This window comes from Hypanus sabinus, chromosome 22, assembly GCF_030144855.1.
Source record: "Hypanus sabinus isolate sHypSab1 chromosome 22, sHypSab1.hap1, whole genome shotgun sequence".
Classification (NCBI taxonomy): Eukaryota; Metazoa; Chordata; class Chondrichthyes; order Myliobatiformes; family Dasyatidae; genus Hypanus; species Hypanus sabinus.
This window is the reverse complement of record NC_082727.1, coordinates 53,056,497-53,301,961: the sequence shown is the minus strand read 5'-3', so window position 1 is coordinate 53,301,961 and position 245,465 is coordinate 53,056,497. Positions and strand designations below refer to the sequence as shown.

At 41.4% G+C, this 245,465-nt stretch overlaps 1 protein-coding gene across 2 annotated transcripts; it reads right to left on the bottom strand.

Annotated features, from left to right (window-relative positions):
• Positions 1-40,218: 40,218 nt before the first annotated feature.
• On the bottom strand, positions 40,219-228,834 carry LOC132379621 (inactive carboxypeptidase-like protein X2). Of its 2 annotated transcripts, none has more exons than XM_059947753.1 (14): positions 228,527-228,834; positions 227,564-227,665; positions 188,481-188,590; positions 168,511-168,650; positions 133,642-133,726; positions 127,978-128,128; positions 110,452-110,540; positions 92,454-92,577; positions 87,634-87,830; positions 87,331-87,510; positions 79,004-79,301; positions 60,328-60,467; positions 48,938-49,037; positions 40,219-45,219 (listed from the first exon to the last, which is right to left on the bottom strand). In XM_059947753.1, exons 1-14 carry the CDS (start codon positions 228,759-228,761, stop codon positions 44,969-44,971), a joined length of 2,202 nt encoding a protein of 733 aa, XP_059803736.1. In that variant the 5' UTR covers positions 228,762-228,834; the 3' UTR covers positions 40,219-44,968. The 2 variants fall into 2 exon arrangements, with proteins under 2 accessions (XP_059803736.1, XP_059803735.1); XM_059947752.1 differs by having other exon boundaries at positions 228,252-228,663.
• Positions 228,835-245,465: the final 16,631 nt, after the last annotated feature.

Sequence of the window (245,465 nt, the reverse complement as noted above, 5' to 3'; positions counted from 1 at the left end):
CTGCATGCTTCAGTCAGTGATGTCCGACTTCCCAAGATCCTGGGCTACCTGAGCCTGGGGTTTTTGAACAGGCATTCAAAAACCCCAGGGCAGTAGTAAAAAATAAAAAAGTGCTAATATTACTGGTTATTTTTAACATAAAATGTTTAAAGAAACTCACTGCTAAATAGATTGACAATAACTGTATGAAATAAAAATATCGACACCATTCTCCCAGCAGTGATTTCCTAAAAGTTTTAATGTGAGACTGGAACTAGAGGTCTTAGGATAAAGGTGAAAATTGAAATATTTAAGGGGGATATGAGTGGGCTGTTCCTCGCTCAGTGGATGCTGGGAATGTGCAATGAGTTGGCAGCGGAAGTGGTAGATGTGGGATCAATTACAACATTTAAGCGAAGCTTGGATGGGAGTGGTATGGAGGGCTATGGTCCAGGTACAGGGAGATGGGATTAGCCAATAGTTCAGCATTGACTTAATGGAACAAAGGGCCTCTTTCTGTGCTGTAATGCACTATGACTCCATGACTCTATGTGGCTGTGGTACTTAATGAGACATAGGATCAACTGGCAGACCCCCACCCCCTGACAAGGAATTGTACAGAAGATCAAGTTCATGGAGAGTTAATTAGGAGAATTCAAGGGAGCCAGCAGAGGAGCAGGTAGAAATTGCTACTGTCAACAAAAGGCCCTTTGTACATGAGAAAGTTTGCTGATGCCAGAAATCCAAAGAGACACACACAAAAAGCTACAGCAGTTCATCAGGTCAGATAATGTCGATGGAAATGAATAAACAGTCAATGTTTTGGGCTGAGGCCCTTCTTCAGGACTGAGAAGGAAGGGGGAAGATGCCAGAATAAAAAGGTGGGGGGGAGGGGAAGGAGGATAGCTGGAAGGCAATAGAGGAGGCCAGGTGGGTGGGAAACGTCAAGGGCTGGAGAAGAAGGAATGTGACAGGAGAGAAGAGTTGAGAGAAGAATGGATAGGAGGAGTGGACCCAGGAGGAAGCAATAGACTGGTGAGAAGTAACAGGTCAGTGTGGGGAATGGGGTGGGGGAGGAATTTGTTTACCGGAAGAAGAAATTGATATTCGTGCCATCAGGTTGGAGGATACCCAGATGGAATATAAGGTGTTGCTCCTCTACCCTGAGGGTGGCTTCATCTTGGCACAAGAGGAGGCCCTTCCTATCCTGGACTTCAGGACTACACCGTGAGAAGACCACTGGTTCTCAGACTTTGTAATTGTCCCATTATAAAGAAACCTAAAACACATCTGTTCAATATCAATAACATCTATCACTGACTACTTATTCTGTCTTACCTGCTTTTTCTTTCCTTGATCCATTTGTCTTTCATGTTGGTTTAATGAGCCCACTTTGCAGTCTTCATTTTACTGTAAGAAAGATTTATTCTATCTCTACGGCTAAAGGTTTGGGAATATGGAATATAAATTGCCTGATTAGAATTGATAAATATAAAGCTGGGAGGTCTGTGTATCGCATGCATGTCGGCAATCATTTCCTTTTCTTTGTTTTAATTATTAATCTCATTTGATTGACAAATATCCCATTCCAATGATATTATTTTGCATTTCGTTTCTCCAGCTAATTATGACTAAGAAACAATGACTACTCAGTCAAATTGCATCACCTTTCATGAAATTTTAATTGGTATGGCTACATAAACAGGTTCTTTTGCTCTAAGTGTTACAGTGCTTGTGAAGCCTGATATTTTAAATCACTGTTCTACCACTGAGAATATTTGCATTACAAACACTAGCATATGAACTACACTTGCCTGGAAGTTTCAAAATTCATACAGATTCAAAGAACAATAATGGCTGTCCAGTGCTAGAGCATCCCAGTGTCAGGAATAAGTTTAAAATTTCAGAGCAAAGCTATCTTCATATTCTCGCTATCAATGAATGTTACACAATCTTAATTGAACAGCCGCTAATGTACAATTTTTAACCTTGCGCATAGTCATTTTGTGATCTTTCTGCTATGTCACTGCTCTTAATACCTTAAAACACAAACCATTGAGAAGTACAGTACAGCAAACCAATTCAATCAATAATCAAATGAACAAGTAAACTAATCTCCTTTGCATACACAAAGTCCATATGCTTCCATTTTTCTCACATTCATGTTCCTATCTAAACGTCACTTAAAAGTCATTTATGCCACCACCCAAGATAGGCATTCTCCAGACACCTGCCACTCTCAGTTTAAGAAAAAAGTTGCCCCTCACATCTCCTTTAAATTTACCCTCTGTCACCTTAAATACATGCCCTCTGGTATTGGACATTTCAACACTGGGAAAAGACACTTTCTGTTTCTCTATCTACGACTCATAACCTTATAAACATTTATCAGATCTCCCCATGGCCACTGTGACTCCAGAGAAAATAACCCAAGTTTGTCCAACCTCTGGTTTTTCACATGCCCGCCAATCTAGGCAAGCATCCTGGTAAATCTCTTCTACCCCCTCTCCAAGCCTCGACATCCTTCCTATAATGAGGTGACCATAACTATATGCAATACTCCAGATGTAGCCGAACTAGAGTTTTATAAAGCTGAAAGATAACTTACTGAGTTTTGAAATCAATGCCTCGACTAATAAAGGCAAGCATAATATATGTTTTCTTAACCACCCTATTGTCCTGTGTAGCCACCTGCAGGAGACTATGAACTTAGACACCAAGACCCCTCTGCTCATCAACACTGTTAAGGGTCTGTTTGCATTTGACTCACTTAGGACTCAAAAGTGGACTTATGATCTGTATGTTTTGTTGACATCGTATTCTTATTTCCATTCTTTTGATAAATATGTATAACGCAACCTGTTATAAAATAAACAAATAGATTGCTGATGGTGGATGATGTGTGCTCATCATCAAACCTGTGTGATGCAGAGAAGTGTCAATATGAGGATTTTATAAAATGTTAATATTTACATTCTGCATAATTGTTTTTAAATTAGCAAGCATCTCCCAGTTATTCTTAATTTGCATACTGATATCAAAGAAACAAAGAATGCATACTTTTATTTATTATCCTGTTATATAAAGTACCAGCAAAGTGCAAATCCATTAAATAAGTAGTATTTCTCTTTCAAAATCCAAGACCTCATGAATGGCTGTGATCAGATGTATTTGGAAAACTCTTAGAGTGCTTTATCTAAAAGCAGTTGAAAGAATCCATGGGAGGCAAGGCTAACAATATACAGAAAAAAACTAGTGACCTAGATGTGCAAGCAGTGGACACCAGGGCAGAGAATTTCATCCATCCCCTGCTCATTGTTTAAGGGGTAGATAACAATTGGAAATAGATTTTTAAAAAATCAGCTATATTTCTGAAATACATCATTTTGCATTAAATCAAATCAGCGTTTAGCAGCTTGAAAGTGTCCCCAAGCATCCAGCACCAACATAGCTTGTCCACAACTCACTAACCCTAACCATGTGTTACTTTGTAACTATGAGAAGAAACCAGATTACCTGGAGGAAACCCATGTGGTCACGGGGAGAACATAAGCGAGGAATTGATGCTCATCTTTTGGATACAACGACACAGCAAGTAAATATCCATCTGTTCAATTTCCTGGTAAGCTGAAGGTTACTTAACATCTCCGAACTGGTTCTTTCTATGGCAATCAGAAAACTTCAACTGGAATTTGACAGCAATTCATTGTTCTAGAAAGAATCCTCACCTACAGCTCCACCAGCCTCTGTGCCTCTGCCATGTCCAACAGGATCCCACCACCAAGCAGATCTACATAACTCCTTTGTCCATTTCTCCCTCCCCATTGATCTCCCTCCTAGCACTTAGCCTTGCAAGTGTAACAAGGGCTACACCTGCCCTTATACCTCCTCCTTCACTACCATTCAGGGCCCCAAACAGGTAAGGTGACACTTCACCTGTGTGTCTGTCGGGGTCATGTACTGTGTCTGGTGCTCCTGGTGCATCCTGTTGTATATTGTAGTTTGGGAGACTGCTTTGCCAAGCATCTATCTGCTAGAAAAAAAGGGGGATCTCCCAGAGGCAGCTCATTTTAATTCTACTTTCCATACCCATTCCAACATGTCAGTCCATGGCCTCCTCTACTGCCATGATGAGGAACTCGGGTTGGAGGAGCAACATGTTATTTTCCGTCTGGGTAGCCTCCAACCTGATGGTATAAACATCAATTTCTTGAACTTCGGATAAAGCACTCCCCCCCCCCATTCACTATTTCCCCTTTTCCATTTCCCTCTCTCACGTTACTCCTTACCCGCCCATCACTTCTCTCTGGTGCTCCTCCCCTTCCCTTTCTTCCATGGCCTTTTATCCTCTCCTATCAGATTCCCCTTCTCCAGCTCTGTATCTCTTTCACCAATCAACATCCCAGCTCTTTACTTCACCCATTCCCCTCTATCGCCCACTAACTTGTACTTCTTCCTCCCCTCCCCCATCTTCTTGTCCTGACTTCTCGTCATTTTTCTCCAGCCCTGATTAAGGGTGTCAGCCTGAAATGTCAACTGTTTGCTCTTTTCCAAAGAGTGGCCAATAGTTCTTTCTCAATAAGAAAGCCACTGCTGCTCACAGAGTTGAATTTCCTGCCACCTCCAGCTATGTTTGCCTATCTGACTTAGGGATCTAATTGCCAATCTCCTGCTTTGCACAGATGGTTTTGAAGTTATAGATGACAATTGAAAATAAATTGGGATAATGCTTATCAGTTCATATAGGGCCTGCTGAGCTGTCACCTCATTTTGCACTGCATTTAAAATTAGACCCTTTATTTTATGGAATCTGACTTTAAAAGTAAATCTAATAAAATGTAAATTAAATCATTAAAATGCACCAAAATCAAAGAAATACAATAATTAGCCCTTGGAAATGTGCCTGTGAACCTCTTGCTCATGGAACACCTGCTTCTTCCCTGATCATAGTAAATCATAGGTAATTTGGACACAGATCATTTATGGCTCCGATCCAGCTGAGGAATTTGTACAGTTTTAAATATCTCCTACATTGATTATTGCTGAGAAAGAACACAGGAGAAAAAGTTTGATTCAAGCCAAGGCAAGAACCACCAAAAAGTCTTGTACTTAACAATTTCAAAGACAGCAAGTGGCTTGTATCTTGGGAATTCCTTGGATCCCACAGTGCTGATATAAACGTACTGCAACAATCCAAAGCATATTCAACACTATATTGAAGTGAAGGCTGATTTCTGAATTTCAGAGATAGGGTCATTTGCATAGGAATGAAAGTTGGACGTTTGATGCAAGGTTACCTCAAATCTAAGTGCCTGGCCTAAGGCCAGTTCAACCCAAAGTGTGAGCCTTCTAAAGTTTTCACACAAACATCTGCTGAGCCTCAGCATGTTGCAAGCAAGCCCAAACAGTCAATGCAAAAAAAAGGTATTTAGAAGTCTGACTTTCAGTGCAACCAGTCTGGACTGAATGTAATCAACCCTTTTGTTCCCGTTCACAGATAATCCCAAGAACATCAAGGCAGTAGGACATGTACATAATATTTAGCTGCATATTGAGGGGATCAATAACCAGCACTAACTGGGAATGCAGGGGTACAGTGCCTTGTTAAACATGAGACTTCTCTTGCACTCCTCAGCAACGATCACTTTCCTCACAAGTGGAATCATGGAGTAGATTCCTGTTTTTAAATGGTACAAGGTGGCTCAGCTCAGGAAGCATATTCAGCAGGATCTTACAATTCCCTCTGCCTCTGAAAATGCCGCTGAACAGTTACTTATATCTTCCATTTACGAAGGAGTACAACTGAGTAGCTGAGAACTAGACACATAACAAGAGACTGAGGAGGATCTGGAGAAGAAAATGTGGCATTGGCACCTCATATAATGGAGGTGACAAAACCTGACAGTACAACAAACAATTTGCAGGCTAGATTGTCCTGTCATAAAGAAGATAATGCTGCAATTCTGGCGGTTGCTTATTGAGATTCTATTTCAGCTTTCCAGATAACCTCAACCCACTGCAATTTTTCTGCTGTTGAAACAAGTCTACAGCCGATATCATCTCCCTAGCCCTGCACACATCTCTGGAGCATCTGGGCAATAAAGACACCAGTGTCAGACTATTGCAATTCAGCAGATCAGGCAGCATCTATGAAAGTAACTAAACCGTCGGAGTTTCAGGCCAAGACCCTTTATTCAGGCCTGGTGAAGGGGCTCATCCTGAAACACCACTGTTCATTTGTTTATATAGATGCTGTTTCACCTGTTGAGTTCCTCCAGCATTTTGTGTGTGTTGCTCTCAATTATCAGGCTATTGTTTATTGACTACAATGCCACCTGTTATTCCATGCAAACATACTACCACACTTTGGAAACCTAGGAGTTAATGTCTCCTTCAACAGGATCCTTGACTTTCTGACCAGCAGATTGCAATCAGTAGGGACAGACATCAACACCTCTCACACAACTATTCTCAACACTAGTGCTCCATAAGGTTGCATGTTCAGCACCCTACTGTCCTCCTTTGACTGTGTGGCCAAATTCTTCTCTAACTCCGTCTACAAGTTTGCAGTTGATATCACTGTAGTGGGCTGCATCTCGAGTAACTATGGGTTAGAATGCAACCAGGATGTAGCGAGCTTATTGATATGGGATATGGACAACACCCTTTTCTCAATGTCAATAAAACAAAAAGGCTGGTTATTGACTTCAGAAGGGAGGGGCAGTGCATAATTTCGGTTGACATCAGTGGTGCTGAGGTTGAAAGTGTTGAGACCTTCACACGTCACCAGTGGAAGGTCCTGGTCCAACCATGTTGATGTCATGGCCAAGGAAGGTCACCATCACCTCTACCTCCTCAGAAGGCTAAGGAAATTCAGAATGTCATGTCAACTCTTGCCAATTTTTATCAATGTACCATAGAAAACATTTTACCTGGATGCATAAAGGCTTGGTATGGCAACTGCTCTGCAGGAAACTGCAAGTAACTGCAGAGAGCTGTGGACACAGCTCGGCACATCACAAGAACTATCCTCCCTCTATGGACTCTATCTATATTTTTCACTACTTCAGTCAGCATAATCAAAGATCCCAACCCCCCCCCAGACATTCTCTCTTCTCCCCTCTCCCATGTGCCTGAAAGCACATACCACTGGGCTCAAGGACTGCTTTCATCTTACTGTTATCAAATTCTTCGATGGACCTCTTGTATGATAAAATGGGCTATTGGCCTTACAATCTACCTCTATGATCTTGCATTTTATCATCTATCTGCACTGAATTTTTCTGGTTGCTTTTATGCTTTATTTTGCATTGTTATTGTTTTACCTTATTCTTGCTTAATGCACTATGTAATGATTTGCCATATTAGTTTGCAGATGACACCATTGTTGTTGGCTGAATCAAGGTGGTGATGAATCAGCATATAGAAGGGAGACTGAGAATCTGGCTGAGTGGTACCATAACGACAACCTTTTACTCAATGTCAGTAAGACCAAAGAGCTGATTATTAACTACAGGAGAAGGAAACAAGAGGTCCATGAGCCAGTCATCATTAGAGGATCAGAGGTAGAGACAGTCAACAGCTTTAAGTTCCTCTGTGTTATTATTTCAGAGCACCTGTCCTGGGCCCAGCATGTAAGTGTAATTACAAAGAAAGTACAGTATCTCTACTTCCTTAGGAGTTTGCAAAGATTTGACATGACATTTAAAACCTTGAAAAACTTCTATGGATGAGAAGTGGAAGACATATTAACTGTCTACTTCATAGCCTGGTATGAAAGCAGCAATGCCCTTGAATGGAAAATCCTATATAACTTAGTGGTACAGCCCAGCCCAACATGAGTAATGGCCTCCCTACCTTTGCACACATCAACACGAAACACTGTTGCAGGAAAATGGCATCCATCATCAGGGACCCCCACCACCCAGGACATGCTCTCTTCTCACTGCTGCCATCAGAAAGAAGGTACAAGATCTTTGGGACTCTCACCACCAGATTCAGGAACAATATTACTTCTCAACCTCTTAAACAAAGAAGATAACTTCATCCAGCTTCACTTGCCCCATCATTGAAATGTTCCCACAAGCTATGGACTTACTTTCACTTAATGCTCTCAATATTTATTGCTTATTTATTTCTTATTATTATCATTATTTTTGTATTTGCACAGTTTGTTGTCTTTTGCACATTGGTTGAATGCCCATGTTGGTGCGGTGTTTCATTGATTCTGTTATGGTTATTATTTTATGATGGATTTATTGAGTATACCTGCATGAAAATGAATCTCAGGGTTGTATATAGTGGCATTGTATATGTACTTTGATAATAAATTTACTTTGAAATTTAAACTTTGTACATTGAAAGGCAAGCTTTTCACTGTCCTTCGTATATGTGACAATTATAAACTTATACCAATATTTTGCCTTTCTATGTGTCCGCTGTCCTGTATTTCATCATAATAATTTTGAAATAGAATAGATTATGATAACTTTTATCTAGGTTATTTATATGATCAGCCAATGAATATGTCCAAACAATGTCAAAAGTAGAACACAAGATGGCTGATGTGAAAACCTGAAAGGGTTTGAGCACCTTAGAAGGGAGATTGGTTCTGAGCAGTTGTCCTTGATATTTAAGGATGAAATTTGAGGACAACATAATAAACTGTCTGAAAAATGACAGCAGTAAGACTTCCTCCAGAAAATTCACAGCTTGCACAAAAAAAAATTGGAAATGGGAAGACTGACAGATTGAAGATCGACACTTACCATTTTAATGGTAAATAAATCTTAATTGAAAAGAAATATGTAATATTTTTCACTATGACTAACATTAATAACAATTAAGTGGACAGGCCAGCTACACAGCAATAGAGGGCAGCACTCTGCCTTATAGACCTGGAGCTTCTAATCAGTAACCAAGATCAGAACACCAATCCCAATTGACTGGTAGTAGTGTGTCCCAATTATCCAGATTTACTATTGTTGTTGGCAGTCTTATGACTATACCAAAGAGCACTAGTTTGTGATAATCAAACCAGAACAGAAACATATTCAGCTGTCAAATATCACACAGGTGTCTAGCCTGTCTGGATTCAGAGAACAGTAAGTCCCCTCGGAAAGATGCTGGAGAATTGCCAGCAACATTTTTTCTGCAAGAATTACTGTCTTCTAAACTGCATGGAATGAAGGAGAAATGTGGGGGTGGGGGGAGAGTATACACTGTATAGAAGCAAATGACAGGATAAGCTCAGTGTGTCTTTATATAAAACTGTGTAAATGTCTTATGTCCACACACACACACACACACACAGACACACCCACACCCCTAGGGTGCATTAGACTTTTACGCAGTACTCCATTGGAGCGGAGAATGAGTTTGTAACTCTCCTGGCAGCAAAAGATTATGGGAATGGTGAGGCTAGTTTGCCATTTTTTTATGCCTTCTTTAACTATTTCCATGAAACTTCAGCTAATTAGGCCAAAATGTGACCCAATTAACCAGAAACCACTGTATTTCTCTGATATTTGTTTTTAATCTTTCCTTTCTACATAGAAACACACGACTTAATTACATGGAGCTGAATGTTCAGACAATGGCATGTGAACTAGAAGTCACCTCAGATAATGTGTTTGTTAGCAATTGCAGGTATGTATCTCTCCTCATATCTTCATACAGAATAGCTTTTTGAAGCTTACATCAGAAACTAACCGATAGCTCAATTCCAAATCAAAAAGGTGGAGGAAAAAAATAAACTGTATTTGAAGACAAGAACTCAGAGAAAGGATAATTGAGCAAGTTCAGTCAAATTTAAAATAACCCACTATTAAAAGTAATTTGTGTCACAGTATGAGAATTAGATTATGTGACAAAGCCTTCCTAATTGAGATGCAAAATACAAGCATGCACAGATTAGGTTAGCAAATAGAATTTTGCAAAGGAAAAATAAAATAGGATTCTCATAATTAGTCATTCTTGGAAATTATAGCCTCTAATAAATGAAGACCATAATCTGTTGGGTGTGGCTATCAGCTTCCTGATGTATCCAGGTGGATATTACTTGCAACTACAAACATGAGAAAATCTGCATGTGCTGGAAATTCAAAGCAACACACGCAACTACTGCAGGAATTCAGCAGGTCAGGCAGCATCTATGGATAAGAGGAAACAGTCAACATTTCAGGTTGAGATGTTGACTGTTCACTCTTTGCCATAGGTGCTGAGTTCCTGCATCATTTTGTACGCAACTGCATTGCTTGCAACTACTTGTGCAATACATGACTGACAGCAGAGTCTAAAATACCAAACCCCAATTCGAATGCGCGACACGAGTGACAAATCACCCATCATTTCAAATGCTGTACCTCAAAGTGTGTCCCATTCATCTGAAGTGTACATGCTCTTATTTAGGCACGAATACCTATTCACACTATTCAGGTTTACGTTAATCTTTCTACAACATGGTGGAATGTTCATTATGTTCAGATTTGCAGATTAAGGCTCCTCTAAAATAAACTTACTTTGCATAAAATGCGTGCCACCTTCATGAAACGGGGGCACTTTTGAGCTGCATTAGAATCTCACGGCCTAACTTATTTATTAAGTCTAATAATCGGACCAATTTATTTATTTATTGAGATACAATGCAGAATAGGCCCTTCTGGCCTTATGAGCCACACCCCATAGCAACTGATTTAATCCTAGCCTAATCATGGGATAATTTACTGTGACCGATTAACCTATTAACTGGTACATCTTTGGACTGTGGGAGGAAACCAGATCGTCAGGAGAAAACCCATGCCTTCCACAGGGTGGACGGACAGGCTGCTAACAGATGACATTGGACTTGAACTCTGAACTCCGACTCCCCCCGAGCTGGTATTTAGGTAGTTCCATGTCTCTGCACTGTCTCTATAACCTTGCAAGTCTTTTTGCTTTCAAGTATTTCAAGCTGAATCTATTAAAATAAATACACACTATTAACTAGAATTTTTTTGACACAGACTGTAGCTTAAATGTCAATTTACATAGCTTAATAGCATTGCAATTTGTAAATCCCTTTATGAGAAGACTAAAGGAAGACAATTGCAGTGCAAAGTTGTTGTCAGTTTGTTTTATGGACATCAGATTTCACAGAACTGAAATGTAGCTTGTCATCAGCTCTTTGCATATTTATTACATTAGAATAAATCTTTAGGCTGCAGAACAGAGACAGCTCCAAATATTGGACAGGTGACATTCACACGGTGAGTGTTTAGCATCTGAATTGCATTGCTTGAAGGTGGTGAAGATGGGTACTTTCATAAGGGAACTTTATCAATCCTTAAAAACAAAAGGAATTGTATGATTGTAAGCAATGTGCAGGGAACTGGGACTAGCTACATTATTCCCGTAGAAGGAATTCAAAGGATCTCCAGTCCCTTTATCATTCTTTAATAGTTGGGGAACTCCACCAGGTACTGATCAAAACTATGAGATCTTAGAGCAGCCATTAGCCATCTTTCTCTAAGCCAGGCTATCATTTCTGGACATGGTCAGGCTCTGCCACGCTGCTTCCTGGTCTTTTCTAACCAGCAGCTGTTCCCCAAAGCTCAAAGAGCCTTGATTCCATCAGCCAGATCATAGTCAAATCAAAGTTTCTAAAGGAATTCTGCATACACTCAACAAAAGCCATATTACACTTGATTTAATACTTGCACTTTAGAGCAGAGATGATGTGCTTATTATTGTCTCCTGATATTGGAGGTGAAGACTTCAGAGTTGGTAGCTTCCTTTTCTCATCGGTGGCCTTTTAGGGATTAAAGGTGATTTCCGTTCACTCTGGTTTTGTTGTTTCTGTGATGGCTGTTGTACCCAATGTGGGAAGCAAACATTTTGCAATGTCAAGCTGGACACAACTGTTGGAGTTGGTGCTGGGTGCTCAGTTTGGAAGATGGTGTGAGTAACTTCAGAACATTAAACTAATTCAAAGGAAGACATGGGAGAACTGGGAATGCAGGTCTAACTTTAAGTTTTATTTTAAGCAAGTCAAGCATGTATCACGGGTAGCATAATAACATATGCAATTCAGGTACTTATGCAAAAACGTGTCACTAATTATTTAAATGAACAAACAATATATAATCAAACAATATATTCAGAAGCAACACACACAAAATGCTGGAGGAACTCAGCAGGCCAGGCAGCATCTATGGAAAAGAGTACAGTCGGCATTTCGGGCCGAGACCTTTTGACAGGGCCGGAGAAAAATAGACGAGGAGTAGATTTAAAAGGTGGAGGGGGAGGGGAGAGAGTAACACAAGGTAATAGGTGAAACTCGGAGGGGGAGGGATGAAGTAAATAGCTGCAAATTTGATTGGTGAAAGAGATACAGAGCTGGAGAAGGGGGAGTCTGATAGGTGGGGATAGAAGGCCATGGAAGAAAGGAGAGGGGAGAGGAGCATCAGAGGGAGGTAATTGGCAGGCAAGGAGATAAGGTGAGAGAGGGAAAAGGGGATGGGGACTGGGGAGGAGAGGGTGGGGGGGCATTATTGGAAGTTTGAGAAATTGATGTTTATGTCAACAGGTTGGAGTCTGCCCAGACAGAATATTAGGTGTTGTTCCTCCAACCTGAGTGTGGCCTCATCATTACCTGGATGGTGAGGGGTTCTTAATAATGAATGGTGCCTACCTCAGGCACTGCCTTTTGAAAATATACTGAATAGTAGAGAGGGTTATGGTCTGTGATAGAGCTGACTTGAGTTTAAATCCTCAGCATCTTTTTCAGTACTGTGCATTGGAGCCTCCACACCAGGCTGTGGTCCCACCAGACAGTATGCTCTCCACGGCCTGCATGAGGTCTTGGAGCTAGCATAAAATGGAGATGAATTTCAGTCGCAACATGCACGAAGTGTTGGAGAACTCAGCCAGGCAGCATCTATGGAAAAAAGTACGGTCAACGTTTCGGGCTGAAACCCTTCAGCAGGACTGGAGAAAAAGTGCTGAGGAGTAGATTTAAAAGGTAGGGGGAGGGGAGAGAGAAACACCAGGTGACAGGTGAAACCTGGAGGGGGAGTGATGAAGCAAAGAGCGAGGAAGTTGATCGGTGAAAGAGACAGAAGTCCATGGAAAAACGAAGAAAGGAGGAAGGGTGAGGAGTGCCATAAGGAGGCGATGGGTGGGCAAAGAGGTAACATGAGAGAAGGGCAAGGGGATGGGAAATGGTGAAGGGGGAGGATGGAGGCATTACTGGGAGTTTGAGAAATTGATGTTCATGCCATCAGGTTGGAGGCTACCAGATCAGAATATAGGGTGTTGTTCCTCCAACCTGACTGTGGCCTTATCCTGACAGTGGAGGAATGGGAAGTGGAATTAAAATAGGTGGCTACTGGGACATCCCACTTGTTCTGGCAGACATGTTCGGCAAAGCAGTCTCCCAATCCACGTCAAATCACTGCGATATACAAGAGGCCACAGCAGGAGCACCGAACACAGTATATGACCCCAACAGATTCACAGATGAAGTGTCGCCTCATCTAGAAAGACTGTTCGGGGCCCTGAATTTCAGTCAGTTCCCTTTCAAATAAGGCAAAGACCTTGGTAAGATTGAGGAAAGCCAAGTACAGTGGCTGCAATTTTCTTAGCATTGTTGTGCAGAGAAGATCAGCCACATTCAGAATGCCTCTGGCTGGATGGAATGTGCACTGTGGTTTAGGACGCAGCTCTTCAACCACTGGAGCAGATGGATGAGGACGTTGGTGATGACCTCCCTAGTATCTGATATATTAATGTTATAATCATAATATGGTGGAGCTGTGGTACTGCAGCTGGAGTCCTTGCCAGTATTCCTGAATCCAATCAGCTGTTTCGCGACATATATAAACTGCTTAAAAGAATAATCAAAGTTTAAAGGTCAAAGTACATTTATAATCGAAGTATATATAAATTATACAGCCTTGAGATTCGTCTCCTTACAGGCAGCCACGAAACAGAGAAACCCAAAAGAACCCACAAAAAAGACCGACAAACACCCAATGTGCTGAAAGGGATAAAACAAATTGTGTAAACAATGATGGCTGGTTCTTCATTTGCGAAGATCAGGCGGAAAGAAGAGTCCCCAGGTGTGATGGCATAATTGTTGGCCAATTTAGGATCTGGAGCAGTTGGGCAGGAGAACATCTGGGATGTGGGTAGTAGGATCCTTCCTGCATCTCTTCTCTTCAGCAATCACTCTTCTGGATTCCTCAAAATCCTTGGCAGCTCTGAGGGTCAGCGTTCTCCAGTGGTGTCTGTCACAGGCCAGCTGCTGCCTCTTGTTGACCTCGATATTTCCCTGAGAGAGGTGCTGCTTAAGTTGGTCTTTGTATCTCTTGCCCGGGGCACCACGATCTCTCTTGCCCTGGGAGAGTTCTCTGTAAAGTACAGCTTTCGGTAACCTGGAGTAGTCCATGTAAGACACATGGCCTGACCAATGGAGCTACTTGAGCAGCAAAGTAGCTTCAATACTTGGAGGTTGAGCTTCTCCAGGACCTCGGTGTTGGAGACACAATCCTGCCCGTTGATACCCCCAATGGAGCGGAGACAGTGCTGATGGAAGTGTTCAAGCAAATGGATTTGCTTACGGTACAAGACCCAGTCTTTGGAGCCAAATAGCAGCGTTGTGATGACAGCAGCCATGTACAACTGGATTTTTGTGGACTGACGCAGCTGATGGTTCTTCCACGCACACTTCTGGAGGTGCTGAAAGGCGAGTCAATTGTCAACGTCCCTCAATACCATAGCGTTATTGGAGATGACACTGCCCAGGTAGGTGAACTGCTCAACTGTGGTGAGAGAATGATGATCTCAGATGGGTTGTAAACACCTTGAGTGGGCTTCTGATGGAGGATCATTGTTTTCTTCAGACTGACCATTAACACAAAAGTCCTTGCAGCCTGCAGCATGTCCTCTGTGTGCACGAGAAGAGCAGAGTCATATGCGTATAGCAGTTCTTGCATGGTTTTTGTTTGGGTGAGAAAGTGGCAGAGGTTGAAGATATTTCCATTAGTGCGGAAGCAAGTGTAGATGTTCTCCAAGGTGGTATCTTTCACTTCCTGTAGCATCGTGCTGAAAAAGGTGGCAAAGAGCATTGGTGCCAAAGCAGCTTTGTTTCATGCTGGTCCTGATGAGGCATAGGTCTGACAGGTCACCGTTGTGTTTAACCTTACCACTTCGGCCTTCATGGAGCTGCTGCAGGATGATGAAGAATTTCGGGGGACAGCCGAGCTTTGACAGAACCTTCCAGAGATGATCATGGCTGACCATTAAAGGCTTTGGTCAGGTCAATGAACACTGTATACAATCCCATGTTCTGTTCATGACACTTATCCTGTATCTGGCACAGGACGAAGGTCATGTAGGAAGTGCCTCTGTTTGCTCTGAATCCACACTGACTCTCTGTGAGGTTACCTTTGGCAATAGTAGGGATGATTCTGTCCCAGAGAATTCTGGCAAAGTTGGTGGACAGCAGGGTAATGCCTCACATACTACACGCTGGAGGAACTCAGCAGGTCAAGCAGCATCCATGGAAACGAACAGTCAACGTTTTGGGCTGAGACTCTTTGTTAGATCTCGGCCCGAAATATTGACTGTTCATGTCCACGGGTGCTGCCCGACCCGCTGAGTTCCTCCAGCGTGTTGTACGTGTTGCTTTGACCCCAGCATCTGCAGAGTACTTTTTGTTTAGGGTAATGCCTCTGTATTCTGAACAATCCAATTTCTCCCTTTTATTCTTGTACAGGGAGACAATTACAGCATTCCATAGGTTATTTGGGACTGAACCTTCTCCTAACAGAGTGTGAACAGGTTTGTGAGTTCACCCAGGAGAACGTCTCCACCCATTTTGTACACTTCCGCTGGGATCCCATCAATGCTTGGGGCTTTATGGTATTTCAGCTTTGAAGTCAACCAAGCGGGCCATCAAGCTGGGGGATCATTTCAATGGATGCTTCTTGTACTTAACAATTATCCTGAAAAGGCTCCTGTAGTGTTCTGTCCATCGCCTCATGGTGGTTTCCTTGTCTGTCAGCAGGCTGGAGCCGTTGGATGAGCATAGAGGGGCTTGAACCTGAGGAGTCGGAACGCACACTACACACAGCGATTCCCAGAAGGGTTGAACATTGCTAGTGTCTGCACAGCACGATGTTAGTTCTGCTAGGGCAGTCCACCAATCTGCCTCAGTCTGACTTGGAGGATGCTGCATGCAGCACTGTATTCTGCCTTAGACGATTGGTCGTCGGGTCCAGATAGCACCACTTGATGGGAAGAATGTCTCTTCTGGAGCAGGTTCTGGATTTCAATGTTGTTTTCATCAAACAAGTCCTTGTTTCTTCTTGATGAGTACCCAACTACTTGACAGCCGCATCTTGGATGGCAGTACTCAGGTGCTCCCATTTCTTTCCCATGTACTTGGGGGGCCTTTGCTGTCCAGTTTCCCCTTTAGCTTGATCTGGAATATATCTCAGAGGCCAAAGAGTCCATCTGGAGTCTCTTTGACCAGGGTTCCCTTCTCCCTATTGCTGGCTTGACAGCCAGTCTAACTCTTGCCCTGATCAGTCTGTGATCCCTATAACAGTCTGCATTCAGCATGACCTTGGTGTGCAGTCGTATTTTTCTGGCGCAATAGGCTGTAGTCCAGGATCAGGGGTGTCTCCAGGTTGTCTGGAACCTGGCTTTCTGTTGAAGCAGTGTATTTGTTATAACCGGGCCTAGTTCTGTGCAAAGCTCCTGGAGCCTCCTCCTGTAGCCATTGCAGTTTCCAACACCATGATTGCCTAAGACCCCCAGACATACCTCGACACCTCCACCCACCCGGGCACTGAAGTCTCCTAGGATGATGATCTTGTCTGCCAATAGGAGGGACTTCAGCTCCCTGTAGAACATCTGTTTGACAGCAAGGTCTGCTTGCAGTGTCGGGGTGTGAATGCTTACAAGGGTGACAAATCGGTTGTCTTGCAGCGAGAGTTGCAAGGAGATAAGTCGATCTGACCAGTAGGCTCTGAAGCTTATGGTGTTTTTGAGCATGAAGCCAACCCCTGAGCGTCTGTTCTCGTTGCTCCTAAGCCTGATCAGAAGAGAGTGTAGCCTGCACCATGCAAAGATACTTGATCAGCAAAAAGTACCTTGCTAATAGCAGCGACGTCAATGTCCAGCCAAGCTAGTTCTCGTGCCACAAGTGCTCAGTGTCTTTGGGGTTGGTGTCCTTCTGCAGAGTCCTGCATTGTGCATACATTCTAGCATGCGATTTTGAGATGTGCTCACTTCTCTGAATTATTTTCCTTTTTCTTACCCCTTGAATAAGATGCCCATTGGTCGCGGCCAATCAACCAGGTGGTGGTGAGGCAAGCTTTTTTTTTTGGACCACCTTTTCCAGGTCTGTCTCCATCCAGAGCAGGCTGCGCTATCCTTGGTCAGTCAGAGGGCTGCGGAATGCTGTTATTGCCTCAGGTCAACAGACAGATGACCCATGGATCTGAACTGCCTGCATGCAGAGTTGAGACTTCAATTTCCAGGGTCATCTAACACCTGTCTTTTTGCCCCCTTTCCAACGCTATAGGGATTTTCTTCCAGCCTGCGCTACGTAGGTTTATAGTGAGGATCGGTGCATGCAGACTAATTCCACTCTTCTGGCTGGAGGACATTCTGCAATGCCACAGTGAGCTGCATCGACCTCAAGCCTATAGGTTGATTATCGGAGTTTTCCTTCTCCTAGATAGACTGCCTCGCAAGGCTAGCAAGTCCCATCTACCTGGATTAGAATTGGGGTTTTCCTTCTCCTAACCTGGCTGCCAATCAAGGCTGATGAGGCCAGCCTGCCCGCCCAGTTATACCGCTGGACACTTGGTCGCGCCATGACATAGTAAGAAGATGGATGCTATGGGCACAGTAGTGTAGGAAGGGCCATATGCGAGTGACCTCCTGCATGGCAAACAAACAATGGTCCTGCAGTGATCACTACTGCTGGAAAAGAGAGGCTATGGGAGACGCTTCATCTTCCTTAAGTGAGCAGGACGTCCAGCCGAGGACTTACCCGTCCCCAACCAAAACAAGTTAGCAAACAGCACTTAGAATGAAATACAGACATGAAGCCCAGAGCAACCAGAGGCCACAGCCTCGGTCTCAGTGCATCACAGAGTGGACTGATCAACGTGGAGCCTTGAGCAGACAGAGGCCACAGCCTCCGACTCAGTGCATCACAGAGTGGACTGATCAATGTGGAGCCTTGAGCAGACAGAGGCCACAGCCTCGGACTCAGTGCATCACGGTATGCCCAGGCCACAGCCTCGGTCTCAGTGCATCACAGAGTGGACTGATCAACGTGGAGCCTTGAGCAGACAGAGGCCACAGCCTCGGACTCAGTGCATCACAGAGTGGACTGATCAATGTGGAGCCTTGAGCAGCCAGAGGCCACAGCCTCGGCCTCAGTGCATCACAGAGTGGACTGATCAACGTGGAGCCGAGCAGACAGAGGCCACAGCCTCGGCCTCAGTGCATCACAGAGTGGACTGATCAATGTGGAGCCTTGAGCAGCCAGAGGCCACAGCCTCGGCCTCAGTGCATCACAGTGTGGACTGATCAACGTGGAGCCTTGAGCAGACAGAGGCCACAGCCTCGGCCTCAGTGCATCACAGAGTGGACTGATCAACGTGGAGCCTTGAGCAGCCAGAGGCCACAGCCTCGGCCTCAGTGCATCACAGAGTGGACTGATCAACGTGGAGCCTTGAGCAGACAGAGGCCACAGCCTCGGCCTCAGTGCATCACGGTATGCCCAGGCCACAGCCTCGGCCTCAGTGCATCACAGAGTGGACTGATCAACGTAGAGCCTTGAGCAGCCAGAGGCCACAGCCTTGGCCTCAGTGCATCACAGAGTGGACTGATCAACGTGGAGCCTTGAGCAGCCAGAGGCTACAGCCTCAGCCTCAGTGCAGTGCAGAACCAAGTGACCATCACAGAGCAGCAAGTGAGTAACCCGCTGTCACATGGCTACTGTTTTTGATGGGATTTAGTGGTTAGGTTACTGGATTTTTGATCTCAGAAAATTAGTTTGAATCTCACCAATCTAACGCGTGGGTGCCTCAGGAAGGCCATAGTTGTATATGTGATCATGAAATTGAGGGTACGATAGTCATTACCATAAGGGTGCCACAGAAGCCATTCTCATTTCTTGCCTCTGCCTATATTTTAATGCCTGCATTGTTTCAGAGCTAAGGTTATGTTCCAAATATGTCAAGTCCAGGGAACTTAAGATCAAGTACTTATATATACTTGGGATCAAGTTGCTGGAATCAATAACCATAATACTATAAGGTATAGGAGCAGAATTAAGTCATTTGGCCCATTGAGTCAGCTCCGCAATTTCATCATGGCTGGTCCATTTTTCCTCTCAGTCCCAAACTCCTGTCTTCCCCTCATATCTCTTCATACCCTGACTAATCAAGAATTTATCAGCCTCTGCCTTAAGTATATTCAGTGACTTGGCCTCCACGGTTGCCTGTGGCAACAAATTCCGCAGATTCACCATTCTCTGGCTAACAAAATTCCTCTTCATCTCTGTTCTTAAAGAATGTCGCTCTATTCTGAGGCTGTGTCTTCTGGCCTTCGATTCCCCCAATATAGGAAACATTGTCTCCATGTCGACTCTGTGGAGGCCTTTCAACCTTCAATGAGTTCACCTCTCATTCTTCTGAATTCCAGTGAACAGAGGCTCAGAGCCATCAAGCGCTTCTCATGTGACAAGCCTTTCAATCCCTTTATAATTTTTGTGAATTACCATTGAATTCTATCCAATGTCAGCACATCTTTTCTTAGATAAGGGTCATAGAACTGCTCACAATACTCCAAGTGAGTCCTCACCATTGCTTAATAGAACCTCAATGGCCATGAAAGCAGCAGGTGATAAATAGTCAACAATAATCTGGTTAACCTGCAAACTCAGAGAAGGACATTTGCCTAGCAAACCCAGTCTGGGATATACATGACTCCAAAGTCACCAATATGGTCCACTCTTCACTGCCTCCAGGTTAGAATGGACAAAGACCAGCTTTGCCAATAACAACCACTACCCATGACAAACACAAAAAAAAAACAAAGCCATTTTAAGAAGCAAATCTGCAGCTAAGTACAAGAAAGGAACAGGAAGATACAGAAAAGGAGAAAAAGCGTCAGCTTTTGTATTAACAATGAAGTTAATCTTTTAATGACGTCTTGTGCAGGCACACGTATTTTCTCACAGTACAATATATTTTGGATTTTTCTCTGTACAAAGCCATCTGCTGTGAGCAGTATTCTCCCTGCTGCGTCTGTCTGATGTAATCAATATCCTCCCACGCACTCCATTCTTGTCCGTCTTTACTCTGAGATTGTCGCAATTGTTTAAGGTTGTTAATTTCTTGACTTTTAACTTCTAAATGACAGCCATACAGACAAAATGAATTTGCAAGCATTGCAAAGTGAAGTTTAATATTTGCAATTATATTAAATTTAAAATGAAACGAATTACTAGAGGCAAGAGCATGGCATGGGAATGAACGATTTAATGTTTTAGACAATGAGTTTGAAAATGTATATATAATTAAAGCTTTGCATTTCTTCAGTTTGTAGAAATAATATTTTAATTTATGTTTATCCATTAAAGAGTTTCCTGGCACACATCGTATACTAAGCATTATTTTACCTAAAAATAATCCGACCCATTGCTGATCCAATATATTTATTTTACCCAATAGTCATATAGGATGCATATTGAAATTTTTAAAAATCTATATAATTATCCCGAAGCATATAAAATATGCTCTATGCAGTAGTTTCGACTAATCATGATGGGAAACAGGATTGCTCGTATTTATTCACAAGCATCTGCCTGTGATAGAAGGAAAGATTCATTACTGCCATCTCTGTGATGGCAGTGCCTTCAATTATCACTATTTTCGTAGGTGTCAGTGCAGTGTGAGAGTCTCAGCAAAGCCACATCTGTATATCTGTAATAAATTTTAAGGTACAAGAGATATTACCAAAGTAGTGTGATGCCTCTGAAGTTGTTTTCATTCTTTGTTTCAACCAGTCTTTTGTTGCTGACATTGTTTCATAGCTATGGTAAATTTCAAAATTGTTAAGTCCAGAGATGCCTTTGCCTTTGTCAAATTGTCTGCTTTAATAGGAATACCCTCTCAAATAAGAGTATGAGCAAAAATAAAATTAATGTGAAATAAAGGATATGGAAGTGGCTTTTATCTTCTGCAGTTGGCTAACAATGAGGCAAGAAGACTCATCGCTTCCATAGCTGCTGGCCGCATTGTACATTTTCACTTAATCTTTTTCTTCTCAGCTGGCAGAGTGTGCAAATAAACTCAGTATCTTGCTATCCTTCAAATCTACATTGGCATCCTATGTATGTGCATCTCAGGCTGGGCAAAGGTCCTACCTGATTCAATGGGCTCCTGGGCCATCACCGGAAGGCTACAGTAGATGAACTGCGTGAGAATCAGAATCAGATTTAATATCACTTTATTAATATATTATGACATATTAATATATGTCATGAAATTTGTTGATTTGTAGCAGTAATACATTGCAATACATAATTATAAAAACTGAATTATAATAAATAAATAAATATATATATATATAAAGAAAATTAAATAAGTAGTGCAAAAAGAGAGGAATAAAAGATACTAAAGTAGTGTTCATGGGTTCATTATCCATTCATAAATCTGATGGTGGAGGGAAAGAAGCTGTTCTTGAGTCTTTGAGTGTGTGTCTTTAGGCTCCTGTACCTCATTCTTTAATGGCAGCAATGAGAAGAGGGCATGTCCTGGGTGATGGGGATCCTTAATGATGGATGCCACCTTTTTGAGGCATCGCCTTTTGAAGGTGTCCTGGATGCTGGTGAGGCCAGTGCCCATGATGGAACTGGCAGAGTTTAAAACTTTCTGCAGCTCTTCCAGTCCTGTGCAGTGGCTCCTCCATACCAGATGCTGATGCAACCGTTTTGAATGCTCTCCCTGGTACTTCTGTAGAAATTTGCGAGTGTCTTTGGTGACATACCAATTCAACCCAAACTCCTAATGAAATATAGCTGTTGTTGTGCCTTCTTTGTAATTGCATCAATATTTTGGACCTCGGATAGCTCCTCAGAGATGTTGACACTTGAAACTGCTCACCCTTTCCAATTCTGATCCCCCGATGAAGACCGGGGTGTGTTCCTTCAACTTGCCCTTCCTGAAGACCACAATCAATTCCTTTGTTCTTACTGACTTTTAGTGCAAGGTTGTTGCAGCAACACCACTCAACCAGCTGACCTATCTTGCTCCTGTCTGCTTCTTTATCACCATCTTAAATTCTGCCAACTATAGTTGTGTCATTGGCAAATTAATTTAGAGACGGAGTTTGAGCTGCACATAGCCACACAATCAAGGGTGTAGAGAGAGTAGAGCTGTGGGCTAAGCCTACATCTCTGAGGTGTGCTGGTGTTAATTGTCAGCAAGGTGGAAGTGTTATTTCCAACCTGCGCAGACCGTGGTCTCCCAATCAGGAAGTCAAGGATCCTGTTTCAGAGTGAGGTACAAAGGCTCTAGTTCTGGAACTTGTTGATTAGAACTGAGGGTGTGATTGTGTTGAACACTGAACAGTAATCAGTATTAACAGCATCCTGACAGTATTGCCATTGTCCAGGTGACCTGACGCCTTGTGAAGGTTCACCCCCTTGAAAGGTGTTTTGACATTGGTCTCCAAGACAGAGATCACAGGGTTAGCAGATGCTGCAAGGATTCACCAAGGTGTAGTTTTATTCTCTCTTTCAAGGAGTACGTAAAAGGTGATGAGCTCATCTGAGAGCGAAGTGTCTCAGCCATTCATGATGTAGGTTCCACTTTGTAGGAAGTAATGGCCTGCAAAGCCTGTCAGAGCTGACGTGCATCCATTTCTGTCTCTAACCTCAATTGGAATTGCTTTTTCATCCTTAAAATAGCCTTCCATAGTTTGCATCTGGACTTATTGTATATTTCTGGATCACTGGTCTTGAATGCCACTGATTTAGCCCTTAAAAGACTCTTGATCTCCTGGTTCATCGGTGGCTTTTGATTTGGGCATGTCTGGTATGTTCTCGAAGGCACACACTCATCTACACAGGTCTTTTTGAACCTGGAGACAACTGTGGCATATTCCTTCAGACTCAAAGATGAATCCTTGAATATTGTCCAGTCCACTGACTCAAAGCAGTCCTGTAGGTGCTCCTTCGCCTCCCTTGACCATACCTTAATGGTCTTCATAACTGATGCTATGATCCTTAGTCTCTGCCTGTAGAAGTACAGTCAGATGATCAGACTTTCTGAAGAGTGGGATGGCATGGTGAGCATTCTTGATGGTGATATAATAGTGGTCAAGTGTGTTGGCTCCTCTGGTTCCACAGGTGATACGTTGGTGGTAGTTCTTCAGGGACTTCTTCAGGCTGGCCTGGTTGAAATTTCCCACAATGATAGGGAAGGCATTAGGGCATGCAGCTGTGTGCCTGTTGATTGATTAAGTTGCTCAGTTCCTTTGGTGCCTGCCTGATGTTGGCCTTCAGTGGAATATACACTGCTAGCAGGATGATGGTGCAAAAACTCCCTTGAGAGATAAAGTGAATGACATTTGATCGCTGGATATCCCAGGTCAGGTGAGCAGGACTGAGGCAGAACCACCACGTTTGTGTACTATGATGAGCTAATCACAAAACATATTCTACCTCCTGTCTTAACGGAGAATCTTGAAGCCATCAAGCTGCAGTGATATATCCGAAATGGCAGGGGATAGCCATTATTCTGTGAAGCAAAGTACACAGTTAGTCCCTGTTATCCATCTGCTACAGCAAACTTGCTCTGAGGTTTTCAATTTCGTTTTCCAGAGAAGGTACATTTGCCAGCAGAATAATTGGGAGTGGGGCTCGAAAGCTTCTGCAGTTCAATTGTATGTGTGGTGCCCACTTCCTTTTCTTTAGAAAGGGGAACTGCTGACCCGGAGTCTGCTGCCTGAGGTTCGTCAATTGTGAGCACAAGTCAATGGGGTGACTGATGTAGCAAGCCATGTTATTTTGGTATTGATGATCTCTTTTGATGTGTTGTTCATTCCCATTGTGCGACTCTTATTTTCCTGCTAGGAATGCTCTTACAATGCTTCTAATGGCAAATTGTGAGGAGGGACTTCTATGAGAAGATGAGGAACATAAGCAGCCATGTTGCTTAATAAGATCAAACCTCTGCTTCATGTTGCCTGTTCTCTAGGGAGCTTTCATTTAAGCATGGGATTGAGAGGCAGTAGAAGAGTTGAAAGTGCATTAGGCAAAGTGATTACAAATACAGGAAAGGGTATCATTGTAGTCAACATACCAATCATAGTGAATAAGATGATGTTTCAACTGTAGAAGCTTCATGAGTTCTTCCTCGTTGCTCAACTTGAAATGTTTAATTGCTACAATCGGGATTTACCTATATGGCTCCCATAGGAATTTGCCTGAACTTTTCCAATCTCCATAATTTCAACTTGAAATTCCATAAATGTGCACATCCCTGGCCTTGAATATTATTCCCTCAATGTATCCCATTATCTGTCAAGCTGACCAGTATATTGTAATATGCATTACTCTCAACTGTATTGTCTGCAGGGGTAAAAAGCCAACATTGATAATGGAATACCCTCCCCAGCCCAGAACATTTAAGCTCTTGATCATTGTTTAAGCTTGCAGATCACAGGATATTGTGTGCAGAGTACTGAATGGAATGCCAGTCATTAGGAAACACAGAGATTTTGTTGCATTCAGAAACCTGATGGTGGAGGGGAAGAAGCTCTTCCTAAAATATTGAAAGTGTTTCTTTAGTCTCCTCCCTGATGGTAGCAATGAAATAAGGGGAACATACTGGGTGATGGCAGCTCTCAATGATGGATGCCACCTTTTTTCAAGCATTGCCTTTTGAAGATGCCCCTGTTGCTGGGGAGGATAGTGCCCATGACGAAGCTGGATGAGTTTTCAACTTACTGCAGCTTTTTTGAGGCATGTGCAATGGCCCCTCCATACCAGACGGTAATGCAATCAGTTAGAATGCTGTCCATGGTACGTCTGTCGATGGAGTTGTTAGAGTCTTTCTCCGAAAACCAAATCTCCGAAAACACCCAAAGAAATATGATGAGTTGTCTTCATAAATGCAGGCAGTGACTAGTGGGGTACCGCAAGGCTCAGTGCTGGGACCCCAGTTGTTTACAATATATATTCATGTAAATTAATAAATATATTAATGATTTAGACGAGGGAATTAAATGCAGCATCTCCAAGTTTGCGGATGACACGAAGCTGGGCGGCAGTGTTAGCTGTGAGGAGGATGCTAAGAGGATGCAGGGTGACTTGGATAGATTAGGTGAGTGGGCAAATTCATGGCAGATGCAATTTAATGTGGATAAACGTGAGGTTATCCACTTTGGTGGCAAGAACAGGAAAACAGATTATTATCTGAACGGTGGCCTGTTAGGAAAAGGGGAGATGCAACGAGACCTGGGTGTCATTGTACACCAGTCATTCAAAGTGGGCATGCAGGTACAGCAGGTGGTGAAAAGGGCAAATGGTATGTTGGCATTCATAACAAAATGATTTGAGTACAGGAGCAGGGAGGTTCTACTGCAGTTGTACAAGGCCTTGGTGAGATCGCACCTAGAGTATTGTTCTGGTCCCCTAATCTGAGGAAAGACATTCTTGCCATAGAAGGAGTACACAGAAAGTTCACCAGATTGATTCTTGGGACGGCAGGACTTTTATATGAAGAAAGACTGGATCGACTAGGCTTATACTCACTGGAATTTAGAAGACTGAGTGGGGATCTTATTGAAATGTATAAAATTCTAAAGGGATTGGACAGGCTAGATGCAGGAAGGTTGTTCCCAATGTTGGGGAAGTCCAGAACGAGGGGTCGCAGTTTAAGGATAAAGGGGAAGCCTTTTAGGACCGAGATGAGGGAAAACTTCTTCACACAGAGTGGTGAATCTGTGGAATTCTCTGCCACAGGAAACAGTTGAGGCCAGTTCATTGGCTATATTTAAGAGGGAGTTAGATATGGCCCTTGTGGCTAAAGGGATCAGGGGGTATGGAGAGAAAGCAGGTACAGGGTTCTGAGTTGGATGATCAGTCATGATCATACTGAATGGCGGTGCAGGCTCAAAGGGCCGAATGGCCTACTCCTGCACCTCTTTTCTATGTTTCTATGTTTCTATCAATACGTTGATCCCAAGATGGATCTTTGGAGATAATGACACCCAGGAACTTGTTTGTGGATGGAAATGCACATTGCACAGCTCTAGTGTCAGCAGTTGCATGTTCTGATGTTGAGAGAAAAGAAACATCAAATGAGCAAACACGATCCCAGTTGGAAATGCCTAAGCCAATTGCAGGATTGGTGTGATTCCACCCAGAAATAATGACGATTGCAAGGTACTTAGGGAAAAGAACAACAATATCTGAAGTAGCAAAGCAGAGTTTACAGCACTCTGTGAGGTAATTCTAGTCTGAATGATCTGCATTTGCAACTGCAGTTCACTTCATAAGTGGTTAACAAGAACATAAAACACATGAGAGCATCTCTGATACTTCCACAGATTTATCCAATAAAATATATTGGCAGAGTTTAAATGGGTTGCCTTACAAAATCATTTTCTGAGGCACAGTTTTGATTAAGGATTCACCATGCTAATAGATCAGATTTCAGAATAATTTCAAAGATGAGGGGAAAAAATCCATCAGCATTAAAAATATGTATGATGCTCATCGTTCTGCTTCATTCCCAGAAATACATGTCTTATACTTCAATCAACTGAGTTCACAGACTAAAGCAGTAAGACTTAGTAAGAATGATAAGAGGGAAATGCAGAAACGGAGAACAGTAAATGTGTTTCTGGAGAAAATGGAAACCAAGCCTCCGTGGTTTCAAAGTAACCAAAGATTACATCGCATGATCTCTTGCTGCCAAGAAAGCAACAGAACTTATCACTAACATCATTTTGAACTAAGGGCTCTCCTGGAGCTGTTATTCAATATGATAAACACCCTACAGTCTAATCATAAATCATTGCTTGATAAATCATGTTTGTACAGATAATTAACATGCTGCTCCTCACCTCATCTCTTTTGCATCTGTAGAAAATTTCATCATAAATTATTTAGCACAACCTCAACATCAGGTCTTCCTTGGATAAGAACCAATGTTGCAGACTTGCCAGTTTTCAAGCATATGTATTAATATCTCCTCCATCTCACACAAGATGGTCCAGAAAAGTAGGATTTGCATGAATGTTTACAGATTGCAGATTGCTTTTGTGTGTGGGTTGCAAATCATATGTCAGTTAGATACTATGTCAGCCAGCGCCGGGAACCAAGAAAAAAAAACTACATTTACCTTTTACATTTCTTTTGCACTCGTTAGTAATTTTAAATCCAAAACTTAAATTAACGATGCCCAATGACTGGGTGAAGCTAGTCTGTGTACATTCTGAAATTGTGAACACTGAGAATTTTGGAGGAGTTGTATGGAACAAAGAAAATATTGCTGGAGCTGCAATGGCTTCTATTAAATTGATCAGCCAAGGCTGGATGATGGAGGACAGTCATTGGAACATGTGTTGTGTAGTCAACCATGTTATTATAATCAGCATTTATTTTATAGTTCTCAACATTCAATTTTAATTCTTCCACAAAGAACTTTTCCAATGCACATTCATACATCTCTGTCTCAGATGATATGTATGGCAGAAACTTAGAATTAATCTAAAGCCCAGATATAGATTAACACTATTTCAACAGGTAGCTGAATTCAGGACTGAATTTTTTAAATTTTGGATGAAAAAGACAAAATGTTAGATTCACCATGATCTATATTCTATGGGTTTTATAAGATTGCAGGGGTTGTTTATGAGATCATAAACATCTGGAGATCAAAGATAGCATTCCACATGTTTCCTATGGCTTGCATTGGTGCACAGTTTAATTTGCAACTCATGAGCAGCACAACTCGTAGGATGAATGCGTGCATTTTCAATGCACATTACTTGCAAAGCCAAGCCTGAAATGCAGAGTCTGCAGGAGTGATGTCAATCTTTGTGCAGCTGAGGCATGTCATAGTTCATTATCAAAGAATGTACACTGTGGAGCATGTACAGGAAATTGAGTCTGAACAGTACAAAGAAGATCCACAGCTCTGTAATTGAAAGAGACAGTAATGTGGTTGGTGCAATGTCTTCACAGTGCCAGCGATCACCCATCGGGATTTGATCTATCTTATTAGTGTTTTTCACATATTAGTCTATACTTAGTATTTTTTTATTATTAATATGTTTTTATTGTGATATTTTTGTACAGCATCAGATCCAGTGTAACATGTCTTTTTTCATTCTCCTTTATACTTGCGTAATGGAAGTGACCTTGAACAATCTTTCATCTTGAATCCTAGCGCTTTCTGTAAGAAGTTTGGATGTTCTCCTTGTGACTGTGCAGGTCTTCCTCTGGCTGTTCTGGTTTCCAAAGACGAACGGTTAGGACCAGTGAGTCGTGTGCGTGCCAGAAGTTGATCCAAGAAGCTGAGGGCTGCTACCAGCACAATCCTCTAACTGTTGGTCTTGATGCAAAAGTGGATGCATTTTACTCAATGTTTCAATATTTTGATACATATTGTTACTAAAGCTAATCTTTTTTTTCTTTGTCTTTATCTTTAAAGGGACATTCAATAGTCCAACTTGTTGTGGATTGAGTTATAGCTGACTTTGTACTGTCTTGGTCATGTCACTTTTCATTTAAAATATGGTGCTTCGGTAGTGTTCCTGCAGATCTCCAATATGATTGGGAGTGGGACAGAGTGCAGAAAGAATGCAGGAGGAGTAATCATGATAGGGGTATAAGAAACAGAAAGGTGTATGTTTACAGTGAGAAGGAAGAGTTCTGAAGAGGAATTGAAGGGTAGGATCTTTTTACGCCAAGAGTGGTTGATAATCTAAAAGATGGTGACATTGGATGCAATTATTATACTTTAGGCAAGCACTTAAATAGGCATGGCATGAAGGATGTAGTCCTAATGTGGGCAAATGGCTGATGGGTAAAGAAGTTTGACATGAACATGGTGAATGAAGGGGTTGTTCCTGTTTTGTACAGCTCTATAGTTTTGACTATAAAAGTCAAGAAGCTCATTTGTAACAAGATAGAAACAAAATTAATTTCCTTCCTATTCTGTTGAGGACAGTAGTTACATCTTCAAGAGTTCAAAAGATTCCAGATTGTTTCATGCCATATCCTGTACACAAGTGCAAGGAGAATGAAATAATTGTTACTCTAGATCCAATGCAGCATAAGATTATCATTACAAAAGATAAATATAAAAAACACAATAATGATACTAAAGACCCATAAAAAATACAAATACATAAAATAGCTTATATACGTAGATTGATTGTATGTCCATAAAGTGACTCTAGATTGTACATAATAAATGACAGGAAATAATAAAGTAGTGTTGATCAGTCTGACTGCATGGGGAAAGTAATTGCTTTTGAGTCTGGTTGTTCTGGCGTGGATGCTATGTAACCTCTTCCCTGATAAAAGTTGGACAAACAGTCCAGCTACATGATGAGTGGGATCTTTCATGATATTACTGGCCTTTTTCTGGCAACTTTCTGTATGTGGATCTCGATGTTGTGTATGCCGGTGCCAGTGATGCATTGGGCAGTTTTGACTACCCATTGCAGAGCCCTCCTGTCTGCCACAGTGCAGTTTCTATACCAAGCAGTGATGCAGCCAATAATCAGAGTTGTGGTGACAGGTGGCAGTCTTTCATCCCACCATAGGTACCTGTACACCGAAACATTCTAAGATATACAGCCGCACAACTGTTGCTCAAAATATTTGCCACAAAATAAGGCTGATAATTATACAAAGCATATTTGAACAACTCTTCACTACAAGTCCACTTTTAGTACCAGTTCTCTGTCCCACCAGGACTTGTGATCCTCTCACTTCAAAGACTAGTAATCTTCTCACTAACAGAGGTAACCCAGAGAGCTCAGTTATCTGTAGCACTCAATGAATTCTCCTGTGAAAGTGACTATAAATTAGGCAAACTGATTAATGTAGCCAGGTTAGCTCACTTGTGCACAGAGAGGGCATCAGCAGCATGAACTGCAACATTGACCTCATTGCCCAGTTGTCCTACTACTGTGTACGTGCAGTGGTCTTTTCAGCTTCCTCATTTTACTTCTTTGGTTTTTTTTTCCTGAGGTCATTTTGATCTCACAAAGGCCTTTTTAGTTATAGGAAGTTTAGGGTGCTATGGTAGCGTAGTGGTTAGCACATCATTATCACAGCACAGGTGATCCGGGTTCACTTCTGCCACTCTCTGTTCTCCTCGTAACTGTTTTGGGATCCTTATTTAAGAAAGACTGCTGGCCGGTGGTGTAGAGGTATTTGCACTGGGCTTCGAGGTGAGAAGCCCTGGGTTTGAATCAGGCCGGCTCCTTGCAGGCTTTCCATCCTTGCTGGGTTGAGCTTTGAGCTAGCAACATGGCCTCACAAAAATAACAAATGCTAAAGAAATGGCAGGGTTGTTGCCTGAAGCACCTCAAGGCGCGGAGGGGAATAACAAAGAAAATTTAAGGAAGGATGCGCTGACATTGGAGAGGGTTCAGAGGAAGTTCACAAGGAATGATTCCAGGAATAAAGGGGTTATTGCAATTGAAGGGTATGAGCTTGTACTTGCTGGAATTTCGAAGAATTGTGATGGGGCCGTGGATTTCATTGAAACCTATCAAATGTTGAAAGCCCTAGATAGAGTGGAGAGGATGTTTCCTTTGGTGGGGGAGTCTAGGACCAGAGGGCACAACCTCAAAATAGTGGGACATCCATTTAGAACAAAGATGAGGAGGAATTTCTTTAGTCAGAGGGTGCTAAATCTGGAATTCATTGCCACAGGTCGCTATGGAGGTCAGGTCATATGGAGCATTTAAGGTGGAAATTGACAGGTTCTTGATTAGTCAGGGCGAGAAAGGTTATGGGGAGAAGTAAGAGAACGGCAGTAAGAGGGAAATCATGGAGCAAACGCAATGGGCCAAATGGCCTAATTCTGCTCCCATGTCTCGTGGTTTTGGTTTCCTCCAACTGTTCCAGTTAATATTCTAAAAAGATGTACAGATTAGTAGGTTAATTGGTCACATGGGTGTAATTGGACTATGCAGGCTTATAGCATGCAAAAAGGCATGTTACATGTGCTGTATCTATAAATTTAAAAAATAGTCGTGGGAAATCTATCTTGTTGTTATCCCTATAGAATCAGTGGTGGTTTCTCCAGTGGACCAATCCAATTGACTCTCTTGGCAGATCAGTTCTGAGATTGTCAAGATTGTCAGACAGGTGAGTAAGTCAATAAAGTTGATGTTAGCAGATTCTCGCAGACTCCCATTTTACAGGCAAAGAGACAGACTTCACCAGTATGAGGCCTGGTTGGTTGGGTCAGCCATGGATGTCGTGTCCCACCTATTTACATGATATAAGACTATAATATTATAAGATTTAGGAGTAAAATTAGGCCATTTGGTCCATCAAATTTGCACTACATTCTCATCATGGCTGAACTAAATTTCCTCTCAGCTCCAGTCTCCTGCCTTCTCCCTGTATCCTTTCATGCCCTGACCAATCAAGAATCTAACAACCTCTGCCTTAAATATACATGAAGAATTGGCCTCCACAGTACGCCACATCAACTGATCCTCCTTTATTTATCCTGCTTGTTATTTCATCAAAGAATTCCAACTGGCCTATAGTTTGTTTTCTTCGACTTCTCTCCCTTCTTGAAGAGTGGAGTGCCATTTGCAATGTTCCAGTCTTCTGGTAACATTGCTGGATCTAGTTATTCTTGAAAGATCATTACTAATGACTCCACAATCCTTTTGGCCTCCGCTTTCAGAATCCTGGGGTGTACACTATCTTGTCCAGATGATCTATCTACATTCAGACTTTCCAGTTTCCCAAGAACCTTCTCCTTGGTTATGATAACTTCACACACTTCAAGCCCCTGACAGCTGGAACTTCCACCGTAGTGTTAGTGTCCTCCACAGCAAAAACTGACGCAAAATACTTATTCAGTTCACCAACTATTTTGTTGTTCCCCATTACTACCTCTCCAGCAGTCTGATATCCACTCTCGCCTCTCTTTTGCACTCTATGTATCTGAAGAAAGTTTTGGTATCCTCTTTAATTTTATTGGCTAGCTTACTTTCAAATTCCTTCTTTAGGAGGCATGGAATCCAAAGAGACCTTGCCATGTGGATCCAGAATTGGCTTGCCCACAGAAGGCAAAGGGTGGTTGTAGATAGTTCATATTCTGCTTGGAGGACAGTGACCAGTGGTGTTCCACAGTGATCCGTTCTGACACCCCTCCTCTTCGTGATTTTGATAAATAACCTGGATGAAGAAGTAGAAAGGTTGGTTAGTAAGTTTGCTGATGACACAAAGATTGGTGGTGTTGCGGATAGTCTGGATGGTTGTCAGAGGTTACAGCAGGACATCATTAGCATGCAAAACTGGGCTGAGAAACGGCAGATGAAGCTCAGCTCAGGTAAGTGTGGAGTGATTCATTTTGGTAGGTCAAATTTGAAGACAGAATATAGTATTAATGGTAAGGATCAGAGAGATCTCGGTGTCTGTATCCATAGGGTATGTCAAAGCTGCTGCGCAGGTTGACAGTGTTGTTTAGAAGGTGTATGGTGTGTTAGCCTTCACCAGCCGTGAGATTGAGTTCAAGCGCCGAAAGTTAATGTTACAGCTATATAAGACTTTGTTCAGACCCCACAGAGTACTGTGTTCAGTTCTGGTCACCTCGTTACAGGAAGGATGTGGATGCTGTAGTGAGAGTGCAGAGGAGATTTACAAGGATGTCGCCTGAATTGGAGGGTGTACCTTATGAGAATAGGCTGAGTAAACTCGGCCTTTTCTCCTTGGGGCGACGGAGGATGAGAGGTGACCTGATAGAGGTGTATAAGATGATGAGAGGCATTGATCATTTGGATAGCCTGAGGTTCTGCCCCAGGGCAGAAATGGCTGACATGAGGGGGCATACTTTTAAGGTGCTTGGAATTAGGTACAAGAGGGATGTCAGGGTAAAGTTTTTCACACACAGAATGGTGGATGTGTGGAATACATTGCCAGTGATGATTGTGCTGGTGGATACAATAGGGTATTTTAAGAGAATCCTAGACAGGTACATGGAGCTTAAAGAAATGGAGGGCTATGTGGTAGGGTAATTCTAGGCAGTTTCCAGAGTAGGCTACATCATTGTGGGCTGAAGGCCCTGTAATGTGCTGTGGATTTCTATGTTCTAAGTTTGCCTTTTTATTGACTTTTTTAGTTATCTTCTGTTGGTTTTTAAAAGCTTCCCAATCCTCTAATTTCCGATTAATTTTTGGTCTATTATATTTCTCCTCTTTTTGGCTTTTATGTTGGCTTTGACTTCTCTTGTTAGCCACCGCTGTATCATCTTTCCTTGAGAATACTTCTTCCTCTTTGGGATGTATATATGCTGTGCCTCTCGAATCGCTCCCAGAAATTCCAACCATTACTGCTCTGTCGTCATCCCTGCCTGTGGTCTTTTCCAACAAACTCTGGCCAACTCTTCTCTCATGCCTCTGTTATTACTCCACGGTAATACTGATACATTTGACGTTATCTTCTCCTTCTCAAATTTCAGGGTGGATTTAATCACTTTCTCTTAAGGGTTCTTTTGCCTTAAGCTCACAAACCAATTCTGGTATATTGCATAACACCCAATCCAGAATAGCTGATCCCCAGTGGGCTCAACCAGGAGATGCTCTAAAAAGCAATTTCATGGGTAATCCAGAAATCCCTCCTCCTGGGATCCAGCACCAACCTAATTTTCCCAATCCACTAACATATTGAAATCCTCCATAACTATTATAACATTGCCCTTTTTGGCATGCATTTTCTATCTCCCTTTGTAATTTGCGGCCTAACTCCCTACGACTGTTTCAGATTTGTATACAACTCCCATCATGGTCTTTTACCCTTGCTGTTCCTTACCTCTATCCACAATGATTCAACACATTCAGACCATATGTCAGCTCTTTCTAACGGTTTGATTTAATTTTTTACAAACAGAACACTGCCTCCCCTCTACCTTCCTGTCCGTCCTTTTCCTACAATGTGTAGCATTAGAAATTAAGCTCCCAGCTATAATCTTCTTTCAGCCATGATTCAGTGATGCCTACAACATCATACCTGCCAATCTGCAACTGTTCATCTGTGGCGACCCATTTCCTGGCGCATCCGAACCGACTCACGATTAGATAGCCTACGGGGGTTTGCGAGCACAGAGCTTTGGAGCCTCTGCGCCATGGGGGGCCGGTTGACAGAGGCTTAAAAGTGAGGCTGAAGTTTTCGAATAAAGTTTTTTCCTTCGACTGCAGTTACCGACTCCGTGTCGTAATTTTAGCGCTGCGTGTAGCACACCGCTACACTTCTACCTTATTCTGTATACTGTGCACATTCCAATATAACACCTTCAGTCCTGTATTCATCTTTTTCAATTTTGTCTGCCTTTTATGTTGCAACTCATCCTGTTGACTGCAATTTTGCCCTTTCAACAGGCTCTCCTCACTACACATTGCCTCATTTTGTAAACCCAGCTACCTCATCTTCAGCAGTATCATTGGCCTATCTGACGATTTTTCTTGCATTGTAATATAGGTAGCTCGGGACATAAGTCACACCATGCTCAACCTTTTGATTCCCAACTTTGCCTGAGATCTGCCTCCATAACCTCCCCACTAACTATACTGGCACTCTGGCTCCCATCCCTTGCAACTCTAGTTTAAACCCCATTGTTTAAACCTTTCCACTAGGATATTAGTCCCCCCTCCAGTTCAGGTGCAAACCATCCCATCTGTATAGGTCCCATCCTCCCTGGAAGAGAGTCTTTACTATTCCAAATATCTTATTCCCTCCCTCCTACACCAACTCCTTAGCCACATATTAAACTGTTTAATCTTCCCAGTGCTGACCTCACCATCACATGGCACGGGAAGTAATCATGAGATCACCACCCTGTAGGTCCCGTCCATTAACTTAGCACCTGACTCCCTGTGCAGAACCTCGTCACTCATCCTACCCATGTCATTGGTGCCTACGTGGACCATGACTTTTGACTGTTCACCCTCCCACATAAGAATGCTGAGGACTCAATCTGTGATATCCTGGAACCTGACAACATATTATCTGGTAATCTCATTCTTGCCCACAGAACCTCCTGCCCATTCCCTTAACTAGTGAAACCCCTACCACCATCGTGTTCCTCTTCTCCCCTCTTCCCATCTGAGTCACAGAAGCAGACTCAGTGCCAAAGACCCAACCACTATGACTTTCTTCTGTTAGGTCATTACCCCCCCCCCCCTGACAATATCCAAAGTGATACACCTGTTGTTGAGGGGGATGCTACAGCTACCCTACACTGGCTCCTTAAACCCTTTACCCTTCCGGACTGTCACCCAGTTTCCTGTGTCCTGCACGCTGGATGTAACTACCTCTCTCTATGTCCTATCTATCACCCTTTCAGCCTCCCATTGTACTATGCAACCTTATACACAAGCCAGGGTAGTACAATATGGAGATCAAGCAGTTGTCCATGTCGCAGGCTCCCTCTGCCTATGCTGCTGAAGAATCCAAAGGAACAGCAACGGCTGATACAGTTTAGCACCAGCGCTGTCTCAGGAGTTGCCTGTTGGCACTCATCTCATTGCAGAACTGCTTTAGGGACGCCAGCTGTGGATTCTTCCTCAGAGTTTACTCCCGAAGCCTTCCCCATGAGTGAATATATGGTATCCAAATGGCAGCAGAGGTTTGAGACCAGAGTTTTCCTTCTCCTGAATGAGCCCCATCCTCCTGAAGCGACTGTTTTTAAGGTGCTAGTAATTGTCCTTTTCCCCTTCTCCTATCAGTAGAAATAGTTCCACTGGATTTAATAGCTAAGCCACACGTGAAAGGCAGGAGCTTGTTGTCAGAGGCTATTTGAATCACGTGGCATAGGGAGCATTTAATAGATAGTGGGAGTTTATCCCCGCTACGTCCTACATCTCCCAGCTATAACAACATTAGGGAACCCTTCACCAGTACCACCCTGGAAATATGCCATCTTGCTAGCAGGGTAAACAACCTGAGGGCAATATATGAGGAGTGCAGAAGGACACCTGACTTACCTTTGAATGCAGTGGTCAAGGAGTGGTCATTCAGAATCAGGTTTAATGTCACCGGCATATGCCGTGAAATTTGTTGTCATTGCAGCAGCAGTACAATGCAATACATAATAATAGAAAAAAACATGAATTATAGTTAGTATATATATTAGATAAATTAAATAAATAGTCCAAAAATAGAAATAAAAAAGTAATGAGGTAGTGTTCATGGGTTTAATGTCCATTCAGAAATCATATGACAAATGGGAAGACGCTGTTCCTGTATCATTACCTATGTGCCTTCAGGCTTCTGTACCTCTTTCCTGATGGTAGCAATGAGAACAAGGCATGACCTGGCTGATGAGGGTCCTTAATGATGGATGCCACCCTTTTTGAGGCATCACTCCTTGAAGATGTCCTGGATACACCAGAGGCTAGTGTCCACGTATCTGACTAAGCTTACAAGTCACTGCAGTTTATCTCCATCCCCCATACCAGAAAGTGATCCAACCAGTTAAAGTGCTCTCCACAGTACATCTGTAGAAATTTGAAGTCTTTTAAGTGACATACCAAATCTCTTCAAACTCCTATGAAACATAGCCACTGTCATGCCTACTTGGTAGCTGCATTGATACGCTGGGTCCAGGATTGATCTTCAGAGACTACAGGTATGACTAACAGCAGCAATAGAGCTAAGTGATCTCATGAGCATTGGATCAGCTCAAAGTTGTGCAATTCTGCCAAGTTGTGAATGGTGGTTGACACATGAGGAAGAGCCTTCAAAAAAACCCCTCTTCCTTAAGAATGGTGTTCCTTGCATTCCATTGATAAGGACAACGCATTTCATAATCATCTCCAGCCAGAAATATGGAGTTGGCTATCTCGATCGACTTCCTTTTGAGATTCCCACTATCACCACGACATTTTTTTCGCAAGTTTAATTCACTCCACGTTATATCAAGAAATAGTTGAGATTACTGGATTTTGTCTTTGCTACACTATTAATCTGCCTAGTCCAAGCAAACTGCACCCTTCATACCCCTTCCATCAATGTCCCTATCCATATTTCTCGGAAATATTGAGATCATCTCACATCCACCACTTATGCTAGCAGCTCATTCCATACTCTGAACATTCTCCATGTGAAGAAATTCCCCCTCATTTTCCACTTAAACATTTCACCTTTCACTCCCAACCCATGATCAGTAGTTCTAGTCTGACCCAACCTTAGTGGAAAAAGCCTGCTTGCATTTACCCTGTCTATACCACTCATAATGTTGTATATCTCTATCAAATCTCCCCTTGTTCTTCTATGCTTTAAGGAATAAAGTCCTAAGCTATTCAACCTTTCCCTATAACTCAAGCCCTAAAGTCCTGGCAGCATCCTTGTTAATTTTCTCTGCACTCTGTCAATCTTACTGGTATCTTTCCTGTAAGTGTGTGGTCAAAACAGCACACAATATTCCAAATTAGGCCTCCCCAACATCTTACACAACTTCAGCATTACATCCCAACTTCTAAATTCAATACTTTTATGTATAAACGCCAATGTGCCAGGAGCTTTTTTTATACCCCAATCAACCCGAGATGCTACTTTTAAGGAATTATGGATCTGTATTCCCAGATTCCTCAGTTCCCTAATGCTCACCGTATAATTCCTACCCTGGTTTGTTCTCCCAAAGTGCAAAACCATAAGACCATAAGGAGCAGAGTTAGAACATTCAGCCCACCAAATCTGCTCCACCATTGTGTCATGGCAGACCCTGGACCCCACTCAACCCCATGCACCTACCTTCTCACCGTAACACCTTACACTTGCCTGCATTAAATTCCACCTACTGAGATCTTAAACAGCGAAAACGTGCACATACTCGGCCAATCTCTGAAAATGACAGATGATTTTCTTTAGAGAACACGAGAGAACGGATTGTTTTTAATAAGTCAGTTTGACAGTTAAATTGTGATGGTGGGTCTTAATCTAATGTCCTGTAAATTAATAATCCAGTATACTAAATTACCACGCCATTATACCATAACTCATTGGACAATACTTACATTGACAAAAACCATAAAGATTATACACATTTTGTATGCACTTTAAAATTTATTCTGAAAATGAATTAGTTAATAAAGACTTCAACTTCTAAAAATAATTCATATTTTGTGCATCACCATTAAGTAATTCAATTGACAGAGTAGGCTTATTATATTTGAAATGCATATAAATATTTCCATATAGTTTTTATTACAAAGAAGTTGTAGAAGATAGAATTCATAATATAACCAATTTTATTTGGACACATTTTGCTTTACTAACCTGTTATGCCATTTATATCTGAGGTGGAACAAATGGTTCCTGATTGAATAGGTACTGTACATGGACTGATACTGTTTGGTGACAATTTCTTTTTTAAAAAAAGAACAAACTGACATAAACTCAAAAGATTCTGCAGATGTTGGAAATCTTGAGCAACACACAGAATGCTTGAGGAGTTCAGCAAGTCAGGCGGCATCTACAGAGGGGAATAAACAGGTGCTGCTTCAGGCTGAGACCCTGTATGCCTAATATACTCTTCAAGGACACCTTTTTAAGAAGGATTACTATCTTCACTCTGAGCTTGAAATTTTTCTCGCACAGATGGAAAGGTTATATATAAAATGTTGCAAGCACCTTTTGCTGACATCCAGTTGGATCAATCAAGTGACGGGAGAATGGAAGAAAATGTCAAGACTGCTTTCAGTCAGCTCAATGACAACATCATTGAATCAATGCAGCAAGAACTGTCCAATGTAAATGTTATAAAGCTTTATTAAAGTGCAGGAACACTTTGAGTTCAGGTGGCTTCAGTTTAACAAATTAACACAAAGTGACAAATTAATGTTGAATGCACAAGTTATAATCATTCTAGTAGGCTTAGAATAAAAATGTTATAGGCATCCAGGTTATAATTTCAACCATAAATCCAAGTGCACACTGAACATATAAAATTATATAATAATTATGCAGGAATACGAAAGGTACCATTTAGAACCTCAGCCACATCAATAAAAATGTTTAAATTACACTCTGCTTACTTGCCAAGCCAGAATAAAACATTGTTTGTAAACAACTAAAATAATCAAGGTGATTTGGAAAATGCTGCTAACTTTTCATGTACACATAAACTCCAAGGTTTACTATCAGCTTTAAGCTTGCATCTACACCAAACTTTTTAATCAGAGTTATGACAAAGGCTTAAATAAAAATGACTTTAATGTAGCATTTCAGTAAAGGGAAGTAACGCCATCTTAAGATTACAACTAGCATGGAAATGTCTTTCAGTGGATCATAACCTCCACTCACTGTCCATTCTTCCACTTGTGAGATCTAAAGCAAACTTGGTTTGCATTTTAGTTTGAATACTTAAAATCGAATTTACCGATAAAATCATTACTCAAATATTATTCTGTGATCCATTGAAAATTTACCCTGAAAATCATTGCAAAACTTTTTATTTGTGTTAACCAGTGCCTGACATTTTTCTGCTTCTAACTAATTATTATGGTTATTTTTATATTTTTGCCTTAAGTAAATTTGAACAAAAACAATGCTACCTTTTCATATTTTCTCAAAATAATTTCTTCCAGCTGCTGCTACAGTTCCATTTCCTCACCACCTCTTCCTAAAATGCAAGGTTTTGGCTCCAGCTTCTGCACAAGAACTGTTTTTCCTTCTCCATCCCACCAAAAGCAGTGTACCTTTAGCCTCAGGGTGTATGCAGAAAATAAACAAATAGACAGGTCCCCTCGAGCTGCTGGGTGGCAGATATCATTATGAAAAGAGAGGGGAAGAGAAAAATAACTTTATAACCAATAATGAAGTGCAAAGGATGGAAACCAAAGAAATCATAGGGTAGGATACCAGAGTAGATGCACTTGCGTACAAGCTGGTAAAGGGCAAAGAGAGCTGTGAATCCATGTTTTCAGAGTGACCTCCTGTTACAGAGTGACGTGTAATTAAAGATTGAAGCGACAGTGGAAAGAATTTCCGGTTAAGGAAAAGAGAGTGGAAAGGGGACAAGTAGATTTAGAAGTATTAGATTGGAGGGAGAACATTGGTGGAAGAATTACATTTTAAAAACAGCTACTCTTCTCAAAATAGCACGTGTAAAATAAAACTAGATCATCAAGGAAATAAAATGTTCCAAATATTTCATTTAGTAATCAGAAAGTGTTTTCTAATTTCAAACCAAACTGGCAGCATAATTGATATGATTGATAGAGACGAAATAACTTCCATTTGGGCTTGAGACACAACCAGTTCACCAGTTTACTTCAGAATTTCTTAGCTTAAATTTAATTTCATTCCTTCTCAACATGGGCGACTTTTGGTGCACAGAACAATTTGAATACTTTAAGTGTAGCAAAGGTAACGTTGCCCACACACTGAGAGTTATCAGATCAGTGCACTGAACAATTGTTGGTTCACATCCTAAGTCAATGAGTGACTGGGCCTGAAGGAAATTTGAATCATATGGCGATTGGAATCAGGGTGGAGGTACTGCCTGTGGGGCTTGGAATATAATACCCTGCTCTTTAGAAGAACATTAATTAAAACTAAATAATACTCAATCACTTTTAAGCACTCTCGTTATAAGGACAGCCTGCTGGATCATTCAGTGCCTGATAGAAAAGGGTGGAACATCTGTGCTGGAATCCAGCAATGGTGAGGTACAGGAAGTGGGTATGCGACTCAATAATGAATAGCCTTGCATCAGGTGAGTCTCAGCATTAACAGAGCTCGCTGTCTGTGTTAGGTCAGTTAAAAGGGGATTCCAGTCCCAAAACACTTGTCAGTACACTGATGAAACCGAATAAGAAATAAATGCACAACAATTATTCTCCACGGAGATTATTTCAGCATGAGCACAGTGGATGCATCAGTCAGTCAAAAGCTTTTTAATGAAAAGTGGTTGACGGCCCCGGGCTTTGTTCACTGAAATTCAGAAGAATGAGGGGTGACCTCATCAAAACCTATTGAATATTGATAGGCCTCGATAGAGTAGATGTGGAGAGGATGTTTCCTGTGAAAAGGAAGCTTACACCAGAGGACACAGTCTCAAAATAGAGGCACGTCTTGAGCTCAAGAATGGTGAATCTGTGGAATTTGCTGTCATGGGCTGCTGTTGAGGCCATGTCACTGGGTATATTTAAGGCAGAAGTTGATAGATTCCTGATTAGTCAGGGCATGAAGGATTATAAGGAGAAGGCATAAAATTGGGTCCGAGAGAGAAAATGGATCAGCCATGATGAAAGGGTGGAGCAGACTTGACAGACCAAATGGCCTAATTTTGCTCCTATATCTTATCAACTTATGGTCTAAAAGCTTTTCTGTGGTTCAAACTAAAAGTTAAACTTAACCTCTGTGATTATTTCATGACGTACTCCATTGTTCCAATTTTCTGACATTTATTGCAGCACAGATTCATTCGGTGATAATAGTCTCTATTTTGAAAAGCGAGAATTTTTTCCGTTCGGTTTCAATGGTTGGAGCACCAATGGGCACCACTTGGTTCTTCACGTCCCCCATCCAATGCTTCAATTGACTTCATGCACAGAGTTGGTACAACTAGAAATGCTGACTAGAGACATATTTGTCTGCCCAATTGCTTTTGGCTGAAAGCAATTAGAGCTTGGAATTTGGCATGTTGTCAGAACCAATAAAGACGATGATTAGATAGATTAAAATAATGTGGTACATAACTCTTTAAATTATTGCATACTTCATATTTTGCAAACCATATATTGTTTATGTATTTGCTGCTGGCTTTTCACATATTACACAGATCATCACAATTTAGTGTTAGGGCATCTGAGATAGAATTTATATTGCAATTTGTGAGCAGCTGTAGGTCGGCTGGTCAATTAGGTCCTGAAGAATTATGTTTACAGAAAATGAATGCTTCCTTTATTTGGGCATTTACTGCAATTCTCTGTACTCTTTCAGAATTTATTACGAGAATGATGGATCAAAACAGATTTCTAATTGCATTGTTGGCAGCAATTTGAAGAACGTGTGAAATTTCTCCAGTGAAATGGAGTTCTGCTATGTGACCTGAGAACGTATGGCAATGAAACAGGTCTAGATCGCTGATATCTGCAGCCAGAACTAAACAAAATATATTTGTATAAGAGTACTTTGATATTATTACCAAAATATATAACTGAAGTGTTCACAGGACTTTAACAATTTCAGTGAATAATTCTATAATGTTGCAGCTCCTACAGAAAAGCATCACACCAAAAAAAAAAATCTGGTAATTTGTCGGTAAGTTTGTTGGGCAGACCTAAATGTTTAATACATGATATTTTTCCTCATTTTGTTTAAATGTTTGATTGCTTAACCATTCCCTGCGCTTGAGCTTAGGCTTGCATGGAGGCATCTTTGCAAAAAATAGTCAAGAACCAGACGATATCCAGGATTGGAAGGCTTATCGTATGAGGAGTGTTTGATGGCTCTGGGCCTTTACTTGCTGGAAGTGATGAGAATGGGAGGGGAGGGGAAATCACATTGAAAGGCCTCGACAGAGTAGATGCGGAGAGAATGCTTCCTATGGCGGGGGAGTCTAAGACAAGAGGACACAGCCACAGAATAGAGGACGATCATTTAGAATGGGGAGGAATTTCTTTCACCAGAGAGTGGTGAGTCTATGGAATTTGTTGCCACAGGCAGCTGTGGAAACTAAGTCTTAGGGTATATTTAAGGCAGAGGTTGATAGATGCTTGATTGGTCAGGGCATGAAGGGATAACGGGGAGAAGGCAGGAGATTGGGGCTGAGAGAGAAATGGATCAGCCATGATGAAATGGCAGAGCAGACTCGATGGGCTAAATAGCCTGATTCGGCTCCTATATTTTATGGTTTTCATCATGGCCAATCTGTTTTCTTCTCAGCCCCAGTTTCCTGCCTTCTCACCATAATCCTTCATGCCCTGACTAATCAAAAATCTATCATTTTCTGTCTTAAGTATACTTGGCCTTCCCTAAGCTGCTTCACATGACTACATTAGTAAAACTATTTGCACCAAATTAGGAATTGGCTCCAGCGCTGCAGCCAAAGGTTTCTACTGAACAAATTCAGTTCAGTCCACAGATATGTTGTTAGTGGCAGAGCCAGGGTTGGTATTAAACCTGTTACATGGTGTTCTTTTGATTAATGGTCTGGGCACAGTATGGAAAGTATATATGTGGATACTCCAAAATCTGAGCAAGAGTGAATCATGTAGTAAAGAGCAATGAAATCTCAAAGATCGCGATGTGCTCAAGGACTGGCTTACAGATTGCCAAATGGTGTTCAATTTAGATAAATGCAAAATCAAGCAAATCAAACAGAACTAAAGATGTAGCCTGCAATTGACAGGCTCTGGAACTGGCTGCAGTGATGACTGGCTTCACGTTTGTGGTCTCACTTTTGTGAATTTTACATACCTGCTTACTTTTATTGTTTGCATGATTTGTTTTTTTTTCCCCAGCACACTGGGTGTTTGATGGTCTTCTTGTATATTGTATACATTCTCTGATATTAAATGGAACAATCAAAACTATATACCAAGTAAGTATCCATGCAGATAGTATTTGGTACATGCTAAACCCCGGCTTAGTTTCATCAACTGAGTGAGCTGGAAAGTAATTTTATTTTACTGTGTCTACTTTTGTTTTGATTATGTTATGTGGGTTCTGGCATGACCTTGGCAGAGTTAGGGCACAGAGAACATATTCAGCCATGATGACTATGCCATCAAATGTAATAGGCTTGCAGAGTCAGCTGGTCTTTCCTCGCAAGTCTATTATGTTTATTCCTATTTATTTATAGTACAGCTCATAACTCTGTAATAAACTAAACTCTTTCAACATATTGATACATTGGTGAGGCCTAATTTGGAGTATTGTGTACAGTTCTGGTTACCTATCTACAGGAAAAAATGTCAATAAGGTTGAAAGAGTACAGAGAAAATTTACAAGTTTTTTTGCTGTGTCTGTAGTTCCTGACTTATAAGGAAAAACTGGATAGATTAGAATTTTATTCCTTGATGCGTAGAAGATTGAGAGAAGATTAGAGGGGTATAGATAAGGTAAATGTAAGCAGGCTTTTTCCACTGAAGTTGGGTGGGACTACTACAAGAGGTCATGGATTAAGGGTGAAAGGTGAAATGCTCAAGGGTAATAAGAGGAGAAACTTTTTCACTCAGAGGGTGATGAGAGTGTGGAACAAGTGTCAGCGCAAGTGGTGCAGCAAGCTGGATTTCAACATGTAAGATACGTTTGGATAGGTACATGGATGGGAAGGGTATGGAGGGCTATGGTCCTGGTGCAGGTCAATGGGAGTAAAGAGTTTAAGTGACTTGGCACAGACTAGATGAGCCAAGGGGCTGTACTTTTCAATGACTTTATATGGAGAAAAGCTAAAGGGATAAACTTCTGTGATATATGAATTAAACCAATATAGTCTCTGTTAGAGGGGGCTAGTGTTTCCAAACAATAATAGTTCAAATGTCCTATGTAAGTGTGGTCTTGTGTGGTATATCATGCTGGAAAGTGCTGAATAATGTAAAAGTTGCATATGTTCTATGAATGCTGCAGTCACAGGTAATACAAATATCGATTGCATCTTGTACTTTAAAAGAATGCATTATTTTGTATAAAACATCTCGCAATGTAACAATATAGAGAAGTCTGTATTGGTCAGGATTTCCATGGGAGGTGTTCCTACAACTGGCGACGTCTGTGCCGAACTCGTCTTAATCGTTTAAGTGACAGATTAATTGGCTGCTTTCCAAATTTCTCCATTATCTCTTTAATTCTTGACAGGTTTGTCCGGGCCAAAACAAAGTGACACGGCGTTGCTCCCATGTCATATCCCACCTCACAGCTTCGGGTTGCACTCGAGTAACCTTCAGCCTTGGCCGTGACCTTGTATTCGCCTGGATTTAAGAGTCGCCAATAGTCCCCGTCAGCAGCTGCAACAAGAGACGCATCCACAGTATTAGGTTACGCTGATTTAACGCACTACAACCTTCAACTGTGACACCACACTTCACACTGCGTCTTCAACAGGGAGACAGGTGCTGATACTTGGCTGCCAACCCAACATGTATTTGATTGCTCTTCAAAATCAGTTGTAGTGCTAGAAGTTTAATTTCTTTTGAAACGGCAATATTTTTATAATGGTTGAAGTGGCTGATAGCATACTGTCTGACTTTTGGCTTGCCCGTTTATATATTGTCAACTGACAGCTAGAAGGCCTTACTGGTGAATGGGTCTAACGGTACTGTGCCTCTGGTAAACTTAGTTTTCCCTATGAAAGTGTAGATTACACAGGTTATTTTCTATGCAGTTTAATCTTAGCATAAAACAATGCATGTTAATTGACAAGATTTCAAACATACGTATAAATGGAATATGAAGCAATACCTCGAACTGTACGACACAGTACAGTCCCTTCAGCCTCTTGATTTTCAGCCAACCAATATAAACTTACTCCATGATCAATCCAACTCTTCCCTCCTACACAGCGCATTACACTCCATTTTTCTTACATCCTTGTGCCTATCTAAGTCTTTGGAATGCCCCCCATGTATTAGCCTCTACCAGCACCTACAGGAGACGGTTTCAGGCACATACCTCTGATATGTCCCCTAATCCTTTTCTCCATTTACCTTCAACAGATGTCATACAGATGTCAGAAAAGTACTGCACAGAAACAGGCCCTTTGGCACATCTAATCCATGGCAGACCATTTAAAGTGCCTAGTTCCATTGACTTGCACCTGGTCCATAGCCCTCCATACCCCTACCATTCATGTATCTATCCAAACTTCTCTGAACGGTTGAAATCAAGCTCACATGCACCACTTGCACTGACAGCTTGTTCCACACTCTCACGACTTCCTGAGTGAAGAAGTTTCCCCTCATGTTCCCCTTAAACTTTCAATCTTTCACCTTTATCCCATGACCTCTAGTTGTAGTCCCAGCCAACCTCATGGAAAAAGCCTGTTTGCATTTACCCTATCTATACCCCACATAATTTTGTATACCTCTATTAAATCCCCTCCCAGTCTTCTATTTTCCAAGGAATAGAGTCCTAACCTATACAATAATAACAGGAAAACAGATTATTATCTGAATGGTGGCCGATTAGGAAAAGGGGAGATGCAACGAGACCTGGGTGTCATTGTACACCAGTCATTGAAGGTGGGCATGCAGGTACAGCAGGCGGTGAAAAAGGCAAATGGTATGTTGGCATTCAAAGCATGAGGATTTGAGTACAGGAGCAGGGAGGTTCTACTGCAGTTGTACAAGGCCTTGGTGAGACCGCACCTAGAGTATTGTGTGCAGTTTTTGGTCCCCTAATCTGAGGAAAGACATTCTTGCCATAGAAGGAGTACACAGAAAGTTCGCCAGATTGATTCTTGGGATGGCAGGACTTTCATATGAAGAAAGACTGGATCGACTAGGCTTATACTCATTGGAATTTAGAAGATTGAGGGGGATCTTATTGAAATGTATAAAATTCTAAAGGGATTGGACAGGCTAGATGCAGGAAGATTGTTCCTGATGTTGGGGATGTCCAGAACGAGGGGTCACAGTTTAAGGATAAGGGGGAAGCCTTTTAGGACCGAGATGAGGAAAAACTTCTTCACACAGAGAGTGGTGAATCTGTGGAATTCTCTGCCACAGCAAACAGTTGAGGCCAGTTCATTGGCTATATTTTAGAGGAAGTTAGATATGGCCCTTGTGGCTAAAGGGATCAGGGGGTATGGAGAGAAAGCAGGTACAGGGTTCTGAGTTGGATGATCAGCCATGATCATACTGAATGGTGGTGCAGGCTCGAAGGGCTGAATGGCCTACTCCTGCACCTATTTTCTATGTTTCTATGTTACAATCTTTCCATGTAACTCAGGTGTAACATCCTTGTAAATTTTCTCTTTACTCTTTCAACCATATACATTTTTCCTGTAGGTAGGTGCCCACTGGTACTGGCCATTGCCGTCCTAGAAAGAAAAGTTGCTGGCCATCCACTCCATCAATGTCTCCCTTAATCTCTGTGAAGTTGCCTTTCATTCTTCTTTGCTCCAAAGAGAAAAGCTCTATCTCACTCAACTTTACCTCAAAAGGCATGCCCTCTAATCCAGGCAGCATCCCGGTAAATCTCCCCTGCAAACTCCCTAAAATTCCACATTCTTCCTATAATGGGGCAACTGGAACTGAACACAATATTCCAAGTGTAGTTTAATCATAATTTTATAGAGCTGCAATATTACCTTACAGCTCTTGAACTCGATCCCCTGATAAATGAAGGCCAGCACACCATACAACTGCCTAACAAATTGCACAGCAACAATTGTTAATTGGATTTCAAATAGGCAAACACATAGTAAAAGCTAAGTGCACCATGTCAATTAACTTGATTTCAAATACACATAAAAATAACCAGGTTGAAAATATAACTTTATACGTAGAGTTGTACAAAACTACAGGACAGAAACAGGCCCTTGGCCCATCAAGTCTGTGCTGAGCCATTTAAACTGCCTAGTCCCCTCAACCTGCACTCAGAACATAGCCCTCCATACCACTCCCATCAGTGTACCTATCCAAACTTCTCATAAATGTTGAAATCAAAATTCCATCCACCACTTGCACTGGTAGCTCGTTCCACTCTCTCATCACCCTCTGAATGAAGAGGCTTCCCCTCATGTCCCCTTAAACTTTTCACCTTTCACCCCTAACCCATGACCTCTAGTTGTAGTCTCACCCAACCTTAGATCATATACAATAACCTCTCACTACCATTTTAGGAAGTCTTACTTCATCTGATATTCCCCTTTTTCCTTTATTCCACCTTTATTCCATCTACATCAATAAGGAATATACTCATCTTTTGTTTTAATTTGCCAAGAAATCTGTGATATATTTGTTGAATATTTTATGTCCTTCAATTGTTTAAATTGCTTGAGTTTCAGTTTATTCCCTAAAGTCAATGTCGTTGAAAAACTGAGAGGAAATTTCACTTCCCCCGTTTCTCAGGGAATAGTCAGGTCAGAGGCAGGAGGACGGTGAGCAGGGGCGGCTAGAAAAGTGATGATGCAGAAACTCCACTTCACTTTCCGCTCTGATATTCATGAAGCTGCAGAGGTCCACACTGAGAGCCATTGATGAAAAGTCATTTCTTTACCAAATTGCCTGATATTGGGCCATTACACTTCTGACGCATTCTGCTTACTTGAGTGGGAAATATATTTATCTGAATTGATTGGCTATTTTTACCAACAACTCAGATAGTTATCACTCAGAGAGTTTTTGTTGATTATATGAAATTTATGCTGACTCCCTATTACAAACTCTAGAGCAAAGCAGCACACACAAAGTGCTGGAGGAGCTCAGCAAGTCAGGCAGCATCTGTGGAAAAGAGTGCACAGTCAACGTTTCAGGCCGAGACCCTTCACCAGTCCCAATGAAGTATCACAGCTCAAAACATCTACTGTTTACTCCTTTCCATAGAAGCTCCTGGCCTGCTGAGGCTTCCGGTATTTTGTGTGTCTTGCGTTGGATTTCCAGCATCTGCACATTTTCTCATGTCTGTGAAATCCAAGCCAGTATTTCTTGCATAAATTAATGTAATTTAATGCTTACTTATATATTTAGGTCTGATTTCCTTGAAGAAAAGGTTAATTTTTACCTGTTGTAACATCATGATTTATGCCTTCAACTGATATCACAGCATTTGGAATTCCTCTTCCGTGTTTATCTTGCACTAAACCTTTGATACCCCGATGAACCTAATTATGATAAAATATCAATACTGAAATCAACAAAAATAGAAATGTAACACTTCTACATTTATATATCTTGTGACTGTTATTAACTACTATGTGCCATTCATCTAATCACACACCTCAGGCAAGTCTTAAATATACTTTATCGTGGAATGGAATATTCTGTACACTGAGATAGGGGGAAAGTATCTTTACCACTGTTATATACATCAAATTATTATTGTTTGTGCACATATATATGAAATGATATGAATGTTCATTTTTTAAGATTAATCCCTTCAAATATTCTGCGGTTATATTTGGTGTTAATCATGTACAAAATACTGCTTGCAATAGGGACTTCTACAGACAACACAGTCATGAATATACATGGATTGAGATTAGTTTTGGTTTAGAACACATGTTTGCAGTGGGTGCAGAGAAATGTATGAAAATGAAATGTAACAAGGCACAGGAAGGTGCAGGGAAATATTAGAACAGATGACAAATATCCTGATTTGATACAAGGCAAAATGAAAGAACTCCCTTAGAAATATCCAAGAAGTAACACGCACAAATGAAGTGAAAGTAAAGCCAATGTACAGATTTATTTGATTCCTTTAATTAAATTCCTCGGCTGCTGTGCTGGGATTTGAACTTGTGACCCTCTAAATGAATGGTACAGATCTCATCAATCTGCTGTTCACTGCCTGATGAAGTGGAAGTGATGCTGCAAGTGAGACCCTGAACTGATCCTGCTAAGTTCATCTTTCACATTGACGAGGGCACTTCTGAGCTAGTTCCGTGCCTCTACACTCAGAACAAAGAGAATGTATGCAGATCTTTAGTCAGATTCATAGAAATCCAATCTCGTGAGGGAATACCCACAGTCAACATGTAAGGTTATGAAATGGTCCTTTTCATCCAATTCAGATACACTGTACTTTCCAAGACCAAAGGGTAAGGATTTGAAATTACTATTGGATTTCACCCCAAAAAAAATCAGAAGCCTTAGGAGCAATATATATAACCGATTGGGTATTAGTAGGTTCAAATTGTTAATTATTTCTGCAGACACTACATCAGCATGTTCATCCTAAAATGTAGATTGAGCTCCAGTAAATAGTCAGGCTTCAAACCTCCAAGATGTTACGCATCCTATTATCATAAAGCAAAAGCATTCACTTCAACACCTTGGTAAATCAAAAATAATTGTACAGTAATAAATTATTCCTAAGTAATATTTTTCTACAGCATCATAATATTATGAGATATTGGCCTGTATCTTTACTGCATATAAACACACTGATTTATAAGCAGGGCAGAGTGTGAAAGATAAAGTAATAGCTATAATTTTACCTTGATGAAAAAAATGTCCTGCAGGAATTGCAAGGGATTACTACTCATCAATGTAATCTTGCATCTTTGAAAGCTTTGTGCTTTTTTATGGTCATTCCCTTGGGATGTGTCATTATCACAAATCCACCTTTCTTTGAAAATTACTTCCAAATTACTTAGAACCACATCAAAATAAAAACATATGGAAGTTCCATATTTTCCTATTTACTCCTGAGAAAATGGAGAAATGCTCTACAGTGGATCCATTTCTCTACTTTAAAATGCAAGGCATCGGCTAATTTTTAATGCCGTCATTTAAAGTGTGCGCACTTTGAAAAGGACTGTCATTCCGTAAGGATTTAAGTATAAATGGGTGTCAGAATTAATGAGGAAAGAGTTCTCTATTCACAAATTAGAAAGAAAGTTTTTAACCCATTATTATGTTTGGCATTTAAGTTTATGGTATACTGATGGGACGATGGTATGCAAAAAGCAGTTACTTGATGCCTGATATCAAGAGCAGTTCAAAAGAAATAGGTTGTGGTGAGTAAACGTCAGACAAATGGCAGAAATAATTGTCACAACTGCAATTAGTTATAAAGTTTGTTAAAAATGTAAGTCTAAATTAAGGGGTGACCTCAATGAAACCCATCAAATGTTGAAAGGCCTCAATAGAGTGGATGTGGAGAGGATGTTTCCTATATTGGGGGAGTCTAAGACCGGAAGACAACCTCAGAATAGAGTGGTGTCCTTTTAGAATGGAGCTGAGGAGGAATTTCTTTCGCCAGAGAGTGGGGAATCCATGGAATTCGTTGCCTCAAGTGGCTGCGGAAGCCAAGTCACTGAGTATATTTAAGGCAGAGGATGATAGATTCTTGATTAGTCAGGGCATAAAGGGATACTGTATAGGGAGGAGATTGGAGCTGAGAGGGAAAGTGGATCAGCTATGGTGAAATGGTGCAGCAGACTTGATGGGTCAAATGGCCTAACTCTTCTCCTATATCTTATGGCCTCTATATTGTAGATATTTATTGATTTACAGGGTCTGCCCTTCAGGAGCTACTAATTCCAATTGCAGCACACAGTTAGTGCAGAATACATCATAGATATAGAAAACAAACAATATAGAGCAAAATTTGCCGGAGAAACTCGACGGGGCACGCAGCATCTGCGAAGACAAAGAGAAATTGTAGTTGACAATTTGAATTGACACTCTGCATTGCCTGAGTGCTTGGAACTAGCTGAAGCTTACTTGAACTTACTGCGGCGAGCCTGCACAACTGAAACACAATTATCATCATCTGATTTACTGAACAGAAGAATGAAGATAAAGTTAATTATGCTCTGAGCATTCTGTACAGGAAAGAAAGTGTTAGAAGGTGTGTCAAATGCAGCAGATGAATTGTTGACTCATCCCAAAGACTGTATCTATCTTTGGACTAGGATGAGCGTATGGGCCACAGTCATAGTGTGCAATGGTCTCCACTCAACATGGCAATGCTGTTACAACGTTGTCACATCCCTAAACAATAGTTGCCATTTGCTGAAGACTAAAAATAACTTACAGCTTTATGTCATCCCCTGCCAATGTGCTTGGTGTACCTCAGGACCATAACCAACTAACCTCTTAAATGACTAAATTGTAGCAAACCAAGTGAAACAAAATGAAAATTCAATCTTAGATTTTTAAGAAAACACAGTATGAAATCTTTAAATTTTGTTTTAGACTCTTAACCTTTTACTTCAATGGATATTTTTTGCCACAGCAAACAAAACTTATGCAACCTCTATGAATTTACATTGGAGGTAGGTGCTTTTAATTTTTTTAAATTTAATGGGGCAGGTAATGATATTGAAAGTGGAAAATTTTTGCTTAACTTTCCTATTTTTCCTGTGATGTGGTGACTCTTGTGTCTGTGCACAACTACACCTCAATTAAGTAAAAGCACACATGTGGGAGATGGCTTTAACTGGTTTATTCACATTGCAGTGAGAGTGAGAACAATGCGCATGCATAGAGAACAGTGCTTGTGCAGACAAGAGATGAATACATAATGCTAAGGGGGGGGGGGCATATATTACACTTCCTCCCCCTTTAGATTAATGCAACATAAATATATATAACATATATATATATATGTACAAAACATTCAATTTTCCTTTCATAAACACATACCAAGTAAACGTGCTTTCATAGTAACAGTCTATAACTAACTTCACAGTTCTAAACATTCGGTCTTGTGGGCAACGTTCTGTTTCTTTCAGGATAGTGCCATGGAACCTGTGGAGTGGCATCAGGTTTTGCAGGTATCTTGTTAATGATAAAGTGCTCTTTGCACCTCTGGGCCTGTGGAGTGGCATCAGGTTTGGTATGTGCCTTTTCTAAGGCAACATTCTCAGTTTCTGGTGTCACATGAAGAGTAAGTCCAGTGACTGTAATCTCTCTGTCTTGTGGGATGCAATCGACAGGTGTGTTCTTCAGTTGAGCATCCAGTTTCTGGTCCACATGACGTCTCCATGTGCGATCTTGAACATCAGCTGTGTACATCAGTGGTCTTGTTTTGGCAGCCATTCGACTGGGTGTCCACTTGTCTTCTTGGCAATCATATAACCATATAACAATCACAGCACGGAAACAGGCCATCTCGGCCCTCCTAGTCCGTGCTGAACTCTTAATCTCACCTAGTCCCACCTACCCGCACTCAGCCCATAACCCTCCACTCCTTTCCTGTCCATATACCTATCCAATTTTACCTTAAATGACACAACTGAACTGACCTCTACTACTTCTACAGGAAGCTCATTCCACACAGCTATCACTCTCTGAGTAAAGAATTACCCCCTTGTGTTTCCCTTAAACTTCTGCCCCCTAACTCTCAAATCATGTCCTCTCGTTTGAATCTCCCCTACTCTCAATGGAAACAGCCTATTCACGTCAACTCTATCTATGCCTCTCAAAATTTTAAATACCTCGATCAAATCCCCCCTCAACCTTCTACGCTCCAATGAATAGAGACCTAACTTGTTCAACCTTTCTCTGTAACTTAAGTGCTGAAACCCAGGTAACATTCTAGTAAATCGTCTCTGTACCCTCTCTAATTTATTGATATCTTTCCTATAATTCGGTGGCCAGAACTGCACACAATATTCCAAATTTGGCCTTACCAATGCCTTGTACAATTTTAACATTACATCCCAACTTCTGTACTCAATGCTTTGATTTATAAAGGCCAGTGTTCCAAAAGCCTTCTTCACCACCCTATCTACATGAGACTCCACCTTCAGGGAACTATGCACTGTTATTCCTAGATCTCTCTGTTCCTCTGCATTCCTCAATGCCCTACCATTTACCCTGTATGTTCTATTTAGATTATTCCTGCCAAAATGTAGAACCTCACACTTCTCAGCATTAAGCTCCATCTGCCAACGTTCAGCCCATTCTTCTAACCGGCATAAATCTCCCTGCTTTGAAAACCCACCTCATTATCCACAACACCTCCTACCTTAGTATCATCTGCATACTTATCCAATTTACCACCCCATCATCCAGATCATTTATGTATATTACAAACAACATTGGGCCCAAAACAGATCCCTGAGGCACCCCGCTAGTCACCGGCCTCCATCCCGATAAACAATTATCCACCACTACTCTCTGGCATCTCCCATCTAGCCACTGTTGAATCCATTTTATTACTCCAGCATTAATACCTAACGACTGAACCTTCTTAACTAACCTTCCATGTGGAACTTTGTCAAAGGCTTTGCTGAAGTCCATATAGACTACATCCACTGCCTTACCCTCGTCAACATTCCTCGTAACTTCTTCAAAAAATTCAATAAGGTTTGTCAAACATGACCTTCCATGCACAAATCCATGCTGGCTACTCCTAATCAGATCCTGTCTATCCAGATAATTATTAATACTATCTCCAAGAATACTTTCCATTAATTTACCCACCACTGATGTCAAACTGACAGGTCTATAATTGCTAGGCTTACTTCTAGAACCCTTTTTAAACAATGGAACCACATGAGCAATACACCAATCCTCCGGCACAATCCCCGTTTCTAATGACATCTTAAAGATCTCCGTCAGAGTTCCTGCTATTTCTACACAAGCTTCCCTCAAGGTCCTGGGGAATATCCTGTCAGGATCCAGAGATTTATCCACTTTTAAATTTTTTAAAAGCGCCAGTACTTCCACTTCTTTAATTGTCATAGGTTCCATAACTTCCTTACTTGTTTCCCACACCTTACACAATTCAATATCCTTCTCCTTAGTGAATACCGAAGAGAAGAAATTGTTCAAAATCTCTCCCATCTCCCTCGGCTCCACACGTAGCTGACCACTCTGATTCTCTAGGGGGCCAATTTTATCCCTCACTGTCCTCTTGCTTTTAATATAACTGTAGAAACCTTTCGGATTTACTTTCACCTTATTTGCCAAACCAACCTCGTATCTTCTTTTAGCTTTTCTAATCTCTTTCTTAAGATTTCTTTTACATTCTTTATATTCCTTGAGCAATTCCTTTACTCCATGCTGCCTATATCTATTGTAGACATCCCTCTTTTTCCGAACCAAATTTCTAATATCCCTTGAAAACCATGGTGCTTTCAAACCTTTAACCTTTCCTTTCAACCTAACAGGAACATAAAGATTCTGTACCCTCATAATTTCACCCTTAAATGACCTCCATTTCTCTATTACATCCTTCCCATAAAACAACTTGACCCAATCCACTCTCTCTAAATCCCTTTGCATCTCCTCAAAGTTAGCCTTTCTCCAATCAAAAATCTCAACTCTAGGTCCTGTCCTGTCCTTCTCCATAATTATATTGAAGCTAATGCTATTGTGATCACTGGACCCAAAGTGCTCCCCAACACATACATCTGTCAGCTGACCTATCACATTCCCTAACAGGAGATCCAAAACTGCCCCATCTCTAGTCGGTACTTCTATGTATTGTTGCAAAAAACTATCATGCGCTCGGACTTCATGTTCAGTCTCGAAGCTCCTTGCTGCTTCACTTGGTGACTGGCTGAATTATTTATTCTGCACTTTCCCCTATAGATTCGGTTTCAGGTTTATGTGAGATCTCAGATTCCTGCTCATGAACAGCATTGCTGGTGTTTGATTTGTCATTGCATGAACAGAGTTCCAATACACGAAAAGGAAGTTTTCCACCTTGTGCTGTAGAGAAATGTCCTCCTTGTCCATAGCTTTAATGGACTTCTTGATAAACCTTTAGCTAACTCATTCATTGCTGGCTAATGAGAAGCTGATATGAAAAGTCTGATGCCATTTTTCTTCGTGAACAGTCAAAATTTTCTGATGTGTATTGTGGTCCATTGTCACTCACAATTTGTCCTGGTAAGCCATTTCTGGTGAAGACAGTCCCCAGAGCAGAGATGGTCCTGGATGAGGTGATAGATTTCATTGGTATAACCTCCAGCAACTTCGAAGGAGCATCCGCAGCAATCAGAAGTATGGAGTCCATGAGGGGTCCAGCAAAGTCAATATGTACTCTTCACCACGGTGATGACGGCCACTCCCACTGGTGTTTATTCCTCACAGACTAAGAGCCTCTCAGTCTCTTCCTATTTGTAATACCCAGTGATCATCACCAAACTCCAATTAGACCAGTCTATGAAAGCTACAGAAGAAAGAGAAAACTGATGAGATTTCCAACAGAAAATGTCAAGAATTTCAGCAGGACACACAAGAAGCTGCAGAGGGCAGTGTACACAGCCCAGTCCATCATGGGCTATGAACTCCTCAATGAAGAGAGCATCTACAGTCGCTGAGAGTTCTAAGACAGTAGTAATCATCTGTGAAGGTTGTTCTCTTGTTTCCAGCGTTTTGCGCTCGTCAGTGATCTTGAAGTAAATCCAATTGGGCACTCAGATCCATTCTTCATAGTGTGTGACAAAACATCTCTAATGCCATAAGGAGACACCAGTCTGATGGGCAGAGATGGGTCATAGCGGGTGAGCAGTTCACTGGATGTTATTAGTCTCTTTGTTTCCTTGAATGCTTTTTCACATCTTTCTGACCATTCCCACTTTGTTTCTGTCCGTAACAGTGAGTTAAGTTGATGCAGCACTGTAGCAGTGTTCAGGAGGAACCAGTGGTAGTAGTTTATAAGGCCCAAGTATGACCTGAGTTATGACACATTTTCTGGATAGGTGCCTGTAGCACTGCTTTAACCTTCATTGTGAATAACGTAAGCAACGCTTGTCACTGACATGTCCACAATATGAGATTTCAATCTTAAACAACTCACATTTCTCTCTACTTGCATGCAGACCATATTCACTCAGCCTGGTAAAGCACTTTACCAAGATTCTGGAGGTGTTCATCATGCTTGCCCATCCTGATGTCATCAAGGTAACATTTTGCCTCTGCACTTGGTCCATTGCTCTTTGCCAAATTGCGGGAGTTGACTGCCTCAAGATTAAGGGGAGAAGATTTAGGACACAGATGAGGAAAACTGTTTTTCCCAGAGAGTGGTGAATCTGTGGAATTCTCTGCCCAGGGAAGCAGTTGAGGCTTCCTCACTAAATATGTTTAAGATACAGTTAGATAGGTTTTACACAGGAAAGGAATTAGGATTATGGGGTAAAGGCAGGAATATGGAGCTGAGTTTATGGACAGATCAGCCATCATCTTAATGAATGGTGGGGCAGGCTTGATGGCCTACTCCTGCTCCTATTTCTCATGTTCTAATAACATTAAAGATGAGAGAATTATACTGAAACAGTCCCTTGTGAAAGTTGATTGTGAGGAACTTCCTGCTTGACTCCTCAAACTCTATTTGCAGAAAGACGTGCGACAAATCAATCTTTGAAAACCTCTCCCCACCTGCCAAAAATGCAAAAATGTCTTCTGTTCATGCCAGGGGATACTGCACAGTATGCAATGGGTTAAACTCACCTTCAATTCCCCACATATTCGATGGCTCCAGCCTTTCCTTTCTTGATCACCGGGACAACTAGCATGGCCCGATCGCTCCACTCAAGCTTGGAGAGAATTCCAGATGCCTCCAAGTTCTTCAGTTCAGCATCAACTTTAGGACATAGTGTGTCAGGCACTGGACACGCTTTGTGGAATCTTGGTGTTGCTGTTTCATTCAATTCAATTCAGGCCTTCATTTCTTTGAGTTTACCAGTCCCCTTCTCAAACACCTTCTCATTAGCATTAAGCAGCAGCGTTTAGATAGCTGAGTTAGATAGAGCTCTTACAGATAGCGGGGTCAAGGAATACAGGGAGAGGGCAGGAAAGGGGTACTGATTGTGTATGATCAGCCATGATCACAGTGAATGGCTGTGCTGGCTAGAAGGGCTGAATGGCCTACTCCTGCACCTACTGTCTATTGTCTATTGTGCCAGTCTCCGGTTAGTGCTACCATTGGGGCTGTTGTTGACTGTTGATGTCACACTGAGAGCTTTGATTGAGTGCCAGTCTAGTTGGATTTTTCTCAAACATTCACATCCAAAAAGTGCTGGCCCTCCACTTTTCAATATATAAAGCTCTAAGCTGCTGTGTTTGGCCTCTCTACATCAAATTTACCTTCAGTTTGCCTTTGGGAGACACTTTTTCGCCTGTGTTGGTCTTTAGCATCACAACCTCTATAATTATGGACAAAGCTGACCCTGTATACAGCTTCATTTTCAGTTTTACACCAGACATATCTATTGTGATCCAGATGATTTTGAGATCCGTTTCAGTTATACTATGCAGTTCTAGGCAAGGCAGTTTACCTTTGCCAGTCCCTATGTTGTCTGATTCTGTTTTACATTCAGTAACTTTATGCATTGTAGGCATGGAAAATTACCTTTGTCAGTCTCTATGTTGTCTGATTCTGTTTTACATTTGATTTTGTGTTTGAGGCTTTTCACTCGGTTGTGCTTTTTGTCTGACTTGCACATTCTCTCTATGTGACCTGGTTTGTGACACTACCTGTAGATTTTTTCTTTGAACAGTCATTTGCATCTTGGGAGGATTTGCCACATCTATTGCCTTTTATGCTTTTTGCACCATTCAGGGACATTTTGTGCATTTCATATTCTTCCTCTTTTTCTGTAATTCTATTGCATCCTTTGCTACAGTCTCTAATGATATTGCAATGGTCAATGCCTGTTCTAATATTAGGTCTCTTTCAGACAGTAGTCTCTTTTGAGTGCTTCGACTATGCAAGCCACATACAAGCCTGTCCCTTAATGCATCAGAAAATCCATCTCTAAAGGCACAGTACTGGGAAAGTTTGCACAGTTCTGCGATGTATTCAGAAAGGCTTTCATCATTTGACTGGTTCCTTTTGTAAGATCTAAGTCTCCCTGCTATTGCCAGCAGTTTAAGGCTCAAGATATTTTGTAAAATTATGACAATTTCATCAAACGATTTGCTTGCTGGCTTTGCAGGGGTTATTAAGTCGTGTAAGAGACTGCACGTCCTTGACCCCATTAAGCTAAGAAGAGCAGGGGCTTTCTTTTATTTGCCCACGCTGTTCACATTACAATACAGTTCAACCCTCTTGATATACAACTCCTAGCCTTCATTATTGCTATCAAATTCATCAACGTTCCCAACTGAAGCCATCGGCACGTTATTTTCACTTTAAGTTCAGTGCATCTTTCACTTTTACTCTGAATTGCACTCATACAGTTGTTAGCATCTATGACGCCCTTCTTGTGCTATTTAACTCTCACTGTTACGTCGGTGCAGTTCATGATATTTTCGGACAATAAGGTTTGTAGTTGTCACCAAATTACGTCTGTGCACATCTACGTATCAATTAAATAAAAGCACACATGCGGGAGATGGCTTATAAGTGGTGTATCCACATTGCAGCAAGAGAGAGAGAGAGCAACGTGCATGTGCAGACAACAGACCAATATGTAATGCTAAGGGTGGGTGGGTGGGGAGAACCATTGGCCTAAGAGAAAAGGATCCATACATTACAGCTACCAACATTCCAAATGGGATCTGATGTGGAATGCCTAAGGTTACTGCCAATTTCATGCTCTTAGGTTATTAAGATGATAACCGTGGTCCTGTTTGATATTTTAATTCCCAGCTGTTGAGAACCAAATGCCAAGCCTGCATTGATTGGTTGAACAAATGATTGAACTGAACAGGCCCAGCAAGGGTAGTAAAAGATTAAAAATCTATCTGTAGGACCTGGTGGTGCAAGAATAGGCATCTTTTATCTGTAATTTGCCTGTTATAAAACCACATTCCACTCTAGGACCGTAACAACTTAACATAAATACTTAACCTTGCAATCAAGCAGAGCAACTTGAGAAACGGGCAGACTAAATCTCAAGCATTACATCATGGGAAACCCACACAAGATTCTGGAGGAGCTCAGCAAGTCAGGCATCTATGGAGGGAAATGAACAGGTGAACATTTTGGGCTGAGACAGTTCATGAGCACTCTTCATCAGGGTGTCGGCTTGAAATGCTGGCTATTTATTTACCAGCATGGATGCTGCCTGACTTGCTGAGTTCTTCCATGTGTGTTGCTCAAGATTTCCAGCTTATACCGTATCTCTTGTGTCTACATCAAAAAGAATGTTCTGGTGTCTTGAACCACAATAAAACGAAGTGGGGGCCTCAAAACCTCTATCAAGCAGGAGTAAATCAAGGGAATTGGACTTGCTGGTGTGGTCTAGAAGTTTATAGACTCTTTAGCAGGGGTTCCCAACATTTTTAAGCATGGACCCCGACTATCAACCAAGGGGTCCATGGAACAGGTTGGGAACTCCTCTGCTGTACTCTTTTCAGCACCGATCTGCTACTCTGAAAGTAGTAACGAAACCTATACTTTTCTGCCCACAATTATCACCCGAACTACAGACCTATTTGTCTTGCACTAGAATGCTAAATATTTTCCATCCTGAAATAGATGTTGCCTCCAGAGCTTTCATTTATAAATGACATTACAGAGAACAAATCTTTCTGAGACTATACCTGTTCCATGAAAACAAGAAGGGATTCTCGGTTGTTTTCCCACTGCTCTGGTAGTTCGCTCTCATGAGGGAATTTGTCACAGCCCACGTACATAGATACTTCAAAGCAGTTTGTGTGCAGATAGCTGAAGTCATTCATACCTTTAATAAAAAGGGAAGTTTTAGTTTCAGTTTAAAACTTAGTTTCCAGTAAGTCTTCAGCCAAATATCTTAAAAGTTAATGGTTTGCTCATATTTATGCTGTCAAATTATTTACCTATATTTTGTAATCTCACAATTAAATGAAACTGATATTTATACAGTACAATGGAACACTGCTTATAAAAGAAAGTTGTGTTACTGTTGCTGTCTGATACCATTTTTAGGTGCATTTCAAAAGAACATGTGAGCCAGAACACAATCCTACCTCATGGATTCCCCTCCGCGCCTTGTTTGGTGCATTGGGCAGCAACATTTCCATTTCTGTAACATTTTGTCTGTTTTTTATAAGGCCGAGTTGCTAGCTCAATGCTCAACCCAGCACGGATGGGAAGTGTGCAAGAAGGTGGCCAGGTTCGAACCTGGGACCACTTGTCTCCAGGTCCAGTGCGGATGCCAGTACACCATTGGCCAGCAACCTCAGCAGTTAGGCGCAGTCTAATCCACTGCATATTAACCATTGGTTATATCTAGAGATAATTTTAATAATGAAACTTCCAAATGTATTAGATTTGTTAGTTTCAGGTAGAGATTTGGTTTCTCCCACTTACACCTCTTCCAGCCAGACCCTTTCCTTTATCACTAGTCCCATTACCACTGTGTCACCCTTGCACTGAAATGTCCCTTTGTAATTTAATCTCCCCTGCCTTCCCACCTACATACCCGCCCATGCCCATTCCCTCTGCCTCTTCAAACTATTTATCTTCAACTTCATGTCATTGCCCTGGGCTATTCACTTTCTCCTGAAACTCCTGAGTATTTCTTACATTTTCTGTTTCTCTCCAAATTTCATCAGTCAATAAAAATGCCAATAATCTGTCTCAAAAAGTCACAGTGGGCTGGAACATTCTCAGTGGATTAAGAATCAGGTTCATTATTACTAACTTATATGACACGGAATTTGTTGTTTTGCAGCAGTAGTGCAGTACAAAGATATAAAACTAGTATAAATCATAAAATAAATATTGTAGTGCAAAAGAAAGTAAGTGTTCATGGGTTCATGGAACATTCAGAAATCTGAGAGCAGAGGAGAAGAAATTGTTCATAAATCACTAGGTATAGGGCTTCAGGCAACTGTACCTCCTTCACAATGGTGGTAATGAGATGCTTGTGTCAGGGATGGGTAGCACCTCTGATTGGCTGGTTACATCGTACTCCCTTGGGAGTAGCTCGTCCACCATACTTGACACTCAGCACTCTCCCGTGGCTCCAAGCTGCTGTTTGCTTGCAACAGTGGCCGCACTCTGGTAAACTGCTTCAATGAGCAGGCTGAACCAGATGAGAGTAACTGATGAGTCTTAAACCTTCACTGAGTTTGGGCTTGCCTACACTAGCTACCAAAGACTGGGCCCAGCAGACTGCGTGGAGCTAACCACTAATTTGGCTCAACAGGCAGTAGGACGGACCCAGCGAGGTAAACATGAGGAAATCTGCAGATGCTGGAAATTCAAGCAACACACACAAAACGCTGGTGGAATGCAGCAGGCCAGGCAGCATCTATAGGGAGAAGCACTGTCGACGTTTCGGGCTGAGACCCTTCGTCAGGACTAACTGAAAGGAAAGATAGTAAGAGATTTGAAAGTAGGAGGGGGAGGGGAAAATACAAAATGATAGGAGTAGACCGGAGGGGTTGGGGTGAAGCTGAGAGCCAGACAGGTGATTGGCAGAAGGGATACAGAGCTAGAGAAGGGAAAGGATCATGGGACGGGAGGCCTAGGGAGAAAGAAAGGGGGAGGGGGGAGCACCAGAGGGAGATGGAGAACAGGCAGAGTGATGGGCAGAGAGAGAAAATAAAACAACTAAATATATCAGGGATAGGGTAAGAAGGGGCGGGGCATTAATGGAAGTTAGAGAAGTCAATGTTCATGCCATCAGGTTGGAGGCTACCCAGCTGGTATATAAGGTGTTGTTCCTCCAACCTGAGTGTGGCTTCATCTTGACAGTAGAGGAGGCCATGGATAGGCATATCAGAATGGGAATGGGACATGGAATTAAAATGTGTGGCCACGGGGAGATACTGCTTTCTCTGGTGGACAGAGCATAGGTGTTCAGCGAAACAGTCTCCCAGTCTGCATCGGGTCTCACCAATATATAAAAGGCCACACCGGGAGCACCGGACGCAGTATACCACACCAGCCGACACAGGTGAAGTGTCGCCTCACCTGGAAGGACCGTCTGGGGCCCTGTATGGTGGTGAGGGAGGAAGTATAAGGGCAGGTGTAGCACTTGTTCTGCTTACAAGGATAAGAGGGAGATCAGTGGGAAGGGATGGGGGGATGAATGGACAAGGGAGTCGCGTAGGGAGCAATCCCTGCGGAAAGCAGAAGTGGGGGGGAGGGAAAGATGTTCTTGGTAGTGGGATCCCGTTAGAGGTGGCGGAAGTTACGGAGAATTATACATTGGACCTGGAGGCTGGTGGGGTGGTAGGTGAGGACAAGGGGAACCCTATCCCGAGTGGGGTGCTGGGCGGATGGGTTGAGGGCAGATGTGCAGGGAATGGGAGAGATGCGTTTGAGAGCAAAAAGGAAGACATCTCCTTCATCCTGGAATGAAAAGCCTCATCCTGACAGCAGATGCAGCGGAGACGGAGGAATTGTGAAAAGGGGATAGCCTTTTTACAAGAGATAGGATGGGAAGAGGAATAGACCAGGTAGCTGTGAAAGTCTGTAGGCTTATAGTAGTAGATAGGCCGTCTCCAGAGATGGAGACAGAAAGATCAAGAAAGGGGAGGGAGGTGTCGGAAATGGACCAGGTAAATTTGAGGGCAGGGTGAAAATTGGAGGCGAAGTTAATGAAGTCGACGAACTCAGCATGCGTGCAGGAGGCAGCGTCAATGCAGTCGTCGATGTAGCAAAGGAGAAAAGGGGGATGGATACCCATATAGGCTTGAAACATGGACAATTCCACAAAGCCAACAAAAAGGCAGGCATAACTGGGACCCATGCAGGTGCCCATGGCTACACCTTTGGTTTGGAGGAACTGGGAGGAGCCAAAGGAGAAATTATTGAGAGTAAGAACTAATTCCACTAGATGGAGCAGAGTGGTGGTAGAGGGGAATTGGTTAGGTCTGGAATCCAGAAAGAAGCGGAGAGCTCTGAGACCTTCCTGGTGGAGGATGGAAGTATATAGGGACTGGACATCCATGATGAAAATAAGGCGATGGGGGCCAGGGAACTTAAAATCATTGAAAAAACTCAAAGTGTGAGAACTGTCACGAACATAGGTGGGAAGGAATTGAACAAGGGGGGATCAAACAGTGACAAGGTATGCAGAAATGAGTTCAGTGGGGCCAGAGCAAACTGAGACAATGGGTCTACCTGGACAGGCAGGTTTGTGGATCTTGGGTAGGAGGTAGAAACGGGAAGTGTCGGGTGTGGGAACTACGAGGTTGGTGGCAGTGGATGGGAGATCCCCAGAGCTGATAAGGTTGGTGATGGTATAGCAGACAGTGGCATGGTGCTCCTTAGTGGGGTCATGATCAAGGGGCTGTGGAGCACTTGGAGCATAACGAGGCACTAGGATGTCATGGTCATCGAATGCATCTGACTCCATCGCCAGTTATCTTGACTCCGTCTTGCCACTGGATACAGGTGATTTCAGATGAGTGAGCAAGGTCAATGCTGCACATCTCTTTCTCACTTTCAATGAAGTCTCTGCACAAGTCACTCTTGTCATCCACCCTTCCCATCCAACAAATGAATGGTAACGGGAAGAGCACATGGCCCAGATGGTGATGGTCATTAGTGAGCGATGCCACCTTCTTGAGTCACTGCCACTTGAAAAAGTCCTCAGTAGTGCTGAGGGTTATGCCTATGTTGGAGCTGGCTGAGCTTACATCCCTCTGAAGCCTCTCGTGATCCTGTGCATTGAAACCTCCATACCAATGAGTAATACAAGCGGTCAGAATGCTCTCCACATTTGTAAGTCTTTGATGACGTATCAAACACCTAATGAAGCACAGACAGTGAGGTCACTTGTTTCTCTACATTTTAATCAGTCTCCTTCTATGCAACAGGGACCTCCACTATGATGCCTGGCTCGAAGAATCTCTTAGAATCATTGGAAGATGCTTTGCCACCACTGACAACCCAGGCACTGCCAGCATGCGTCCTGTTGAATGGTGGGTGGTAAAATTATGCAGAGATTACACTGAATTAGATAGAGAGATAGATACTTTATTGATCCCGAAGGAAATTATAGTCACAGTAGCATTTCAAGTGCATAGATATACAAATATTGGAAGAAAATTAAGAAAGAATAAAAAAAAGTTACCTCAAAGAGTCTAACAGAAGGGGTTACCACTTCCCTGACTATAGGTTGACTCATTATAGAGTCTAATGGCCGAGGGTAAGAATGACCTTTCATGGCGTTCTTTGAAGCATCCCAGTAGTCTTAGTCTATCACTAAAAGTGCTCCTCTGTTCAGCCAAGGTGGCATGCAGAGGGTGAGAAACATTGTCCAGAATTGCAAGTATTTTCCATAGGATCCTTTGTTCTACCACAGTCTCCAGTGTGTCCAGTTTGACTCCTACAACACAGCCAGCCTTTCTAATTAGTTTATTGAGTCTGTTGACATTGCCCCAGCACACCACTGCATAGAATTAATTTGATGAAGTGGGAACTCCAGGCCATTCTGTTGCCTCCATGAATGGATGCCAAACATTACAATCATTGACAATGGCCGATTTATTCCAGAATGTGAAACAACCATCAAACAACTACCTATATCTAATTTATATAGCTTCACAATATATTATTCTGAACTAGAGAAACTGTAAATTCAAAACTTTTATGTGTTAGTACTAATATGTCATCCTCTGTAACCTATTTCTAATAATAACATATAACATACAGTACTGTGCAAAAGTCTTAGGCACATATATGTAACTAGGGTGTCCAACGCTTTTGCACAGGCCTGTAGCAATTTTATGTATTGTGTTGTACTGCTGCTGCAAGATAAAACAAATTTCATCACATATGTGAGTGATGATAAACCTGATTCTGATATGGATCACTATTGTGGACTGAAAGAGGGAAGAGGCAGGAAGAGGGAATCATGGTTGAGAAACCAGGAAGGGAGTTGGCGGGGGGGGGGGGGGGGTGCTAGTGGGAAGCACCAGAGAGACATTCAATAAACATTCGATGATCAATAAACCTGTTGTTTGGAATCAAATGACCTTGCCTGGTGTCTCAGGGCTGGGTGCGTCTGCACCCACAGCACACCCCACCCTTGGCACGCCTTCTCTGCCAACTGTCCCACACCCCTCCTGCAGCGCTCCGCCCTCACTCACTCTCCGCTCCATGTCGACAAACACAATACCGTGCAGAAGGCTTAGGCATCCACACTTTCACTAATTTATCTGTCTATCTACCTACTGAGATACAATATGAATTTGGCCCTTCTAGCCCTTTGAGCCAAACCGCCCAGCAACCCTCCAATTTAACCCTTGACAAATCATGGGACAATTTACAATGATTGATGAACCTCCCAACCGGTACGTCTATGGACTGTGGGAGGAAATTAGAGCACCTGGAGGAAATCCATGCCATCATGGGGAGAACTTACAAATTCCTTACAGGAAGCAGCAGGAGACTTTTGCACAGTAGTGTATAGAACACAAATCCCAGGCTACTTATTAATATTACACTGCTATCACTAGTTTTCAAAAACTTCATGCAGTAAGCTATTTTCTACCTATAGTGCAAAATGACAGCTTATGGGATAACTTTCACAAGTGGCAAACTTCATTGCTCTTTATTTTTAACGTGAACCAAGTCTGACACACAATCAATCTGTAAGTATTTATATTTCTGCAATTCACACCCAATCATTGTACAATTCTTTACGTTGTTGTAAGTCATTCTTTTATTAGAAAGTGAAATTATTACCCATTCTGAAGAATATTAAACAATAAAATTCCTATTTCTCCTGCTTCTCCAACTCTGTCACCACATATTCCACTTTCTGCCTTCTGACATGTGCTAATGCACGGTAGCTAACAGGGGTGACAGCAACCAATTGGCACTACATGCAAGTGTTTATTCAGATGCAAGTTTATGCAGGCAGCTCACACAACTGTGGATGATACAATCTTCACCTTATGTCTACGCTGAAAAGCTGTCACAAAATAGCAAAGTGTAAGCATTAGTCCTGATCAGCTACCCACCCCCTTGGGTGCCAACCTTTTTCAGTTTCAGGAACTGATGGAAATAAATTGGTATTTTGGTTCTTCATATGGAAGAGGAGCTAATCTTTGGAAATAATGGGAAGCTACAGTACTGTGCAAAAGTCTTAGGCAGATATATACATAGCCAGGGTGCCTAAGACTTTTGCACAGTTCAGCATTAACTTTATGTATTTCACTTTAATCCTGCTTGCAAAAAAAAACAAATTTCATGAGATATATGAGTAATGATAAATCTGATTCTTGATTGGGGTCTGAGAGTGGGAAGGGTGCAAGGAGAGGGAATCATGCTTGGGCAGAGGGTAAAGGAGAGGGGAGGGTGTAGGAAACACCAGAGAGACATTCTGTAATGATCAATAAACCAATTGTTTGGAATTAAATGGCAATGTCTGGAGTGTCAGCGATGCACCATGGCAACCCCCATCCCTGGCACTCCTTTTCTGCCATCTATCCCACGCTCCTCCTGCCTTCCCATTCATAACATTCCCTGCTCTCGCCAGATTTATAAGCTTGCTCTCCACTCCACGTTGACAAATACAGTACTGTGCAAAAGTCTTAGATACCCTAACTGTATAGATGTGTCTAAGACTTTTGCATGGTACTGTATAAACATATGAGATTCTGCAGCTGCTGGAGATCCAGAATAATACACACAAAATGTTGGAGGAACTTAGCAGGCCAGGCAGCATCAATGGAGAGAAATAAACAGTTTTTATTTCGGGCCTGGAGTCCTAATGAAGGGTCTCAGTCCCCACAAAGCTTACAGCAGAAACTCAGCTGGACCAGACTTGCAAATAACATGGCTGAAAGAGCAACTCAGAGCTGATAGACTCATCTTCAGACATCCCAAGGCCTTTCCACCTTCTAGAAGATACAAATCACTTGCCTGGACCTGTTCAGTGCTAACAATTCTCAAGAATTACAGGACTAACAAACAAGAAACTGGAGAAACTGGAAACTGGCAACATGTATGGAGGGAAGTGAACAGTCAAAGTTATAGTTTAGACGCTTCATCTGGTCTGAAATTTAGATTTTGTGCAGTTTTGGTCACCTACCTACAGGAAAGATGTAAATAAGGTTGAAAGAGTACAGAGGAAATATACAAGGATGTTGCAGGGACTGAAGGACCTAAGTTATAAGAAAAGATTGAATATGTTAGGACTTTATTCCCTGGTACATAGAAGATTGAGAAGAGAGTTGATAGAGTTATACAAAATTATAAGGGGTATAGATAGGGTAAATGCAAGCAGACATTTTCTAAGTGAGGTTGGGTGGGATTACAACTAGAGGTGATTGAGTAATGTATAAATGCTATTTTACAAACACTAATTAGTTCTGTGCATTAATAGTATCTAAAATGTGATACTTGTGCATGGGATTGCTATCAAATTTAAAGGTCCCAAAACTTCACAAATACAAAATAAGAAAGAGATAGGAAGATGTGCACACATTATTAAAGGGAAGTCTTGAGGAACGGAAAATATACACTCAGTGACCACTTTAGTAGGTACACCTGTACACTTGATTTTAATACAAATATCTAATTAGCCAGTCATGTAGCAGCAACTCAATAAATAAAAGCATGCAGACGTGGTCAAGAGATTCAGTTGCTGTTCAGACCAAATATCAGAATGATAAAGAAATATAATTTTGGTGGAATGATTGTTGTTTGCAAGATGGGGTAATTAAAAGTGTCTCAGAAATTGTCGATTTGGGATTTTCACACACAACATTCTCTAGACTCCAGAGTCTAGAGTTTACAGAGAATGCTGTGACAAACAAAAAAAAATGTCCTTTCAGTGGTTGTTCTGTGGGCGAAAATGCCTTGTTAATGGGAGAGGTCAAAGGAAAATGGTCAGACTGAATGCAAACACATTGAACTTTGAAGAGGATGGGCTACAGCAGCAGAAGACCACAAACGTACACTCAATGGCCACGTTATTAGATACAGGAGGTATTTAATAAAGCCAGAGTGTAGAGTAGAACTATGAACTCTGTAACCGGAACACCTGAATATTCCTCCACTGAAAATGCAACAGGAAACGGAAGAGGACAGGCAGAACAGACTGTGATTTATACAATGAAATGCAGCACTTAAGGTTTCTGTAATGCAAGAACTCGAGGCTATAAATGTCAAGCATTCCAAATTCACTGAAATGGGAAGTTCAGATGAGCATGGGCAGGAACGCAAGTTTTCTTGTGAAATTGACATGAGTATCAGATTGTTGGAATTTCATTTGCATTGCTTAATTTTATCTTGTTCCAATTCAATGCACTGTGTAATACTTTTGATCTGTATGAACAGTATGCAAGTCAAGCTTTTGACCTTGAGTAATAATTTCCATCTATATGAGTAATAATTTCAATCTATATGAACAGAGCAAAATTTTCAGTAATAATTTTGATCTGTATTCAGATTCAGTTTATTGTCATTTAGAAACCACAAATGCAATGCAGTTAAAAAATGAGACAATGTTCCCCCAGAATGATATCACAAAAGCATATGACAAAACAGACTACACTAGAAAATCCACATAATGTTTGGCATATGAACTGTATGCAAGACAAGTTTTTCTCTGTATCCTGGTACACATCATGATAATAAACCAATACCAATACCAATAGCAGTTTGTTTGGATTACACTTTGGGTGAGCAGAGCTTTTATGAAGTTGAGCCTGGGGTAGTTGTGGTGAACTACATATACCTGTCTGGACACGCCCCCCCCCCCCCCCCCGCTCCGCTGATTGCCCCTGTGGCTCCTCCCACAGACCCCGGTATAAAAGCGATTGGGGCCTGAGCCCTGCCCTCAGAATCCAGGATGTAGTATGGTGGTCAAATGCTGCTTGTTCTTTCTTCCAGTCAATAAAAGCCTATATCTCGCCTCACGTCTCAGAGAGTTATTGATGGTGCATCAGTAGTACCAAGCAAAAGCACTAGGGCTTCAATTGCCAAGACGCAAAGGTGAGAATAGGGAAAGGAACGGGGTGAATTGAACAGGAATGCCAGCTCGGGATTAAAAGTAGGTTATACATCAGCAGATGCAGCTCGATTAAGTAGTTACACAGCGGTAAGAAATTAATAATTTAAATGCAGAAGTTTGGGAGAGTGCCAGGAACTTCAGTATCAATTTGAGTAAGATAGGGAATGAAAGCTCTTGGTTGTCAACACTGAATATAGTACAAACAGGACAATGGTTTAACAGTGGACCACCAGCTGTGACTGAGAATATGGTGCTGGGACCAGCCTAAAACGGTAAGCAATGACTATTAGTGATGTTACCATAATGTAGTATCAGAGGAAAAATTAAGAGTTCAATGGATGAGGGTACAGACAAGAAATCAGACTGAAAGGGTTTACACATACAATATGATAGGCGAGATCAATATATAAAAAGGTGATAATTTCAACCTGCAGAGTGGAAATGAAAGCTGGGAATTGGAAAGCAGGTAATAAGAATTAGGTGTGATCAAACATGGAATGCTTGAGAACAGTTACAGATAATTTATACAAACAGAGCCTCATCAGAGGGTCCCTTGCACAGTATTTCAACCATTCATTTAGATGAAATAGGCTGAAGCACTGAAAAGAGGAGGAATTTTCATCAATTTTCACCCATGAACAATTTTGCCAGAGTGTTACTAGGAGGCATTATCACTCCCAGAACCTCACTTGCTGCCTTAGCAGCAGAAGAAACTGAGAGTATATGTTTCTTAAGGGTCTGTCTGCTCCCCAATTCATCAATGCAGGCATGGTTTTCCACTGACATCTGACAGGAGTCTGGGGACAAACATTGCTGTTGCATCACTGCAGGTATGGGCCATAAGTCATGCCAGGATGTTAGTATGGAATTCCAGAATGGAGCCAAGATAATGAGGTGCAAATCTACTAAAATTGTACAAGTGGACAGGATCTTCTTGGTTTACAAAATAGTTTATTTTCAGTGACGAACAGCTTGGACAGCAGCTTTACTGGGTGAAAACGAAGTTAATGGACAATAAAATTAGGTGGGATAGATGATTAGCTGAAATTAGCTTCTGGTAATTTGAGTTAACATTAAGGCTGATTTGATTCTCAATGTTCTTATTTTCTGATGTCTAGATATACAGAAATATTTTGCAAGGGAACTTTCTGAAGGGAAATGAGACCCTTGTTTCAAAGTTAGTTGGAAGATGTCACGTATTACTGCAGCTCAGATTAATTTGTGTTTATTCTAAACAAAAATAAACCATCACAAGGTCTCAGCTGTCCATTGTATATGCATAGTTGTTGGATTTTATTGATTGCAATTATGAAATTATTCTAAATTAATAACGTTAAAAGTGACAATAGAAAATTAGTAGCATTTGCCTTTTTCTTCAATTAAATTAAAAAATCCCACCAGGCTGGATACGATTTAGTTTTGAAGGTAACTTTCTTCCAGAAACAAAGAGCAAACATGTTTTGTTAGTCACACTCTGACATCTCCAATGCTCCTATTTTTTTTCACAGCTGCATTGTCAATCCGATGTTCTGAGCAGGAAATTTTTACATGACCAGAAAAGTTTGTGGCACTTTAAATGTTTTTTTTTGTAATATGCTTACAATGAATATTTAGAATGAAAATTGAAAAATCACAGAGTTTTGATTTTATTTATTAATTAATGGGTATAATGAAATACAGGAGAATAAAGAAAATTTTTCACATTCTGTAAACTTTTTCTGTCTGCATCTAATTCCAGCAGCGTGGCAACAAATGCTACGTGCACTGGGGCATTTCAATTACTGCGTGGCTGCTTACCCATGCGGCTTAGATGAACAGTGGATACCTCCATTTTTCACAGGCCCCTGCAATTAACATTTCCAGAAGTCCCTTTGTCTGATTTTACTCAGATAAAGCAACAGTGGGGTTGTTGTAAAATATTAATCTGTATATCTCCAAGTCAACCTAATTACATGCATCACAGTGTACAGCCCTCGAAACTAGGAGAAACAGGTAATATTAATCAGAATTCTAGAGTTTATTGCTTGTTCAAAGAGCAGACAGCACGTACAGCCAGTCAATCATGGATTAGAAAATCTTTCATGCATGAAATGGGTGTTAAAAGCCGGGACATATTGGTTTGAGGCCTAAAAGGAATGATATCCTACCTCAATGTGCACAGCAGAGTTCCAGGAATTTGGAGGGAAAACTGCACAAAAGGGGCATGGGAGAAGTGAGCTGGAAGATGCTCCAGCTTGGCCACTGCAGCTTCTAACTAACCCTGTCACTTCAGGGCAGACTTGGCCCCAACCGGCCTCTCAGCATTTTGGTTGACTGCAAAATGACTGAACAGTGTGCCGTCAGAGGCAGTCACCTGGAGCCAGGTGGGTTGAGCCCAAGCTAAAGATCAATGCATTTACCTTCAAAGTGAATGACATGGGAAGGTAGAATTTGACTTGTCCGCTCTGACCAATTCTAGGCTAGATAAAATTAGGCCTCATAAACCAAACTTAGTAACTTTTCCTCTTGTGTTCAAGGCTCGACCATTCACTTAATATGCATGAAAGGTAGAATTCCAATCAGTCCCTTATCAATGGTGTTGCCATGTATCTCCAGAGATCTTGGTGTATATTTTCATAGGCAATGGCAATTTTACAATGCATGCTTTGCACATACAGAAGTTTCAATCACATAAAAACATTGCACTGAATTAACTTTTAGTCTCATGCCTTATGAAATCTACTAAAAAGGCAATTAATCAATTAAATGAGAATTATCCTGTAAGCGCAGCTCGCTTCAAACTTTAGAGAGCAGTTAACTATTTTCCAAATATAGATTATTTAACTATGACCAAGATAAATAGAACTGTTTAGAAACCACAGTAAGAACATAAAACAGTACAGTCCATGATCAGGTCCGTTGATCAATTGTGTCTTGTAGATCGTGATGCCAAGAGGAACTGAATAATCTGCCTGCACGTGGGATAATCTCTCCATTCTCTGCCCTGTTAAATACTGGCATTGCTTTTGCTTCCATCACTTCTCCTAGTGGTATATTTCAGATACCTACCATTCTCTCTGTAAAAATTCTTATCTTTAAACTTACCCTCTCTCAACTTAAAGCTATGACCTCTAGTTTTTAACACCTTCACCCCAGGAGAAAGACTATTACCCTGTTTATGCCTCTCATAATCTTTTATACCTCTATCAGCTTGCTCTGCGCAGCCTCTAACACTCTAGAGCAGGGGTTCCCAACCTGGGGTCCATGGACCCTTCAGTTAAAGGTGGGGGTCCATGGCATAAAAACATTTGGGAACCCCTGCTCTAGAGAAATAATCCACGTTTGCCCACCTTCTCCTTAAAATTTATATTCTCTGATCCAACAAAATCCTGGTGACCTTTTCTGCACCTCCTGCAATACAGTAAGGTGACACAATACTCCAAATGAGTCCTAATCACCGTTTTATGCAGTTGCAGCTGAACTTACATTGTTTTAATTTATCACAGTGCCGAATAGGCTCTTCAGGCCCTTTGAGCCACGCTGCCCAGCACTCCCCCGATTTAACCCTAGCCTAATCACAATGCTCCCAATTAACCTACAAACTGGTATGTCTTTGGGCTGAGACTGGAAGCCCAGTCACGGGGAGAGCGTACAAACTCCTTATAGGCAGTGGCAGTAGTTGAACCCAGGTTACCGATACTGTAAAGAGTTGTGCTAACCACACTAACGTTCCTCCACAGATACTAAGAATCCTAAAATCCATGACACTAAAGTGGGAGAGCGCCACTCAACCATTCAATAGCTTACTTTATTATCCTAATGTCATTTACTGCACTCAGCTCATATCCTTTCTCTCTCTTAATGTCTGCAAACCTACTAACTTGAATATACTCAGTGAGTAAGGATCCACAGCCTTCCCGCATAGAAAATCCCAAAAATCACTAACCTAATTGAAGTAATTTCTTCTCATAAAAGCCTTGAATGTCTGACCTCACACTTTGTGATTGTAATCTCCGGTTCTAGACACTTCAATTAGGCAATCTATCACTCTGTCACCATTCAAGACATGCCCTCTTCTCATTGCTACCATCAAGAACGAGACACAGAAGCCTGCAGAGACATACTCAACATTTTAGGAACAGCTTCTTCCCCTCAGATATCAGGTTTCTGCGTGGTCCATGAAGCCATGAACACCAACGGACCATTTTGTTCTCTGTCTGCACTATTTATTTTTTTTAAATATATTTCTTACTGTAATTTATCATATTTTTAAATACATTACACTGTACTGCTGCTGCTAAACAACACATTTCACAACACACAGAGAATGCTGGAGAAACTCAGCAGGTCAGGCAGCATCCATGAAAATGAGTTAACAGTTGATGTTGTGTGCCAAGATGCCTTCTTCAGGACCAAGGAGGAAGGGGCAAGATGCCAGAATAAAGACGTGGGGGGAGGGGAAGCAGGCTGGCTGGAAGGTGATAGATGAAGCCAGGTGGGTGGGAAAGGTCAAGGGTTGAAGAACTAATCTGCTAGGAGAGGAGAGTGGACAACTGGAGAAAGGGAAGGAGGAGGGGACCCAGGGGGAAGTAAAAGGCAGATGAGAAGAAGTGATAGTTCAAAATGTGGAACAGAGTGGGGTGGGGGGTGTAAATTGTTCACCAGAAGGAGAAATCGATATTCATGCCATCAGGTTAGAGTCTACTCAGACGGAATATAAGGTGTTGCTCCTCCACTCTGAGGGTGGCCTCACCTTGGCACAAGAGGCGGCCATGGATCAGCACATTGGAATTTCATGATATGCGTGAGTGTTATTTCTATTGAACGTTCTTAAGAAGTATGTTTCAATGAGATTGCCTCTCATTCTTCTGACTTCGTTTAATACAGTAATTGTTCGTGTGGCACTTTATCAAAGTTCTTGTGTAAGTATGAATATAGTAAATCAACTGGTTCACCCTAAACTCTTCTCTTATTTATAGCCTCAGTAGGTTTAATAGATCTGTCACAGATCAGTTCCCTTTCTGAAACCCATTTTGACTTTGCTAAATCTGATTACTATTTTCTAAGTCTTCTGTTAACTCTGCATCTCCCCAAACCACCACCATCTTTGCTTTTCCACCATATTCATAGTAGCAGTGGAAGCAGATGGTGAGAATATACTGAAAAAGACTGCAGGTTTTGTGTACACTATGTGAAACGTATCAGGAGGAGAATATTACATACTCATAATATTGACTAATAATTATATCTAGCTAATGAGCTAAAGTGAAATTGAAATCACTAAAAGATATGTGAATTATTTACACATTTCAGGATTGGAAAATAAAATTCGATTTGATATATAATACTGTGCAAATGTCTTAGGCACACACACACACAAATATGTATATTGATAAAAAAAACAAATTTCATGACATATGTGAGTGTTGATAAACCTGATTCTATTGTGGACTGAGAGTGGGAAGGGTGCAGGGAGAGGGGAATCATGGTATGTAACTAGGGTGCCTAAGACTTATGCACACTACTGTGGTAATTTTATGTTTTGCACTGTACTACTGCAAATAAAAACAAATTTCATGACATACGTGAGTGTTGATAAACCTGATTCTGATATGGGTCTCTTTTGTGGGTTGAGCGTGGGAAGAAGGCAAGGAGAGGGGAATCATAAATGGGAAAATAGAAAGGGAGAGGGGAGGGAGTGGAACGCAACAGAAAGATATTCTCTTATGATTAATAAATCAATTGTTTGGAATCAAATGACCTTGCCTGGTGATTCAGGGCTGGGTGTGTCTGCACCCATGCCGCACACCCCCCCCCAACCCCCGGCAGTGCTTCTCTGCCACCTGTCCCACACCCTACCCGTGGCGTTCCACCATTGCCATTCACAATATCCTTTACTCCCACCAGTACTGTGCATAAGTCTTACGCACCCTAGTATGTACACGTAAGTAAGACTTTTGCTGAGCACTCTACGTCAGATGGAGCATCTGGAACAGTAAGCAGCAATCGTTTGTGCCGAGACATAACCTGGGAGTTGACAACTTGAAACATTCTAGTCAGCTTAGATCACAAACATGTTACCATTAGTAAGAGCAATCAGGTATACAGATGCATCTGAAAATTATCTCAACGCAAGGTAAAATGTTTTAATCTAACTGTGTGTAAATCATGGTGATGTCTCCCTTAGGATATTTCAATTTAGTTATCGATAATATAAGTACTCTTATGGGATTTGCTCATATCCTTATAAAAACCAGCTGCAAGGAATGCTTCCAGTTAAAACAAGAAAGTTTGCCTGTTTCACATTGACATCCAAGCATGCAAATTCTCAGCAAGGTCACCTCAACTTTGTCTCTTTATCATGGTAACCATTCTCCTGCTTGTAACAGTCCCCTCAAAGAGCCAACTTACAGTACAAAAAGAAACTAATCTTTAAATATTTGAAGCAAAGGGACCATGCATGCATAACAAGACAGAAGTAATATTTTGAACAACCACTACTGAAATCCGAAAGGAGCAGTTGTTCATGCTGATGGATTATTTCATGATTTAAGTCATTATACATTTGTAGAGTCCAACAACGAAGGCAAGGAGAACAGGCTGCTATGTTTGTTACAAAGCTTTTCCTAACAATACAAGCCTACCATTAGAGGGGCATTCTTACTGTGTCCTAAAGATAGTGGTTGTGTTCAAAAGTGAAAGTGAATCTAGCATAGACAATTTCCATTGGCATCTATCCAATTTGATGCTGTAAGTCCCAAATCTTGAACTTTAAAAGTATTTTATTAAAACTTTTATCAAAATGGAAGTATTAGAAAGAAGTATTAATAATGATTTGTCATAATTTTGTATACAATGAAGTTCAGTTAAGCTTTTCTCTCTGTGCTGCATTTTTAAAATTTCTATTCAAATTAGATTAACCACTTATGGGAAGTTTTAGCCATTTATGGAATATTCATTTAGCTGACTACTGAAAGGTAATTTCTAGTTGTACCTCTAAAATGCAATTATCACCGATATCTACGTTAACTATTTTAGTCTGGAGGATTTCCTTCCCTAATTTACTTATTTCTACTACATAAAACGCTAATTAGATTTTGTTTTCAATTCAGCTACAATAAGCGGTTAGAGTTACAAACAAGAGAAAATCTGCAGATGCCGGAGACCAAAGTTTCCCCGATGAGGCCACACTCAGATTGGAGCAGCAACACTTTATATTCCATCTGGGTAGCCTCCAACCTAATGGCATGAACATTGATTTCTCAAACTTCCAATTATTGCCCCTTCCCTTCACCATTCTCTCACCTTATCTCCTTACCTGCCCACCATCTCTCTCTGGTGCTCCTCCCCCTTCCCTTTATTTCATGGCCTTCTGTCCTCTCCTATCAGATTCCCCCTTCTCTGGCAGTTTTTCACCTATCGACTTCCCAGCTCTTTACTTCACCCCTCCCCCTCTCCCGTTTACACCCATCACTTTTCACCCTGTACTTTCTCCTACCGTTCCCCCAGCTTCTTCACCTGACTTCACCTCTTTTCCCCCAGTCCTGATGAAGAGTCTCAGCCCGAAATGCTGACTGCTTACTCTTTTCCATAGATGCAGCCTGTTCTGCTGAATTCCTCCAGCATTTTGTGTGTGCTACAGTGGCTAGGCTTAATTTGATGTCCTTTGCCTGTTGAAGTTTCCCTATTTATTACAGCTTATAAGACTTGTGTGGACATAAACATCCGAGCAGTGAGGCAGGATTAATGGATTCTTTCAGCTCAGACATGGATTGGAATTGCAAGAGCTGATAATTAATTACAGCAACAGATCAGTCAAAAAAAGGTCAACACGAGGACAATCAATTTTAAGTCAAATCTGAAGTAATGCCTTTCCCATAAAATTCAAAGTCGATTTTTAAAGGTATGTGTACAACCAAACCTTCTACAATATAATTACTCTTTGTGATTATATAAGGAAAATGGTGCAGAATCTTAAAGTCATTGAAAGAGAAAGGTGAGCTGATGGGAGAGCCAAGTACTGGAGAAATAGGATGGGCTGAATCATTATTTGAAGACAAGGGAAAGGAACATAAAGCAAAATAGTCCGGGGGATGAATTTTAGGAGCAAAATTGGTCTCACACACACACACACACACCTGACAATCATTCTAACCTGAGTTCTTTACATAATCAGAAACAGAATCTGGTTTAATATCATCGCCATATGTCAGTACATATTTTATATATAAAATCGCTAAATTAAATAGGTAAAGCAAAAAAAAGGAAGTAAATAAAAAGCAATGAGGCAGAGGTCATGGGTTCAATGTCCATTCAGAAGTCGGACTTCCGGTGCGACATTGACATAGGCGAATCTTTGCAGCAGCTCTGATAGCTACTATCAAATATCGGCACAATAAAACATGGTTCAAACTAAAGTATATTAATATAGCTCATTAAGTAATCCTTACAATCCACAATACTTTATTCTGGCCATCTATGTCTCCTTAAGAGATAAACAATGGTATTTAATCTCTGTAACATCATTATCCTAATTCTCAATGTGCTCAGTCCAGTTTCCCCTCTCTGTTACTTTAACTATGGTCAGAAACTCCTTTAAAGTAAGTTCAAGTTCATTGTCATTCAACTGTTCACATGTACACCTGAGACAATGTTCCTCTGGGCCAAGATGCTCTGCATAGTACATATAACTCACACACATAAGACATAAGTAATGTTACCACAAATAATAAGGTGCATATACGATACAAGTTAAATAGTAAACAGTATAATATTCCTGGTGCTTCATGTGTGGTGAGACCTGGGTGGTGGCAGAGAGTTCATTAGTCTTATGGCTTGGGGAAAGAAGCTAACAATGCTTGTCCTAATGCTAGGTACCTCCTGCCTGATGGTAGGGGGGTGGTAAAAGAGGTTGCTGGATGGATGGGAGGGATCACTGACAATACCAAGGGTCCTGCATACACAGTACTCATGATAAATATCTCTCATGGATGAAATAGAGACCTTGATGATCCTCTCAGCAGTCCTAGCAATCCTTCGTAGGGACTTGCAGTCAGAGGCCTTGCAATTCCTGTAGAGACAGTGATGCATCTGGTCAGGACACCGTCAATGGTGACCTCAATTGTCTGAGAAGCTGATAAACCTTTTGGTTATATCAATAGTGAGAATAATTTAATAGTGGTTTTACCTTTACACGGCATTTCAATCATAATCTGTGTCTCCAAAAATCAAGGAACAACTATGCAGGAGACAAGATCCACCTGAATGAGAAAAGCAAGCACTGGCAGTGGCAGGTCAGTTTGTTCAATACGTTCATGCAGAAAGGAAACACTTACTTCCTGCTACTGTATGCCACGATGCCCCATTTATGGTTCCATCTTCCTTGGCAAAATCATCTGTGTGACATACCCTTCTATTGGCGTCTGTCATGAGACGGTGCGTGGAGGCATAAGAGAACGCCAGCCACCGGAAGACATGATCATCTGGCGTGGCGGTATACTCGTGAACTTTCGTGCTGTACCTCGTCATGTCAAACGGATAAGTCACCACCAGTTCCCCTCCTTGTACATTTCCACCCAGCACAAACGGAAACTTCTCCATCCAGGCAATCACTGCTCGTGTTTCAGCTGCAACCTGTAAAATCAATTCATCCCAATTAGAATCCGGTGTACTATCACTGACATATGTTGTAGAATTTGTTCTTTTGTGGCAGCAGTACTGTACAAACATACTGTATAAGATTACTGTTACAATATGTAAACAAACAGATAGATAGATAGATAGATAGATAGATAGATAGATGGTGCAAAAGAGAAATAATGAAGTGGTGTTCTTGGACCATTCACAAATCTGACGGCATAGGGGAAGAAGCTGTTCTTAAAACATTGAGTCTAAGTTTTGAACATTAGTTGGATGGGTTATAGTGAGGTCATATGTAGAATGCATTAAAAATGGAAATTATACTACGTGAGAACCCTCGGCAAACGGCACTGGTATCTGGTACTGAAGAGTCTACAAACGCTGATCCACCAGTTGCTCAAGTCTAAGATCCTCATAGCCAAGGTGATTTTCCTCTTACATATCAATGTTTCTCTGTATGGTTAAGGACTCAGCAAGTAAACACACCTCTGGGAGATCTGTAATATCCATCTGGATCTATTGGTGTGTTAAGCCTCATACTCAGATTACCCATACTTTTTTATATATTATATACATATGGGGTACCTTTAGGGAGTTCGGAAAGTTAGGACTCTCTGAATTTCTGTCCTCTTTTGTGACACCATAGAATCACAGAATGTTTACAAAACAAAATGAGACCATTCAGACCATCATGTCTCTACCACAGTAACTGTTTAATTTCACTGACAAGCTCTTTCTCCATAGCCTTGCATTTGTTTTCCCATCATATACTTTCACCATTCCTGCTCGAATGCCACAATGGAATTGCCTCCACCACATCTGTGGACACTGCATCCAACACATACTGTGCATTTAAATGTCCCCATCCTTTTTTGACTTGGGTAAAGATTAGTTCTGCCAACCCAACTGCTAATCCAACCACATCACTCTTGTTAGTGGGCTGACTTGGAAGTTAACTCCATTTTGCATCTGTCTGAAACCCACCAACTGTTATTCCAGCGATGGTAGCATTAAAGAAGAACAAATAGGCGTGAGAGTTAATAAAGTCAAATCCATATAAAATGGGGGAGATGAAAAAAAATCACACTGCTACTGTTGGGGAATTCTTCTGAAGCTTGGCTAGGAGCCACAAAAAAAGCCAAGAAGACACTAATGGTATTGTTTCAATAAAGGGAATATTTTCTGATGTGGAGTGACAGATATTTACTCTACAGCCGAGGGCCCCTATCATTCAGCATTGATTTACCTTGGTGCCATTTCTGTGTTTGCTCTCATGAAAAGGGGACTGTAAAATTACATTTTTGCATTTTCTAAACTGAATGCTGCTTCACTTGCAACAGGAATATGCAAAACGAATTAGACTTTACAGAAACTATTTTGCTGCTGACACTGGTGTGTACTGTACTTACGAGAACTTTCACTGCTTGCCCATCTGTTTCACATTTACTTGGTAACTCGAGCTTTAGCTTGCTAACAACTTGCAGGTGGGCCATACAAGGCCATTGTGCCCATATAATTTACATTGGATTGGTGAACAATTTGCAAGTCAACCTGAGGAGTTTTATGTTGTGAACTTGAAAGAAAATTAATGAAACATAATCTCAGAAGATTCTGAGCAAAGGATTTGTAACACATTTGAAGATAACAATATCTTGGCAGTTAAAACTGTTCTAGTCAGCAATGGCCACATTCTGAACACAATATAAACAAGATAAATATTTGGATAATGTCACTGATAATATTCCAGACAGTGCATCAAATCCAAATTTTTACAATCCCCAAATGGGTTAGCCAAAAGCTCCTTGTTATCATCATATTTTGACTGGATGAAGGAGCAGCCTTATATTAATTGGCTGCATTCTTCACTTTGATACTAAATCCCATATTGCTTATATTATTATTTTGTTGTCACTTCCAGGAGAAGACATCTTGGAAAAGAATTGAAGTTGTATTTCTCTAAATTCCACTTTTGTATGTGAGCACTTCCAGAGAGGAACAGCAGCTATTTTGAAGTTTTAATGGTTAGTAAAGTTCTCTTCAGTTCTTCACCCTTCAATCTTCAATTCTTTACATAGTCAGCTATGTAATTAAACTTCATTAGGAAAGGAACTGTACTAAAGGAAAACGAAATGGAATCAGTGCCATAGTAAAGTGGCCAAAAAACAAAATGGCCTAAGAATTCAATGAGTAAGATAAAATGAAACAAATATAACTGAAGTAGGACAGTGAATGAGCTATGACAGGACATTGTCAAAGGATAAACTGTAATAGATCTATTATAGCATCATGTGAAATTTCAGGCAAAACCAAGCAAAGTCCACACCAAAGTTTCAGGTCAATATTCCAGGTAATATAGTGAAGGAAAATAAATGTTCCAACAGAAAAGAAGGAGATAATTGAGAATAAGGGCAGGACAATGCTCTGTGTACCCATCAGAAAAAGCACCACAGGGGACAAGGATGTAAGGCCAAGAAACACTGACGATAGAAAAAGATTCAAGGAACATGAGTAAATACAGCAAGATGTTCTCTAGTTACACGATTAAAAGTAAAACTACAAACAAAAGTAATACCATTAAGTAACAGCAAGGAGCAAACTGCAGTCACAGACAACAAACTGTCAGGTATGTAACATAGCAACACACACAAAATGCGGGAGCAACACAATGGCTCAGGTCAAATTTCCAGCATCTGCAAATCCTCTTGTGTTTAAGAAACGTAACATAATTACTTTGCTTGAATACTTACCCTAGACATCAATCATGGAGGTGACATTAGAAGATGAGACTAATGATTATATAACAGCATTTAAAATAACAGGAAAATATTAAATTATAATCTAATTCAAACCATACAACAGCTGGTTAAAGCAGCTTGGTTAATGCATTCTGAAAGAATTTAGGAAAGAGATTATTATTACAAAAAAATAATAATTTGTTGGATAATGATACAGTCAGAGAGGACTAGTAGATGGTTCACATCATCCTTAGTTAAAAAAACAGACTTAACAAGCAGCTTAACATCAGAAGCAAGAAGCAGCACAGCTGGGCGGAAATGAAGAAGGAACAACAAACAGAAAGCTGGAATATGGTAATATCAACATTTACACCAACAGGGAAAGTTCTCCTTAGTCAATAATTACCCTTATCCTCATTCTTATTTTGATCCCTTTAAACATGATGTCTCATTTGTGATATTAAAGATAGTTGACAAGGGTAATGCAGTAGATATACTATAACAAATTAATGAATACAGTATGATTGTAACAAATTCAAGCATAGGTAACATAGCAGTCATCCGGCTGTCTAAAAGGTAGAACTCAGAGCGTGGGAATGAAGGATAATATTGAGATAAGCAGAAGATGGGAAATGAATTGCAAAAGTTCACAGCTAGTGCTATAGTTGTTCATAATTAACAGTTCTTTGGACTATGGAACCAAGTTCGAAATTTTCAAAGAGAAGGCAGCAAATGATGAGGAGATATTATAAATACAACATTTTGCAGATGTTAGAAATCTAGAGCAGGGGCTCCCAGCTTTTTTTATGCCATGGATCAATTTAATTAGGCAAGGGGTCCGTGGACTCCAGGTTGGCAGCCCATAATCTAGAGCAACACACACAAAATGCTGGAGGAACTCAGCAAGTCAAGCAGCATCTATGGAAGGGAATGGACAACCGAAGTTTTGAGCCAAATTTCATCATCAGGACTGGAAAGCAAGGGGGCAGAAGGATGCTTGTAGATTATTCATAACATCGGAAAATAAATTCAAACGTAATTGCAGGTAAAACTTTTTAAGGAAACTATGAGCATTTTATTTAACTATATTGTACAAATCATTTAAAAATGTAACACAGGTCAATTTGGACTAAACAAGAGCAAAACAAGCATACACGTTTGCTTCAAGAGATGTAACAAGTTGCATTGCATCTTGGCTAGACTTCAATTGGAGTTTGGTACTGAGGTCAGGTCATTACCAAGAATAATGTTGAAATACAGGAGAAGATGCAATAAATATTTACCAGATGCCTCCTGAACAATGAGATCTAACTATTTAGGAAAGGATGAAAGGATGATCTCTATTATTTCAAAAAACAGAAGGCTGAAATGTGACCCTATAAAGGACTTCCAAATAATGAAATATTTTAATATGGTAGACTCAGACTCTGGGGTTTGGTATTTGGTTGCTTGTAATAATCAAGCAGGTCACTAAAGTTTACTTCTCTTTCAATGGACTGAAAACATACTTCTAATGAGATAGGTCTATGCTTCTGTTTCTTTGTAGCTATGCCAACGTGCTTAGATGTGCATTTTTAGTTCCCTGATGACATGAACCATAAAAGTTGGCATCCTCGGTTTCTGAGCATTTGCAGACTTTGGTTTTACCTCTTTCCTCTGACTACAAAATTCTCTTACTTTGGAGATGAAATGGCATCTACCTTCAACAAGGTTGAAGAGGCGGCCAACATCGCAGAGAAAGTGGAGGTAGTGGTTTAATTAGGTGGGATGAAAACAGACAAGGAATTGGTTAAAAGGTTGGTAGTGCTTGATGTGAAGGTTAACTATTCAAGTCAAGATGTAATCAAGACTGCTGGAGAATAAATTAAAGTAATACCCTCGGTCCAGGCAAGGGTTGATGTGGCTTAAAAATATCCATAATAAAACTGTAACTAACAGTAAATATAATTTTATATAGATAAGCAACAAATTGTTGTTGAGGTGAAGTAGAGCTAAACTATGCTCCTTACTTAAAATGGCAGTTTCCAGCAATGGTATTATCATTGGTCTCTGAAGTGATAAACTACTTATTTATTTAATGTGATACAAAGTGGAATAGGCCCTTCTGGCCCTTTGATGCAGTCTGCCCACAACCCCCAGTATAACCCTAGCCTAATCATGGGACAACCTACAATGGTATCAACCTATCAACTGGTACGTCTTTGAACTGTGGGATGAAACCAAAGGACCCGGAGGAAACCCACCTGGTCAAGAGGAGAACATACAAACACCTTACAGACAGCAATGGGAATTGAACCGGGATCACTGGTATTGTAAAGCATTGTGCTAACCACTACACTATCATGACGCTAGTTCCTATAATTATATTAACTCATTTTTGTTTTGAACCACCTTAGGTGTCTGCACACAACTACATATTGTAGAACAATGTTATGTCTAGTTAGATAAAAACCAGTCATAAGGCAATTCATGCTTAACCAAAGTTATGGGTGACAGATGTCGACATTACATCTCTATCTATTCACAGAACCAGATTTTTGACAACGTGTCTATCCCAAGCTATTTAATGCCATCTGTTTATTAAGTGGAAACAGTCCCATGTGGAGGCACTGAAATCACCACAGGGTAGATTCCTCAAAACCAGTGGGAGCATAAAACCAGCTCTGAACATACAAACTGCATACAAGCTGTTTTCAAAAAGGTGCTTCAGGGTCTTTCACTTCCACTCTCTCAACCATTGCTGGCGTCCCAGCTCCCCTTCAGAGCAACAGCTAAACGTTATTCCTTTAGGTGGTCATCTATTCAGAGTGACTGAAAGTGCTCCTGCTATATGAAAGGAACACTTACCCACTAACTCATCAGGTCAAGCAGCATCTGTAAGGACACAGTGATCCTGATACAGGGTCACAACCTAAAGTGTCAGCCATCTCTTTGGCACTAAAGAAAGACCATAAGGCATACTAGCAGAAATAGGCCATTCATCCCATTGAGTCTGCTCCGCCATTCCATCATGGCTGATTAATCATCCCTCTCAACCCCATTCTCTTGCCCTCTCCACATAACCTTTTATGTCCTAACCTATCAAGAATCCTATCAACCTTCGCTTTGCCTCCACAGCAGTCTGCGGCAATAAATTCCACAGATTAACCTCCCTCTGCTAAAAGAAATTTCTCCTCATCTCCATTCTAAAGGGAAGTCCTTCTGTTATGAGGCGGTGCCCTCTGGTCCGAGACTCCCCCAATACTGGAAGCATCGTCTTCAGTTCCACTCTATCTAAGCCATCAATAGGTTTCAATGAGATCCCTCATCATTCTTCTAAACTCTCATGAGCAGAGGGACAGAGCCATCAATGGCTCCTCATTCATTAACCCTTTCATTGTCAGGATCATTCTTGCAAACCTCCTCTGGAGCCTCACCAATGCCAGTACATCCTTTCTTAGACAAAGGGCCCACATTTGCTCACAACACTCCAAATGCAATCTGACCAATGCCTTCTAAAGCATCACCATTACATCCTTGCTTATATATTCTAATGAATGCTAACATTGCATTTGCCTTTCCTACTACCCACTCAACCTGCAAATTAACATTCAGGGAATCCTGCATGAGGACCTCCAAGTCCCTTTGCACCTCTGATTACTGAATTTGTTTCTTATTTAGAAAACAGTCTATGCCTTTATTCCTCCTACCAAAGTGTATGATCATACACTTCCCAACATTGTCATCCACCTGCCACTTCTCTACCCATTCTCCAAATCTTCTCTATGTCCTTCTGCAGACTCCCTGCTTCCTCAGCCCAACCTGCCCCTCCACCTATCTCTGTATCATCCTCAAACTTGGCTACAAAGCCATCAATTCCATCATCCAGATCACTGCCATAAAACATGAAAAGGAGGAGTCCCATCACTGACCCCTGCAGATCACCCTCCATCACCAATGCGCAGATACGGCTCGACCCACTGAGTTCTTCCTGCAGCTTGATTTTAGCTCCATATTCAGCACCTGCAGTATTTTATGTCTCTTTTTAACATCTATCTTCTTGGGATGAGTTACCTTAACTGTAAGGCATTAAGAAAATTTAGTGTAAAAATGCCACTAAAGGCTTCAACTTTAATTAGATGGATATTTTATTTCTATAGGTGAGCCCCCCACCACCCCCCCCCCCCCCCCGTCAAAAGACTAGTTTGGGCAATTGCTAATTCACCCCAATGGAATTTGCATAAAAACTGGAATGGGGAATAAAAATACACTCTTAAGAAATTTATGAGAAAAATAGCAAAAAAGACACAATATTTTCAATTGCATTTCAATTACATAGATGACATAGCTTCACATTACAGAAAATCAATTAACACACTCACACCCATCTCTCCCCCATGATAATACGGAGGTCGCCTGTACTCAGTTTGGTTCTGTACTGTCCTCTTGCTGGAAATGAAATCATGGGAGCATAGAAAGATAACGTGTTTGTGAGGGAGGGAGAGGTTGAGAGGATGTGGAGGGGGGGAGGTGTGGGGATGAAGTATATATTACTGTTTACACTAATGGTGCTGAGGCTGAGGGGTTGAAACCATTAAGTTCCTAAGATCCTGTCCTAGTCCAACCACATTGATGCCATGGCCAAGAAACAAAACAAAGCTTTTCACTGTTCATCAGATATTGACAATAATACAGATTTACTCACTTAGGTCAGGTGGTGGGGTGGAGATGCGTCTCTACCAAAGGTGGGTATAAGGCGCTCCTTCTCTTCGCCAGCCTGCAGGTCACCCTTGGATAAGGTGTAGCACCTGCTTATTCCCTGATCAAAGTCACGTGACGCCTTAGGAGCAGGCCATGAATGGTCGTATGAGCAGTTGGTGCATATCACAAGCCCTGGTTATGTGACCACTGATACCACACAGACAATCTCTGGCGAGTATTGATAATGGCTAGGGTCACCCATTCTGTGAAGACACTGCCCAGAAGAAGGAAATGGCAAACAACTTCCGTAGAAAAAATTTGCCAAGAACAATCACGGTCATGGAAAGACCATGAGCACCAACATAATATGATATGACATAAAATGAATGAACAAACCTATTTAGAAAGCCATTTGGCCCTTCAGGTTGGCTCTATCATGCCATATGATTGTAACTGATCCTCAACCTCAATGCCATCTTTCTGCTCTCTCTCCATAGCTCTTGATGTATTTTGTGACTAAAGGTCATGAAATAATCTTTACGTACTTACAATTTATCAGCATTGAAAAATTACTTTATATAGGACTTGTGAGTATATGGATGACTCACAGTGGCGTTTTTGTATAAATACCACTCAGGGAGTGGTAGATGGTGATTGTTTACTTTCTTATACCCCCATCTGCGTTCTTCAGCTTGCCAAAAGACAGAATTGAGATCAGGAAAGTTGTGATTGATGTCGATACCATCATGAGTCCAACGTCCCAAAGACCATCCTGCCAATTCTGAACCCTGAAATGCAACACAGCAAAGATGAACATATTCAAACATAAGCGATTGGAAAACTACACTGATTTCACTTGGTATGAATGGCTGGAGAGATTAACGGTGACAAGAAGGTAAACGTAAACTTACCATCTCAAAAGATTTTTCATAACCATCAGGATTAATAGAAGGTAACAGATGAATCCTCGTCTCCTCAACCAGGTGCTTGATTCGTGGATTTCCTGCTAGGTAGGCATGGCACATGAACTGCATCAGTAAGAGGAGCAGCTCACGCCCGAGCACTTCATTGCCATGAGCTCCTGCAGAGTAACGGAATTCAGGCTCACCTAGTTCAAACACATCAAAAATTACCTCATACACAACAAAAACATACAGACCCACAACTTACCCCAGATTGATTCAATCTTCCTTCCTCAGCAATACAATCAGAAGGCTATCAGTGCCTACTTGATCCAATAAACTCTTGTAAGTAAAAAGAAAACACACTGGATTAAGCTTCAGAAAAGATAACTAAGTCTTCCTTCTTATTTTGTGTTCTGACTGAGTGATTCTTTATCCGTTTTCTCCATTGTCACCCATTTCAAAACCTTGTTATGCACATTGACACTTTCAAGGACTTCTTCATCTCATGTTCCTGATATTTATTGCTTTTTTTGTCTTCTGTACTCGCACAGTTTTTGCCTTTTGTACACTGGTTCTTTGCCCTGTTGGGTGTAGTCTTTCATTGATTCTATTATGATTTTTTGACTTACTGAGTATGCCCTCAAGAAAATGAATCTCAGGGTTGTACATCGGACATGTACAAACTTTAATAATAAATTGAATTTGAACTTCAAATGTCTAGTCATGTGGGTGATTGGATCTTAGACTCACTAATTCCTCCAATTTGTTTTGAACCCCTTTTCTTCAAGGCTTGTTCCTTTCTGCCTCTGAGAGAGTTTTTTTGAGTCTGCCGTGGTACAAATAGCAATTGGGCTGAGATGACTTCACTGGAAACTTACAGCATAACTATAGCAAGACAATACTGAACTTATGCCTTTTGAAAGCACAGGCAGTCTGATTGTGAGCAAGGTAGGTAACTTCCCATGTTTTTTTTAATGTACCTCCATCTGCTTATTACTACGTTAAATTGACTTTGCTATTTGTAATTTTTGGTTCTTTCATTAAAAAGTTGTTAATCTCCCCAGATGCTTGTCACAATAAAATTAAATGATTTTTTTCCCCAATAAACAAGCTTATCATGTCATTTCCAGCAAGACACAATGTCTGATTATTGACCGGCTACATCACAGCCCGGTATGGAAACACCAATGCCCTTGAACAGAAAATTCTCCAAAAAGTAGTGGATATAGCCCAATCATCACAGGTAAAGCACTCTCCAGCACTGAGCACATTTACAGGAAAGCAGCATCCATCAACAAGGATGCCCACCATCCAGGAAGTGCTCTTCTCACTGCTGCCATCAGGAAGAAGGTACAGGAGCCTCAGGACTCACACCACCAGCTTCAGTTGCAGTTATTACCCCTCAACCAACAGGCCCCATCATTGAAATATTCCCACAACCTATGGACTCACTTTCAATGACTCATCATCTCATGCTATTTATTGCTTATTTATTTATTATTATTATTATTATTTACTTCTTTTTGTATTGGCACAGTTGGTTGTCTTTTGCACATTGGTTGAACACCCAAGCTGGTGTTTCATTGATTCTATTATGGTTATTATTCTGTAGATGATTAATTATGCCTGCAAGAAATTGTATCTCAGGGTTGTATATGGTGACATATATGTACTCCGAACTTTGAACTTAAATTTATTTTTCAGTAAGTGAAGCCTCAGTTCAATGTGCTTTCAGCAATATTTATTTGTTTATTTAATGAGATGCAGCACAGAATTGGCCATTCTATCCCTTCAGGTCACGCCTCCCAGCGATTCCCCACTGCAATGCTAGCCGAATCACAGGGCAATTTATAATGACCAATTAACCTCACCATAGAAACATAGAAAACCTACAGCACAATACAGGCCCTTCGGCCCACAAAGTTGTGCCGAATATGTCCCTACCTTAGAAATTACTAGGCTTACCCATAACCCTCTATTTTTCTAAGCTCCATGTACCTATCCAAAAGTCTCTTAAAAGATCCTATCGTATCTGCCTCCACCACCGTTGCCGGCAGCCCATTCCATGCACTCACCACTCTGAGTAAAAAACTTACCCCTGATATCTCCTCTGTACCTACTCCCCAGCACCTTAAACCTGTGTCCTCTTGTGGCAAACATTTCAGCCCTGGGGAAAAGCCTCTGACTATCCACACAATCAGTGCATTACATTATCTTATACACCTCTCATCCTTTGTCGCTCCAAGGAGAAAAGGCCAAGTTCACTCAACCTATTCTCATAAGGCTATGCTCCCCAATCCAGGCACCACCCTTGTAAATCTTCTCTGCACCCTTTCTATGGCTTCCATATCCTTCCTCTAGTGAGGCAACCAGAACTGAGCACAGTACTCCAAGTGGGGTCTGACCAGGGTCCTATATAGCTGCAACATTACCTCTCAGCTCCTAAATTCAATTCCACGATTGGTGAAGTCCAATACACCGTATGCCTTCTTAACCACAGAGTCAATCTGCGCAGCTGCTTTGAGCGTCCTATGGACTCGGACCCCAAGATCCCTCTGATCCTCCACACTGCCAAGAGTGTTACCATTAATACTATATGCCTTTGGACTGTGGGAGGAAACCCACACATCCCAGTGGGAGGTCATGCAGACAGACTCCTTACCGGCAGTGGCAGGAATTGAACCTGGATCGCTGGTACTGTAAAGCGTTGTACTAACCACTACTCTACTGTGCTGCTCAATTCAGAGAGAGATCAATTAATGTTTCTTGCTGCATTACATTTCCTGACATTTGCTGCTTGGCCGGTCCTGTGCAAATGCTCTTGATAAATGTTTCTCAGTCGTGTGGAAATAAGATTTTTTATTGTGCCCTGGGAAGGAAGAAATGGGCTTGCACCTGTACTTGATGTGAGTTAGACAACCTCAAGATAATGAGACAGAAGGGGGTCATTTCCGGTTTTCTTTTATTGTTCAGTGTACGAGCAGACAGTTACTGCTCAGCTGAAATTATGGGTCTTCAGTGGCCTAATCTCCTCGAAAGAGGCCACACCAGTACAGAAAAGAAATTGGTTAATAGTTTCAGAGGCACAGGGATGCTCTTCCTCATACAAATAAAATAATGCAGCCATGAGGCCTGTGACCTGCCACCTGTTTCCCAGGAGCGACCAGCAGGTCAATTTGATTACCAGTCAGTGCCTAACTAGAGACCTACAGCTCCATGATTAATTGCAAGTAAACTCCACATCATTTGGGTAGCTTGATTAAACAGCCTGTTTCATCTTTATATTCTGAATCCTACTCCCTTCACATTTTAATCACATCCTCGGCTGCCATGGAACAGCTGCCAAGACCTGGGTTCTTGCTTGTGTGTGAGCAGACTAGATCAGCGGCTGCTAAGGATCTTGCTGGGACTTGCAGGCCTGGATTATAGGGAAGGGTTCAGTAGGTTAGGACTTTATTCCCTGGAATGTAGGAGAATAAAGGGATGTTTATGAGGGGTATAGATAGGGTAAATGCAAGCAACCTTTTTCCGCTGAGGTTAGGTGAGACTGAAACTTGAGGTCATAGGTTAAGTGTGCAAGGTGAAATATTTAAAGGGAACCATAAACACGAGGAAGTCTGCAGATGCTGGAAATCCAAAGTAAGGCACACAAAATACTGGTGGAACTTAGCAAGTCGGGCAGCATCTATGGAAATTAATAAACAGTTGGCGTTTCAGGCCAAGACCCTTCTTCAGGACTGAAAAGGAAGGGGGAAGATGCCAGAATAAAAAGGTGAGGGGAGAGGAAGGAGGATAGCTAAGAGGTGATAGGTGAAGCCATTTGAGTGGGAAAGATAAAGGACTGGAGAAGAAGGAATCTGATAGGAGAGGATCGTGGACCACAGGAGAAAGGGAAGGAGGAGGGAACCCAAGGGGAGGTGATATGTAAGTGAGAAGAGGTAAGAGGCCAGAGTGGGGAATAGAAGAGGGGAGGAGGAGGGAATTATTTTTCCGGAAGGAGAAATTGATATTCATGCCATCAGGTTGGAGGCTATCTAGAAGGAATGTAAGGTGTTGTTCCTCCACCCTGAGGATGCCCTCATCTTGCCACAAGAGGAGGCCATGGACCAACATGTTGGAATAGGATTGGAAATTGGAACTAAAATGTTAGGCCACTGGGAAGTTCTTCTTTTGGCAGATAGAATGGAATTGCTCAATGAAGCGGTTCCCAAATTTAAGATGGGTCTCACCAATTTAAAGGGAGCCTGAGGGGGTTCTTCTTCAATCAGAGGGTGATATGAACATGGAGTGAGCTGCAAGTAGAAGTGGTGGATGAAGGTTTGGTTTCAACATTTAAGAAATGTTTGGAAAAGTACGTGAATGGATGGAGCATAGAAGGCTATGGTCCAGGTGCATGTCAATGGAACTTGGCAGAATGCCAATTCAGTACAGACTAGATGGACTGAAGGGCCTGTTTATGTGCTGGAGTGGACCATGTTTCTATGACTAAGAAACACCTGGGTATTGGCCTCATCTCTTAATACCTTCTTGGATTAGGCTCGAGCTGATTACCAAGTCTGAGATTTGGCCCACTTGCTGAAAGACAGAATAATTCTATTTTGGTGCCTAAATGCAAAAAGTGATAAAAATGCTTGGCTGAATCAAGAGGCCATTGCCTGCACGTGTTTGGGTGTTTTGAGGAGTTTATTGCAGAAACATTTTTCGCATATATTTTATATTTAGGGTATTTCAAAGGCAAGCAATAATTCTGTCAGTGTACAGCCAAGCAATGCCTGTAGTAAAGAAAGCATTTATCTTAGAAAAGGAATGAAGCTAAAAAAGCTTACCAACTTCATGCTCTCCTGGATTATCAGAGATTTCAATGGCATACAGTTTCATTCCTTGATAGCTCTTGCCAATGTTGTAGATCCTGGTGATGTTTGGACACTGCTCATTAACTATCTTCATCATCTATTCAACAAAATGTACAATTACTGAGAATAAGTGGTTGGCTCTGAAAAAATCACAAGTTGCAAATTCCAAAGAGTGGGGATAGAATATTATTCTTTCAGTTTTTCTCCTACAACTCAACCAAATGCCCTCTTCATTACGCTGCCAACAGGAAGAAGGTTCAGAGTCTGAGGACTCACGCCAACATGTTCAGGAACAGTTATTACTCCTCAACCACCATGCTCTGAACAAAAGGGGATAACTTCACTCAACTTCAATTGCCCCATCATTGAAATGTTCCCACAACCTAAGAACTCATTTTCAAGGACTTTTCATCACATGTTCTTGATATTTATTGCTACAAATACTTTCTTTTTGTATTTGCAGTTTGCTTTCTTTTGCACACTGGTTAAACGCCCAAGATGGTATGGTCTTTCAATGATTCTGTTTTGGTTATTATTCTATAGACTTATTGAGTATACCCACAAGAAAATAAATCTCACTGTATTTTGGTAATAAATTTACCATGGAACCATAGAATATTTCAGCACAGAAACAGGCCTTTTGGCCCTTCTTGTCTGTGCCAAACCATTTTTCTGCCTGGTCCCACTGACCTGCACCTGGGCCATATCCCTCCATTTACTTCTCATCCATGCACCTGTCCAAGTTTTTCTTAAATGTTAAAAGTGAGCCCACATTTACCACTTCATCTGGCAGCTCATTCCACACTCCCACCACTCTCTGTGTGAAGAAGCCCCCCCCCCATGTTTCCTTTAAACTTTTCCCCCTTCACCCTTAACCCATGCCCTCTGGGTTTTTTTGCCCCCTAGCCTCAGCGGAAAAAGCCTGCTTGCATTCACTCTATCTATACCTGTCATAATTCTATATACCACTATCAAATCTCCCCTCATTCTTCTACACTCCAGGGAATAAAGTCCTAACCTATTCAACCTTTCTATGTAACTCAGTTTCTCAAGTCCCGGCAACATCCTTGTAAAACTTCTCTGCACTCTTTCAACCTTATTAATATCCTTCCTGTAATTAGGTGACCAAAACTGCATGCAATACTCCAAATTCGGCCTCACCAATGTCTTATACAACCTCACCATAACATTCCAAATGTTATACTCAATACTTTGATTTATAAAGGCCAATGTACCAAAAGCTCTCTTTATGACCCTATCTACCTGTGACGCCACTTTTAGGGAATTATGTATCTGTATTCCCAGATCCCTCTGTTCTACTGCGCTCCTCATTACCCTACCATTTACCTTGTGTGTTCTACCTTGAACTTTGAAATTGTGTTTACTCTGCAACTGCTTCTGAAGACCAACATTGCCTTCAAACAATTAGGATGGCTACTAAAACACTACTAGGCAAGATGGGACAGTGGCTTAGCTGGTAGGGCTGCTAATCCAATGGCTGTTGCATCCCAGCCCCAAAGTTCTGGGTTCAACCCTGAGCTCCTGTGTTGTCTGTGTGGCATTGTGCATCCTCCTCATGAGGAGACTGCACACTCTCCGTGTAGCTTTCCACCTAATGCTTCAATTTCCTCTCACAGCACAAATCATGCAGAGTTAAAGAGATATAGTAGGTTAAAGAGATATAGTAAACTGTCCCTAGTATGTAGACGACTGACAGAACTTTGGTGGTTGATGAGAAAGAAGAGTGAATAAAATAGGTCAGGGGAGAAATAGTGTAAAGAAAAGTGCTTGATGGTTAGTTTTGTCACACTATTGAAAAAAATTGTGATATGGTGTAAAATTCTCTTTCATGGATTTATATGAAAAGGAAGTAAATATATGCAAATATTTTTCAACTTGTGTGTCTTGCACAGAAGATGTGACCGATTTCAAGGAACACAACAATTGCTCTGTGCACAGCAATGCTTGAACTCAAAGGTAAAAAGCAGAAAGGAAACTTTTGATGGCATACAGGGTGAACGGGACAGACTGGAGTCCCATGGCAGAGAGGGGCAGCATCACAAATTTAATATTCCCTGAGAGAAGGAGGAGTGAATTTAATAAGATTTGATAGCTAAAAGAAATCTACAAATATTCAACATTTAAAATTAAAAAAAGAAAACGCTAGAAATATTAACCCTGGTTCTCTTTCATGGATGCTGCCTGATCTACTGAAAATTTCCATTTTTATTTTGGATTTCAGCTTTTAGAAACATGGAAACATAGAAAATAGGTGTAGGAGTAGGTCATTTGGCCCTTCGAGCCTGCACCACCATTCAGTATGATCATGGCTGATCATCCAACTCAGAACCCTGTACCTGCTTTCTCTCCATACCCGCTGATCCCTTTAGCCACAAGGGCCATATCTAACTTCCTCTTAAATATAGCCAATGAACTGGCCTCAACTGTTTCCTGTGGCAGAGAATTCCACAGATTCACCACTCTCTGTGTGAAGAAGTTTTTCCTCATCTTGGTCCTAAAAGGCTCCCCCTTTATCCTTAAACTGTGACCCCTCGTTCTGGACTTCCCCAACATTGGGAACAACCTTCCTGCATCTAGCCTGTCCAATCCCTTTAGAATTTTATACATTTCAATAAGATCCCCACTCAGTCTTCTAAATTCCAGTGAGTATATGCCTAGTCGATCCAGTCTTTCTTCATATAAAAGTCCTGCCGTCCCAAGAATCAATCTGGTGAACTTTCTGTGTACTCCTTCTATGGCAAGAATGTCTTTCCTCAGATTAGGGGACCAGAACAATACTCTAGGTGCGATCTCACCAAGGCCTTGTACAACTGCAGTAGAACCTCCCTGCTCCTGTACTCAAATCATTTTGTTATGAATGCCAACATACCATTTGCCCTTTTCACTGCCTGCTGTACCTGCATGCCCACTTTCAATGACTGGTGTACAATGACACCCAGGTCTCGTTGCACCTCCCCTTTTCCTAATCAGCCATCATTCAGATAATAACCTGTTTTCCTGTTCTTGCAACCAAAGTGGATAACCTCACATTTATCCACATTAAATTGTATCTGCCATGAATTTGCCCACTCACCTAACCTATCCAAGTCACCCTGCATCCTCTTAGCATCCTCCTCACAGCTAACACCGCCGCCCAGCTTCGTGTCATCCGCAAACTTGGAGATGCTGCATTTAATTCCCTCGTCTAAATCATTAATATATAATGTAAACAACTGGGGTCCCAGCACTGAGCCTTGCGGTACCCCACTACTCACTGCCTGCCATTCTGAAAAGGTCCCGTTTACTCCCACTCTTTGCTTCCTGTCTGCCAACCAATTCTCTATCCACATCAATACCATACCCCCAATATTGTGTGCTTTAAGTTTGCACACTAATCTCCTGTGTGGGACCTTGTCAAAAGTCTTCTGAAAATCTAAATATACCACATCCACTGGCTCTTCCCTATCCACTCTACATCTTCAAAAAATTCTATAAGATTCATCAGACATGATTTTCCTTTCACAAATCCATGCTGACTTTGTCCGATGATTTCACCGCTTTCTAAATGTGCTGTTATCACATCTTTGATAACCGACTCTAGCATTTTCCCCACCACTTTTCAAATATTTTTCTTCTAATCAAATACATTAGCCCTTCATCAATATATGAATGATTCTAACTATGTCCATTTCGGGCAGGGGTCAATTACACTACCGGAAAAGTTTTGGCTGCCCTCACAATGCTGTTCTAGAACAGCGGTTCCCAACCTTCTTTATGCCATGGACCAATATCATTAACCAAGGCGTCTGTGGACCTCCAGGTTGGGAACCCCTGATTTAGGAGCATTGCAGTTTAGGAAATATATAGAAAGAGGTTTAGGGAATTATTCCAGGGATGAGTGATACTGGTCACGTGAAAAAATTCGAGTAGTAAGGGTTTTATCTTCTTAGAAAGAGGTAGAACAAGATCAATATTGACAGCATTGTTTAAAAACATAATAAAGAGAAACAATGTTTTATAGCTGAAGAGTCGATAACAGGACTCAGATTACTCTACAGACCACCCCCCCCCCCCAAAACAAATGTGAAACAAGAACATTGTATCCTGAAAACGATGAGTATTTGTAATGCTCCGAAGTAAAATGGCAAATCATAAGGGAATTAGTTAACTATTGGGAAAAAAATTACAGGACTGTGCAGCACAAGTGAGGCTATGAGACTAGGTGGATCTGAATCAAATATCAAGCATAGCATCTTCTGTGATACACTACATCTTAATTCAATGGCTTTTTGGATTCTTAAAAATTGTCTTGAAGGTTTTGACTTGAATAACATGTTCTTCGTCACTCAAATTAAAGTTCTATTCCTCATGAGCTAATCCAAAGGATGCCTGTCATGTGCAGGCCTTTCCCTACAAAAGTTAAAGGCAGAACTCACTAAAATAGAGTGAATATTTGACATGTCCATCATATTTAATCCTTTATGCATTTGAACTTAACTAGTTCTGGCTGCAGTTAACTTAACGTTGTTTAATGGGACCATATTGCGACTAGATTCTGATGTCAATTTAAACTGATGCTTAATGCATATGATTATTAAGTTAATTTTGTCATGGTTGTTATAACACTGCCTTTTTAATGTTGGTATATATTGTGAAAATGTTTCAATTTTTTAATATCTTTTTGCACTGTGGTCACTCAGTAAACTAAGCTTGCATAAAGAAATCTGCTTTTATTATTCAACATCTATGAAATTATGTTTTGTCACATTGAAGAGAAAATTAATATAATTGCTTCCAATTAGAAGTATTCATATCACACTTCTCTATATGAAGTTTTCCAGATGAACATAGTGAGTTCAAAGGCATTCAAATGCTCTTCACAGTGAAAATCTGTGGCTCATCTGGACCCATTCTGCTCAACGGCATCTCTTAATGTTTAACAGATCAACATAATGAACAAATAAAAAGGCTATATTTTGCTCTTGCTAACTGGATCTGAACAAATTTCAGATGTCATGATATATTGTAATCAAACCCATCAAAGGCTTCTTTTTGATACTTGAAATGGTTAATTGCATGATTAAGTACCCTGAGATTATAGTGCGGGTGCTGTTATGGTGATCAGTGTTAGAATGCCAGGATCATTGCTTTAATTTCGCCTGGAGGCATAGTCGTGCTGTCAACATGAGGTAGTTCAACACATCAAAAAACAAATCTGAATATTATCCTAGTTATGGATTAACTGAATTAATATTGTTTGTGTGAGAGTATACACATGCGCTTGTGTGCATGAAGGAGAGGGGAGGTGCAATAATGAGCAAAACTTTGTTTACTGACTACAAATTAATTTGTGTGCCATTTATTCTACCGATAGGTGAGCCAATATAAAGGCAACAGTGTTCAGTTAGCCTCTCAATCAGTTGAAAACTACAATTATATGGAACACGCTAGGCAGCCAGAAGTTCAGTAGCTTGGCAGTGAAGCTTTGCAGGTTGCTAAAATGCTTAGAGGAAGCAGTGGAATAAAGCCATTTACCTAATACACCTCAGGACAGGAAATCTGTTCATTAAAATATAACTATTCTCACACTTCACAATGCAGAGAATAAATCTCAGGCACTTCATTTACAACAATATGCTGACTCTCGTTTCCTCAACAGCTTAAATTCGAGATTGATTCCTGTGATAAAAGTCTTTCCAAGAGTGAATTATTGAGTAGAATGGCCCCTCGTTCATTAAAAGTTTAGGATTTTGCACTTTAACAGTATAACTGATAATATGCCATCTGACTACAGTATAATGAAATCCCAGAGATCCTGCTTCTAGTTCACAAGATGATGATTTCTGAATTCTTCTAAAACTCATTGGGGTCCCAGTCCCCACATTCCCCTAAAAATCAGTGGGCTTCAGATCCCACACTCCCCTGAAACTCTCTGGGGTCCCAGCTCCCACACTCCCCTGAAACTCTCTGGGGCCTCAGATCCCACAATCTCCTGAAACTCACTGAGGCACCAGATCCAACACTCCTTTGAAACTCACTGGGACCCCAGTTCCCACAATGTCCTGAAACCCTCTGGGACCACAGTTCCCACATTCCCTTAAAACTCACACTCCCCTGAAACTCACCTGGGTGCTGGTTCCCACACTCCTCTGAGTAGCCATGGGAAATTTCAACATGCAGGTCGATTGGGAAAATCAGGTTGGAAATGGATCTCAAGAGAGTGAGTTTGTTGAATGCCTATGAGATGGCTTTTTAGAGCAGTTTGTTGCTGAGCCTTCTAGGGGATCAGCTACACTGGAATGGGTGTTATGGAGTGAACTGGAGGCAATTAGGAAGCTTAAGGTAAAACAACCCATAGGAGGCAGTGATCCCAATATGGTTGAGTTCAACTTGAGAGTTGATTGGGGTACAGTAAAGTCTGCTATAGCAGTATTTCAGTAAAGCAAATTGTAGTGGTATGAGAGGGGAGTTGGCCAAAGTAAATTGGATGGTGATGCTGGCAGGGATGACAGCAGACCAGCAATGGTGAGAGTTTCTTGGAAAAAATGAGGAAGGTATAAGATACATATATTTCAAAAACAAAGAAATATTCAAATAGCAAAATCGTACAACCGTGGCTGACAAGGGAAGTCAAAGCTAATTTAACAGGCATTAAACAAAACAAAAATTAATGGTAAGAAAGAGGATTGAGAAGCTTTTAAACCCCTACGGAGAGGAACTAAAAGAATCATTAGGAGGGAGACAGCAATATGAAAGCAAGCTAACAAAAATAATCAAAGTGGATAGTAAACACTTGTTCAAGAATGTAACAAATAAAAGAGAGATGAGAGTGGATATAGGACTGCTAGAAAATGAGGCCAGAGAAATAATAATAAGTGATAAGGAGATGGGAGATGAACAAATGAGTATTTTGTATCAGTCTTCTCTGTGGAAGACACTAGCAGTGTGCCAGCTATTGAAGGGTGTGCGAGAAAAGAATTGAGTGTAGTTACTGTTACAAGGGAGAAGGTGCTCAAAAAGCTGATAGGCTTAAGGGTACATAAGTCACCCAGGTCAGATGAACTGCATGCTAGGGTTCATAAAAAGGTAGTGGTAGAGACTGGGGAGGCATTCGTAATGATCTTTCAGAAATCATTGGACTCTGGCCTGGTTCTGGAGGACTGGAGAATTGCAAATGTCACTCCACTCTTTAAGAAAGGAGGAAGCAGCAGAAAGGAAATTACAGACCAGTTAACCTGACCTCAGTGGTAGGGAAGATGTTGGAGTCCATTGTTAAGAATCAGGTTATGGAGTACTTGGAGACACAGGATGAAGCCAAAGTCAGCATCAATTCCTTCATGGAAAATCTTGCCTGATGAACCTGTTGGAGTTCTTTGAAGAGATTACATGTAGGATAGATAAAGGGGATGTAGTGGTTGTTGTATATTTGGACTTCCAGAAAGCCTTTGACAAGGTACCACACATGAGGCTGCTTCCCAGATTAGGAGCCCATGGCATTACAGGAAAGTTACTGGTATAGTTAGAGCATTGGGTGATTGGTAGGAGGCAGCAAGTGGGAATAAAATAATCCTTTTCTGGTTGGTTACCACTGACTAGTAGTGTTCCACATGGGTTGGTGTTAGGACCGCTTCTTTTATACTGTATTTCAATGATTTAGATGATGGAATAGATGGCTTTGTTGCCAAGTTTTCAGATGATGCGAAGATTGGTGGAGGGGCAGGCAGTGTTGAGGAAACAGGTAGGCTGCAGAAGGACTTAGACAGATTAGGAGAATGGACAAGAAAGTGACAAATGAAATACGATGTTGGAAAATGCATGGTCATGCACTTTGGTAGAAGAAATAAATGTGCAGACTATTTTCTGAATGTGGAGAACATCCAAAAAATCTGAGATGCAAAGGGATTTGGGAGTCCTTGTGCAGAACACTCTAAAGGATAGCCTGCAGGTAGAGTTGGTGGTGATGAAGCCTAATGCAAGAGCACGGATGTGATACTGAGGCTTCATAAGGCACTGGTGAGGATCCTCTTCAGTATTGTGAACTGCTTTGGGCTCCTCATCTGAGTAAAGATGTGCTGTCATTGGAAGGGGTTCAGGGGAGGTTCAGAAGAATGATTCTGGGAATGAAAGGGTTATCATGTAAGGAACATTCAATTGCTCTGGGTTTGTACTTGCTGGAATTTAGAAGTGTGACGGGGATCTCATTGAAACCTTTTGAATGTTGAAAGGCCTAGACAGAGTAGATGTAGAAAGGATGTCACCCATGCTGGGGGTGGGGGGGGGTCTAGGACAAGAGGGCACAACCTCAGGATAGAGGGGCATCCACTTAAAACAGAAATGCGGAGCAATTTCAATAGCCAGAGGATGCTGAATTTGTGGAATTTATTGCCACAGGCATCTGTGGAGGCCAGGCCGTTGGGTGTATTTAAGGCAGAGCTTGATAGGTTCTTGATTGGACATGGCATCAAAGGTTATGGGGAAACGGCTGGGGAGTGGTGTTGAGGAGGGGAATAAAGGATCAGCCATGATTGAATAGCAGAGCAGGCTCGATGGGCCAAATAGCCTAATTCTGCTCCTAGGTCTTATCATTTTATGGGCTTAAACCCACTGGGATCCCAGTTCCCACACTCCAGTGAAAATCACCCGGGTATTGGTTCTCACATCCCCTGAAAATCACCAAAGCCCCAATTTCCATACTCCCCTGAAAATTACTCAGGACTCGATTACAATACTCCATTGAAAATCATTAAGGCCCAGTTCTCTTGAGAATCAATAGTTTCACCAGAAAATGCATTACCCTATAACCGTGATTTCCAACAGGGGAGGTTATGTTTCATGAGGGGTCATTAGGGGAAATAAAAGTCATCGAGGGGTGGGGTGTGGTAAGCAGCATGCTAATTTGACACCTACTGTGTCAACTTGCTACCATCATCAACATCCAAAAAGCAGTCCCAGTTTAGGTCAATTTTTAGTTTTAATTTAGCCCCGTTAATAATGGATAAATACATATGGTATGATCTCTATGAGTCTGAAGGCGATAAATCCTTGAATTCTAATCCTGCTAAGAAGCATAAACTCCAGAAAGTGTGTCAATACAATGTTATATATTTGGAGTATGGTTTTATTCTGTTCTCATCAGATCAGCCATGCCCCATGTGTCTTATTTGAAATACTGTACTGTCCCATGAAGCCATGACACCACCAAGATTGTAGGAAGACTTCCATAAAAGACACCCTGAAAAGTCTACTTAGGGTATTACTCAGTTCCAGAAGATGAAAGCATTTGAAAAACGTTGCACACTCACATCATTTGCCAAGAAAGCTAAAAATGACCTTGATAGTAGTCTAATTGCTTCTTATAATATTTCCAAAATGACAGCAAAGTGTGGAAACTCTCATACAATTGGGGAAAGATTAATAATGCCAATGTGTATCAGAAGTGCTCACCACTGTTCTCAAAATGGATACCAGTATTTTAAAATCAATTCCTCTGAATAATGACTCTAGCTGGTCATATTGATGAAATTAGTGGATATTGAATATCAACTATGCTCAAAGGTACAAAAAGCAGAATTTGGGATTCAACTGGACGAGTCAACTGAGGCATTGCTAATGGCATACATATGGTTTATCAAAAATGGAAGAGTTTATGAAGAGATTCTCTTTTGTAAAATGTTAAAAACAAATATCAACAGAGAATCAATCTACGATGAGCTCAAAATGTTTATTGAGAATAAAAGTATTCTGATTAGGAACATGATTACTTGTGCAACAAACAGAGTACCATATATGACCGGTTGCTATACTAATGTGGTAGAATTTATGAAAAGAGAAATTCCAAGTCTGCTTGCAATCCTTTGTGTAATTCATCATCAGCATAGCACAGACAAAAACCTCAGCCAGCGACTTTTTTCAAGTACATTCTTGTAATATCTGCTATCAACAAAATTAAACCTCATCCATTAAATAGTAGAATATTTTGCCAGTTATGCCAAGATAACAAAGAAGAGTTTGAATGCTCCTTTCTTCATACTGAAGTGCATTGGCTGTCAAAAGACTATTGCTTAAAACATTTCTTTGATCTTTTTGACAATGTGTTTGAAGGTTTGCTCAATGTTGACAAGAGCTTGGGAAACAAGACTGAACTTCTACATGGAGATGTGGAGCACCTAGCCAATCTATATGACAAAATGAACATTCTAAATATGAAACTTCAGGGTGAGAATGTCAATATAATTCAGGCCGAAAGTACAGAGTCCTCATTTCTCAGAAAATTGGAAATATATAAGCACAACATTGGGAGAAGAATGTTCTTACTGTTTCCTTGCATGGAAAGTAAGGCATTCTCTTTCACAGATGGTGATTTGCAAGAGTACTGCTTACACCTGCATTCACTGAAGAAGGATTTTCAGAATCAAATCAAGGATTTGAACGATCTGGAAATTCCAGACTGGGTAATTAACCCATTTCTTTGCAAGGCAGAAGAACAGGAAGAGAGCTTGCATGAAGAAATTATCAATATTTATAATGAAGAAGCAAAAATACTTTTCAAAAATGTCGGCTTTTCTAGTATGTGGCTACATTGTCATACAAAGTTTCCTGGTCTTTGGAGAAGAACCAAACTACTCTTCATTGCATTTCCATTCTCCTACCTTGTTGAAAGAGGCTTCAGTGCAGTGAACCAGATACACACAAAAAAACAGAAACCACTTGGACAGTGTTACGCATGGAGACTTCAGGCTTTTGCTGTCACAATTTGAACCAGATTTTTCAACTCTTGCTAAAAACTATCAAGCTAAAGAATCTCATTGATTTTGAAGCTCCTATACAGCTTATACAGGTACTGTGCAAGCTATGTTTAAAGACAAATAAAAAATTAAAGCAGAACCATTTTCTCATATGGTAGACTTATTTTTACACTATGGGGGCACCAGAAAGTATATGGTGCTTTGTGTGGGTGTTGGCAAATATGAAAGTGCTTTAGGGGAGTGTTGGGCTAAAAAACATTGGAAAACTCTGTTCTATAACATCTAAAACAAGCTAATTAGAAGTGGGTGAGAGTATTATTAGATAATGGTTGAGTGAACTTGGCCTTTCCTCCGTGGAGCAATGGAGGATGAAATGTGTCCTGATAGAGGTGTATAAGATGATGAGAGGCATTGATCGTGTGGATAGTCAGAGGCTTTTTCCCCAGGGCTGAAATGGCTAACACGGGAGGGACAGCTTTAAAGTGCTCAGAAGCAGGTACAGAGGAGATGTCAGAGGTAAGTTTTTTACACCGAGAGTGGTGAGTGCATGGAATGGGCTGCCAACAACAATTGGAGAGGCAGATACGTTAGGGTCTTTTAAGAGACTCTTGGATAGGTACATGGAGCATAGAAAAATAGAGGGCTATGTGTAACCCTAGGCAATTTCTAAAGTACATGTATGGCACAGCATTGTGGGCTGAAGGGCCTGTATTGTGCAGTAGGTTTTCTATGTTTCTAACATCCACTAGTCTTGAAAATCTGCTGGTTTGGCACTATCTGGTAGCAGACTATTAGAGTTTTACCTTGAGGCTAATTGGTCCCTCATGCCTTTCCTTTATTCAATAAAACAATCTTCTACTTTATCACCACTGATTCTAGTTTAGTATTAACTGAGTTAATCCTTTTATTACCTGATTATCTTAAGAACAAGAAGCAACATCATTGAATCACTGATGCGCCATCAATAACTCTTGGAGACGTGAGGCGAGATATAGGCTTTTATTGGCTGGAAGAAAGAACAAGCAGCAATTGACCACCACACTACTTCCTGGAGACTGAGGCCGGGGCTGTGCCTCCAATCACCTTTATACTGGGGTCCGTGGGAGGAGCCACAGGAGCAGTCAGCAGTGGGGGAGGGGGGGCGTGTCCAGACAGGTATATGTAGTTCACCACAATCATTAAGTCCTTCAATGGATTGCCAGGTTATATACCAGGAGGATGATACCTCTGGCTGGGCAGGTTAGACTGGGAGTCAGAATAAACTGTCAGTCATTATCAAATGAGACACGTAGTCACTCATAAGGTCATAAATATATAAATAAGTAAACAGTCGCCCGAGAACTTTCTTCACAACTCAAGAAGTATGTCAGCCCAAAACATCGATGGTTTACGCATTTCCATAGACACTGGCTGACCTGCTGAGTTCCTCCAGCATTTTGTATGTGTTGTCTTGGATTTCCATCATCTGTAGACTTTCTTGGCTTATAAATATACAAAGTTTTCAACCCTTGGAGTTTGTAGATATAATCAAATCTGAGCTTGAAATATGTTTGTGTATAAATGCATTCAAGAGACGGCAACATGTGTTCACCATTAACACCAGTTTTTGGCAGTTAGAATCCAATTCTCCTTAATAGGTTATAACTGTTTTTACATATTTTTATGGATAGATAATATTATACTTTCCACTCTTTCCTTCTCTCGCCCAGTACCATAAGCCGAATAAGTATGGCCGGTAACAGGTGTAGCCAGCACAGACTGCACGATTAATAGTCAAAGTAAAGCCTGTTATCTACACCGACTTTGAATAACGGAGACAGTTTGCATCTTGCTCGTTTGGTCATGCTCCATCTTGCAGACTAATTAACTTCAGACAATATAAAAGAACAAAATATTGTCATTATATTTGCCTTTAGTCATCAGTTTACCATCAGGCAAAACTGTAGATCAAGGCAAGCAAACAAGGACCAAAAGAAATGGATCAGCCCATGATTGAATGGTAGAATAGACTCGATGGGCTGAATGGCCTAATTCTGCTCCCATAGCTTATGGTCTTATAAAGACAAGCACTCCCAGAAAGAAACAACAACAACTGCACATTCAGGGCGTCACCTTGACAGGTGATGAAGTGTCTGTAAGTCAAGCTCAGTGAATTTCACATCAAACTTTAACCCATCTTTTCGGGTCGTGCTGCACTGATCTGCAAGCATTGGAAGTAAACCAGCATTATAGATGAGTAGTAGGATATAAATGTTCAAATAAAACAAGACTTTGAACTACATTACTGATCAAAAAATTGTCTATCTGAGAGAGGAGCTCTTGGGGAAAACAGAGGCATTTCTTAGATCAGGGGTTCCCAACCTTTTTTATGCCATGGAGCCTTATCATTAACCAAGGGGTCTGTGGACCCCAGCTTGGGAACCCCTGTGTTAGAGTATTATATTTATTTATTTTGTTGACATATACCTTCTGGCCCTTTGAGCCATGCCACCCAAATTAAACCCAGGGCAATTTAAATTTCAGGGCAATTTATATATCAGCCGGTACATCTTTGCAATGTGGGAGGAAACCAGAGCACCCAGTAGAATGTACAAACTCCTTATAGGCAGCTTCACCTGCTCTGTAAAGCACTATGCTACCGTCCTGTTCTCTTCTGACTTCATAATGATGAGAAGTGACTCCTGTGTTATGCACGACATTAAATGCATCTGCTTTGAACTGGATTATAAACTAATACCTGTATTCAGAGTATCACACAACACATGTTCCTCATCTGCCTCAGGAATCTTGAAGGAAATTATATTTTGTTTATATAATACATATGTTTTTATGGTTTGTGAACTCATAGTACTGTACTTAAGATAACAAGGCTGGTTAAGGTTTAAAGCATTGCAACCATAAAGCCAATAAAAGTCATAATTTCCATACAAATATAAAATTCTCAGTATGCCTTCATGATTAGAACTATTTATACCATTCAATGCATAAACAAACCATTTTTTACTTTTATAGAATAATAAACTACCATTAGAACAATAAAATGGTACAAATAGCAATCTTTATTTAACTATATCGAAACAGTAATTATATTTTATAGCTCGGGCAAGTATAGAGTAGCTAGACCATTAGATCATTGCTATATTAGATCATGATTAATATGTGTGGAATTTGCTTGATTTAAACTCAGCTTATCTACATTGTCTTTCTGTGGTTTATAAAGCACATAATGCCATTTAACAATGATAAAGCTAATAAATTCTACTTAATTTTCCTCGAAGTTCTTAACTATTATGCTGCATAGTGAAACAAAAAATGGTTAAACATTTAGTGCCTGGTGATTCAGTGTGTGGATAGAATCCTGCAGTAGGTCCAGCTGCTGACTGCATACACACATCTGTCTTTGTGCACACAATGGCACATGAAAGCTTCGACAAGCTGCCAGAGGAAACGGGTTTTGACGGTTTCGTGAACAGCTACTAAGACTGACCCGCACTGCTGACTGGTGATGGATGGGCACTGCCAACAGACGGAAATATTACAAAGCTAATGAAAAGTGGGGAGTGGGAGGCTTTAGTTTTCCTCCCACAACAGCAGCACAGCAGCACAGAAGCAGTTTTGATTCTGGGTCGCCTATTTGCAAATTCCTGTTCTGCTTTTATCTATCAACATGGTCATTAGTACCAAGTGAAGTCTAGACTGAAGATTAAAAGGAAATATTTTCCTCAGTCCAGTGGATATGCAGAACAGAATTTTATCGAAAACAGATAACACTGAACCTAGTTCCTCAAAGAGAAACTTGGTAAATATCCAGCTTTGAACAGGAATTGGAGATTAAAGAAACATTGAAAATCAGATAATCAGCTGTATTGTGTGCACTGGTTTCGGGATTGCCTGGAGCTTGCTGGATATTGGGTACTGAGAGGGTACTGTCTGTGGGACAAGACCTGACTTAATTTGAAAGGTTTTAATCATCAGTCTGAACCAATGCTCAGCAAACTTCAGGAAACAGGGAGCAATTTTTCAAGACCTTTTGTTAGGCATAACAGAAATATGGCCTGTACAGACACTGAAATACTTCTGTAATGGGCAAGGAAAGCCGAATAGTACAGCCCACTACAAAATGACTCATACGTCGTTGAACAGATCTTGGACAAAAATGCACTGAACTGAAGGAGTAGATAGACAGTATAAAGAGGTGAAGTAGAGAGGTGGGACAAAGGCTGTGAGTAATATGTGGAACTGGGTGAGGTGTAGATGACTAGAAAATGGAAACAGATGTTGGAAGGATAGAGAGAGTAACAATGGCAGCAGGTGATAGGTGAATCCAGAAAAACACTGGAGATATGAAATTTGTTAACAAAGTAAGGTGAAGAGGAACTAGATAAGGGAAGCATGGGGTGATGATTTTCACACTTCAACTGAGATTTCAACTGTCCATTTCCCCCTACAGACGATGCCTCAATTTCTCTAGCAGCTTTTTATTTTGTGTTGAGTTTAAGGCCTGGACTCCACTGAGCACGGTTTGGTTCTTCCATGTGTAAGCACAGAAAATCCTGGAACAATTTGGAACACTCTATACTGCTGAACCACTGCTCCAAAATTACAAATTTCATGATGTATGTCAGTACTAATAAATTTGGCCTCAGAATTCTGGCCTCTCCACTTCGGAAAACAAGTTACAGTCACTGAGTCATAGAATACTGCAGCTCAGAAACAGGCCTTTTGGCCCATCTAGTCCACACTGAAGTATTAATGTTTCTATTCCCGTCGACCTGCACCTGGACAATAGACCCCATACTTATTCCATCCATGTACTGTACCTATCCAAACTTTTCTTAAATGTTGAAAATGAACCTACATTTGACTTCAATTGTTGGCAGCTCGTTCCACACTCTCACTATCCCCTGAGTGAATAAGTTCTCCCTCATATTCCCCTTAAATATTTCACCTTTCGCCCTTATTCCATGACCTCTAGTTCTAGTCTCCCTCAACCTCAATGGAAAAAGCCCGCTAGCATTTATCCTATCTATACCCTTCCTAATTTTGTACACTGCTATCAGGTCTTCCTTCTTTCTTCTATGTTCTAGGGAATAAAGTCTGAACCAATTCAATTTCTCCCTATAATTCAAGTAAGTTCTGGCAATGCCCTCATGAATTTTCTCTGGATTCCTTCAATCTTATTCAGATCGATCTAGTAGGTAGGTAACCAGAACATCACACAGCACTCCAATTGAGACCTCACCAGTATCTTATACAACTTCAACATAACATCCCATCTCCTGTACTCAGAATTTTAATTTATGAAGACCAATATGCCAATAGCTCTAACTTATGACCCCATCTACAAAGTACATGTGATGCCACTTTCAAAGAATAATGGATCTATATTCCTAGATCCCTTTATTCCACCATGCTCCTCGGTGCCCTGTTGCTCACTGCTTAAGTCCTACCTTGGTTTGTCTTCCCAAAGTGCAACTACTCATTTGTTTGCATCAACTTCCATCTGCCATTTATCAGCCCACTTTTCCAGCTGGTCCAGATCCGACTGCCAGCTTTGATAGTCTTCTTCACTGTCCACTATGCCCCCAATCTTGGTTTCACCTGCAAACTTGCTGATCCGGTTTACTACATTATCAGCTACTGGCGATATCTAAAGAGTCTCAGTCTATCAAAATACTTAAATATCCAGTCCCTTAGAATACCTTCCATTAACTTGCCCACTACTTATATCAAGCTCAATAGCCTATAATTTCCTGGCTTATTCTTCGAGCCTTTCCTAAACATGTTATCCTCTAATTCTTCCAGTGTTTCACCTGTAGTTAAAGCCATATTAAATCCCTCTGCTAGAAATACATAGGTGCAGAAATAGCCTCTGTCATTTCTGCACTTATGTACTTCAAAATCAAAACATAAAATACCAAATGTTGCATACTTGGAACAAGTAATCTCATGTCTTAGACATTAGATTTATAATTATTTGGATAACTTCTTTCAGATAAAAGGACTGCTCATTCTGGGCTTCAACAAGTACTAATTTTTGAAAAATCATGTTGTAAAAGGCCATTAATCCTATCAAGGCCGTGACAGCTCCCAAGATTCCACCAGTTTTCCGGCAATCCAGTCTCAGATGCTCATCAACTGCATCATGGTCCTCCTACACACTATCTGTGGTAGGGATGATTCAGAGTAGCCAGTAAAACTATTACAGCATTGGCAACCCGGGTTCGATTCTGCTTCCGTCTGTAAGGAGTTTGTACATTATCCCCATGACCACGTGCGTTTCCTCCTGGGGCTCCAGTTTTTGCCCACACCAGAATCAGAATCACGTTTAATATCACTGGCATGTCATGAATTTGTTGTTATGTGTCCGTAGCGCATTGCAATACATAATAATAAAAAACTGCAAATGACAGTAAGAAGCATACATGTATTAAAAAGTTAAATTAAAGAAGTAGTGCAAAAAAAAGAGAGCAATAAAAAAGTGGTGAGGTAGTGTTCATGGATTCAATGTCCATCCAGAAATCTGATGGCAGAGGTTAAGGAGCTATTCAGAATCATTGAGCATGTAACTTTAGGCTCCTGTACTTCCTCCCTGATGGTAACAATGAGAAAAGGGCATGTCCTGAATGAAAGGGGTCCTTAATAATAGATGCCGCCTTTTCGGGGCATTGCTCCTTGAAGATGTCCTGGACATTGGTGAGGCTAGTGCCCATGATTTTGAGCAATACAAAGATGTAGAGGTTAGTGGGTTAATCGGTGACATGGGTGCAACTGGCTGGTGGAGGTTCATTGGGCCAGGAGGACCTGTTACCGTGCTACTTCTGTAAATAAAAAGTTACCACAGATTTTCATCCACAAGTAAAACGAAGGCACAGGTCGCAGAATTGTAGAGTGGCATAAAAAGAACTCTGGATGGTGCATCGTTTTGGTCACTAGCAGTCATGGGCTGATACAATGAACTGGTGTTGTAATTGCATTGCCTGGAATCAAGGACAGATGTAAAGGAAATCAAAGCCCCCAGGGGAAGACAATGTGTTTCTAGAAAGCATGTGCAGACTCCATTCAGACTGGAGGTCGGGGCTGAAGTTGGGTCTCGGGAGCTGTGAAGCAGCACCATGACGACCCACACACCACTATCCCACTCTCACATTACCCGGGTTAAATTAACCTACTGAACTTCGGATTCACTTTCCCTTCTGGTGGATTTGCAGGAAGCACGTCCCTACCTGTCTCATTTCCTTGTAATTGTGATGTTTGAAATCAAGCTCATCTGTTGTAGTGACTTCATTCCGCCTGTGGTAGTAATTATTAGGATCTGAAAGTAAATGAAATACAAGTTCATGGTTCTATTTAGTTAAGCTTATACACACTCTCAAGAACTACAGGCATAAAATGGGTGCAATTAGACCGATTTCCAGGAAGTTGATTGTAGCCATTCACAGGGCTTCGGATGGTTGCTTAAAGTCAGTGTCAGATCCTAATATATGCAAATGCTAGACTTTATAACTGTTTAAGAACAGCATTGGTGATGCACTTTCTGGTGGTCAAATATTGTAATTCCGATTCCCATTTCCATTCTGACATGTCGGTCCGTGCCCTCCTCCTGTGCCGCGAAGAGGCCACACTCAGGGTGGAAAAGCAACCCCAATTTTCCATCCGGGTAGCCTCCAATCTGATAGCATGGGTACTGATTACTCCTTCTAGTTTTTGTTTCTGTTCACCTCCTCTCTTCTATTCCCCACTCAGGTATTTTACCTCTTCTCACCTGCCTATCACCTCCTCCTGAGTACTCTCCTTCTTCCCATTTTCCTGTGGTCCACTCTCCTCTCCTGTCAGATTCCTTCCTCTCCAGCCCTTTTCTTTTCCCACCCACTTGGATATACCTATCACCTTCTACCCGACCTCCTTCCCCATCTCCCATATTTTCCTTCTGGCATCTGCCCCCTTCCTTCTCAGTTCCTTGGAAGGGTCTTGGGCTGAAATGTCAACTGTTTATTCATAGATGCTGCCTGACTTGCTGAGTTCCTCTAGCATTTTGTGTGGGTTACTCTGCATTTCCAGCATCTGCAGAATCTCTTGTGTTTATGATGTAACAATTTATTCAAATTCTGTAACTGGATTGAAAACAAAAGCTAAGGTCTGTTATATTTATAAGTATCTTCTCCAGACTCCATCCAGCTCAAAAGTCCCCACAACTCCCCCTGCTCCTCTTCAACCCATCGCCAGCTCTGGGCATCACTTTATGCTTTTCCAACCCCAGACAGGTGTTAAGTACTACTTTAAATTGAGGTACAAACTCATGGATACACAATAGTTAAAGTTCAAACGTTCAAAGTAAATGTTGTTATCAGAGTACATGCATGACACCACACTGAACGATGAGATTCATTTGCTTGAGGGCATACTCAGTGAATCTATAGAACAGTAAATATAAACAGGATCAATGAAAGATGAAGTAGAGCATAGAAGACAACCAATTGTGTAAATGCAAATATAAATAAATAGGAATAGATATTGAGAGCATGAAATAACAAGATAAAGAGTCCTTAAAATTATATGGTTGCGACATCTCAATAGATAAGAGCCTGACGGTTGAAGGATAGTAACTGTTCCTGAACCTGGTGCTGTAAGTCCTGGGGCATCTGTACCTTCTACCTGAATCTTTTGATGATAGATGCTGCTTTGCATTTGATGTAGATGTGCTCAATGGAGGGTTTTTCCAATGAAATACTGGTCAGAAATGCAAACCGAGAAAAGGTCCAGTTTCTGGCTGCAAAGGCCTAATGATTGCACTTATACCACCTCGAGTTAATGGAAATACATTTCAAGTCAGGTCAGAGGAGCTGAGAAAAGGGTGAGGAGATAGAAAAGGAATCAGTAAGTCTCAAGGAGGGTGTGATGTGAGTAATGGTGTTAGAACTGCCAAAATGTAAACACATTACATAGAGTTAGGACTTGCTGGGAAACATCAGTGAACAGCCATAACCGTCATGAAACTCAACAACTGAATGACGGCAGGGATTGGCAGGGATCCACGGGCAATTGCCCAACTGCACTCCAAAGATGGATGCTACATAAAGCCTCGCAAGATTTCTCCAGAAATGGCACTGGACTTTGTGCACGTTAAATGTCTGGGAGAGTTTCAAAGAAGACCAATAAGAATTTTATGTAAACAAAATGTAAACTTTTTACTTTCTAATGAATTGTGTATGCTTTAATTTTTTAAAAAAATTAAGATGATTAGGATTTTTTAAATAGTTAAGCACGTTGTACCAGACTGGATTTTTTAAACTCCTTTTGAATCTTCACAGTGCAAACTTGCTGCAATTCCAGTGGCCCATTAAAATGAATGGGGAGTATCGGATACCAATAGAAAGATCTGGAGCTACTTTTTTGATTCCATTAAGTTAGCTGGAATATGTTGTCATGTGAATGTGTGTTTATTTTTACCCTGCATTTTTTCTAAAAGTTTTATCTTAAGTCCCGAGTAATTGTACTGAGTAAGGTCTGCTCCGTTCAGTGATGTCTTGGCTCATATCATTGACCTGGGACAAGGTTCCCTGAACAGGACTGTTGGAAAAAGAGAGAGAGATACCGCTTCTACCAACGATTCTGAGTGAGGCACAGAGAGATCTGTATTTACTGACAATTACCTTTATTGTTCAAACTAACAAATACGTGAATTCATACACTAAATACCTTGTGCGCACACCTGCTAAGTGTCCCTGACTCTCCTGGATAGTCAAAGAATAGCAAAGGTATTACCCGGGTGGAGAAATTTACGCTGGGCAGGCGCTCCTTGTTCCTCGTGGTCCCGATTCACTCTCCACGTGCTTCACGCAGGGTTCTTCTCGCTTGTATCTGTGATGGTTATTCTTCGAAGTTACCGCCACCGGCACACACAAAGCATCCACTTTTATATCCATTGCTTATCAATTCAAATGTCGCATTCTCGTGTCATTGGCCACAGGTCATGCGTCTGGCCTTTAACACCTGGTCATTGGTTCTGGTCCAAGCCAGCATCCATCTATTGTCCTCTTCCCATCAAGGGACAGTTGCTGACTCATGGCTCTTTGTTCTCAGTCAGCAATTAGCTCGTATCGCCTCAGGCATTCACAATCCTGCATGTTATAGCCAACCAAAGAACACCTCACAAATAACTCCTTATTTGGAAATGACCTCCAGTCCAGCAGATTACCTGAAGAGTCTTTGTGCCTTCTTTAAAACACTAATCAAGTCCAGCATGTCAAGCTCACAAAATGGAGAATTGAGTATCTTCACAAAATGGCAGCCTCCGTCCCCCAAGTACATGGCAAGAACAAAGACTGCTTCCACTGTCCTTGATTCATTTGAATTCACTGATTTGAAGATTGTCATTCTTTCTGGCCAACAGGACCATACCATAGGCCATGCTAGAAGACATGTGGTCTCACTGAGGTGGCCAAGAATTCGGGCGGCTGAAGATCTGCCCCAATAATGTATCTTGAAACTTAATATTGTAGCTAGTACTTCAAATACATGACGGAAAAATGCGCATTGAATGGCGTAAAATGTGACCATAAAGATTTTAGGTCCATTTTACACTGATAATTTAACTAGGCTCATCCCAGTGTCATCATGGTTAGCATGCCTAACCCAAGTTGATATTAGACCTGCACTGTCATCATTCCCATTGCATCACTCCTAGAGAGAAATCAGTTCACTATGTCCTGAGAGCCCCTGACATTCTTTGCAAGACCAGACACTGAGAAAAGTTCCATAATTATCTTCCATTATTTGGGCCCCACCTCCAAGAGGACCACAGCCTTGTCCTGGTTTGGAGGCTTGTGTGCCTCAATGATCCAGACAGCTACGTTGACTGGAAGCAGGGCTTTGGATCTTGGTAGGATCATCCATGCCAAGCAGATCAAAGGGTAGAGGACAGACAAAGAGTGGTCTACTAGTCCTTCAGGTTTGGGTAACCAGCTCAAGGCTAAGAACCCTATCTGGTCAAACAAAATTGTTATGGAAACAGCACAGAAGGACCCTTCTGCATCTGAGTGAGATGGTATTCCTGCGTCTCTACCGAAGACTTGAACCAGTGACAGTACTGAAATCTGAGAGGAAGCCACTAACATGATGAGGGAATCCATGAACACCACCAGAGATGGAGGACCTTCACTCCTGCTCTAAATGCCAGCAGTGTAACTGGTAGTAAAAAAAAAAATTGGGTCCCAACCTCCAGGACTCCCCAGGACTGATGCTTTTACCAGCTCAATTCAGATCTCCAGAATTCAATTGGGCTTCTGATCACTGGCCCACTGCTCCCTCCTCCAAGCACCGAATCTGCCCCCGATCACAGGCAATGCAAAGACAACACTGATTCATTGTATCAGCCATGGCCACAAGTGGCCAAAATGATGCATCATTCAACAACCATTCAATGTTTCTTTTATGCCGTTCTGTAATTCTGTGACCTGTGCCTTTATTTTACTTGTAGCTGGTAATCTGTGCTAATTTTTTATTTACAGAAGCAGCATAAGAACAGGCTCTTCTGGCCCAACAAACTTCCACCACCCATGTGACAATTTACCTACTAACCATTATGTCTTTCGAAAGTGGGAGGTCACCAGAGCACCCGGAGATAACACATACAGTCATGGGGAGAACGCACAATCTCCTTACAGACTTGGCGGAATTGCATCTACGTCACTGGCACTGTACTGGCATAATGCTAACTGTATGCTGTCAGCTGTTTCTGGCTGTAGTTTAAATTCCCACTTTTCCCGTTCTGTCCTTGGTACTTTTTCCAATTAATTTTCTTTCTATTTAAAATCTCTTCTTTGATTCTAATATTACAAACCTAAATCCTACCATTCTTCCCTACAAACCTTTCCTTGAATCTTTCCAGTCAGTTCTTTCTTCCTACTGGAACACTGAAACAAGTCTATATGAGATTCTATGTTACTGTGAATGATATGTTTTTATAGCTTTTCTTATTCTGTTTCACTGCAGCAGCTGATATAATCAACCACATAGTTCCCAACTGAACTCCTTCACTATCTAGTGAAGTGAGGTATTCTTGCTAAACCCCTCTCTAATTCATCAGATTGTTATCAAAGCATCCCCCACAATAGCACACATAAACTGCTGGAGGAACTCAGAGGGTCTCGGCCTGAAACATCTCTTTATTCCTCAACATACAGTGATATGCAGAAGTCTTAGGCACATATACAGTGTACAGGTAGAGTGCCTGAGGCTTTGGCACAGTACTGTATCTGTCAAAGTGGAGCGATGAGCACTGTTGTAATCTGGCAGGAGCAAAAGGTGTTGGGAATGGCAGGGCGTGGTGAGGGTGCAGACACACCCAGTACTGAGGCACTCGGCAAGGCCAATTGTTTCCAAACAATTGGTTTATTGATCTCTCCTCTCTCCCTTCCCCTTTTCCCAACCATGATTCCCCTTCTCCTTGCCCCCTTCCCACTCTCAGTCCACAATGGAGACCTATATCAGAATAAGATTTATCATCATTCATAAATGTCATGAAATTTGTTTCTTTTTTGTGGCATTACTACAGTACAGTACTGTGCAAAGGTCTTAGGCATTCTAGCTCTATGTGGCTTTACATAGTACTGTAAATGTTGCCTGATCTGCTGAGTTTCTCCAGCGATTTGTGTGTTGCTCTGGATTTCCAGCATCTGTAAAATCTCTTGTGTTTGAGCATCCCCCTCAAGTAGTTTTCCTCTAAATTAAACTTTTGCCTCTTGATGTCATGCTGTTGATTCCATCATTGTTTTAAGGACCTACTGCCTATTGGTTGCATTCCTCATGTACTGTGAGCTTCCATATGACCAAGCTGACTATCTCTTCCCCATCCGATTCCTTGTCTGTCATGAAATCTTAATGAAGAGCGGATGTCTTCTTGTTAAACACTGAGAAACCTGAAACACTATCTTTGCCCACTGTCTATCCTCTTTACTAACTGGCTGGTGAGAAATGCTTTTGGCAAAAAAAAACTAAGGGTTAATACAAATAAGATTCTGAAGCTTAAGTTTGGGTATGAAATTTCAGAGGCGAGGATTCAAAGCAAGGACACCAGTGGTTGGACAAAAGAAGTGGGAGAGGGCAGGATTGGAATTCTCAATAGATTGAAGGGATAAAGATGTTATGGCATCGGGGAGGGATGTACTCATTAAGGCATTTGAACAGAGAGATTAGGATTTCAAAGAAAATCATGGATAGGCTTCAAGCTGAGATAATCATGGATAATCATTTCGAGCTGCAAATCAGCTGAGGCGGGGTAAAGATGGAAGCTCATAATCTGTGAAATAGGAAGGACATGGGGATCTGAAACACAGTGCAGATTCAAATAGAACGGTGTAAGAAGTGGCAGGGATGCTTGTGGTTAGAAGTGAAATCTATAGCTTTAGCATTCTCAGTGTTTAAGTGGAGAGAATAAACAAAGGGAAGACAGAAGCTCAGACCTCACAATTGTAAAGACAGCATAACAGTCAGTTTTCACCAATTTAGAAATCTTTGGAGAATTCACAAGCAATGTTCAACATGGAAATCCAGCAGTTGCTGCAAAGAACTTTCAATGTAAAACTTAGCGATCAGCCTACCGGCAAGAATTAGTTAATTACAAACTGTTCTCAATTTCAAAAATATCCTTGAAATATTTTGTTTTATTGCATGAGATGTTTGCAAGATTCTATAGTTTACAAAGTGTTGGTTACCTTGACACTAAAAAAACTAATTTTATATCATGTGTTTTTGCTCCTCAAATAAATACCAAAATTAATAAATTTGGTAAAAATGATTTTTTTACTTAAAGATTACATCATACTTTCAATCCTTTTCCCCTGTAGAATTAACATTCTATTTTGTAAAACATTTTTAATGGCAGTTGAACACTCAAAACATGAGAAACTCCGCAGTTGCTGCAAGTCCAAAGTGATGCGCACACAAAATGTTGGAGGAACTCAGCAGGTCAGGCATCATCTGTGAAAATGAATGAGACTCTTCTTCAGAACTGAGAGGTTTATGGGAAAATGCCAGAATATAAAGGAGGTGAGAGGGAAAGGAGGACAGCTAGAAGGTGATTGGCAAAGCCAGGTGGGTAAGAAAGGTAAAGGGCTAGAGGATAGGAGGGGAGAGTGGACTACAGGAGACAGGGAAGGAGGAGGGGACCCAGGGGAGGTGATAGGCAGGGTAAGAGGAGGTAAGAGGCCAGAGTAGGGAACAGAAGTTGGGGGGGGATCGAGGAGATTTTTTTTAACTGGAAGGTGAAATGGATATTCATGCCATCAGGTTGGAGACTACCCCAATGGAATACAAGGTTTTTCTCCTCATTTGGAGATAAATATCTAAAGAAGAAAAACATAATTTTATATCTAACTTTGTGAGGTACTTTGAAGTGGGCCAGTAATGTAAGGTCATTTGCAGCATTAAACCATGAACTATGATCATATTCACCCACTTCTTGTATTTGCTTTATGCTAATTTTAGAGGCAAACATTCATATTGCAAAACACTCTGAGCTCCCAAAAGCCAACACGTACTGAAAAAGTAACAGAAAGTGGATCTAAATACAATTTATTTGGGCTTTTTGTAGTCAATATGACCTTCTTTCGGTGTTGAGAGCGAAGGATGTGCAACTTGCTGGGAAACTCTTCTTTGCACAGTAGTTTGACATTTCAGAGAAATTTGGATAGGTACATGTATGGGAGAGATAGGGAGAGTTATGGTCCAGGTACAGATCGATGGGACTAGTCAAAGTAATAGTTTAGCGTGATGTAAAACAGGAGATCCCAACCTTTTTCATGCCATGGAACAATATCATTAAGCAAGGTTGGGAACCCCTGGTCTAGAAGACTGTCCAAAGGGCCTGATTCTGTTCTATGACTCTATGGTTCATGAGACAATTTATTTTGCCACCTTGCCTAGGTTGAATTCTGGGATATTGGAATCAATGAGCTCACTCCTGGCATGATGCTGACTAACTCTAACACCTATATCCAGTGGTGTGATCATGGAAGCATGACAAGCTGTGTCTGTAACTCCATGCAGGCATGGGAAATTTCTTCCTATGTTTTCTCAGTCAGTCTCAGCAAATGCAACAAGTTTGCTCAAAGGTTGACAGTGACAATGAAACAGAAACATTGATAGTCTAAAGTCCAACATGAAAAAAAAGCTTCAGTAACTGTAATAGAGGATCCAGAAGAACCTGCCATGTCTGTCAGTAGCAAAAGTTCACACAACACTTCAGGACTCTCTTCCAAGTGGTCTTTTCACGTATCAGTGACCCTTATATTGGGAAGGTTAAGTGAAGATAAAACTAGTTTATACCAAATCAAATTTGTCGACTGTCATTTTCCACCAGCCTCTGCCTAGTACTGTAAACGCTAATGTGTTTCATAGCAACTATCAAACAAAAACAAAACACAGTAGAAATGCTCAACAGTTCAGGAAGTATCTATGGAGACAGAAAAAAAAGAGTTGGTGTTTCAGATCAATGTCTGGGGAAGTTTATATAACAGATGTAGTTTATTTTGCAGAGAATGGACATGGGTGGGATAAGAAAGGGAAAGTTTGTAAGAGGGTAGAGATTAAAATAAGTTACAGATTGATGTTGATTGCAAGATGGGGAAAAGCCTAGTTAATGGCAACCAATCGATCTGGAAGGGTAAATAGAACAGGGAAGAGAAAAAACAAAATAACAATACTTGGAGCTATGATGTTGTGGCCATTACAAAATCTTGGATGGCTCAGGGGGGCAGGAATGGTTACTTTGAGTGCCAGGCTTTAGATTTTTCAGAAAGGACAGGGAAGGAGGCAAAAGAGGTGGGGGTGTAGCACTATATATCAAAGGTAGTACTGCTGCAGTGGCACGGCTGCAGAAAAGGAGGAAGTCATGGAGGGATTGTCTACAGAGTCTCTGTGGGTAGAAGTTAGGAAAAGGAAGGGGTCAATAATTCTACTGGGTGTTTTTTATAGATGACCCAGTAGTAACAGGGACAGCAAGGAGCAGGTAGGGAGACAAATTCTGGAAATCTGTAATAATAAAAGGGTTGTCATGGCAGGAGATTTTAATTTCCCAAATATCAGTTGGCATGTCCCTACAGCGAGGGGTTTAGATGGGGTGGAGTTTGTTAGATGTGTTCAAGAAGGTTTTCTGACACTATATGTAGATAAGCCTACAAGAGGAGAGGCTGTACTTGATCTGGTATAGGGAAATGAACCTGGTCAGGTGTCAGATCTCTCAGTGGGAGAGCATTTTGGAGATAGTGATCACAATTCTATCTCCTTTACCATAGAATTAGAAAAGGATAGGAACAGATAAGTTAGGAAAGCGTTTAATTGGAGTAAGGCGTAATATGAGGCTATCAGGCAGGAACCTGGAAGCATAAATTGGGAACAGATTTTCTCAGGGAAAAGTACAGAAGAAATCTGACAACTGTTCAGGGGAGATTTGTGTAGAGTCCTGGTAGACTACAGTAAACTGTGGTGCACAAAGGCTGTTGCAAATCTAGTCAAGAAAAAAATCAGAGCTTATGAAAGGTTCAAAAAACTGGTTAATGATAGAGATCTAGAAGATTATAAGGTGAGCAGGAAGGAACTCAGGAAAGAAATTAGGAGAGCCAGATGGGGCCATGAGAAGGCCTTGGCAGACAGGATTAGGGAAAGCCCCATGGCATTCTACAAATATGTGAAAAGCAAGAAGACATGAGAGAATAGGACCAAGTAAGTGTGACAGTGGGAAAGTATGTATGTAACCGGAGGAGATAGCAGAGGTACTCAATGAGTACCTTACTTCAGTATTCACTTTGGAAAGGATCTTGGCGATTGCAGGGATGCCTTACAGTGGACTGAAAAGTTTGAGCATGTAGGTATTAAGAAAGAGGATGTGCTGGAGCTTTTGGAAAGCATCAAGTCAGATAAGTCACCAGGACCGGATGAGATGTACTCCAGGCTACTGTGGGAGGTGAGGAAGGAGATTGCGGGGCCACTGGCAATGATCTTTGCATCATCAATGGGGATGGGAGAGGTTCCAGAGGATTGGAGGGTTGCAGATATAACCATATAACCATATAACAATCACAGCACGGAAACAGGCCATCTTGGCCCTCCTAGTCCGTGCCGAACCCTTAATCTCACCTAGTCCCACCTACCCGCACTCAGCCCATAACCCTACACTCCTTTCCTGTCCATATACCTATCCAATTTTACCTTAAATGACACAACTGAACTGGCCTCTACTACTTCTACAGGAAGCTCATTCCACACAGCTATCACTCTTTGAGTAAAGAAATACCCCCTCGTGTTTCCCTTAAACTTCTGCCCCCTAACTCTCAAATCATGTCCTCTCCTGACTAGATGTTGTTCCTTTATTCAAGAAAGGGAGTAGAGATAGCCCAGGAAATTATAGACCAGTGAGTCTTACTTCAGTGGTTAGTAAGTTGATGGAGAAGATCCTGAGAAGCAGGTTTTATGAACATTTGGAGAGGTATAATATTATTAGGAATCGTCAGCATGACTTTGTGAAAGGCAGGTTCTGCCTTACGAGCCTGATTGAATTTTTTGAGGATGTGACTAAACACATTGATGAAGGTAGAGCAATAGATGTTATGTACATGGATTTCAGCAAGACATTTGACAAGGTACCCCATGCAAGGCTTATTGAGAAGGTAAGAAGGCATGGGATCCAAGGGGATATTGCTCTGTGGATTGAGAACTGGCAGAAGGCAAAGAGTGGTTGTAGATGGGTCATATTCTACATGGAGGCCAGTCACCAGTGGTGTGCCTCAGGGATCTGTTCTGGGACACCCGCTATTCGTAATTTTTATAAATGACCTGGATGAAGAAGTGGAGGGATGGGTTAGTAAATTTGCTGATGACACAAAGGTTGGTGGTGTTGTAGATAGTGTGGAGGGTTGTCAGAAGTTACAGTGGGACATTGATAGGATGCAAAACTAGGCTGAGAAGTGGCAGATGGAGCTCAACCTAGATAAGTGTGAAGTGGTTCATTTTGGTAGGTCAAATATGATGACAGAATATAGTATTAATGGTAAGATTATTGGCAGTGTGGAGGATCAGAGGGATCTTGGGGTCTGAGTCCATAGGATGCTTAAAGCTGCTGCGCAGGTTGACTGTGTGGTTAAGAAAGAATACGGTGCATTGGCCTTCATGAATCATGGGATTGAGTTTAAGAGCCGAGAGGTAATGTTGCAGCTATTTAGAACCATAGTCAGACCCCAGTTGGAGTACTGTGCTCAGTTCTGGTCGCATCACTGCAGGAAGGATGTGGAAACCATAGAAAGGGTGCAAAGAAGATTTACAAAGGTGTTGCCTGGATTGAGGAGCATGCCTTATGAGAATAGGTTGAGTGAACTCGGCCTTTTCTCCTTGGAGCATTGGAGGATGAGAGGTGACCTAATAGAGGTGTATAAGATGATAAGAAGCATTGATCATGTGGATAGTCAGAAGCTTTCTCCCAGGGCTGGAATGACTAGCACGAGAGGGCACAGTTTTAAGGTGCTTGGAAGCAGGTATAGAGGAGATGTCAGGGATAACTTTTTTTACACAGAGAGTGGTGAGTTTGTGGAATGGGCCACCGGTGATGGTGGTGGAGGCAGATACAATAGGATCTTTTAAGAAACTCCTGGACAAGTACATAGAGCTCAGAAAAATAAAGGTAACTCTAGGTAATTTCTAAGGTAAGGACATGTTCAGCACAGCTTTGTGGGCTGAAGGGCTTGTATTGTGCTGTAGGTTTTCTATATTTCTAACAGAACAAAATGTGCTAATATAGAAATGTCCAGTAGAAGGGTCTTGGTATGAAATATCAACTGTCTATTCATTTCTACAGTTGCTGCCTGGCCTGCTGAGTTCCTTCAGCATTTTATGTTTGTTTGTATGTGCTTTGGATTTCCTGCATCTACAGACTCTGTAGTGCTTAAGATAGAGAAACTATTAGTTTCTCGAAATCTGGAAAAAAGAATAATGCTAAAATTGATTAGTAGGTACGGCAGGATCTGTTGAGAGATAAGAACGGTGTTTTGTAACTTGCATGGTGAGGAGTATTGAACAGTGATCCTGGCTCTTTTTCATTCTTTGTGACTGCTGCCTATCCTGATGAATGTTTTTCAATTTTTCTTTCGTTCAGATTTCTGACATCCAGAGTATTATTTTTTGCTTTGCATTTACCAAAGAAGCTACAATTGCTTTCATTTTTAGCTAAGATGGCCAAGGAGAGATTTATTAGATTTCCAATGTGTTTTGATAGGATATAAATGGAATGATTGCTTTCACTGGTAGACAGGGCAGTAACCTATAGAAACAAATTAAAATTAATTGGCAAACACACTAGGCAAGACACAATGAGAAAATTGCTATGCGTTGGGATATCTTGGCTGAAGCAAAGCAAGAAAAAAAATCACTGTATCATTTAAAAGAACACTGGACAAATAATGAAAACAAGAACTCTGACAGAACTATGGGGGAAAGATCAAAAGAACAGATTAATTGAAAGGTCTTTTCAAAATATTGCCATGGTAAAATGAAGCAAAAAAAATCTTGAGTGCTGTGTGATTCTAGTTACATACATGCCCAGAGCATACAATGAGATAAATAAATTAAATGTGTAATAATTGGCATTAAAATCTTTCTCAAAACATGTAAAAATGAATCATGTTAGGCAGCAACAAGCTGTCAGTACACGATCTGCTTTTATTGCTTGTACGTTAAAGTTCACTGTTTATAAAATTGGATCCTCTTCCAACAATTTTGTTACATGTTGTAAGGAATATTTTGGTTTGCTTCAATTAATCGGAGAATCACAGAACAGAATAAAGTCACAACTAAGAAAGCTATGTGACTCGAACTACTTGGGCCCCATACACAAGAGTGTGACCAGAGGGAGGTTAAATAGGTTAACAATTTATTCCCTAGATTGTGGGGAGATTTGATGGAGACGTAGAAAATTATGAGTGGTAAAGATCAGTTAAATGCAAGCAGACTTTTCTACTGAGGCTGGGTGAGTCTACAACTAGAGGTTAAAGGTGAATGGAGAAATAGTTCAGGGGAACATGAGGGGGGAACTTCTTCACTCAGAGAATGGTGAGAGTGTGGATTGAGCTGCCAGCACAAGTGGTGCACTCGGGGTCAATTTCAATGTTTAAGAGAAATTTGGATAGGTTCATGGATGGGAGAGGTATGACGGGTTATGGTTCAGGGGCAGGTCAATAGGACTAGGTAAGTTAATTGCACAGACTAGATGGGACAAAGGGTCTGCTTCTATGCTGAGGTGTTCTATAACCACTCTTCCTTCCATGCAGTGCCCACTGACAGCTGGGTTTTTTTTAACATTTAAATTACCATGCAGTTTTCAGGCCACGTAAAAAATTTCTGCTCAGAACAATGGTTGGCCGTGCAGTTGTAAAAAACATAAGAGGGAACGTTGCCTATGACTTTTATGACTTCTATGAAACACACAGAATATTTTTTCTCTGAGTCACATCAGACCATAAAAAGAAAACCAAGTTATATAATGAAGTCAAAATCTCCAGTTATTTGACAATGAGTGGCAAAGGAACAGTCGTTAAAGGCATTTTGTCTGAACAAGAAGAGGTGACAAATGATTTTGTAGAGTAAGTGGGCGATGTCTCGAGGGACATAGGCCAGAGGCAAAAGGTCTATAAGGGAAGCACTGAAGGATTAGACAAGAACAGAAACAAGAAGAAACTGATATCATGAATGGAAAATCCTACAAAAAATAGTGATACAGCCCAGTCCATCACAAGTAAGAACCCACCACACCTCTAAAGATCCAAACAGAGCGTTGTCACAAGAAAACAGCGTCCATCATCAGGGACCCCCACCACCCAGGAATGCTCTCTTCTCACTGCTGCCATCAGGAAGAAAGTACAGGAGCCTCAGGACCCGCACCACCAGGTTCAGGAACAGTTATTACCCCTCGACCATCAGGCTCTTGAACTAAAGAGGATAACTTCACTCAATTTCACTTGCCCTTTCATTGAAATGTTCCCACAAACTATGGAATCATTGCCAAGGGCTCTTCATCTCATATTATTGATGCTTATTGCTTATTTTTTTCCTCTTAGCTCAAGCTGGTAAAATCTGAGGTTCAGGCATAGCCAAGCACACTCATTTCTCAATTGCTAGGAACTTTTGGACTATTCTAGTGGTGTTTAGCATTGTGGCTTTCTGAAGATTTACACAGATATTGCTGTGTAGCCCTAACTGTTTAATACTATTGTGTAGAGTCTTTTGGATGATACCAGTTGCAGATATTACTAAAAGGACAATGTATACCCTGTTCATGTTCCAAAGTCTTTCAATTTCCTCTTTTCACTTACTGATTTCTGTTAAGTTTGTTTGGAATAGTTACATTTATATGTTTCAAAGTGCATTTATTATCAAAGAATGTATAAATTATACAGCCTTGAGATTTGTTTGCTAAACAGGCAGTCGCAAAGCAAGGAACCCGAAACAACCCAATTAAAAAAAAGACCGAGCCCCCCTCCCCCCCCAGTGCCCACAGAGAAAGAGAAAACGCATTCTGAACCAAATTAAGTTCTTCAGATCCAAATCCCCGGAGTAGGCCCAAAGCGTCGGTACTCATCATATTAGCAGGGCAAATGGCTGCAAAGTTTGTAGTCATGAGGCACAGCAGCCAGGGCAGTCTTACGGACTTAACATGGCAGAGAGAGAAGCCCCCAGACTATCTGGGCCACTAGTTAAATTGTCCAAACTTCGCATTAGGATCTGGCCCTGGCGCCGGCAAATCACTCTGGGTCTAGAATTCTCTGCCGAAGAAACAGTTTTCGACCTCTTTAAATTGGCTTGACACCCAGAGCGATCCAACCTTGCCTGACTCTTGACCCCCTGTCTTTCCAGTCAATGTGGACCGGCATTTAGATTGTCCAAACAGCGGATTGTATCTCGCATTAGGATCCAGGCCTAGGTGTGGCAAATCGCTCCGGGCCTTGGACACACCGCCCAGCGATTTGCTTCAGACCTGGATTTCACTGTCGAAGAAGCCGCTATCGATCTCTCCAGATCAGCTTGGTGCATCGAGCGATCCACCCTCGTACCCAGGTTAGTTGGACAGGCATCAGAACTCCTCCATCCCATCATCTCTCCTCTGAGTTGTTCACTCCGCCCAGAACGGTTCCAACTCCAAGTGAAGTGATTTTGCAGCGCAGCATCAGGACACATCCCACAAATTCGCTTTGTCTTCACTCACTTATTCATTATTTGTGGAGATAGTTTACCAAAACTTACCTCAAAACAAAAGTGTTATTAATAATGGTTTTAATCGAATTCCTTTGGTTTCGAACTACCAGTGGCTGTCACACATTTTCGGTAGCGCCATCTTAAACCATATTAAGTAAGATGTTCCTGTTTGTTTATCCTGGATTATTATTATTTCTTTCTTTCTTTTTGTATTTGCACAGTTTATTGTCTTTTGCTCAGTGGCAGGCTGCCCAGTTGGTGTTGTCTTTCATTGGTTCTATTAAGCTTGTTGCATTGATCGAGTATGCCTGCAAGAAAGTGAATCTTAGGGTTGTGTACGGTGACATATACAGTATGTCCTTTGATAGTAAATTTTCTTTGAACTTTGAAATAAAATGATTATTTCCATTGAAGAATGATTATTTCCAGTTACTAGGCTGAGATATCGGAAGTTAGTGCTGGTCCATGTGGAGAAACAGAGGCAATGAACAGGTGCAAGCAGCTGAGTTCTACACAAAATGCCTATGACACAGGACAGAGCAGAAACACTGCAGGGGAATAGTGGAGAAATATGACAGAGTCATTAGTCACAGAGCATAGTTCATGGATTTGACATTCAGCACTCTAAATCTGACTGTTTCTAGAGCACTATTGCAGCCCATCACCCTTATAAATGAAAAATCCAGCACTCCATCAAGTCCAGCTAATGGCAAGCACTTACACTGAATGATGCACTGAGCATGTGAGTGGGAAGCATTGGGGTGTGTGAAAGAAAAATACACAATGGCCTACAGCATCATCTTGTTTGGCTCTTGGTTTCTGAGCGCTGGTACTTGAGTCTCAGGGATCTTGTACCTTCTACAGACAAAATCCCTGAAAGCATACTTGCTAAGTCATTAACAACTTTTGTCTGTGTCATTATGAATGTCTGTCTAATCAAACAATTGAATATGAGACATAAATAAGAATTCTGGCATAATTTCTGGCATTATCTTTAATGTTTACTGGCATTACACAGAAACATAAAAAAACCTATAGCACAATACAGGCCTTTCGGCCCACAAAGTTGTGCCAAACATGTCCCTATCTTAGAAATTACTAGGGTTATCCATAGTCCTCTATTTTTCTAAGCTCCATGTACCTACCCAACAGTCTCTTAAAAGACCCTATCGTATCCGCCTCCACCACTGTTACCGGAAGCTCATTCCATGCACTCACCACTCTCTGCATAAAAAACTTACCCCTGACATTTCCTCTGTACCTACTCCCAAGCATCTTAAACATATGTCCTCTTGTGACAGCTATTTCAGCCCTGGGAAAAAGCCTCTGACTATCCACACGAACAATGCCTCTCATCATCTTGTACACCTCTATCAGGTCACCTCTCATCCTCCAATGCTCAAAGGAGAAAAGGCTGAGTTCACTCAACCTATTCTCATAAGGCATGCTCCCCAATCCAGGCAACATCCTTGTAAATCTTTTCTGCTCCCTTTCTATGGTTTCCACATCCTTCCTGTAGTGAGGCGACCAGAACTGAGCACAGTACTCCAAGTGTACTGTGCTTTTTACAATGCTGCTGTTTTTTTTTCAGTTAGGATGTGGACTGTATTTTCTCAGTGTCTCACGGGTATGCAGTGTTCTTTGGATTGTTTACATTTCATGTCTAATTGTTTGTCTTTGGACTAGCTTAGGTTTTTTACTTTGTTTTGCAAGTGTCTCATTTGGGATCATGGGGATTGTTAAACTCCCTCTCATTTTTATTCAATTTAAGATCATTTAATTAGCACAGTATTTTCAATACATTGCATTGCTACATGCTCCAGGGTGTATTTCAGGGGGGTGGGGGGGCATGCCAACTCTTCTTTGCTTCGTCATTGTGGTTCCTTGAATGGTGAAGCTCAAACCAAGTTCTTCTGTGTTTCAGAAATGATTTCAGTTTGTCAGGATTATGGATAGTCTGCTTGAGTTTTTGTTAGATTTGCTGATTAGTCTCTAATTCCTGCACTTGAGTTTGTTAGTGATCCTTACAGCTGCAGCCTAATGATGCACTAAGTTTCTGTTCAAGAAAATTATTGTGATTAAGGAGTCCTAGTGTAAGAGGCTACAGAATTTGGATCATCTGATCATACAATCTATGAATGTAAGATGCAAGAGTAGGCCGGATGACTCTCAGGCCTGTGCCATTATTCTAAGTGTTCATGGGTAATTCTGCTCATCAAGTTTGCTTTCTGACCCATAGATCCTGAATTCCAAATAACGCCAATGTCAACACTGAACGTTTTCTGAGGAAGAGAATTCCAAAGGTCTCCTCCATTCAAGTCTGCTGCAAGATGGTGATTAATATTTCTCCCAGCTTCAATAGCCATGCATAGGATGTAGAGTCTAAAGCCTCGTCAATCAAAGCATGATGGTTTGGTTATACTCTTCCATGAAATTATTATTTTAATTACTAATTGAAAGCATGCAAGTAAGTATAGTTCTACGACCTACTGTACAGCGCCAGAACCAAGTTTTACCTGGCATGGGACAGCCTAGGATCTCCACTCTCATACAGATGTCTCCATTCTTGCGCCAACTACGAGGATTTATCCTAATAAAACGAGCAACTATTGGAGCAGGGAACTCGTTCAGTACAGGAATCTCTTTCTCTTGATTCGCTGGAAATATCTGAGAAGATAAAATGAGTGACCAAAATAGAGCAGAATAAAAATGCAGCATAACATTTTGAAATCTGTAATAAACTGCAACAGTATGTAGCCAAAAGCAAATATAACAGATGTGTCTTATGATTATGATCCAGCTTCCTAGAGTGAAAATTCCTTTCCGCCTGCTGTGGACCGGTCAAAGCTCTCACGATTTCTCCAGTTCAGCAAATGATGGATGTATTGGTATCGTTAGCAGACACTGGACTGTTCATCACTGTTAAAGATACCTTAATTTCCAGGGGAAGTCCCATCACAAGACTTTGCTGAACCAATTTTGATTTTAGAAGTTACCACTTCATGGATAATTTGCAATCGTGAAGGTATTCTCCCAAAGAATGACATAATGATCCAAGTAATTTGCATCAACTGCTGTAGTGATGTGGCTTGCTTCTGACCTTGAAGAAAGCTGCTATAAAGCTCCAGTAATCTCTCTGGTGTGGAGGCCAGTTTTATGCTGGTGTCAACTCCAGGGGATCTCTGGCTTCCAGCAAATAAGATGCCAATTAGAAGTTCAGCAGCCCAGTACACTGAAATAAATTTCTTGGACAGCAAACGAGAAAATAAATACTGTAAGCTATAACATTTAACTAACTTTTTTTGGCAGTACACCACAATTTTTGTATTAAGGCTGAAACTATAAAATCACAACATGCTTAAAATCTACTTTCAAAACTAATTTGAAAAAATGGACCAATTATTTTTAAGGAATGACACTTTGCAAGTAAGACCAATCCCTCAGTTTAACTTCTCTTTTCTGAAGTGGCTGAAAGAAGAATAAAATAAGACACTGCATTTAGTAAATTATTTATAGGGGTGCTTCTGCTAATTATGAATCCTATCACAAATTATATTGGTACAGTACGGTGCAACATTTTTAAGCACATATTATATATCTAGGGACCTAAGACTTCTGCACAGTACTGTATTTGTCAATGTAGAGTGGAGAGCAAGTTTGCAAATCTGGCAGGAACAAAGGATGTTGGGAACGACAAGGATGGAGCACTGTGGGAGGAGTGTGAGACAGGTGGCAGAGAGGGTGTGCTAGGGTGGGGGGATAGCATGAGTGCAGACACAGCCAGCCCTGAGACACAGGCTAAGGACATTTGATTTCAAGCAATTGATCTACTGAGCATTACAGAATGTCTTTCCGATGCTTCCCACTCCCTCCCCTCTCCCTTCCCCTTTCTCCCTGCCCCCTCCCACTCTCAGTCCACAATAGAGACCCATATCAGAATCAGATTTATCATCATTCACATGTCATGAAATTTGTTTTTTTTTTGTGGCAGCAATACAATGCAATACATAAAATCAGTGCAGTACTGTGCAAGAGTCTTAGACATCATAGCTATATCATAGAATCATAGAAATCTACAGCATATTACAGGCTCTTCAGCCTACAATGCTGTGCCGACCATGTAACCTATATATTCAGTATGTACCTAAGACTTCTACAGCCTATTGTATATTACAGTAGTAACATCAACAGCAAGACCTACACATGAACAAAGAACAACTACATTCAAAACAACCTGCAAACAAGATCTTTTTGGTATTTTCTCTCAACATTGCATTTCTAAACAGTCCATGACAACCTCCTCCCACTGGAACATGACGCTGATGTTTTAACATGTGGTTTATAAGCAGACTTTCACTTTATTCCTCGGAAGACGGTTAGAAGGAGGAATCAATAATATTATTGTTTGTTCAGCATTTCCATCCTCTGAAGGAAATTCCAGTTCCAATAAATTGAAGAGAGTTAGCAGAATTTTGAGGAGACTAATCCAACAACCATTTTTGCAAAGGTTGAAAAGATGTCCATTTTCCACATCTGAACTAGGAATTTCTGCAGAGCAATTAGATATAATCTCATGCACTTGCGGTTATGTGATTTAATTATACTATGATATTGATCTCAAAGAAAATTCATGCATGCCCTACAACTTCCATAAAGGTTGAGACTCAGCATCCGAGCTTTCTTGCGTGTCTGATGTACCATTGCATGGAGGAAAACAGGTAGCTGTAAATGTGGCTGGGCCACTCCTGAAGAAGCAGTCCTTGGCAATGCTCTTGAACACTTAAAGAGGACTTGCAAGCCAGGATTATTGTGCTGGGAACCCACATTGAGTAAGTTTTCTTTAAGTAAAATTATATAGCTCTTCCTCAGGTTCCTCCCCTACACAGGTACATACATACATTCTCTCTCTCTCTCTCTCTCTCTCTCTCTCACACATACACAATCATCGGTCATCCAGCCAAGTCCATTAATCTACTATCCGTCTACTGACCTGTCACTAATTTGCTGAGGATCCCTTCTCCAACCGACTGACACCCATTATATCATTATATTACAAACATCCCTTTCACCCCTCCCCAACCCTCCTAGCTAACTACCAATCTTTGATTTTCCCAGCTCATCTAGCTAATCGTAACTTGCATCCCTGTAGCGAGCCCACAATTCCCAATCTCCACCACATGAAATCACAATCCTTTGATGGCTCTGCTCAATGGTCTCCTCCTGTTTCTCTCAAACAATCCACTGTAAATTAAAACCATCTCATTTTTTTTTGCACTTGGCAGTAATGTAGTCCATGCCATAGGCTCTGTAGACTACCTTGTTTTACAGGAGTGAACCCCTTGAAAAAAGCAATTGTTGCCCAATTGCAAGTTTCCACAATACCATCCTTTTACATTCCCCATTCAATGCAAAATCTACTGTATATAAAGATCAAAATATACTTCCTCTTGTCCTCACCTACCACCCCACCAGCCTCTGCATCCAGCACATAATTCTCTGGAACTTTCGCCATCTCCAACGGGATCCCACCATTAATCTTTCCCCCCCACTTCCTGCTTTCTGCAGGGATTGCTTCCTATGTGATTCCCTTGTCCTTTCATCCCTCCCCACTGATCTCCCTCCTGGCACTTACCCTTGCAAGTGGGACAAGTGCTACACCTGCCCCTACACCTCTTCCCTCACTATCATTCATGGCCCCAAACAGTCACAGGTGAAGTGTCGCCTCACCTGGAAGGAACCTGTTGGGGTCATACACTGTGTCTGGTGCTCCTTGTGTGGCCTCCTGTACCCGATGTAGATCGGGAGACGGCTTTGCTGAGCACCCACTCTGTCTGCCAGAAGAAACAGAGGATCTCCCAGTGGCCACCCATTTTAGTTCAACTTCCCTTTCCTATTCTGATACGTCAGTCCATGGCCTCCTCTACTGTTGCAATGAGGCCACACTCAGGTTGGAGGATCAATACCTTGTATTCTGTCTGGGTAGCCTCCAACCTAATGGTATACATATCAATTTCTGAAACTTCCAGTCATGCCCCCCCCCCCCCCCCCGCCTTCCCCTTCACCATTCCCCATCTCCTTTTCCTTCTCTCACCCTATCTCGGCCCGAAATGTTGACTGTACTTATTTCCATAGATGCTACCTGGTCTGCTGAGTTCCTCCAGCATTTTGTGTGTGCTGTTTGAATTTCCAGCATCTGCAGATTCTCTCTCATTTCTGAGACGTCAAGGAATGGTTCTGACAGCTCTGGCAAATTTTCTTCCACTTTTCTCTCTAAATCGACTTTGATCCTTGCTTCTCTCACGGTTCCTTCTTTCTCTTTATACTGCTCTCGACCATACCCCCTTTCCTCATCTTCGGTTGTTCCATGACCCCTATCACAGTCTCGCTCACGGTCCCAATCCCGCTCATACACTTCCGCCTGCTCTTCTTTCTCACGTTCCTTCTCTCTTTCACATCTCTCTCTTTCCCACTCATTCTTTCTCTCCATCTCTTCTCTCTTTTTCAACTTCTTGACATTCTTATTCTTGCCTTCCTTTTCCTTCCAGTTTCTTGGGAGTATATCTGACTTTGCTAATTTCTCAAGAAATTAGGTCTCATTTATCCTCTTCCTTTTCCAGCGCACCTATGTCATCCTCCTCTTTCTTTTCCTTTTTTTTCTTTCTAGGATGTGCCTCTCGGTCTTGGGAAGGTGCATATAGTTTACTAGAATATTCTTATTTTAATCCTTATATTGCCCACCTTAGTGATTTGATCTGTGCTCTTCATCTTCTCATTTACATCATCTGACAAATCCTCTGTTTTCATGTTTCCATTGACTCCACTGGCCTTCCATTCATTCAACAGGACTTTGACCTTTGCATCTACTTTTACGAGCAGCTTTTTAATCTTCCACTTAAAGTTCATGTAATAACCTTAATGGACATTAAGTTGTCCAAAAAGGTCACAGAGTAGACTCTGGTTCATAACACTCAAGAAAAAATAAACGCTTGTGATTTTCCTGAAGCTCCTTGAAGTCTCTTCCAGCTCAAAACCAAGCCAGGATTTGGAAGTAGCTATCTGATTAACACATCACAAGCTTTCTGAGGTATGTTGCCTACAAAAACTGTTGTAGGCTGAGCAAGGCTTTTGTCATTTTCACGATCCACCGCACATTACGGTCCTTTCTTGGTCTAAAGGTAGCACCAGCACCTGCTTGCTTCCTGTTGGGCATTGATTCGTGGTGTACAGCATGGAGACAGCTGTGGCATCATCTAGTACTTTTCTTAATTTACTTTCAGTTGACTCTATTACAGGGGATGTGCTGTGTAAATGGTGGATGGATCTCCAATCAAGTTGTAGTTGTCTCAACCAATCATGCTCCAGAACACTAGCCCTCCTGAATCTACATTTACAAACATGTTGGTTGTTGCATTTCACTGCTACAAATGTCATTCCCACAGGAGTTATCTTTTCTCCAGTGTATGTTCTTAGTTCTTAGATCTTTCATCAACAGCATGCAGATTAGTGCTCGTTTTGAAACTGCAATTTGACCTTTTAGCTTTTTCTCTTCCATTTATTTTTGTCTTCCCGATATGCTACACTTTAAAAAAAAATTAACTGTTTCTCTCTATGGGTTTTTTAAAAACTTAACTGTTCCTCGCTGTGCTTTTTTTGTTTATCCTGAATGTCTCACTGTGCTTCAATAGGTGGTTAGTCATGTCGGGTTAGTTTAAAACTTCCTCAACGCCACTGTTAGGTTTTGTAACTCAAAAACTTAAAACTAATTGCAAGAAAAAGATGGGAGCCTAGGGAAACAAGTCTTAGTTCATTATTACTTTAGATGAGGTGTGCATAAATGATGCAGTGGCGTGATAACATTTTCCACTCACATACTTAGTGCAATATAACCATAATTAGTATTTAAACAACAAAGGATGCTTAATCAAGCAATATATTTGCAATCTTATTCAAATATTGCTGATATATTAAATGCACAACACCTGGATGAGAAGCTGATAGGAAGAAGATTCCTCCACAATTCAGTGTTTCCCCAATGAAAATTAAACAAAATGAGTCATTCCTTTCTTTCACATTTATGTTTTGTATATGCTAATTACCTTTAATTTACATTAGTTCGACACAACTTTAGGTAGTTTTTCTAACTTTACACATAAAAATTAATTCAGAATATTGTCACTCACCATATCATCTGATCCATTCTTAACAGTGACCCAACTATAGCTGTCATTGCTCAACAAAACACTGTATGATGTCACCCAGTCACTCCTGCAATGGGGAAAAATCCAATCAATAAGATATTTTCTTGGACTTCCTGATGTTTCCAGATTTTTCCTTCTTTAATTTAAATATAATGAAATTTAATGTAAGGGAAAGAGAGTTGATTATAAGAAAACACACAATAACTTTGTCCATACCAACACAAGGGTAGGCAGGCAATTTTAATCTGTAGTACAGATTGTACATCAAAGGTAATACCTGTTCTCCCAGAAACTCTCTCAGCAAAGACATATCAATTGGATTTGAAAGAGCATTTTGATAAAACCTGCAGATATAATGCAGACTGTTTTTGTTAGAAAACAGGATATGAACACTTAATTCATTTGAACAGAGATGTTTGGTTATTTTATTGCAGATATCGCTTAATCATTATGATGTAAAGTTGTTGACTTTAAACATTCACCCAATTTCCTGTTCCATAAATACTGCTTGAATAGCTAAGCATTTCAGGCATTTCCTATTGTCAATATTCACATTATTTTGCTCCTCTGTTGCTATCTGTTGAAGATGATGCACTTCTGTCAAAACTTAATAACTAAGCATTGCCTGTATGGATTGTATGTAATACCACTTAATGTACTTTGGATGTGATTAATATGTGATATAACTGAATTCCTCATCATATCATTATGAAGTGTAATTATTTAAATCTTTGATCATTGAAAACAGCTTAACATCCTCTCAGATGTTGCTTCAACTGCTTTTCTTGTCAATCTGTCATTCCTCACCCTCTTCCTGGTTCAGTACTGTTACCTTCTGCAAGAAATGCAGAATAGATGCAGAAAGAAGATCCATAGGTAACTGCATTTCATTTGTTTTTCACATCTAGAGTTGCATCTGTAGTACAAGAAAACCTATCAAATATGTGAAACAAGTTACAACGAGAGTGAATGCTGTCTTTAAACTCACTTCAAATCATCCATTTATACTGGTTATTTAAACATGCTCTCTGCAACAACAAATGCAAATCATAGTCAAACTGCGGAAGAATAAGGCTGCATCCACACTACACCAGATAAATCCGTAACCAAAGCTTTTTCTCTTCGTTTTTACCCTCCGTCCACACAAAAATGGTGTTTTCATCCCCCAAAACCAGAGCTTTTCAGAAACGCTTTCCAGGGTGGGTATTTTTGAAAACGCTGCTCGGGCAGGTCAGTGTAGATGGAGTAACCAGACTTTTGAAAACGCTATCAGATGGCAGCGCGCTATTTCATTGTTTTCTTGAACACAACCTAACAATTTCGGAACAGACAGCAAGGAGACTGAAGCCAGAAGAGTTAGAAATGTACTCACCAAATACTTTGACCCATAACTTACTGAATAAATAAGTATACTCACTTTGCCGTTTTCTGTCCCTGCTCGTATGAAGGTGGTTTACCTATTTATGCAAGTACTTCTCTGACAATAAATGTGTAACAGTCTAATGTAACATTGTATGGAAATACAAGATAACACTGACGCAACACAAATGCTGGTGGAACACAGCAGGCCAGGCAGCAACTATAGGGAGAAGCACTGTCGACGTTTCAAGCCGAGACCCTTCGAAGTCCTGACAAAGGGTCTCGGCCCGAAACATCGACAGTGTATCTCCCTATAGTTGCTGCCTGGCCTGCAGTGTTCCACCAGCATTTTGTGTGTGTTGTTTGAATTTCCAGTATCTGCAGATTTCCTCGTGATAACACTGACACAGACATGTTTTATACATTTAACAAGGTGCTTTATTAATGCAACAGAGTTAGTCAGTTTTTCAATGTTCATCATCAGCCGGGTCAATCTGTCCATGAACTCCGTCGGTTGCCGCCATACGCTCCAGTATTTGTTTTTTTAGTTTTAAGTTCTCCTGCACGAGAGCCAACAGCTGTCCACCGTTTTAAGTTTTTCTAGTCTGTAACTACACAAACGCGCACTTTCAGAGTGAGATTCGACACCAAACACGTCGCTTGTTTTCGGTAGATGTGTCCTGCGCATGCACAGGAGGAGGAGATTCGCCAAAATCTCCCTTTCAGTGCGGATAGAGATATTTTCAAAAACACATAGTGTGGACGCCTATCGTTTTTATGCGAAACCAGCGTTTTCAAAATTATCCGGTCTAGTGTGGATGTAGCCTAATTTGGAGTCTAATATTTCCTGTAAAAATATTTAATGATGCATACTGCAGTCAGGATTCACATGTAGCGCATCTGGGAGTAATTTTAGTAACAACAGGAAAGCAGTATTGGCAGGCACCTACCAGTCTCAATCCAGCTGACAGGAGACATGTCATTCATTTCAAACTCATCACCTGCAGCCTATTTAAACCCATAGTCCTTGTTCACCCATACAAACCAGTCAGTTTCAACCAGTAGTTTCTAGCCTTCAGCTAAAAAGTTCAAAGTAAATCTATTATCAAAGTACATACTATATATGTCACCATATACAACCCTGAGATTCATTTTCTTGTAGGCATACTCATTAAATCTACAGAATAATCATAACAGAAGCAATGAAAGACCACCCAGTTTTCGTGTTCAACCAGAGAACAGAAGACAAAAACTCTGCATATACAAAAGGAAAGAAATGATTAATAAAATAAGCAATAAATATTGTGAACATGAAATGAAGTCTTTGAAAGTGAGTCCATTCATTGTGGGAACATGTCAATGATGGGCAAAGTCGGGTGAAGTTATCATCTTTGGTTCAAGTATCTAATGGTTGAGGAGTAATAACTGCTCCAGAACCTTGTGGTGTGAGTCCTGAGGCTCCAAGATTTTCTTCCCGATGGCAGCAGTGAGAAGAGAGTGTGTGCTGTCTGGTGGGAATCCCTGATGATGGATGCTGCTTTTCTACGACAGTGTTTCACGTAGATATGCTTAATAGTTGTGGTGGGGCTTTACCCGTGATGGACTGGGCCACACCCATTCCTTTTTTCTAGGATTTTCCATTCAAGGGCATTGGTGTTTCCATACCAGGCTGTGACTCAATCAATATACCCTCCACCAATGTTCTCTCTAGGATGTGTGCACGCACACATCTTTTGCTACTAGTGCACAAAGGAACTTAATCTGCACACAAAAAGTTGTCACCCAGTACCTCAATGGCATTTTAACTATATTTCAACATATTAAAGTCATATTTCGTTTCGACATATTAGCCAGATTTCATCACCTAGCCTGCTTTTAGTTCTTATAATATATCACTCTGCAGCTGGTAGCAGATCTTGCATACTTGCAGTTGTCACTGTGCAGGCGTGTGGAAATTCTACAGCCCAAAGACCAGTGCTATCTTTTTTTGACGCTGGGATATGCCATTTTTCAGTCAAAATGTCCTGGGTTATTGCATCTTGGACAGATGAAACTCTTTTGGTGAATATTTATCAAATTAAAACACTGTCTTCGACTACCTGAAAGTCGAGAAGGCAGAGTGAAACCGCTATGTACGTGCTCTGATAAACATACCTTCTGATCGCAGAGATGTGTGTTTTCATCTGCAAGTTTGAAGTTTGCTTGTGCAATAAATAGTCAGCTATTTATTAGTCCTGACAGAGTTTACAAAGAGCAGACAAACGCCAAAGACAGGAGGGAGAAAAAATGACTAAACAACTTAAATATGTTCATTATCTTGTTCAACTTTATGCCTCTTATGTAATTAAGCTATAAAATCTGTACTGGAAATTTGTCAGCAAGCTTTGTAATTTTACAAATTTTGTTTGACCATTTCAAACAACTTTAATAATATATGAAAAAATTTAGATTTTTACATGCTGTTTTATAGTCTATAAGACATAATACTTACTGATGTGTATTACTATATTTCTTTTAAACAGTGATCAACAAACTGGACTTGTTAGTTTATTATTCTTAGAATAGCTTCAGGTTTACTTCCACTTAAAAATTCAGTGCACACACACTGTGTCACTGGGCAAAAAATGACACAGCACAAGATTTTTGCGCATACTGGTCACTAGAAATTAGAGGGAATGCTCTCCGCTGCACATCTATAGAAGTTTTCAAACTTTTAGATGCCAAATCTCCAGAAACTCCTAAGGAAGTAGAGGTTATGTTGTTGCCTTGTTATGTTAAGATTCATTCTCTCTCATTTTGTGGCCCCTTGTGGCTTATTATTTTGCAATTTATTATTAAAGTGATCACTCAATGCAAAATTATCTCCGCTGCTCTGTGTATGGGTCAAGCCTCTTCTATATTTCCTGACATGTCTGTGGATAGATCAGAAATAATGGTGTTTTTTTCCTACAAACTGTCATTGTTCTCCAAGAACCATTCTAATGAGCCCATAGCAACATTAATCATGGGATGTACCGTTGAGCATTACTATTGGGATAAAGGAACAATGTGTAATCTAAAGCATCTATACTTGATTGGAACACAACTAATTTGTTAACGGCTTCCAGAGCACAGGTCATGGCCAAACTCTTGACTAAGGATCACTGTCAACTTAGAAAGTTGTAACATTGAGACAATTTAATCAGTTGTGGCACTTTTCATTTAGTGGTATCCTTATACTGTCACTCATTATTTTAAATTATGGACAATAATGTACCTTCTGCTTGAATTAAAGTTTTCAATACAAAATTTAAAAAAAAAGGCATTAAGAGGCCAGTGAGTTCAAGTTCAAATTCATATTCAAGGTTAATTGTCTTTCAACCATACACATGAATACTGCCAAATGAAACAACATTCCTATGGAGCCAAGATATAATTACAGTACCAACAGTCAAAAACAGCATAAGGCACATATAGCACATAAAATGACGATAGCAGTAAAACATACAGTCACAAGAAGTATCAATATAACCCAAGTCCCTGAATGTAATGGCCTGTAGATTGAAGGTGCATAGGATGTTGTCCATCAAAAGAGAAATCATGGCCTTTACAATTTTCATGTCCTATCTTAAAGCAGGTATCTTACACACAGCCCGTGCTGCTATGTTAATATTTTTTACCTAGGACCTCCAGAATGACCTGATGATTGAATAAGGTGCATGATCCAACTCTTACTGCATTTAAAGTTTTTAAGGTTGCAAAACTGATATAGCTTGCCCTCTATTTCATAGAGTTCAAGGGGATCACACGTTTCCTAGATCTGTGAGGAGGTGAAGAATGTTCCATAAACAGGAGAACATGAATGGACATTCAGCCTTTGGGAAATGTGAAAGCAGACTAATGCTTCTTTAAAGCAAGGAGGAAAACCATTACACTGTTATAAAGACAGAAATAGTTACAAGGGATGGCTGACTGAATCTAAATATATGTAAATTTCCTCTTCTCTAGATTAAAATTTAAAACTTTCATATGTAAAACAAACTATAACGCACCACTTCTACCATGAAATGTCAAAGATATTACGATACCCCAAGGCAGGAAGATACATTTCCAATTAAGGCACTATTTGGAAAGAGTGTACTTTCTGCTGACTTTTCTATTCCTACTGGACTCTCCCTTCTGCAAAACTGCCTACTCAGAATAAGCTACAATTGTCAGGTCAAATTAAGGAACACTCGGCGCTACCTGGAAGTTGCCTTCCAAGGCAGACACCATTCTGACCTGGAAATACTGTATATTGCTTTTCCTGTCTGCTGCAGGTCACCAAAGACATGCACAAATTTCTACAGGAGTACCGCGGACAGCATGCTAACCAGTTGCATCACTATCTGGTGCAGAGCATCCACTGCAAAGGCTTGGAAAGAGCTGACGTAAGTTGCCAACTCAGCCTCCTTCATCATGGTACTATCCTCCTCATTATTGAGGATAGCTTCAAAAACACGGCATCAATCATTAAGTACAATCCAACTGCACCAACACCCCCCCCCCCCCATCATTCAGGACATGCCCTCTTCTCATTGCTACAATCAAGCAAGATGTACAAGAGTCATAAGGCACACACTCAATGTTTCAGGAGCAGTTTCTCCCCTGTGCCATCAGATTTCTGAATGGACAGTGAAACCATGAACACTACCTCAATACTTTTCTTCTCTTTTTCCACTACTTCTTCAATGTATTTTTATATACAATACATACTTATTGTAATTTATAGATCTTTATGATTCAGTATTACAATGTGCTGCTGGCGCAAAACCACACATTTCACGACAAGTGCCAGTGATATTAAACCTGCTTCCGATTCTGCTGTTTCTTTGCTGTCATTGGTCAAAATCCCTAAGCTCTCTCCTAAACAGTACTCTAAGCAAACTCACACCTCAACACTGCAGTGGTTCAAGAAGGTCGCTTGTCACTACCTTCTCAAGGACAACTAGGGATAGGAAATTACATTCTGGGTCAGCCAATGAAGCCAACATCCCTTGAATGGAGCAAAAATAATTGCAATACTATTTGTGATCAGCTTGATCTCACTGCACGACCCATGTTTTCAAAGACTTGGGTTGCTTAAGCACAGCTTATGGACTGGGCATCGGTCTATCTGCTTTCCTGCTTAATATGCTATAAACAACAGCAAACCCGTACTTGCACTATTAAATGTGACAACTTTAGTTGGTCTCAGCCAGGGATACAGCAAAGTTCAAAGTCCAAAGTAAATTTTATTATCAAAATACATATATGTATTTTGGACAGTACTCCTTGGAGTTTAGAAGAATGAGGGGGGACCTCATAGAAACATTTCGAATGTTGAGAGGTATGGACAGAGTGGATGTGGCAAAGTTGTTTCCCATGGGAGGGGAGTCTAGTACGAGAAGACATGACTTGAGGATTGCAGGGCGCCCATTCAGAACAGAGATGTGAAGAAAAAAATTTAGCCAGAAGGTGGTGAACCTATGGAATTTGTTGCCACGGGCAGCAGTGGAGGCCAAGTCATTGGGTGTATTTAAGGCAGAGATTGATAGGTATCTGAGTAGTCAGGGCATCAAAAGTGAGAAGGCGGGGGATTGGGACTAAAGGGGAGATTGGATCAGCTCATGATGAAATGGCCGACTTCTGCTCATTTGTCTTATGGTCTTATGTCATTTTCGCATGGGCATACTCAGCAAATCTATAGAATAGAAACTATAACAAGATCAATGAAAGATCAGCTAGAGTGCAGAAGGCAACAAACTATGCAAATGCAAATATAAATAAATAGCAATAAATAACGAGAACATAGAATAACAAGATAAAGAGTCCTTTGAGTTCAATCATTGGTTGTGGGAGCATCTCAATGGATGGGCATCTAAGTGTAGTTAACCTCTTTGTTCAAGAGCCTGATGGTTGAGGGATAGTAACTGTTCCTGAACCTGGTGATGTGAGTCCTGAGTCTCTTGTACCTTCTACCTGCTGGCAGCTGTGAGAAAAGAGCATGGCCTGGGTGGTGAGGGGCTCTAATGATACTTTCCTATGACAGAGTTTCATGTAGATGTGCTCAATGGTTGGGAGGGCTTTACCCATGATGGACTGGGCTGAATCCGCTACCTTTCATAGGATGTTCCGTTTAAAGGCAGTGGCGTTTCCATACCGGGCCGTAATGCAGCCAGTCAGCTCACTCTCCACTGCACATCTGTAGAAGTTTGTCAATGAGAGCTAAAGGAGAATGTGTCGTTATACATATAAACCTCAACGTTTTGGTCCCGCTATAAGAGTTCCAACAGACAGGAGGTATCACTGCACTGATAGACATGGAAAGAAAGCACTGTGACAGGGGCAGGGCACCACACAGATCACTCATAATCCTAAACGAGCACTCCTTTTCATGGTAGCAAGTGAATGTGAATGCAATACAACTAAATGCCCAGAGATGACAGACTGTAAAGAGTAACCAAGATGCCAGTGATGTTACCAATCGCTCTCACTCTAACAGCCCCTAACCTTAAGGGAACACAATCCTTCGCCTGCTCTGTCTAAATCAATCAAGTAATTAATAAGGCTAAGAAGTACCATCCAGAATTTATTGGTGTTACTGAGGTGAGACCAATAGGCCAGGGATATATATTGACTGTAGTAAAAAATTTATCTCATGTGAAGTGATGGATGTCTCGTGGCTGCAATCATTTTGCCACTGAATAAGCTGTTTAGAAGCCACAGCACTTATTAAAGTGCACAGGTGGCCAGCCTCCCTCAACTTCTTTTGCCAGAATCTTGCCTTCCTCTCTAAATTTGCAGGCTAAAGCAATATTCATAATTTCATTAAACGAGTGTTCAAGGGCTCTAAGCACTTAAGATAATTAAGCTTTTTTTTTAATCCAAAATTCTCACCGCCATCACGTTATCAATTGACTCTCCAGATTTTGAGGGTGGCTGGTGGTCTTTCAAACTCTGCCCCTGCAACAGGGAAAGTACACCCACAATGTTTGGGAGAAGCAGAGGCAGATTATTGTTAAATGGACTCAGATAAATAACGAGTACCTAGAAATTCGATCACGTAGCACTGTCTCCTTCAGTTATGTGTGATACCGGATTGATTTTACCCAAACTAATTTGTTTCCGAGTGAAACTGTGTCGATCTTGAAATAAGGCCAGGCATCTGCAGTTGCAATAACATACCCTTCTGAAGGCTCTGGGATGGAAGCTGTAAGCAGCTAAGGAAAGGTCAGGATATATGGGAAAACAGCACAGAAAACTTCCATCTGTGAAGACTCTATGTATAAACAGTCTTCAGAGAGGCCAGGTTCTGCATAGATCCATTTGGTGAACAGTTTTCTAAGGATGGCAGTAACTGAGATGTGATGTTCGGGGGACAATCCGCAGCTACATTCTCATCCTGGACTGTTCTCCCTATGGAGGGTAAGGTCACAATTATCCTCGACTCTCTGGCCTCTGGATCATGTTGAGAGCTCCAGTCTTGCTATTCATCGCAGAGGGGTCAGCAAGTCTGTCCTCATTGAGGAATGACATTATTTTTGCTATCTCAGTGAAGAATTGTTGACATCTCATGCACTAGGGATTGGCCAGTGTTATTAACTTCCCACAGGCACCCGCTGGGTGTAGACATTATCTTCATTAATAGAAACGTTCCCACTGTCTAAACACTGTGGGTATTTGTGAGCAGACTGAGTGAATGCTGCTATCAATGATACTTCCCATTACATTGTAAATGACTGAGAGTTGACCGACTGGGTGGTTAACAGCCAGACTGCCCTTGTCTTTTTCAGGCAGGACATATTGCCCACATATTTGGGCAGATGCCACTGAATCGAAACAGCCCAACTTGGAGCAAGTCCTCGGTGTAATTGCTGGGGTATTGCAATGAACATCACGATGAGGGCAACAGCCAGATTTCATGCACAATGTATGAACGTGAGGATAATGTTGAAGCATGTTGTCTGTCTCTAGAAGAGGAGATCCCTCCACCTTTGGGACATCATAGAGTAGTGTGAGGCATTCTGCAGAAGACAGTACCTGGTGCCGGGCGAACAGAAAGGACCCGGAGGCAGAAGACCAGGAAGCAGATGCCGTGGACCAGAAGAAGCAAGAGAAGCAGGAGGATGGTGAATGCTCCCAGGGAGACGTCCCTGCCCTGACTATTAGAGGGTGACCCAAGGAGATATCCCTGATTTGAGTAACGGGGATCTCTCTTTCAGAGGAACAATTATCCTGAATGCTCTTCACAGTCAGAACGCCACAACCACTGTAGGATCCTACTGTAGGGACTGTGCACCCTTGCCAGTGGGCTGCAGAGCAGGTTCTGCAATCGCGCTCCTGAGTATGCACGTTCTAGATAATTAGCATTACACTGCATTTTTAACTCCCTCCCTCATTTCAGTCTTACTGAGACTTAGCCAAAGGTCTATGCTCCCTGATTACCTTCATCCCTCTTCTGGGAAGAAGACTACAGTTTAGATTGACACGGTAAAGGAGCAGTGTTCAGTTTCTGATTCCGAGCTGCAGTGTCAGTGCTAGCTTTCAGTCTGAGAGTTCAGCTAATGACCCTGTTAGCCTAACATTGACTGTATTTCCTTTAATTCTAATGCAGCTCTTACTAAATGTCAGTAAACTGTTCATCCATTTCAGTGGCTGATCCTCCACAACTTGGTCCATAACTGCACACTTATGTCATTTAATCTCCAAGTAAACCAAGCAACCCAATCCATTATCACCTCCACACTACACCAACGAGTAGCTGAGAGACTTCAGGTGACACATAATATTCCATCAAATGTTTTACAGCTGCTTGGAACACATCAGTGAGTTTCCTACTTTCAATTAACTGCCATAGCCTGGTGCGAAATCTCGGCATTTTTGGCACATTTTTAAAGCACTCTGACCACACAAAATAGACTTCCCTCAGGGCGGACCTTTCTCTAGATGTGAACTGTCCTCAGATGCTTTTACCAGCTCTGTGTCGGTGAAAATTGACCTCTGCAACCGGAGCAGCTGAAAGATCACAATGTTTTTATCAAATCCATCAAACATGAAGCTGTAAGTCAGAGTCAGAAACAGATCATGCAAACATAAAGGCAAGCAAACAGCATTCAGAACTGAACTTCACAATGCCAGGTGACTCAGAAGGACGCAGACCAGCACAGAGTAAACCCGAGCTGAACCAGCCTGTCCCTCGCTTCCAACCCCGACACCCTGACCTTTTCAATCTGGCCCAAATTTAAATCATCCAAATCTCAAGTCGTTCCCAAGAGCAGGAAATATGCAAAAGCCTGATCATGATTCAGGGGAAATCAGATTGTATTCCAGTCAAGAAATCAAACCTAAAGACATAAGAAATTGGAAGAGGTGACTATAAGCCCCATCTCTACCTCCCGGTCTGTTCCACCATTCAATAAGATAAAAGCTAATCTGATCTTGGCCTCAACTGCTTTCCCTCCTGTTCCCCACAGATTAAGAAGCATCAGGTGAGAGGATCAGGCAGTGATCGATGCTCCCTGCTCAGTCTATTCAATGTTGTCACTTTGTGGAAACCTTTTTAAACAGTTGTGTTTTCTCACACTAGGGGCAAAAGCTTCAACCTATCCAGACCAGAATTCAAGCACAACTTTTCATTAGTCTTTAGAAAATGCACAGTCTCTGACATCTGTTCCTACATTTAAATTATAGAAAGCTGCAGGACAGGGGGGGGAAAGAAACCTTTGGCCAATTAATTCTACTCCAACATTCAACTACTCTTTGACATTACATTGGCCCAAAAGTAGCCCCATTTTTTATTCTCCTCATAGTCACAGCCCCCCTAGGTTCCACCACTCACCTACAAATTAGAGGCAGTTCACAGTGACCAATAACCAACCAACAAACCCTCAGGTCTTTGGGACGAGGCAAAATAAATGAAACACCCAAAGGATATACACAGAACATGAGGAGAAATGTCCAAAGTCCATGTAGACAACATTGAAGGTCAGGATAGTTGATGAAAGCTCTTATTGCCATAAATTAGACTGCTGCTAAATAGGAGCTTTAAATTTCTGTCCTTAAATAATCCACACTATGGTTGCTGGGTGGCAGGGTGGAGATAGGTCTCTACCTAAGGAGGTGTAGGGCACTCCCTCCCTCCACTGGCTGGCAGGTCAACCCTGGGGAAAGTGCAGCACCTGCTTAACCCCCCACCCACACCAGTCAGGTCATGTGAAGCCATGGGAGCAAGCGGTGATGGTCGTATGAGCAGCTGGTACATATCACGAGTCCTGGTTATGCGACCACTGACACCAGGCAGACAATTTCTGAAGAGTATTGATAATGACTGCGGTCACCCGTCTTGTAAAGACACTGCCCAGAAGACGGCGACGGCAAATAGCTTCTGTAGAAATATTTGCTAAGTATAATCATGATCATGAGACATGGCAGTTAATGACGATGACTAATGCTGGGTTGGGTTAATTATGATGTTAAATCACAACCAATTAAAATGTCCATAAGCATTTTAAACCCAAAGTGTGGCCTTTGTCTTGTTAGTGTACAGGTCTCGATCCTTAGTGGCTCGGTACTGAGCACCTGTTGACCTTCTCCTGTGCCAGAGGGCCCTCTCTACGAGACCACACGACTACTGAAAATGTATGTGTCTCTCCTGAAGTGGCTATAAGTGAATCTGTGCGGAGGAAGGAACTGTATCAACTGCAGTTTGACAGTAAGTATTACCAATGTTTGTAACAAATACAGAAATCAAAGTAAAACTAAATAACTACATAAAACTCAATATTATACTGTTTGCCTTGCATAATGTGATATGGAAAACAGCAAGAGCTTAGTAATCAGTTTAGAATTGTGATAGTATACATTTTACTTGGTTTAGTACAACTTTGTTATATGTGCACATAAAGTCGTAAAATACATTGGTGTGGCAATGGTTAACATCCTAATTAATTCAAGCTGGTTACCATAGAGACCCATCATGTGGCAGGAAGTGAAAATCAAAAATGGCAAATCTAAAAACAGGAACAGAGGGGGCTGCAAGTACACAGCAGGTTAGGCTCAGTTTGTGGGAAGAGAATTAAAGTTAACATTCTGGGTCGGAGACTGTATGTCATCAGTTTTCCTTTTTTTAATTGTTTTTCTACATCTTGATTAGATCAGAATTATATTGCGTGTGCTCTGCAACAGTTGTTCGCTGCCTCCACAGACATGCACATCCATGAATTCTCTGAGAAAAATATGTAAGCATGTAAACCACCTGAAACAGCTCTTACACCCTCACTGCCTTTCCCAGCAAACCACCCATTCGCCTATTCACTTACTCGGCAACAGAACGTTGCTGTGGCATCGCTGTACTTCACTATTAACTTTTCTCTTTGTACATCAAGTTTACTGAGGCAGCTTGGGACCGTCGATTGCAATAATAAAGCTGTTATTGCTACACCTTGTTTAAACACCAGCAGAGTATGACAAATTCAGGACATCACATCTTACAGGCTATCAATGTCCTTGGAAAGGTACAGAAGACACAATGGGACCTGAAACAAAGACAGCTGTGCAGGGAAAAAAGAAGACATTGGTTAGACCACCCTTGGGGTATTGTGAGCAGGTGAGACCCCTATTCTAAGAAAGGATTTGAGGGCAATGGAAACAGTCTAGAAGAGGTTCACAAGAATGACCCCAGGAGTTAAAAGGGTTAACGTGTCAGGAGTGTTTGATGGCTCTGAGTTCAGAAGAATGAGAATGGATCTCATTGAAACCTATCACATAATTAAATACCTAGAGTGGATATGGAGATCATATTTCTTATAGTGGGAGAGTCGAGGACCAGAGGGCACAGCCTCAAAATATACCTTTACAACAAAGAGGAGGAGGAATTTCTTTAGCTAGAGGGTGGTGAGTCTGTGAAATTAACTGCCATAAACAACTGTGGAGGCCAAGTCATTGGATATATTTAAAGCAGAGGTTGATATATTCTTGATTAATAAGGGATTCAAAGGTTGAGGGTAGAGGGCACTAGAAAGGGGTTGAGAGAGGTAATAAATCAACTATAACGGAGTGGTGGACTTGATGGGAAGATCGGCCTAATTCTGCTCCTATGTCTTATGCTCTTATGAAGTACGGGTCACATGGATTGAAGCCAGAGACATCAAGAGATATGACAGACTGTTTAGCATCATGAACGATCCTGATGAGTAAATAAGAAAAAAATCAGAGGAGAAAGGTAAGTAGCCAGTGGGCACTGATTCACACTACCTGACAGCAGAACTTTACAAGATAAAGTTCTTTTTCTGCATAAAACTAGAGGGGTCTGCCTGCAGTAATTGTGGTAGGTAGGAGATTCAATTGAAGAGGTATTTCAAGAAAATCATTCTACCATATCAGGGCACTCGATGGATTTCAAGTCATTCTTCCACATGAGGTGTTGTCCCTTGAGCTTATGTTGGGCTTTATGGAAACCGTGTCGAAGGCCTAAAGGCAGAGAGTTGAAAGTGGAGAGTTAGTGATAGTTAGTCGAGGTGAATGGGACCATTAAACTGTTTCCCAGAGAGTAGGGTCTCTGTCCCTCACATGCTACTTGGTTATATGGGAAGTAGTGCAGGTGGAAAGCTTGTTTTGCTATCCTTGGTAAGCCTATTTCTAAAGCAAAGTCCAGGAAGGAATGTAAAGAGATAGATCCAGGCCATTTCACTCTCTAGAATGGCTGGGAACAGGATGCATAGATTGAGCATGAGCAAGAAGGGAAACTGATGACAATTGGCAGAAGTATCTGAATGAGGGTGTTATTGGGAAGGTTCACTTCCTTCACTGTAGCATTAGGAGCCACAGGAGCAGTCAGCGGGGTGGGGGGGGGGGGGGGCCTGTCCAGACAGGTATATGTAGTTCACCAAAGTTACCAACAGGGGGCAGTTCAGAAAACTACTGACAGGGAAGTCCACTGGTCACACTGTCTCTAGCTAGATGATTCCTGTCAAAAAAGTTAGAAGGTCCTGTAATTTTTGTTGATGGCCATGTAGTCAGAGAGATCTGCTGACCAGATACAAGAACCTGGCATCTGAAAATCCTTCCACCTTAACAGCATTTCTCTAAATTGTTTTCAATTCCTTTTGAACTCCAGTTGTTAAGCTAAAACACCTAATCTAGGTGTAACCATTATAGACAAGAGAAAATCTGCAGATACGGAGGTGTCTGATAGTTGTTGCCTGGCCTCATAGAGGTCAATCCACCAGAGTACTACAGCAGCCCCTCCATCCCATCTGTGGGTTTGATGGTGAGGTTAGGATTGGTGCAGAGAGAGTGGAGGGCAGCACGTTTGGAAGGAGTGAGGTTGGAATTGGAGAGGGGTGGTGAAGTCGAGATGGTAGACGGCTTATTGGCAGTTTGCAATGAAAAGATCCAGAGCAGGCAGAAGACCAGAGCGGGGTGTCCAGGAAGAGGAGGAGGGCTCAAGATGGGAGAAGGGGTCATCGGTGTGGGCTGGAGAGTCCTTGCCAAAGAAGTAGGCACAGAGACAGAGGCGGCAGTAGAAGAGCTCAGCGTCATGGCGGGCACGGAACTCACTGAGGTGCGGGTGCAGAGGACAAAGGTGAGGCTGTTACTGAGGACAGAACATTCTGCCTCAGAGAGGGAAAGGTCAGAGAGAATGGTGAAGACCCAGCACAGATGAGAAATGGGATCAAAGGAGAGCCGGGGGTCGGTCATGACTGAGGAGAGGGGAGAGTTGGGGTGTTCAGGGAAGGTAGAGCGAGGGGAAGACAGAGCCTCCGAGGACTCAAGAGCTGGCGGTGGACCTGAGGGACACAGAACTGCAGAGTGGTGGTGGGGGAAAGGGAGATCGGGGTTCCAGAGGCAGTGCGTAACGTCCTGGCCTGGAGGTGTCGGTCAACGTCCAGGCTGGAGTCAAGGTTGGAAGCTGCACAAAAGGCACTTTGAAGATGACCATTATATCACAGTTTGCTTTTCATCTGTAAACTGATATTAAAATGATTTAATCTAACATCTTAAGAAAAAAAAAATCATCCAGAACTGAACCCTAAAAGCAAATGACAGATATTACATGTGAAGTCACAAATTCACCCAATCCAAATAGTTTTTTTTTGCCCCATAGTGTTACAGAGAGGTTTTGGAATTGGAATATATTATCAAAGTATGTGTGCAGTATAGAACCCTGAGATTCATCTTCTCATAGATCGCCACGAATGAAGAAAACCATGAAATCCATTCAAAGAAAATCAAACCGTCCCATAAAAATCACGCCAACAGTGAAAAAAGAATGCCAAATACAGAATATATAACACAACATTGAAAGAGTCCAGGCATTCTCAGTTCAGTTCAATCTGTGCAGTTTGTCACCTGCAGGCTGCCCCAATCAAAATCGCCCAAAATAGCAATGAAAGAAAAGGAGCGACCAGAAACCAGGAACACATCGGAATGTGAACTAGAATCCAATCCAGATTAAACTCGGAGCTCCGGCACCATCCATTAACAATTGTTAACTATCTGGGTTAACATTGCCAGTTTTCATCAATCGTGCAATCTTAGATGCTCAGGTAAATCATGCAGAATAGCTGCAGGAAAATTTAAACTATTTACCTCCTCTATCCTACTGTCTTATACCTTCACACTGCTGGTCAATGTAATATAATGTAACCATTTGTGACAGGCAACAATTATGCCCTGATAATATTCTTGTCCTCAAATTCCACCTGTATGAGTAAAATAAAATAGAATGGCTAGTTAAATGTGCCGCCTATTTATTAACATTATTAACAATTCAACAATTCATTATCCAGAGGAGTCAGCCTCATTGAATAATCTGTAATGAATATAATTATCCCAGAGATAACCGGCAAAATTGATAACATTTTTAAAATGTTCTCATGGCATGTAAACCATTGCTGTCTTCCATCATTGCATTTTATTTTTAATTAGCACCCACACTGCCGACTGTTTAGCTCTGGAAGATTACATGAAACATTTCCACCCACACATCATACATTCTGAAGATTTACAATACAACAAGGCAGAGGAAAAACTGAAAGGCATCAAAATTTCAAAGGGAAGCCCCCCCCCCCCCCTCAATTCAGTCCCAATGGGATTCTGATATTAATTAATGCTCTTTCAGTCAGAACCAAATTTGATTTAAGGTAGTAATTAGAGTGAGCATGTCATACATCAGAGAAACGCCTCAAAATAAACAGTCAATGCTAAGCGAGCAAAACTAGAGAGGCTTTCCTGCTTGCTTCATGCGGACAGCATTCCGTAGCTGAGCACAAAACGAATCTGACATTAATGGATACTGGCCTTGAAGTTCTACAGTGATTTTAATGAGAGCTGAGTGATCCTTTAATAGTCCCAGTGGTCTGCTTGCAATTTCCACTTCTGTGGTGATTGTTCGACATAAATAAATTGATAGTATTGTCAACTCATGATCAGGAAGATGCTGCACAATTTTAATTGGTACATATTTAGAAATCTGTGTGTCTGTGGAGCTGCAGTGGATGTTTTAATCAAAATACTGTTTAAGTATAAATGGAAAAAGTGGGATATGATATTTAAGTAGTTTGGCATAGTGAAAATCCCAGCTTCACGAAGAGATGGTAATCCTGACTGCAGTTCATCTAAATAGATCAAGCTCAATACTCTTCAAAATGGTAAAACTGTTGGCACAGTCGACCCCCTGCTGTTAATGTATGTGTTGGTCCTGGTTCAACAGAATGCCCTTTGCGGGTCGTGATTTGCTGAGTGTAATCTGTCAGCTCGATGCTGGTCTCGGATACGCTGCAGTGAGGCTCAGTGGTGCAACGTGGAATAATTGGAGAAACACAGCAACCAACGGCCCTGTTTTATTTCACACACATCTTCTCCCTTAATCCATTAGACATTTGTATTTAGCACTTAGAAGCTCAGCTCCTCGGGGATTGATGGATGAGAAACTGGCTGGGCCAGAACTGGCTAGGGAATGCCATTCATTGCACAATGAAGTGCTGCATTTATCACGGTAAGTAGCAACAAATTCTGGATTTCCATAAAATCGCGAACAATTGTCATGAATAACAGGACTCTGATGCAAATGAGTTTTAACTCCACAGCACATCTGGTGAGGAATCCGCCCTCTGAACTTGCTTGAATGGCACACTCACGCACACGGTCTGACTCTATCCTATCCACTCTAAAGCATATTGCGGCTACTTCTAGGCAGTTAGTACTGTTACAGTAATCTCGAAACACCCCACCCTTTGAATCTCACCTCAACAGACAAGACATGCATGCTTAGTGTTCATACAGGGCTTTTTCTCAGGATGATAACCCACTCAAGTTAGTTTAGAAAGATAGTGACAATGGTTATAGGATAAAGAATCAGACACTTAGAAATAAACAGTCTTGTGTGTTGACTCCATTCCACCTTTAAACAGGATGACATTCTGTTTCTGTTGGCTGTGTAAGTCAAGGGAAGACACTCTCCCACCCTGCCAAATGTGGGAGATTGAAGTGCAAGCCCCCAAATCCCCCTGTGTGTGTGGATGCTGTGTGATTTGCTACCCTGTCACAAATAAGTACCACGGAATAACAGACAGTACACCACATACAATTAAAAGATTTGGCTTTATAATTCTTAATTTGACTCAAGGATTAGTAAAGAAAAAGCAAAAAAAGAAAAGGGCCCATTTAAAATGAAGCAGTCCAATGTGTACAAGTTGGAGCTCACAGTTTCCCCTTCCATCTCCTCGGGCTTCATCAAATCCTGACCCCCACTCCGGGTCGACTCCTCTGACCTCTTCTCTCCAGTGACGTCCCTCTTCTCCCCTCTCAAAAGCCCAACCTTAGTGTCGCTCACCAGAGAACCCTCCCCTGAATCCGTTCATCACGATCTGATGGCACACACCTCTCCCATCTCTGATCTTCAACAGTAACCAGAACAAGCCACTTACACAGAGGACAGAAAAGCATAACAGAGAAAAAATACCAACCATGGGAACCAGGGCACTACACATACAAAATGCTGGAGGAACTCAGCAAGTCAAGCGGCATCTATGGAGGCAATAATTATGCCCTAAATAGAATCTGAACAGGATTGATTTGAATATCATCAGGATTACATAATCACACCTGGCTCCCATGATGATTTCTGTCAAATACTACTGGGTCACACTTCAGAATTCTTAAGACATAGACTTGTGATGAAATGGGCTTCTCTGCACATCTAATGTCAGAATCTGATTCTTTCTTCATACTATGCACCTTCTTGCTTCTGTGAAGTCAACCGAATATTTTCATGTACTTTTAACATGAAAACAATTTAACATTGCTACTGAAGACTCCATCACCACAAAATGTGTTTCTAAACTGTCAGATATCCTAAAAAAGAATTCAAAAGTTCCTTTACAAGGAATAATAGGAACAATTAAATAAAACGTCCTGGATAAGATTAAGCAGACATGAGGAGGTTAGGAAAGGAAGTACTACACGGAGTGACCACTTTATCAAGTACCACCTGTACTTAATAAAGTCACCACTGAGTATATATTTGTGGTCTTGTAGCTTATCCACTTCAAGGGTTGACATATTGTGGCTCAGAGATGCTCCTGTACACTGCTGTAAGGCGTAGTTATTTGAGTTGCTGTATCCCTCCTGTCAGCTTGAACCAATCTAACCATTCTCCTCTGACCTCTCTCACTAACAAGGCAGTTTGGTCCACAGAACTGCCACTCATTGGATGTTTTTATTTTGGGTTTTTTTTTTGCAACATCCTCTGTAAAATATAGAGACGGTTGTGCACAAAAATCCCAGGAGATCAACAGTTTTTTAGATACTCAGACCACGCCATCTGGCACCAGCAATCATTCAGAATCAGGTTAAATATTATTGGCATAGTTTGTGAAATGTGTTTCCTTTGTGGCAGCAGTACAATGCAATACATAATAATAGAGAAAAAATAGGAATTGCAGTTATTGACTAGTGTTTATTAATTAGTTAAATAAGTAGTGCAAAAATAAAAACAAAAAAGTAGCGAAGTGGTGTTCCTGAGTTCAATATCCATTCAGAAATCATATGTCAGAGGGCACGAAGCTTTTCCTGAATAGTTGAGTGTGAGCCTTCAGGCTTCTGAAGCTCCTTCCTGATGGTAGTAATGAGAATAGGGAGCGACCTGGGTGATGGGGATCCTTAATGATGGATGCTGCCTTTTTGAGGAATCACTCTCTGAAGATGTCCTGGATGCTACATATCTATGGTCAAAGTCACTTATATCACATTTCTCCCCCATTTTGATGTTTGGTCTGATCAACAACTGAACCTCTTGACCATGTCTGCATGCTTTTCTGCATCAAGTTGCTGCCACGATTGGCTGATTAAGTATGGGCATTAATGAGCAGGTGTACAGATGAACCTATTAAAGTATCCACTGAATGAAGAGAATAAGGCATATATGATTCAAATGTAACACAGTGGTGCACTTTGTCGCCTGATATCCCACAGCTCCAGGGACCCTGGTTCAGTCCTGACCTCGAAGGCTGTCTATGTTGTGCTTGCATGTTCTCCTTAAGATTGTCTAAAGTTCCTCTGAGTTCTCCTCATCCTCCTGTGTGGGTTGAATGGCCATTATATCTTAAGGACCTGCAATCTGTAGTTGGGTGGTAGAACCTGGAAGGAATTAATGGGAGTTTGGGGACCTCCAAGAGGACCACAACCTTGTAAGGATTGGAGACATGTGCGCCTCGATGACCTAGAGAGCTATGTTAGTTGGAGTCAAGGCTTCATGCTTTGGCTCTAGGTAGGGTCACCCATGCCAAACAGGTCAAAGGGTAGAAGCCAGTCTAAACAGTGGTCCACCTGTCCTCCGGGTTCAGGGGTTCACTTCAGGGTTAATAACCTTGACTGGTAAAACAAAATTGTTATAGAAACAGCAACGGAGAATCCTTCCACATCTGAGCGCGACGCTATTCCTGAGTCTCCACTCAGGACTTGCATGACTGGCAGTAGTAAAAGCCAAGAGGAAGCTACAGGCATGGTGAAGGAAGCCTTGAACACTACCAGAGGTGAAGGACCTTCATTCCTTCCCTAAGTGCCAGTGGCATAATGGCCAGTAAGTAAGTAAGCAAGGAGAGAATCAAAAACAAAACTGGGATTAGTGTAGAGTTGATGTGGGCAGCTACTTGGTGGTCAGTGCAGATCTGCTGGGCTAAGGGGCCTGTTTTCATGTCATATAACTTCATTACGAAGACAAAAATGATAATCCAAAGACAAAATGAGACATACAAGCATAATACTTAGAGGAAAATTGATAATTCAAGGGTGGTTTAGGGCTGAAAGCTGCAACGGGCAGTGAAGGAATTTAAAATGTGTGTTACTGGTCAAGAGATGAACGTAGGTTTGAAAGAATAAAAATGATTGATAACTGAGCCAATTTTACAGCCAGTACAGTAGGGATTACTTGGTTAGGGGATGCTGTACGGAGTGTTGCTGTCTAAAGTAGCATGCAAATGGTTCTAACTGCAGATCTCTCCAGCTGACTCAGCTACATTTGAGCTCTCAGAAGGTTATAAATGGGTGATATTACAAAGATAGAAATTTTTGTGATGGAGAACACGTTTGGCTTAAAACTGTTACCACTATTCTGGTTCATACTGAGACTGTGACGAGGGAGAAGGCGGTGTTAGTAATTATAGAGTATATCAGAGACAAAGACAGTGGTTTCAATTCAGGGAATACAAACAATAGCATTTGAAAAAAAAAAGCTGGATTTATGAAATTTTGAATAAAACACAGGAAAGGTTGTGAAGTCTCAGAGGCTCCATCATCATCAGTAGAAAGAGAAACTGAGTAATTGTTCTGAGAGATCCTTCTTCAGAAGTGGTAGAGATTTAAAAGGTAATTTTGTGTTAAGGATAAGGTAGCAGAAAAGATGGCTGGAATGAAGGGAACATCTAAGAGTGTACAACCAGTCGAATGTGTTAATATGGTAGTTAGAGGGTGATTGTGCTTGTGCGTGTGTGTTGTGCTATGAATGTGAGCAGGGGCAACCTGATCTACTGGGCATGGCCCATGGACTTACAATTACCTCATTTTTTTTTTCATTTCTCACTGACATTCTCTCTTTCCCCTCTTCTATCAGGCAGAAAATAAAAAACCCTGAAAGCATGTACCACAAAGTTCAAGGATGCCTTCTAACCCACTGTTCCAAGACAGTGCTCCCCTAGAAAGATGGACACTTGATTTCACCATATACCTCATTATATTGCTACAGATTGGCAAATATGATGTTGTGGCCATCTTTGAAACTTGGGTAAAAGATGGCTGCCATTGGCAGATGAACATCCAAGGATATATGGCATATCGGAAAGATAGGTTGGAAGGCAGAGGGGGTGGCGTGGCTCTGTGTATAAGAAATAATATTAAATCATTAAAAAGTGATGACATAGGATTGCAAGGTGCAGAGTTTCTATGGGTTAAGTTAAGAAATGGCAAGGGTAAAAGGACCCTAATGGCAGTTGTATACAGGTCTCCAAACAGCATCCGGGATGTGGATTGCAAATAACAGCAGCAGATAGAAAAGGTGTGTCAGAAAGGTACTGTCATGATAATCTTTGAGGATTTTAACATGAAAGTGGATTGGGAAAACCAGGTCAGTACTGTACCTCAAGAGTGAGAATTTATAGAATGTCTAAGGGATGGCCTTTTAGAACAGCTTGTTGTTGAGCCCATTAGGGGATCAGCTGTGCTGGATTGGGTGTTGTGCAATGACCCAGAGGTGATAAGAGAGCTTAACCTTAGGGAAAAGTGATCACAATATGATCGAGTTCACATTGAAATTTGAGAGGGAAAACATAAAATCCAATGTGTCGGTATATCAGTGGAATAAAGAAAATTACAATGGCATGAGAGGGGAACTGGCCGAAGTTGACTGAAAAGGGATATTTGCAGGAAGGACAATGGCTGGAATTACAGCGAAAAATGAGAGTAAATATAGGACCAGTAAAACATGATGCTGGAGATATTGCAGTGAAAGATGCAGAGATGACAGAGAAACTGAATGCATATTTTTCATCAGTCTTCACAGTGGAAGTTATCTGCGGTATACCGGACATTCAGGAGTGTCAGGAAAGTGAAGTTTCTGCAGTGCAAATTAGGATTGAGAAGGTGATCAGGAAGCTTAATGGTCTGAGGGTGGATAAATCTCCTGGACCTGATGGAATGCACCCTCGGGTTCTGAAGGAAGTAGCTGGAGAGATTGCAGAGGCATTAATGATGATCTTTCAAGATTCAATAGATTCTGACATTGTACCAGATGACTGGAAAATTGCAAATGTTGCTCCTCTATTTTAGAAGGGTGAAAGGCAGCAGAAAACAAAGTATAGACGTGTTAGCCTGACATCAGTGGTTGGGAAGTTATTGGTATTGATGGTTAGGGATGAAATTATGGAGTACCTGGAGGCACATGACAAGATAGGCCAAAGCCAGCATGGTTTCCTGAAAGGAAAATCCTGCCTGACAAACCTACTGCCTTTCTCTGAGGAAATTACAAGCAAGGTAGACAAAGGAGATGCAGTAGATATGGTGTACTTGGATTTTTAGAAGGCCTTTGACAAGGTGCCACACATGAGGCTGCTTAACAAGATAAGAGCCTGTGGAATTACAGGGAAGTTGCTAGTACGGGTGGAGCATCGGCTGGTTGGCAGAAAATAGAGTGGGAATAAAGGGATTGTATTCTGGTTGGCTGCCGGTTACCAGTGGAGTTCCACAAGGATCGGTGTTGGGACCGTTGCTTTTTACGATGTATGTCAATGATTTAGACTATGGCATTAATGGATTTGTGCCCAAATTTGCCGATGATACAAGGATAGGTGGAGGAGCGGGTAGTGTTGAGGAAACACAGAGCCTGCAGAGAGACTTAGATAGTTTAGGGGAATGGGCAAAGAAGTGGCAAATGAAATACAATGTTGGAAAGTGTATGGTCATGCACTTTGGTGGAAGAAGTAAATGGGCAGACTATTATGTAGATGGGGAGAGAATTCAAAATGCAGAGATACAAAGGGACTTGGGAGTCCTTGTGCAAGATCCCTAAAGGTTAACCTCCGGGTTGAGTCGGTCAGGAAGAAGGCGAATGCAATGTGGACATTCATATCTAGAGATATAGAATATAAGAGCGGGGATGTGATGTTGAGGCTCTATAAGGCACTTGTGAGACCACACTAGGATATTATGTGCAGTCTTGGGCTCCTTATTTTAGAAAGGATTTTAGAGAGAGTTCAGGGAAGATTCACGAGAATGACTTCAGGAATGAAAGGGTTACCATATGAGGAACATTGGGCAGCTCTTGGGCTGTATTCCCTGGAGTTCAGGAGAATGAGGGGGGATCTCATAGAAACATTCCTATTGTTACAAGGCCTGAACAGATTAGATATGGCAAAGGTATTTCCCATGGTAGGGGATTCTAGGGCAAGAGGGCATGACTTCAGTATTGAAGTACGTCCATTTTGAACTGAGATGTGGAGAAATTACTTTCGTCAGAGGGTCAAAAACCTGTGGAATTAGCTGTGGAGGCCAAGTCATTGGATGTATTTAAGGCAGAGTTAGATAGGTTCTTAATGAGCCAGGCCATCAAAGGGTATGGGGAGAAGGCAGGGGAGTGGGGATGACTAGAAGAATTGGATTAGCCCATGATTTAATGGCAAAGAAGACTCAATGGGCTGAATGGCCTACTTCTGGTCCTATATCATGGTCATATAGACAATAAACAGTAGGTGCAGGAGTAGGCCATTCGGCCCCTCTAGCCAGCACCGCCATTCACTGTGATCATGGCTGTTCATACACAATCAGTACCCCGTTCCTGCCCTCTTCCCATATCCCTTGACCCCACTATCTATAAGAGCTCTATCTAACTCTATCTTGAATGCATCCAGAGACTTGGCCTCCACTGCCTTCTGGGGCAGAGCATTCCACATATCCACCACTCTCTGGGTGAAAAAGTTTTTCCGCATCTCTGTTCTAAATGGCCTACCCCTTATTTTTAAACTGTGGCCTCTAGTTCTGGACTCACCCATCAGCGGGAACATGTTTCCTGCCTCCAGTGTGTCCAATCCCTTAATAATCTTATACGTTTCAATCAGATACCCTCTCATCCTTCTAAATTCCAGTGTATACAAGCCCAGTCGCTCCAATCTTTCAACATATGACAGTCCCGCCATTCCAGGAATTAACCTTGTGAACCTACGCTGCACTCCCTCAAGAGCAAGAATGTCCTTCCTCAAATTTGGAGACCAAAACTGCACACAATGCTCCAGGTGGGGTCTCACCAGGGCCCTGTACAGCTGCAGAAGGACCTCTTTACTCCTATACTCAATTCCTCTTGTTATAAAAGCCAGCATGCCATTAGCTTTCTTCACTGCCTGCTGTACCTGCATGCTTGCTTTCATTGACTGATGTACAAGAACACCTAGATCTCATTGTACTTCCCCTTTTCCTAACTTGATTCCATTTAGATAGTAATCTGCCTTCCTGTTCTTGCCACCAAAGTGGATAACCTCACATTTATCGACATTAAACTGCGTCTGCCATACATTTGCCCACTCACCCAACCTGTCCAAGTCACCCTGCATTCTCATAACATCCTCCTGACATTTCACACTGCCACCCAGCTTTGTGTCATCAGCAAATTTGCTAATGTTACTTTTAATCCCTTCATCTAAATCTTTAATGTATATTGTAAACAGCTGCAGTCCCAGCACCGAACCTTGCGGTACCCCACTGGTCACAGCCTGCCATTCCGAAAGGGACCTGTTAATCACTGCTCTTTGTTTCCTGTCAGCCAGCCAATTTTCAATCCATGTCAGTACTCTGCCCCCCATACCATGCACCCTAATTTTGCCCACAAATCTCCTATGTGAGACTTTATCAAAAGCTTTCTGGAAGTCCAGGTACACTACATCCACTGGCTCTCCCTTATCCATTTTCATAGTTACATCCTCAAAAAACTCCAGAAGATTAGTCAAGCATGATTTTCCCTTCATAAATCCATGCTGACTCGGACTGGTCCTTCTACTGCTATCCAAATGTGTCATAATTTCCTCTTTTATAATTGACTCCAGCATCTGTCCCACCACTGACGTCAATTCCTATAATTCCCTGTTTTCTCTCTCCCTCCTTTCTTGAAAAGTGGGACAACATAAGCCACCCTCCAATCAGCAGGAACTGTTCCTGAATCTATAGAACATTGGAAAATGATTACCAATGTGCCCACGATTTCTAGAGCCACCTCCTTAAGTACCCTGGAATGCAGACCATCAGACCCTGGGGATTTATCAGCCTTCAGTCCCATCGGTCTACCCAACACTATTTTCTGCCTAATGTGAATTTCTTTCAGTTCCTCCGTTACCATAGGTTCTCCGGCCACTATTACATCTGGAGGATGTCAGTGTCTTCCCTAGTGAAGATAGATCCAAAGTACCTGTTCAACTCGTCTGCCATTTCCTTGTTCCCCATAATAAATTCAACCGTTTCTGTCTTCAATGGCCCAATTTTGGTCTTAACTATTTTTTTGCTATTCACATACCTAAAGAAGCTTTTACTATCCTCCTTTATATTCTTGGCTAGTTTACCTTCGTACCTCATTTTTTCCTGGCGTATTGCCTTTTTTGTTATCTTCTGTTGCTCTTTAAAAGCTTCCCAGTCCTCCCGCGGTTTCCCGCTCATCTTTGTTATGTTATACTTCTCTTTTATTTTTATACTGCCCTTTACTTCCCTCGTCAGCCACGGCCGCCCCTTACTCCCCTTAGGATCTTTCTTCCTCTTTGGAATGAACCAATCCTGCACCTTCTGCATTATTCCCAGAAATACCTGCCATTTTTGTTCCACTGCCTTCCCTGCTAGGGTATTGTTCCATTGAACTTTGGCCAGCTCCTCCCTCATAGCTCCATAGTTCCCTTTGTTCAACTGTAATACTGACACATCCGATTTTCCCTTCTCCTTCTCAAATTGTAGGTTAAAACATATCATATTATGGTCACTATCTCCTAATGGTTCCTTTCCGTCGAGGTCCCTGATCAAATCCGGTTCATTGCACAGCACTAAATCTAGAATTGCCTTCTCCCTGGTAGGCTCCAGTACAAGCTGTTCTAAGAATCCATCTCGGAGGCACTCTACAAACTCCCTTTCTTGGGGTCCAGTACCATTCTGATTCTCCCAGTCTACCTGCATGTTGAAATCCCCCATGACAACTGTATCATTACCTTTGCGACATGCCAATTTTAACTCTTCATTCAACTTACACCCTACATCCAGACTGCTGTTTGGGGGCCTGTAGATAACTCCCATTAGGGTCTTTTTACCCTTAAAATTTTTCAATTCTATCCATACTGACTCTACATCTCCAGATTCTATGTCCCCCCTCGCAAGGGACTGAATATCATTCCTCACCAACAGAGCCACCCCACCCCCTCTGTCAGTCAGTCTGTCCTTTCGATAAGATGTATATCCTTGAATATTCATTTCCCAGGCCCTGTCCGCTTGAAGCCATGTCTCAGTTATTCCCACAATATATGGTCTTATTATGATCTTGCACCTTAGAGTCTATCAGTACTGCAGCTTCTTTGTAGCTGTTACACTTTATTCTGCATTCTGCTTTTGTTTTCCTTTGTTCTACCTCAATGCGCTCCATTGATGTTAACTGTTTCTCTTTGCACAGATAATGTCTGATAAACAGTGTTTCCAGATCATTTTCTTTAAGTGAGCAATGGTACTTTCACTTGCAATGGATTTCATTTCAAAGATGAAAAGTGCATTTATTTACAATGAACCCTGAGATTTGTCTTCTCCCAGACAGCCACAAAACAAAGAAACACCATGAAACACATTCAAAGAAAATATCAAGCACCCAACATGCAATAAAAAAAGAAAAAAATGTGCAAATGGCAAAAAAATGAATGAATGTTGGACATCAATCAGTAGAGTCCTTGAAATAGACTAGAAATGTTCAGGTTCGTTCAGTTTATTTCAATTTAACGCTGTGCCGTTCATTCACTGTAGGCCATACAATCAGACCACCCCAATCAATATCACGCACAATATCAATAAAAATAAGGGTAACCAGAAAACAGAAACGCATATTCCAATCCACAAACCTTGCCCAAGACCCAAGACTGCTGCCCCTTCCTTTGGCAGCAGCGAGCGAGAGGGAGAGGGAGACTTGTCAAACACAGGCAGACAGTGCTGAGTACCCATTCGCTTCCTGCTCTCGTCTTCGTCGATCTCAATCTTGCAGAATGCTTTCATCAGCAAGGTGATCGAGAAGCGGAGCCAGTCCTGGTTTTGTCATTAGGCCGCACACCCTGTACACTCAGCTCTCAACCTCACTCTCAGCCATGCCGAATTCCCTCAGAGGGAGCAAAGGTGCCAGGTTGCTCAGTTGGCCCAAAGAAAGAAGTTCAAAATGTAAAGCCCCAATCGCACACATATTTGTAGTGGAAGAATATTTAAAAGAAGAAGGAAAAGAAGAAGTCGTTTTATGAACTGTCTGCAGAACGCTGCCATTAGTCACATTGGTTGCTGGCTCCATCTTTAACATTTAAGGTCTTGCAAAGTATTTTGAAGGTAGAATGTTATAGACAAATAATATCTTCAAACATATTTCTTCAATCTTGAATTGATTATCGATGCATAAAAAACCACAGCCATGGGATTAACTTGTTTAACAATAAGTTCTCTTACTATAAAAGGCTCTATGCATCGTGTCTTCTAATTTCTTGAAGCTGCACCACGTAACCATGGTATTTCTTCCCTCTGCCTGGTTCCCTTCACTCACCTGCAGTTTTTCATTGAATGTAGGGAGCAGCAGAGGCAAAGGCCAGGAACCAAGACCAAGTATCTTAACACACAGCTTCAGAAGTAACATAAAAGTAACAACATTAATCTGGAAGGTAAGCATGCTTAGGAATTTTATTCTTAATTTTCACCTTAAATTAGAAAAGGGATATTTTTCATTCAAATCTGCAAGGGTTGGACATTGTTGAATGCTATCCTAAAATGTTTACTCAAAGCTTGAAGACAAGACTGCAGAATGCATATACAGCAAGTGTCCAAGGTTTGAGCTTGGATGTACTATTGACAAAGTTGATGATTGAACTCAGCATCATTTTCAACCTCTGACATCAATCCACATCATGGGATCATCGTGTTTTTACATCATCGAGAAAGGTTATTCAGCCATTCTTCTGCATGGTGCCCAGGGAAGATCTATTCTACTGATACCCCTGTTCTCAGTCAGTAACTTTGTGAGAATCAATTGCTCATTTGTGAACTCTTTCAAAGCAACGAGGATTTAGTCACTTAGTTCTAGGCTACAACATGCCTGAGTAACAAACACAAGAGATTCTGCAGGTGCTGGAAATCTCAGCCCAAAACATTGAGTCTTTATTCCTCTTCAAAGATGCTGTCTCACCTGCTCAGTTCCTCCAGCTTTTAGTGTGTGTTGTCCTTGAGCAATTTTGTCTTTCCTCCACCATCCTACCATCTCACCAATTACTTTTTTCATTATCTACCAGCTATAAACTTAGACTAGGGTCTCCCATCACCTTAACTGATTCAATCCTCCCTCAGCCTCCTCTGACACTCAGTACATTACCTGAGAGGAGCAAATCTTTCCTCATTCCTCCTCCAGCCCTACATGAATTTGAACTTCAACCTTGATCTCCTTGGAAACTATCTTCTTCTCTATTTCAACCAAGAGCTACCACTATCCAAGTTGTGTGTAGCCTGTTTCTCAAATTTGTTCTATAACAAGATAACTTTATCTTAGTGTTAGTGCTTTCACAGCAATTAGATTGCCAAAGATGAAAGATGAAACAATTTGCCTTATTCATTACGAAGACATGGAAAATCAAACATACAGCGGAGTGTATTGTTTGTATCAATGGCCAACAATGTGCTACGAGGAGCCCCTAAGTGCTGCCATGCTTCCAGTGCAAACAGCGCATGCCCACAACTTCCTATCCCTAACTCGTATGTTTTTGGGATGTGGGAGGAAACCAGAGCACCCAAAGGAAACACATGCAGTTGCGGGGCGAACGCACAAACTCCTCATAGATGGCAGTGGGAATTGAATCTGATCTTACTGATCAAAGATGGTGCTGTGAAGTGTTATGATACCATTACGCTACTGTATCCATCCCAGGAACCTAAGCTCATAATATACCAAGGGAGTTCGATATATTCAGAGCTCCTATATTTAGATGTACCCAAAGACTGAGCCTGAAGTATATTTCACAAGTGAATATAAGACAGCATTTAAAGAAGAGCTAGGGAGCTTTGCCTGGTGCCCAGCTTAACATTAATCACACTGAACAGCATTGCTGTTTGTGGAACCAATACATGTTTAAATTGGCATCTACAACCATGATTACAATTCAAAAGTACTCTTTTGGTTGTGAACTACTATGGGACATGTGAAATTATGGAAAATGTCACACATAATAATTCCAACTCTTGCTTGGAGGGAGTCAGAATACTTCAGCAACCATTTGATGAAACTATTAGCTTCATCTTCATGGAAACCACAACCTCGAAATAATGAAAGACTACAAATCATTTTGAACATTGGATCAAATAGAGGGATTGAAGGCAATATTGCTACACACATATTGTTTTATCACAAGTAGCATCATACCTTACGGAACGCAAATCTTAAAATTTGTCTTAAGGAGACAACACTTCTTGAAGGAACGTTGCTCTTTGATTACACACAACAAAATCTTGTTAACCAGGGGTTCCCAACCCTTTTTATACCATGGAGCCTTATCATTAACCAAGGGATCCGTGGACCCCAGCTTGGGAACCCCTATTGTAAACTGATCAGGTAGTCAGCTTACACAATTCATTCTTCAGATCCTTGTCCACGCACTGAATAATAGGAGGCAGAAAATCACCAGCTTTCAACCTGCCCCCTGTGGGAAGAGAGCAGCTGAGGAAATTAATTCCCAAGCACTTGGCTGTGTGGTTGCAGAAATCTCAATAATCTAATTAATGGTCTACTTCTGCACCTATGGTCTATAAGATCACAAAGATATAAATATTACTCTCTTATTCTTTATTAACCACAAATTCCAGCAAATGCTCTAGAAAAGCACAATTTAAAATTGTGGGAGACACGTGCTTCCTTTGAAATGCCTAGGTGACTCCTGCCCACCATGTTGGTGGCTTCAGCGTCTATTGAGCAAGACCTCCATCGGTCAGGGTCGACCATGGATGTGGTATCCTCGCTGTCTACACGATACACAAGCCTGGGCAGTACGATATGGAGAGAAAGCTGTTGCCCATGTAGCAAACTCCTTCCATAAGTATCTGATGAACCAAAACAAACAGCAGAGGCCGATACAGTCTGGTACCAGCAGCATCACAGGAGGAACCAGTCAGTGCTGAGTTGAAAGTAGGGCTGCCTTAGGTATTCCAGCTCTGGAGTTCTCCCTTGGGGTTTACTTTTGAAGCCTTCCCATGAGTGGGCGTAGCTGCAAGGCAGCAAAGGTTTGACATCGGAGTTTTCCTTCTCCTAGATGAGCTGCCAACTACAGCTGATGAACCCCATCTGCCAAAGTGACTGGTTTGAAAGTGTCAGTAACCACCTTTATCCCTTCTCCTGTCAGCAGAAATAGTTCTGCCAGGCTTAGTAGCTAAACCACATGTGAAGGCCAGGAGCTGGGCTTGGTAGTCAGAGGCTATTTGAGGCGCCAGCCATTGGGAGCATTTAAAAGTTAGAGGGAGCTCGTCCCCACTACCATCCCTGGCTATAACAATCTTAAAGAGCCCAACATCTATCATGCAAGATAAAAGCATGCACATTTATAGACCACGATCTCAATAAATTAGCAACACATGCCTATCGACTAGTTGTTTATTTATTCACACAGTCCAGAGTAGGTCCTTCCAGCTCTTGGAGCCACACTGCCCCAATTAACCTCACCTAATCACAGGACAATTTACAATTACCAATGTAATTGTAGTGCATCTTTGGACTGTAGGAGGAAACCAGAGCACCTGTGGAAAACCCATGCATTCTGCAAGGAGGACGTACAGAGACACTTACAGAACAGTACCGGAATTGAACACCGAACTCTGGAATGCCTGAAGCTGTAATAGTGTCACTCTAACCACTACACTATCGTATTCCTCAGCACAGTTCAGGAATTTGATTGTTTACTTAGTAATCAGGAGAATTTTTATTTAAATAACTTTGAGCTATTCTGCTTTTATATGAGGGAATGCAATATTACTTTTTATAATTTTTGCTTTTGTTTTCTTTCTATTTTTAAGAATCCAACAGATGACACCATACCAAAGTTAGCACCAGACTCAAGTGAATATTCTTCATTTATGAGCTTTGCAGGCGAGTGATTCACAATCATTCAACCATAGTCACACTCAGATCAAAGTAGCCTTGTTGTCATCAGGACATGGATCAAGAGTGGGAGAGTTTGCAGCGACTGTATTTTGTCCTGATGGATTGTGAGAAATATTTCTGTTAGTGCTGTGGTCGAGATCAATCAGCAAAGCAAGAATCATCAGGACGTTTTACTGATTTGCATGACTAGGCTCTTCAAAACACAGCATGAAGATTTCATCATTCATCCATTATTTAGAAAGATCGAAAGATGCTATTTTTATTATATTTTAAATATGTGTGTGTGAATGAGACTGACGGTGAGAGGGAAAAGGGAGAGGAAGGGAGAGAGAGAAAGTGGAAGAGAGAGAGGGAGGAAGGGAGAGAAAGAGGGAGGGGGAAGAGAGGGGTAGTAGAGAGGAGTGAGAAAGGGAGAAAGGAGAGAGAGAACGAGAGGGAGAAGTAAATATACATTAAAGTCTTAGGCACATACACACAGCTCGGTCGCGATAGACTTTTGTCAACATTAGCGGAGAATGAGTTTGCAAAGCTGGCAGAAACAAAAGAGCACACACAAAATGCTGGTGGAACACAACAGGCCAGGCAGCATCTATAAGGAGAAGCACTGTGGACGTTTCGGGCCGAGACCCTTCGTCAGGACTAATGAAGGATCTCGGCCTGAAACGTCGACAGTGCTTCACCTTATAGACGCTGCCTGGCCTGCTGTGTTCCACCAGCATTTTGTGTTGTTGTTTGGATTTCCAGCGTCTGCAGATTTCCTCATGTTTGCTCGAGAAACAAAAGAGGTTGAGAAAGGTGAGGGTGGAGCGCCATGGGGCGTGGGGTTAGTGGCAGAGGAGTGCCAGGGGTGGGGGTTGGTGTGGGTGCAGATGCACCCTGCTCTGAGACACCAGGCAAGGTCAGTTGATTCTGAATAATTGGTTTACAGATCATCACAGAATGACTCCCTCCCCTCTCCCTGCCCCCTTCCCAATCTCAGTCCACGATACAGACCCATATCAGAATCAGGTCTATCATCACTCACATATGTCACAAAGTTTTTTTTTGTACTAACAGCATTACAATGCAATACATGAAATTACTGCAGGACAGTGCAAAAATTGTATGCACCCTAGCAAAATCTATGTGTGCCTAAGACTCTTGCACAGCACTGTAGATGATGCCTGAACTACTGTTCCTCCAGTATTTTGTGTGTGTTCCTCTGGGTTTCCAGCATCTCTTCTGTTTAAGCATCTCCCTCAAAGGGTTTTCCTCTAAATTAAACTTTTAATTCTTGATGTCATGCTGTTGGTTCCACCTCTGTCTTAGGAACTGCTGAATACTGGTTGCATTCCCCATGTACTGTGAGCTTCCATATGACCAGGCTGACTGTCTCTGCCCCATCAGATTCCTTATCTGTCATGAAATTAGCCTATAATTAAATCGGATTGTTGAGCAGTGTGGCTCAAGGGGCGGTAAGGGCTGTATCTCCACACTGTATCTCAGTAAAATAAATATATAGTTTCAACTGTTATGGGCAGATGTTCTTCTCCAATCTACGAAGATCCATATTTTTCTGTTTGTTACTTTAAAGCAGGGGTTCCAAACCATTTTTTATGCCATGGACCAACATCAATAAGCAAGAGGTCCCTGGACCACAGGTTGGGAACACCTGCTTTAAAGGAATTGCTAGCTACCCTAAAAGATCTACATTAAAACAGTCGCTGTGTTGGGGGATCTTTTACTTCTCAGCCATTCTGCATGTTTGGTATGAATGGTCATTATTATATTTCTTGACTTTATGAGAAAGGATGAGCTGTATAATGAGGAGCTGATCTGGTATACAATTTGCTTTAGATCATCATCAAGGGTAACATTTGCCCCTAGGAGTGACAGTCTGCTCAGAAGATCAGGAATAATTGCAGGCTACAATTCAATTGGAGAAGTACCAACAATGTTGTTCTTATTTGCACGAGGGAACATACTAAACGTAATTCGGATTTTAGAAATAGAAAATAGCAAGGGGTAAAAATAAGGTTGAAAAATAGTGAAGCTCATAAGAAAAAAATCATATGTGATTAAAAAATGGCCTCAAAGCAAAATTATTACAAGCTCAATGCAGACAGTGCAGATGGACATTGTAGTGCTCTCTGCCTCCAGCTAAAGAGGACCAGTGTAGGGAAATTCATCAGAGCAGTCATACCAATGTAATGCAGAAAGACAAGAGAGCTGCTAGTGAAAAAAACACTTGACGGCTAGATGTGGAAGAGAGATTACTGTTCAAATAAGAAACCTCACTGAAAGAAATGCTGAAAGAGCAGTATCCTGAGAATGAAAATCAAAACACTCCATATGAAATCTCTGAATTTAAAATGGGAAATTCTGGATTTATGTAGCAGGTTGGGCAGTATTCTGTGTAGAATGAAAGAGAATTTATTTTTCAGGACCAATAGCCCTTCAGACCTGCTGAATATTTCCATAAATTTCTATTTTTATTTTAGAGCCAGATTTTTTGATGGGCTTGGACAATTAAAAAAAACATGAAAAGCAGTAGGTGCTGCAAACTAGAGCCTGTTGACAGTTTTAGCAAGAGGTGAGGAGCGATGCTCAGAGAGCAGAGGAGATAGTGAGACTGACATCCAAACAAAAGACGCAGGCCAAGTGTGGGGATATTAAAGAGAAAGGCAGCAGCTATTGGTTGGGTAAGCTGTAACATACCAAAGTAATCTTGCTATTTTATTAAGAATAAAAAGGTGGAGCACTTTTAACCAAAACAAAAATGCAACTAATAATTAAGGTTAGATTTGACAATAAATTATTTCTTATTGTACTATTTCATCCTATCAGAACAGCTGCCCTTGTTCTAGCCATTGCAAACCGCACCCACATTTCTACTGCCTGGACTAACTTGCTTCTCTTTTTCTCAGTTCTGATGAAGGACTGAAATACTCTCTTTCCACAGATGCTACTTGATTGCAAGAACTTCCTCACACTTTTTTTAATGCATTAATACTTATTGCATTGTCTTGAAATGTTTAACTCAAAACCTGTGCACCAGTCTCACTGTTACAGAAGTAAAAGACACGACACTTTGAAATCATTTTTGCTCAAAAGCAGTTAGTCTTACTTACGACCAAAGTGAATTTCTTCCCTGTGTTATAACACCAGTGAATTTAGTTAGTCTTCTGGCATCCAGTTCAAACCACTGTGAATAATCGTTCCTGCCAGCACACCAAGCCCCATCATAGAAATCATCTTCAAAGATGCCAGCCTGTGGGTAAAATAAAGACACAGTCTATGTAATGGTCATCATAATGTTAACTTGCTTCCCGTCTATGAGTTTGGAGTGTAAATAATGAAGGTAGACTTAAGATAGTACTCAAATGCTATACAAACAAAAAGAAGGAAATAATAGTTCAACAGGCTGCTATTCATTTCAATTGTTTCCATGATTTGTATTTTTTTTTCTCTTACAAATTGAGTGTTAGTCTTTTACTTTTATTTTTTAGATTCTCCTTTTTAATTTTAATTGGGTTCTTTCGGGTTTCTTGCTTTGTGACTATCTGTGAGAAGCGAATCTCAAGATTGTATAATTTATACATTCTTCGATAATAAATGTAGACTCTTGAATCTTGAAACTTACGCTGTTTAGAGATTATATAATAACTAAGAGGATAATAATAACTGAATTATTCTCCAGTTATTAACTCCTATCCAGTTAAAAAAAATTAATTACTAATCCTATGAATCATTTTACTAAATAAAGTTCCTGCTAAAACTTTGATGGGAAAAGGAAAATGTTGGTCTAAGTCAGGGAGGAAGGAGAAAGGAAGATTTGCAGGGTTTGGTAAACATGTTGGCACACCACCAAACCAGGAGGAACAGTTCAGTTTCTCCTGGATCCATTATATCTGCAAATGTTTTCACATCATCTAAATTCTTCATTGTAAATTCCTTTCAAATGTAGTATTAAGGCATTGTGGTAACACAAAGGGCTGATTATCCAGAATGAAGCAGGTCCCCATGAGGGCACAGATGCTGCCAGACCTGCTGTGTTTTTCTAGCATTTTCTTAATTCGATATTTTTTGCAATTAAGCCTCAAATATTTTTAGGTATCCAAAATCTACGCTTCCATCTCACTTCGACTGAAGAGGGAAAGAATAAGACCCATATTTGAAGGAACTTTGGTGTGGCTTACTAATTTCTAGAGGCATGTAAAAAAAACTACCTATTTAATATAAAAGTTGGAATGTTCCATCTATTGCATAACCATTCACAAATATATTTCCAACAATTGCTTTACTTTTACTACAATGCCAGTGGTGGCCGTGGGAGGCAGAGGAGCGCCCACGAGATTGCTTTGAGTCGGCGGACTGGGCCGTGTTCAAAGACTCATCTGTGGCTTTGACAGAACATACCATGGCTGTCACAGACTTTATTGAAACTATTGTAGATGAGTGTGTCCCCACTAAATCATTCAGAGCCTTCCCCAACCAGAAACCCGAGATGAACCATGAGATCTGCAGTCTGTTGAAGGCCGGACCAGTAGCATTCAAGTCTGCTGCCCAATGAAATTACAAGAGGGCCAGGCACAATCTCTGGAAACCCATCTCACAGGTGACGTGGCAATTCCAGACTAAACCTGAATCAACAAGGGATGCTCAACAGTTGTGGCAGAGCTTGAAGGCTATCACCTCTTATAAAGTTAAATCAAGTGACATAGCCGACAACAGGGCTTCACTTCCAGATTGCCTCAATGCCTTCTACACTTTTAACTATCAAAACACGGAGGAACCATTACAAGCTCCCACAGCCCCTGTTGATCCTGGGATTTCAGTCTTTGAGGCCGATATGCAAGCAGTCTTCAGAAGTGTGACCCAATGAAAACTTCCAGCCAAGATGGGTAAATAGCCAAGTACTAAAGACCCGTACTGGACAACTGGCTGGAGTGATCACAAAGATCTGTACACTCCTGCTTTGGCAGTCTGAGGCACTCACCTGCTTCAATCAGGCTTCAATTATACTGGTGCCTTAGAAGAACATGGTAACCTACCTTAGTGACTATCATCCAATAGCACCTACATCCAGAGTGAAGAAATGTTTTCAGAAGTTGATGATGGGATATATCAACTCCTGCATGACATCTGCTCCAATTTGCCTACTGGTAGCTATAGGTGGTGGCATAGCGGCATCAGCGCTGGACTTCGGAGCGAGAGGTCTCGAGTTCAATTCCGTCCAGTTCCCTTGCACGCTCTCCATCTGTGCCTGGGTTGAGTGTTGAGCTAGCAACTCGACCTCGTAAAAAAAAACCGGCGAGGGATGGGCTCCGCCAGGTTTCTGATGCCCAAGACTCGCAATCCAAAAATCACAAAAAATCACCGAATTACCAAAAGGATTGGTGCAAAAAGCTTGTCATGATGGCACCCCGACGATTTCACCAGGAGTTAAAGGCGCTCACACAGCAGATGCTGTATCATTGGCTCTTCACTCAACCCTGGAACATCTGGACAGCAAAGGATGCATACATTAGGATGCCTACAGCTTAACATTCAATACAATCATCCCCTCAAAACTAATCAATAAGCTTTAAGACTTTGGCCTCAATACCTTTTTGTGCAATTGGATCTCAGATTTCATCACCTGTAGATCCTAGTCAGTTCTGATTGGCAACAACATCTCCTCCATGGTCTCCTTCAGCACAGCTGCACCACAAGGCTGTGTGCTTCGCCCCCCGCTCGACCACACTACACTCATGACTGTATGGTTAACGTGGCTCCAACGCCATATTCAAGATTCCTGATGACACCAGTGCCGTAGGCCGAATCAAACGTGGTGACAAATCAGCATATGGGAGGGAGAATGAAAATCTGGCTGAATGGTGCCATAACAACAACCTCTTACTCAATGTCTGCAAGACCAACATGGTGATTATTGATTTAAGGATGTAGAAACGAGAGGTCCATGAGCCAGTCTTCATTAGTGGATCTGATGTGGAGAGGGTCAGCAGCTTTAAGGTCCTCGATTTAATTATTTCTGAAAACCTGTCCTGGGCCCAGCACGCGAGTGTAGTGAAAGCAAGGTAGTGCCTCTACTTCCTTAGGAGTTTGCGAAGATTCAGCATGACATCTAAAACTTTGACAAACTTCTGTAGACGTGTAGTGAAGAGTCTACTCATTGACTGCACCACAGCCGGGTATGAAAACAACAATGCTCTTGAATGGAAAATCCTTTAAAAATAGTGGATACAGCCCAGTCCATCATAGGTAAAATCTTCCCCACCATTGAGCACATCTACATGAATCATTTTCACAGGAAAGCAGCATCCATCATCAGGGACATCCCCCACCACCACCATCTAGGACATGCTCTCTTCTTGCTGCTGCCATCAGGAAGACGGTACAGGAGCCTCAGGCCTCACTCCACCACTTCGAGAACAGTTATTACCCCTCAACAATCAAGCTTTTGAACAAAATGGGATAACTTCACTCAACTTCACTAGCCCCATCATTGAAATGTTCCTGCAATCATATGGACTTACTTTCAAGGACTCTCATTTCATGTTCTCGATACTTATTGCTTATTTATTTTTAATTATTATTTCTTCCTTTTTATATTTGCAGAGCTTATGTCTTTTGCACAATGGTTGGACACCCATGCTGGTGCAGTCTTCCATTGATTCCATTATGGTTATATTTTGGATTTATTGAGTATGTCCACAAGAGATGAATCTCAGCTTTGTATATGGTGACATATATGTACTTTGATAATAAGCTTACTTTGAACTTTGAACACATGGTTCTTTGTGCTGTTCCTATTCAGGTGAATCAAAGTGATAATCAGAAATAAAGGATCCCAGTTATGCCAACAGTTATCATGAAACACCTGGTTGAAAATAGATGATCATTTTTTATGTTTTCATGGTTCAAGAGGTCTCTTTCATAGTCTGAAGCAGCATGGCAGCTGAATGAAAATCATGGTCAAATAGAATGTCACTTATAATGAAAAGGCATTCTTCTGTTATGATCAGAAGAGAGTGAAAAAGAAGTCTCATAACAAATCTAACTATACCAATAGTTCGGGATCCTAGATCTGAATGCCCTCTGATCAGTATGAGGTGAACACCAAGAGGAAGCTCCAGAAATGGAGTTCAATCATCATTGTTTCCTGATGGAAAATCTAAGGTAAGAACATAAGATTCAGTATTCAACAGTTCAATAAGGTCATGATTAATCTTTGATGCCAATGTCATTTTTAGGGGGATGGCTACAGATTTTCATAGTTGCAGCATTCTGTTATCTGATATTGGACAAACCTCTCAGACTTTCCAAGAGCTTGGGTACATTTAGTCAGATGCTCCAATATTTGTATTTGAAGACCAACAGATAGATATGATTCTGACACATGATTGACTTCCATGGAGTCATAGAATATTAGAAAACGGATGATCACTTGAATGCCCAATGTTATGGTAATTTATCAATACACAAGTTTCTTTCATTCCAGTAATGACAATGCATCATAACTTCCCTTAAGTCGCTTTTGGGAAGGCCAAAGTAATGAAAACTCCTGCCAAATCAAAGTTCTACTTGTTTATAAGTTTAACTCTTGTTCACCTAGCCATCCAGTATGCCTTTACTGGGTCAGCACTAGGACCTCAAAATGGTCTAACTCTAAAACCAATCTGAAAGCACAACATCCCTTATGTCTGGAATAGCTAAGGAAAAATGATTATTTGTCTTCACATTGCTGTGATCAATCTGATTACACCTACAGGTAGGACAGGCGATTACCTAAGTAGAATTTTGCATTCCGCCCCAAGGCAACCTTTCCGACACAACTTAATTTGCTATGAAGTGTTAAAAATGACTTCAGCACACAGAAACTGAGTTTGGATTTATTCAATCTGACTTGAAAATGTATGACGTGTAAAGAATACAAGATTGCTACACCACAATGTTTATGCAACAGCAAAGATTTTGAGAATGTAAATCCAAATATATAATTTGACTAATATGATGTTACTTAAACCTTTAAACATACAAATATTTAATGCATGATTACTTAAAATGAACAAAGGACTGTCTGTTTTATTGCTTTCTGCACTAATTCTATACATAGTTTTCAAGCTGCTGTACCACTATCATGGAAATGGTATTCAATTTGAAACTAAAATGTCTCTGCTAATGTTTCTGCAAATGCAAGGAATCTTAATTGAATATGAAATTGATTTGTGCTTATTACTTCTATCCATCTGCCAAACAAAAATTTCACAACTACTATGTAAGAAATTAAATATTATTGTAATAAAAAAGGCAGCCATCGGTCTGAAATATTAACTCTGTTTTACTCTCCACAGTACTGCCTGACCTTCTCAGTATCCCCATGGAGTCACAGAGTACCACAACACTGAAACAGGCCTATCCAGTCCATGGCAAGCTTGTCTACTGTCCAGTCCCACTGACCTACACTGGAACCATAGCCATATCCTTCTATATCTCTCACATACATATACCTCTCCAAACGTCTTTTAAATGTTGCATCTGAACACACACCTATCAGTTCTGCCAGCAGTTCGTTCTATACTCACTCCACCTTCTGCATGAAGAAGTTCCCCTCAGATTCCCCTTAAACATTTCACCTTTCACCCTAAGCCTTCTCTACACCCTCTTGTTCTAGTCTCACAGATATATATATATATATATATATATATATATATATATATATATATATGCCTGTGCAAAAATAAATAAATAGAAATGATGTTGATATTATTTAATATTGTATTATAATTAGAGTTCAAAGATTCAAAGTTAATTTATTATCAAAATATGTATGCAATATATAATACTGAAATTATCTTCACACAGACAGCCACGAAACAAAGAAACACCGTGGAACCCATTCAAAGAAAATATTAAAACACACAACATGCAAAAAAAAATCGAGCAAGTGGCAAGAAATTGATGAAAAACACAGAAAATGAAACATCAAACCACAGAGTCATTGAAGCAGTCCAGGCATATTCTGTTTCTCTCAGTTCACTTCAATTCAGTGATGTGCTGGTCGTTGATTACAGGCGGCAGAGCCAATCCACCCTGATCAAACTTGCACAAAAATAATAAAACAAGGAGCAACTAGAAACCAGAAACACATGATAACATGAACTGCAGAGCCCAAACCACAGACCACATTGATTAAACCTCATCCAAGGCTTAAGGCTCCAGCATCATCGAGCAAGAGCAAGATGGACAAGCGAGACCGGTTTAACACAGTCAGATGGCACTGTACAGTGCTCGACTACTACACTCATCCCCGTTGATATCAATCATGCTCAACACTTTAATTGGCGAGATTGGTGAGAAATGGAGTCGATCATGGACTTACGCTCTTTTTCCAGGCTTCTTGGCCTCCAGGCCACACACTCCACTCAAAACCTGACAGCGAAGTGCCAGATTGCACAACTGGCCCAAAAGCATGCTATTAAAATGTATATCTCAGGTTCCCAAAGTAGCAGAGTCATATTTGAAAGAAGAAGATGTAGCTTCGTGAACTGTCTGAAGGACATCGCTTTTGGTCGCGTTGTTTGCTGGTGACATCTTCTTCAACAGTCAAAGTGGATGTGGAACAATGGTAAGACATTGGGGTCTGCTGTGTACTTTGCTTCATGGAAACATGACTATCCTCTGCCATTTCGGATGTAGCGCTGCAGCCCAATGACTTCCTGATTCTCCACCAAGACACAACAGATGAGTCATTAAAAGGCAGGGAAGGTGGAGTATGCTTTATGATTAACTCATCATGGTGCACAAACATGATGGTTCTGTCTCAGCCCTGCTCACCCAGCCTCGTAAATCTAGCAGTCAAATGTTGTCCATTTTATCTGCCGAGAGAGTTTCCAGCCATCATCCTGATAGCAGTGTACATTCCACCGCGGGCCAATGTCAACAGGAGCTAAGCAATGTAATCAGCAGGCATGAAAGTGCCCACCCTGATGCCTTCCCTATCTCTTTGGGCAATTTCAACCAGGCCAACTTGAAGAAGTATCTGAACAACTACTACCAAGATCCAGTATCACCTGTGGAACCAAGGGAGCCAACACACTTGACCACTGTTATGCCATCATCAAGAATGCTCACTGTGCCATCTATCCTCCATAATCTGGAAAGTCCGAATAGCTGGTTGTACTTCTACTCCCAGCGTATAGGCAGAGACTAAAGATCGCAGCATCAGTGGTGAGGACAAAGAAGCCATGGTCAAGGGAAGCGGAGACGTGCTTCAGGACTGCGTTCACTTGGTGGACTAGACTCATCTTTGAATCTAAATCACCAATGTCAACAAGACCTGTGTGGATGAGTGTGCGCCTTTGAAAACATTCCTGACTTACCCAAACAAAATGCTGTGGATGAACCGGGAGATTCATAGCTTGTAAGTACTAGATCTGTGGCATTTAAGACCGGTGATCCAGATACATACAAGAAGTTTAGGTATGAGCTACAGAAGACTACTATAAGGGCAAGAAAACTATCCCAATTGAGGTTAGAGATGGAATTAGATGCATGTCAGCCCTGGCAGGGTTTGCAGGCCATTACTTCCTACAAAGCAAAACCTAACATCATGAATGGCAGAGATGCTTCACTCCCAGATGAGCTTTTATGCACGCTTTGAAAGGTAGAATAAAACACCTGTGTGAATCCCTGCAGTATCTGGTGACCCTGTGATCTCTGTCTTAGAAGGAGACGTCAGAACATCTATCAAGAGGGTGAACCCTTACAAGGTGTTAGGCCCTCATTAGGTGTTAGGTGTACCAGGTGGGGCTCTGTAAACCTGTGCTGGGAGTGTTCAAGGACATCTTCAATCTCTCATTGTTGCAACCTGAAGTTCCCACCTGCATCAAAAGGGTGACAATCGCACCAGTGCCCAAGAAGAGCAGGGTGAGATGCCTCAATGACTATCGCCTAGTGGTACTCACATCTACTGTGATGAAGTGCTCTGAGAGGCTGGTCAAGGCCAGAAGCAACTCCTGCCTAAGCAAGGACCTTGGACCCACTGCAACTCATCTATCACCACAATAGGTTTAGTGGATGTAGTCTCACTGGCTCTCCACTTGGCCTTGGATCACCTGGACAACAGCAATACCAATGCCAAGCTGCTGCTTAATGACTACACTCAGCATTCAATGCAATCATACCCTCAGTTCTAATCAACAAACTCCAAAACCTGGGTCGCTGTACCTCCATCTGCAACTGAATCCCTAACTTCCTCACTGGGAGGCCACGGTCCCTGGGGTTCAGAAGTAACAACTCCTCTTCACCGTCAGACAACACTGCCGTACCTCAGGGATGTGAGCTCAGCCCACTGCTCTACTCTCTCTGCACCCAGGACTGTGTGACTCAAACACATTCTGTAAATTTGCCACTTGTGACATATCTATTGCTGGCAGAACTTCAGATGATAATGAGGAGGCGTACAGGAGCGAGATTGATCAGTTGGTTGAGTGCAGTCACTGCAACAGCCTTGAACTCAGCATCAGGAAGACCAAAGAATTGAGTGTGGATTTCAGCAAGGGCAAGTCGAGAGAACATGCACTAGTCCTCATCAAGGGATACACAGTGAAAAGGGTGAGCAGTTTCCAGTTCTTAGGTGTCAACATCTCTGAGGATCTATCCTGGGCCCAACATATTGATGCAATTACAAAAAAGGCATGAAAGCAGCTATGTTTTGTTCTTAGAAGTTTGAGGAGATTTGGCACATCACCGATGGCACTCGCAGGTTTCTACAGGGGTACCATGGAGAGCATTCTAACTGGTTGCATTGCCATCTGGTGTGGAGGAGCCACTGCAAATGATGGGAAAAAGCTGCAGAAAGTTGTAAACTCCGGCTGCTCGATCATGGGCAACACTCTCTCCAGCATCCAGGACACCTTCAAAAGGCGATGCCTCAAAAAGTTGGCATCCATCATTAAGGACCCCCTCTTCGTTAATGCCCTCTTTTCATTGCTATCAACAAGGAGGAGGTACAGAATCTTGAAGGCACACACTCAACATTTCAGCAACAGCTTCTCCCCCTCTGCCGTCATACTTCTGAATGGACAATGAACCCATGAACACTACCTCAGTATTTTTTTCTCTCATTTTCCATTAATTATATAATTTAATTTTCTTTATAACATGTTATTCTTATAATAATTTATAGTTTTTATTATAATGTATTGCAACGTACAGCTGTTGCAAAACAACAAATTTCATGTTAAATGCCTGTGATATTAAATCTGATTCTGATGGACTTCAACTGATCATGACGTTGGATAGCTGATACAACAAGGTCAAAGGACCTGGGTTACCCCAGTTAGGATATCAGTTCTCTGTGATCCAGCAGAAAGACTAGGGTTATCAGTATTGACTGCTGCTCCTTGTCTCCTCGGGACACTACAACTTCAGAATATACTTTGATATCACTTTTATCAAACATTATACCTTACTCCCCAGTTCAAGAAAGCAACAATGACCATATCAATAGCTGTCAAACGTGGAACCCTAATCCAATTATGTCCCCATGTGTGTTAAAGAGTGGGAAAATCATGGGGATATAAGGAGAATATATTGGGACTAATGCAGGATTGATGTAAATATGTAGTGGGTGTTCAGTTTGAAGTCAATGAGCCAGTGGAGCTATCCAGTGAATCTAACTGTAACTGGGAAGTGGATGCAGGGGATTTTCAATTATTTCTAATTGATCCCAGTTTTGTCTGGTGGATCATCATTTTACAATTCTTAAATATCCAAAGTCCAGTTTCCAGCTATACTTATGTACAGGTAAGCTCTCTGCCCACCTAAAGCAGCCTGTTTACGCCATTATGTGTCCCTTACATGTAACTGCTGGCTGTGTAAGGGTTTCTGCTGCACAAATTTAGTTCACTTGTGTCAGCTGGTGAGGCACCTCACGAATAGTCAAAGATTCAAGGTTTCAAGATTAAAAGAAAATTTATTATCAAAGAGCCTTGAAATTTGTCTGCTTACAGGCAGATGTAAATCAAGAAACCTGAAAGAACCCAATTTAAAAAAAGATCAAGACCAACCTTTGGTGTGCAGAGAAAGAGAAAAAAAATCAAATCATGCGAACAATAGAAGCGAGCAACAACAACAGTATTCCAAACCAAATTGTGTCCTTACATCCAAATCCCTGAGCAGCCTAAGGTAGGCCCAAAGCCTCAGTATTCAGTTCAGCAGCTGAGAGCAGTCTCAGTGTCAGAGAGAGAGGAGCTCCCAGTCTATCTGGGCCAGCGTTTTAAAATGTCCAATCGGCTGATCTTACTTTGCATTAGGACTTGGACTCTGCCATGGCAAATTGCTCCAGGCCTAGAACATGTCACCCAGCGATTCACTTTGGGCCTAGATTTCACTGCCAAAGGAGGTGTTCTCAACCTCTCCAAATTGGCTCGCCACTTAGAGTGATCCACCCTCGCACCCGGACTACTGGAGGGCTTTGGAACTCCCCTGCCTCGTCTTCTCCTCTCCAGCTCATTCACTCCAACCAGCACAGCTCCAAATCCAAGTGTGTCAATTTTGCTGAGTACTGGCATGGTACATCCTTCGGATTCGCTCAAAAATTGCGTGGTCAGCATTATAGGAGGAGAAAGAAAAACATTTCAAGGCTCCCACAAAAACAGTCTCTTTATTGTACAACCCAGCCTTACTGAGTCATAATTTCCACACAGGCTCACAGAGGTTAACTGATTTCTTCTGCTTCCAGATGGGGAGTGTGAGGCATTTACCTGACATCCACAGTTCATTGGCAGTCCATAAACAAGGCCTCTTGTCATCAGAAGAAGGGGAATGGAGTGGATGAGGTGTAGTCTTCTTGTTTGTTTATATCATTGTATAAAAATGGAAAACTGATGACAAGAGGAAAAGAGAAGCAAAATAGAGACAGCCAATTGAGTTCTGTGTTACTAGGGATGGTTTATTTCATAGAATTGGTCATATCTGCTTCAACATCTGGTAATATAAGAAAGGCTATTCCTAAAGTTCCCTAATAGAAATCCAAGGAGAGTTTCCATTTCAGTGTTGCCAGAGCTATTCTGTGCCTGCTGGGATTATATATTCTTCAACTGTACAACGCCAGCCATGATTTTCCAATCATCTTATGTAACCAGATAAAATTGCAAGTTTCAATGTCCAATTCATGGGAGCCGCTTCCGCTGGGCACAACGCTTTGTCAAGTACACATCGAAATTCCCCAAACCGAGGCTGGAAAATCATGTGCAGTGATTTAGTGCAGTTTCAGGTTTTGAATACGCCAAGTTGTCCAGCAGGAATTGATTGCTCTCCCGCAGTATCAAACAGATATATCAGTTCTATTCTTCACTGACAATTTTAAGTCAAAGAGAAAGGGAAGTTATCCCTGGAGATAAGTGGAATGAAAACAGCCTTGGGAAGCAGTACCTAATAGTTGAAAGCAATAGGTAACCTGCTTTATGCTTTACCCATTTTCCTTTTCCATTATCTTTAAAAGGGATAAAATGAACAACCAATTTGTTGTTGCTTATCTCATTACAGCTCAAGACAAATTTCATCCCCATTTTCACTTCCAAGTGCTAATGTTAGATTGGAGCTCAGATATCACGTCTTAAATTCATTGACAGGATACCAATGAGGGCAGCAATTCTTGACCAGCCATAACTAGTTCTGAGAAGGTGGTGATGAGCCATTACAGTCTTTCTGCTGAAGATACTCACACAATGTTGTCTGTACTCAGTTCCAGGAGTCATCGATGAAGGAAACCAGGTAAGTTTCTAAGCAAAGGGAGATTCTGCATGTTGTGAGATTCCCATCTACCTGTTGCTTTTGTCTCTGGCAGAGGTCAAGAGTTTGGAAAGTATCAAGCAACTTATTGCAATCTACACCATCTACTTCCTGTAACTCAGAAAGTGGCCTCCAAGTGCATGTCCGTGGTCTTCTGCTGCTGTAGCCCATCCACTTCAAGGTTTGATGTGTTGTACTTTCAGAGATGTTCTTCTGCACAACATTGTTGTAATGTATGGTTATTCGAGTTAGTTGCCTTCCTGTCTGCTTGAAGCAGTCTGGCCGTTCTCCTCTGACCTCTCTCATTAACAAAGCATTTTTAGCCTCAGAACTGCCATTCATTGGACATTTTTTGTTTTTCGCAAACTCGAGAGAAGGGGTTCCAACCTGGAGTCTGTGGATGCTTAATGATATTGGTTCATGGCATAAAAAAGATTGAGAAGGTTTTTCTTCTGGAAGAAGATGATGGCAGAAAACAATGCAACCAAGGGAGAAATGCACCAGATGGTTCACAAAACTACTTCTCTCACTTCCTTTACTTTTTCTTTTCCTTCAAATGTGGTTCTGCTACTGTTGGAGACTGTGATCTACATTTTGGTGGTGCATTTTTGGGCTTATGAGCAATCTGGTGCTTTTCTGTTTCCAAGGGAGTTCGGTGAGGTTTCAAGCAAAGTATGTGGCCCGGAGGCCAAGAAGCCTGGAGAGGGTGCGTGAACCCATGATTTACTCCATTTCTCGCTGAGTAAAGCATCGAGGACATAGCGCTGGGTTGGGCTGAGCTGAGCTGGACTGAACGTGTCTGTACTCTTTCGATGACTTTGTGGTTGGAGTTTTATATTCTGTGTTTTTTGCTAGTTTTTTGCCATCTGTTCGATTTGTTCCTTTTTTTGTGTGCATTGGGAATTTGATATTTTTCTTTGAACGGGCTCCATTTTCCTTTGAATGGGTTCGTGGCTGTCTGAGGGAAGATGAACCTCAGGGTTGTATACTGCATATGTACTTTGATAATAAATGTATTTTGAATCTTGGATCTTTGAACCCCTGTTCTGGAGACTGTTGTGTGTGCAAATCCCAGGAGATCAACAGTTTCTGAGGTAGTCAATCCACCTCCTCTGGCCCCAACAATCATTCCATAGTCAAAATCACTTGGATCACATTTTTTCCCCATTGTATTGTTTGGTCTGAACAACAATTGCACCTCTTGACCATGTATGCATTTTTTTATGCATTGAGTTGCTGCTACATGATCGGCTGATTAGGTGTACCTAATAAAATGGCTACTGAATATACTTTGTAAGTGATACATTGTGCAGAGGTGGGGGAAATAGAAGTTTACATATTGGAATGGATACACATGCGGTGACTGCTTTGTCCTGGATGATGCCAGGCTTCCAGTACTGCTGGAGCTACATTTGTCCAGACATTTGGAGAATGTCCTATCACATTCGTGGCCTCTATTTTGTAGGTTCTGAAATCGTTCTAGGTGGGCAGTTCTCAAACTGGGGCCCACGGACGGCTCGGTTAATGGTAAGGCTCCGTGACATAAAAAAGGTTGGGAACCCTGCTCTAGCATCAGCTGGTGGGTTACTCATTGATGCGTATCCAAGGTCTGACTTGTTCTTTAGTACAAATGTTATCTGGCTGAGTTAATAGTCAGTGGTGACCCTCCAGGATACCTTTGAGTGTCAAGAGTAGATGGTTAGCTTCTTTCCTGTAAGAGATAGTCATTACTAGGCACTTATGCAATACAGTGGTTCCTTGCTGCTTATTGGCCCATGCCACAACCATTTCCTAGGCCCTTCCACATTTAGGCATCAATTGCTTCATTTACTAAGGAGCTACAAATAGATTTAAAATATTGTAGAAAATCCCACTTCAGACTTCATGATGGAAGAAAAATTACTGTTGAAGCTGCAGAAGACAGCAGAGAGGATGTTGATAAGCACCTGCAGTGATATCATGGGGCTGAGGTGATCAACCTTCATTAGCCTTGATCATTTTGAGTTGGGGGACACTGCACAGGATCGAAATAAGCTTCATCATGAACACTAGCCTCCCCAGAGTCCAGGACCTTCCAAGGAGTGATGCCTCAAAAAGTTGGCATCCATCATTAGGGACCCCCATCACCTAAGACATGCCCTCTTCTCATTGCATCCCATCAGGGAGGAGGTACAGGAGCCTGAAGCTACACATTCAACAATTCAGGAACAGCTTCTTCCCCTTGCCATCCGATTTCTGAATGGACATAAAGAATAGAAGGGTCTTAAAGAAATGGCTTGGCACACTGGCCTTCATGAATCAATATATTGAGTACAGGAGATGGGACGTTACGTTGAAGTTTTATAAGATGTTGGTGAGGCCTGATTTGGAGAATTGTGTGCAGTTTTGTTACTTACCTACAGAAAAGATGTAAATAAGGTTGAAAGAGTACAGAGTAAATTTGCCAGGATGTTGAGTTATAAGGTTGTAAAGGTTGTGACTTTATTCCTTGGAATGTAGAAGATTCAGAGGAGAATTGATAGAGGTATATAAAATTATGAGGGGTATGGAAAGGGTAAATGCAAACATGCTTGTTCCACTGAGGCTGGGTGACACTACAACCAGAGGTCATGAGATAAGAGTGAAAGGTGAAAAGTTTAAGGGGAACATGAAGAGAAACTTCTTCACTCAGAGAGTCATGAGAGTGTGGAATGACCTTTTAGCACAAGTGATACATGTAAGCTTGATTTCAATGCTTGAGTGAAGTTTAGGTAGGTATATGGATGGTAGGGGTATGGAGGGCTATGGCCCCGGTGCAGGTCGATGGGAGTTGGCAGTTTAAATGGTTTTGGCATGGAGTAAATGGGCCAAATGGCCTGTTTCTGTGATGTACCTCTCTATGACTATATGACGTTGAATCCATGAAAACTACCTCACTACTTTTTAAATTTAACACATATACATATATATATATATATATATATATATATATATATATATATTTCCGACTGCAATTTAGTTTTTAATATTTTAATATTTTGTATTAGATTGTACTGCTGCCACAAAACAACAAATTTCATGGCATACACGGGTGATATGAAACCTGATTCCGATTCTTTTTCTTCTGTGCAAATTATGACCCCAACTATTGATCCCTGTTATACCAGGCTTCCCTGATGTCACTGTTGGTCACTCTGTTCATTTGTACCCATGCTAGCATGGCTTCCCTATCAGCTAGACAATACATTAATGATTTTGTCAGGCCACTCAATTCCACGTATATTGTGCTCTTGGTGTTGTAGCAGCCAAGTTTTTAGATTAAAAGAATTAACAAGTTATTAACTGTGGAGAACAGTTAGGATTGTGGACTCTTTGGCCATTCAATGACCAAAAAACGGAGACAGCTGATTTCATACATGGAGAATGTTCTCTGGTAGTGTGGTGTGATTGCCTACACTGTTATCAAAATAGCAAAAAAAACTTGTTGCTAACTTGGCTGCCATTGACTTTTATTTCTGGCCCTGATGGAACAGTTGACTTTGGGGTGAGAAAACATGATTTTGGTTTTCTTCATCTTAATGAAGCAACCAAAAAAGGAAAACAGCATGGGCAAAAGAATTCCATAACTATCACAGGTCATTCGCAGAAAGGCCTACAATTTCTGAGTCATTGGTGTAAAATGAGCACTTTATTGGATTTGACCTGGTAGAGATTAGCTCTCCTGTTATCTCATGCTATCTGGTGGAATGACAAGCATCAACATTTTTGTTCTCCAGCACAGAGGAAAAAATGTAGGGGCAAGAATACAAATCTGTTTAGCCTCGTAGGTTCTGGAAAGCCATCAGATGAGTTTGATCCATGGACCTGAACATTGCCAGGCGAATAGTGTACATCATTAATTAACTTCACTAACAATCAAATTTTGCAAGAAAGCAGAAGAGACTAAGAGTTAAACACCTTACTTTTGTAGATAAGGCATTTGATGGACTGCAGCTTTCTCCTCTGGCTGGCATAAGTCAAATACCATGTAAATCAGGGGTTCTCAACCTTTTTTATGCCACAGACCCTGAGGGAGTCCCTGATGTAGCTGGTACTCCATGATAAACAAATCCATTCAGTAATTCACACAAAGAAATAATGTAAATCCATTGCTTATGTTGATGCTTGTCATTCCACCAGATAGCATGAGTTTGGTAAAGTCTCTATATGGTCTGAGGAGGCAGAAATGCTCTATCATCTACTTTGTACCCCAGACAAAGCTATATTTCATCATCATTTAACAAAAAATCCTTGGTTGTTCCTTCCACTAATTCAGCACAATGTTTCAGAAATTTTAAACTGCCTTTTTCTGTTTTCTTTTCAGAAGGAGTGAGAGCTGTCAAAGTCAATATTAGCATCATATTTCACTTTAATGCCACTGTAGGATTTCCAGCCAGTGCTTCATTTTATACACAAATTGTTGGAAACTAAAATGGAGACTGATGAACAGAAGCTGTTTGGTGGGTCTTTTATGTTCTCCTTCATGAATGAAAAATTATGCTCAAAAGACAAAATTACACCAGGGACATAAATAACCTAGTAATTAATGACATTCTATTCGAAGATATATTTTCTGCTTAATATAGAAGTAAGATTGCAAGCATCATTTTTCAGAAGGGTTGCCAAGCATATATTAAGAATAGCACAACACTGACTTTAATGACTAATGCAAATTGCTAAGAAAAAAGTAAAGTGTTTAAATTTCAAAAAAAAAGGTTCTTCAGATCTATGACAACCAATTCTGATCCAATTGGACATTATCAAATTGTGATTGCATTTTCTAATCTACAATAGTAATCTGTAACCAGCCACAGGGCATTTAAGGATACCTACAGCAGTGATATCCCCAGCCTAGTCCACAACTAGTTTGTGAGCAGGACTAGGTTTTGCCTTCAGTTTGGTGACTAGCTTCTTCATATAGTCATGAGATTGAACTTCACTCTGTGATAGGCCACCTCAAATGGTGCAATAGCTGTTTCTTTCCATATACGCCTAATGATCTTGTTACCAAGATGCAATGCTATGAATCTTGGCTTGTTACCTTATCACTTTATTCCTGTATCTATTCTTTCATCACGGTTAGGTCCAGATCAAGATGCATTCAGCATTGTTGAATTGGGTTCCTCGACAGAGCTAAACCATGTTGAACTACCTACATGTATCAGAATCTAGTTTAATATCACTGGCATAATGTCGTTAAATTTGTTGTCTTTATGATATGTAACCCACATAATTAGTACTCTGGTGGTAGTGACCTGCCAGTCTGGGTCTTTCTCTATTCATCATCTAAGCACCACCCTCTTCTGAAAAAGATTTCTGTATTTACTTTTCATAGCTTAAAACAATTTGTTTTTGTTGTGACTTTGCCTTTCTTTCCCAATGTCAAATTACTTGATGTTAACAACATTATTTCAATGAATCTAACATCCTTTGTGTAACAGAGCATCCAAAGTGCATTCCTGTTGTGGTCTAACACCTTTAGCATCACAGCGGTAATGGAGACACTATCTATTAAATGCTCCTAATAATGTGTGCCTCAAATAGCCTCTGACAACCAAGTTCAACTCCTGGCCTTCACGTGTGGCTTAGCTACCAAGCCTGGCGGAACCTTTTCTACTGACAGGAGAAGGGACAAAGGTGGGTTACCGGCACCTAAAACCAGTTGCTTTGGACAGATGGGCTTGTCAGCCATAGTTGGTAGCTTATCTATGAGAAGGAAAACGCTGATCTCAAACCTCTGTTGCCTTGTGGCTATATCCACTCATGGGGCAGTCTTCGGGAGTAAACCCCAAGGGAAAAATCCAGAGAAGGCAGTTCTACACTGAGTTCAATGCTAACTAGCAACTCCTGCAACACTGCTGATACCAAATTGTATCAGTCTCTGGCGTTCCTTTGAGTACATCAGTTGCGCAGAGAGGGGAAGCTTGCTACATGGGTAACAGCTTGTGTAACATCTTCCATATTATACTGCTAAACTCGCGAATCTAGACAGCTAGGACACAATATCCAAGGTCAACACTGACCAGTGGAAGCCCCCACCTCACATAGTATGTAAAGTTCAAAGTGCTTTAAGCATTGTATATTTACTTGAACAGATTAATGCCTTTGCTAAAATAGTGTTGATAAAATCCAAGTAAACCCATTGGCTGACAGGTGCCCCGCGAAGTGAGCTCCTCGTCAGGCTGAGCACCAGCGCACACGTTCAAAGAGACGTTTCTCCAGGATCAATCTGCAGCTTCGAGGTAGCATGAGGAAGCCTCAACAACTGGGAGCTGGGAAAGGAGGGTGGGTGTTGGTGATAGCAGTTTAGAATTCTGGGCAAATGTTGGACATACTGCAGCCATCATCAACTAATCCCACCATCCAGGACAAGCTCTCTTCTCACTAACGCATACCGGAAAGAGGTACGGGAACCTTAGGTTTCATGAACCCTGCGGGCCTCACTGGCTTGCTGTAGAACATTGATCTTCTAGGTTTCTCGATCGCTTGTATTACTAGCTGTTATCTTAACTACTGCCATTAAGCCTTGTGCTTTTGCTTTAACCTTAACAGGGTAACTGTGACTGGCATGTGCTTCCCGCATTCTATGATTATTTAAAGGTGTCTTTAGTTGCTCTCCAGTGGAGTCCTCCTGCGTTATAGAGAATGAGAATGGTTTGTCTCACAGTGTCGCTCAGTCATCCTTCTGAGGCTCTGTTGGTATTCCTAAGCCTAATCTCTTGTTTCCATCGCTTAATGGAGATTCTGTTATTCCTCTGCTCCTGGGCCAAGTTGTGAGCCTGCCGTCACCCACTCCTGGGTTGAGTTGGTGCCAGGGACCATCATGAAAGAGAGAGTCTACCATTCCTCCGTACTTGGGCCCAACCTTCTTGCGAGTGCACAGTGTGCCACACCACCAGTTTAGGAACAATTATTACCCTTCAACAATCAGGCTCCTGAATAGAAATGGATAACTTCACTCACCTCAACTCTGAACTGATTCCACAATCTATGGACTCACTTTCAAAGATTCTACAACTCACATTCTCAGTATTCTTTATTTCTTTTTTAAAATAATTCTATTTGTGCAGCTGTCCTCTTTTCTACATTGTTTGTTTGTCAGTCTTTATGTGTTTTTCATAGATTCAATTAAATTTCTTTGTTTTTACTCTGAATGCCTGCAAGAAAATGAATCTCTAGGTAGTATATGGTGACATATATTTCCTCTGATAATAAATTCATTTTTAACATTGAATCTAATTCAATGCATGAAATATGCTATATATATACACACACATATACACACAATAAATAACACTACTGATTTCAATTGAATAAAAGATAAGGGTAGCCACCAGGATAAAGATATAAACAGAAGAAGTTATTTTGTGGAGTTGCTCAGGATGGTGATTTGCTGTGCTCATTCTGTTGCACTTAATATACTCTATAACTGCAATTACATGTTTCATGAAGATTCCAGGTCCTCCTATCTTACGAATGATTGCTTCAGGACATTAGAAGGGAAGACTGATTCACAGGGCCTAAATTGATTGCTTATGGATAGGCAACAGACCACAACTTCCTTTCTACTTTATTTCTCCTGCATTTGTGAGTTTGCAAATGGAACAACCCAAGGATGGCATGCAAGGAGGCCAATTAACTACATATCTTCTCTGCTTTGCTACAAAGGCACAATGCAACCATTGCCTTCAGCATTTTAATGCATTCGCTCATCCAGAACAAACAGAATAAAGAACTATCCATGTAGCCCATTAAGTACAATTATTTTTAATCTCAATATGAAGATAAAATAATGGATTAATCATGTTCACTTTCACTGTTCAACAATCGTACACAGCTCGGATCCAAGTGACATTGCTTCTACAGATGTACCATGGAGATCATTCTAATTGGCTGCATCACCATTTGATATGGGTGCAGGGGAGGGCTACTGCGCAGGACTGAAGTAAGCTGCAGAGAGTTGTACGCGACCTCGCTAATTTCTAAGTTTTTATTTTTGCACTACTTATTTAACAATTTAAGTATTCAAATAAGTAGATCACAAATAAAAATTTCCTGTAATTCATGTTTTTTCCCACTATTATGTACAGCATTGTACTGCTACATTGCAAAGACAATAAATTTCATGACACGTGCTGGTGATGTTAAACCCAATTCTGAATCTCTGCTTTCTTATTTATTTAACATTTGGTAAAACTGAAGAAATACCTGACACCCCTCCCCCAAACTGTGAACCTCCCAATGTCCTCTCTATACAATAATGTTCTCTTCAAGTACGTACCTGGATATTCAACCGTCCTCTGTGAGCCCCCAAACCATAACGCTTGATGGTGGATGCATGAAGCTGAACATCATTTACACGTAATGTCTCCAAGCCCAGGGGTGGGCATTCTGTAGAAGAACAAAAGGATGTAGTTCAGACCTGTGAGATATCAAAACTAATCATTTAGCATGGTCTCCCTGTGCTACTTACTGCTTCTAACTAAGGGAAATATGTATTGGTTACTGTTGTGACTAAATTTTGGAAAGATGTAAAAAATTGGGTAAACTTTCTTCCAAGCATTCTTTAAGTGTAAAATATAGTCAAAAGTATACTGTTTATTTCTATTTTGTGAAGGCGACTCTTACCTGACGAAGAGGGTCAGCAGCCCAAGATAAGACGAGCATATAATCAAAACTCATACTTCAGTGCAGAGGGGGTATTACCGTCAGAAGGATTGGACTAGAAATGCATAGGCACACATTAAAATGGTTCTGCGCAGGTAAACCAGTTCGTTTGTTCTGGTGTAATTACTTCATGATGTTCATGTGTGAATTCCACATTTACAGCTGTGATCCATAGGAGGCACCAATCATGATAATTTTCCCCATTACAGTCTGCTGCATATCATTCCAAGTCTTTCCTGTCAATGGATGTTAACACTCCTTCTATGCTCTAAGCTGGTGGAGTGGGGACATCAAGTCAATCTCAGCTGTGGAACATATACTGGAGGAACACTGAGAGATGGTTTCTCTATTCCACTCCGTCATTCTCCTCCTCCTGCACCTCCTGCTGCTGTATTAAGCAAAGGCCATATTCTCATGACATTGTTTTCATGTAGCGTGTAACAAGTGGCAATGATGCTCGTCCGTTCATTACGTGCCGTGTTGTATGACATGATGATTATGGACTTCCCATGACCGTGATTGTTCTTGGGCAACTTTTTCTGCAGGAGTGGTTTGCCTTTTTCTGGGCAGAGTCTTCACATGACAGATATCCCCAGCCATTATCAATGCTCTTCAGAGCTCGTCTGGGTGGTATCAGTGGTCACGTAACAGTACTTGTGACATGCCCCAGCTGCTCATACAACCATCCATCACCTGCTCCCATGGCTTCACACGACCCTGACCGGGGTAGGGCGGGGATAAGCTGGTGCTACATCTTGCCCAAAGGTGACCCGCAGGCTAGTGTCGACGTATGCCTCCTTTGGTAGAGACGTATCTCCACCCTGCCACCGAATCATGACCACGATTATAACTGTGCTCTTTAGCACAACTGTAAACTGAATGAATAGAAAAGGAGAGATGGAAAATCATTGTCCAACAGGAAGAGATAGACTCCCCTCCATTTGCTGAGACAGGTCATGTGATGTTGTGCACACAGTTACGAGCTGCAAACTATGAAATGCAATATGCAGCAGTTGTTATCACTAGAAATAACCCCAATACTATACTTATTTTCTGGAGTTGTCCAAGAGGACTACAACATTGTCATAGGGCTTGGAGGTCTGCATGCCTCAATGATCTGGACAGCTATGTTGGGTAATGTCAGGGCCTTGTGCTTTGGCTCTTGGTAGGGTCACCAATGTCAAACAGGCCAAAAGGTAGAGGCCAGACTAAGAGTGGTCCATCAGTCTTCCAGGTTTGGGAGTTCAGTTCAGGATTAACAACCCTGACTTGTCAAAAAAAATTGTTACAGAAACAGCAAAGAAGAATCCTTCTATATCTGCATGTGATGATATGGACAGACATGGAGGACCTTCAATGCTGCGCTAAATGCTAGCAACATAACAGGCAGTAAGTAAGTTATTTTCTGGAGCAGTGATCTTTACCTCCACTAACGATATACTCCTGCAGTAGTGTGTCAGTGAATACTTCCAGAAAGTTACAGATCTGTCAACAGATTATTTTTCCTCACGTTGATTGGTAGAGCATTGATCCTGGATGACAGCCAGGGATTGGCCTACCTAGCCAGTGCCCTTCTGCCCCTTGTTTCTTCATACTGTTTTGCACTGTTCAGTCATTTCACTATTATCTACATACTAGGAGTAGGGGCAGCAGTGAATATTGTAGAATGCTTGTGCTGAGGGCTCAATTTACTACAGATAACGTTCCACACTGACATAATCTCCATAACGCTCTACTACTTTTTCCTCATAGGATGCTCCGGAATCAAAAATTTTGCCTATCAAAAATAGGCAAAAAATTCAGAAAAATAAAACACTGGGATACCCTGGTTTACGCAAGCTGACGTTTTGGGAAGGATATAAGTACGGTATATAGAACAAAGAACATTACAGTACAGTACAGGCTTTTTGGCCCACAATATTGTGCCAGCCTTTTAACCTACTCTAAGTTCAAACTAACCCTTCCCTCCTACATAATCTTCCATTTTTCTATCATCCGCATGTCTATAGACTATAAGAGACAATTAAATACCCCTAATGTATCTACCTCTATGCTCAACCCTGGCAGGGCATTCTACACACCCAGCATTCTCTATGTAAAGAACTTACCTTTGACACCCCCCTATATTTTCCTCCTATTATTGTATGTCCTCTTGTATTAGAGAATTCCATCCTGGGAAAAAGTCTCTGACAATACACTCTATGCCTCTTGTACACCTCTATCAAGTCACCTCTTATCCTCCTTCACTGCAAAGAAAAAGGTCCCAGCTCGCTCATCCTACCAAGACATACTCTCCAATCCAGGTAGCATCCTTTATACCCTCTCTAAAACTTCCACATCTTTCCTATAATGAGGCGACCAGGACTAAACACAATATACTGATTTTAAGATATTTAAGATGCATTTTAGTTGAAAAGTTTCCTGCATGGTACAGACTTAGAACTAGCAGGGATACTAGCCTGAATTCCTTTATGATCAGTATTGGTGCAATGGGCCAAATAACTTCCTTCTGTCTGGTAAATGTTCTATGATTCCATCTTTCTGCAAAAGAGACATATTCTTGCTATGAAATGTGGGTTTGGCCCCTTGAGGAATGATACTACTAACATGCAACCTGTGGTTCTAAACCAGTGTACCCTATGCTTTTTCACACCCAAACCAAAACCAAAAATGTAGATTTTTACTCAACCACATCAGGGGAGATACAAAACGCTGCAGATTCTGAAATACGAAGCAAGAAACAATCTGCTGGAGGAACTCTGTGGGTCAAGTAGCACCTGTGGTGGGAAAGAAATTGTTGATGTTTTACATTGAAACCTTACATTAGGTCCAAGATCCTATATGGGCGTAAGAGCTCTGTCAGATTAAAAAAGCCCCATCTAATCGAAGATTAGCAGTTTTCAGCTTTCCGCATGTAAATTGTCAATAATTAGTGCAGACAAATCCTGCATGAACCTTATCAAAATCATCAACTAATCTTCTGTTGTTTCTTCTCCAGCACATTAATAATTAATCATCTCTCATGAATATTTCAGTTCCCCACCTGAGGCATCTCAAGTCTGAATGACTCAAGAAAGTGGCTTCCATCATTAAGGATCCCCATCACCCAGGAAGTGTCCTCTTCTCATTACTACCACCAGGAAGGAGGTACAGGAGCCTGAAGGTGCACACTCAATAATTCAGGAACAGTTTCTTCCCCTCAGCCATCGATTTCTGAATGGACATTGAACCCATGAACACTACCTCACTACTTTTTTTTATTTTTGCACTACTTATTTAAGTATCTATATAGACTTATATATATACTTACTGTGATTCATAGAAACATAGAAAACCTACAGCACAACACAGGCCCTTTGGCCCACAAAGTTGTGCTGAACATGTCCCTACCATAGAAATTACTGGGCTTACCCATAGCCCTCTATATTTCTAAGCTCCATGTACCTATCTAAAAGTCTAAGAGACCCTATCGTATCCACATCCACCACCGTTGCCGGCAGCCCATTCCATGTACTCAAGTCAAATCTCTTTTATTGACATTTCAACCATAACTGCTGCTACAGTGCATAGTAAAAGTGAGACAACGTTTTTCAGGACCATGGTGTTACATGACACAGTACAAAAACTAGACTGAACTACATAAAAAATACAACACGGAGAAAGCTACACTAGACTACAGACCTACACAGCACTGCATAAAGTGCACAAAAACAGTGCAGGCATTAAAATAAATAATAAACAGGACAATAGGACAAGGTGTCAGTCCAGGCTTCAGGTATTGAGGAGTCTGATAGCTTGGGGGAAGAAACTGTTACATAGTCTGGTCGTGAGAGCCCGAATGCTTCAGAGCCTTTTCCCAGACGGCAGGAGGGAAAAGAGATTGTATGAGGGGTGCGTGGGGTCCTTCATAATGCTGTTTCCTTTGTGGATGCAGTGTGTAGTGTAAATATCCGTGATGGTGGGAAGAGAGACCCCGATGATCTTCTCAGCTGACCTCACTATCCACTGCAGGGTTTTGCAATCCGAGATGGTGCAATTCCTGAACCAGGCAGTGATGCAGCTGCTCAGGATGCTCTCAATACAACCCCTGTAGAATGTGATGAGGATGGGGGGGTGGGAGATGGACTTTCCTCAGCCTTCGCAAAAAGTAGAGATGCTGCTGGGCTTTCTTTGCTATGGAGCTGGTGTTGAGGGACCAGGTGAGATTCTCCATCAAGTGAACACCAAGAAATTTGGTGCTCTTTACGATCTCACCGAGGAGCCGTCGATGTTCAGCAGGGAGTGGTCGCTCCGTGCCCTCCTGAAGTCATCAACCATCTCTTTTGTTTTGTTCACATTCAGAAACAGGTTGTTGGCTCTGCACCAGTCCGTTAGCCGCTGCACCTCCTCTCTGTAAGCTGACTCGTCGTTCTTGCTGATGAGACCCACCACGGTCGTGTCATCGGCGAACTTGATGATGTGGTTTGAGCTGTGTGTTGCAGCACAGTCGTGGGTCAGCAGAGTGAACAGCAGTGGACTGAGCACCCAGCCCTGGGGAGCTGGGCTCCCACTCTCTGAGTAAAAAACTTACCCCTGACATCTCCTCTGTACCTACTCCCCAGCACCTTACACCTTTGTCCTCTTGTGGCAACCATTTCAGCCCTGGGAAAAAGCCTCTGACTAGCCACATGACGATCAATGCCTCTCATCATCTTGTACACCTCTATCAGGTCACCTCTCATCCTCCTTCACTCCAAGGAGAAAAGGCTGAGTTCACTCAACCTATTCTCATTAGGCATGCTCCCCAATCCTGGCAACCTCCTTGTAAATCTCCTCTGCACCCTTTCCACATCCTTCCTGTAGTGAGGCAACCAGAACTGAGCACAGTACTCCAAGTGGGGTCTGACCAGGGTCCTATAAAGCTGACTCCTAAATTAAATTCCAAGATTGATAAAGGCCAATACACCGTACACCTTCTTAACCACAGAGTCAACTTTCGCAGCTGCTTTGAGCGTCCTATGGACTCAGATCCCAAGATCCCTCTGATCCTCCACACTGCCAAGAGTCTTACCATTAATACTATATTGTACCATCATATTTGACCTACCAAAATGAACCACTTCACACTTATCTGGGTTGAACTTCATCTGCCACTTCTCAGCCCAGTTTTGCATCCTATCAATGTCCTGCTGTAACCTCAGACAACCCTCCACACTATCCACAACACCATATTGCATTGTACTGCTGCTGCAAAGACAACAGATTTCACAACGTATGCCGGTGACATTAAACCTGATTCTGATTCTGAGTTTCTCCTAGATAACACACATACTGTGTACACATATTTGATTATAATATACATAATAACTCATCTCTAGTTTCCCATAGGTAATGACAAGTTGTTACTCTTCCAAAATGTATAATAATGCTCTTGCTCACTGTAGTCATCCCAAAAGCATAAATCATAGTTTCAATTGAAATTTGTAAAAGAAAACCTGCTGGGATATAACAGATATCATTACAGTATGATGTTATTTAACAACTTAACTTAATTTCAGTAAATCTGTCCTATGGGGTGTCTATTGCAATATTTTAAACAAAATGTTAATTGGCTTCCAAACAAATACCATCGATTTAATAAATGTGCATGAGAACTGTGTCTATAATACAACCGATTTTGCCATTATAATGTAATAATGCAAGTACTAACTGCCAGGCATGCAAAGAAAAGAAGAGGTCACATCCAGTGACGAATATGTCTGGATCACAGCATACTTCAAAAGGCAACAATATTAATATCTAAGGGATTTACACGCTTTCAAAAATTGTCACAGCTTCGAACACCATGATAGAACATCAGTCATACAGAGAGGCAAATTATACAAGTAGATATTGAAGCAAGGGATTAGGTATTATAATGCTTTCATGTGAAACTGAGAAATGCCATGTTCAATAAAAATGTGAAATATGCATCATTATTAATCTTTAATAGAGATAAAAGATCTGATACTAAATGTGGTCCTTGTTATCTCAGTTTTCCAAATATTGGATCTATGTGAGAAAGCTCTTTCAGTACTTAATAGATCATTTTGTTATTGAATGCTCTAGTTATCACTTGATAAACTTCTAGTGTCTGTGAAACGAAATTTTGGTAAGTGTGTTTTCCTAGATGTATTATCAGAATTTTCAATTATTAAGCTTCATTGTAAATTATTAATTTTAATTTAATAGTAAACATAATTGTCTGACGTATAACTCATGCCTATATTTAAACACAGTTTTGTTACATTAGGACAAGTAAGTACAAGAGGAGAGGGGGAAGAGAGAGAGAGAGGGGGGAGAGAGAAGGGGAAGAGAGAGAGAGGGGGGAGAGAGGGGGGGAGAGAGAGAGAGGGGGGAGAGAGAGAGAGGGGGGAGAGAGAGAGAGGGGGGAGAGAGAGAGAGGGGGGAGAGAGAGAGGGGGAGAGAGAGAGAGGGGGGGGAGAGAGAGAGAGAGGGGGGAGAGAGAGGGGGGAGAGAGAGAGGGGAGAGAGAGAGAGGGGGAGAGAGAGAGAGGGGGGAGAGAGAGAGAGAGAGAGAGAGAGAGCCTCTGACTCTGTTGGTCCCTGAGTAGTTTTTCACGGACTGTAGATCAAGGGCACTTTGGGGGGTGCTTTTGATTTTCAATGCATGGTGGGAGGTTGGTGCCTCTGCTGCTGCTTGTGGGTGGGGGGGAGCTTTGGAGTTCTGATGCTACAATCATTCATTCTTGTTTCATGAATGTGAAGAGTAAGAATTTCAGGTTGTATATTGTATACATTCTCTGATATTAAATTGAACCATCTGAACAACAGTGCTCCATTTGGTAATATCCAGTGTTCAAATAATATTGCACCACCGAATCACATTAAAGAACATTAATATTTTGTTCATCAAAATACTCTCCAACTTTACTTTCAATTCATTGTGGTCCCCCTACCTCCTTGATTAATCTCCTCCACATAATCACAATGTAATGTAATCTCTGAAAAGATTACATTACAACTACTCCTTCCTGGCTGGTACTCCTGAACCAGTTACAATGCTTGATGAAATTTTAATGATGGATATGGAAATATTACGAAGGATTAAAACATTAGGATTAAAACATTGTACTCTCAAGCATCCTTTGCCCAGATGGGCCAAGGTAGTTGAATTGGTATTTACAAATTGTACAATAAAGGTACCTAACAGCTAGTCAATACAATAGAAAATCAGGCAAACTATAAAACAGCCTTCTTCATTATCATGAACACGAGAAATTCTGCAATGTTGGAAATCCAAAACAACACACACAAAGCGCTGAAGGAGCTCAGTAGGTCTGGCAGCATCTATGGAAATGAATTAACAGTCAATGTTTCAGGCTGAGACCTTCCTTCAGGACTGGAAAGGAAGGGGAAGATACCAGAATAAAAAGGGTGGGGGGAGGGAAGGAGAATAGCTCGAAGGTGATGGGTGAAGCCAGGTGGGTAGGAAAGGTAAAGAGCTGGAGAGGAAGGAATCTGATAGGGAAGGAGGGTGGACCATAAGAGAAAGAGACCAACTAAAGTTTATTTTAACCAAAGTAGGAGTAACTTGGCAACTTCTCCATCAATTCATATACACAAGTAATATTGTAGATGACAGGATGTGACAGGTTTTTATACACCCATAGAACATAGAATAGTACAGCATATTACAGGCCCTTCAGCCCACAATGTTGTGCCGACCCTCAAACTCTGCCTCCCATATAATCCCCCACCTTAAATTCCTCCATATACCTGTCTAGTGGTCTCTTAAACTTCACTAGTGTATCTGCCTCCACCACTGACTCAGGCAGTGCATTCCATGCACCAACCACTCTCTGAATGAAAAACCTTCCTCTAATACCGCCCTTGAACTTCCCACCCCTTACCTTAAAGCCATGTCATTGTATTGAGCAGTGGTGCCCTGGGGAAGAGGCGCTGGCTGCCCACTCTGTCTATTCCTCTTAATATCTTGTACACCTCTATCATGTCTCCTCTCATCCTCCCTCTCTCCAAAGAGTAAAGCCCTAGCTCCCTTAATCTCTGATCATAATCCATACTCTCTAAACCAGGCAGCATCCTGGTAAATCTTCCCTGTACCCTTTCCAATGCTTCCACATCCTTCCTATACTGAGGCAACCAGAACTGGACACAGTACAAGTGTGGCCTAACTAGAGTTTTATAGAGCTGCATCATTACATCGCATCTCTTAAACTCTATCCCTCGACTTATGAAAGCTAACACCCCATAAACTTTCTTAACAACCCTATCTACCTGTGAGGCAACTTTCAGGGATCTGTGGACACGTACCCCCAGATCCCTCTGCTCCTCCACACTACCAAGTATCCTGCCATTTACTTTGTACTCTGCCTTGGAGCTTTTCCTTCCAAAGTGTACTACCTCACACTTCTCCAGGTTGTTCTATGTTCTAAACTGTGCAATTACAACTCTATAGCCAAATCATGTTCCATCTCCATTTACAAGTTTGCAGATGACATCACCATAGTGCGTCAGATGTCAAACAACGACGAGGTAGAAAGACAAGGCAGGGTATAGGAGGTAGATAGAGAGCCTAGTGGAATGCTGTCCAGATAACCACCCATCTCTCAGTGTCAGCTAACAAAGGGGCTGTTCATTGGCTTCAGGGAGTGGGGTGGAGTACACACCTCTATCTGTATCAATGTTGCTATGATAGAGAAAATTCAGAGCTTCAAAAAGTAGGCTGAAAAGATACATAGTTGGTTGTATAAGAGCTGATTGTGGACCTCAGGGAGGGTAAGACAAAGGAACACATACCAATCCTCATAGAGGGATCAGAAGTGGAGGGAGCGAGCAGCTTCAAGTTCCTGAGTATCAAAGATCTCTGAGGATCTAACATGGTCCCAACATGTTGATGCAGCTATGAAGAAGGCAAGACAGTGACTATACTTCATTAGGAATTTGAAGAGATTTAATAGGTCAACAAAAACACTCAAACACTTCTATAGATGTACTGTGGAGAGCATTCCAACAGGCTGCATCACTGTCGGGTATGGAGGGGGGCTACTGCACAGGACTGAAGGAAGCTGCAGAGGGTCATAAATTTAGTTGGCTTACTAGCCTATAAAGTATCCTTTGTTGCCTCTAAAAATTACTTTAAAACAGACATCTGTTTGCTTTCTAGTGAACTAATGTGGACAACCGGGAGGCAGTGCATGTGATAACCAAGTGAGACAGAGGAGGACACTATAAGAGGGACCATAGGAACTGTAGACCAACCCAGATCTGCCACACAATTATACTGTCTTACAGCTGATTACCTCTGACCAAGGACAGCTCAACAATATGTATAAGAAAGCAAAACTAAGGAATACTCAGACCCAGTTGCACAGATATTGCAGATCTTATTAGGTAGCCATTAAAATGACTCAGTAATTATAATGTCAATTGATTACAATAAGAGTAATTTACTAAGTTTGTGCTGCATACGCATTACAATGATTGCTGCACAAAGGCAGCACAAACAGCCATCCTAATTGGCATCATATGTCAACAATGCAGCCAATATCATGAATTGCCAACAGCAGTTATGACTGACCCAGATTCCTGAAGATAATCTTCCTCCTTATCTTAGAGAGACGCTTTCTGTCTGGAGCAGCTGCCCGTAGGGAATCAGACAGAAATCTGATCCAAAAGCTATTGATTTACCTGAGTGGCCTCCAAAATGTCGGGATGGTGAATGTGTGACATGGCTGACAGTCAGACTGGGAAGGGGAGCAGACAGGTGAATGCCAGGAGTGCAGCCCAGGGACCTGGTGCAACCACTCACTGGGGAAATACCCATAACCAAAGGCACAAGAAGGGTGGGCTCAGAGGAAAGCAGACAAATAACTGGTTTCCAAACTGGTATCAGATTTATTAGCACTGACATACAGAGTACCGTGACCCTTATTTCTTTGTGGCGGCAGTACAGTGCAAGTCATTAAAACTAACCATAAAGTACAATAAACAGACAGATGGATTAACAAACAGTGCAAAAGAGGAATAGTGAGGTAGTGTTCATGGTTTTATGGACCATTCACAAATCTGATGTCGGAAAGGAAAAAGCTGTTCCTCAAACGTTGAGATGGGTATTCAAATGATGAGTTTGAAGTATTTGTTAAAAGAACAGCATGAAGTCAGTTATAGATCTGATTTGGAATATCTGGATTTTTAAAAAAATTTTGCTTTGAGAACAAGTCCATGTGTAAATGATTAGTGGTATGGGAAGGGAGAAGCAGATGCTGGTATCACATTCAAAATAACTCTTTGGAAACGCTGATATATATATTGATTCTGCTGTCGTCACTGTTACCCAACACCTCCCCGTCTTCTATGAGGCATGCAGCAAGACTGATGGTATAGTTAAGCACCACACAGCAGACGACTCAAGAGACAACCAGATGTGAGAAGAGCTGCCAGGTTCCTCCAGAGCAGCTTAATGCTGAAAGCGTTTTGTATAGTCATGAGTGTATTTGTGGCTAGGCATAGCTCAAATGCCATCTATAAATTTGCTGATGATACAACCATTGTTGGTATAATCTCAGACGGAGACGAGAGGGAATACAGGAGTGAGATATGCCAACTAGTGGAGTAGTGTTGCAACAACAACCTTGCACTCAACGTCAGTAAGATGAAAGAGCTGAACGTCAGGAAGGGTAAGATGAAGGAACACATACCAATCCTCATAGAGGGATCAGAAATGGAGAGATTGAGCAGTTTCAAGTTCCTGGGTGTCAAGATCTCTGAGGACATAACCTGGTCTTAACATATCGATGCAGTTATAAAGAAGGCAAGACAGCAGCTACACTTTGCTGGGAGTTTCAAGAGATTTAGTATGTCAACAAGTACACTCAAATACTTCTCTAGCTGTACCATGGAGAACATTCTGACAGGCTGCATCACTGTCTGGTATGGGGTGGGGTGGGGGGGGAACTACTGCACAGGACTGAAAGAAGCTGCAGAGGGTCATAAACTTAGTCAGCTCCATCTTGGGTACTAGCCTACAAGATAACCTAAGACTTCTTCAAAGAGCGGTGTCTCAGAAAGACAGCGTCTATTATTAAAGACCTCCAGCACAAAGGGCATGCCCTTTTCTCACTGTTACCATCAGATAGGAGGTACAGAAGCCTGAAGGCACACACTCTGCAATTCAGGAACAGCTTCTTCCCCTCTGCCATCTGATTCCTAAATGGACATCGAACCTTTGGACACTACCTCACTTATATATATTATTTCTGGTTGTTGCACAATTTTTAATCTATTCGATATATGAATATTGTATTTGATTTATTTATTATTATCTTCTTCTTCTTTTTCTGTATTATGTATTACATTGAACTGCTGCTGCTAAGTTAACAAATTGCACGACTCAAGCCGGTGATAATAAACCTGATTCTGATTCTGAATGGTGGATGAGCCAAGAATTCAGAGGATAGCCCTTGATGCCAAGTAGCCATCACGATGTCTCTGCAACATGTCAAAAGCTGCTGATATAGTAGACTATTACCAAGACATCACTGCTACTGCCAAGACACTGAACACTGAGCTGCACAATCAGCACCACACACCAGCTGGACATTGAAGGTTCTGGTTGAACTTTTTTAAAATTTATTTATTTATTAACAGACTGATTGATTGAGATACAGCACAGAACAGGCCCTTCCAGCCCTTTAACCTGCCCCGTCCAGCAATCCCCCAACTTAATCCCAGCCTAATCGATTTACAATAACCTACTAACCTATCAAGCGGTATACCTTCTGAATGGGGGAGGAAACTGAATCGCCCAGAGGAAACCCACGCTGTCAAGGGGAGAACGTACAAGTCCTTACAGGCAGTTGCAGGAACCGAACCCAGACTGTAAATCGTTGCACTAACCACTACGTTACCATGCTGCTTCAATCCATCTGGTTCAGGATCAACACAAAACTGACATAAAGCCAGGTCTAGCCTGCACCAAACAAACCCTGAAATCTCAGCATCTCACTTGATCACAATGGCCTCTGGTCAGACACCTACGTGATTACTTCCCATTAACAAAGAGGGGGTAAGTCATTGATTCCCAACGGGGGTTGGTTACGTGTCCTAAGGGGATGTTAGGGGAAACAGAAGTCATCGGGGGGGGGGGGGGCATTCAAGATTCTTGAGGGGACGGTAAGCAGCACCCAAACTTGAGGCACGAGAGCTGACCAACCATGTCAACTTGCAGCTGTCGTCAGCATCCGATAGGCATTCCCAGTTTGTGTTAATTTTTCATTTTAATTTTGCCCCGTTATTGATGAATAAATATGTACAGTGAGATCTCTGTGAATCTGAAGGCATTGAAGCCTTGAATTCTACTCCTGCTAAGAAACAGAAACTACAGGAAGTATTTCAATACAATGTTACATATCTGGAGTATGATTTTATTCCATTCCTGTCAGATCAACAATGCCCCATGTGTCTTATTTGTAATACTGTACTGTCTAATGATGCCATGAAACCATCAGGATTGCAGGAACACTTCTGTAAAAGAATACTTACGGTACTACTCAGTTCCAGAAGATGAAAGAAGCATTTGAAAAGCGTTGCAAGCTCGAGTCATTTGCCAAGAAAGCTAAAAATGACCCCGATGGTGGTCTCGTTGCTTCTTTTAACATTTCCAAAATGATAGCCACATGTGGAAAATCTCATATCATTGATGAAAGATTAATAATGCCTGCTGTATCAGAAGTGCTCACCATGTTCTCAAAATGGATACCAGTATTTTAAAATCAATTCCTGTGAGTAGTAACTCTAGCTCGTCGTATTGACGAGATGAGTGAAGACCTTGAGTATCAACTATGCAGAGAGCTACAAAAAAGAGAGTTTGCGATACAACTGGATGAGTCAACTATGTGAGACAATGAGGCAATGTTAATGGCATTTGTACGGTTTATCAAAAATGGAAAAGTTTATGAAGAGATTCTCTTCTGTAAAAAGTTAAAAACAAATATAAATAGAGAATGAATCTACAATGAGCTCAAAATGTACATTGAGAATAGAAGCATTCTGATTAGGAATATGATTTCTTGTGCAACAGATGGAGCACCATAATTGACAGGTCACCATGGTAGTTTAGTGGGACTTATGACAAAAGAAATTCGAAGTCTGTTTGCAATCCTTTGTGTAATTCATCGTCAACATCTCACAGCCACAAACCTCATCCAGTGACTTTTTCAAGCATCACTCTTCTAATACCTGTTATCAACAACATTAAAACTCATCCATTAAATAGCAAAATATTTTGCCAGTTATGCCAAGATAATGTTGAAGAGTTTGAACACTTGCTTCTTCACACTGAAGTGCACTGGATGTCAAAAGGCTGTTGCTTAAAATGTTTCTTTGATCTTTCTGACACTGTAGTTGAATTTTTACTCAAAAGTCGACAAGAGATTGGGAAACAAGATTGAACTTCCATGTGGAGAAGTGACATAACTAGCCGATCTGTATGACAAAATCAACATTCTACATATGACACTGCAGGGTGAGAATTTCAACTTAATCCAGGCAAAAAGTGCAGTGTCCACTTTTATTGGAAAATTGGAAATATATAAGCAAAACATTGGATAAGAATGTTATCACAGTTTCCCTGCATGGACAGTAATTCACAGACAGTGATTTGCAAGAGTACTGCTTACACCTGCAGTCACAGAAGAAGGATTTTCAGAATCAATTCAAAGATTTGAATGAACTGGAAATTCTGGACGGAGTAATTAACCCACTCCTTTGTAAGGTGGAAGAACAGGAAGCCAGCTTGCAAGGAGAAATTATAGAAACCTTAAGATATACATTCTCCAAAAGCATTTATACATTTCAATCTAACACATCTAGCAACTTTCCAATCATCACTAGATACAAGTCTAGCCATTCCATTCTTTCCTCAAAAGACAACCGGCCTAATCCAGGTATTAGCTGAGGCAGCCTACTGTTTACTGCTCCCAAAGCAGAGACATCCTTCCTCAAATAAAGAAATCAATATGGCATTAAATATTTCAAATATAGTCTTACACAGTATACAGTAACTGAATATTCTATTAATGTTTGAATCAAGGACACTCAGACCCCTCGGCACCTCAGAGTTTGATAATACTGTATCTCACCATTTGAAATGCTTATTTTCACTCTGATCTGATCAAGTGGACAGTTTCACATTTTAATCTATTATACTCCATTTGGAGATCTTCACCGTCACTTAACCTACCTTTCTTTTGCCGTATTATATCTTCTTCAGAGCTTATCTACCTTTGTGTCATTAGCAAATTTAGAAAACATTAACGGGCAAACACGAGGAAATCTGCAGATGCTGGGAATTCAAACAACAACACACACAAAATGCTGGTGGAACACAGCAGGCCAGGCAGCATCTATAGGGAGAAGCGATGTCCACGTTTCGGGCCGAGACCCTTTGTCAGGACTAACCGAAAGGAAAGATAGTAAGAGATTGGAAAGTAGTGGGGGGAGGGGGAAATGCAAAATGATAGGAGAAGACCGGAGGGGGTGGGATGAAGCTAAGAGCTGGAAAGGTGATTGGCAAAAGTGATACAGAGCTGGAGAAGGGAAAGGATCATGGGATGGGAGGCCTCGGGAGAAAGAAAGGGGGGGAACACCAGAGGGAGATGGAGAACAGGCAAACAACTAAGTATGTCATGGATGGGGTAAGAAAGGGAGGAAGAACATTAACGGAAGTTAGAGAAGTCAATGGTCATGCCATCAGGTTGGAGGCTGCCCAGCCAGTATATAAGGTGTTGTTCCTCCAACCTGAGATTGGATTCATTTTGACAGTAGAGGAGGCCATGGATAGACATATCAGAATGGGAATGTGACGTGAAATTAAAATCAGTGGCCGCTGGGAGATCCTGCTTTCTCTGGCGGACAGAGTGTAGGTGTTCAGCGGAACAGTCTCCCAGTCTACATCGGGTCTCACCAATACATAAAAAGCTGCACCAAGAGCACGAGACGCAGTATACCACACCAGCCGACTCACAGGTGAAGTGTCGCCTCACCTGGAAGGACTGTCTGGGGCTCTGAATGGTGGTGAGGGAGGAAGTGTAAGGGCAGGTGTAGCACTTGTTCCGCTTACAAGGATAAGTGCCAGGAGGGAGATCGGTGGGAAGGGATGGGGGGGATGAATGGACAAGGGAGTCGCGTAGGGAGCGATCCCTGCGAAAAGCAGAAAGGGGGGGAAGGGAAAGATGTGCTTGTTAGTGGGATCCTGTTGGAGGTGGCAGAAGTTACGGAGAATTATACGTTGGACCTGAAGGCTGGTGGGGTGGTTGGTAAGGACAAGGGGGACCCTAACCCGAGTGGGGTGGTGGGTGGATGGGGTGAGAGCAGATGTGTGGGAAATGGGAGAGATGCGTTTGAGGGCAGAGTTGATGGTGGACGAAGGGAAGCCCCTTTGTTTAAAAAAGAAAGACATCTCCTTCATCCTGGAATGAAAAGCCTCATCCTGACAGCAGATGCGGAGGAGACGGAGGAATTGTGAGAATGGGATAGCATTTTTGCAAGAGACAGGGTGGGAAGAGGAATAGTCCAGTTAGTTGTGAGAGTCTGTAGGTTAATAGTAGATATCAGTAGATAAGCCATCTCCAGAGATGGAGACAGAAAGATCAAGAAAGGGGAGGGAGGTGTCAGAAATGGACCAGGTAAATTTGAGGGCAGGGTGAAAGTTGGAGGCAAAGTTAATGAAGTCAATGAGCTCAGCATGCGTGCAAGAGGCAGCGCCAATGCAGTCGTCAATGTAACGAAGGAAAAGAGGGGAATGGATACCGGTATAGCCTTGGAACATGGACTGTTCCACAAAGCCAACAAAAAGGCTTAACTGGGACCCATACGGGTGCCCATGGCTACACCCTTGGTTTGGAGGAAGTGGGAGGAGCCAAAGGAGAAATTATTGAGAGTAAGAACTAATTCAGCTAGACAGAGGAGAGTGGTGGTAGAGAGAAATTCGTTAGGTCTGGAATCCAAAAAAAAGCGAAGACCACCTCGGTGGGGGATGGAGGTATATAGGGACTGGACATCCGTGGTGAAAATACGACGGTGGGGGCCAGAGAACTTAAAATCATTGAAAAAATTCAAAGAATGAGAAGTGTCACGAACATAGGTGGGAAGAGATTGAACGGGGGGTGGTGGGGGGGAATAAGACAATGTCAAGATATGCAGAAATAAGTTCAGTGGGGCAGGAGCAAGCTGAGACAATGGGTCTACCTGGACAGGCAGGTTTGTGGATCTTGGGTAGGAGGTAGAAACAGGAAGTGCAGGGTATGGGAACTATGAGGTTGGTGGCAGTAGATGGGAGATCCCCAGAGTTGATAAGGTTGGTGATGGTATAGGATACAATGCCCTGGTGCTCTTTAGTGTGGTCATGATCAAAGGGTAAATAAGAGGAGGTATCAGAGAGTTGTCGCTGTGCCTCGGCCAGGTAGAGGTCAGTACGCCAGACTACAACAGATCCTCCCTTATCAGCAGGTTTTATAGTGAGGTTGGGATTGGTGTGGAGGGAGCGGAGAGCAGAGTGTTCGGAAGGAGTGAGGTTGGAATTGGAACAGGGTGTGGTGAAGTCAAGACGGTTGATGTCCCGTCGGCAATTAGCAATAAAGAGATCCAGAGCAGGCAGAAGACCAGAGCGGGGTGTCCATGAAGAGGAGGAGGGTTGAAGACAGGAGAAGTGGTCATTGGTGGGGGTAGGAGAGTCCTTGTCAAAGAAGTTAGCTCAGAGACGGAGCTGGCAGAAGAATTCAGCGTCATGGCGTATGCGAAACTCGCTGAGGTGTGGGCAAAGGGGGACAACACTGAGGACGCTGAGGTGTGGGTGGGGGGACAACACTGAGGATGCTGAAGTGTGGGCAGGGGGACAACACTGAGGCCCTTATTGAGGACAGAGCGTTCTGCCTCAGAAAGTCTTATTTTCCACCATCTTATTTTCACCATGGATGTCCAGTCCCTATATACCTCCATCCCCCACCAAGATGGTCTCGAAACTCTTCGCTTTTTTTTGGATTCCAGACTTAACCAATTTCCCTCTACCACCACTCTCCTCTGTCTAGCGAAACTAGTTCTTACTCTCAATAATTTCTCCTTTGGCTTCTCCCACTTCCTCCAAACAAAGGGTGCAGCCGTGGGCACCCGCATGGGTCCCAGTTAAGCCTGCCTTTTTGTTGGCTTTGTGGAACAGTCTATGTTCCAAGCCTATACGGGTATCCGTCCCCCTCTTTTCCTTCGCTACATCGACGACTGCATTGGCGCTGCCTCCTGCACGCATGCTGAGTTCGTCGACTTCATTAACTTTGCCTCCAACTTTCACCCTGCCCTCAAATTCACCTGGTCCATTTCTGACACCTCCCTCCCCTTTCTTGATCTTTCTGTCTCCATCTCTGGAGACGGCCTATCTACTGATATCTACTATAAGCCTACAGACTCTCACAGCTACCTGGACTATTCCTCTTCCCACCCTGTCTCTTGCAAAAATGCTATCCCCTTCTCACAATTCCTCCGTCTCCGCCGCATCTGCTCTCAGGATGAGGCTTTTCATTCCAGGACGAAGGAGATGCCTTCCTTTTTTAAACAAAGGGGCTTCCCTTCGTCCACTGTCAACTCTGCCCTCAAATGCATCTCTCCCATTTCCCACACATCTGCTCTCACCCCACCCACCCACCACCCCACACTTGTCCTTACCTACCACCCCACCAGCCTTCAGGTCCAACGAATAATTCTCCGTAACTTCCGCCACCTCCAACGGGATCCCACTAACAAGCACATCTTTTCCTCCACCCCACTTTCTGTTTCTGCATAGATTGCTCCCTACGCGACTCCCTTGTTCACTCATCCCCCCCATCCCTTCCCACCGATCTCCCTCCTGGCACTTATCCTTGTAAGCGAAACAAGTGCTACACCTGCCCTTACTCTTCCTCCCTCACCACCATTCAGGGCCCCAGACAGTCCTTCCAGGTGAGACGACACTTCACCTGTGAGTCGGCTGGTGTGGTATACTGTGTCTCGTGCTCCCAGTGTGGTCTTTTATATATTGGTGAGACCCGACGCAGACTGGGAGACTGTTTCACTGAACATCTACGCTTGGTCCACCAGAGAAAGCAGGATCTCCCAGTGGCCACACATTTTAATTCCATGTCCCATTCCCATTCTGATATGTCTATCCATGGCCTCCTCTACTGTCAAGATGAAGCCACACTCAGGTTGGAGGAACAACACCTTATATACCGGCTGGGTAGCCTCCAACCTGATGGCATGAACACTGACTTCTCTAACCCGTTAATGCCCTTCCTCCCCTTCTTACCCCATCCATGACATATTTAGTTGTTTTCCTGTTCTCCTTCTCCCTCTGGTGTTTCCCCCCACCCCCTTTCTTTCTCCCGAGGCCTCCCATCCCATGATCCTTTCCCTTCTCCAGCTCTGTATCACTTTTGCCAATCACCTTTCCAGCTCTTAGCTTCATCCCACCCCCTCCGGTCTTCTCCTATCATTTTGCATTTCCCCCTTCCTCCACTACTTTCAAATCTCTTACTATCTTTCCTTTCGTCTAGTCCTGACGAAGGGTCTCGGCCCGAAACGTCGACAGCGCTTCTCCCTATAGATGCTGCCTGGCCTGCTGTGTTCCACCAGCATTTTGTCTGTGTTGTTGTTAGAAACAATTAGTTTGTTTCTTTGAGTTGTCATTTATATCAATTGTAAAGAGTTAAGGACCTAGCACTGACCTGTGACAAACCACTCATCACATCTTGCCAATAGAAAAACGATATGTTTGTGTCAGCCAGCCAGCCTTTTATCCTTGCCTCTTACCCCGTAAACTTTTATATATTGCAGTAAATATTCTTGGGATCTTTTAACACATGCTTTCTGGAAATTGAAGATTATTAAATAAACCGGTTCCCTTTATTCACAGTGCCAGTTATTTCTGCAAATAAGTTCCTTGCAAAACTTTATGTTCTTTCCCTGATTAATTGGGTTGTTTTCACATCTCCCACTGTAATGTCTTTAATAAATGTTTCTGCGTTCTTCGCTATGCAATGGAATTGCTCTTGGAACATCTTCAGATGTTGTCACAGGGTGATGCGTCTGCCCCTTACCCCTACTCCTAGCAGCGGCTAGTATCAATGTCCATGACCTTTGCTCAATCTCCCAGACATGCTGTGCTTCAAAGGGGACTGCCTGCTTACGCACTCTTGCACGGCAATGACTTGTTTCCATGGAAGACTTTAAATCTGCAAAATGTCCGCCAACATATCCCTTGCCAATCCCTGTAGAATTCTGCCGCTTTAACAGAAAGGAGCCATCAACCAAGAAGTCCACAATGCCATTTAAGAGCACCTGTTGCCATTAAAATGGGAGAGATGAAACAAGGTCACAGGTTGCAATATCGAGTTCCAGAATGGCATCCTTACATGGATATGGGCAAAAACTGGGATACACGATAGTAGGTGCAAGAGCAGGCCATTCGGCCCTTCTAGCCAGCACCGCCATTCACTGTGATCATGGCTGATCATCCACAATCAGTACCCCATTCCTGCCCTCTCCCCATATCCCTTGACCCCGCTATCTATAAGAGCTCTATCTAACTCTCTCTTAAAAGCATCCAGAGACTTGGCTTCCACTGCCTTCTGGGGCAGAGCATTCCACATATCCACCACTCTCTGGGCGAATTAGAAAGCAATGCCTGATAACAGCACAAAATGCTGGAGGAGCTCAGCAGGCCAGGCAGCATCTATGGAAAAGAGTACAGTTGACATTTCAGGCCAAGGTTCGACACTTTGACTGTACTGTTTTCCAGATGCTCCTGGCCTGCTGATTTTCTTCAGCATTTTATGTGTGTTGTTTGGATTTCCAGCATCTGTAGATTCTCTCTTGTTCTTGATGATAGAGAAACATTTGCAGAGAAACCAACTGAATATTCACTCTTTTCCAATTCCTATACTTTCCCATTTAACTATGCAATCACACCTTCATTGATACTTCTAATATACAGAGGATTCTAATTAACTGGGACACTTTGGGCCCAATATGTCTTGACCCAATTAAGCAGCTGTCACAATTAGCCAAAGTTTCATAGAAATAGTTAAAAGGCTATAAAAAAAGATAAACTACTGCTTAACTGAGTAACAAATTATGCATTTAAATGAAATACAAAACAAATTAGAACATTGTCAATACTACTACAGTATTATAAAACTATGTATTAATTCCAAGTAGTTATCAACAGATTTTTGATTAACTATAAATGGACAAAATTAGCACAGACACCTAGTGCAGGTAATGGACTCCCTTCATATAATGTTATTGACATCCTCCAAGTGTTCATTTGCATTGATTGCTGATATTCAAGATGATTGCTGATATCTTCAAACTCTTGGTAGTTCCTTACTTGTTAAAGTAGTGAAATCATTTCATTTACAGTTCTGACTGTCCCTGGCATTGCAAAGCCTGAATGACTGAAACTGCAGTGAGCAAAACAATGTTGAATTGTCATACTGCTTATTACTCTCCAACTATCAGTGACAAAAATCACTGTTTTTTAACACAAGCATACACAACTGATGCTATTTAGAAACTGTTCGCTCTAAGCACAGTACGTATATCTAACAGCCACACTCATGCATGCATCTGACACTAGTTAGAGACTGTTTGGCAACAATCACTTGTCCCAATTAAGTGGCATAGTGTCCTAAATAAACGAAGGAAGTCCTGGTTATTTTCTTAATTTTTTTTGTTTTTTAAGAGTTGTCCCAAATATGTGGCTACCCTGATTAACTGATGTCCAATTAACCAAAATCTACTATATACCCTTGTATCATATTAACATTCATCAATGTAAATAAATTGCTCATTTCACACCTCGCTTGATTTCTTTTCTCTTGTGAAAAAGATCATTGAAAAGTCAAATTACTTACAGGTAGCATCTGTGTAAAGAAAAATTGAATTGACATTTCAAGTCAAAAGCCCCCTCTCACACCTTTGACTGAAACTCAGAATCAGGGTTATTATCACTGATATATGTTGTGAAATTTGTTGTTTTGCAGCTGTAGTACATTGCAACATAAATTCTGTTTCTTTACACAGATGCCACTTGATGAACCAAGTATTTCTAGTACTTTCTGCTTTTATTTCCCATTTCCATTAACCACTTTTTTTTTAAACTTATTTTCCTCACTATTAAATTTACTTGGCTTAGTGTTTTAAGCAACAAAAGGGAGTTTTGCAAAATGAAAAAATATTGTGGTTGGAGGCGAGCATAATCTCCACTGGAAACTTGAACAACAGTAAAATATTTCTGTGATTTATGAACGCTGTGTTAAAAATATGCAGCCATATGTTTAAATGACTTTCCCATCCTTCCTCCAACATTATCCAAATAACCATAGGATATTGTTCGACTAGAGTGAAATGCTTCTACAAGAAACTGTGTCCAAGAAACTTCCTTGAGCATCTTAGACTTACCAGTTATTTCTAAAGACTGTGAAATAAATCAGCTGACAACATTTTAAGCCAGGGAATGGAAGTCAAAAACTGTTAACAAATTAAAATACGCCTTCAGTGGGCACTTTATTTGACACACCTGCTTGTTAATGTAAATATCGAGTCAGCCAATCACATGGCAGCAACTCAATGCATAAAAGCATGCAGACACGGCTGACAGCTTCATCTGTTGTTCAGACCAAACGTCAGGATGGGGAAGAAATGTGATCTCTGTGACTTTGACAGTGGAATGATTGTTAGTGCCAGAGAGGGTGGTTTAGTATCTCAGAAACTGCTGATCTCCTGGGATTTTCACACACAAGTCTCTCGGGAATGGTGCGAAAAACAAAACGTTCATTGAGCAGCAGTTCTGTGGGCAAAAACACGTTGTTAATGAGAGAGGTCAGAGGAGAATGGCCAGACTGGTTCAAGCTGACAGGAACTCAGGTAACCATGTGAAACAACAGTGATGTGCGGAAGAGCATCTCTGAGCGCACAACACTTTGAACCTCGTAGCGGATGGGTTACAGCAGTGGAAAAGCATGATTACACATTCAGTACTACTTTATCAGGCACAGGAGGCACCTAGTGAAACGTCCACTGAGTATAGAAAGGTAAACATAATCAATGTAACGTTGAGCAGAATTAAGATGATAGTAAATTATTCATTTTGTTATGGCAGAAGATTTCAGCAAAGAGAAACTCTTTTCTAATCATGCTACCCTTATCCTTGTGCGTGACCGAGATTATAAGTGCTGACGAAGGAGATATGGCTATTTGCTGAATTGGATCTTACACATAATACTCCTGTAGCCACCAATGATATTAGAAGGAGTAAACAATTAAACTGGTGGATGGGGTGTTAAGGAAAGGAGCTTTGTCTTGCATTGCATTAATCGGCCTCAGCTGTAATCGTGCAGATAAATGGATAGTAGTCCAGCAAACTCTCCAGGCATAGTTAGTTAAAAGGTAAAAAATGGGGGGGTTAAGGTGCAAGAGCAGTCTCAGATCCACTGTTGCAACCATGGATCTTATAAGGTTGGTTCAACTACATTTCAGGTCAATACATTTCCAGTTAAGGTCATGTACTTTAAATTCCTTAATGTTATTATTTCGGAGCACCTGTACTGGACCTTGCACTTAAGCGCAATTATGAAGAAAGGACAGCTGCGCCTCTGCTTCCTTCAAAGTCTGCAAGATTTGGCATGACATCTAAGACTTTGACAAACTTCGAAAGATGTGTGATGGAGAATATATTGACTGGTTGCTCCACAGCCTGGATGGAAACACCGATGTCTTTGAGTGGAAGATCCTACAAAGTTAATGGATACGGCCCAATCCAACATGGGTAAAGCCTTCCCCACCAGTGAGCACATCTACACGGAGTTCTGTCACAAGAAATCAGCATCCATCTTCAGGGACCCTCACTTGCCAGCTCTCGTCTTACTGCTGCCATCAAGAAGAAGATACAGGTGCTTCAGGACTCACACCATCAGATTCATGAACAGTTACTACCCCTCACCCATCAGGTTCTTGAACCAAAGGTTCACTCAATTTCACTTGCCCTGTCATTTAAATGTTCCCACAAACTATGGACTCACTTTCAAGGACTCTTCATCTCATGTTTTCAATATTTATTTATTGTTTTTTTGTATTTGCACAGTTTATTGTCTTTTGCACACTGATTGAACACCCGTTGATTTTGTTATGATTATTATTCCATGGAATTATTGAGAATGCCTGCAAGAAAATGAATCTCAGGGTTGTATATGGTAACATATATGTACTTTGATAATAAATTTTTATTGAATTTAATTCAAAAGGACTATATATTGATGTTGATAGGAACATACATGTGAACTTCCAATTTCAGGACTCGGAAACACCAGCCATACTTCCATAAATTTACTGATCCCAGACTTTGGTGGGCTCTGCTGTGAAAAAAGGTTTGAGCAGCTTAAGTTGCCATCGCCTATCAATGGTGATCACAGCTACCACAGCCCGAGAGTGCCTGAGCACTATGTGCCTATTGCCCGCTATGCTCAGTGCCTCCCTTGAGTCAACAGAAAGCAGCACGAACCCCACAGCTTTGAATCTACTATATTTATCTGTGACTCTCTAAATGCAGTGTGGGTAACTGGAACATGGTAGTTCCAGTTCCAGTTCCAGTTCACTAGTACTAAAGGCTACTTTTGCCAGGTATCTTGGCAACAAGTTTCTTAATGGGGACCTTCACAACAAGTGTTGTGCCCTGAATTTACCTGATCAGGTGATCTAATCTTAATTTCGGCATTAAGGCAAACCCTCATGAACACCAATGTAGATTGGAAGCAGAGTTGTACTAAGAATGTAGCCTGCCTTTATGCTTCTGTTGGGAATGGAACAAGCACAGATTATACTAAAATGTCTTAGAAAATGTGTAAAAATCTAAGATATGAAACCTTTGGGCTTTTGATTGGAATTAAGCTGGTTATTTTCAATAGAGACAGAGTAGAGTTTTAGGAGAGATGTAAAAGAGGGTATTAAATTAAGGGATAAAGCAGGCTGTTTGAATTGAATTAGATTCTGCATACATACTTTGATAATAAAATGAACTTTTGAACCCTTGAATAGCATGTGTACAAGTAGTTAATGTGAAGATTGGGAGAGGAATGCCAGAAAATATTTATCCTTGTCCTATAGAGTAGCCAATAGCTTTCATTCACTACAAAAATTCAATTGAACACTTAATGAAAAGTAAATTTGTAGTTAGGTTTAATAATTGTCTTAGTCTCCTGGATCTTAGTTTCATTGTCAGTCATCAGAGGGGAATTTCCAAAGAAGTTTGTGGAATCTACTGCAGGTATATATTTCCCCTCACTTTTTCTTCTTTCCCATGAGACTGCCTGGGCCAATGAGTGTGTTAATCGCGGCTGTGATGACACCTTCTACATGTGATAGAGTCGATTAGCCAGATGGTTTCCAGACCTCCTTCACTTATTCCATTTCTACTTGTGCAGTGTGTCTGAGGATATATAACATGTTTCTGTGTTAGGCTCTCGGGTGAAGGGGCTTGCTGTGTCCATTCCAGGGCAGTTAACTCACCATTGGTCCCCACTGGATACTCAGCTCTCACTTGTGGTTCCAAGTATGCGAAAGTGGCCACATTCTGGTAAACCACTTCGGGCTAAACCAGGTGAGGGTAGGTGGCAGCCTCATACGCCAGTGAAACAGGGACATGCCTAACCTAGCATGCGAAGTCAGCTCTGGCAGACTGGGCAGGTGAGATCCAACAGCCAGGAAGACGGTGCTGCAACATTCTGTGGAGAGTGAAGAGCATGACAATGCACAGAACACCTCATACACATCCACTGCAACCAGGGGAGACCCCAGTTTGAGAAGATTGTTCCTACTGCTCGACCTGCACTTCTGAGGTTGAGTGAGTGGAACTGCAACCAGTGTAATGGCTTTTCCACTTTAAAAATTCTCCCACATAGGCTTGCTGTCGTCGTCTGACACGATAGACAACCGCCACAATGTCAGGAGCTCATCTGCCTGACTTCTACCAGCAAAATTCCCCATGGCTAAAAGAACAAAGCACATCCATGGCTTCCAATCAGATGCTCATTGCTTGTAAAGTCCATCTGGCCTGCTCTTTTATGCGGCTCTGTGAAATTAATTCAAATGCGAGTGGTATACCAAAGTTAATGAATGGTGAGGGAACCATTTAAAATATTTATTGTTACAGTGTGTGACCTCTTTTACTAGGCTGATGATAGAAAATAGTGGAAATATTTCTCTATCATGTTAACTTTCAAAGTGTTCTTTCTCTCCCATAACTTAGGGATATACTATTCCATCTCAAAGCGGTTCAATTGTTCGTCGGGCTCAGCAGAAGATGAGCTCAATGATGGAGCAAGGCAGCAGCACCTGCTAACAGTTCAGTCCGCTGTTTAAGTAAGCCATCATTGATCACTGAGAAGTCTCAGTGACTGATCGTAACCGTGCATTTGGTGTTTAAGAAAATGCTAAGGCGACCTTCGCTAATGTTTGCTTGCTGGCTGTCCGGCGTCTCCTGAGCAAGATCATCTAATTTTTGCGGCACAAGTAATGTCATTCCGGTTGACAGTCAGATGCACTTTACCATATGGCGGCGTGTCCTTGAATAACTTGCTCCAAAGTCAATCCTTGCAGATTCCTGCAGTTGCAAGCAAGCCAAGGAGTGGGCAGACGTACAGCCATTATGTGGCAGGAACAAACAGTGCAGCAATGGTTGCCTATATCCATTCCTGAGCTGAGCCACTGACTTCCCAAAATCAGGAATTAAAAACACATGCAAAAATATTTTTAAAACACAGTAAAACGAAAGAAAGAGAGAAAAGGAGGTGAAAAGGAAATGTTAATCCTTCATATAAAAACAGGTAACACAGACAAACGTGCAAGAAATTAAAGATATCGTGGACAAAGTTCACAGTCAGATTTGTTTTTATAATCGAGGCAAATCAGGTTCAGCCTTCAGAGCACTAGATGAGAACAATAACGGGGTTAGTTCCACAATATTGGTCACCCTAATACAGGAAAGGAAATTGGTGCTTTGGAAGTATTTCAGAGAAAAGTGCTGGGTGGATTTCAGGCTTTGGCAGGCTCAGTTATGAAGAAAGGTTTTAAGCAGCTTAAGTTATTTTCATTGAATCAAAAAACCGCTGGTCAGAGCCATAATAATGGCCCTCAAAATAATGGAAAGTATGCACTATGTTGAAATATGTGAAGTAAGTAAAATGTTTAACTTGGACTATGACCATCAAAATAAAGATCAGAAGTAAAATTCCACAAACCTCAAGTACTGTTAGGAAAGGAAATTCTCCATTGGATAATGAACTGTCCTTGGCTCTCTGGCCCCACTGCTGCAGATTTCTGCGTTATGAGGCTGGAACGAGCCCAGGCACTCACCCAGCCACTGTTGTGGCCTTTGTCCATTCTAGTGACAGGATAAAATGTGCATGCTTATGGTGATGGGCTGATGAAAAAATAGTGGAAAAAGGAAAGCACAACTCATTTTCTGCCATTTGTCCTATTTGAATTTTGGATTTTAGTGACTTCCTGTTAAGGATTGGTGTATGGTGTTCCAAGGTTACTGTCAGACATGCACAGAGCCTGGAAACAGTGAGCGACTCAAAGTAACACACACAAAACGCTGAAGGAACTCAGCAGGTCAGGCAGCATCTGTGGGAAGGGAAAAAAGAGATAGCTTTTCAGGCTGACACTCTTCGTCAGGACTAGAAAGAAAGGGGGAAGAAGCCAGAATAAGAAGGGGGGGGGGGGGAAGGAATTCAAGCCAGAAGGTGACAGATAAAGCATTGTGAGGAAAACAGTTTGTGGGTGGGGGAGGAGGGTGAATTCAGATGCTGAGAGGTGATAGGTGGAAAAAGTAAATAGCTGAAGAAGAAGGAATCTGATAGGAAGGGAGAGTGGACACTGGGGGAAAGGGCCAGAGGAGGGGCACTAGGGGGAAGGTGATAGGTAGGTAAGGAGAAGAGAAGAGGTGCGAGAAGAGGTGCGAGAGGAGCCAGAATGGGAAATGGAAGAAGGGAGAAGGGGGGAGGAGAAGAAAGACACTCAAAGACACCCTGCAAAAAATCTACTCCGATTCTGGTTCAAGTTCAGTATGCTTTCCACATGTTTCCATCAGCTAATAAAAAGAGAACATTTGGTCATTTTCACAATGATGTTTATCGGATGTTGTTGTACGGAACTTGGAGTTTACAATTTTGATATTATAACAGTGTTCATACTGCATAATAAAGTACTTTTAGACATACTAAAGTTGAGAAAAGCATTACATAAATAAAAATCTTTCTTCCTTTTCTTGCCACATCAGGGCACTCGTCTCCAACAACTGTCTAAAGAACAAGCTTCTCAGAATCAGAAACAGGTTTGTTGTCACTGATGTATGTCACGCTCAGAGCAACACCTTATATTCCATCAGGGTAGCCTCCAACCTGATGGCATGAACATCGATTTCTCTTTCCTGTAAAAAACAATTTCCCTCCCCCCTTCCTTTTCTTCCATTCCACATTATGGCCTCTTATGTCTTCTCACCCGTCCATCACCTCCCCGTGGTGGCCCTCCTCCTTCCCTTTCTCCTATGGTCCACTCTCCTCTCCTATCAGATTCCTTCATCTCCAGCCCTTTAACTTTCCTACCTACATGACTTCAACTATCACCGTTCCACCTTGTTCCTCTTCCCCTTCTCCCACCTACCATCTTGCCCCTTACTTTCCCATCCTAATGAAGGGTCTCAGCTCAAAATGTTGACTGTTTATTCATTTCTATTTATGCTGCCTGACCTGCTGAGTTCCTCCAGCATTTTGAATGGGTTACTCAGTACATAACAGGAAGGTTTTGTATTCAACCTTTTCTACTTAAAGGAAATCATAACACCCAGTTTCCCCAATCAGGTCTGGAATCAATGAATCTTGTTTGAGTTTGAAACTCTCCAATATCATATCTGAATGGTTATTCTGTATGTGTGAACCTAAACATTGTCTGCCAATATGCTGTTGGCAATGAATTTTCCCCTCTAGAGCTCTTGATTAGAAAATTGATGTGCATAACTGCCAATTATTTGTGCAGTACCAGTAGATACGTACTCCCAACTAGTGAGACTCTTGCCGGAAGTACAAAAAACAGGTCTGAAGATCCCTTCGATATTAATAGCCTACTTTGCTTTTACAGGGAATTATCCCAAGCCTGTTACCAGATGATTCCAAAAAATATATATATACTTGCCAACAGAGGTCCTTACATTCTGATACAAGAAGTATTTATACCAAATGGTTTGTTGCCATCAGTACAGCCATAAGACTGTAAGATACAGAAGAAGAATTAGGCCATTTGGCCCATCGAGTCTGCTCTGCCATTTTATCATATTTGATCCATTTTCCCTCTCAGCCTCAATCTCCTGCCTGCTCCCTGTAACCTTTCACGCCCTAGCTAATCAAGTTTCTGTTAACCTCTGCCTGAAATATACTTGGTCTCCACAGCCGCCTGTGGTAATCAATTCCACAGATTCACCACTCTCTGGCTAAATAAATTCCTCCTCATCTCCATTCTAAAAGGACGCCAATCTATTGAGGCCATAATGGACGTTAGCAGCCTTCATAGATGCCTAGATTTGCACCCAAGTTTGAGCTTTAATTGCGAAGTTCAATAGAGCAAGAGGGTTCATCCATATTTAATAACACAGGAATAGTCAGCCATGATATTGACTGAAAATCAGAAGACATCTCAAGTTGATGCACATTAAAGAGCAGAGAATCTCAATTAAGTATGTCAAATATTTATTTGTATCATGTTAAGGGACCATTGTTGCCACATGAATAAACATATCAAAATTGTTAACACTGAGCTTTGTGAGTATCTGAGTTCATCTTTTTTGTTGGCTTTGATTCAAAACACAACAATGTGCTTTCTTTTTCAACTTACACCAAGGAATAGATTTCAAGTATTCTACGCCTACCAGCATGCTGAAAGTGAACTGCCTAGCCTGCTGAGTGCACTGCACAGGGAACAGTGAAATACAAATTCTGGCCTTATTTCTAAAAGATTAATATTCAATTCGAATGTCCTAACAAACTGGGGGCTGAAGAGGAGTTGGAGAAGTATGAATGGTAGAGGTGAAGCACCAGTACAAGTCAGACCCAAAATTTCCTGCAATACATTTGTGTCATAACTGCTTTAATAATATAATTGTCATATTAACACATTCTGAATTTCCTGACCAATTAGGCTATTCAGTCCATCAAGTTTACGCCTCCTATACCCATGGAACTGCAGCCAAACCATTCCCTGTCTTGCCTCTATGATGATGATCATCATCATTATGTGCCATGTTGTATGACGTGGGTGATCATGGTCTTGGTCCATGATTGTTCTTGGCAATTTTTTATTTTTTTTATTTTTTTTTAATTTTTTTTTACAGAAATGGTTTGGCATTACATTCTTCTAGCCAGTGTCTTTACAAGATGGGTAAGCCCAGCTATTATCAATACTCTTCAGAGATTGTCCACCTGGTGTCAGAGGTCACATAACCAGGACTTGCGATATGCACCATTTGCTCATTGACCATCCACCACCTCCTCCTATTGCCCTGTTTGGGGGAAGGGGTGGTGCTAAACAGGTGCTACACCTTGCCCAAGGTGTATCTCAGACCTCCAAAGATGCTCAGCCAAATGCAAGAAAGGAACTGAAAGCCAAATTGGAGCATCAAGACTAGTTTAAAGCAGTCCAACACTAATATTCATGCTAGCAGCTAGAAAGAATCAGCTCTGTGAAGCATCAAACTGAATTGTTTCCACTCTTTACTTGCCTTCCATCAAAACAGTAGGAATTTGTCCAGCATTTAAATATTATAAACAACCCTTCTGATGGCACAGACTTCAGGTTTGTTTGCCATTATATACTCCTGAACTTTTTCCTTTCGTTTGTATATGTCTTTACTTACAGTAATCCATTACCATCTGTAAATCTCTCATCACTGGATATCTTTTGTATTAGCAGCATTTACTTAAAAAGCAATTGAATATTTGGAATCATTCTGGACATCTTAATGCTGTGTCATGAGGACCTATTATATGTAATCATCTGCAAAGGGCAAGCAGTCTTAACATTAAATCATTCGTACCTTAATTGGAGACGTCTAGTGACTCATGGTGTACTGTCACAGTCACTGTACAATGCAAGACCCAAAGATCAAATAACTAATGTCACTTTTATATTGAGTTACAAAACTCAGCAGAAATAGTGGAATAGGGCAGGAAAAAAAAAACATTCTTCTCTCACCTCGGCTAATCGCACAGCAATGCGAGCTCAGAGTTCACTAATTCTTGTAGGAAATTCAAATACAGTTAATTTGTAACACGTGTAAAGTTGGGAAAACCTGAAGGCATTGGGCAAAGCTTTAGAATCAAGACATGACAGAAGCTCCCGTTTCTCAGCAAAGTCTTCCTGACCATCACCGGGGAACATGAAGTAAAGAGGTGTTCTCCAGATACCCAAGTAGACCTTCGTAGGTGCCCAGTTTTGAGCAGCACCATTGTTCTACCGATCCCTTTTAGGGCAATCATTATGCTCCACTACACGATATATGGTGTCTGCACAAGGAGTGTGCAGCAGTCACTGCAATTCATGCTGTCATGGACATAGGTATTTGCAGAAGGTGAGAACAACGTCTAGCTGGTTTCTTGTATTGGTTTGCTTATCATCTCTTTGCAGAGCTGAAATGGCAGCTCGATCGTTCATTTTCCTATTACTGCAATTCTCTGTCACAGACATTGAGGTTCCCCATTCAGAGTACATTCTGTGTCCTTGTTACTCAAGATGTTGTCACCCAGGACATGCTCTCTTCTTATTACAACCATTAAAGAAGGAGGTACATGAGCCTGAAGGCACACTCAACATTTTAGGAACAGATTCTTCCCTTCTGCCATCAGATTTCTAAAAAGACATTGAACCCATTTACAATGCCTCACTATTTTATTTCCTATTTTTGCTTTCTTTCTGCGCTACAAAGTTAATTATATATATATTCTGGTTAATTGGGCCATCCGTTGATTGAGGCACCTGTTTATTTGGGACAACTCTTAAAGAACAAAAACTATTAAAAAAATAGCCAGGCTATTTTGGGACACCATGTCCTTTAATTGGGGCAGTGAGGCAGCAGACTGGTGCCATCAGTCACATGCACTTGTGTGGCCGTTAGACACTGCACCGTGCTTCCAGCGATCGGTTTTCAAATAACATCAGTTGCATGTACTTGTGTTTAAAAAGCGGTGATCTTTCACACTGATAGCGGGCGAGAAATAAGCACTAAGACAATTCAGGGCTGTTTTGCTCACTGCAGTTTCAAGTATACAGGCTTAGAGATGCCAGAAATGGCCAGGAGTGAAAATGAAACGATTTCATTCCTTGAACAAGTTAGGAATTATGAAGGTTTCAACAAACATCTTGAATGTTACAATGAAAATGGAGGATGCATTGGTCGACAGCTTTGTTTGAAGGCAGTCCATTATCTGCACAAGATGTCTGTGATGATTTTGCTAATTTATAGTAAATCAAAAGAACACAGCAAATGAATTCCTCCCTCGATAACTATTAGAAATGAATACACAGCTTTATAATACTGTAGAAGTATTGATAGTGTTCTAATTTGTTCTGTATTTCATTATTACTTAGTTAAATGATAGCTGTGATTTTTATACATTAACTATTTCTATGAAATTTCAACTAATTGAGGCAGCCACTTAATTAGACCAAAGTGTACTGAGTCCCAATTAACCAGTATTCACCGTATTCCTTATTGTAACCTATAGATTTTTTATTATTATGTATTGCATTGTACTGCTGCCACAAAACAACATGAACACTACCTGGCAACACACACAAAATGGAAAAGAGTAAACAGTCGATGTTTCTGATGACACCCTTCATCTGTCCCAACGAAGGGTCTCAGCCCAAAACGTTAACTGTTTACTTGTTTCCATCGATGCTGCCTGGCCTGCTGATTTCCTCCATTATTTTGTGTTTGTTGTTTGGATTTCCAGTATCTGCAGACTTCCTCGTGTTTATGAACACTATCTGATTATTTTTGCTTTTTGCACTACTTATGTAATTTATATATATTATTGTAAGTTATGCCCGGCTGGTGGCATAGTGGCATCAGCGCTGGACTTCAGGGCGAGAGGTCCCGAGTTCAAATCCGGCTGGCTCCCTTGCATGCTCTCTGTCCGTGCTGGGTTAAAAGCTGGTGATCTCTTAAAAATAACTGACCCAGCAGAAGGCAAGGGCCTGCTGTAACTTGCCAATATGTCATAGTGGCGTGGAGGGAAATCGTCCACAAACTGGAAATTCCAGATGCGACCTACCGACGATTGTATGTTATAGATTTTTTATGTACTGTACTGCTGCCGCAACACAACAAATTTCATGACATATGCCAGTGATATTAAACATGATTCTGAATTCATAGCAGCATTAATTCATCAGCTGAAGAAAATGTCAGGGGATAACCTGGAGTTGAATCCCTTCCCCATATTTTATTAGACTTCTTGATCATGGAAATAGTGTTGAGGAACCCATGCTACTCCCTGCATCCTTCTGCGTGATTACTTCTGGTGAGTCTGTCCTACATGTCAGACAGACATACCCTGGGCAGATGTTGCAGAGGTTTGGCATGTTATCTGTACATTATGATTCTGTGTGTAAAACTATGTCAGGCAGCTGCTGTCTAATCTGTGGAACAGTTCTACTAATTTAGACAGGAGTCTGAATGAGTAGAACTTTGTAAGCATGGCCTGGTGTCATTTTAATATCTACAAATCATTGCGTAGATCAATGCTAGTTGATTCGTCCAATTCCATTGTTTTTCTGTTTAAATGTTACTGTTAATATCTAATAGGCTCATTTGGTGCTTTATTGGCCATTTAACCACATTGTTGTTGCACCGAAGACACAGATGACCCAAATTATTTTAGGGTACCACATTTTATACCCTGAAGGGCATTAGTGAACCAACTGGGTTCTCCGAACAGTCTGATATTCTCATGGTTACTGTTACTAAGGCCAGATTTTCTGAATTATTATATTATTTAATTAACTGAATTTAAATTACACAACTGGCATGAAATGTGAAATTACATTCCTAATTATTAAAGCAGGCCTTTTGGTTTAATGATGTGCTAATTTAACCAGCCCCTTAATCAGATTAAGTTTTGGCCGTATGAGCCTATGTTGCATACAGTAAATTAATTAATAAAATATAAGATGGAGATCTTTATATAACTAACTTTTAAGCACTTTCATTTTTGTTCACACCGACAGAAGTTCTGATAACAGTATAATGTATTTTTGACATATTTAACTCCAGCATCTTCTCCTAAATGTTAATTCCTAACTACCCTCTGAAGAGGCTATTGATAGTTTTAATTTTTTTCAAACCAAGCTTCAAAGGAAAGCGCCAATACCTCCTGTCGACTGAGGTTTCAGAAACAGCTTTTCCAGTAACAGCCATATCCCGAGACAGAATTTTTAGTTTTGCATTGATTGTTAAGATTTGTGTTGAGCAATTAAATGAAAAATATTAATGTTTAGTCGGTGATGTTGAATGCATTCCAAAGGACTTATATGTCAAAATGAAAGTGCATTTTTTTAAATTATCCAAATCCAAAATCAACTCAGTAGTAAAATGGGACTCTGCTAAAAAATAACAGTTTTTAACCACAAAAGTTACAAAGGGTTTCAGTTAATGCATGCACATTCTCATATCCACATGTAGTCACACAGCCGCTTTCATTATGATCTTCATTCAGCTCAAGAGCACAAGTTTTACGTGCACATCTCAATTCTAAGTCCTGCTTTCTGTGCCAATAGTTCATATTTATCATGGAAAAGTCCCAAAAAAACACGTCAACAGTTTGCCATCGGAGCCTGGTGAAATAGATGGGCCACAATTTGAGAAGAAATGTAGTCAGCTCTGCAAGAAACCACCAATATTTTCCTCTGTAGATGCCAACTAGTTTGGGATTTCCAAGCAAATTTAGTAGTTGCACTCAGGAGATCCACAGAAACTGTTAACTGTCATTTCTCCTTGGCCATCATGAGCAAGGGCATCCCACCACTGACCATAAACTTGGAGCGCACAAGTCATTCAAAACAATTCACCTTTTCAATCTACCTGGCACTAACTGGGTCAACAAATATTTAAAAAGGTATTAAAATATTATCAATTTTAATATTTACATTAGCAATATTTGCCCATTCAAAATCCTACATTGCTTCCAGATCTTGTAATTTACCTGAGAGAACTTACCTAAATAGATGACCCTGAGTAACACCAGAATTAAATCACTAGGAACAATGGTAAAGTGAGATAGGAGCTCTATCATCATCATCATTATATGCTGTGGTATATGACATGGGTGATTATGGTCTTTTTGACCATGATTGTTCTTTTCAAATTTTCTACTTAAGTGTTTTGCCATTGCCTTCTTCAAGGCGTTATCCTTACAAAATGGGTGACCCCAGCCATTATCAATGCTCTTCAGAGTTTGCCTGCCTGGTGTTAGTAGCCTCACAACCAGGACATGTGATATGCACCAGTTGCTCATAACAACCTTTCACCACCTGCTCCCATGGGTTCACGTGACTGTGATCAGGAGGCTAAGCAGGTGCTGCACCTTGCCCAAGGGTGACCTGCAGGCTAGCGGAGAGAAGGAGCACCTTACACCTCCTTTGGTAGAAACATATCTCCACCTGCCACCCAGAGATTTATACCAGAATTAATTACAATAGTTGAATTTTGAAATTCAGAACGGAGACATGAAAGTACCATTCTCTGTTTTGTTTCCACTATCATCCCACCAGACCAAGAAATTTATTATCACATATGTGAAAATAAAACTTGCCAATAAAACACTCAAACAAATGCAACGTGATTGCTGCTCTTCAGTCAAAATGCTTAACCAAACCCTGGGCTCTTCTCAATACCAAGCTGCCTGGCTCAAAGCTTTTACTGGTTCAAAAACCACTGAGCCATAGCCTTAGCCAACATGGAAAGCTGTTGCATTTTCCATGTCATCAAATTACAAATCGTAAAAACTTGAAATCAATGTTCAAAAACCACTTCTTCTTTCCACAACATGGAACACTGGAACTAAGCTAATTTAATGTCACATAAATCAGCTGTATCACAATTTAGGCAATTGTAACCAGCATTTCCTCTAATTTTACTTTAAACTGTGTGACACATTACATTTTTCTTTTGTAATATGCATACAATGAAAATTTAGAATGAAGATTGAAAAAATCACGTTTTTTTCAATTTTATTTATTAACTGAAGAGTATAATGAAATAAGCTGCTGAGAACAATCATGGTCAAGACAGATAGAAAATTACAATCGCCCGCATCATACAAAACAGCATTTAATTGACGATGTGATGATGAATAAGTACAACAATGAAAATCTTACACATTTTGTAAACTTTTTTCTCATGTTTATTCCAGCGGCATGGCAACAAAGGCTATGTGTGTGGGAGCATTTCAGTAACTGTGTGGCCACACATCCACTCGACTTAGAGGAAACAGTGATGCTAATTGTCAGAAAGTTATCCCATGAACAATGAGAACTTGAATAGTGAAAACCATAGGGAAAGTATTCTGCAACTTGAGCAGTCAAGTTCCTAATTCTGGCGCTGCATCTAGTGTTACAACATTCTGTTCATATGCATGATAGAAATAGGTTGTTTCCAGGTAATGCTCAATCAAAGTAAAACTTGCACTGACACATTTAATAATTAATAATTTTGAGATTCTTCTCATGAACATTTTGGTCAAATTCTAGTCAGCCACAAAAATTGTTTCCAAACTTTGCAAACTTCAGGTAAAATGAGTGACCAAGAATTTTATTATGAAGCTAACAATTTTTCAGTGTACAGCAGGCTCAAGTCTTGGACAGTTGTTGGCACTGTGTAAATTCACTATTATAACTTTATTAAGTTAAACAATGCTGTGGCTTAAGGCCATATGGAAGCAGTCAGTCAATCGAAATTGGCAGCTCCACTCTCACTAAGCGCACACACAATCAACAAATTTTGCACATTGGCATCTACAAATAAACTAACTTCAGTAAATAGCTGATAGAACAATTGGTTCCTTTTCAACAATAAACAACTTAAGAGGTTGTCCAGAGCTAAAATATCTGGATGGACATTTTTGCTAAGTTTGCTGAAACTGGGTTTAATTATACTTCTGATAATGCAAAGCCAAAGTAATTGATTTGCTTCTGCAAGGTGAACCAACAGTGCTGGTACACGTCATAACAAATTTCAATTATGAATTTACTGCATTGTTTTCATTCATTTAAAACCAAAACTGATCACATAAAAAATTGCACCATACAATTAATGATTACAAATGCAACATGGCAAAATAATTATGGATTGCAGTAGAAAGAATACTTCTGTTATTTATTGATTGATTGAGATACATCGAGTAGAATCCAGCCCTTTAAGCCACAACACCCAGCAATTGCCCAATTTTTTATCACTACCCTAATCATGGGACAATTTTACAATGACTAATTTTTAAAAAAAACTTGTGTCTTTGGACTGTAGGATGAACATACCAACTCCTTACAAGCAGCAGTGGGAATTGAACCCAGGTCACCTGTGGCCGGCAGGTGGTGCAATGACATCAGTGCCAGACCGGAGCAAAGGCTCGCGAGTTCAATGCCAAGTTGGGCCACCCCTGAGTACACTTTCCATCCATGCTGGGTTGAGGAGAGGAGCTAGCCATTTGGCCTCATAAAAAAAAAGAAGGGTCCCAGTTAATCCGAAAGGGGACCAATCCTGACACCATACGCCAGACAAGAATGGCTGACTGTCTGGTGCGACACGCTTAAAAAAAACCTGTACTGTATTGTGCTATTCACTTTGCTACCAGGCCGTTGAGCACTGCTTCTTCAGTGATCTACCTGAATTTACCAGCAGTTAAGATCGTCAATGAGCAACACACACAATAATGCTGGAGTAAACCAGCAGGTCAAACAGCATCTTTGAAGAGGAATAACAGTCGACGTTTTGGGCCGACACTCTTCATCAGGGCTGGAAAGGAAGGGGGAAGAAGCCAGAATAAGAAGGAGGGGGTGGGAATGAAGTTAAAGCTGGCAGGTGTCAGATGAAGGTGGGAAGGTGATAAAGTGAGAAGCTGCGCGGTGAAAGCTGGAAAAAGTAAAGGGCTGAAGACTGAAGCGGACCATAGGAGAAAGGGAAGGGGGAAGGGCATCTGCATAATTTTTTGTGCTTAAGCTTGACAATGAGCTCTTCCTGAACATATGCCAGTGTGTATGGAGCACCACCAGAACAGTATCAACTTACAGAGATGTCTCAGCACTCCAGTTGGGGAATCCGTCCTCTGTACTTGCTCCAGATTAAGTTGGCACAAGTACAGTGGTCTCATCACCACAAATGGAAGAAATATATTGCAGAAAAGCAGAAGATCATTTTGTTTATTTTAATTATGTTAATTTAAATATTTTACTGTTTTATGTGTGTCTGGTTTAGTCATTTTACTTTTAATTTTGTCATTATAGAACTGTAACATTTTTAAAATATTGTCTTTACAAATCCAAAGTGATCTTGTATATTTGGAAATGTCAAAGTCATTTACTATGATACAATCGCAGTGACAGCCCTGACAGATAAGGAGCCTGGGGACAGGACTTCCCAGCTGTCAAAACTATTTTGTCAGAGCGGCCGGCCACTTGCACTGGAAGAGGCACTGTACTGCAGTGGGCATGGCATGTTGGAGCGCTGTCAAATAAACAGCATAGGCCAGGGGCAGGCATTCAGTGATCCACTACAACAAAAGTGCTTCCAATTCTATTTTGGTGCATCAAAAATCCATATGCTGCGTACCACTTCAACGATGGCAAACACTTAAATCATGCAGTAACCTCGTAGGATCACACACAGGAATAAAGTCAGGATGTTTATTTCACAGAAGACACACACAGTGTAAAATTTAAGGTTTCTACGTCAGCACAGTAGCATAGTAGCTAGTACAATGCTTTACAGTACAGGTGACCCCAGTGCAAATGCTGCCACTGTCTGTAAGGAGTCTGTCTGTACGTTCTCCATGAACAATCTGTGTTTCCTCCGGGTGTTCCGGTTTCCTCCCACTGCCCAGGGAAATACGTCAGTAGATTAATTGGTCATTGTCCTGCGATTAGGATAGCATTAATCTGGGGGATCGCTGGGCAGTGCAGCTCCACAGGCTGAAAGGGCCTATTCCTCGCACAACTTCAACAAGCAAATCCCTTTCTGCCCAAGTAGCCAGCGCAGGATCTGCGATCTTACACCGGCTCCAAGTTCTTCCTCAGTGTAGACTATAAGTTGCTGCAAATACTCAATTGAAATGAGACCAGAACAAATTATTAAGTATTCAATACACTGCTCTAGGAAATGAATAGAAAGATTAATTTCAAATTCTTCCTCAGTGTTGACCATAATTTACTGCATATGCTTAGTTGAAATTAGACCAGACAAACTAACAGATATTCAAAATTCTGCTCTGGGAAGTGGATAGAAACTAAGAAATCTCTTCCATTGGTGAAGTTACTGGGTAAGAGAGTGTAATATTCAAGACTTTGTACTTACTCTCAATCTTTTTTTCTGACACCTTGTAGTTTTCCTGACTGAAGTTTGGTGTTTTGCTGTTGGATTTCTTCTCTTTCACAGTTTTTTTATTTCCATTTTTAACTGGAAAATGAATGATAAAACATTAAATGGCAATTTTCAAAGTTACTATAGTTTTAGGGGATAGTTTCACCGCGCGTAATCAACACCTTGCATAGAAACAGTGTTCAAACATTGCAATAAGAAATTCACACGACCTCTCCCTCCAAATTCACTAATCCAAAAGGCCGCGAAAGCCTTCAAGAACTACACATTTCAGCTAAGATGCACTAGTCTTTCTGCTGTGTGAATACAAATACCTACTTGTCTTAAGCGCAGTAAACAGTGAAACTCGTTTTTATATCCTATATTTTGGTTTTATTGCTCTGTACGAAAATGAACCGAACAGAAACACTTGGAAACTTCAATGAAGCCGTCGGCGCTGTTTACAGAACTTTTTTCCCATACGTTGAACGAGTTCTGCACGTGGTTTGATATCATGACCAACACTGACATTTACTTTCTAATATTCACATGAACATACTCAAGTACTGCGTTGTAATTCTAAAATTTGAGCATTCTTAAATTCATTTTGTACTGAACGTATGCAGTCACTAAACCACGTTTGGGAATCGAACCCGTTGTATTTGTGTTAGGAGCCGCACCTTACCTAACGTCCCAGCGGGTTTCTCTTTTCCTTTCTTCACCCTCCCCTTAGGCTTAGGGTGCCTCCCCACGGGAACCTCCGGGATTCCACGCTCCTCGGGGCGGTACAGTCGTTCCCGGGAAATGATCTCTTGCAGGTAATAATCATGGTCCTCCACGGGGTTCCCACAGGCAACATCCAAGAAGGTTACTAACCCCCAGGAGCAAATCCCCAGAACTGCGACGCAATAGCCACCGGTCAGAGGGAACATTGTTTGTAGCAGGGGGCAACGCACTCACCACCGACTCCACCAGAACAAATGTGGGAAGCACAGTCCTCCAGTAGCCTATCGATCCCCTCCCGCTCATTTACTTTCACAAACTTTCCACGCCGGGCGATACGCAGAACTTGGACTTGGTAGCTCCATGTGACTTGACGCAACAAGCAGGGAGTTTCGGCTGGGTATTGGCAGGTGATCTCGGAGCTTTGCGGAGAGCTGCACGATTTCCGTGAAAACACAGTAATCAGAACCATCTCTTTACGCAGCACCAGAACGCGTATTGCCTTAGAAGAGGGTTGGCAGCCGGCACCGCCTCTTAATCTTCTCAGACCTCTAATAAAACAATTTGCTTATGCTGGTCCATGTGTGCGTTGCGTAAGGCTGATAAAGCATCTTTTGTTTTTAATTTAGTGCGATCCTTGCCAACGTGGCTTCTAAAAGTATCAAATCCAGAAACAAGCGCGCCAGAAAAAGAAAAGAACGGGTGCAATTAAAATTTGAGAAACGAGATATCTCGCTTTCAGGACAGTTTTGCGCGATTTTTTTTCCCCCCAGAGGTAGCGGCAATTTCAAACCGAGATTCTTGCAGCACCCGCAGCCAGCGACTTCCGAAAGTGTGGCCAAGTGGTCCCAATTCGCACGAGTGTGGAGACAGTGAGCGAAAGGGGTGAGTGTTCCCTGATCGGGGGGGGGGGGGGGGGTGTACAACACCCTCTCTCACTTTCTGTCTGCTACAGATAAGCTGAGGGCAGGTTTAAACGTAGCGAGTGCTGCACTGTAAAAGATTGTCACACAAAAACAATTATTTGAAGTAGGAAGGGAGGTCTCAGTTCAGATACCCAGTATTATCTTTTGAATTGGATTTTCTATTCTGCGCATCGCAAAGTGCCAAGTTGACGAAATCAATTTTGCTCTCAAAATGGTAGATCGGCAGAGAATGCAAAGTTATTATTTTATCTGTCTTGCAGTTAACATTTGGAAAGCAGCAGACTCCAGAGATTAATTTCCTCACTGTCTTTCTGGCACGGGTTTAGCTCATGAAGTGAATCCGGCTCCAAATTATCATTACTGTATCTAATTGTGATATTAATTACGGTCACATTGTGGGATGTGGTCAGACTCTGGGCTTGCTATCCAGAAGCCTGTCCTAATTACCCCGAGACAAGAATTCAAATTCCTCCCTGACAACTGAGAAATCAGTTAATTAAATTAATCTGAAAAACATTTCAAAAATTAACAGTGGTGAACATGTATCTCCAAATTACCATAAAAGACCAAAGTTTTCTACCTGAAAAATTCCTTTATTTTTCTTTCCACAGATGCAGCCTGAACTGTTAAGTATTTCCAGCTTTTTCTCTCTTTTTTAAGTTTGGCCTTCCAGCATCTACGTTTTTTTCAAATTATGGTAAGGCCTGATTCTGCTCACTCATGCAGTGTAGAGCTTTAGCTTTCCTTTCCAGTTTGGCATGCAGGTTCTTTGCTCCCTACAATACCCTTGGCAAGCCACTCATTCAGAGTCAGCTAGAAATTGGCAACAAATAGCAGACATATTTCATGGAAATGAACAAAGCAACATTTCTATAAGTTAATGGTAGTCTTTATTCAATGCACAATAAAGCTATATCCAAGTGGCAGGGTGGAAATATGTCTGCAAAGAAGTTATAAGACTCTTCTTCCCTCCACTAACCCTAGGACAAGGTGTAGCACCTGTTTAGCCCCCTGATCAGGGTCACGTGAACCCACGGGAGCAGGTGGTGGATGGTCGTATGAGCATCTGGTGCACATCACAAGTCCTGGTTGTGCCAGACAGCCAATCTCTGAAGAGTATTGATGATGACTGGGGTCACCCGACTTGTAAAGACACTGTCCTGAAGAAGTCAATGGCAAAGCACTTCTACAGAACAATTTGCCCGGAGCAATCATGGTCATGGAAAGACTGTGATCACCTACGTCATATAGCACAGCTCATGACAAACAATTGAAGGCTTCATCCAGCAATGGCCAGCAGGGGAACAGCAATCACAAAGCAGATAGCTCTTTCTGAAAAGCATTATACTTTAGAGCAAACATAATTCTGGAGGCTAGAATTATTCACTGCGGGACAAAATAGAAGTTCATGATTTTGTAAAGAAAGCACTTCAGCTCATTTGGGAAACTGGACCTGGTATCAGATTGTTTGCATTGGTGGTTGGATGTTTGCTTAAAACTATGTTCCCACAAGCAGGATCTCTTCTTAAGAGAAAATGAGGCAGTGAAATGATTCATAGTAAATCACATGCAGATATCATTGACTATTGCAGCTTACTTCTGTATCCTAGCCTCATCAGCTTGGTTATCACATACAGATGTTCTACCACAAAACTGAGCCGGTGGGATCCAAATCAATACTCTTCAGTCCTGGATGGTTCTACTTTACAAGAGTGCTTGCCTACCATGAATTGTGCTGATGTGTGCAAACTATTACCATCACTCTGTACTTCTCTTACAGTCCTTCCATCTGTTGATTGATTTGGAAAATGGCTAACAGAACAATTTTGAGAAAATCAAGCTTTTATTTCAGCTGCTTTTCCTCACATGATTGGAATGGTAGATACACATTAGGATAGAACAGAACCCCAATATGAATTTGCTGGTGTCTGCTACCAGAAAATATTCTTTGTGTTGTACTGAGCTTTTTCTTTCAATCCTTGTTTGTTTAATGACAAGGATATTCTCAGAATTGAGTGTTTTCATCTGCTTAAAATGTTACAGGCATATTTAGAATGGTATTCTGCTGGCTACCAGGTTGCCTGAGAAGAGATTACTGTATTCAGATTCTTGATATTAACTTATATACTGATCTTCATTGGTTTTCAGTTGAGCAATGATGCATGCTTAAAAACCTTATCCTGAAATTCCAACCCCTCCACTATCTTGTAGCACCGTATTTAATATCTGCCCCCCCCCCCCACAATGGTCTATGATAGTTTCCCTTCTCCCCTGCAATGGTCAAAACAGCTGCACTTGGCCTCTTATGCATTCTTGACTTTAATTGTTCTACCATTCATGGCTGTGCTACTTGGGGTCTGAGTTCCTATATTGCCTCATAGAGTCATAGTCCGATAGCACAAAAACAGATCCTTCCACACAACCCTTGCTGACCAAAACGCTCACCCCAGACCATAAACAAAGGAGCACAATTCGGCCATTCACCAGTAGCCACACTCAGGTTAGAGGAACACCTTATATACCAGCTGGGTAGCCTCCAACTTGACGGCATGAACATTGACTTCTCTAACTTCTGTTAATGCCCCTCCTCCCCTTCCTACCCCATCTCCAACATATTTAGTTGTTTGTTTTTTTTCTCTCTCTCTGCCCATCACTGCCTGTTCTCCATCTCCCTCTGGTGCTGCCCTCCCCCTTTCTTTCTCCTGAGGCCTCCCGTCCCATGATCCTTTCCCTTCTCCAGCTCTGTATCCCTTTTGCCAATCACCTTTCCGGCTCTTAGCTTAGGAACAAAACTATCATGGGTAGAAGCTTCGCAGACTGGCAGTGGGAATAAAGGGGCCTTCTCCATTTGGCTGCCATCAACTTAGTGCTGTTCTGCAGGGGTCTTCTCCTATCATTTCGCATTTCCCCCTCCCCCCCACTTTCAAATCTCTTAGTATCTTTCCTTTCAGTTAGTCCTAACGAAGGGTCTCCGTCCAAAACGTCGACAGTGCTTCTCCCTATAGATGCTGCCTGGCCTGCTGTGTTCCACCAGCATTTTGTGTGTGTTTGAATTTCCAGCATCTGCAGATTTCCTCGTGTTTGCTCTTTCAATATTCGGTAGGTTGCAATGAGATTGCTCACTTCTCCTAAACTCCAATGAGTATGGGCTCAGAGCAATCAAACAGTCATCATACATTAACTCTTTCATTTCTGGATCATTCTCATTTACATCCTCTGAATCTTTTTCAATGCCTGTACATCTTAGATATACAGCCCAAAACCGTCACAGTACTCCAAATGTTGTCCGGCCAATGCCTTATAAAATCTCAGCATTACATCCTTGTTTATACATTCTAGTCCTCTCAAAATGAATGGTAACATTGCACATGCCTTCCTGAACACCAACTCAACCTACAAATTAACCTTTGGGAAATCCAGCAAGAGGGTTCCCAAGTCCCTTTGTACCTCTGATTTCTGAATTCGCTTCCCATTGAGAAAATAGTCTATACTTTTGTTCCTTCCACCAAAATGCATGACCAGACCCTTTCCTATGATATATTTCATCTGCCACTACTTTGCCATTCTCCTAATCTGCCCAAGTCCTTCTGTGGACTCCCTGCTTCCTTGGCACTGCCTGCCTCTCATCTATCTTTATATCATCTGCAAATTATACCATAAAGCCACCAATTCCATTATTCAAATTATTGACATATAACATGAAAAGAAGCAATCCCGACATTGACCCCTGAAGAACAGCACTAAGTCAATGGCAGCCAAATGGAGAAGGCCCCCGTTATTCCCACTGCCAGTCTGCGAAGCTTCTACCCATGATAGTTTTGTTCCTGAAATATCATGAGCTCTCGTTTAGTAGTCTCATGTGTGCTTCCTGTTAAAGGCCTTCTGAAAATACAAGTAAACGTATCCACCTACTCTTTGTCTATTCTGCCCGTTATTCCCTCAAAGAATTCCAACAGATTTGTCAGGCAAGATCTCCCCTTAAGGAAACCCTGTTGATGTTGACCTAAGTTCGTCTCATTTACCCATATTTGGTTCAAATCTTTCCAAACCTTTTCTATCCACATATTTGTCCATGCATCTTATAAATGTTGTTAATGCTCATTGTTCAAGATGTTCCTCAAAGCCTGCATCTTTGTCCAAGTGATTGGCCAACTGCCTTAATGATACTTAATGCTTTATGTGGTAGAAATGCTGGCAGAGCCTCTGCCAATTAGCTCCAGTGATTTGCATTCAATCGTACCCTCTTTGCTGATACCTGGATTTTGCACGTTCTTCCTGTTCTGTTTCTTCTGGGTACTCTGATTTCCTCCCACATCCTAAAGATGAGTGGGTAGTTTAATCGCAGCCATCAATTGTGAATGGTTGAATATAAAAATGAGGGGTGGATTCACTGGGACTGATGCAGGATTAGAGTAAAAGGATGCATTAGAAACAGCATGAACTCAATGCACTCAATGTTGATGTAGTGATATCCAGCATTCTGATCCAAATATTAAGTTGTTTTTCCTCAGTGCTGCAGATAACTATCAACATAACCAAAGTCAGATTCTACAGCACTGTGGAAAAGTCTTAGGCGCATATATACACAGAAGCGAGCGTGCCTTAGTAAGAAATTTTATGTATTGTATTGTGCTGCTGCCACAGAAAAGAAACAAGTTTCATGGCATGTGTGATGTGATAAACCAGATTCTGATATGGTTCTCCATTGTGGACTGAGAGTGGGAAAGGAACAGGGAGTGGGAAATCTTGGTTGGGAAAAGGGGAAAGGAGAGCAGAGAGAGCGGGAAGCACCAGGGAAACATTCTGTAATGATCAATAAACCAATTGTTTGGAATCAAATAACCTTGCCTGGTTTCTCTGAGCTGGGTGCATTTGCACCCACAGCACCTGCCTCACCCTGGAACTCCCCTGCCACCTATCCTACCCCCATTCTGCGGTGCTCCACCACATCATTCCCATTGCTCCTGCCAGATTTACAGACTCGCTCTCTGCTCCACATTAACCAACTCAGTACTATGCAAAATTCTTAGGCACCTTAGCTATATATACGTGCCGAAGACTTTTGCACAGCACTGTACATCCTGGAGTAGATGCAGAGCTGAGACTGGGAGGGGAAATAATTTTCTTTGATTTATATTTAAAAGGTTATCCCAGCTTCCACAAGCTATAATTTCCTGCCCTCCAGCAGGAAGTGGGGTGTGTGGTGGTTTGCATAAAGACACCTTGTTACACTTCCAATTTTGAGCCACAAAGTCTCCTACCCGAGGCAAGCTTTACTTCTTGTGAACTGAAGCTCCAAGTTTATGCTGAAAGTAATTAAGGATTCTAGCCCTTCCCACGCAATACACCCAGTGTCATTTCTGCATGTTTGAAATAAACCACATGCCATTAGTCCTTCAGATAATGCATTGTCTTTTGATACTTTAAGTGCCAATGTAGTACATTTCAGATGAAGTGTGGGAGAGCTCCATTACCCCAATAAAAACCAGTGCAGCAATAACTCAGCAATAAAAGTAAAAATGTATTTATTTAAGATTTTTCATGGCCTTGAGATATCTCAACGTGATTTATATCAAGCAATAGCTTAACCAGGGAATGACAGCTATGTGTGCAGGGAATCTAGATAGCCAAAATATGAACATGAACAGGACTGTGAATCAGAGGGATTCTAACTCCTGTCTTCCTGTGTCAACATCCTTTTATATTTATTTATGGACAAGCAGCACGAAACAGGCTTTTGCAGCCCTTCCATAAGACCAAAAAACAGAAGAACAGAATTAGGCCTTTCAGCCCATCAAGTCTGTTCCTCCATTCCATTATGGCTGATCCCAAATCCCACTCAACCCCATACACCTGCCTTCTCACCATATCCTTTGATGCCCTTATCAATCAGGAAATTATCAATTTCTGCCTTAAATATATGCACAGACTTGGCCTCCATCGCAGTCTGTGGCAGAGCAATTCACAGATTCACTACTCTCTGGCTACAACTATTCTTCCTCACTTCTGTTCTAAAAGTTGGCCCCTCGATTTTGAGGCTATGTGCTGTGGATACCCCCACCATGGGAAACATCCCCTCCACATCTAACCTGTCTAGTCCTTTCAACATTTGGTAGGTTTCAATGAGATCCCCCTGCATTCTTTTAAATGCCAGTGAATACAGGCCCAAAGCTGCTAAACGCTCGTTATGTTAACCCCTTCATTCCTGGAATCATCCTCGTGAACCTCCTCTGGACTCTCTCCAATGACAACACAACCTTTGTGATATGGGGCCCAAAACTGTTGGCGTTACTCCAAGTGTGGCCTGACTAGTGTCTTATAAAGGCTCAGAGCAGAACAGTAGCTCTGTAGACATATCCCCTATTCTATCAAAATTTAAATAAGAAATAAGGAATCAACTTACCTACCGGTACTTACCTTGCCTCTGCCTGTTCTCACTGAAGTCCTATTGAGCCAAAGCCTTACTACTCTGCCTCAGCCTACTCCGATGACAACCACTCCCATGGTGACCGCTCTGCCAGGCGGTAGCCCTCTTTTATAGAGACTGGGTTTTTAAAACACCTTGCCGGACCTGCACGGGAATGTTTCTGTTGCATTTGTGCACTATTCCAATCAGCTACTCCCGTTGAAAATTTCCTGTTTTTTTTAAAGCTCTTCACCAGACCTGCAGAGAATGCATCTGTTGCATTTATTCAGTACTCCAATCAACTACACCAGTCAAAATACTTCCTGCTTTTTAAATCTCTTTGCTGGACCTTTGCAGATATGCTTCTGTTGCATCTGCACAGTACTCCAAACAATGACAAGCTTTCAGCCTCATTGCCCAACAACCCCCCCAATTTAACTCTAGCCATATCATGGGACAATCTGCAAAGACAAAATAACCTCCCATCCAGTTCACCTTTGAACTGTGGGAGAAAGCAAAAGCAGATGGAGGAACTCTCCCCTGCAGTCATGGGGAGAACATACAAACTCCTTATAAACAGACAGAGGCAGGAACTGCCCCAAACCAAAGGGCTGTGGCACCAGACCAGAGCAGGAGATGTAGGGCCTTGCAGTGTGGTGGCAATGAGTGAATCAGGGCAGGAGTGAGTGAAACTGCAGATTCGCACTCCAGCTAGTGCATTCTGTCCCTTGTAAGAATTTTATTTCAAGTGGAAGAAGCACCACTTGGCCTCTATCGATCCTTGGTCCTCACGGTTGTAATTCTAATTCCACAGATTATTAAAAAACAGATGGGCAAATTGGACAATCCTACCATCCAGCAAGTGTCCATTCCAGGTGCTGAAAGAATGGTTTAAAGTGGGTAACTGTAAGGCACTTGGTAGACCTCAGATGATATATCCCATGCATATTCTTACACTCCATCCATCCATCTATCAATTCTTCTTAGCTTTTTGTAAGAAAAAGCGTTGGCAGAATATTAACATTATCATTTTTGTTTTCAAATTAAAATAAAGCTTAGTTCAGTTATTCCAGTGTCCCTCCCAAAACTGAAGTCTCTAAGATCATGAAAAAACAAAGGCACCTGACATTGCAAACAATCCAGGCTTAGTATTAAATGTCCACACCATTGTGGCTGCTGGGCCTATGTCCTGGAACTCCTTTCAGGTAAAGAATTAAAATTCAGGCCTTGTCTGTTTTTTCAAGTCGGCACTGAAGGCACTAATATGAAGTCAAATGGGGATGTAAAATGAGGTGTCCTGCTACAATTTACACAGAAAACCTAATGCTTTGTTGCCCAAGTGAGTTTTTAGTAATGTACCAAACTACAATTAATGTTCAAGAAACTCTCTGGCCAAAGGCACAATTTTATAAATGTGTATTATAATTATCTCAGGTAAATATTCCAAAATATACTGCTTTGATGTGTAGGTGATATTTGGCTTGTATCTTAAACTAATCACATCCTAAGTTTCTAGTTCTTATTTAACAGTCTTGTGTCCTTTTTGCTTCCTATGCTACTCATGAGAATTCTTCTTTGTCAGTATTTGAATCAATTAATCAAATTTAATTGTCATTTAACCATACATGAATATTCCTGAATACAGCCAAATGAGACAATGTTACTACAGGTTCACACGAGGAAATCTGCAGATGCTGGAAATTCAAGCAACACACGCAAAATGCTGGTGGAACGCAGCACCTTTAGGGAGAAGCACTGTCGACTTTTCAGGCCGAGACCCTGACAGCGCTTCTCCCTATAGATGCTGCCTGGCTTGCTGCGTTCCACCAGCATTTTGTGTGTGTTACTACAGGGTGACGTTGTCTTAAATCCAGCTACAGATATCAAGAAAGGGACAGCATCCACTGCCACTGCAAGGATTCCTCAGTCTTGATGACTGCTGTTCAAGGTGAAGTGTGCATTTTTGCTGTGCTGTTGATTAAAATTCTGGACCAACAAGTATTAGGTTCTGCTCATAGTGAAAAGAGAACATTTGATGCTACATTAAGATTTAATGGTTGCATCTGGCCAATTCAACTGAAAAGTGACTTAAGGCCTGAGTTTTCTAATTAAATGGCATAGTAGAGGTAGAAAGAGGAGACAATTTTAAAGCACACCAAGAATTTTCTCTATTCTGCAAAACTGTGTTGTAAGTCAACTTAAAATTCCCAGGCAGAATATGATCTTCAATTACCAGCTCTCTGTACAGTGATTTTGGATTTCCCTATTTAACACAATGTCAATTTCTGATGTGTAACTCTATTAAACTATTTCAAGTGCTCAGAGCATAGCCTCTCAAAGATGACTTTGACAGCCAGCCCATAAAAGGTTATCCACATAGCTGCCAGAAATGTTACCATTTCGAAAATGGATTTCTTTCAGTCATAGAAAAGTGAGAGTGTTTCCTGTGGTCAGATAGACTAGGCAGGTAGGTGGAGAAAAGTACCTAGAAAAGCCACGTTCTGTGTAAGGGTAGTGTGGAGATCTTGCAAGGTTATTGTAATTCTTTCCTGGCAGGAGGTTGCCAGGGAAGCATCCATTTGAATGTCCACCCTTTAGGGAAGCCTACAATGCCGTAAACTGCTTTCAATATTTCTTCATACGTTATTCCCTGCCCACCTTGGGTTGAAGGAACAGTAGGTGAAGTCTTCAGTCTCTGAATGGGAATGGCAAACCGTGAGATGCGCTAGAGAATAGTGATGACCTGTAATGGTCCCAAAGGCAAGAAGCTGGGAGTGGCTTGATCAACCTCCATAAGGAAAACAGTCCAGTCACACATCTGCATCTGAGGTCACTGAATGTCATAGATCTCAGGGAGGACTGATGAGTAGTCTGCAGCCATTACTCCTTGTTATAAATATGTGACCTTGGATTCTGGATAGGTAAGGTACTGAGTGATAAGTCCTTTTGTACCTTCTCCTACATTGTGTATGTCTTTCTGCAATGCTTCCAATAATTCTAATCCAACTCTATGTCACCCAACGAGAGATAGGGATGGAGGACACTGTGTGAGACTGTACAGGTGAGATGTAAAGGTTTTGTTGGCTACTCGTTGCACAGAACCTACTCTCTCCTTAGCATTACAGGGGCCTGCAGGATCATCAGAGGCTGCTGTTGGCTATGGGTTTAGAAATGTTGCTGGGACACAAGTCGGGGCCTGATCAACCCAAGATGGGTCGCTGGGCAAGAGTGTCTGATTTTGAAAGACTCAAAACACCCGATGACCCCAGGTTACGTCACCGATGATATGTCCCAGCACTTATCTCAGCATCAGTATTAAGTGTAGACACCTTCCCACTGGAAGTCAGTTTACTGAAATGAACTTCTAAGGAAGGCTCAGTTTCAAGTGTGGGTAGTGTTCATGTCGACGAGCTGCAGTGCGGCTCACTAGGGAACAGTTTGAGTATTTGCCCTTTGAATCAAGAGAGGCTGATTCTGTAAAAGCAGGATGCCTGTGAGCAAATTAGATGCAGAGTTTTTCAGACCAGTAAATTCTAAAATGTGCTGTATGAAAAAATTTCCAGGCCAGCTTTTTTTTTCCAGACAGTATTCACAATAAGGGAGTAGATATGATGTTAGCAGGTTGCAGGAAAAGAAAAAAATCTGTAGCTTTGTGAACTATTGTTTTTTAAACAGATCTTCTAATTGCTAAATGTTGCTCAGGGCTGGGATTAAACAAGAATAATTATTTGAATAATTGTTTACTTAACTTTCACACTGGCTCATTAACAGTGCTACACTTTACAGTCAATTATGCAGAATGAATGTTTTTCTGGTCACTTTTTTTTCACTGATGGAATGCATCTCTGTCAGAACGGGAGAAGTATTGACTTCGCCCTGGAGGGAATTAACTGAGAGATTTGCTGAGTGTAACACTAAAACTCAAGTGCAATAAATTGCTGAAAGGATTTTGTCTAAAATACTTCCCAAAGGCAGCGACTTTTAGCAGTTATCCCCATGTTAGATTACTAGTAAGGTTTTTGGAATTAAGTAGGAACATTTCATAAACATTGTACATTTGAGTAGTATTATGGTGGCTTGGGAAAACAGACCACAGCTATTTGTAATTAACCTATAATAAAATATTGTAGGAGTAGTCTCCAGTTTTTAAGTGAAGTTGCAAAAGTGTTTTTTCAATGATTTCATGATTAAATGGAGTAGGTTAATGAAAAATTGCTGTCAGGGTTAATCTGTGAATATTTGGCATCAGCTGGCAGGAAGGAGATTTGTCTCTACCCAAGGAGGTGCAACTGCTCCTTCCCTCCACTAACCTGCAGGTCACCCTTCGGCAAGGTGAGTTACCTGCTTAAACCCCCCCCCCACCCATCAGGGTCACATGAATCCATGAGGTGGTGGTGGATGGCCGTATGAACAGCTGGTGCACATCACAAGTCCTGGTTATGCCACCACTGACACCAGGCAATCTCTGAAGTGTATTGATAAGGGCTGGGGTCACCCATTTTGTAAATACACTGCCCAGAAGGTGGCAGTGGCAGACCACTTCTGCAGAACGATTTGCCAAGAACAGTCATGATCGCCTGTGTCATTCGACACAGCACATAATGAAAGGACAAGCAATGGAGGTAAAATTATGACAACATTTCAATGTTTAAGGAATTGTACAAAGGACTACAGATAATCATTGATGCAGGTAACCGAAAAAGCTTATTACAGAATAATCTAGTAAAATGTCAATTGCAGATAAGACCATAAGATATAGGATCAGAATTAGGTCATTTGGCCCATAGAGACTATTCTGCCATTTCTTCATGGCTGACCCAATTTTCTTCTCAGCCCCACTCTCCTGCCTTCTGCCCATATCCCTTTATACCCTGACCAATCAAGAATCTATTTACCCCTGCCTTAAATATATATAAAGACTCAGCCCCCACACCTGCCCGTGGCAAAGAATTCCACATATTCACCACTCTCTGGCTAAAGGAACTCCTCCTTCTCTCTGCTCTGAAAGGACACTCCTTTATACAGAGGATGTGTCCTCTGGTCTTAGATTCTTCCATCACAGGAAACATCCTTTCCACATCTACTCCATTAAGGCCTTTCACCATTCGAAAGGTTTCAATGAGGTCACCTCCTCACTTCTTCTAAATTCTAGTGAATACAGGCCCAGAGCCATCAAAAGCTTTTCATATCACAAGCTATTCAATCCTGAAATCATTTTTGAACCTCCTTTGAGCTCTCTCCAGATACAGGACATCCTTTCTAAGGGGCCTAATACTACTCACAATACTCCAAGTGAAGCCTCACCAGTGCTTTATAAAGTCTCAGCATTACATTGTTGTTTTTATATTCTGGTCCTCTTGAAATGAATGCTAATATTGCATTCACCTTCCTCACCACAAGTTAACCTTTAGGGAATCCTGCATAAGGACTCCCACGTCCCTTTGTACCTCAGTTTTTTTTGTATTTTCTCTCCATTTATTTTTAAATCTTTTTTATTAATTATTATTGAAGATTAACAAAAAGATACATTAATTCAATATGTCATGTACAATAAGGAATTAAATTAGCGAATAACAGATTAACAAAGCTAAGCAATATATCAATAGCAAGAAAAAATAAAGCATTAAGAATATTTTTTTGAAAGAAAAAGGACAAAGAAAACAAACCCTATTAACTAAAAAAACCCCTACTAACTGAAGAAACCCCCCAAAAAACCCATTGGGAGCACAACCCTGGAGCTATACATCTTACAAGCTTCCATTAAAAAATCAATCTGCCAAATCCATTTAAAGAAAAATCAGAAGGAAACCATATTAGTTAACTCAAATCAGATGATAGTAGCGGGCGAATGAACCCCACCTTTTCTCAAAATCAAATCGAGGATCAAAAGTTCGACTTCTGATTTTCTCCAAACTAAGACATAGCATCACCTGAGAAAACTATTGTATCAAAGTAGGAGCAGAAACATCTTTCCTTTTCAACATAGCCCTTCTCTCCATTTAAAAAAATAGTCAACCCTTTCACTTCTCCTACCAAAGTGCATGACTATCACTTTGCACCACTATATTCTATCTGCCATTTCTTAATCTAAAGCCTCTCTACTTCCTCAAAACGACATGCACCTCCACCTATATGATTATCATCTGCAAACTTTGCAACAAAACCATCAATTCCATCATCTAAATCATAAAGGTATCAGTCCCAACACAGGCCCCTATGGAACACCGCTAGTCACTGGCAGCCAGTCAGAAAAGGCACTCTTTATTCCCACTCTTTGCCTCCTGCCAATCAGCCACTGCTTTATCTTTTCTGTAATACTACGGGACTGTAGCTTGTTAAGCAGCCTCATGTGTCAGCAGCTTGTCAAATGCTTTCTGAAAATCCAAGTACACAACATCAACTAATTCTCCTTTGTCTATCCTGCTTGTTATTTCTCTAAAGAATTCCAACAGATTTGTCAGGCATGATTTTTCCTTGAGGAAACCATGCTGACTGCAGCCTGTTTTAATATGTACCCCCATGTACCCTGAGACATCATCCTTAATAATCAACTCCAGCATCTTCCCAACCACTGAGATCTGACTAACTGGCCTATAGTTTCCTTTCTTCTGCCTCTCTCCCTTCTTGAAAAGTGGAGTGACACTTGCAATTTTCCATTCTTCTGGAACCATTCCAGAATCTAGTGATTTTTGAAAGATCTTTAGTAATGCTTCCACAATCTCTTCAGCCACCTCCTTTAGAACTCTGTGGTGTAAACCATCTATTCTAGGTGACAGCTATTTTCACAACCCTAAAGTTTCTTAAGAACCTTCTATCTAGTAATGGTAACTTCACACACTTCATAACCCCTGACACCTGGAACTTCTACCATAGTGCTAGAGTGTTCTACAGTGAAGATTGATGCAAAATGCTTATTCAGTTAATCTGCCATTTCTGTGCCCCCCATTACTACCTCTCCAGCATTCTTTTCCAGCAGACCAATATCCACTCTCTCCTCTTTTACACTTTATCTGAAGAAACTTTGTATCCTCTTTAATATTACTGGCTAGCATGTTTTCTTATCCCATCTTTACCTTCTTAAAGACTTTTTTAGTTGCCTTCTGTTGGCTTTTAAAAGCTTCCCAATCCTCTGCCTTCCCACTAATGGTTGCTCTATTATATGCCCTCACTTTGGATCTTATGTTGGTGTTGACTTCAGTTAGCCACAGTTGTCATCTTGCCTTTAGAATATTTCTTCCTCTTTGGGCAGCCAATGCAGCAGTAGAGCAGGTAGTGTGTTCTCTGAAGCTGCGAGATATCTTTGGCAACCCCTCAGCTCAGTTCACTTCCAGCAGTGGGGAAACGCAAGCATACGGAACAGACGAGACATGGTACAGACAGAAGCACAGGTCAGTGAGGAAGAGAAGCGGATGTCAAAGGCAGTGGAACAAGTGTCCCAGAGTGCCTGGACAAAATGGGATCTGCTCTAGCACAAGATCTGATGGGCAGAGTTATGGAGACTGGAGCCCTTCCGTATTTCCTTCCTCTTGTGATCCTTCGCCATTACATCTGTACACATGGGGGATGAGAGAGGACCCGAACTGTAAGCTCTGTGGTCAAGAGGGGACACTGGCTCATATACTGTCCTGGTGTAAAACAGCTCTAATTCAAGGATGGTGTAGGTGGCGCCACAATAAGGTGCTGTTGGCTCTTGCTGACACACTAGAGCGAGAGAGATGCAAGAAGAGGACGGCTGACACAGATTTGAGGAAAGCCATCACCTTCATTAAAGAGGGAGCCAGGCCTTTCGTAACCAAACAACCGAAGCCAAATCTCTTGCTAACATCAAGGTCCTGGGAAATGAGGGTCGATGTGGGAAGGAGGCTGCAGTTCCCGGAGGTGGTACACACAACCCTCCGCCCGGACATTGTATTGTGGTCAACTGAAGACCGGAAAATAATTCTGGCTCAGCTGACAGTGCTGTGGGAGGAGGGATGGGAAGATGCCCACAAAAGAAAGGCCTTGAGGTACCAGTCCTTAGTGCAGGAGTGCAAAGACAAGGGATGGCAAGCATGGTTGTTCCCTGTGGAGATCGGCTGCAGAGGCTTCCCACCCAAATCAGCATTGCGGTTGTTGTCAGCTCTGGCCTGGATGAAAGGAGAAAAAAACAAGCAGCTCGTAGGATGGGGGAAGAGGCAGAACGAGCCTCTTGTTGGATTTGGAGTAGACGAGAGGAGGGAAGCTGGAAACCAGGAGCAGACGGGCACCACTGCCATCCCACCAACTGGAGAGTGTCATAGTTAAGGGTCAAAACACTCTGTGAAGGTTGGGAACCACCTGATGACATCTGCTCTCGTCAGAAGGCTACGGTTACCTCATAAGGTATCTGGAGAATGCACTCTAGCAGGTGTATGAAACAAGTAATATTCTATTGTGAATAGAGTAAATAGCGAGAAGCAAGGAGAAACCAGTGATGTAGTTGGTGGATTATTAGATTTTATGCAGTCTTCAGAGATCTTTGATGGCGGTCTGTATCCTTAGTGTTTCACTCCCACCATCCACTCTATTTTCATCATTGTGCCCCTCTGTATAAAGCATCTCACTCTTCCTCTCATTCCCATGGACTAAGCTGTGCAAAGCCATAAATGAAATCTCTTTCCCTGTGATCTGTTATTGTTTCTGCCATGTCTCCCAAGCCCTGGCAATGATTTCCATTGTTAAATTTAGAAAGGAGGAGATTCATTTTTAATATGTACAGGCATAGCTTTGATCTTTGCTGCATAGTTTTAACCAATGGTTTCAACTGAGTTTCCTGGGCAACAAAGTACAACATTCAATTCTGCCTGTGTGCAATAACTATAGAAATGGAATCGTAACATGAATTGTTAAGTGATCAGAAAGATGGAGGATTAATTAAGAAACTCAATCCTAATGTTGGCAGCACTCTGTTCTTGTTTCTTCACACCTTCAAAATTTTAAAAATCAAAACTGTCAGGAACTGCAGCACCAGCCCATGGATAGTTCATACCTCAGTTTTGGGATTATTTTTTTTTCCATGGCCAAATATTGTACAGCTGTCTGGGTTGTCACTTCTCATAATAAATGTGTTGATATCCTGCTAATTTCCACTACTCTTGCTGTCACCAGGAGCCTGAAACTTACGCTAATTTACTGGTTACTGGTGCTGAACGAGAATACTTCTCCAGCTGTTACCTGCAACAAAGCTAAATTCAGAGAGGCTAGACACATGCTTCCTCAGTCTCCCAGCTCACTGCTTGGTCTTCTGGAAAATTTAGCAGAAACTTGTACAACTTTGCAGCAGTGTGAAGCAAAGGAACGAGTGGGACCATGATCTAGAACAATCATTGAATCTTCAACCCAACAGCAAAGTGCTCTGGTCATGAAATGTGAAGAGATCCAAACTGAAGCCAAATGGTTGTTGGAGATATTGGGTGGACAATGGTGTGTTATTTCTGTAACTTTGGCAATGCTGATTATAGACCACTTGAACAACACTTTGCCCTCAGTATAGATTTGCTTGTGACATTACAGAGGTGCATTACATTGAGGAAGTTCGATATGGCCCTTGTGGCTAAAGGGATCAGGAGGTATGGAGAGAAAGCAGGTACAGGGTTCTGAGTTGGATGATCAGCCATGATCATACTGAATGGCAGTGCAGGCTCGAAGGGCCAAATGGCCTACTCCTGCACCTATTTTCTTTGTTTCAATGTTTCTATGCATGTTGTCTCTTCTAGAACAGTATGATGATTAACTAACATTAAATTGGATTTATGATTGGAACTCTATCAGCCAAACAAAAGAATTAGTGATTAACTTTTACTGATGCAATTCCAGATACTGATGT

Excerpts from the sequence above, each read along its gene's own strand:
- LOC132379621 (XM_059947752.1), bottom strand. The coding sequence starts at position 228,498 with ATGTTCCCTCTGACCGGTGGCTATTGCGTCGCAGTTCTGGGGATTTGC. Across the intron at positions 133,727-168,510 it reads GGAAGAAATTCACTTTGGTC|GAGTGACTGGGTGACATCAT; the intron begins GTAAGTAAGACT and ends TCCCCATTGCAG. Across the intron at positions 79,302-87,330 it reads ATTTATACAAAAACGCCACT|GTTGCAGCTGAAACACGAGC; the intron begins GTGAGTCATCCA and ends TTGATTTTACAG.